Source organism: Sorex araneus, chromosome X (genome assembly GCF_027595985.1).
Source record: "Sorex araneus isolate mSorAra2 chromosome X, mSorAra2.pri, whole genome shotgun sequence".
In the NCBI taxonomy this organism is placed as follows: domain Eukaryota; kingdom Metazoa; phylum Chordata; class Mammalia; order Eulipotyphla; family Soricidae; genus Sorex; species Sorex araneus.
In genome coordinates this window covers 364,557,683-364,842,203 of record NC_073313.1, presented here as the reverse complement: position 1 = coordinate 364,842,203, position 284,521 = coordinate 364,557,683, and the positions used below count along the sequence as shown (strand labels likewise).

Genomic DNA, 284,521 nt, shown 5'->3' with positions numbered 1-284,521 from the left:
TCCTTGGTCCATTTTTTTTAGCGTTTTTATTAAATCACTGTGAGATTGACCATTACAGAACTGCTCATGATTGGATTTCAGTCATACAGTATTCCAACACCCATTCCTCAACCAGTGTATGTTTCCCAGAACCAGTGTCCCCAGGCTCCCTCCCATCACCCCCCACCCCCACCCCCTGCCTGCCTCTATGGCAGGCACTCCTCTCTCCACTCTTCTCTCTCTGTCTCTCTCTCTCCATCTCCCTCTCTCTGTCTCTCTGTCTCTGTCTCTGTCTCTCTCTCCCTCTCCCTCTCTCTGTCTCTCTCTGTCTCTGTCTCTCTCCCTCTCCCTCTCTCTGTCTCTCTCTGTCTCTGTCTCTCTCTGTCTCTCTGTCTCTGTCTCTCTCTCTCTCTCCTTTTGGTCATTGTGATTTGCAATATTGATGCTGAGAGGTTATCAAGAATATCCCTTACCTACTTTCAACCCTCAGATCTTGTCCACTGTGGTCATTCCCAGCTATTATTGTCATCTTACCTACCATCCCAAAGCTGCACGCTCAGTTGAAGAGGACAGCCTTCCCCAAAAGAGACAGACAAGTCTTCAGTTGAGGGTATACAAGTAGCTGTGCTCCCCTGCTAGAACCTCCAAACAAGCTCACGTTGGTCCATTTTTAAATCAGTTGGTTTGTTTTATGCCTACTACACCGCTTGAATTCTTTCTGGGACTCTTGGATAGTAAATCCTTATCAGATAGAGATTTGGAAATTACTCTCCTTATTCCATAGGTTATCTTTAAATATTTTTGATTGTTTCTCTTGCTGGAAGTTTCCGTTTGTGTCCTCTCACTAATTCTGCTTTTGTTGCTGGTGCTTCTGTTGTCCGAGCTAGACACACCATTGCTGAAGCCAGTGTCAAGGGGTGGTCCCTTAGGTTTTCTCAGGGGAGTTTTTAAGATATCAGGTCCTACATTTAAGATTTCGATTCATTGTATGAATAGTATAAGACATAGGTCTAGTTTCATTTTTGTCACTTAGTTTTTCCAGAACCATCAAGAGACTATCCTCTCCCCATGAGTATTCTGGGTTCCCTTGTCAAATATTGCTTGACTATATTTGCATGGGTTTATTCCTATTCCATCGGCCTGTGAAATGCATTTATATCAATGCCATTTGAGTACTGGCGCTTTGCACTATATTTTGAAATTAAAAAGTCATATGTTTCCAGATCAATCTTCTTTGTCATATTTCGGCTACATGGGCTTTTAAAAAAAAATTAGATATTTTTTATCTGCAAAGATGACAAAAAGATGGGAATTTTCATAGGAATTACACCAAAACAGTAGATGAGTCTGTGTACTATGCATATTTTATAAATAATAATTCCCTTCACTTTGGTTTGAAGCCACACCTAGAAATGCTCAGGGGTCACTCCTGGCAGTGTTCATGGAAATACAAACAATGAGGAATGGAATCCAGGGTTCTAGAATGCAAAGCATGTACTCAGTTCTTGGAGCTATCTCCCTGGCCCTACCAATATTAATTTAAAACTTATAGTATATCTTTCTATTTATCCATGGCTTCTTCAATTTCTTCAATTTTCAACAGCATAGAAAACTTTTATTCCTTGATTAAATTTATTCCTAAGCATATTACTATTTTTGATGCTATTGTGATCAAGATAATTTCTCTATATTTCTTTTTTAGATATTTTGTTGTTAGTGAATAGAAATGCAGCTCATTTCTATGTGTTGATTTTATATCTGTAATCTTTGCTTAAATTGTTTAATTAGCTCTAGAAGTTCTTTTTATGTAGTCTTGAGGGTTTTCTCTATGTATGATCATATGCATACATAGAGAAATTCATATCTGCAAAGATTGCAGATATGAATTACCCCAAGCCCCAGAAATTACCATGAAAGCTGATATTGTGTCATTTAGCAAGAGTGCTTGCTGACCAAAGTTGTGTCTTTTTTTTAATTAATTTTTTTAATTTTTAAAAATTTTTATTAGTGAATCACCGTGAGGTACAATTACAAACTTAAGAACTTTCATGTTTGCATTTCGTTTATATCCCTCCACCAGTGCCCATTCTCCTTCACCAATGTTCCCAGTATCCCTCCCACCACCCCCACCCCAACCCCCACCACCCCACCCTGCCTCTGCGGCCAGGCATTCCCTTTTGTTTTCTCTCCTGTTGGATGTTGTAGTTTGTAATAGAGGTAGTGAGTGGCCATCATGTTCGGTCTATAATCTACTTTCAGCAAGCAGCTTTCAACCCGAGTGAGTGAAAGCTCCCAACATTCTCTACTTGGTGTTCCCTTCTCTATCTCAGCTGCCTTTTTCCCCAGCATGTGAAGCCAGTTTCCAAGCTGTGGGGCAGACCTCCTGGTTCTAATCTTTACTACTCTTGGGTGTTAGTCTCCCATTCTGCTACTTTATATTCCACAGATGAGTGCGATCTTTCTATGTCTGTCTCTTTCTTTCTTACTCATGACAGGGAAGCAACCCCAATGAAAAAGCCAGAGTCAAAGGAATCATTGCTGAAAAGTTCCCAGAGCTGGAGAATGCAGAAATCCAGATTCACTGAGCCCGAAGGTTGCCAGCTATAAGAGACCCTAACAGAAAAAACTCCAAGACATATCATAGTTACAATGATGGACGTCATGGATAGAGACACAGTACTGCAAGCAGCAAGGTCAAAGAAGGAAATCACATTCAAAGGAGCACCCCTTAGATTCATAGCAGACCTATCAGAGGAAACCCTCCAAGCCCGAAGACATTGGTGGGATATAGTGAAAAAACTCAATGAAATGAACGCTTCACCAAGAATACTTTATCCGGCTAAGCTCTCATTCAAACACTATTTTGTGAATAAGCAACAGCTTAGGAACTTCAGAGACTCAAAACCAAACCTAAAAGAAGGACTAGAGGGGCTACTGTAAGACAAGAAAAAACCCTACAAGCACAACAAACCCTTACACAAAGATGGCACAAAACCCCATAACAATAATCTCTCTCAATGTCAATGGTCTAAATTCACCAATTAAGAGACACAGAGTGACAAAATGGACTCAGAGACTGAAACCAAAGTTGTGTCTTTTAATCTGTGTATTATTCTCCCTGGGAGTGTAGTCACCAGGCATCTGGAAAATGCCTCGGCTCTTTCTCACCGCCTGTGTTCAGTGGCCTTGTGCCACTCCCCCACCCAAGACGGCCAATGCCATGGACAGATGAAGGAGGAAAGGAGGGTCAGGCTGGTTGGTTACCAGTTGCCGTTTATCCCATTCTCCCCACGTGTCTGTTCCAACCTCACTAAGCTCCCCATTCTAGTCTCATACTGCCCCTCATTCCTGTCTCCTCCTGTCTCTCCCACTCATCTCTCTGTGCTCCCTCTCGTCACCTTGGTCTCTCTCTAATCTCTCCCCAGCTTCCCAGTATTGGGGGTAGCAACCACACACCAAGGTCTGGTAGCACAATCAACATATGGAAGCCCTTCCTGATTGCCTGCAGCCAGGAGATCAGACTCAAGGGTGGAAATATCACCTAGAAGTTTTTCTCCTTTCCTTAGTCCAACAACTATTGCAAGTAACATCTTAATTCTACTTCTTAATATAGCTATTTTGTATGGATACAGTAAGAGATACATTAAGCTTTTGGGTGGCTCTCCCGGTGACATCTCACTGTAGATCTCAGACTACAGTGCTCAGGCCAAAATAATCTTTCCTAACCCTAGCAGGGTCCTAATCTAGTTGCTACTTTTTAGATCATGACAGAATTTGTCCATGACTATGCTCTTGACTTATAGTTAAGTATTGTGATGCTTTGGCCTGGCCCATTTTGATGCAGGGTAGCACACAGCTTGCCCTGGGTCCATCTGATGTCGGTGGGCCCCACGGGTGACTTTCATGAAACGGGGAGGAGAAAGACGGTCACTTTCTCTCCAACAGCCTCTAACACCCGGGACCCAGGGTTACTGGGTTCTTGTCTCGCTCTCGGAAAAGAATTTCAGGAGTAGACAAACAGTGAAGTAGCAGATTTTATTTAGAGTTTCTGAGGGAAGGAGGAAGGATAAGTGGAAAAGAAAAACCAGTAGGAGTAACTCGCTCAAGAAAGAACTCAGGCTCCTCCGAAGATGGAGAGAGCTCTACACACATCCTAGCAGTGGACACGAAAGCATGAAAGTACACATCTCATGGGGGGAGATGCGGGCGACACATGTGCTTGGGCACCACATGTGCTCAGCCACGAGGGCACAAGCAGCACATGGACTCAGGCAGCATATGCACGCACTTCCTTTGTTCAAGGTTTATAGGGTTTCTTCAACCTGCCCCCATGTGGGGGCTTCTTCCCAGGTAAAAGTCCGTTGCTAAGGAGGTTACCAGGGAGGCTGGATCACATTTTAATCAGATTAAGGGAGAGGTCGATAGAATTCAAGGAACTTCATGGGGAGGGGTCCAACCTCCTCAGGGTCTGCTGAAGGTCTGTTTTCTGTATTCACAGAGTGGGTCAGTATCAGGATTCTCCTTCCCAGAGACTTTGATAATCTGTTTCATTGCCAAGGGCCTTTCCCTATCTACTTGCCTATATCACATCCAGTTCCTCATCAGGACCCTGCATTTGGGGTGTTAGAAAGTAAGGGCAACTGAGGCTTAAGTCGAGAAAACAGATGCCCAGGAGTGAATATTATTCAGAGTTCATTAACTCCCAAGTTACAAAAGCATAGCATTAACTGTCTTCCTGTGTCTATACAAAGAGGACATTGCTCTGAATTAACTATGCAAAGGACTTAAGGAAAAGAGAAAAGCAATATTTACGAGTTAACAGAGTCTGATTAGTAGATAAAGGTTGGGGAAGCAGAGCACAAAGAGGTTACAGAAAACAGAGGAAGGGGAGCATTGAGATGGGAGTAACCCTATAAACCTAAGCTCCATGTGGCAAGGCAGAAAGGACAAACCAATGTTATCCACAACTGGAAAGTCATTTAGATTACACGATTTTAAAACATGTTTTAAAAAGTGGAACATTGACCTTTGCAGTATCTGTGTATTCTACTTCTCTCCCAATAAGCAAAGTTCAAACTGCAGCCAGTTTGAACTAAATCTTACTTTATCACAAATAAAGCAAGATAAATAAAGTAAATTGTTCCTAGGAAGGGTTTCTGTCAATCGATCAGTCATCAGACACCGGACCTAGTCCTTCACGCCTATTTAAATAAAATTCTTGATACTGGGGTGGGGTGTGGCTCAGTGAGTGGACAGAGCATATATCTTGCATGTGCTAGGCTCTAGGTTCAAGTCCAGCACCACATCACCTATGATCATGATCACGATCACGATCACGATATCCCATTAATCACCGATTTCTCGGGTGGGCTCAGTAACATCTCATTTCGTCCTTTCCCTGAGATCTTAGAAGTCCATATCGACTCGGCCCCTAACGATGTTGCACTGGGGGCTCTTCAGGGTCAGGGGAATGAGACCCAGCTTGTTACTGGATTTTGCATATGAGTACACCATGGGAAGCTTGCAAGGCTGTCCCAAGTGGGCAGGAAACTCTCAGAAGATTGCCAGTTTCTCCCAGAGGGAGAAGAAGGCTAAAGATATCGCTTCTGAGAGCTTGCTTTTAAGTCTCTCTCTGGATGTTGGCCGCCGATGGGACCACACACACCTGGGCTCCTCCGCCGGTACCCCCATGCATGAGGCCTGTCCGAACGTGTGGAGAGGGGCCTCCAGCAAGGCTGCAGCCAGATTCTGGTGGTTCTCGGCCGCCGGGAGCTCTGCTTAGGGTGGGGAGGGAAGCTGGAGCCCATCCCCTCCGAGGGGCCCCGGGGAAGACAGCCAGGCATGCAGGCAAGAGACTCTCACACATCACCCACACCCCCGGTAAAACATGAGCAGGAACCCCTTAGCACCACTGGAAGTGGTCCCCACGGTAAAAAGGAATCCTCGACATGAAGCTTCCAGAAGCTCCATACTCACATAACGTCAATGCCCAGAGAAATGCCTTTCGCCAAACAGCTCCTGTTTAGTGTGGAAGAGGGGGGACAGGTTTGAAGGATGCCAGGCCATGAATGCTAGATCCAGAGCAAACTCCGGCCGGCGGTGGTACTACGGTCAGCCTGCAAAGGAGCACTCGCCCAAACAGAGACCCACTGCACAGGACACACAGCTCTGGAGTGGGGGGCCGGGAGGAGCACAGACTCTGCAGGCGGGAAACCCAGATCCCATCCCCAGTGCTGTGTGTCCTGTGTGCATACAGCACAAGCAACCCCCCAGCGTAGAGCCGGGAGTAGCCCCTGAGAACTGCTGACAGTGACCCTCCCCCCAAAAAATCAACAATAAAAAGGGACTTAAACCCTGTCAACTCCTGAATTCCCCAGAAGATGCCCATTCATGCCCTTTACCCTTTGGGTAGATGGTGACTTGAGATAAGGCATTTCTTGAGAAAGGAAATGAATGTCCTTTATCACTCTTTACATAGGGTTATAACTCAAACACGACAGCATGGCATGTGTTAATTGAAGGAGGACAGGGGTGGGAGGGCAGGCGGGGGAGGCTGGGGAGAAATGTTGGAGAGGGACCGGGAGGACCCAAGTTCCCCAGACTGGAGTTTCTGCTGAGTTCTTTGATCTCTCATGAGACCCGGGTTGGAATGAGCTTCAGTTCTCGGGGCCCCAGGTCCCTGGGCTGTACCCAGAGCTGCAGATTGCGCAGAGGGCCAGACTGCCCAGGGCCTAGGTCTCCGGTGGGAGGGACGCCGGGAAACCAAATGGAGCAGCTCAGCGAGTATGAGTTTCACAATCATAAAATCGGATGCGACTTGTCAGCCACACATGGGGCCAAACCTAGTCCTGCATGGTGGCCTGACTCCACAGAGCACGACACCTGCCAGGCGTGGTCAGTCTGGAGCGGCCTCCAGAGTTGCTGCATTATGGAGGGCTGGATCCTCCGCCCCTCGGATCTGCAGGGACCACATTCTGCCTATGCACACGTGGGGGAGTGGGGGTGGGGGGGAGGTGGGACGCTTCCGATTTGGAGCCATTGAGCACGCATCCTGAGATAAATGAGTATTCGAGTACCCGCTGGGGTCCCTGCTCTTGGAAACGAAAAGGTGGGCGAGGAGAAGCGGAAGGCCCAGCCCTAGGATCCCTGGAGCCTTGGGAATCCTGAGGTTTCTCTTGAGCTCCTCGGGGGTTGTCCCACCTCCCCAGCCTGGCCCTCGCCAGAACTTTGGTATCTTCCATAGGTTTGCCACCCGCGCCCTGACGGACAGGAGGGCTTTCTCGTGAGGTTCTAAAGGTGCCCTTCCCTAATGACCACCATGCTGAGCATCTATTCGGGGACTCGGCAACCATTTATGTACATGCCGCCAATGACCTATCTCATCCATCTGGGCTTCCCGGTCCTGGGATTGATGTTTCTGGGGACTCACATCACACAGTCCACTGGAATCTATAAACTGGCCGCCTCCTCCCCGGGGACCCTCCTCCCCTAGGGACTAGCCTTCCAGGCGTTCCCCAGTTCTGGAGCCTGGCAGTCCCCTTCAGCGCTGTTCCCCCTCTGAAGGCAACTGACGTCAGGGATCTCCAAATGCACCGCGGCCCACTCCGACTCCTACGGAAGGTGTCTGCTCTGCTCTCAGCTCCCCCCATAGAAGTCTCAACCCAGGGTAGTGGGTGGGTCCTGCTCTGTGTCTCCTTGGGCAGGCCAGAGCCAGCAGGGAGATGTGGCAGTGGGTGGCAGGCGAAGCATCAGCCAGACACGCTGAGGGGAGGGGGCGGTCCACGTCCTCTTTGCTGTCCACCTCCTGCTCACTGCGGAAGACACAGAAACGCCAGAAACTCACAGGGAAGCAGGAACAAAGCCACCCCTTGTCTTACCAGACAGAGGCATCCACAGTGATATCTTCCGGAATTTTCGTGAATGTAGAATGTAGTTGTATAAAAAGAAAAAGAAAAGGCGCGGGCGAGGGAAGGGACGCCTCACCGCACCGAGCCAGGCACAGGGCCTAGGGCAGCAGCTGTCTCTCCCGCCGCCACCCGAGTTCGGTAGCCTCCGGCCACTTCCCCCACCCCGGGGAGGTTGATGGCGAAGATGTGGCAGGCGAAGGAAGGAACGGAGCCATGATGGTTGGTCTCACTTGCAGTTTATTCCAGTCTTCCCTCTATACACTCTCCGTCCTCTCTACACCTTTCCGCCCCTATACACTTTCCGCCTCTATACACTTTCCCGCCTCTCACCTTCTCTCCGAACCCCTTTTATTGATCATGGCCCTCCCAAAGGGCGCAATACATTGACGTCACCAAAGGCACCAAAAGATCTTACAGGAAGAACGTTGGTTGAGGCAACATAATTCTCTTGTATCTGCAGGACGTTAATCTAGGCCCCCCGGAAAGAAGATACAAAACCAAAACCGAAGCCTTCTTTGGGCTGAAAGCACTCGGATTTACATCCCAAAGACCAGGCTGGGCTGCAGCCTGGAATCTACAATGTCAAATCAAGCCTGGCTAGCACCTTAGATCTGCGGGTCAAAGATCAGCTAGGTTTCTGTGACAAAAGGTTTCTGTGACAAAACTCCAGAAGGCAGCTGGAAAAGGGGAAATATTCCAACAGTAGTGATATCTTTCAGAATTTTCATGAGTCCAGTGGGTAGGGCGTTTGCCTTGCACGTGGCCGACCTGGGTTCAATTCCTCTGCCCCTCTCGGAGAGCCCAGCAAGGTACCGAGAGTATCCCGCCCACACGGCAAAACCTTAGCAAGCTCCCCGTGGCGTATTCAATATGCCAAAAACAGTAACAACAAGTCTCACAATGGAGACGTTACTGGTGCCCGCTCGAGCAAATCGGTGAACAACAGGAGGGCAGTGCCACAGTGCTCCAGTAGATGAAATAGCACAGACTATGTTATTGGTGAGCCTCGGCGTTGTTTCGTAGATTTGGAATCCCCCCGGCATGTTTGTTGCTAAGGCATCATGGTCAGGGCTGTCCTACTGGAGATGAACCTTTGGGGGGGAGCTCAGGGATCCCTTTCCCTTCTCTTTCCTGGGCCGTGGTCATGGGTCTGAGGGTCTTGGGCACAGTTTGTTGTGGTGTGCTGGGGGATCGCCCTCCCCCTGGGGACTGTGGGCGGCTCCAGGGGGAGGGGGTGGCACAGGGGATGGAATGTGCAGCCTCATGCGCACAACATAGGTGCCCTGGGAACCCCTAGTGTTAAACCTAGCCCTGTGAATGCTGCACAGCCAAGGTTGAAATCTCAGTATCTGTATTGCAAACCATAACGCCCAAAAGGAGAGGGAGAATATGGGGGAAATTTTCTGCCATGGAGGCAGGGGCAGGGTGGGAAAGGGGGGTGGGGTGTACTGAGAACACTGGTGGTGGAGAATGTGCACTGGTGGAGGGATGGGTGTTGGATCACTGTATGACTGAAACTCAAACAGGAAAGCTTCGTAACTATATCTCACAGTGATTCAATCACTGTCACTGTCATCCCGTTGCTCATCGATTTGTTCGAGCGGGCACCAGTTATGTCTCTCATTGAGAGACTTATTGTTACTGTTTTTGGCATACCCAATACGCATGGGTAGCTTGCCAGGCTCTGCCGTGTGGGCTCCATACTCTCAGTAGCTTGCTGGGCTCTCTGAGAGGGGCGGAGGAATTGAACACGGGTTGGCCGTGTGAAAGGCGAAAGCCCAACCGCTGTGCTATGGCTCCAGCCCACAGTGATTCAATAAAAAAAAAATTTTTTTTAAGCTGCCATGGAAGTCCGTATCTGGAACTTTCTCTTAGGTACCACTTGGCTACTGTGAAAACTTTGCTTCCCTTGTGGCCAGGAGCCTGCCCTGCCCCCGGAGCTGTCCCGTACGCACCTGGGAGGGGCACAGGTTGGAACTCCTAGACCACTTTGCCCCCGTGTGGATCGCAGCCGAGAGTGGAGGACCCTCGTCGGCACATTCTTTCCAGCCTCTTCCTTGGACCAGCTCTGGTAGAACATGGCTTATAAATTCTCCCCATGGTTATTTTTTTTTTTTGCCTTCCACAATGGAATCAACCGTTTTGCATAATAAAAGGTTAACAAGATGCACAAACAAGCCATGAATAAAGCCTGATTGTTCCATGCAGAATGAATCCGCACATCCCAAACGCTCTCACCATTGTCTCGTGATTGTCCTCTCCAGATGGAAGGAGGCTTTGGGAGCCGGACAAAGCGGGTATTATTTATAGACTCCCGAGTGTCTGCCAGCAGGACCTTCTCAGGGAACCACAGCTCTTCCCTGGATCTGCAGCCTGGCTGTCGCCCTCGACCCTGGGATCATGAACGTGATGGAGGTGGGGAACTTGGGAAGGATCTCCACGGACTTGGGAGTGTGACCGCCACGTGACCTTGACTTTGGGTTGGTGCCGCTCAGCTGAACACGATGCCTCTGCTGGCCGCGTCCTGTGTCAGAGCTGCCTTTCAGAGAGAGTGGGTGGCCCCCAACCCCCCCTGTTTCCCAAGTGTCCCCCCCCCTTCTCGGAAAGTTATTGCTCATCGAGTCTGAATGCTCCTTTCCCGGCCCGGGTCCCACCCCGTCTTGCAGGAAGAAGGAAGGATTTTCCACAAGGCCTCTGGAAAACCGAAAGTGGGGTGTGCAGGTCACGTGCAGACTCCTCCCCTCACAGTCCGGCGCCCCGGGATGGGAGATGCAGTCAGGCAGACAGCAGGGGTGGGGGTACTGGATGGGGGGTGGTTGGGAGTGGGGGTGACGCAGTCCCTGAGCCTCGGCCATGTGCAGGGCCCAGATGCTCTGGGCCTGGTCTCCTGGTGACAGTGCTCCTGCCCTCCGAGGCTGGGCCTTCAGGGCACAGCTGCTGAGGCACCGGAAGGGCAGAGCGAGCGCTCAGTGTCCGCCGGGTGTCAGCTCCCGGGTCTGGGGGCACATGCGGAGCAGCAGCCACCCCGCACCGGAGTCAGAGAAAGGTTTCTTCCCGGCGTCACCCCGCCCGTCCCACAGCTCATTTCTCCTCAGCTTATCGCTTGTGTGGCGCTTCACTCAGCCCTGGCAGCTGCCCCAGGAGCAAACGCGGGTCTGGCGTGTCCCCCAGAGCTCGGGGACTCACTGGCATAGCGGTTGTGCTGGCCGATTCGCCATGCAGAGACGGGCTGATTCCCATGGAAAGGGGGTCCTGTTCCCTCTCTGGCCTTCTCCGGCTCAGGGCCAGCGAGGCCGGCCTGGCCTGCGGCCTCTCCCTGCCCTCAGTTCTCACTCAGGGGCGTGGCCACTGGCCTGGTTCTCCTGGTCGTCCCTGGCGGGGTCCCTGGTCCTCTCAGCACTCACTCCTGCCCCTGCGATGTCACCAGACCCAGGCTCGCGGCTGTCCCACTTTGTCTAAGTTTCTGACCCCGTTTGGAGTGGAAGGAGACGGGAGGGGCAGTGAATACTTTGTCCAAAATTCTGCTCCAGGGAAAAGCTAAAATGTCTTTCTTTGGGGCTGGAGCAATAGCACAGTGGATAGGGCGCTTGCCTTGCGCGCGGCCGACCTGGGTTCGATTCCCAGCATCCCATATGGTCCCCTGAGCACCGCCAGGAGTAATTCCTGAGTGCAGAGCCAGAAGTAACCCCTGTGCATCACCGGGTGTGACCCAAAAAGCAACAAAAAAAAAAGAAAGGAAGAAAAATGCCTTTCTTTGTCGAGGAATGCATCGAGTGGTGCTCAGGGCTTACTCCTGGCTCTGTGCTCAGGGTACACTCCAGCCTGTACTCAGGGGACCACAGCTGGTGCCAGGGACCAAAACCAGGGTCTGCCACCTGCAAGGCAAGTGTCTTCACCCTGGGACTGTCGTTTTGGTCCCAGCAATGCTACTCTTGAAGAAGTGCGGTGTTCACACAAGGCTCTGCATCTGACAAAGTGACCATGGTCCATGCCCAAAGGGCAGGCCACCAGCTCAGCAAACCCAGCTGGGGGTGCCAGCCGTCCCTTGGCACTGCGTGGTGTTGGGGTCTCAGCAGCCAGTCTGAGACCCTGGCCAAATCCCCTGCCCTTAGAAACAGAAACAGGCTCTCTTCAAACAGGGCCCCAAGGCCCTGTGCCAGCACTCCACCCAGAAGGGCTCCCTGGTCGAGGAGATAGTGGGATGAAACCTGAAAGTCACCGCTTGTCTGAGCTAAGCATACCCGGCCTTGGAAAGAGGGAACATAGATCATCAATTAACATCTGTAAAGGGCCCAGCAAAATGTGTACTTCAGAGCTAATAACCAGCTGTCCACTCCACCCACTCCTCCCTAAAATTTCTTCTTTAAATATTGGTGTTTGAGCTTAATAAAACGAGAGTTGTATTGACCTCCAACTCTCCCCTCTCTGCGTGGTTCTTTCTCGGTGTTGGCGGCGTGGGTGACCGCGGTGCGCAGTGGGGCAGGGCAGAGGCTTCTCCCTCTCCCACTCCCTCTCCTATAGGGAGTAAGTCCGGTGGCTGGGGGATCTTACCCCAGTTTGTCAGGATTGACTGGCCAGGATCCTGACATCTGGCGCCCGAACAGGGACGGTGTGGACGTGGACAGCAAGGACATCGCTGGAATAAGGTATGATCCCCTGACCACCCCGAATCCATGCAGTAAAATAGGCGACTGCATTGGAGATGCCAGGCTGGTAATTCAGGCAGAGGGAATGAACTGGAGCTAAAGCTCTGCCCCCTAATAGTAAGGTAGACTATTAGAAGAGTCCTCCTCGGGACAGGACTGTTTCGGTCAATTCCTACTTTATTTTCGCTTCTCCCCCCGCCTATGGGGTGCCTAGCAACTGTTTCCTATATCTGTATTACGCCACATGACGTTGTCATTCTTATCATCTTTTTCTTGGCTTATTTTCTGATCGCCGCTGTGTGTATTTTCGAACGTTGCTTTCGTTAGGCCAGCAGCAACCGCCTTTTGCCCCGCAGGCACGGGTCGAGCACTTAAATGCCATCAGGGCGCTCGCTGCTAGAAGACACCCGTGATAGGATAAGGGGGTCACAGCCTCGGGTCCCAGATAAACTCGAGTCCCCCGCAGAAGAAAAACTGTGCAACGGGCAGGAACTCGTAAATAAGCATTCCATTCGTCACCATTTATTGCGGGCGCTGCTGAGTCTCTCCTCTATTTTCTTTCATCTACCTCGGTGGTCTCCTAGTGGGACCATCATCTATCCTAACCTTCTTGACCCTACTAGATTCCCTAACATCATGGGCAACTCCATTCAGAAGGTGCATCACCCGGCTCTGAAAGCTCTACGTTATCTGTTAAAGAGCCGGGGGCTAGAGTTCTCTGAAGATAGGGCAGCTAAGATCTGGGACGCTATTCTTGAGGTGGCTCCGTGGGTTCCCACTGGAGACCTCTTCTCCTGGGACACATGGGATCAGGTAGAAAAGCTTGCCAGAGAGCATACTGAAAAAACAGGCAAAAGTCCCCCACCGGGCTTGCATGCAACAATAGCAGCTTTGAAAGCATGCTTCCGAGAGGAAAGAGAATGGGTCGCTCCAGACACTAAACGAGCAGCTGCTGCAGGACTGTCCCTTACTGATAAGGATGTAGAGGATGAGATAGCGGAAGAAATTTTTGGGGGAGAAAGACCTGAGCCTGCTCGCCCCACTGCTCCTCCTGCCTCTCCAGTAAGGCACTCTACTACCTTTTTCGATCCAAGACTGGAGAAGGACTATTGGAAACCCCTCTGGGCCTTCCCCGTTAATCTCAATCCTGGGGGAGCCCGGCCGGCAGCTTGGTATCCATGGGAACCTGGGGACTTGAAGGAGCTAAAAAAGGCAGTGGCTGAGGATGGGCCCAACTCCCCGTGGGCTGACACCATCCTTCAGGGGCTAGCCCATCAGCCCTGTACTACTGCCGACTGGAGAGCTCTGTGTAGAGCAGCGCTCCCCAGTACCCAGTACATAAGATGGGGTGCTTTCTTTAAGGAAGAATGTCATGCACAGGCAGACCGCAATGCTAATGCCCAACCCCCCATCCCCATAACATACGGGCAGCTGTCAGGGACAGCAGATCAGTGGAGCACAGGCCCCCAGCAGGCAGCCATCCCAGATCCTTATCGAGATCAGGTTCGCGCCTTGGCCTTATCAGCCTGGAGGAGGCTTGACGAAGGTCCCTCTGAGGCTCCTCCGGGTGGACTGCGGCAAAAGGTGGGGGAAGACCTCCCGACCTTTGTCGATAGAGTTCAAAAGAGCATTCAGCGAAAGTTTCCCCCTGGGCCGCTGAGAGATCAATTTATCAAACTATTGGTATGGGATGGCATGACTACGGAGCATAAGACCGCTTGTGCGGGTAAGAAAAACGGCTCCATAGATAATTGGATATGTGCTACCCAGGACCTAGGGTCCCCTACGCAGCAGACCCAGGTGCTAGCCGCAGCCTTACAAGATCAGAATGAGGGCCTTGCAGAAACTTTGGCAGGCGCGCTGCAAGCTCAAACTGACTCTATGACGCAGGCACTCTCTCAGGCTTTCATGTCATTAAACCAGGGACTCTCCCAAGTAGAGTGTTTTGCCTGTGGAGAAAAAGGGCACTTCCGCAGGGAATGCCCCAATAGAAGGGGATATGGGCCTCCTAGGCAGAGGACCTCTAGACAGCAACCTGCCCCTAGAACACCATGCCCAAAATGCAAACGAGGATTCCACTGGGCATCACAATGCAGGGCACTTAGAGGGGAGCCTTTAAACTACCGAGGGGGCAGCCTCCAGCCCCGTCACCAAAAGGGGGAAGATGAGCCCAGTATAAACTGGAGTGTGCCTGTTGTCAGGGGGATAAGACCAAAGATAACTGTGCAGCTGGATGGTAAGGAGTTCAAAGGGCAGCTTGACACAGCCGCAGACAGGACTATAATTAGAATTGAAGAAGCCCTTCCAGAATGGAATTTAAGAACAGGACCAGGGGTCAAAGGGATAGGAGGAGGACAGCTGACCCTCGAGACCACTGAAATGGTCCGATGGGTAGACCCCGATGGAAACACGGGGTACATCCGCCCACAAATTGCAAGGGGGTTGGAGACTAATCTCATAGGTCTTGACATCTTGCCTGGTGCACGGGTTACCCGATCTCCAGAGCAGCGACGCCGTCATCGTCAACACCCCCAATTCTAAAGGCCACTGCTCCCCGGGTCCCACAAATCACCTGGCTCCCAGGACCCCCAGTATGGGTAGAACAGTGGCCATTAAACTTAGAAAAGCTAAAAGCTTTGAGGGAGCTCGTCAATGAACAACTGGCCCAGGGGCATCTCAGGCAGTCAACTAGCCCCTGGAACACCCCTGTGTTTGTCATCCGAAAAGCCTCAGGGAAGTGGAGAATGCTTCAGGACCTTAGGAAGGTTAATGAGCGGATGGAAATCCAAGGGACCCCGCTAAGGGGAATGCCTTGGATCCCTGCCATCGATTGTAATCTCTTCCTAATTGTTCTTGATATAAAAGACTGCTTTTTTTCCATCCCCCTTCACCCAAATGATTGTGAGAAATTCGCTTTCTCAATCCCCAGCACCAATTTTTCAGGCCCAGATGAGAGATATGAATGGACAGTACTGCCCCAAGGTATGGCAAATAGCCCATCTTTTTGCCAACAGTATGTAGCATCTTTATTGAAACCCATACAAGAAATGGCTAATGTAATTCTTTATATTTATATGGATGATGTTATATTAGGGAGCCCCAGCGAGGCGGGTGTCAACCAGGCTTATCAGAAACTCCAAGGACTTTTGAAAGAAGGAGGTTTAGACATTGCCCCTGATAAAGTTCAAAAGTTGGCACCCTTTTCTATTCTTGGCACTACCCTTTGGCTCGACCATGCCACCCCTCTAAAACCCCAGCTCAGTGTAAAGGAAGCCTATTCTCTCCCTGAGTTGCAAAGACTCTTAGGAGAGATTAACTGGCTCCGGGTGTGGATCCCTATCTCCTCAGGACAGCTTGCCCCCTTGTTCTCAGCACTGAGGGGACGAGAGCTGACAGATGTTATTAGATTAGGGCCTGCAGAAAGAGCTGCACTAGAAGAAGTTCAGAGGGCTTTAAACAGGGCTTCTCTGAGCAGGTTTGACTCCAAAAAAGAGCTGGAGCTCTGGATAATAGCAGGCAAAGAAACTCTGTTAGCAGTAATCATCCAGGAAGGGGACCCCCTCCAGTGGGTACACCTGTCACTTGGGGGGTGCCCCAGAGTTTATTCCCCTAGGGATCAGATGGCTGACCTCATCCAACGAGGCAGGGACCTAGCACTTCGGCATTATGCCCAAGAGCCACATACAATAATTGTCCCCTCCCGGCTTGGAGACCTGCAATGGGTAATGCGTAACAACGATAGGGTGGCAGTAGCCCTTGAAGGGTTCCAAGGAAAGATTGATTGTCATTATGGGCCATATAAATGGGTATCCGCCTTTTCCCGCCTAGATTGGAAAGAACCTATTCTATTTCAAAATAAACCCATTGAGGGTGGTACAGAAGTGTATACTGATGGCGGGCAGAGAGGAGCGGCTGTTATCATTAGAGGGGCTGAGGTTATCTCTTACTTACAGGAGTGCACTGGCTCAGCACAATTCAAAGAACTCTTTGCTGTGGTCATAGCCTTGCAGAAAGTTTCACAGCCAATGAATTTGTTTACGGATTCTTTATATGTGGCTAATTTGCTGCCAGGCCTACCATTTTCTTATATCCGGCTAGATGACAATCCCATTACACCACTTATGATCCAGGCAAGGACTGAATTGCAGAAAAGAGAACACCCTCTCTTCGTTCATCACCTAAGAGGGCACCAAGGGCTGCCTGGGTTGTTATCTGAGGGAAACTCCCAGGCAGACCAGCTGGCCTCTTGGGTGACATGGCAAGATAGGCCAGGAGACCAGGCCGAGGCCCTGCATCAACTTACCCACATCAATTGGAGAGGGCTGAAGGCGCGTTTTCCAAATATAGCTGTGCCAGAACTAAAGCGAATTGTCAGGACTTGCGCCTCCTGTAAGCCTTTTTTACAAGTCCCGCCTTTGCAAGGGCCCGGGGTCAACCCGCGGGGGCTCAAGCCCAACACTCTTTGGCAAACGGATGTCACTCACTATACAGCATTTGGTAAATTAAAATACATCTTTGTAAGTGTGGATACTTGCTCTAAGGCCTGCTGGGCTACTGCCCACACTGGAGAAAGGGCTAAGCATGCTATCTCCCATTATTTACAGTGCTTTGCCACCTTAGGGCTGCCAGCTAAAGTTAAAACTGATAATGGCCCTTGCTTTACCAGTAAAACATTTCAGGATTTCCTGAAGAAATGGGACATTCAGCATTCCACTGGCATCCCATACAACCCACAGGGCCAAGCAATTGTAGAACGATGTAATCAAACCCTGAAAAACCAGCTTATAAAACAAAAAGGGGGAGCCAGCCCCCACCAACAGCTAGGGCTTGCACTCTTTACATTAAATATATTAAATTTTTCAAAAGAAGATTCCCGCACGCCTTTTCACCGGCACTGGCAACAACAGGAGGCACGGCCAGAAATTATGGTCCGATGGAAAGACCCCTCCACAGGGCAGTGGAGAGGCCCAGACCCACTCATTACCTCTGGCCGAGGTTTTGGGTGTGTGTTCCCTATCTCTGAGTCCCAACCTATCTGGGTGCCTGCAAGGAACCTTAAATATGTAGATCATGACAATACCCAGGGGTGTGATGGCGCCCCTGAGGAAAATATCCCTTCTGCTTAATCTCTAGATGGCAATCCCCTTCTGGACCATGGTATTCCTTGCGGCCGCCGTGGATGCTGCCGGACATCAGCCGTACAATCTCACCTGGGAGCTCAGTCGAGTGGGGAGCGACAGACTGGTGGTCTCAATCACAGAACAGCATCCAGTTGGGACCTGGTTCCCCAAGATTAGATTCGACCTGTGTGACCTGATAGAGCACGAGTGGGACATGTCTATCCAAGACCCAAGATCACTGGACTATGGGTGCCAAGGTCCAGGGCCTAAAGTGGGAATCCAGAGGCACTATTTTTATGTGTGCCCTGGAACAAGAAACTATGGGAAATGTGGAGGTGTATCAGATTATTTTTGTAAAAGCTGGGAATGTGTTAGTACTGGATATATAAACTGGCAACCATCATACAAAGATGATCTTATTAAGGTGACAAAGAAATGGGCTGGAACAACTTGGGAAAAATGTAGGGGAAAATGTTTACCTGTAGAAGTGAGCTTTACTGAGTTAGGGAAAAAGGCTACCAGCTGGTACTCAGGAAATACCTGGGGACTTAGATTGTATACTACAGGTACTGATCCAGGTCTGGTGTTTATGCTGAAACTTAGAGTGTCCCCGCTTGAATTGCCTGCTAATGTTGGTCCCAATAAGGCACTCCCTGCGCTGCCTGCACTCCCTGCGTGGCTACCCGCACCCCCTACGAGGCCGCCCATGCCCCCTGCAAAGTTACCTACTCCTAGACCTACCCCCATCCTTGCTACAGAGCTGCCGCAAATGCCCACTCCCAGGCCTATGCAGACCCCTGCTGCAAACCAGACACAAATGTCCACTTCTAAATTTACCCCGGTTCGTATTACAAGGCAAGCATCAGCATTAGCGCCCACCTTGAACCTTGCCACCCCAAAACCCTCCTGGCGAGATCCCATGATTAACATCATAGAAGGTAGTTATGAGCTCCTTAATACCTCAGCTCCAAATTTAACCCGTTCCTGCTGGCTATGTCTTACTGCACACCCTCCCTTTTATGAGGCCATTGGATTAAACGGCAAAGTCACCTTCTCCAATGAGCCTAACCCAAAGCAATGTGCTTGGGGAAGTAATAGGGGAAAAATCACCATACAGGAAGTTAGGGGGAAGGGACTCTGTTTTGGCACAATCCCAGAAGGGCAACAGCATTTGTGTGCCAATGGAGTAGGAACCAATATTGGGTCAGAAAAATGGATGATTCCACCTCCATCTGGGTGGTGGGCATGTTCTCATTCTGGGTTAACACCTTGTTTCTCCACTGCTGTTATTGAACATTTGGATGAATTTTGTGTGATGGTTACTGTACTCCCCCGAATCCTTTACCATGAGGGAGACTCTCTACCCCCACTTATAGGCCACCAGCACATTCAGAAGAGGGAGGTGATAACCACTCTGACCATAGCCACGCTGTTTGGAATTGGACTGGCAGGAGCTGGGACTGGCATTGCTTCACTTGCGACCCAGCAGAGTGGATTCTCATCCCTCAGAGCGGCCATCGATGAGGACTTGGAGAGGATCGAGACCTCCATCAGTCATCTTGAGAAATCCCTGACGTCCCTGTCAGAAGTGGTGTTGCAGAACAGGAGAGGACTGGACTTATTAATGTTGCAACAGGGGGGGTTGTGTGCCGCATTAGGGGAAGAGTGTTGTTTTTATGCTGACCACACTGGAGTTGTGCGTGATTCTATGGCTAAGCTGAGAGATGGGATAGCTAAGCGAAAAAGGGAGCGTGAGGCACAAGAAGGATGGTTTGAGAGATGGTTTAGACTGTCACCTTGGCTTACCACACTTGTGTCTGCCCTGGTTGGGCCGGTCATTTTGCTGTTGTTACTTCTAACTTTTGGACCATGTATTGTAAACCGCCTTGTTCAGATGATAAGAACCCGATTCGGGGCTGTGGTAATGCTTACCCACGCAATAGATAAACTTGCAGACCCTCGGCCAGGAGATGCAGCCTGGGTGCATGTGGCCATGGAAGGAGTGCGTGAGTGTGCCATCTAGCCACCATGCGGGGAACAACGCTGGGTCGGAGAGCCAGAGACGGGTAAGACCTCAGAGGAGGCAACCTAAGACAGGCCCGACCCCTAAGGCCCCAGCGTGAGGCTGTCGGGTGGCCCCCGGCAGCTGGCTCTTATAAAACAAAAAGGGGGAGATGTTGGGGTCTCAGCAGCCAGTCTGAGACCCTGGCCAAATCCCCTGCCCTTAGAAACAGAAACAGGCTCTCTTCAAACAGGGCCCCAAGGCCCTGTGCCAACACTCCACCCAGAAGGGCTCCCTGGTCGAGGAGATAGTGGGATGAAACCTGAAAGTCACCGCTTGTCTGAGCTAAGCATACCCGGCCTTGGAAAGAGGGAACATAGATCATCAATTAACATCTGTAAAGGGCCCAGCAAAATGTGTACTTCAGAGCTGATAACCAGCTGTCCACTCCACCCACTCCTCCCTAAAATTTCTTCTTTAAATATTGGTGTTTGAGCTTAATAAAACGAGAGTTGTATTGACCTCCAACTCTCCCCTCTCTGCGTGGTTCTTTCTCGGTGTTGGCGGCGTGGGTGACCGCGGTGCGCAGTGGGGCAGGGCAGAGGCTTCTCCCTCTCCCACTCCCTCTCCTATAGGGAGTAAGTCCGGTGGCTGGGGGATCTTACCCCAGTTTGTCAGGATTGACTGGCCAGGATCCTGACAGCGTGGCCTGGCCCATGCCATGGTCTGCTCCCCACAAAGGAATGTGGGGCACTTGTGGGGACAAAGGATCCAACGGCCTGAGTGGCCACCGCCCCACACACCTGGCCGCTGTGTTTCAGCCCCATGGTCCTCTCTGCTGGGACCTTCCATTTAATCCCCTGAATCAACACCGGTTTGTTTTCTTACAAAGAAAGAAGAGGGCGGTGCTTACAGGCAGGTCATACCCAAGGTATTCTGGGAAGACTGATGGGCAGGGGATCCCTGGAGCAGGAGGGGATGGGGGCGTCTGTTGGATATCAACCCGAAGTGTTCTAGGCTTCACCGGTGAATTGCCTCTTTTCTTCCTCCCAGAGAAGTTTAACATGCCCTTGCTAGCATCCCTAACTTCATTAAAGTTTATCTTTAACCTCTCCCTTGTATTTTACCTCTCATTGTCACAGTTCCCGAAGTCAGTCTTGATTCCTTATAAGCCAAAACTTTCTGGTAATTCTGAATTTGTATTTGTACTGCTTTGTATTTGAAGTGCTGTATGTTTGTACCTGCTTTTCTATTTCCCCTATAGCCTTTTTATACTTCACTATAGAGCAATGTTCATTGGTTAAATACAGAAAGACCTTTATTTTTTGTTCTTTTTGGGTCACAACCAGCGATGCACAGGGGTTACTCCTGGCTCTTCACTCAGGAATTACTACTGGCAATGCTCAGGGGACCATGTGGGATGCTGGGATTCGAACCCGGGTCAGCGCGTGCAAGGCAAACGCCCTACCTGCTGTGCTATCGTTCCAGCCCCCAGAAAGACCTTTAATGCTATGCTCCTAATATTTGGGAGGTGATTGACTCTAAAATGTGTCTAATCTTGGGCACAATTGCTTGGTCATAATTACTTGACTCAGGCCTCAGTTGCTGTAGTTCCTAAGACCCCCAAAGGGAGGTCCTGCCGTGGGACTGGGATGGACCCGGGGCGAGTGGCAAAGCTACCCGGCATCGAAATGGGACATTCTAGAAAGCCCAAATGCATGGTCTTGATGCAATCTGTTACAACTTAAGAGACAGGACCCTCATGGGGTAGGACAAGCTGAACTGGCCTAAGGACTTAGTCTGGGATTTATGGTAAATGCTTTGCTTGCTCTCAGTCCAGAGAACTCAGTGTTGGGATCTTTGTTTCTTACTCCAACAACTGCAAGTACTGATAACTTATACAACCAGAGGGAAAGATAAAAGCAATGTAGATGTCCCTGGGAGACAGAGTGTCTTCTTGAGTTGATCCCCAAGAGAATTTCCTCTGCCCAACGTTTATCTATGCAAATGACCAATCACACCTATGTCCTTACCTCAACCCCCCTTCAGATGTTCTATAAGCATGCGCCAGCAACTCTGCATTAAATGGGCATTTCCACCATCAGACTGTGGTCCCTGTCTCCCATCTCTCCGTGTCTCTGTTGGGGAGCCCTGGGGGTGTTTGTTGGGTATCAACCCTAAGAGGGGGAGGGGGAGGCTCTGGCCACCGAAAGCACTTACACAGGGCAGCAGCAGCAGCCCTACCCCCACCCCCCGGTTTACTCTGTGAACTCACAGGCATCAAACTGCACTTTCTGGCCCCGTTCATACCCCCTTCCGGTGGCTCTCGCTTCCTGCCTCCTCAGTGGGACGGCAGGACTTCCTGGTTGAAACAAGGGCACCTGTGCACAGGTTCCCACATCCTGAGACTCCCTCAGCAGCGCTGGTCAGAGTGGACACTCAAAAGGGCCCCTGCTGCAGCCTGATCTACCCCTGCGTCCTCCAGGCCTGGCCCACAGGGTCACACAGCACGAGTGTGTGAAGGAGGGAAGAGGGACAGCGAGGGGCAGACGGTGGCGTGACAGGCGGGAGGAAAGAGGAAGGAGAAAGTGGGCCTGTCTGGAGCTGAGTTATGAGGCCATGAACTGGCATCGGGGTCTTACAGGAGCATTTGATCTCCCCTGAAACAAGGGCTGCCCGGGAAAGGGGTCCCTGTGAGCCAGACTGGCCCAAGGACTGCCCCCCACCATCCACGGGGCAGGGCAAGGGTCCTGAGCACTGTCCGCTCATGTCTCCTGGCTGAGAGCACCTTGAGAGAAGAGCAATTTTGCCCGGGGAATCACATCTCTTTCTCCGTGCGATGGTAGATGAGCTTCTCTTCCTCACTGCCCTTCCCTCCCCTCCACTGGGTGCAGATAGGACCTCTCCCTGCATAGCAGGTAACACCTGTCCCTGCAGAATGACCCAGTAGGGAGTACCTGGGCGCATTTTACAAGCACCACCAGGGCTTTTACAAAAACCACCAGGCCTGGAGCCTCACCCAACCTCTCAAGAATTGCCACCTACTCTTTTTATTTTTTAATTTTACTGAATCACTGTGGATGGTTACAAGCTTTCATGTTTGGGTTACAATCTCACAATGGTCAAACACCCGTCCCTCCACCAGTGCACATTCCCCACCACCAATATCCCGGGTACACCCCCCTTTCCCACCCTCCCCTGCCTCCCTGGCAGACAATATTCCCCACACTCTCTCTCTACTTTGGTTGCCACCTACTCTTAGTGAGTCATTCCTGACTGCAGCATCCAGCCCTCATTGGGATTGGGCCGAGGCAAGGCAGAGCTGGAAAGGTGATAGGTCTGTAATGCTAAGCTTTATGTGATTGAACCATCCTGGTAAGCCGAGACCCTCTATATAATATATGGGTACTTGGCAATAAAGTGAGTGGCCATCAGCTGTCTCCCAAAGTGGTTTCTCCGCTTGCCTGTCGTCCTTCACCCCATGTCTGCCCAAACCCGGTGCACAACGTGTCTGGGCACGTTGGGGAAATACTATTCCCCAACAGAACTGCATGTATTGATCTTGCATCCTGCCACTTGGCTGGACCCAGTCACTCTTCTACAAAGGCTTGTGAAGGCTCAGGGTTCTCTAAGTTTATTACCACACCCTTTGCAAAGACTCATAGTTCTACTCCCCCCTGCCCCACTTACTCCCTCCAATCTCTGTACAACTTTTATTTCATTTTCTTGCCTAATTGCACTGGCTAGGACTTCCAAAAGCTCTACTGCATTCATGATGGCAGTGGACAGCCTCGTCTTACTTACCCCAGGTCTGGGCAAAGCTTTATCTTTCTCCTTCTGTACACAGAGACAGGGAGGTGTCACCCATGTGGACGCAGGTGGCAGGGAGACCAAGATACTGTCACGGGACTGTGAGTGGAGAGTCTGTTTTTCACACCCAGTGGGGTTCTTGGGGCCCAGCACCCTGGGGGCTGGGTGGGCCTGGTGAGGCCGAGGCCACTGCAGGCAGTGAAAGCTGCCAAGCCTCAGGTGAGGAAGGGAAGCAGGTGCATGAGGTTCAAAGGGCTGCATGTGCCCACAGAGACCAGCTGCCTGCAGGCCTAGAGGAAGTACAGCTAGAAAAAAAATTTTTTTTTTAAATTAAAGAGATTATGAGTTTATAGCCCTCGGTGAAGTGTCCTGGAAAACACGGAGGACAGAAAACACAGATGGAGCAGAGGGAGGTGGCCGGAGCCAGAGACCTCAAGGGCAAACACGCCCAGGGCTGCTGGACAGGACCCTGGGGCCTCCCCGGAGCTGTTGCTCCCTCACCTAACTCGTGCCTCTCCTCGACTAACTGCTAAGAAGCGGGCGGGTGCACAGGGAAGAAACAAGGAAAATGGTTGAGACCCACTGGCCTAACTCAGACCCCAAACCGCTGCCTCAGGAGCCTGAGAGTCCCTGCTTGGGGGAACGTCACAGAAAATCCCGGGGCCCCAGGGGCCACTTCGGGTGCTGCTGGGTCCACCTGATGGCTTGATGGTTCAGTGCTCAGACCCAGCAGGGCTGAGGTGGGGGGAGGAGGGGAAGGTGCACGCAGACCCTTCAAACTTGGGTCCCTATTGGTGGAACTCGTCAGTCCGGAGAAATGGCCCAAGGGGACGAATGCAGGCTCTCTCGCAGGAGGCCGGGTCCTGTCCCGGGCACCATCTCTAACCTCCAAGCACGGAGCCAGGAAGAGGCCTGAATAGCACCAGGTGCAGCCCAAAGCACACAGCAGACAAAGGCACTCGTGAGCCATCTCCCGGGATGGAGAATCTCCCCTTCCGACACGGCACTCCCGAGCTGGGCCTGGCCAGCCCCAGCCTCCCCTGCTCGTAAGGGGACAAGGAACGTTCTGGATGGGAGTAGAGCTGGGATCAGCCCAGAATTGCCCTGGCTGAGGCCTTTCCGGGGGGTCTGGCCTTCCCTGGCCGTGGCTTCCCGCCCCGCTCTGCCTGCGCTGCCCCCGGCCTGGCCTCTCCTGCTTGATCTCCGCACGTGCGCGTGGATGACTCATGCGGAATTGAGTGAGAAGGTTCAGAGGCTGGAGCGATAGCGCAGCGGGGAGGGCGTTTGCTTTGCACGGGGTTGACATGGGTTTGATTCCCAGATCCCACATGGCCCCCTGAGCACCGCCAGGAGTAATTCCTGAGTTAAGAGCCAGGAGTAACCCCTGTGCATCTCCGGGTGTGACCCAAAAGCAAAAAAAAAAAAAAAAAAAATTTAGTGAGAAGGTTCAGAGAGTGTCCCCGGTGGGGATGACAAGTGACAAGGAAGAGGTGAGCCTCTAACCCAGAGGAGGAATAAGCCTGGGCTCAGAGGACAAGGAACTTGTCCTGTGGCCTTACTCTGGGGCCCCAGAGTGGCCCTGTCTCTGTCCTCAACGAGTCTCCACACATCCAGCGCTTGCACAGAGCCTTCCTGCCAGCCCCTAAGGCTGCCCCCGTTCCCCCACCCCCAGGCTCCTAATTTCCCTGCGGGCCACCCCTTTCTCTCTCCTTCCTTCCCCCCCTCCCTTACAATGGAGTGGGGCTCTCCTTTCCTGCCTCCTCTCCTCCCGCCAATCATCTTCATCTCTCCTGGAACGTGCATGCGTGCGTGTGTGTGTGTGTGTGTGTGTGTGTATGTGGGGGGGGGGGCGTTGCTCCCAGGATTCCCCCCCCAGTGAGGGGGGCAGAGCCGGAAGGGGGACGGCGTGCTCTTCTGGGAGAGGCAGGCTGTGTGCTTTCTGGGCTCCCCCCAGGAGCCCTGTGACGCCGAGGAAGTGGGGCAGGTGGCGGGGGAGCAGGAAGGGCTCACGGAAAGGGAGCCCCAGGTTGGAGTTACTGTTTAACTAAGGTGGAGCCGCATCTGCCTCGGCCCTACAAAGCCCGGGGAGCAGCCGAGTGCCCGCTGTGCCCGCTGCCCCGACACATTCTCCTCCCAGGACCCGCTCCTGCCCTCTGGGACCTCGGGACTGGCCGCCCTCCAGGTTCCCAGGAGCAAGCAGGTAGGGCCGCTGGTTGCTGGCACCAGGTCTGAGGGGGGGGGGCAGCGTCCCGGGGCCGCCGCGTGGGTGCTCCTGGGCACGGCTCTTCTGTGGCACCTGCGTTGGTCTCAGAGGCGCTGGAGCCGTCAAAAGCCAATGCGTACAGGACGCCGCTCCCACGGTCTCTCCCTCCCCCACACCTCAGGGGGTGCCACACAAAGCACCCTGAGTGCGATGCCCCTGAGCGCGATGTGGACCCCCCGGCTGTTCTGAGCACCATCTCAACTGCCCTGGTTTGAGTTCAAGCCTCAGCCTCCCCTCCTGCAAAGGGAGCCTGTGGGGTCCCCTGGGCCCACGGCCCGCTCCCGTGGCTCTCTTGGGGGCGCCAGGCCCAGGGACTCACAGAGGGAGTCACCGGGTGCAGGAGGGGATGCAGGAGGTGCCGGCCGGGGTCTGTCCGCTTCCCGAGTCTGACTCGCTGCTGACTGGTGGGAACAGTTTTTCCCCAGCGTGCCCGGACACGTTGCACACGGGGTCCGGGCAGACGTGGGGCGAAGGACGGGCTCTCGGAGAAGCCCCCCCAGGAGCAGCTGTTCACTTTCCTGCCGGACACACATATTTACAGGGGGTCTCGGCTTACAGAATCACAGACGTCCAGCATGACTGGCCCGTCCCCTCCCCAACCCTGTTAACCCCCGGTCCAATCCCATTCAGGGCTGGATGCTGCGGTTAGGGTGACCTGCTAGGCGGAGGTGACAGTTTCTGTGTCTAGGGCTCCTGTGACTAGGGGCCCAAGGGGGGCTCCAGGCCGACCACATGGTGCTGGCTGACGCCCTGTTCGTGCCAGTTGGGCCCAGATACCCCCTCTTGCGAGACTTCGCTTCCGGGCCAGTTTGCAAAACCGGGTCTCATCTGCTCCAGTGCCCGTCACCATGCTCCACAGCGGATTGTCCCTTCTGCTGGATGTCTCAGGACATTGCCACACATGCACAACAACACACTCACGCAATGCACACTCATACATATTTATACACACAGACACACATAATGACTCATGCATGCCCACTCACGTGCACATCCACGCACACATCCAAATGCAGGCACACATACTGATGCAGATACCCACTCATACACACATACACACCCACACACACCAACAGACACACACACACACTCAAACACAAGGAATCTTTTTCTTTTCACCCCTACCACTCCCTGGACCCCTTTGTCACATTGCCTCCTTCATCCTCCCCCTGCTGCCTCCCCCCTCACCCCCTGCCCTCTCTCCTTCTGCTCTTCCTGCCACCCTCTACCCCTCCTCCCTGCCCTCCTCCATCTCTCCCATCCCATCTCCAATTCTCCCCTTGCTCTTCCCCTCACTCTCCCCTCCTCACTGTCTCTGTCCCTTCCTTCCCCCTTCTCAGCCCCACACTGTCCCTCATCCCTCTCTCTGCCCTCACTCGCTCCCTTCCTGGGGCTACCTCTGTCCCCTCTGCCCCCTCCCCCTGCAAGCCCTGAGTGGTGCCCAGGTGGCCCAGAACTGGAGTGGTTTGCAGGGGCGCTTTTTTTTTTTATCCCACCAGAGAGCAGTTAAGTGCCTTATTTTCTCCACTCGGGTGACTAAATTATTCTCGATGTGTTAAACAGTGTAATTAAACACATACACAGGCGAGTGCGTGGGGGCCCTTCCCCCACCCTGCCTTGTTCCTTGTCAGCAGAGAGAGTGTCAGCCCAGCCTTCAAGCTCTGTTAGTTTTAATTTGAGTTGTGGAATTAGTAATGGGTTTTGCTGGAACACTGTTGTGGGAAATAGATCGCTCCTCGCACGGGGTTTGGGCACCATTTCAAATGAGTATTTGTTAAGGGGGAAACCGTCCCTTGTCGTGTTCTGCTACATTACATCAGATTTATTTCCATTGTTCTGAGAAACACCAGCCAGGAGAAAAGTGCCTGCACCCCTCCCCGCCAGGGAACTCTCAGAGCTGCTTCCAGTCCCTCAGCTGATTGGGAAGAAAATGCAAATGGGAATGGCTTTTGTGTCTGGAGGAGTTAAGCCCTCCTGGTGGCCAGAGACGAGGGCCAGTCCAGCGTCTTGTCCTGTGAGACCCCAGGAAGCTTTTCTGTTCTGGTTCTCCCGGGTCCCAGCACATGACTGGCTGACTGGGCAGTGGGAACCGGTCATGGAGAAGCAGGAAGGCCAGCAGGTGGGCCCAAGCGGAGAGGGACACCCCCTTCCAGAACTGTTCTCTTTCTCCCCTCCCCCCCCGCCACCGTCCACCCCACTGACCAGCTTGATCTCCCCTGAAGAACGCTCCGGTTCTCCCTGGTCAGTGGTCTGTTATGCTGTTGGTGCTGGACTCTCATGCAATGAAAGACAGTCACTGGCGGTGGGCCGGTGTCCTGCTGTTAGCGTCATTTACTTAGCATGACATAAAACTGAAAGTTTCTCCTCTAATTTGCAGTCCTGGACTTCTGCTCCTCCGTAGCTACTTACAGCCCCCAGTGTCCAGAGATTGGGCAGCATTCTAGGGATGGACTGTAGGAAGGCCAGAGGCCACTGGGGGGCGCACATCTGGGGTGCTCATGGCTGTGACAAGGCCTCAGTCACTGGGCTCAAGTTCAGAGCCAGGACAGTGGGCCTCGGGGGTGCAGGGGGGCCTGGGGGAGGTCATGATGCTTCTCCGATAGTCTTTGCCATGCTGATGTCAAGATCTTTACCAGAATTCTCTCACTTAACAGCCATCCGGTGCTGTGAGGCTGGGTCTATCACGCTCCACCATAGCCTTTTTTCCTTTTAGTCACAACTTATTACCAGCCCATGTGTACGGAAGGAAAGAAAACTCAGACGTACGGTCGTAGGTTGGTTCTCAAGTTCACGCACTCATTAATCCACATCTGCGCTCAAACCAGTTTCAACCTGATTCCACGTGCTCTTGATACCATTTCATGGTATCTCTTTAAAAATTAAGTATCATTCATATTTTTCCTAACAGCAAAAGATCAATGTGCATTTATTGCAGATGGGGGAGATAATAAGGAGGAAAATCTCCCGTAGAAAACTTGAACCATGGGTCTGAGGGATAGGACGGGATTCAGGCACTTGCCTTGCATGCAGGGACCCCGGTTCAATACCCAGCATGGAAGAGGGTCCCCCACTCGCTGGCAGGAGGGATCCCTGAGCACAGTGTAAGCCTGAGCACCCCTAGGTGTGATCCAAGATCAAAAAAATTTTTTAAAGGAGAAATGTGAATCTTGAGGACTCAGCCACTCCTAGACACCCCTGGAAAGTGGAGGTACGGTGCCCTCAGATTCACAGATACACCCGAAATGAACACCAAGAAGCTGCATTCATACTGCTTGTGATTTTTCAACTCTCTGTTTCTTGAATCACACCCGGAAGTGCCCAGGGCTTCCTCCTGGCTCTATCTCAGGGATCCTCCTGGCGGTGCTCAGGGGACATATTTGGTCAATCACACACAAGGCAAGTGCCTTAACCCTTGCCCTATTTCTTCAACCCCTCAATTCATTCTTTATAATGTGGTTGTTTAGCCATGTCATCGAATATGCTTTCCAAACGTATGTTTTAATAGTGGACAAGTGGTTTCACTCTGGATATTGCATCTCCCTCAGATTTAGATAGTAACAACACAGTAATAACAACAGTTGTGTCTCTCTTTGCCTTCCTTCTAAAGTCACTACGTGGTTTCGTAGTGACTATTGGCAAATCATTATCAATATCCTTGATTATTCTCACACAACAAATTCCTAAGAGCAGAATGCAGAATGCAAGCATGATCTAGATGTTTGGGGATCTTTGTTGCATCTTGGTTTATTACCTATTACAAAGGATGTCATATTCTTACCAGCAACATATAAATATCCATCTTCTTATAACCTTACTGCTACTGAACATTATCATAAAATAATTGCTTGTATGGCTCAGAGATTTATAGCGGAGTTGAACTCTAAGAAATATTTTTACAGCTCTTGAGTAGTTTTTCTTTTACGTGTCAGCTTCTGACTTTTTGCCACTTTTCCTACTGGCTCATTCATCTCTTCTGAGAGTCTTTCATGTGCCAGGAATAATGGCCCATTGTCTGCTATTTACAATCTACCAATTTCCTACTTGTTTTGGTTCTTCTTATTATTATTTCTTGGAGTGATAGCACAGCGGGTAGGGTGTTTGCCTTGCAGGCAGTCGACCTGGGTTCAATTCCCAGCATCCCATATGGTCCCCTGAGCACCGCCAGGGGTGATTCCTGAGTGCAGAGCCAGGAGTGACCCCTGTGCATCGCCGGATGTGACCCAAAAAGAAAAAAAAAAATAGGGCAAGGTGAAACCCACTCACTCCAAGGAAACTTGATTCCGGGGGTCCAAGAAGCAGAAAAAGCAGTAGGTGGGCTGTGAGAGCAAAGATGGCTGAGCTCCTACTCTGCCACTAGAACCCCAGCAAGTCTCGGGAACAAGACTTGGGGTCAGTGTGCAAGTCCCCCCACCTGTCCTTCTTCCAAGAAACACTTCTCAATCCCCAGCTTCCGGGGAGGTGGCTTCCTCGTATCCTTTGCTGATGGCACGTCTGTGTCCAGGAGAAGGACCCGTCTTTGCCGTGCAGACAGGAGGCTCAGGAAGAAAGCCCCCTGGCCAATGCTGCCTCCTCCAGCCTGCCTTGCTCCGGCACCCGCTCTGAGCACCTCTCAGCACCCTGACATGCAGCCCCAGAATTAGCACAGGGAGAGACGCCTCGGGGTGGGGTTCTCGGGGGCCAGCAGCCCCTTTGTCTGTGGGGCTGCAATCCTCCCTCTTATGCTGTTGCCACACTTCAGACTGTACCCAGTTTTCTACCTGGTTCCATCCCCATCATGGCATGAGCACCCTTGGAGTGGTCCTGGAGCACAGAGACTGGAGCAATCCCTGAGCACTTCTGGGTGTGGCCCCCACATTTAAAAAAAAAAAAAAAGGAAGTCAGGGCCAGAGAGAGAGCTCAATGGTCTGAGCACGGGCGTTGTGTGTGTGAGTTCAGAGTTGAGGCCTGGGAGCTCAGCTCCCAGGCACCGCCAGGAGCAACCCCTGGGCACTGCGTGGAGCCCCCAAGCTCCTTCTCCCCACAACATAGGGAGTCGAGGAAGCCATACAAGTGATTGTGAAGATTAAATTGAGCTCAGGACACTCACCAATTTCTTGCATTGTTAGTTTCTCCCTGTGCAGACAGATCTGCAGTTTCCTGGGTGAAATTCCATCTTCCTGGCTTTGCAGTCCTGGAGAGTGTGGATCCTGCCATCTGCTTGCTTAATTGTTCCTTCTTTCTATTGTTAAAAGTGATGAATTGTAAAGTATCTTTATTTTCATGGCAACATCTTTATCCGAGATGAAGATAAAAATGTTCGACAAGACAGGACAAGGGACAGAGCTGGGCGACTGTGACTGCGAGTCAGCGCAGCCTCATTCATCCTAATCTCCGGATCAAACACTCCATTTCCTCTCATCTGCTCTCCGGGCTCTGCACGGCACTTCTGTGCTGTAAAGACTCGGAATGAGGGGAGAGAGCCCCCCCCCACGCACACACACACACAAGTCAAGGCTGGTTTCTCCGTTTGGGGGAAGGGGTGGTCCACACCCTGGCTCTAAGCTCAGGGATCACTCCTGGAAATGTTCGGGGAACCACATGTGATGTCAGAGTGGAACCCAAGTTGACCTATGCAAAATAAGCCGCCTTGGGGCCGGAGTGATAGCACAGTGGGTAGGGCGTTCGCCTTGCACGCGGCCGACCCGGGTTCGATCCCCGGCATCCCATATGGTCCCCCAAGCACCGCCAGGAGTAATTCCTGAGTGCAAAGCCAGGAGTAACCACTGAGCATCGCTGGGTGTGACCCCCCAAAAAAAAGAAAAAAAAATAAGCCGCCTTATGTGTTGCACTCACCCTCAGTCCTGGTTTCTCCATCTTATACGGAGGAAATGCAAGGAAATTTTACCTACTACTTTCTTTTTTTTTAATTTTTTTTATTTTTTTTTCCTTTTTGGGTCACACCCAGTGATGCTCAGGGATTATTCCTGGCTCTACACTCAGAAATTACTCCTCGTGATGCACGGGGGACCACACAGGATACTGGAAATCGAACCTGGGTTGGCCATGTGTAAGGCAAATGCCCTACCTGCTGTACTATCACTCCAGCCCCTTACCTACTACGTTCTAAATCAAGATATGTTGCAAGAATAGGCGCACATTAAGAGATTATAATGCTTGACAAGTAGTTACATGCAAATGTGTGCTAGTCTACTGTTCTTCCGAAGTGGACATTCGAGCTCTACTAGTTGGGGAAGAAACGGAATGTAAACAGAATGTAAAGGAAAGCTCCCTAATTCCTTTAGGTCAATCTGTGTTCGCCTCTAGAAACTAAGTGTTCAAAGTACTACTTTGTAAGTGGTACTTAACTCTTTGAAAGCAGGGGAACTGGGAGAGAGTATGGTGGTTGAGCACGTGCCAGGCATGTGCCAGACCCAGTTCAGTTCCCAGCCATGCATAGTCACCTGAGCATGGCCAGGTGCAGTCCTGATGGCCTCTGAGCACTGCCGCTGGAGCCCCAAGCAGTTTTGCAGCCCAGGCATTCAACTGCCATCCTAGTTGAGTGAGAATCGCTAGAGGAGCCATTAGTCTCCTGAGACCCCCAGGAAAACTTAGCTACAAACGTCCTACTTCTTTTTCTTTTTTTTTTTTTTTTTTGCTTTTTGGGTCACACCCAGTGATGCACAGGGGTTACTCCTGGCTTTGCACTCAGGAATTGCTCCTGGCAGTGCTTGGGGGACCATATGGGATGCCGGGGATCGAACCCGGGTCGGCCGCGTGCAAGGCAAACGCCCTACCCATTGCGCTATCGCTCCGGCCCCCAAACGTCCTACTTCTTAATTTTTGTTCTCGGGGTCACACCCTGTTGCGCTCAGGGATCAGGGCACCATGTGTGGCGCTAGGGATTGACCTGTGTTGGCTATGTGCAGGCAAGCACCTTAGTCCCCTCTTTATCTCTCCAACTCCTGTCCTACTTCTTAAAAGTACTATTCGAGAACTATAAATACTTTTTTAAATTAATGCTTTGGGAAAATGAATGGTAACTATAAAATTGTAAACTTCCTAATTTAAAAAAGAAAATCTCTCAGTTTCTTCTATTAAGTTCCCATAAATTAACATTTGGCTCACTTTATAAAATTAAACTTCTAAGCAAACATTCATTAACATGATACTCATGTCCTATTTGCATAAAGTGAAGGATAGCAGTGTTCATCAAAAGATGCTGAAAGAGAATAAAAAGATAAACCTCCAACTGGGAAAGATATTTGCAACATTTCACTCCACAAAAGATGGAGATGGAGATAAGTAAAACGAATAAAACCGCTCAATAAACCAAAGAGCAAAAGGATGTTCATTTCACAAAAGAGGGAATATGAGCAAGGAATAAATGTATGGGAAGACGTTCTGTTTCACCAGGGAAGCAGATTGAACTTGGCAATGAGAAGCCGTCTGATTACCATCAGAATCCAAAACGATTGCCCACATGGCACGCCAGTGAGGGACAATTGCAATGGAAACTCTTCTACCTGGCTAATGAGCTTAAGAACTAGTACAACCTTGGAAAATAATGTGGAGTCTTTAATGAAGTGGGGTGGTGCCTTCTCTAAACCCAAACATGTCCTCAGTGCTCACTTCCTTTTACATATCCAGGGTGTTTGTGTTGTTATTTTCCTCATGCACACTTGATCTGGTCATATTGGATTGTTTTTTTTTTTAAATTTTTGGGTCACACCCGGCAATGCACAGGGGTTACTCCTGGCTCTGCACTCAGGAATCACCCCTGGCGTGCTCAGGGGACCATATGGGATACTGGGAATCGAACCCAGGTCGGCCGCGTGCAAGGCAAACACCCTACCCGCTGTGCTATTGCTCCAGCCCCCGGCTTGTTTTTATTTTTGTTTTTGTCTTTTAAGCTTTCCTAATTGGTGTGGGTATCAAGAGTTCTTTATGTATTTCTAAGCGAAAATCCTGTGTGGTGAATATTTTTCTTGGTCTTTGGTTTACCTTTTTGTTTTCTTAAAAATTTCCTTCACAAAAACAAAAAACAAAGAAGGGGGGGCTGGAGCGATAGCACAGCAGGTAGGACTTTTGCCTTGCATTTGGCTGACCAGGATCCCATATGGTCCCACCATCCCATATGGTCCCCTGAGCACCACCAGGGGTAATTCCTGAGTGTGGAGCCAGGAATAACCCCTGTGCATCGCCAGGTGTGACCCATAAAAACAAAGCAAAAAAAAATTTTTTCTTCAAAGTATTAATGAAGTCCAGTTTGTATTGGTTTTCTCCAAGGATCATTTTTCTATGGATACTCTATCAAAGACACATTTCCTAGACAAAGTTCTCAAATATTTTTTATAGATTTTCTATAAAGGTTATAATTTTTTCAGTTTCCTCTTTAGGTTTGTGGCCATTTGAATTGATTTCTGTGTGTGATCTAAAGTGCTTAGTCCCACTACTCTGTTCCTTAGATCTGTCTATATTTTTGGCAATACTAAAGATTTATAGCAAGTATTGAATGTGAAGTGGCTAAATTCCCCCCACTTTTCCATTGCTTTATTATCTTGGGGGTTTCTTGGTTCTTTGCATTTAGATATAAACTTTATAATTAACTTGCTTACTTGTTTTATAAAAGCATTGCTGAGTTTCTGGTTGGGATTGTATTGAACCTATTAATAAATATAGGAAGACTCACCATCTTGTCAATACTGAGACTTTCAAGCAATGAATTTACCAATCTATCAATTTATTTTGGCATCCTTAAATTTCTCTTAGAAATCTGATGCAGACATCTTAGATGTCTTTAGTTAGATTTTCCCCCCAAGTGCTCAGGTGTGGCTCAGTTGAGTTGCTATTATCTTCCTGTTGTTTGTTGCCAATGTACATAATAACGCAGTTAATTGTTTTATATTAACTGTATATCTTGTGACCTTGGGAAATTCAAACGAGAACTCTTTTTTTTCCTTCTTCTTCTTTCTCTTTTTGCCTTGAATTTTATTATGAACTGGCTAGGACCTCTAGGGCAATATTAACACGAGTGGTGCTTGCTCACATCCTTGTCTTAATTATGATTGCCAGGGAGTAAGCAGACTCTTCTCGCACTGGGCATGGTGTTAGCTGCAGATGCCTTTCAGGGACCTACTTTTTCAAGTTTTCTGAAAGTTCTTGTCTTAAATATATGTTGAAATTTGTCAAATAACTTCATTCCAAAGATTGGTTTTACTCAGCCTTACTACAGTTAATTACATGATTGATGGGGGTGGGGGGGGAGGTATCAAACCAATCTGAAATCCTGAAATAAACCCAGCTTGGTCTTGATGTATTTTGTTTCTTTTCTTGTTTAAGTGGCTGGGTTTACTGTTGGCACTTAGTTAAGAATCTTTGCCCACCCGGGGCATGTGGGGGCTTGATCTGCTCATGTCCTGGGTAGGGCTGGACAGCAGGTGTGCAAATTCCTTTACAAGACTGCTGCTTGTTTGTTTAGCCACTATTCCTTTGCCTGACAAGGTGAGTTTCTCAGTTTCCCTTCCTCTATTTTCTGGAGAAGTTTATGTAAGATGAGTAGGGTTTGACTCTTATGGGGAGATCGAATTCATCAGTGAAACCACATGGAAACTTTTCAGGTTCCTGCTGGGGCATATGCTATGTGTGTGTGCACGGCTGTTAGAGAACATTGAGTATGGTGTGGGCCTCAGAGGGGGTCGCCTACCCCCGCAGACCAGCCAGGCTACTGTCCGGCTTGAGCTCTCCCTGGTCCTCAGCATCACATGCGTGTTTTGACCCTGCTCCACAGGCAGCCCGAGCGTAGGTAACATGCAGGGCCATCTGTGACCAGGCCGGAGATCTTGGACAAAAACTGACACCAGTGCCCAGGTCTTACTGGCGAGACAGTAGTTGGAAGCAGAAGAGAAACAATACTTTTCATCCAGGACCTATTTCTTTTTCTCTTTTTTTTGCTTTTTGGGTCACACCTGGCGGTGCTCTAGTGCTGGCTCTGAACTCAAGAATCACTCCTGGCAGTGCTCAGGAGACCATATGGGATGCCAGAGGTCAAACCCATGCAGGGCAAATGCCCTACGTGTGGTACTACCGCTCCGGCCCTGACCTATTTCTTTTATACCCTGCCCTCAAGAAGGGAGGGTGGGCAGCGGACCCCTGAGGCTGGGGCACATGCTTTGTGTGCTGGAGGCCTGGTACCTGGCACCACACTGTCCCAAGAGCAAAGCCAGCGGGACCCCCTGAACTGAGCAGTGGCTGTCCCCTTGCCAGTCACAACCCCCTTCCCCAAACAGGTGCCATCACTGGTAGCCACTTGGGAAGATGGGAACTGGGGGGTAGAGCTAGCACTTTGGGGCACATCCTGCAGAATGTTAAGTGCCCTTTGTAGCACGGCCCGGCCCTGAGATGTGCTAGTGTTAGGTGAACAGTGGTCCGGAAGGGGGCCCTCAGGAAATGGGCCCATCATCTTGCAGCTCAGTTTGATCATTAAGAGGAAGAAAGAGGGACTGGAGCCATAGTAGAGCGCCTGAGGCACTTCCCTTGCATGTGGCTGACCCGGGTTCTACTCCCCCAGCACCCCTTATGGTAGGTACCCCAAACCCCCCAAGAGTGGTCTTTACGCACCACCACTTGTGCCCCAAAAACCAAAAGATAAAAAAAAGGAGAGACATGCTTTGAGATTCCTGGTGTGGAACTCGGCCCCGGAAGCACAGTGGCCGCAGGACCTGCCTGGCCAGCGCCCTCCTCTCCTGCCCATTGGTGGCCGTGTGCTTGTGAGGGTTGCGACAGTCTTGCAGGGTCTCTCTGGGGCATTTCCGTTCCTGGTGGATTCGGTGGTAGGGTGTTAGGGAGGGTTCAGAGGGTCCCACTCAGTTTGGCGCTCCCCATAGGGCTTAGCTGCTACACCCTGCATGATCCTCCCAATAGGGCCCCGCTGTCCCCCCCCCCACCCGCATGGCCGAGCACAGCGAGGACACGCCAGGAAGGCGGGCGACGCTAATGCAAAAGGGCGGCTTCAGACATGCCCTGGAAATGACCTTCCTGATTTTCTTGGGGTCGGGCAGGGATAGCTCAGGCCCAGGGGTCCTGCTCTGCCTCGGGAGATTGCTCCCTGCTAAGCTGGGGCCCAAGCTGGTTTGAACGATTTGCCAGGCAAGCACTGGAGCGACGGATGGCACAGCGGGTAGGGTGTCTGCCTTGCACGCGGTCAGCCCAGGTTCGATTCCTCCGCCCCTCTCGGAGAGCCCGGCAAGCTACCGAGAGTATCGCGCCCGCACAGCAGAGCCTGGCAAGCTCCCCGTGGCAGTGCTCCAGTGCTCCAGTGCCAGGCAAGCAGCTAACCCCTGGGCTGTGCTGGGCCCCCTGTGAAGTGTGTAGCAATAGGGCGGTGCAGGGAGCAAGGCCAGGAAAAGCAGGTGCTGAGAGGTGACCAACAGACTCACCCGGACCCATGCAGAAGTCCCATGAGCCAGTGCTGCAGTGTAGACAGCACCGACGGCTCCGGCCCAGCCGCCTCCAGGAAACACCTGGAGATTTGTTTTGCTCCGGGGACCCCACTCTGCAGTCACACCTACACGCTGTGTTACCTCGTGGTCTCTAGGCTTTGTCGGAAAGAAGTTAAGGTCCCATTTCCCCCAAAACCAATGCAGGGATCCTTGACGAAATCGCTGCAAGATGCTTCCTCCCAGCTCGCTGGGCTGGCGCTGGCTGGTGACCCAGACGCTTAGGTACGGTGTAACCTAGTAGCTACACAGCGGGAAAGGGGGAGGGAACGTTCACAGCTCCAAGCGAGCAGGGAAGCTAAAAGCCTGTAATTGCTTATTGGCCTAGCCAGTTCCCAGAGATGTCATGGTACAAAGGCCAGGAACTGTGTGTGAGGGCGTGGGGGGAGGCGGAACCTGCTTTATGCAACACTTAGGAGCTATTGATCAGATTTCAGTGGAAATCCCAGGAGGCTCAGAGCTGCCAAATCCTAGACTTGTTAAAACACCTATCTGACCACACCCCCCCAAATTTTTTAATTCCATTTATTGCAAATGAGTCGGGCCTCCCAAAAGTGTTTTGCATCTGAGAGGGGTGGCCCAGAAGGCTCTGCCCTCAGAACTCAGAGCCACCGCACACAGCGAGACAACTAGAATTTCACTGGGGGCATACAATATATACAACGATCAATTTGATGGGGAGAGGTAGGGAGGTCCCGGCCAACGCCCTCAAATGTCCGTCTCATCCTCCAGGAGTCAGAATAATTCATATCCAACCTTAAGCTCTCTCACTTCTCCCATCTACTCTCTCTCTCTCTCTCTCTCTCTCTCTCTCTCACACACACACACACACACACACACACACACACACTCACACACTCACACACTCACACATACACAATACCAATGGGATCATTTCTTTGACAACTTCTTCCGAGCACACACCCCCACGAGGCTGTAGGGGACACTGACACGCAGCCCTCAATCCGAGTCTGTCCTCTCCACCCACATTTGTCCTGGGAGGACACGAGGCACAGCCCGGGACACCAGTGACAGCTGAGTATAGCTAAGGAAGCAGTGGGTTTGGCATCGAAAGCCAAGAAAGCAAGGTGGACATTAGAGGAAAAGAAAGCATATTTAAAAGTCGAAAATTTCATCAATGTCGCTTATTTCTGGTTAATAGCAGGTATGTGTTTGGGGGTGCTAATAATCTAATTAGCAGTCAATCCAATGCATCCTTTATCATCAGCTGGTCCATAATTATTGCTCCATGCTGAGTGTTTCCCAGCACATGATAGCTTTCAACTCCTCAGCACAAACAACCAGATAATTGGTGGCAGAGGGCAAGAGCTATGGCCCTTCTACCAAAGATTTACAATATTGGTATGAATAAAAAGAAATAGTAAAAGTTTGCCTCTGATGCTAATGAATTAAAAATAAAAACCACATGGAAAGGGGACTTCTTGGGGGGAAAAGCATTTTCTTATTTCACAGAGGGTTATGCAAATTTTCTGCTTTTTCTTATGTTAAATTAAGTATCTTTTGTTGCCATCTACAACACTAAACCCATTTTGAAATAAAAGCCTAATTTTTATTTTTAATAAAAAATTAGAATACATGAACTTAAGGATTAAAATAAAATACTATTATTTGGTCAGTCTTATTTTTTAAGAAATTTAAACACATAGTAGAACTTACTGGATTGTTGGCATCCATTGCTCATAATCTTCTCTTCTCAGTCCTCCAATGACTACAGGATGTGGGGTGAGAACCCCTTTATCAGTGCTGATAGCCCAAGGTGCCCTGGACCTCTGTCACCTCTGTCACTCAAGATTTGTCCATTTCAGGTCTATCTTTTCATAGAAGCAGCTTTGTCTTCCTCCTTCTTTCCACTGTCTTACCTTTTATTGATTTCTGCTCTTGTCATATTTATTTACTTCCTTCTCCATATTGGGGGTCTCTTCTTTTCCTTATGATACCATATTTGACTCACAAATCATTTAGAAGATTATTTGGCTCTGGATAGTTGGGTTTTCACTAAATATTATTATTATTGATTTCCAGTTTTCCTAATCTGGTGGTTAAAGAATCTTATATAATTCAGTCCTTGTTTATTTTACTGAATCTTATCTCTTGCATTTGGAAGGAGACTGAGTATTTCTCAATTGCTAAATGCTGCCTGGCACCTGTCAGTTAGTGGGGATGGTTTCAGATCTTTTATGTTTTACTGAGTTAGGTGTCCATTTAATTTATAAACGTGAACATTAAAATCCCCGACCACGTGGATGGATCCTCTTTTCTCCATTTGCTTTGGTTAAGCTTTGGTTGATGTAGTTACAGATCCTATAATTGTCATCCCGTTGCTCATCGATTTGTTCGAGCGGGCACCAGTAACATCTCTCATTGAGAGACTTATTGTTACTGTTTTTGGCATATCCAATATGCACAGGTAGCTTGCCAGGCTCTGCCATTCGGGCTCGATACTCTCAGTAGCTTGTCGGGCTCTCCAAGAGGGGCAGAGGAATTGAACTCGGGTCAGCTGTGTGAAAGGCAAATGCCCAACCGCTGTGCTCTTCCTGATGTATAGCACTGTAGCACTGTCATCCCATTGTTCATCAATTTGCTCGAACGGGCACCAATAATAATGTCTCCATTGTGAGATTTATTGTTACTGTTTTTTGGCATATCCAATATGCCACAGGTGGCTTGCCAGACTCTGCCGTGTGGGCGGGATACTCTCGGTAGCTTGCCAGCCTCTCCGAGAGGGACAGAAGGATCAAACCCAGGTTGGCCGCATGCAGGTGATAGCACAGAATATTGCTCAGAGCCTCCGAGTCCTTTCCTCCTGACAGACTCTTGCTGAGTCTATTCCAGAATGTTTACATCTACAAACTTCCAAGGGAGGTAGGAATGAAAGAGTACACCAGGCTGGATTGGATGCCAGTTAGCTGGAAGCCCTGAGGCCTTCCCCGGTACCCACTGTCCACTGTAGCCTGAGCACAGAGCAGCGAGGGGCCCTCAAGCACTGTCAGTGGCCCCAAATCCCACCCACCTGCTCCCTGAGTAGTGAGATAGTCCCGGGGAGAGGAGCTCAGAGGGCTGAGCAATGGCTTGACCACTGGGGATTCGGCACAGCTCCCCTGCATCCAGAGATGCATGGACAGAGGGCAGAGTCCCTGACCAGCTCAAGTTTGTAGCAAAAATGGCAAAACCACCACCAACAACAAAAATAGTCATGATAACTCCAAGCCCCCAAAAAGCAGGTCAACGAATGCTCAGGTGTCAAGACAAATCCTGTAATTCTGGAGTGAGACTTTTCCATTGGGGGGCGGGAGCTATGTGGTTCCGTCCACATGTGCTTAGATATGAGTGCAGTCCTTCTATGTGTGTCCCTCTCTTTCTCACTCATTTCACTTTGCATGATACTCTCCATGTCTATCCATTTATAAGCAAATTTCATATAAAATTCCTAAAGAAGGATTTCAGAGGAGAAGGCATCACACATTGGTTCGGAGTTACCATATACTGTTCCCGAAACAATGATGTTTCTTATCGTTTCCTCTGAAGCTGAAGATCTCTCTTTATAGGTTTCCTCAGAAGGGTGTCCTTGTTGTTTTTTGGTTTTTCTTTTTCTGATTCATTTAAATTTAGACATCATGGTTTGCAGAGATCTTTATAGCTGAACTTCAGGCCAGCAATGTGCCAGCAACATCCGTCCCCGCTTTGGATAAGGACCCGCAGCCCCTCCCTGCAGCGCCTGTGACTGGCCTTGCCAAGGAAGAACTTCCCTCTGCCTCCGGGACTTGGCTGCCAGCCTCCGTGGGTCTGTCCCTGTGTGGGCCTCGTGGCTGCTGAGGACAGAGCTCTGCTCATTTGTCCTGTTTCCCTCAAGTTTCTTCTAAGCTCTTTCTTTGGCTTTGAGGAGCTTGTGTCTAGTCATAGTTTTCTTAACTTCTCAAGCTTCTTGAAGTCATACATGTGTTACCAAGTTTGGACCATTTTTGTTTTCTGCCCTAACATCTTGATTCTCTTCTTCTGGTCTTCGGTTACCCAAGATAGATCTATAGTGCATCACAGGGGCCCCTAATTTAGTCTGTTTTTCCTTTCACTATCTTTGCTTTCAATCAGCCCATTCTTGAACTGAGTACTTTGGCTTGATCTCATTTATTCTCTTCCCCAATTCATTGTTTCTTTCCTCTGTTGGGGTTATTTTGCTCTTAATTCCATCCTGTGGTGTTTAATTACAGACTCAATATCTTTTAACTCCAAAGTTTCCATGTGCCACTTTTTTGTTTGGGGGAGGCAGGGTTTAGACCGCCTCAGCAATGCTCGGGGGTTACTCCCGCACTGATGGCCAGAGGTCCCCCTTTGCTGTGCTCAGGGAGCCCCAAGTTGTTAGGGATTGAACCTGAGCCTTCTGCATGTGGCACCTCTGCTCGGCCACCTGAGAGCCTCCCAGGCAGCGTGTATGTCATTTTTATGACTTCTAGTCCTCTGAGGAGATTTTTTATCTTCTCACTCGTTTCAAGGTATTTTACTTTATTATTTTATGGCTATGGTTAAAATTTAGAGCAATAAGCTTTTATTTTATTGTTCTAATCTCTGTTCTTCAGACAGAGATGTCCTTCAGATGTCCTTCAGACAGAGACTTACAAACTTTCGTGATTGTGTTTCAGTCATACGGCGTTTGGGCACCCGTCCCTCCATCAGTGCCCATTCTCCACCACCAGCGTTCCCAGTATCCCTCCTGCTGCCCGACCCCCACCCCCACCTCTGTGGCAGGGCATTCCCTCTCTCTCTCTTTCTTTGGGTGTTATAATTTGCAATACAAGTACTAAGCAGCCATCATGTTTGAACAGTTTTAAGACCTTGAGTTGTGTTTGGAAGGAGAAAGGGTAATAGTGATATTTATTCTCCTGCAAGTCACGCCCAGAAACTGCCCCTGACGCCATGTAATCCCCCCACCGGCCCAGATCCAGAAACTATATAAAACAAAGCTCCCAGAAGCGCATGGCTGCAAGACCTCTTATAGCTTAGCCCACTGATATACCTAAAGCAGCATGCGTGTGTTTGGTTTTAACATACTTGCTTGTATTCTCTTATATACATCCTCTGTCCCTCTCGGAGAGCAAGCTACCGAGAGTATCCTGCCCGCACGGCAGAGCCTGGCAAGCTCCCTGTGGAATATTTGATATGCCAAATACAGTAACTATCATGGGTTTCATTCCCCTGACCCTGCTCCAATACAGCACCGTTTGAAAGGACGAGTAAGGAGAGGCTGCTAAAATCTCAGGGCTGGGACAAATGGAAACATTATTGGCGCCCGCTCAAGTAAATCGATGAACAGCAGTATGACAGTGACAGTGACAGTGATGGTTAAAATAACTGCTTTAAGATCTGTGATCATCGATCTTCTAGATTATTGTTTAGTTAGTGTGCCTCGATTGTGTTTTCTTAGTTCGCTTACTTAAAGTCACTTAAGATTTCAACTTGAAAAAAGTGAATGTTACCATGTGCTAATTCTTTTTAACGTAGGAAACTAATTAAATTAAGAAAATCAATCACAGAGAGAGAGAGAGAGAGAGAGAGAGAGAGAGAAAAGAAGAAGAAGAAGAAGAAGAAGAGTGCCTGCCACAGAGGCAGTCTTGGGGGTGGGGAGGGGGGTTACGGGAGGGAAACTGGGAACACTGGTGGAAGGATGGGTATTGGAGCACTGTATGATGGAAACTTAATCATGAACATCTTTGTAAGGGTCTACCTCGCAGCGATTCCATTTAAAAACATTTAAAAATAGAAAGTCAACCTCCTCTTCTGTGGAAAATGATTCCAATTTCAGATCACGTAGGTTGATTTGGGTCTATCCTCTGTCCCACAATCCTCAGCTCCCCCTGTGACCACTATCCACAGTCCTGGTGGCTTAGGCTGACACTCGTCCGAGCTTTCCCGCAGAACTGAAGGATCTTCCTTCTCAGAAACTTTCTCCCAGTTCTGCAGAAAGGCCTTTGCCAGAAAGCTTGAGAGCATAGCTTCCATCCAAACTTCCCTCTGCCCTCAGACTTTGCATGACTTGAGCCCAACTTCAGTGCAGACAGGAGGCAGAACATAAACCCCATGGGTCCATCCTCTTGTTTGTTTCTACTCAGTCTCGCCCCCACACACGAAACACTTGGACTGCTTTGGGATCAGTCTAGAGTTCTGGCACAATCATTTTCTCTCTGCCAGAGGTTTAAGTTATGAATAATGGAATAATGGGGGTACCCAGGGAGCTCCTTATATTGCTATAAAGAAGCTAGAGTGTCTCTATCATTTTTCAAAGCTGAAAAACAAGCAAATTAAAACAGCATGGCGGAGAGACATAAATACGTGATAAAATGATTTCCGCACAAGCAAGAGAATGATTAGCACCACATTCAGGTGATGGCTCCACAAGGGATCTGACGGTGGGGTACCGGGAAGGAGAGCAGAGGGTGGCCAAGTTCATGGTGTTCATGCGGTCAGAATACTTCAGAACTTAAGAGGGATAGATTCTCTTCGATATGTCCAGGAGACCTGTTAAGAGAAGTCCACTGGTTTGTCGAAAGAGGTAGGCTACCTACCATTTAATTGCTCTAGTTGGTCTCTATGGACTGAAAAACCCATGGTGGAGAACAAAAGAAATCTGTTAGCTATGTTCAAAGCTTACAAATGTGTATGCCGTTGCTCTTAGAAATTACTCCCTATAGATGAAGACATTTCCTGTGATTCTAACAATGACTTTCGCAGGAAATGTCTTCATCTATAAAAAGTGATTTATTACCGAGAGGAAAAAAATTATTGGAAAAGTCGCTGGAAATATCTTCATCTATGGAGAGTTATTTCCAAGAGCATCAGTATAAACATATTTGTTTTGTCTATTTCTAAAAATAACCAAGCCTGAGAGTTCCCACAGAGAGGATTCTAACACAGGGAGGTCTTATTCATGGAACAGACACCCATACCCCATGTCCTGACTCCTTAGATAATCCACCTTGTACCTTCTAACTCTCCTTTTCTGAGAGGGAGCGATGCAGAGCAACGATTAGCATCTGAGAAATAAATAATATTTTGTGTCTTTAGATAATGCGTCATGATTTAGCTCTCTACCCAGATATTTCTTCATCTTGTTTTCAACAAAATGTCACTGCACCCATTTGAAGAGAAACCCAAGGTACTGAGTCCTAAGAAAATGTCTTCACTGTCTTTTGGCTAAGAAAGGGCAGGATGGGGCCAGGGGGTTGAATCCCTTAAAGTCACATAACTTTGTGCCTCTTGTCTGTATACTAGTAAAAAAATGCATAGTTAAGAACTTGCTAGGGCTGGAGAGAGAGTACAGGGGGTACTACGATTGCCTTGCATGCAGCTGGCCCAGACTCTATTTCCCGCATCCCCGTGGTTCCCTGGGCACCACTAGGAGTGCTGAGTGAAGAGCCAGGAGCAAGCCCTGGGCATTTCTGGGTGTGTTCCAAAAAACAACAACAAAACTTGCTGGTTAGAGCTATAGGAAGCCCTGAAAGCAAACTCGGTGAAGTGTCTTCATTGGAGTCTTGGGTCCTTTTGTGAATCTGCATAAAGAATATTCCATAGGAAAAACCTTCCCAGCAAGTAGACCCCAGAACCTGTCAACAGTGCAGCCTTTGGGAGACTTCTGCTCTACAGAATACCCCAGGAGCTAACTACTGTGTGTCCCTTATTCTACCAATACTCACAAGAGTTTTACAGCATACGCGCTGGGCCTGACACTTAGCACTTGCAGAACAAAGATTTGACATCTAAGAGCGTGCAACATTTCTGCCATTAAGGAATCTTGGTCTTAATTCAAACATGGTTGCCAACTCACCATTACCAGGTCCCCTTCTCGTTTGTTGTGTTCACTGACATTCCTGCCTAGTCCCTAGACCCTTCTTGAGCCCCTCCCCTAATTCCCTGTGATCTCTACAGCCCCTGAAATATGCAGCTGGTGGGGCTGGAGCAATAGCACAGCGGGGAGGGCATTTGCCTAGCACACGGCCGACCTGGGTTCGATTCCCAGCATCCCATATGGTCCCCTGAGCACAACCAGGGGTCATTCCTGAGTGCAGAGCCAGGAGTGACCCCTGTGCATTGCTGGGTGTGACCCAAAAAGCAAAAAAAAAAAAAAAAATGCAGAAATGCAGCTGGGCCCTGGAGAGGCAGCTAGCCTGGCTTTCGCCACTGTCCTATGCTGAATGGTGTCTCTCCAATTTCATGTGTGGAAGCCTGAACTCACGCGTGACCGCATCTGGAGACAGGCCTTGAAGGAGGGGAAGCCAGGTTGTAGGGACAGAGTGAGGCTCTAATCCCACAGGACTGTAGGAGGCAAGAGAGTGTGTCTGCCATTGAGGACCCAGGGAGAAGGCAGCCGCCCGCAAGGCAGGAAGGGAACCTCCCCTCTGACACATCCCAGAGCGGGAGGAATCTCCTCCGTCTGCGGACACCCCCGTCTGTGACGGTCTGTTACAGCCCAAGCCCACTGAGACGGCATCTCAGCTCAGGCACAGACGCAGGGCAGGACAATCAAAGGGATTTGCAGACACGGAGGGAGCCCAGGAAGCGTTTTCAGAACCGCCAACTGCCCCTGCTGCTCATCAGATCCCGAGGCGCATTCAGGAGCACAGACAACTCCCCACATTAAGAGCTTCCCAGCAACACCATTTTCCCAGCTTCTTTTGTGCGTGCTTCTAGCTAGGCCCGAGAGGAGCGCCGGCTGCCAGCCAGATCTTTATCCTGAATGTCAGGTAGACCTTTTATCGCTCTTTTTTTTTTTTTTTATTAAGGCAGCTGAGTCTTTTGCCTTTATCTCTCAAAGTGAGGCAGGGAGGACAGAGAAGAGAAGGAAAAAGTTACAGAGCCCTCCCCAAGGGGACATTGTGCTTTTCTGCTGCTCCTGAAAGTGAGAAGTGTCAAGTCCCGCGGTCCCTCTGGGGAGTCTCCAGCTGTCCCCTGGCCAAACCAGAGCTGCCCGCCCGGGGTGAAAGGAGGGGAGGCTGGGAGGTGGTCTGGGCAGAGGCAGAGCACTCCTCCCCAGCGTGCTCTCCTCTGTCCCCAGAGCCTTCGCTCCACTCCCGGGCTTTTCAGATAGCAGGGACAGGGCAGGAGCAGAGCTGAGCGCCAGCCGCACTGACGCCCCCGCCCCCCTGGGTTTTCACCCCTCTGAGCCCTGCCTGGAGCCAGTCCCCGTCTCAGTCCTGGTAGCGCTCCTGCTCCCAACGTACGCACTTGGTCACCCCCAGTCCAGAAAGGAGACGAGGGACCCGGGCATCCTGAAGCTGGCCGGGACGTGCAGCCGTGCAGATGGCCTGCGCCCTCTCCTCAGTGGGAAGCCTTGGCAAGTTTCGGATGGAGAAACCAAGCCAACTGCCTGGGACTCCGAGTCTCTGACAACCAAGGGCACCTCCTCTCAGCCTGGTCTCTGAGGCATGAAGGGAAACGATCACTTTGGCTTTTCTAAGCTAAGACGAGCTCACCGCAGGAGGTGATCGCACACGCTAATTCTAGGCTTCGCTAAGAGGTGGGGGTGGGCGATGCAGGACAGGCACCTCTGAGCATGCGCAGAGGCAGAAGCTACCCGTTAGCTGAGCTCTCCCCTATCAAGGACCATCGCCTTGCTCTCGGATTAGCAATCAATCTCCATTATTGTTTTCTAGCTCTCTCTGTCTCTCTGTCTCTCCCCCACCCCCCATCTTTCACTTTTGAGGATAGGAAAGAAATGAGATTCCCAAGAAGTGTTCAGGAGGCCCCAGAGCTACTCCCAGTGATGCTTGACCCATCACAGTTCAGTGCTCACACTCGGTAGTGCCACACCCAACATTGCTTTAGGTGCAATGGTTGAGGGTCGATGTGGAGTCCAGGATCCAGCTCAGACCTCCATGCCTACAAGGCACGATCTCCTGACCACAGGGCCATCTCCCAGTCCTGTTTCTTTGCTCTTGAATGGTACTTCACTGTGCGTTTAGCTTTGCTAACACTCGATGATTCAGTATAGACTCCCTCCGATGCCTGTGTTCAAGGATCACCTCTGGTGGTACTTGGGATAGCCTATGTGGTGCTCAGGGTCAAATCAGAGCTGGCTGTGTGCAAGGCAAATGTCTTAACCCTTTCATTATCTCTCTGGTCCCTCCTATTCCCGTAGTGAGTGGTGAGGCGGATACTTCACCTGCCACCTTCCAAGAGTTGGATTAAGGCAAAACACAGAGCACAGCAGGCGCGATAGAATGAAGTCACTTCTACTCAGCCATTTTTGCCTTAGATAAAATCATATGCAACCAAACCGCTGGGTCCCTTCGGGCCTTCAGAAATGGCTCTTTTCACAGGACTCACGCTAAGAATTCAAATATAACTGAATCAAGTCTCGTTTGTGAGACAACCACAGGGTTGATTCCTTCCAAATGTGCTTGTATAATGCCGCTCCCTCGGTGATATTCCACCAATGAATCTGTACCATCTAAATAATTTAAAAATACCATTATCATAACTTAACTACAAGAGCACTGTTGAGTTTGCATGCTTTTCTGAGAACCCAAATTTGGATTGGAAGCAGACTCAGATTCGTTATTTATGTTCATGGATCACTCTCTGTTTCTGTCTGTCTGTCTGTCTCTCTCCTAATTCCATTTCTACTGTGGAGTAGGAGCAAAGGGGCCTGGGGGTCTTGAAGCCCTTACAGTGTCCCCTCAGACCTTACCCAGAGCAGCTTGTGAAACACTGCAGACAGGCAGAGGTTTCAGATCTGGTGACTCATTAGCCTGGATTCGGGCTTAGTTCCAGCCCCTCTGCCCCACAGATGGAGGAGGTGAGGCGTGTTTCAGAGAAGCTAGGACTGCCTGGACATGCACCCCTGGCTTTCCCCGTTATCTCTTTGGGATAATTAGAACCCCGGTACTGAGGGCCAACCACTCTGCTCGGTGTGTTAGGTCAGATCCCTAGGACTGCAGCAAGTGTGGCGAGGTGACATCACTCCTCAAGATGAACCAGTCAGGTTCCAGGCTCAGTGACTCACTCAGCACGGCAGAACTGGCAGCAGATGGTGAGCGCAGAAGGCAAACTTGAGGCCCTTGTGCTTGCTCGGGGCGGGGGGGGGGGGGGGCGGAGATCTGCCTCTTCCCTGTCCTCCCCGGCCTTCTCCCATTCGATCATGTCATCATCATCAGATCCTGCCCCACAGGACTCCTCTACCACGCTCAGTGTTGATGCTCTAACATGAGTGGGGGTGGGGAGGTGGGGGGTGCACACATGCGCCCCTACACTGCCTGGTCTCTCCCCAGCCCTTCGGTGTGCCTCTAATTTGTTCCCAGTAGCACATCCTGACCTGATCGTGATTGGGCCCTTCCTGGCTGCAAACCATGTCATCATCCAGTTTTCGAAGCTGCTTCCCAGTCATTGTTACCTACAACCCTTGTCCCCAGCTCCTGTCTACACCCCCACCCCGCCCCGCCTTGCCCCAGCCTCCCCGTTCCTCGAAGGTTTAGCAGCCCAACTCCTGGGGCTTATGCCCCTGCTGCTCCAGGGGGTCTAGGGGAACTTTTGAGAATAGGGCCCACCCACCAATCAGTCCTCCAAACACAAGTCGTCCTGCTCCCAAGCCCAGCTCTGGGCTCTGTTCCCGGGAGAGGTATCGCCATCTCTTCAGATCCATGAGCAATTTGCTTTAGCTTTCCTTTTCCTTTCGTCATAATGCAAGTGTCTGATTCAACCTTTTGGTTGTGAAGACCTGACCTTCAAAGAGGCCTGTTTATTGGGGATGACGCTGGCCTTGCAGGATGCTGACCAGGTTCGATGTCCAGCTCCCCCATATGGTCCTTCGAGCACCTCCAGGAGTGACCCCCTGAGTGCAGCGTCTGGAGTGTGGCCCCGAACACCGCTGGGTGTGGTGCAAAAACCCAACACACAAACCAAGAGGGATGTTTGGGTGAGGATCTTCCCTTCCCGCTACAAAGTGCCCTGCCCCTGGCTTTGAACATGACAGCTTCCCAGGCTGTCACCGTTAACCACTAATTCACCGGAACATGCAGCACGGGGTCCAGTACTAAGAAAAAGTCAAGCTTCCCGCCAGGGAGAAGCCCCTTTGTTTCAGAGATGTCTGGTGAGCTTCGATAGTGGACACGGATAGTGGGTCTAAATGATGCAGGGCTGTATCCACTCCAGATGCTGAGAGAGATCAACTCTTGGGAGTGATGGCTGAGCAGGTTCTGTAACCATAGTGAGAACAAGGCTGGCTGGTCCAGTCACCCCATTGGTTCCTCCAAAATATGGATATATTTGGGGAGGAAAGCTCGCAGGATACCTGAGGTTCTCTGCTCCCGTTTCTAACCAACTATATACGCTATCAGCAGTCAGAGATGAGCTCAGCAAACTCTCCTTGGCAATCCTCAGCAACTCCTCTTTATATTCCCAGGACTTTGTCCGCTGGCTTCGGTTGAGTGAGAGCTAGCTGTTGCGACGGTTTCTCTTTCTTCTCCTGATAATGTGCCGCAAGGGGATAAAGATCAGCTTGGATTCACCTCTGATTGGCCAGTATACAGGGAAGCGGTCAGCTCAAGGATAGAGCCCGCACTTTTCTCCTGATAGTACAGATCCCACGTGGTCTCTGATCCCACATGCGTTTCTGAGACATTCAGACAGCTACAAAGGACTGTGGGAATGAGATGCTTTCGTTCTAATCTCGTTCCTTCTCGTTCAACAGCCGACTGGCTCTCTCAGCAGGATGTACACTGAGCTGGTGGGGATGGGGTAGGGGGACACATCGGAGTGTCCTTCTGGGACTCACCCCCATGGTGCAAAGAAGGTGACAGCTCGCCCCTAAAAGAATCTCTTCTTCTCCCCAGGGGCCGCCTTTCCCCAACCTCTCTCAGGAGAGTCATGGCATATAACCAGAGCAACCCCATCATCAAGTACAACGGCCAGGACTTCTACTCCTTGAGGGATCGGTGCCTTAGCAGAGGCCAGCTCTTCGAGGATGACACCTTCCCCCCCACGCTGACCTCCATAGGCCCGAAGCTGCTGATGAGAGAGAACCTCTCCGGCCTGGAGTGGAAGCGGCCCCATGTAAGTGAGCCCTGGAGGTACCACCCGGGGCCATCCATGCCCTGGTTGCTCTTGGTCTCGGGGCCTCCCATGACAGGAACCTGAGAACTGGCTTCCAGGGATGGCACAGGCAGACTGGAAGGAGAAGGGGACCCATCTGGGCCTTCTGCTCACAGGACTGTGTCCTCAGTGGGGCAATTTGCTCTAGAGGAAAGCAGGACCCCGTGTTTTACGTCAGTCATTGCACTGACCACATCAGTAGCTAACATGCCTCAGTGTTCCTATCTTCAAACGGGGCACATAGCAATGAAGCTCAAGGACAGTAGATACAAGGGCCAGGGGGATTGTTCTATAGCTGGAAGCCTGCTTCATGAGCAGAGGGGAGAAGGCAGATGGAATAGAGAAGGGATCACTTAAGAAAATGGTGGCTGGAGGGACCAGTTGGGATGGGAGATGCATGCCGAAAGTAGATAATGGACCAAACATGATGACCTCTCAGTGTCTGTGTTGCAAGCCACAATGCCCCAAAGAAGAGAGAGAGTATGGGGAATATTGTCTGCCATAGAGGCAGGGGGAGGGTGGGAAAGGGAGGGGGGTATACCGGGGATATTGGTGGTGGGGAATGTGCACTGGTGGAGGGATGGGTGTTTGACAATTGTGTGATTGTAACCCAAACATGAAAGCTTGTACCTATCTCACGGTGATTCAATAAAATTTTAAAAAAGGAAGTTCAGCGTGGTTGCCCCCAAAACTCTGTCCACCACTGAGTCTGTTAATGCTGTTTATTCTGTGCCCGTCGCACCATCTTGAGTGTTTTCTCTTCCCTGTTAGAATTGACTCAATGGGAAGGTTTCTACCATGGAGACCTTAGGATAAATACAAACAATGGCCTCATGTACATTTGCATATATTTTTTTGCTTTTTGTGTCACACCCAGCATTGCTCAGGGGTCACTCCTGGCTCCGCACTCAGGAATTACTCCTGGAGGTGCTCGGGGGACCATGTGGGGTGCTGGCAATCGAACCTGGGTCGGCCGCATACCAGGCAAACGCTCTACCCACTATGCTATTGCTCCTGCCCCCTACATTTGCATTTTTAGCCATATAAACACACGACCACCTAGAGCAGAATTTCGACATCAGCTGTCAAATTAAGAAGATGCAGAATGGCACTGAACCCCCTGGTTCTCTGGGACCCCTCAGGTTGCCAGGAACTCAGCCTTGCGGTGAGCTAAGTTCTGTGGGCTTTCTAGAAAGGTCTCACCCTCGGGGCACAAAGTCCCTAGTGAAAGTTTCAACCCACTGAAAGTCCCCATCAACCCGTGGGGTTTCCCTGACCTAATCTGGAGGAACCACTTGAACCCCAGTGCCTAGTCCTGCTGTCAGTGCTCCCGGAAAGGCCAGCCGAGGCTTGAACCAGAGAAGACAGCATAAAGCCCAGAAGGCAGCTGGTGATCACATCAGCTGATGGTCACTGATGCAGAGCAATGCCAAGAACCCCTGGGTACCATCCATGGAGCCAGGAGAGGGTGTAGAAAAAGTAGCACTGCACTGTAGCACTGTCGTCCCGTTGTTCATCGATTTGCTCGAGCGGGCACCAGTAATGTCTCCATTGTGAGACTTGTGGTTACTGGTTTTGGCATATCGAATACGCCATGGGTAGCTTGCCAGGCTCTGCCATGCAGGCAAAATGCTCTCAGTAGCTTGCCAGGCTCTCTGAGAGGGATGAAGGAATCAAACCTGGGTCGGCTGCATGCAAGGCAAACGCCCTACCTGCTGTGCTATGGCTCCAGTCGTATAGAAAAAGTAGTTTTCTGATAACAATGAGGATATAGAACCCTGGAAGCATTAGCTCTGACCTCAATTTGGGATAGATTTGGAGCTTTGGAGAAGACAAGCGTAAGTAGGGGGTCACGAAGGGGGGCCGGTGGGATGTTGCTTTAAAAATTGGAGCTACTTTAGCCAATTTCTATCTTATCAGCCAAAGACAACAATTCCTCGGCAATGACACTTGACCTCTGCCTCCTAAGGCGAGCAGGGCAGAGGCTGAGCTCTGAGCGCTGAAGCGTGAACGGGTCTATTTCTTCCCTTCGTTATTTTCAGAAGCTGAGACTCTTTTAGAATGTGGCGGTGGTGGTTGGGGGGGGGGTTTCCCTCCAAGGTGTTGAGCATAAATGTGAGACCATATTAATAGTGTGGAAGAATTTATAACGTTTCTATTTAGAAAGGGTTGAGAGTTTCTTATTATCTAAATCCAGCAACATCTCAACTTGTGATGTCTTTCGGGGGCAAGAAGAAACAGATTTGAACAGAAGTGTAAGATCTTCACCGAACCATGCCAGAAACTTAAAATAGAGCCAGCCAGGACAGGCTATGCTCGTTCCTCTTTCTTCTCTCCTGTGAAACCTCACTCCCAGTCTTTCAGGGAACTGTAGTCCCCTCCCTGCACCTCTGTTACATGGCCTGTAGCCATGTCCCACTTATGTCTTCGTGTCCCTCATCACAGCTGGAAGCTTTGTACAGAGAATTTTCTAGAATGTTCTGTGTCATGTCTTCTCTTATTTTGTTTCCTTTGTTCTTTGCCAATGCAGTCAGGCCATGTGACTGACTGGATCAGAGGAGACAGTGAGGGGGGGGGGGGGAGAGAGAGAGAGAGAGAGAGCTGGATTTGAATCCTGACCTCATATGCCTCACTTTGCCTCCCTGTGGAGTGGCCTGCCCACAGGACTCTGTCAGAAATAGGGTGAACACACATGTGAGCAGTTGGATGGAGGAATGAATGACTCTCCACCACTGCCAGGCATGGAATCCCATGTGTGCAATAGAGGATCTTCATGGAGGAGGAGGAGGAGGAGGAGGAGGAAGAAAGGAGGAGGAGGAGGAGGAAGAGAGGAGGAGGAGGAGGAGGAAAAGGAGGAGGAGGAGGAGGAAGAAAGGAGGAGAAGGAGGAAGAAAGGATGAGGAGGAGGAGGAGGAGGAAGAGAGGAGGAGGAGGAGGAAAAGGAGGAGGAGGAGGAGGAGGTGGAGGAGGAGGAGGAGGAGGAGGAGGAGGAGGAAGGATGCGCAGCCATGGTTCCCACGCGCACCTTGGAAGGGGCATCAGCACCCTCTGGCACTGGCTGGTGTGGCTGCCCCGCGGGCCTGGCTTAGTGCCCTCAGTCCATGAGCCTCCCCCAGTAACTCTCTGGGGAGACCAGCATCAGCCCCGCTTTGCAGATGAGAATTGGAGCCATGTTGGAGATCTTGCCTCAAGTGACAGCCCCAGGATATGACCTGCTGTTGCATCTCTCTCTCTCTCTCGCCCACTTCGGGGCTTCTGTCTGTTTCAAGTACTCAATAGGTCTCTCCAACCTTCTTCTGCAGCTGGAACCAGGACACCCAACTCTCTCAATCTCTCTGTCCCTCTCTCCCTCTCTCTCTCTCTCTCTCCCTCTCATTCTCTCTCTCCCTCTCCCTCTTTCTCTCCCTCTCATTCTCTCTCTCCCTCTCCCTCTCTCTCTCCCTCTCATTCTCTCTCTCCCTCTCCCTCTCTCTCCCTCTCTCTCCCTCTCCCTCTCTCTCCCTCTCTCTCTCCCTCTCCCTCTTCCTCTCTCTCCCTCTCTCTCCCTCTCACTCTCTCCCTCTCTCTCTCCCTCTCTCTCTCCCTCTCTCCCTCTCTCTCTCCCTCTCTCTCTCCCTCTCTCTCCTCTCTCCCTCTCTCTCTCTCTCCCTCTCTCTCTCCCTCTCTCTCTCTCTCCCTCTCTCTCTCTCCCTCTCTCTCTCCCTCTCTCTCTCTCTCCCTCTCTCTCTCTCTCTCTCTCCAGTCGTTGTCTTTCCATCCATTTTCTTGTGTGACTAGGCCCTGCTTTTGTAAGGCTGACTATTGTCTCTGCGCCTTGCAGGACTTTTTGAAGGAACCAGCGAGGCTAATTTCCAGAATAGTCTCTGGACACTGAGACACCTACTGAAGCCCCTTTTCTTCCTGACCACTTGGGGAGGGGTGGCCCGGCGTAGCTCACCCAGGACCCTGCCCCTTCCCTCGCTTTCACAGGCCAATCCTCTCATCTTCCACCCTCAGCTCGTTTCTGCAGAGGCACTTAGGTGGTGTGGGGAACAGGAGGCCATTTGGGGGGCACACTGGAGCCCGACAAAGAGTTCAGAAAGCATCTTTCTTCTTCATCTCCTTTCTATCTTTTTTTTGGGGGGGGGCACATTCAGCCATGCTCAGTGCTTACTTCTGACTGCGCTCAGGGGTCACTCATGCCGGGGCCCAGGGGACCATATGGGATGCGGGGGATCCCTTCTGCCTAGCTCTGATTTGAGGAAGTAAATCTGCCTGACACATCGTCCATGCAACCCTGCAGCGGCTGGCCGGCCCCAGCCTCTCTCCACGGTGGGTTTCCCTAGCCACCTGGGAAACCCAAGAGCATGAGACAGACCACCGAGGCCCAGCGGCAGAACACTCAGTCTCAAGCTTGTCGACTGGACTTCGTGGGACCTAGATCCCTTGACACCGTGGGGTGAGAAGATTCTGGGGACACTGGGCCAGAGAGCACGGAGGGAACTGAGGCAAGAACATACTGCTTATATTTTAAGATAAAGGACTGTGGGGGGCTGGAGTGATAGCACAGCGGGTAGGGTGTTTGCCTTGCACGCGGCCGACCCGGGTTCAAATCCCAGCATCCCATATGGTCCCCTGAGCACCGCCAGGGGTGATTCCTGAGTGCATGAGCCAGGAGTGACCCCTGTGCATTGCTGGGTGTGACCCAAAAAGAAAAAAAAAAAAGATAAAGGACTGTGAGTCCCCAAATCATCTGGAATTCGAAGCATGGATTTCACACACACCTCCCAGAGGACCTCCCCCCAAAGCTGGCCAGAACATGCTCCGACACCGGGGATAGCTAACATTACTCCCTCGTGCAGTGCATTCCCCCGCCCCCCAGTAGAATATTCTGCACAGCCAGCTCGCTCCAGCCTTTATAATAATAGAGTTGGCATTGATCACCCGCGGCTGTCAGGCTCGTCCATGGTGGCGGGTCTGAGTGAGGACTAGGTGCTGGCGCTTTATTTGAGTTCATTTTCATTGAAATGCCACAGCCATCCAGGTCAGCGGAATGGTGGGGGCTGCTCTTCCCAGCCATCACCAACGTCTGTCAGGCGGAGGGACCGGATCGTCATCTTCGCTCCTCTTCTCCAAGAGAAAACATTTCTTCCCAGGGAAGAGTGTGCTGTGAGCCCAAATGTGCTAATGAGCACCGGGCGCGGAGCACCAGGCCCCACAGCAGACGCCAGCTCATGCGCAGGCCACAAGGAAGCCTGGCCCGTCGGACCAACGACTTCCGTCTTCCAAGTCGCCAGAGCAGAGCACTGGAAAAGACTGAGCACTGGAAACGATGCACCCTCGGGACTAAAATGAGTTTTCAGAGTTAATGAAGTGGCGCCTTGAGTGTGGGCAGCAAGGGCAGTGGGTCACGCCAGGGGACACAGGCCGACAACCGATTGCCACCAAGCCAAACACCTTTGATGCCAATAAAGCAACATTCTCTAGTCATACACAGCAGGGCACGGCCCGGGCCTGGCCCGCCTAGACTCCAGCCCGCTGACAGCCCCGTGCCAGAGGCCAAGAGGAAGCTTTTTCGCTGCAAGCCGAGAGCAGCAAGTGTTCTGGGAAAGCACGTAGGCCGTCTGGGAGGAGAACACAGGACCCGCCGTCCAAGAGCACCAAAGGAGGCTGCAGAAGCGGGGCTGGGTTCAGAGCGCTTGTTTCCCAAGATTCCAGGGGCTCTGCGTGCCCTGAATTCTGGCAGGCCTAATCGAACAGCAACCATGTCCCTTGTCACAGCACTTGCCCCAATCTTGGTGCCGAGAGACGGTCCCACCCTCCAGAGCAAAGCTGCCGAGGTGACTTCATCTCACTCTTGCTGGCGGCCTGCGTGCGGGTGAAGGTTCTCCCTCTAGAGAGCCACGGATCTGTGAAGGCGTCTCTGGCTGTTTGGGGACGGGGAGCTGCTTCTTGTGAGTACAGAGGTGGAGAGGCCCCTTGCATGAGGCTGACCCCTGTTTTATGCCCAGCCCTGCTTCTGCCCGTCCCTCCGCCTCCAGACACCACTAGGAATAGGCACAGAGGCAGTAGCAGTCCCTGGGCACGGCTGGGGGTGGCCCCCAAACACTTAGGAGCCAGAGAGATGGTACAGCAGGTAAGGCATTTCCCTATAGTCAAACTTTATTCTGGTGCAACTCTAAGTGTATTTTAAATATCTTTTTTTCTGTTGTATTTTTGGAGCCACACTTGGTGGTGCTTAGGGGGATGCCTGACTCTGCTCAGGACTGGCCTCTGGCAGTACTCAGGGGAACTTAAGTGGTGCCAGGGTGTTTGAATGAGGGTCCACTGCGTGCAAGGTAAGCCACCTAATTCCTTGCACTATCCTGTCTCCTCCAGTCCTGGAGCGATAGCACAGCGGGTAGGGCGTTTGCCTTGCACGCGGCTGACCCAGGTTTGATTCCTCCGTCCCTCTCGGAGAGCCCAGCAAGCTACTGAGAGTATCCCGCCCGCACAGCAGAGCCTGGCAAGCTCCCCATGGCGTATTCGATATGCCAAAAACAATAACAACAAGTCTCACAACGGAGACGTTACTGGTGCCCGCTTGAGCAAATTGATGAACAACAGGATGACAGTGATACAGTGGCAGAGAAGCCCACACTGCTGTGTGAAAGCTGGAGACCCTGAGGGCCGAAAGCACCCAGAACCAGGGGAGCCGGAGGTGTGACTCCCAGCCTGAGGACGGGGCACACGGATGTCTCAGCGCGCAGTCAGGCAGGGAGGCAGGATTCCTCTTCCCTCTGCTGTTTGTGGGATAAAGACCCTCATAGGACCACCTGGACCTGAGCACCTTGGTGGTAGTAAGCACCTCCTCACTACCGAGGTACATGGCAACCTCCTCTGCATACGCCCTCGCATGCTGCAAGATCACTTTGGTTTAATATTTGGGCACTGGGGCTGGAGTGATCAATCCCCAGCACCCCATACGGTCCCCCCTGCACTTCCAGGAGTAATTCCTGAGTGCAGAGCCAGGAGTAACCCCTGTGCATCAACAAAAAGCAAAACCTAAATAAAATGTAATATTAGGGCACCCAGGACCTAGTCAACTCGACCCCCACTAAGGCATCCCCCACTTCTCTCGACCCCCGGCTGTCCTTGTGCTCTGCACAGTCAAGCCAGTGTCGGGAGGCCTGGGGGTGCTGTGGCCACCAGCTCCTCTCCACCGAGTGGACGTGGGGGAGAGGAATGGCCACGTGGCCAGGCTGTCCACCTTCTGGTCTGCTGGGAGCCTGGAACAAGTAGTTCAGCTCCTCTGAGTCTGTTCCCTCACCTGGCTAGGCCAGGTAAGCCCTGAACTCCGGCACTTGGGTGGGTGGGGGGGTGTCCCGAAAGTATCTACAGAGCAACTCTGGGTCTCTCTTGGTGGGTGGAGACTGCCCACAGCCACCCTCATCGCGATGCCTTCCCTGCCCTGGGGAGCTGAGTCCATGGCGATAGGGTACTAGAGTTTGTCCATCTGCCCGGGGTCTCCCCAGTATTCCCTTGGGTGTCCCACAGCTGTAGACGACAGTTGTTCTATGTGTCCTTTCTGTCTCGTTCTACCTTGCGGGTTTTAGGATCACTTGGGGCATCTCAAAAGGCTGGGAGAGAGGAGGAACAGGCCTGGGAATAGAAGACATAAATGATTACAACGACGCAGGTCTTGTCCATACAATTGATGGAAGTCTCAAAGTAATTGCCATGCAAGTTTAATGCCATTAAAATATGGGGTTTGTCCTTCGCTGGCTAAATTTGTTTTCTTTTTCATTTTAATGCTTGTTATTTGGGTGAATCAGAGCAAGCTGATAAATCAAATGCCTTCAGAGCATTCATGGGAAGACTGTAAATCATTCCCGGGGCTCATCTGCCAGTGATTCTATATTATTAACTATCCCGATATCCACCCTGATGTACTACATTTCTAAGATGAGCCCTTCTTGATGGTGGGCTAGTATTTTTATTTTCTGTTAGTTCCTTTGCTGGGTATTTTTATTTCAGAATATTTCCACAAGTGCAATCTGGTGTGGTTGCATGTGTATGTGTGTGCACATATATATGTGCATGCGTACATGTGTGTATGTGCATGCGTGCTTGTGTGTGAATGTGTGTGTGTGTGTCCTCTTTCTCAGGTTGGATGTCCAAGCTATATTGGCTCCCTAAAATAAATGGTGGCAGATTCTCCTTCTTTGTTTTAAACACTAAGGCTGTAGCAACAAAGACCTAATCCATTCCTTAAACTTTGAGAGAACTTGGTAGGAAAACTATGTGTTCTTAGAAATTTTGCTGAGATGTTAGAGGGATTGTATCTGATGATTTAAAATAATATTGCAAGGTTATTGATCTTTTAGGTTATTATTACTATTGTGAATCATCTTTGTCTGGGTTCTTTTTTTCTCAGAAAATATCAGTATTTTAAAATTGATTAGCATAGACTTTTATTCCGTGTTTTATATTGCTAAAGCCCATGTGCTTTCTCTACCATATTTTTCAAAGTTTCGATCGGTGTAAGCTTCCTTTCCCAAACAGAATGATGCATTAGCTTGTTGGTATTGGCGTTCTTCTATTTCGGACGGCGCTAATTGTTTTCTTTATCACTTCCTTCCTCGTATATTGGTAAGGCCCTTGTTGTCTCTCTTTGCATCCATGACTTGAGTGGCTAATTAATGCTTTGGCTCTCTCCGGTTTAATAACGAAAGCCTCGGAGGCTCAGGGTTTGACTGCGGGTAGGTCTTCTGAATTTTGCAAGAGCTGCAGGGAAGGGGAGCACTGCTCATGGAGCATGCACCCTGCCCAACTCTGCACTGCTCTTGCCCTTGTGCCTCCTGTGTGCGAAGGAGGCATCCTGGCTCTGCCAGTCAGGAGGAGATGCCTGTCAGAACGGCTGCCCAGCCTTCCCAGCTGCCCCTGGGTAAGAACCATCCCCTGGACACACGGGGAAACAGGCCTGAGGGAAGAGAAAGCTGGGGAGAGTCGGGGAGATGAATGCAGGCAGGGGCCTGTCTGGCTGCACCCTCCCAGGCTGACCCCGGCAGGGGAAGAGCCTGGGGAAACGGGGTCCTAGTTCCTGCGTTTGCCCCGCTCCCAGGCTGCTCCCTCTCCTTTGCTTCTCCATGTGGAGACTGCAGTGGCCCTTCCCCGCCTTCGCTGGACGCCTCCTTTCCCCAGGAGACGGGTGAGTCTCTGAGAGCTGCTCAGGGGCCCCAAAAGACAACCCCAGAGAGGTGCTTTCCCTGACCTGCGACCCACAGAGAAAATTCTGTCCGGCTAGTTTATTTCGAGAGACCCTGCCAAGTTCTGCGCAATGGGTAGAGCAGAGGGTGGCGTGGGGCCTCCGGGATTCAGCCCCTGTCCCAGGACACTCGGGGCTGGCAGGCACCTCCTGGCCATCGGAGGTCAGCTTCAGGGGAGCAGAAGGAGGGGATGACCCTTCACCGGGGAGCCGGGCACACACGTTGGCAGAGAGGCACACCTGTTTGTCCTGCTGAATCACCCCAGGAAACTGCCCTTTGGGAAAGGCTGTCAGGTTTCGGGGTTCCCCCGACACTCGGGGCTTTGGTTTCACCTGGCCACCGCGCTCCCTGGGGCTGCTCGGACAGCAGAAGGGCGTGAGGCCGGTCCCAACAGCACCACAGAGATGGCGGCAATCCGTCGGATTTCCCTTACGGATTGAGGGTGTGAGGCTGACCCCTGCGGGGTGGGAGGGCAGGCGCGGAGCCGGCTCTGGGCCAGGTGTTCCTGCCCAGTGCGTAGGGATCCCTGAAGTAGCTCTTACAACCCTCAAGTCTGCTGAGAGCCCCAAACTCTCCACAGACACCGCAGAACCTTGTAGTCACCCCTCTTTGGGGCTGCAGGTGTGGTGCATGCGTGTGTGTGTGTGTGCGTGTGTGCATGTGTGTGCGTGCGTGTGTGCGTGCGTGCGTGTGTACATGTGTGTGCGTGTGTGCATGCATGTGTGTACATGTGTGTGCGTGTGTGCGTGCATGTGTGTGCATGTGTGTGCATATGTGTGCGTGTACGTGTGTGTGCACCTGTGTGTGTGTGTGTGTCTGTGTGTGTGTGCAGGTTCAGAATCCAGCCAGGGCTCCTACCAAGCACCAGAGCTGCACTGGAGCGGGGAGAATGCTTCAGCTGCCCTCCAGCTCGATGCTTCCCAGAGAGTTTTCACAGGTGCTCCCAGACGTGTGCTCCTTTATGGATATTCTCCTCTATTTTTTAAATTATTTTTAAAATTTATTTATTTTTTAAAAATTTTTTAATGAATCACCCTGAGGTACAGTTACAGACTTACAAACTTTCGTGCTTACGTGTCCATCATACAATGATCGAGTACCCACCCCTCCACCAGTGCCCATGCTCCACCACCAAAGATCCCAGTATCCCTCCCACCACCCCCACCCCATCCTCCCCACCCCACCCTGCCTCTGTGGCAGGGCATTCCCTTTTGGTCTCTCTCTCCTTTTGGGTGTTGTGGTTTGCAACAGAGGTATTGAGTGGCCTTCATGTTCGGTCGATAGCCTACTTTCAGCCCGCATCTCCCGTCCCGAGCAGGGGATATTCTCCTCTTAAAGCACTGCCGGCTGAGAGTGTGAAGTCAGGCCTTAGCTCTTCTCCGGGTTCTCTGTCTCCATGGAGTTTGCCCACCCAGGCATACCGTCGAGTCTGTCACACACACCCTCTTTCACACTGGCCTTCACAATAGCAGGAAACCCAAAGAGCACGGTGAACAAGTCTAACTCAGGCGTTTAAGTTACCTATTTACAGAGTGAAGGGGAAGGGACGAAGAGACAGGTGAGAAGGGGTGGCAGCAGAGGCCAAAGGGACGCAGGTACGTCGGTGGTGTCAAGAGTGACAGAGCTAAATCTCCACACCAGAGTCAGCAGCACTGAAATCTCGAGACCCAAACTTTAACAACCAAACTTAAAAGGCGCCTGTCAACACGCAGAGTGGAGCTGGGGGGGAGGACAGGAGAGGGGAGCTGGGAGCACGGTGGAGGGAAGTTGAAACTGGTAGAGGGATTGGTGATAGAACGGTGTTAAAAACCCAACTACGAATTACTTTGTGGTTCATGGTGCTTTAATAAAATTAAATTGGGGGGAGGGGTAAAAGGTGGTTTCTAAGTAATGTTCAGGGATCCCGGGGTCACCAGGGAGATACAACGTTCATCCATATTACTTCTAAAAAAAATAGTTATGTAACTTCTAAAAAATAGTTACCAATATACAAGTGAACTGGTACTCCTAAAAGATAAGATGTGTAATGTCTTAGGTACCAGCCATAATTCCATATTTCTCTCTCCCTGTCTCTCTCCCCCCCCTCTCTCTGTCTCCCAGGACTTAGCAAAAAAACCCCACTTCATCCTGGAAGGTGTGAGCAGATTTGACATCCAACAAGGAATGGCAGGTAAGAGCCCTACCTCTCCCCTCTTGGCTATAGGTCAGGCTCCCCAAAATCTGCCTCTGAGGAGATTGGAGGATGCTATCTACACACCTTCCCAATTACCATTATTGCCACCACTACCACCAGTACAACCATCATCACCAGACCCAGTATCACCACCACATTACCATAAGCCTCATGGTCACCTCCCAACCAGTGACACCAACATAAACACCACCGTCACTATCACCATCATCACCTGCCGGTACCATCCCTACATCATCACCAATACCACCGTCACTATCACCATCATTTCCACCCTACCAGCAATAGCACTGCCATCACCATAACCACCCTCACTATCACCATCGCTACCACCCCACCTGCAGAGTTTCCCAGCTCCAGAGCTGGCGAGGCTGGCATCCGGGGTACCATTCTGGGTAGCTGCATATGTCCAATCAGTTTTAAGCCAGCTCATGGTGGGTGTACAGAGTGACTGGGGATGTGGAATGATGAACAAATGGAGGAATGGGCTCAGGGTACAGTGCAGAGCAGAGAGGAATACCAGTGGCTGGAGGAGAGGGAAGAGAGAGATCAGAAAGATAAGCAAGTGCCTTTGGAGCTATTATCACGTCAAAGCAGATACTGAACTTGGTACTTCTTCTTGCCTTGAAAGACTCCAGGTCCAGATGACTAGCTATTGGAGCATTTTTTCATGTGCCTTTTGGCCATTTGTATTTCTTTTTTGAGGAAACTTCTGTTCATTTCTTCTCCCCATTTCTTTATGGAGTTGGAGGCTTTTTTCTTGTACAATTCTACTAGATAAATGAAGACTTCAAAGAGACAAGAGCAGCAGTGTTGGCCAGTGTAGCAGAAGCCAGGGAAAGTATTCGCAATGCTCGCCTGTCCTTCGCCAACTACAAGACCAAGATGACTGTCCTCCGATGTCCCGATGGATCTATCACATCCTCCAGAAAGGCAATGGAGAAAATTATTCAAGACTTCTACTTAGATCTCTTTGACAACCATGTCCACCTGCCCACATACCAAATTCCGCAGGATGGATATGTCGTTCCCAACGTTCTCCCTTCTGAAATCCGACACGCCATTTCGTTGGTAAAGACTCGAACGGCACCTGGTCCGGACAAGGTCAGACCCGAACACCTGAAGAATCTACTGCCAGTACTCATCAATACACTGGCCCAACTCTTCACACGCTACCTGTCTGAATGAAAGGTTCCATCTCAGTGGAAAACCAGTAGGACCATTCTGTTGTACAAGAAGGGAGACATCCACAACATCTGCAACTATCGCCCAATCTGCCTGCTGTCTGTCGTCTACAAGTTGTTCACTCGTGTCATCCTGAATAGAATAGGCAGAACACTAGGTGAAGGACAACCATGAGAGCAAGCCAGGTTCCGAAGGGAATTCAGCACGATAGACCATATCCACACAGTGACCAAACTCATTGAAGTTTCTTGAGAGTTCAAGATGCCTCTCTGTCTAACATTCATTGACTTAAAGAAGGCCTTCGATTCTGTTGAGACTGAAGCGGTCATCGAAGCCCTAGCCAAACAGGGTGTTCAAACTCAGTTTTTGAGTTTCAAACTCAAAATCCTCCGAGAGCTGTGTTGTGGATTAACCACCAGTATCTCACCATTCTACAAGGAAGTGATCATTGATGTAAAGAGAGGGGTGCTGCAGGGTGATACCTTTTCACCGAAACTCTTCAGTGCCACCCTCGAGAACATCATGTGATGACTGGAATGGGAAGGAATGGGAGTGAAGATAGACGGTCGGCAATTACACCACCTCTGCTTCCCTGATGACATCGTTCACATAACACCAAACATTAGCCAAGCGGCACAAATGCTGGCCGACTTCGACCTCGAGTGTGGAAAGGTCGGACTGCAGCTGAATCTCAACAAGACGATGTTCATGAAAAACGAACTGGTCCCTGAAGCTCCATTTGCTCTCAATGAAACAAACATCTCCAAATGCAGCAGCTATGTGTACCTGGGTCGAGAAATCAACATGAGGAACGACTTGGTGCCAGAACTTCGCAGGAGGAAGAGAGCAGTGTGGAATGCATTCAAGAGCATCGAAGAGGTGGTTAAGAGAACGAAGAACCTCAGACTCTGGGCACATCTTTTCGATTCCACCGTTCTTCCTGCACTAACATATGTCTCAGAGACCTGGGCCCTGCGCAAACAGGATGAGAATGCTATTAGGGTATCCCAAAGAGGAATCGAAAGAGCTATGCTGGGAATATCATGTCTCACTCAAGTGATAGAAGGAATCCGGAGTTCTGACCTCCGTCGACGGTCAAAAATCAAGGATGCTGTCTCGTTTGCGAAGATGTCAAAAATCAGATGGGCCGGTCATGTAATTCAATTCAGAGACGACCGCTGGACTAGAGCTGTTACTGACTGGATTCCACGGGACGTCAGAAGACCTTGTGGCCACCCACCAACTAGTTGGTCAGATTTCTTCGTCAAATCCCTGAATGAACAATTTGAGGCTCTTCCTGTTCCTGGAGCAAGCAGATATCATTGGGCTGCACTAGCATGTGAAAGAGACAAATGGAGACGTTACTGGCACCCGTTCGAGCAAATTGAAGATCAGTGGGACTACAAGTGATACAAGTGATACAATTCTACTAGTGTCTTATATATCCTGGATATTAATCCCTTATCAGATGGGTATTGGGTAAACATTCTTTTCCATTCTGTGGGCTCTTTCTGTATTTTGGTCACTGTTTTTTTTTTTTTTTTTAAGTGCAGTAGCTTCTTAGTTTGATGTAATCCCATTTGTTTATGTTTGCTTCCACTTGCATGGTCAGTGCTGTTTTGTCCTTAAAGATGCTTTTAGCTTCAATGTCATGGAGAGTTCTGCCTACATTTTCCTCTATGTGCCTTATAGATTTATGTCTGATATTGAGGTCTTTAGTCCACTTTGATCTGGCTTTTGTGCCTGGCATTAGACAGAAGTCAGAGTTCATTTTTTTGCAGGTAGCTATCCAGTTTTCCCAGCACCACTTGTTGAAGAGATTTTCCTTGTTCCACTTCACATTTCTTGCTCCTTTGTAACCATCTCATGGTGATTCAATAAAATTAAATATATATATATATATATATATATATATATATATATATATATATATATATATTCCAGTTCCAGATATGTGCAATGGTAGAGTCTAAGATAAAAGCTTTTCCTTCAGCAAGTGACGAGTTGTGATAAAATCAGGGCTATAGGTCACCTCCCACCTACTAGATAAGCCAAGTGCTGAGTGTTGCTCAAAGGTGAGGAATTTGGCCTGGACAAGATAAGTCAGCCTGGAAACACCTGCAGCCAAGGAACACTGCTGGCCAGAAGCCGAGCAGGGCAGGACCGGTGGCAGGGAATGGAGACAGATAAAACTTGGATAAGACAAAATAGTAATAGAATAGAATAGAACAATTTAATATCAGATGATAGCACCACCTCTGAGAGCAGATTTAAATCTTGGGTTCCCAAATCATGTCCACACTTGGACTTCACCTGGTAGGATTGTGTCTCTTGAGCCAAGTGGACAGAAAAACCTCTGTGGCTTGTTTTCAGTCTCAGCAAACGTGTCTACCAGCCAGTAACCTTCCAAGCGGGCCCTCCCCTAGGAGAAAAGGGCCTTTTCGTGGCTTGTGTACTCCACATTGAATACAGCCAAAGATGGCATGGCAATGATTGATTGCCTGAAGGTGAAGGGCAGGGGCTGAGGAAAGGGGCGAAGCATGCTCAGAGTAGGACACCGGCAGAGACATCAAGGCTCCTGGTCGCCAAGGAGAAGGAAGAGGAGAGACCCCTGTGTGCGTAGTGGCTCGGGAAACATTAGCCAAGAAAACCACAAATCTGTTTTCCCCTGTGGAGTGAAAACCATGGCACCAATGCTGGCAGTAAAATTCACTGTGGCAGTAGCATTCAGTTTCTCTGGCAAAAACAGGGATCAGAAGTCAAGTGGGCCCGTCAGAGTTCTGTTGGGGAATCTCTGATCTTTCTCAGCACCGCACAGCAATAGCCACCATCCCCTCCGCCACTCCTATCTTCACCACAGAGCATCGGTGTTGCGTTACTACCATCCCACTGTCATCCTTACCACCATCACCCACCCACCCCCACCTCCACCAGTTCTATCACCTGCACGCTCACAACCATGAGTTCTCCACCAAAGCGAAGCTACTAAGCAACACTGCATGGCACCCACCCACCACAACCACCGCTGCCCTCACCACCATCATTATCACCGGGGCTGGGGCAATAGCACAGCGGGTAGGGCGTTTGCCTTGCACGCGGCCGACCTGGGTTCGAATCCCAGCATCCCATATGGTCCCCTGAGCACCGCCAGGGGTAATTCCTGAGTGCAGAGCCAGGAGTAACCCCTGTGCATCGCCAGGCGTGACCCAAAAAAAGCAAAAAAAAAAAAACATCATTATCACCACCCCTTCTCTCTCACACCTGAAACCAGCTTCAGTGACTCGTCCCCTAATTCTCCAAAGACAAAGGAAATCGCGTTATTCAGACTTGAGTGGCAAATGCCTGTGGGACGCATGGGGTAGAATTTCCAGCTCTGGCGTATTGATTTCTCCTGGTTTGTGGCCCTCCCTCTCACAGGGGACTGCTGGTTCCTGGCCGCCCTCGGCTCCTTGACACAGAACCCAGAGTATCTGCAGAAGATCCTGATGGAGCAAAGCTTTTCCCACCAGTATGCAGGGATTTTCCGTTTCCGGGTACGTGTACGTTGGGACACGGGCTCCTCTGTGTTCGCAGGAAGGGGAAGGTCTGGAATATTCTCTCACTCTGGAAGCCTGAGATGGAAGAGCTAATTCAATGTTAACTTACTCTTACGCTTTTCAAAAAGGAATTTGAGCTGGTGTTCTGACAACATGGGGGAAAGTGAGAGTGAAAATCTTATTTTTGTGTGTGTGTAAATAAAAGAAAAAGCAGAAACGATTAGCAGAGGGAAAGACTGACTGATCAGTAACCAAGTCTCTCCTTGAGTTTTTATTGGGCATTTCTGGGCCTGACCTGATTATTTCCATGTAGGATCTGTAGGGGGCGTTACAGCATCTGATAGCTTAGGTCCTCTTTCCAATTCATTACTTTTTTTGCAAAAATATCTTGCTAATCCTTGCATACTTTTTTTATTATCAGAATTTAAAAATCATATGTCTAATTAAAAAGAAAAGCCACAGTGCTGTGAAGTGGAACCGAATTAAATTTCTGTTGGAACTGGAAACAAATTATGATTTTATTATTTTAATTATTCCTTTTCAGAAATGTGCTATGTATTCTCACTTACTCAGAACTAGCTTTATCCCCTTTGATAAAATGTTATAGCTCTATGTTCATGTTGACTTTGCACTCTGCTTGGTGTAGGAATTCTACAATATTTTATGATTGTGCTGCTAAAATGAACAAGATTTCCCCCTTAATTTTAATAAGCTGATGCTGAAAAGAAGGCCAAGTCTTATTGTTTATTTAACTATATCTAGCCACCTTACTAAACTTCTGATAAGTTCTATATTTTTTCTGTATTAGACTCTGGGTGTTTTCAAAGTTATCAAAATACTGGTACATTTTTTAAATAACCATATATATTTTCGTTCTTTCTTTTTTTTTTTTTCCTTTTTGGGTCACACCCAGCGATGCTCAGGGGTTACTCCTGGCTCTTCACTCAGGAATTACTCCTGGCGGTGCTTGGGAGACCATATGGGATGCCGGGGATCGAACCCGGGTCGGCCGCGTGCAAGGCAAACGCCCTCCCCGCTGTGCTATCGCTCCAGCCCCCGTTATTTCTAAAATAACAATTAACAATGATGGATTTCATTCCCCTGACCCTGAAGAGCCTTTAATGCGGCACCATTGGGAAGGATGAGTAAAGAGAGACTGCTAAAAATCTCAGGGCTAGGATGAATGGAGACGTTACTGGGCCTGCTCGAGCAAATCTTGATCAACATATGACAGTATATACATACCTCTTGGAGAGCCCGGCAAGCTACCTAGAGTATCCCGCCAGCATGGGCAGAGCCTGGCAAGCTACCCGTGGTGTATTCGATATGCCACAAACAGTAACGATAGGTCTCATTCCCCTCACCCTAAAAGAGCCTTCAATCCTTGGGAAAGATGGGTAAGGAGAGGCTGCTAAAATCTCAGGGTTGAGCGGAATCGAGACATTACTGGTGCCTGCTCGAGTAAATCGACAAACAAGGAGATGACCGTGATACAGTGATTTCTAAAATAATTTTTCATTATTTTACCTTGTCACAGTACTTAGCACCTCATAATTCTGCATTAGAATCACAAGAGCAAAATCCTGCTCTTCTGATTTTTTTTTAAAGCACCTTATGGTATGCTATGCTTTTAATGCACTGTTGAATTCAATTTGTTAAAAATTTCATTATCATTTTTGCATCTCTGTCCTATGTAGAATTGGTTCTAGTTGTTTATGCTATTTTTATCCTGTTTGAGTTATGCCAGCTTTTAAAGCTAACCCCAATGAGTTTTCAACAATTTGGCCTGAAATCATTTTTTTAATTAATTGATTTATTTTTTATTGAATCACCATGAGATAGTTACGAAGCTTTCCTGTTTGAGTTTCAGTCGTACAATGATTGAACATCCAACCCTCCACCCATGCACACCTTCCACCCCCAATGTCCCCAATATCCCCCCATCCCCCCTCTCCCCTTGCCTCTATGGCAGACAATCTCCCCTGTACTCTCTTTTTCATTGCTTGTTATGAATAGCACAAGATGTCCCTTGGCCGTGAGAGCCGCTGCATGCTCCTGGAATTCTAAACTTTTAGATAATTAGGGTCTGGAGATATCTCTGCAGCGAGCTGCTGGGCTTGGAGATTCTTTTGTATGTGTCTCAATTATGGCTGTTAAGGAGCTTAAGTTGCAGCTGGAGGCAGTTTGTGGGTGTGACCTCCAGGGTCCCATGGGGACAGAAATGGTGGAGAGACGAACCAGTCCATCCCGTATCCCTTGTATCCCTTGAGGCCTGGCGTTTGCTGTCCCTGGACCTGTGTACCTGAACTTCTTATTGGGTTCTGGAAGTTGGCAGCTGCCAGGGTTTTTAGAGGGCAGATGGGGGGCGACGCCTGCCCCCCATCTGAGGCACCTGGTGAAGTCGGCCTGGCTTCAAGTCTGGAGGCATCTCTGCAGCGAGCTGCTCGGTTTGGAGATTCTTTTGTGTGTCTCTGGATCATGGCCCTTGTTTCCATCTTTTCCAGAGAAATAAACTACTGGCATATGCCCTGAAGGGCGCACCCGCCAGCCCGGACCGTGGCTTTTGATCTCTTTCGAGATTTATGGGTCTCTGAAATTAGGCCAATAAATGAGCTTGTATAGCTGAGCAGAGGGCGGTCTGTGGGTGTGGCTCCCACATACCTAACTTTTGGCTGTTTAATTTCTTGATAAACTTGGTCCCAAGTGGTTGGGGTCTGGCCATAGCCACAGCAGCAATTTGGGGGTATCAGGAAGCCTGAAGGCACCGTCAGGCTGCTGATGCACTCGCCCCACAGGTATAGGTTGACCTGCTGGTGGCACCATACCCCCTAGATCTGAAATCATTTATTTATTTATTTATTTGCTTTTTGGGTCACACCTGGCGATGCACAGAGGTTACTCCTGGCTCTGCACTCAGGAATTACTCCTGGCGGTGCTCAGGGGACCATATGGGATGCTGGGAATCGAACTCGGGTCGACCACGTGCAAGGCAAACGCCCTACCCGCTGTGCTATCGCTCCAGCCCCCTAGATCTGAAATCATTTCAATGTTGTCTGTTGATCATTGATTATCTGCCCTGTGAAAGTGAAGCAGACAGTGGTTAGCTCTTGGACCTACCTTCTTTTTAAATGTAATTTCTTATAGTTCACCAGTGATGCCAATAGCTTTGGATCTGCTTGGACTCCAGAGTTCCCTTAAAATTTTTATTTTGCCCCCCAGGCCCCAACTGCTTCTTTTATAGTTCCAAATTTATTGGTGGAGGGATGTAAACCAAATGCACACATGAAAGTTCATAAGTTTGTAACTGTATGTCATGGTGATTCACTAATAAATTTTTTTAAATGTTGCTTATATGATTTTCCGAAAAATGAATTTTATTTTGCCTACGATTTTGATCTGTGGTTAAGTCTGTTCTTCCTGTCGCAGCACCATACTTCTTTTCTTTTTTGTTTTCTCAGACCAGCTTTTCTTCCTGTCAATCTCTTGCTCAGAAAGGAGTCACGTTTTGATTGTCATTATTCTATTATTTTTCTCTTTGGGGACTTTGTTTTCTATAAGTTACTTTCAGTTCATTTTCATCCCCATTTACTTTTCCCAGGGCACTTGACTCTGTGCCATTTTGAAACTGCACACGCAGTATTCTTGAGTTTCTTTTTGACTGATGTGATCTTGGTCTAAAACAGTCTTAGTGTCATTTTCTCCTCGTGGGGCTTGTGTGTCACCCCACACCACACCAGGGGTCTCACCCCAACTCCTTTTCCCCCAGGACACCCCCCTCCTTGTCTTTATCATAGTCCAAAGGTTTGTTTTTGTTTTGTTTTAGTTGTTCCTTTGCTTTGTTGATTGTCCATAACTGAGAAAACTCATCTGGTGTTGATATTTCCCCTGACTTAGTTAGCTCTGCATACTTCTCCCCAGGGCCCTCTGTGTTATCACAAATGTTGTCACAAGACTGTCCCTTCTCTGGGAGGAGCAGTTGTCCTCATACACACAGGCCACAACTTCTTTAGCCCATCACCATCCTGGGGCACTTGGGTTTCACGGATTGACTCTTTCCAAAAGGTGCATCCATGAACATTGGGAATGCATACATTTTTTTCAAATTAGTGACATCATATCATTTGGATACCCAGAGGAGGTTTACTGAATCTTATGGAAATTCTATTTTTAATTTGGGGTAGGAGGTTCATTCCAACATGCCGTTTTTCCAAACTGGCTGCACCACCATTAATTCCTACCATTAGTGAGAGGAAGTTCTATATTCTGCATATCCTCACCAACACTCATTGTTAAGAAACAATGAGCTTTCTGTATGGAATCAAACTTTCTTTATAGATGAAATCTGTCTTGCAGGTTGCATTATCTGCAGTGATCCTCTTTAACTTAGCTTATTTTTTGTTTCGTCTGCTTTACTTATTGAATTCTGGAAAAGGTGAATGAAATTATTCCCACAAATTCTGTCTTCTTTTTCAGATGTTTTGACTTTACACTTCTGCTGTGATCTTTGGTGCCCAAGGCATTAGTTCTTGCCATCTGGTTGTGGAAATAAAGTGCACTATGATCTATTTGTTGTATCACATCTATCCTTGTCATATTTAATGTTTATCTTGATTCCACTTTATATGATAGGCACAGTGCCACGCCAGTGTCCGGTTACTGGCATTTTCCTATTGTGTCTTTCATTCTTTCATGATCAATTTCATTTTCATGGTTCCTTGTAAAAAACGATATATAAAACTTTGTTCACCATTGCATCTTTCACACTTGTTTTTTCCTCTAGGTCTTCTGTTTTGTTTGTTGAATGGTTTCCCCAGGTCGCATGAGTGGTTTGCTTTGCTCTGATGTAAGAATGATATTTTTGCGGGGTGTGGGATTCTCGGATCAAAGGCTTTTTCATCAAGAGTCTGTGAACAGCATTCCATTATCTCTCACAGTTGCCAGGGAAAACTGTATTGCCAAACTCATCTCTTGACTTTGTAAGAAACAGGGCCTTACAAACTCTTAAGTGTACAGGATGCTCTCTCCTGAGTGTTCGGAAATTTCTCTGAAATTGGTCCAAAGATGTGCCTTTCAAAATTTGACCTAATCTGGAATTCAGTCAACTCTGCATTCTGAAGACCTGTTTCCTTTTTCTGCTCAGATCTTTTCCTTTTTATAGTTGAGAACCTCTTCTGTCCTGTTCTTTCCTCCTGAGGTTCAATATTTGCATGCTGGGTCTTCTAACAAGTGCCCAGGTGTCATGGGTGCTCTGAGAGGTCAGCAAAGCATGAGCTTCTACTGTGTCTGGGTTTCCCTCAAGGATAGCAAGTGGTTGGGACTCCCCGAGGCCCAGGTGGTACCTTCTCTGCCTTCTACTTGGCAAAGAGACCTCACAGTTCTTTAGAACCTGCTGCAGATGAACATTTGCACATCTCAGAGTTCAGATCCAGTTTTTCAGGAAGGTCCCAGTGCTCAGAAAATCAGTATTTTGCCCACAGTATCTCTGACCTTTCTCAGACACACGAATTTAGTTAAAGGCCCCAGCCTAGTTCTTGGGGACACTAGCACTGCCCAGATATTACTTGCTGTCTCACAATGAGGAATGTCAGAACACACAGGTCTCAGTCTTCTGGAGAGGGAGTCTTCTGCTTGGGCCACACCCGGCAATGCTCAGGGACTCCAACTATCTCTGTGTTCAGAGCTCACAACTGGAGGTGTTTGGGGGGATTGAGCCAGAGTCTCTTCCATCTAAGGGAACCACATTAACTCCTGAGCCGTGTCTATGGCCAGTGGCCTCATTCTTGGCAACCAAGAAAGCCATTTGCATCCTCTCTGGGAAAGCTGGTTTCCTCTGGATGTTTCCTTTGTGTAGGGAGCACAAGCGTAGCCAGCATTGCTGGTGTGTGGGGAAAGGGGAGAGTATATTCTACGGGGAACCAACAGGAGTTTGACATTCAGGACGGTCGCCTGCTTGTAAGGCACCACCGCAGATGCTGAACAAGATGGCGCTTGGAGCCTGAGCTCTCGCTCACAGTCTCACGTGGTTCCCCTGACAGCTCGCCAGGCCCTTCCTGCTGACCACAGAGGAGGAACATGAGCTTGCAGAATTCAATTTCTTTTCCAGTTGCATATTGCTTGGGGAAGCTGGAGGCAGAGGCAGGATTCCAGCTAGCTCCACTGACGAGCCCCCATCTGTTACGCTCCACCAGCCAATTAAGCCCCAGCTCCAGACGTGCCGGTCCCTGCAGGACCCCCACGGACGAGCTCGGATTGGCTCTCCTGGTGCCTCCACTGAGCCCCGTGTCTTCCGCTGACGGTGTCCCCTGTGGTCTCCCGTGTCGTCTGGCCTCCGTGTCTCTCAGCTGCAGGGCCCAGGCCCAGCACAGCCAGGCCAGAGGGCGCACCCTGCCCTGTCTCCTCTGACATTGCGGTCTCGGTCCCAGCTCTGCGTGGAAAGGGTGCCCTTCGCTGGATGCCGCAGCCAACATCTGGGGCGCCAGCTGCAGGGACGGCCCCCGCTCCTGGCTCCCTGTCACCGCGGAGCTGATGATGGAAGGCCTCAGGCCCGCTGTCCCCCAACCCACCTGTCAGAGACCCACTTTCCTCCACGCTCAGGCCTGCTCGCCCCCAGCCTGGGGGACACTCGCAAAGACCCCCCATCAAGCTGGTGCCGTTAGGAAGTCTCTGCACTTGGCGGTTTTCCCGGGGAGCCATTAGGAGTTGAATGCTGACGATGAAGGGGTCTGTTCTGGGGAGGAACAGCTGGCTCGTGCGTGCCGCACAGTGGTGGCGCCAGGCCGCCCCCCTCCGCCGCTCTGATGGCAGGCGAGCTTGGCAGGAGGGCCGAGAGCCAGCCCGAGCTGCAGCTGCTCTGCCCGCTGGGGCCACCTGCCCTGTCCAGCCTCCGGGCCTGTGGCCACGCTTTGCCCATAACCCAGTGACATCCCTCCGTCCCTTCCACCCGCAGAACCCTGCCTCCTCCCTCAAGCCTTCCTCTCCCTCGGGGGCCCCCTGTGACCTTTAGTCTCTGTCCCGACGTGTCCTCCAGTCTCTGCTGCCTCTGCCATCCGGGGTGCGGGGTGCCTGTCACGTTTGGCTTCGGCTGGCAGAGGACTGGGCAGCAGATGGCCAGAGTTAGCTGGACCCTGCTAGGACCCCGCCTTCTTCCTCCTGCCTGAATTCTCCTTGACTCACTGGACCTGTGACGGGGTCCCCCACCCTCCAGGGGCAGTGACAGGCCTGTCCTCGTCCCTCACGCAGGCTGGTATTTCCTTCTGGATGGAGTCTGCGTGACTCAGCGGTGACGGGGTTCCCCCCCGCCCCCGGGGCTCAGACCGTGCCTCGTCTCTCCCCAGTTCTGGCAGTGTGGCCAGTGGGTGGAGGTGGTGGTGGACGATCGCCTGCCCATCCTGGACAGGAGGTACCTCTTCGTGAACACGCGCCGCGACAACCAGGAGTTTTGGCCCTGCCTGCTGGAAAAAGCCTACGCCAAGTAAGGAGGGGCTCCCCCGGCACCCCAGAAAGGCTGGCGCCGTCTGCTCTGTCAGAGTATGTCCCACCAGCCCGAGCCAGAGCCTCAGCTCCCCCAGCCTAGCCCCCCCCCCGCCCCCAGTCACCCTGTGTGTCGGGCTGTGAGGATGGGGACAGGCACCCAGGTTCTCGGAGGGATGGTGGGGGTGGGCGGGCCCAAAGGTCATAGCAGGGAAGAAGCAGGCAGATAAGAATAGAATTACCAGCTCAAGCCTGGGGAGGGCAGGGGTGAGGCGGACAGAGTGGAGGAAGCATCCCGTGGGGTCAGCAGGATGTCACCAGGAGGGGACCCCAGTGAGGCCTTGGAGGATGGGCAGGACGGAGCATCCCCAACTAGAGGAATGGTTCAAGCAAAGTCCAAGGGGAGCAGAGTGTGGGGGTCAGGGGGAGGGGGACTGAAGCATTCCGAGAGAGGTGGCCTGGCCGGGAGCTTTGGGAAGCGACGGTGACCCGGCATTTAAACGTGGGCCAGGGTGCTGGAGAGATAGCACAGCGGGTAGGGCGTTTGCCTTGCACGCGGCTGACCCGGGTTCAAATCCCAGCATCCCATATGGTCCCCTGAGCATGGCCAGGGGTAATTCCTGAGTGCAGAGCCAGGAGTAACCCCTGTGCATCGCCAGGTGTGACCCAAAAAGCAAAAAAAAAAAAAAATCTAAACGTGGGCCAGAGGACCGGACGGACAGGGCAGGGCTTAAGGGACCTGCCATGCACGTGGCTGACCCCAGTTCAGTCACCAACACCACATCAGGGTCCAAGAAGCACTATTTCCTGCAATTAAGCGACTAAGAGCCCGGCCCTCTTCAGAGAAAGGAGGTGGAGTCACAGGAGGGACCCCCCCCAATAGAAACCCCCCCCAGGGCAGCAGCTTGGCCTCTCTCAAGGTCCAGCCCCCACGTGTGGGGCGTGGTTGGCCTCGGGCGGAACCACCCTGGCGGGGAGCCGCTGGCGGGGAGCAGGGGTGCAGGGGCCTGGAGCGGGGAGCTGGCAGCGGCTGAGGGCCCCCCTGCAGGGCTCTGTGTGCAGCCTCCCTCCCTCCCTCCCTCCCCGCCTGTCCCCCCAGGCTGCGCGGGTCCTACCTGAACCTGCACTACGGCTACCTCCCCGACGCGCTGGTGGACCTGACGGGGGGCGTGGTCACCAGCATCGACGTGAACACCTCGCCCGCCGACGTGCTGCTCACCGTGCAGGCGGCTGCCCGGGCGGGCTCCCTCATCACCTGCGCCACGCCCTCGGGGGTGAGTGAGTGCGGCCCCTGCCCTGGGGAGGGACGGGGGGGGCGGGGGGGGCAGTCAGGGCCCAGGCAGGGGGCTCAGGCAGGGGCGCCCAGGCAGGGGGGACGCCACGGGGGGACTCAGCCCAGGTGTACGGGCCGGAGGGCGGTCAGGGCCAGAGCGGGGGGCTCAGCCGGGGCGTGTGGCCGGGGTCACTCCGTCAGCCCTGGTCAAGGGTCCGAGCCCATGGGAAGCCCCGAGGTGGGGCTTCCCAGCGACGGCCACGCTGTGTCTCCTCACGGCCCGCAAGGTCTGGACACAGGATTGCCTGACGCCAAAGAAAACGTGTCCTGGGGCTGGAGCGATAGCACAGCGGGGAGGGCGTTTGCCTTGCTCGCGGCAGACCCGGGTTCGAATCCCAGCATCCCGTAGGGTGCCCTGAGCACCGCCAGGGGTGATTCCTGAGTGCTAGCCAGGAGGAACCCCTGTGCGTCGCCGGGTGTGACCCAAAAACAAAAACAAAAAAAAAGAAAACGTGTCCTGAGAAGCTCTAGAGGCCGATCCCCACACAGCCTGTGCTGGCCGAAGCCCTCACAGCCCAACGCGGGCCGGGGCCTCACAGCCGGGCTCTACCCAAGGCCCTCCCCGCTGGGCACGGGTCAGGGCCCTCACAGCTGGGCACTGTCTGCGGCCCTCCCCGCCGGGCACTGGTCAGGGCCCTCACAGCTGGGCACTGTCTGCGGCCCTCCCCGCCGGGCACTGGTCAGGGCCCTCACAGCTGGGCACTCCTGCGGCCCTCCCCGCCGGGCACTGTCCCTGCTGGCTTTCTCCGCTGCCCTCTGACTCCCCACACCCAGGGCCGCAGTCCCGGGGCCCGCAGGTCCCCCTGGGAAGGCCTTGTCGCCCCTCGGCCCCTCTGAGACTCGCGTCTGTCCCCAGACATTCCTGCCTCCATCCTGCAGCTCCACGGCGCCCACTGCGTCCCTCGGGACCCTCGCCCAAGCCCCAGGTCTCCTCGAGAGAGGGTGTGGCGGGCGCCCGGCTCACAGGAGGAGCAGACAGGGAGGTTGGGTCAAGAGGGCTGGCTCCAGTCAGGGGGAGTACGAGGGGGGCTTGCAGGTGCCACCCGCTGTGGGCGGGGTTTGCAGCCGCCGGCCTGATGCTGTGTCCCCCCCCACCCCCCCCCCCCAGCCCACAGGAGTGGCCACGCGGCTGCAGAACGGCCTGGTGAGCCAACACGCCTACACGGTGACTGGAGCCGAGCAGGTGAGTCCCGCCTGGCCCGCGGCCCAACCCAGCCCGGCCCAGAGCAGCGGTTCCGCCCCAGCCAGCGGTGCCCGTGGCCATCCACACAGGAGGCCCGGCTCCCTCCTCGGGCCCCGCCCCACATGCTTCCTGCCCTGCTCCCGGGATGACGGAGCACGAGTGGGGACTTCGTGCCCAGGACAGAGCTGGGGGCGGGCGCTGGGGGCACGGCGGGACCAGCTTCCTCCCCCTCAGAGGCACCTTCTCGCAGACTCTGCCCTGGGCCCCGCGGCTCCCAGCCTGACAGAAAGGCCCACGACATGTGCCGAGAGGAGGCCCGGATGGGAGAGGTGTGACTGCTCTCAGATCCACAGAGGCGGCAAAGGAGAGCGAGAGAGGAAGGGCGGAGGAGAGAGAGACAGAGCAAAGGAGAGTAAGAGAGAAAGGGAGTGAGAGAGGGAGAACAAGAGCAACGGAGAGACAGAGCGAGAGAGAGCAAGAGAGAAAGAGAAAAGAAGAGAGAAGGGAGACAGAGAGGGAGAGAGAAGGAGAGATAGAAAGGGAGGGAGAGAGGGAGAGAAAGAGAGGGAAAGACAGAGTGAGAGAGGGGGGAGAGAGAGGGAGGGAGGGAGAGAGAAAGAGAGGGAGAGAGAGAAAGAGAGGGGGAGGGAGAGAGAGAAGGAGAGAGAGAGAGGGAGAGAGAGATGGAGAGAGACAGGGAGGGAGAGAGAGAAGGAGAGAGAGAGGGAGAGGGATAGAGAGAGGGAGGGAGAGAGAGAAAGAGACGGGGAGGGAGAGAGAGAGAAAGAGCGGGAGAGAGGGAGAGAGAGGGAGAGAGGGGGAGGGAGAGAGAGAAGGAGAGAGAGAGGGAGAGAGAGATGGAGAGAGAGGAAGAGGGATAGAGAGAGGGAGGGAGAGAGAAAGAGCAGGAGAGAGAGGGGAGAGAGAGAGAAGGGGAGAGAGGGAGAGAGAGAGAAAGAACAGGAGAGAGGGAGAGAGGGGGAGAGAGAGAGAAGGGGAGAGATAGAGAGGGGGAGGGAGAGAGAGAGAGAGAGAATGAGCACTAAAGCGTGAGTCCACACCACCAGCCATCTGGAGAAGCCTGCTGAGCAGCGGGGCCCTGCGGGCCCCTCCAAAGCGCTTCCCGTGTCAAGGGCAGCGGCACCTGGGGGACCCCTACCTGCCTCCCCTGGGCTCACTCTGGGCCAGAGACGGCGGGGGGGGGGGGGGGCGCCCTGCCGCCAGACCCGAGCAGAGGCCCTGCAGGGCGAGTTCTTGCCGGGCCCCCAACTCCTGCACTCCCATCCCCCCCCACTCTGGGGCCACGCGCTGGGCGCACGGTTCCCACCACGGCCCCCCTCCCAGCTCTAGAGGCTGACTAGCAGCGTCGGGGCCCAAGGAACTGTGTGCGCGACCCCCACGCAGCGCCAGACCTTCCAGCACCTTCCGCCTCTGCGTTTCCCTCCCCCCACCGGGGGCTCCAGGCCAGGCTGGGCTGGTTGCGGACCCCCGCGTAGGGCCTGTCTCTGCCTCCCCCCCTCCCTCCCCCCCCCCCCCCGGGAAACGGCTCACAGCTGCTCAGGGGCCGAGTGCCTGTGCGGGTGGGCCCCGGGGCAGACGCCTGTGGGTCAGCTTGGACCCATCTGCTCTAACCCATCCCCCTCCTGGGGCCCTGGGAGCTCACAGCAACCCAGCCCGGGGGTCCCCCAGCTTCCCTGCGTTCCCCCCAGCCCCCCGGGAACCCCCGGGCAGCAGCGGCAGTCACCCCACCCCAAACTGGCACCCGTGACACCACGCGCCACCCAGCCCTGCCCGGGCCAGGGAGAGCAACGCCCGGCTGGGGGGCCACCCTAGAGGGGTGGCCACGCCGGCTGCACTGGACAAGAGCAGGGGGGGGGCAGCTCTCGGGTGGGCCAACACGAGGAGGAAGTACGAGGGGGGCAGACAAGGGCCATGGAGTGGGGGTGAGAGAGGGTCCCCGGGGGTCTGAAGGCGCACAGACCTGGGCTCCCGCCTGCGCTGCCCTGGCACTAGGGGCCCCAGGCCATTTGTTTCTGCCGTGTCGGCCTCCAAGTGGCTGTGGACACAGCCAGCCTGTGCTCCTGGGAGAGCCAGCCTGTGGAACAGCCCACGAAAGCAGTTGTCAAGTAATGCCTGAGGGACAGATGCCCACCAGAGCACCCCCTTAGAGAGTGGGGGGGACACCAGCACGGAAAGGTGCCCAGAGGGCCCAAAGGAGCAGCGAGTACAGCTTATTCCATCCGCCCAGGAAACCATTTCCCCAGGGATGATTCGTGAGCATCAAGGAGCGGGGCGGGAGCGATAGCACAGCGGGGAGGGCGTTTGCCTTATACACGGCCAACCCGGGTTCAATCTCCAGCATCCCATAGGGCCCCCTGAGCACCGCCAGGAGTGATTCCTGAGTGCAGAGCCAGGAGTAACCCCTGAGCATCGCCGGGTGTGACCCCCCAAAAGCAGAGTCAAGGAGCTGAAGGAAGAGCATTCGGGGGCACGCCCCTGGCCACCTGCATGTATGGTGACCACAGCCAGTGGTGCCACCAGGAACAGGACCGGGACCCTGGGCCTCAGCCCGTTCTCAGGTGGGCCCACGACCGACCAGCTGTCTAGAGGACAGTGGGCTCAGGTGGGGCCGGGACTGTGGGCCACACGGCACACGCCTTGCACGTGCGTGGCCTGAGCCCTGGCACTGCGGGACCCCCACAAGCACCGCCAGGGTCTATTGCATCCATACACTGATTATCTTTAAATTGCCATCCCAGGCTTATTTCTACTCTTTTGTCTGTATGAACATAAATGTAAAACCGAAGCTTTCATTGGGCTGAAAGCACTTGGATTTACATCCCAAAGACCGGGCTAGGCCAGAGCCTGGAATCTACAATGTCAAGTCAGGCCTGGCTAGCACCTAAAATCTGCATGTCACAGATCAGCTAACAATCTGTGACAAAAGGGAAACTGCCTCTGAAATTAACTCCAGAAGGCAGCTGGAAAAGGGGAAATATTCCAACAAGGGTCCAGGGTCCAGAGGGCACGTTCGGGGCCCCAGAGGCCCCGGCAGCACCGGGAGAGGCTCCTGTAATACAAGAAAACAAGAAAGTGTTACCGCCGGACACTGCGTCAGAGCTTGGCTACAGATTGGTCCTCTGGAGAGAAGAGGTCGGAGCTCCGCGGAGCAGGGCGGGGAGCAGCCAGCCCCTAACTGGAACGTGCTTGTCACTCTGCTCCCCTCCCGCAGGGCGGAAGGCAGCAGGAAGATGAATGAATGGGCGCCCTGTGCCTGCACCTGGCCGGGCCAGCGCCTCCCGGCAGGCCGAGCTGGTCCGCATGCCTCATTGAGCTACTTTCTCCCCGGGGCTGGGCTGCAAGCTCCCGGGGCCACTCAGCCGCCCTTCCTGCGCCCCTGACCCAGGCACCGAGGCCGGGGCGGGCGGGTTGCTGCCTGCTCGCCCAGTGTGTCTGGGCTCCAGAAACAGGAGGCGTTGAAAGTCTGAGCACCTTCCTCTGCAGTGCCCGGAGACCGGGCGGAGGCTGGGAAGCCACGGGAGGACGTGCTCCAGCCACGCCCGCCTTTGCAGCAAAGGCCCCGGGGACCACCAGGTCCAGGTGACAGCCTCGGGCCGACTGAGCTGAGCCCGGGGCAGCTGCGTCCTTTATCGGGGCTGTGCCACTGAGTCAGAATTCTCGCCTTGCCCTGGCCCTGGAGGCCGTGGGCGTGCCTCTCCAACTCAGCCCCGCCCCAGAGACCCGCAGACACGGAGCCTGAGGGTAGGGCCACGGGTGTGAGCCCGGCTGCCACTGGGTGATTTCCCTCCACGGCGACCCCCCCAGTCCCCTTCCCCTGGAGTCCTCGCCACACAGGCCCCTCCTGCACCCCCAGGCCTCTGCTTCTGCACAGCCACAGCTCTCACTCCCCCCTGGGCGGGTCCGCCTCCCTCTGCGGGTGTAGGAGGGCAGACAGCCGCCACCGCAGGGGTCCCACATGACTGTGCCATAGGCCTGCCCTCTGGACTCAGCGGCAGGAAGGAGCTAACGTGCCTCCTTGGGTCCCTGGGCATGAGTGAGGAGATGCCGGGGAAGGAGGGAGGGAGGGAGGGAGGGAGGGAGGGAGGGAGGGAGGGAGGGAGGGAGGGAGGGAGGAGGGAGGAAGGAAGGAAGGAAGGAAGGAAGGAAGGAAGGAAGGAAGGAAGGAAGGAAGGAAGGAAGGAAGGAAGAAGGAAGAAGAAGGAAGGGAGGAAGGACTAAGGGAAGGAGGGAGGGAAGGAGAAAGGAAGGAAGGAAGGAAGGAAGGAAGGAAGGAAGGAAGGAAGGAAGGAAGGAAGGAAGGAAGGAGAAGGAAGGAGGGAGGGGAGATGGAGGGAGGGGAGAGGGAGGGAGGGAGGAGGGAAGGAGAAGGGAAGGAAGGAAGGGAGGGAGGGAGGAAGAAAGGATGGAAGGAAGGAAGAAGGGAGGGAGGGAGGAAGGGAGGAGGAAGTGAGGGTTAGGGAGGGAGGGAGGAAGTGAAGGTTAGGGAGGGAGGGAGGGAGGAAGGGAGGAGGAAGTGAGGGTTAGGGAGGGAGGGAGGAAGTGAGGGTTAGGGAGGGAGGGAGGGAGGAAGGGAGGAGGAAGTGAGGGTTAGGGAGGGAGGGAGGAAGTGAAGGTTAGGGAGGGAGGGAGGAAGGGAGGGAGGGTGGGAAGAAGAGAAGGGGAAGGAGGAAAAGGAAGGAGGAGAGAGGAGAAAGGGAGGTAGGGGAAAGGAAGGGAGGGATGGGGAAGGGGATGAGGAGAGGGAGGGAGGGAGGAAGGAGAGAAGAAGGGAAGGAGAAGAAGGAAGGGAGGAAGGACTAAGGGAAGGAGGGAAGGGAGGGAGGGGGGAGGGAGAGAGGGAGGGGAGATGGAGGGAGGGATGGGAGATGGAGGGAGGGAGAAAGGGAGAGAGGGGAGATGGAAGGAGGGAGGGAAGGAGAAAGGAAGGAAGGAAGGAAGGAAGGAAGGAAGGAAGGAAGGGAGGGGGAGGGAGGGAGGGGAGATGGAGGGAGGGAGGAAGGGAGGGATGGGAGATGGAGGGAGGGAGGGAGGGAGGGGAGATGGAGGGAGGGAGGGAAGGAGGAAGGAAGGAAGGAAGGAAGGAAGGAAGGAAGGAAGGAAGGAAGGAAGGAAGGAAGGAAGGAAGGAAGGAAGGAAGGAGAAGAAGGAAGGGAGGAAGGACTAAGGGAAGGAGGGAAGGGAGGGAGGAAGGGAAGGAGGGAGGGAAGGGAGAGGGAGGGAGGGAGGAAGGGAGGGAGGGAGAGGAGAGGGAGGGAGGGTGCTTGTGTGCAGAGGCAGCCTGCCCACAGGTGGAGGCGGGAGAAGGGGGTCTCCAGCTGGGAGACGCTGTGCTCAGTTAGTCCTCCTGCCCCGCCCGGGACAGCAGGTGGACAGCAGGTGGGCAGCAGGTGGATGCCCAGTCGACCCCCGGGCCCGCGCCGGGAAGCGGCGGCTCTGGCTGAGGCAGCTGCCCCTCGCCCCGGGCTGCTCGCGGCCGGGACCCTCTGTCCACTGGGCTCCGGGCCACAGAACAAGGGGCCACGCCTGTCCCCCACGCGGGCAGAGCCAGGCCACGCTCCCTCCCCGTCAGCTCCCCTCCAGCCAGGCCGGCTCCTCCAGCTCCCCCAACAGTGCTCCAGGCCACTGGCAGCCCGATGAGGCCAGCTCCCGTGTCCTTGGGGCAGAGCCGGCCGGGCATGACTGACTGGCTGACTGACCCCCCTGCTCTCTCCCCAGGTCCAGTGCCAGAGGGGCTGGGAGGACCTGATCCGCCTGTGGAACCCTTGGGGCAACACGGAGTGGCAGGGGCCCTGGAAGGACGGGTACGGCCCGGGGTCCCCACTGCCCGGCCCGGCCCCAGCGCAGAGCACGCAGCCCGCCGCCCACTCTCCTTCTCCATCTGCCTTCCAGGAGAGACCGCCCAAGACTGGGGTCCTCGGGGCCCGGGATTCCTGGTGGGGTGGGGGGGGGACAGGGCAGGCGCCCGCCAGCAGAGAGCGGGAGAAACTCGACCCGGGGGTGGGGGCAGCTGGGTGCCCCTGCGCCACCCTTTCTGCCCCACTGATCTGCCCCGAGGGGCCACTGCACGAGCGGGGTGAGGGGCCGAAGGGGCTCGGAGACCTGTGAGCCTCACAGCCCTGGGGGACCCAGGGGCTCCCTGCGGGTGGGGGCCGGGCCGGCGAGGTCCCCTGTCCCCCACCCTATACGGCACCGCCTCTGGGGCCTGCAGGCAACCGTGTGCCCTGCCGCAGGTGGGCGGGATGGGAAGGCAGCGAGACTGGGACAGAAGGACATCCAAGCCCAAGCTGAGCCCGCAGGGGACAGACTCAGCAGGCAGCTGGTGTGGGAGGGGGGTGGGAAGAGAGGGAGGAGCTGAGACAGGAGCAGGGGGTGAAGGAACTGGTGCAGGAGAGAGGAAGAGGAGGAGGAAGAAGAGGAGGAGAGGGAGGAGGAGGAGAGGGAGGAGGAGGAGGGGGAGTAGAAGGAGGAAGAGGGGGAGGAGGAGGAGGGGGAAGAGGAGGAAGGGGAGTAGGAGAAAGAGGGGGAGGAGGAGGAGAAGGAGGGAAAGCTGGTGTGGGAGAGGAGAGGAGGAGGGCTGGGACAAGAGCAGGGGAGGAGGAGGAGGAAGGAGAGGAGGAGGAGGAAGAGCTGGTGTGGGAGAGGAGAGGAGGAGGAGGAGGAGGAGGAGGAGGAGAAGCTGGTATGGGAGAGGGGAGGAGGAGGGCTGGGACAGAGCAGGGGAGAAGGAGGAGGAGGAGGAGAAGCTGGTGTGGGAGAGGGGAGGAGGAGGGCTGGGACAGCAGGGGAGGAGGAGGAGGAGGAGAAGCTGGTGTGGGAGAGGGGAGGAGGAGGGCTGGGACAGAGCAGGGGACGAGGAGGAGGGGGAGGGCGGAGGCGGAGGCTGAAGGGAGGCACAGACAGACTCGGGTGCAGACAGGGCGGCCCCCCAGGCCTGAGTGGGGGAGGCGCGTGCAGGGGGCCAGGCGCCCCTGCTGGTCCACCTGGAGACGCAGCCTGCCCTGGGCGGGGAGCGGGGCCACCCCGCGCCAGCCGGAGCCCGGGACCCGCATCCCCGCGGGGGCCGCTCTCTCCTCCAGCAGGAGCCCGAGGGAGGCCCAGCTCGAGCCTAATTGAAATTTCTGCCGCACACACTTAAAGGCAAACTTGCATGGATCGATAGCCTATTGATTCACAGCACATTTATTTTCCCTTACCCGCTGCAGAAAATGTAATTATCGCTTAATTATAAAATTGCCATTTTACACGACCACATCGGACTGGCTGGGCCTGCAGCCGGAAGCTGGAAGGGTGGTCCCTCCCTCCCGGTGCAGGAGACTCCGAGGGGGTCCTGCCTGCCCGCTGCTCCCGAGAACAAGCTCCGGAGGCTTCTGGGCTGCCGTGGGGACCCCCCGGCGGTGGCCCTGGGAGGGGCTTAGGTGGAGGAGGGTGGGGAGAAGGGCAGCAGCTGTTTCCGCCAGGAAGGGTCTTTGCTTCCCCCCAGAACCTGGTAGAGAAAGTTCTGGAACACAGCCTTCCTGGGAGGGGGATGGGTCATGAGCCAAGCAGAAATGCGTGGCGTGGTCACGGTGAGGCCGAGGTCTCCTTTTGGGGGTCCTGGAACTAGCCCCGGCCATAGGAACACCGGGCACAGGAGGGCCAGTGGCCAGCGAAGAGGCTGGTGACCCGGGACACTGAGCTGAGGGCGGGGGAGGGGCCGGGTTGTTCCCAGGAGGGGCCCTGGATCCAGAGGTGTGGCGGCCAGAGTCTGTAGGGCACCAGGCAGGCTTCCCGGAGGAGGTGACTTCTCAGAGGCATAAGAGCTCAAGTTCTGGGGTCCCGTGAGGAAAAGGCGTTGCAACAGCCATGAGAGAACTCAGTGAAGACCCCGGGCGAGGCATCGCCAAGGAAACCAGAGTCTTATTTGTTGCGGGGGGGGGGGGGGGGCGTCTGCGGAGCAGGCTTGGGCTTGGAGACCAGGCCGACCCCGAGGGTGGTTTCCAGAGTTTGGCCAGGAGAGCACATGGAGACCCCCTACTTTCACGGAGACCCCCTACTTCCCCGTGGCTCTTGATTTAACTGCATGCAGGAGGGATGGAAGGTGGGCGGGCAGGGGGAGGGTGCGGAAGTCAGGGCCGGGCTTGGACAGGGGCACCGGGAGCAGACCACCGAGTCAGGGATGGCCAAGTGGGAGGAGGCGGGGAGGGGCAGGCCAGGGTGGGCTGGCCCTGGGCTCTGGTGGGGGCTGGGCGGGGAGGGGGAGAGCATCTGCATAAAGAGTTTAGGGAGAGTGCGGGAGCGCCAGCTTAGAGCATCTTGGGTCACACCACCCCGGCTGGGCTGCCCGGGGCGCCCCACCCACACCTCAGGACCCGAGCTCTCACCCCGTCCTGCCTCTCTCTGCTCAGGTCTGTGGAGTGGCAGGAGAGCCGAGACCCGAGGAAAGACCAGCTGTACCAGGACAAGGAAGACGGCGAGTTTTGGTATCTCAATCCGCATGGGCACAGCCCCTGCCCGCCCCCAGGCCCAGGGGGTGTCTGTGCTGGGCAGACCCCCGTGTAGAGGGATCTGTTTTCCTCACCGAGCACCTAAGCTGGAGGGTGCCCTGGCTGCGGGGAAAGGGTTTCAGCTCTGAAGCGCCGAGTTGCTGGGAAATGGCCTTGGTGAAAGGGGTGCCGGGCGGAAACTCTGCAGCAACGGCTTCTCGGAAACTCCGGGGCGGGGGCACCAGGCCTGTGGCTTCGGTGCCACCCACTGAGGGGCCACCTCGGGCTCCCCACGTCTTAACTCCAGGCTTGGTGCCAACTTGCGAGTTCTGGGGACAAGGAGTCACTAAAAGTAGATGTCCCGGGCCGGAGCAATAGCACAGCGGGGAGGGCGTTTGCCTTGCACGCGGCCGACCTGGGTTCGATTCCCAGCATCCCATAGGGTCCCCTGAGCACCGCCAGGAGTAATTCCTGAGTGAAGAGCCAGGAGTAACCCCTGAGCATCGCTGGGTGTGACCCAAAAAGCAAAAAAAAAGAAAAAGTAGATGTCCCAACGCCATCCTAGGTCTTAGGCGGTGTTGGAAGGGACAGACAGACAGACAGACAGCTCTGGGGGCATCTCTGTGTGACGCCTTTAAATGAAACACAGTCTGTGTGCCAGGGAGACTGGGCAGACGAGATCGAGGACCCGAGGGATGAGTGTAAGAGAGAAGGAAAATATTTCTAGTATCTGTAACTTCGTCCTGGCACGGGGGCAGGGGCTCGGGCGTTGAAGCCACTGTGCTCTGACGCAGACCCCAACCAGGACTCAGACCCAGCAGCTGGGGAAGAGGCGGGTCCGGAGCACAGCGCCTGGCCCCGCCAGGGGGACTGGCTGAACCGGACATTCACGCCACCCCGGTTCTCCCTGCTCGGGATGCCCAGGGAGAAGGCGTCACGGAGGCTCTGGCCTTAGGCAGGATGGAGCGACTTGACGGACGGGGTAGCTGGGTGCCGGCGGAGGCAAGGACAGCTCCGGCCCGGGGACAAGGCTGGGGCCGCTGGCGACGCGTCTCTGTCTCCATCAGGATGTCGGTTCGAGATTTCCAGGAGAACTTCTCCTGCCTGTACATCTGTAACAAGGTCCCCATCAGCGTGGAAGACGGCAACCTGGTCTGCACGAGGTGGTCCCAGATGATGTTCAAGGGCTGCGTGACGCCGGGAAGCCCGGCAGGTAGGGTGTGGTGACACCTGGCCCTGTCCTGTCCGCTGAGGTGACACTTGCACATGAACGGGTGCATGCATGTGGGTGTCTACATGCATGTATGTGTGTGGCTGCGGGAGGACGGGAGGGCATGTGGGTGCCTGTGTGGGAGTCTGTGTGTGGACGCCTGGCTGGGTTTTGTATGTGCATGTACATGTATGCATGTGGGTGAAAATAGAGATGTACGTTTGGTTGCGCAGGATTGGGTATACGGGGTGTGTATGTGTGAGTCTGCGCATGTGTGTGAATATATGTGCATGGGTGTTAGCATATGAGCATGTGTGTGTGAGTGTGTGCTTGTGTGTACGCGTGCATGCAAAGTGGTCTGTGAGTATGTGTGTGCGCATGAGCCTGCACGTGTGTGTAAGCGTGTGTGCAGTTGAAGTGTCTGGGGGAGGGTATTAGTACGTGTGCATGAGTCTATACGAGTGCGTGTGCATGCACATATGTACACATGTGAGTGCCTTCCCTCTTCCAGACATGTCCTGTGGGGCAGTGGGCAGTGTGGATGACCCTAGGCCCCAGGACTCCCTTTTCTCCTCCAAGCCTCTCCCATCAGAGGGTCTCACGCGCAGCAGGCTGTGGCCCGGCTAAGGAGCCCCGAAGTGACTGAGTCTCCTCCTGCTGGGGGCCCCAGACCCTCTTCCCTAGATGGCCCCTTGGGGCTGTTTTCAGGACTTCCTTGGGAGGTGCTGCTCTGCCCTTGGCCCCATGTCACGTCACGTTCATCCTTGGGAAGCCCGTGACCGTGACTGTGGCCGTGTGTGTGTGCTGTACGTGCTTCTACCTGCTCTTACTTGATTCATCTTCACCCTCCAACACTATCCCCGGGGCCAGCCTCATGAGCACTCGGGTTTGAGGAACTCTGAGCTCCGTCTGCACATTTACCCTCAGCTCCAGGGACGCCGGTGACAGCCCCTTAGCCAGGCTCCGGGCTGAGTGCCTTTGCATGAGCACTCGGGGCCCCTTCAGTCGCCAGGTGGTAAGAAGAGAACCGTCAGCTTTGCATCCTAGAAACGGTTTCGCCACGCAGGAGGAGGAGATGGAGCCTCACCCCAAAAAGCTGTTGCTTCTTGTTTCTTTGGGGGCTTCACCTAGCTGTGCCGAGGGCTTACTCATGGCTCCAGAGATCAGTCCTGGTGGGCTCAGGGGGGCCTACAGGCGCTGGGGATTAAACCCGGGTCAGCCCACGGTGCCACTGCTCTAGCCAAGAGCCCCTGGTGACCCCCGGTGCCCCTTGGGGCCTGGGATGCAGGCCTCGGTGTGTGAAGGTGGGATTCCTCACGCAGCCCCGGGCACCCAGTGACAGCTCTCTCCCCTGCAGATGGCCTCTGGAGGGACACCCAGTTCCTTTTCTCTGTGTCGGACAGCACACGGGGGGACAACACTGTCGTGTCCTTCACCATCATGCCCCAGTACGTAAACACAGAGAACGACAAGTTCCCGCTGAGCTTCGAAGTCTTCAAGGTAAGAGCGAGCGCCGTGCTCTCCGCGCGTCCCCTCCGGGGGGGACGTGGGCCCCAGAGTGAGCGCGGGTGAGGGGCCACAGCCGCTGAGCAAACGCCAAGGAGCAGCAGAGTCTAAGGCTGTGAGCTGGGGGCCCCTGAGACAGGGCGACTAGGGGGGGATCCAGCTTGCCCGAGGGCGGCCCCCCCAGTGCCCCCGTCACCGGCCAGCGTTTCCCATGAGACTGCAGGCTGTGCGCTGCCCCGGAAGCAGCCGCGTCGGGGAGCCTGACCCAGACCTTCCGGACCCGCATAACCGGGGGCAGAGTTGAAACAGCTTCAGGGTCTCCAGGGCCCTGGGCGCTGCCCAGCCGGAAGACGTGGGCTGTCCTGGTCGGACTCGTAGGTCTCGTTTAAAGATAAAGCCATTGGGGCTGGAGCGATAGCACAGCAGGTAGGGCGTTTGCCTTGCACAAGGCTGACCCGGGTTCGATTCCCAGCATCCCATATGGTCCCCTGAGCACCGCCAGGAGTAATTCCTGAGTGCAAAGCCAGGAGTGACCCCTGTGCATCGCCGGTGTGACCCAAAAAAGAAAAAATAAACAAATAAATAAATAAAGCTAAAGCTATCCCGGGAATAAAGCCAGACCACTTGGCCTTCGTGTTTTGACCAGAGGTAGCATGTAAACCCCACTGCTTACATGTACATGTGTTACATGTGCATCACGTGCCAATGATGGGATTTACCTATAATTTATGTGTAGAAGATTTACACATAATCCAGGGCCCGCGTGTGTGTGTGCATGTGTCTGTGCATGTGTGTGCATGTGCGTGTGTATGTTTGTGCATGTGTGTGTGCATGTGTGTGCATATGTGTACATACAGGTGTGCATGTGTGCACACAGGGTATGCATGTGTGTGCATATGTGTACACACAGGTGTGCATGTGTATGTGTGTGCGTGTGTGTACACACAGGTGTGTGTGCATGTGTGTGCACGTGTTTGTGCATGTGTGCAACATGTGTGTGTGTCTCGGGGTGGGGGGCCGCTGTGCTCTCTCTCCAGTTCTGAAGTGGTCCTGTCCGCCTGCTGTGTGCAGAGGCAGCAGAAGGCCCAGCGGGAAGGGAGCAGGGTGCTGAGCCTTCCGGGGCCTCCTGAGTTTCTGACCCGCCCTTTCCGCTCTCCCTGCAGGTGGACCCCCAGGTACGTCCTTCCGGATCCTTCTGGCTGCATCGTGCCAGGCTCTGCCCAGGCCTCTGGTGGTCCCCAGCTCTCACTCTCCTGTGGCTGCACTTCAGAGTGGCCCCGTGCGGTCAGGCGGGGGCCTCAGACAGGCGGCCACTCGGGCCCGGCCCCACTGCCCCGCTGCAGAGGCTGGACCCAGCCGCTCTCTGCTCTGGCCTTCCAGCATCCTCAGGCCCCGGGTCCTGGTGCAGTGCCACCGCCGCTTCCTCTGGCTGGAGAAGAGGGCCGGGGCTGGTGGGGTCCTTCCGGGGGACCTCACTGCCAGGCCCGAGTCAGCCCCCAGGGTAGAAGGAGCGTAGGGCAGCCTCAGCCTCAAGTCCTTCCCTTCCACGGGCCAAACCGCGGCTCCCCCCACGAGAGCGAAGGGCTCGGCTGGCCGGGGGCTGAGGACCGTGACCACGGGCGCCCTCACCCGTCCATGGCTGTGGGCCTTACCGCACCCACCTGCCGACGGGGTGCAGTATCTGGGCTTGCAGGACAGGACAGCAGGGGGTGCGGCTGTGCCCACAGCTTCTGGGGGCCACTGCGGGCTGGCAGGTCCCCGCCTGTTCCTGCAGGCCGCGCAGGGCTGCCCGAGAGCCAGACCGAGGGCAGAGGGGCCGTCTGAAGGCAGGAGGCGGACTCCAAGCTGACTTCAAGCAGCAGCCCAGGGCAGAGGACCCCACTTCTCTCTGGTCCTCGGGGGGCCCCCGTCAAGGAAGCAAAACTCCTAGGAGAACTTCAGGAGAACTCAGGGGCGAGCGCACAGGGCTGGAGAGGGGGTGAGGCAGAGGCAGGAGGAGAGCCCCGGGTCTGGGGGACGAGGCCCAGCGTGGGCTTTAGCAGCCCCTCCTCCAAGCTCCGGACCAGGACCCGCCATCCTTCCCTCACATGCCCCTGCCAGCTGCGGGGAGCAGCTCTCCTCAGAAGCCCACACGGGGCTGAGACCACGCAACAGGGGGCAGAGGGAGGAGGCAGGAGAGGGAGAGAAAGCCTTGTCTTCCGGGCGGAGGTGACCTAGGCCCAGAGACCTGTGCACACAGCCTGCTCTCCACATCACACGCGCACACACGCACACAAATGCACACACGTGCACACACACACTCACCGCCAGAGTCACAGCATGGTGTTCGCTCTGCAGCTAAACTGATCTCAGCGTTGCTTTGGCCAGAAGGACCCCAGCAAGGCAGGCTCCGAGCCCCAAGAGGGACGGTCGCTGGCAGTCCCGGAGGTTCTGCATTCCGGGTCCCACCCAGCCCCCCTGCTGCTCTTGGGCCAGGAAGGCCTCAGCCCCGCCCACCCTGTCCCCATTCTCTCTCTAAAAAAAAAAGAAAAGAAAGAAAAAGAAACTCTCCCGTCTCCCTGTTTCCCCCAGGGCCGAGAGCACAAATAATCATTTCACACTGTGTAACCATTCTAAATGGAACCCCCAGGCTTGGCGGTATTGGGGGAAATTTATTTAGTCAGGGCTTGGTGTTATGTAATATGTATGTGACATCTGGTAATGGGAACTGCATTATATTTATTGTTTTATCTCTAGGAAAATATTGAAATAAAAGGAAAATGATCAGGACCTATTATTCTCCAATGAGGATGCAATTCGGGGCGCCGCTGGAAAGATGAAATAGTGGCGGGGGGTCACGCGGGGGCTGGGCACAGGAGCCCTGCTCAGCTCCATCCTTGTGTCCCTCGACCCTTTGGTACCTCTGGCCCGTGATCACCCAAATGCAGCTGCTTTCTGGAGAGTTTGGGGAGCACTGTCTTCCCTGGAGGGGCTGCGTCCGCTCTGGGGGTGCAGAGAAGGGAGACTGGTCCTGCGGGGTGCAGGGGGCGGGAGCGTTTCCTCACCATGACCATCTTCCCCCAGTTCCAGCACTTCCGGGAGAAGCTCCCGCGGACCTTCTTCTCCCCGTACCGAAACATCATCAAGGGCATCGTCTCCAAAACCAAGTGCAACCTCACCAAGTGCTTCCACCTCAGCCCCGGCACCTACGTGGTGGCGGCCTCGGCACGCAAGGAGTCGGTGGAGTTCCTGATCCGGATCTTCCTGAAGATGCCAGTGAGCTACGGGTACGGACTCCTGGCATCTGAAAGGTTCTGGTCTGTTCACAATCCCTGCAGCGCCCACGGCGTGGTTCTGGGCCAATGAGGGGCCCGGCCCAGAGCCCACCTTGGAGAAACTCACCGCAAGGGGAGTACACAGCTTCTGTGTACTCGTAGGCGAGTCACCGGGCCCCTGCCGGGAGCCGGCACTGCTAGGTGCAAACACAAGGTCTACAGGAGGGCAGCGGGGATAGGAGGGCACTTGAGGCAAGGCCCTTTCCCGGGTGGAAAACGGAACCGGTCCTAAGGGGCAGGCAGACGCCTGCGCAGTGGCGGGAAGGAGTGAGGGATGGTAGCCGCAGGTGCAGAGAGGTGGTTTACGGCGTGTGGCACTGCCGCTATGTGGCCAGGTGTGGGGGACACCAGGGAGACACCGAGAGTAGAGTCAGTGCCATCGGGGTCCAGATTGGGGTCGTGTACACAGCCTACTGGGCACCTCGCCCCTCCTGGATGAGTCCCATGGTCACGGCGCTCTGTCTCTACGTGGGCATGGGTAGAGATGCGGCCCCCGTGCCCAGAGCAGAGCGGGAACGTGAGACGAGGCTCGGCCGTGGCCTGGCAGAGAGAGTGGCTCCGGCTGTGAGCAGGACCCTCAGCTAAAGGGCGTCGTGAGCGGTGTGGCTCTGCCGAGGGCTCGCCCACCCGAACGTTTGTAAGCCCGTTTCCTTTGCCCGGTGACCTGGCCACCCCATCATACTGTGTCCCCAATGTTCTAGGAGCTCGGACACCAATTTCAACCTCAAACCCGTGAAGGTAAGTGCCCGACAAGTGTTTGTGACGAGTTTCCTTTGGACACCCTAGATGCTGGGATTCCCAGGGGCAGGTCTTGGGGGGGTGGGGGGGAGACCAGGCCGTCCCCAACCGTAATCCTTCCCCGACTCTCTCGTTCCCTTTAAGCAGGGCCGGGGAGACTTTGGCCATTTGGGAATATCTGGCCAGCGCCATTTGGATCTTCCAGTGTCACTCATGGGTCCGGTATTTCAGGCCAACAGGCCCGGACAGACCATGAGAAGCATCTGAATCTGCCCATCGGGAAGCAGGGCTGGACCCCATGACTGCCTGGGCTTAGGGTGGTCCCCCCCTCCCGGGGCTAAAGGATGTCCCATTGGCACGGGGCCACCCCAAAGTTGTGACGCTGCCTCTCTCCTCTCTGACCAGGCCAGTCTCCCAGGAGAAGACCCCCTGCTCCGCATATTCTACAAATACTCCCCGCAGGTGTGTCCCGAGCAGTGCTCCACCCCCTGGAGCTGCGGTGGGTCACCTGCAGGCCCCCTCGGCAGAGCAGGAAGGAAAGGGGTCCAGGGATCCCCCTTCGGCCTCTCAGCAGATCTGCTTACCAAACGGCGGCCGATTGCGGGTGACAATTTGGGGCGGCGTGCCAATGGGGTGGGAGCCGCTGACGGTGGGCAGGGTGGGCAGGGCGCCTGGTGAGCACCAAGTGGGGAGCGAGCCATTAGTCAGTGCTCCTTGGAATCCTTCCTTCCTCTCCCGCTCCTGCCTTGGCGGCGTGCCCCGGGAGCTGGCCGCCTTCCGAGCGCGCCGTGGGCGTCCCTGCCGAGCCCCCCGGGCGCGCGAGGGATCTTTTAATGGCTTGATGAACCGTTAGGAAGAACTCCTTGACTTGTCAGGGTACAGACGGCAGCCAAGGGCCGCGCGCGGCGGGCCTCTCGCTGCTAATAGCCGTGGTGCGGGGACTGGGGACGGGCGAGGGACGGTCGCGCTCGGCTGGCCAAGGACGGGAAGGGAGCCAGAGTCCCCGAGCAGCCCGGGGGCGGGTGACTCAGGCAGCTGTGCAGGAATGAAAGCAAATAAACGAGTGAGGAGTGAGGGGAGGATGTCGGGAGGGGGTCGGCAGGGAGCACTCTGCGGGGACCCCCTTCCATCCACACCAGCCCCGGGCACACCCCCAGGGGCGCTTGCCCTGTGCAGAGCGAGGGCTGCCGAGATGACACGCCCCGGCCCGTGAGGACGAGGGGACCCCGGAGGCCTGTCTGGTCCCCAGCCCCCCGCAGAGACACGGTCCCGCATCACCGTGTCCGGGATCAGACGGATCAGGGGCCCGGGCAGGGCTGCTGCAGAGAGGGGTCAGCGGCCGTAGGGAGGCCTGAGATGGGGCTCCCCCGCCCCCACCCTGCAGGTGGCACGAGTCCCCATGGCGCAAAGGCCCCGGGTGGGCGCCTGAAGAGGGAGTCATGTGGCCCCTATGTAGGACGTTCCCGAACCGCCACTGCAGGTGCCCCTGAGGTGGCCGCTAGCATGGACAGCCTTGGAGGGGTCCGAGGGAGGAGGACCTGGGCCCCCCGGATGCCACGGAGAGTGGCTGAGACGCGGCCCTCAGCCAGGACCCCTGCCCCCGCCCCCCCGGCCGGCGCCCCGCGCAGCCCCTACGGCACCTTGCCGCAGACTGTCCTGGGGGTCGGGTCTTCGGGGGAGGGTCCTGCCTCTTGCAGGCCAAGGAGCCTGGAGGAAGGGTCGGCCCGCTGTCCTCACTCTCCTCAGCTCACAGGCCTGGTGGGGCTCAGCTTCGTTTGTTGGTTTGCTGGCACTGTGGGTCCGGGTATCCTTCCTCTCCACTCGTCACTGCTGAGGTGGTAATGGTGGGGGCTGCACGTGCCTGGCTGGGGTGCTCCTCTGGTGCTCCCACCAGATGGGGTGCTCCTCATGCTCCCTTCAGACGGGGTGCTCCCCTAGCGCTCCCATCAGTCAGGGTGCTCCCCAGTGCTCCCTTCAGATGGGGTGCTCCCCTGGCGCTCCCATCAGATGGGTGCTCACCTGATACTCCTATCAGATGGGTGCTCCCCTGGTGCTGTCGTCATAGGGTGCTCCCTTGGCACTCCCATCAGATAGGGTGCTCCCCTGATGCTCCCATCATGTGGGGGTGCTCCCCTGGTGCTCCCATCAGATGGGGTGCTCCCCTAGTGCTCCCGTCAGGTGGGGTGCTCTCGCTCACTCTTGGTCACCGGCTGAGTTCTGTGCTCTGGCGCCCTCTTATTCGGGCACTGGGCTCTGGGGTGGGGCTGGCCGGGTGACACTCAGCTGCTGGGTCCAGATAGCAGAGCTCAGGGCATGTGAGACGTCAGGGGTTCGAGCCTGCGCCCCGGCATCTGCTCCTCCTCCGGGCTTCGTGTTCAGGTCTGGCAAAGCAACACAGCCGCGCGGGGGCCTGGGTCAGCGGGGGAAGCCAGCGCACCCGAGCTCCTCGTCCCCCGGGTGTTGGACCCCCGGGAAGTGCCTTCTTCCCAGTCCCCCCGCTGTCCCTCCCAGCCGGGGGCTGTCGTGAGGGCCCAGCCTCCCCCCCAGACTGGCCGGAGGGGCAGCTGCACGCATACGAGCTTGCGCCCATGGCCTCTCATGAGGGCGTGACCCCAGCCACCCCGTGTCCCCGACAGGCTGTCCTCAGCAGGACCTGAGGTGCAGCCAGAGAAGCACCTCCCCGCACCACCGCATCCCTGCACCACCCCCTATCCCCTGCGTCCCCTGTCCCCTGCACCCCTCCATGTCCCCCCACCCTCTCCATGTCCCCCCACCCCCTCCATGTCCCCCCACCCCCTCCGTGTCCCCCCCACCCCCGCCATGTCCCCCACCCCCCCACCATGACCCTCACCTCCTCTCGCACTGTGGCCCCCGAGGAGGGTACATGCAGTCCCCGGGGCCCAACATTCAGCCCAGACAAGATGACACATGGGGTGGCAGCTGCTCGGGACTGGGAGTCAGGGGCGGCCGGGCACTGGACACTGAGGCCTCTCTCTCTCTCTCTCTCTCTCTCTCTCTCTCTCTCTCTCTCTCTCTCTCTCTCTCTCTCTCTCTCTCTCTCTCTCTCTCTCTTCTGGGCAGGGACTGGACATGGACCCCACAGAACTGCAGAATCTTCTCAACCACGAGCTCCTGAGAGGTGAGCTCGGACCCCGGGCCAGCCCCGCACCTCAGTCCCACGCCCCAGACCTCAGCCCCCGCCCGCTGCCCCCAGCGTCTCGGCCCCCCAGGCCTCTGCCCGCTGCCCCCAGCATCTCGGCCCCCCAGGCCTCGACCCGCTGCCCCCAGCGTCTCCGCCGTGTCTCCCCAGGGCTCTCGGGGGACCTGTTCTCGCTGGACCAGTGCCGGGGCATCGTGGCCCTGATGGACGTATCCTTTCCCGTGTCCCGTCCCTGCCACTGCCCGCAGCTGACACCCTGAGGCCGACAGCCCCGGGGGCTCGGGCCGCTGTCAGGGAGCCCTCTGTCACCCACGGTATTTCCTCTCCCTGGTCCTGCGCCCCCCGGAGCGGGGTGCTGGGGGTTGGGCACTAACTCGGAGCGCCCAGGCAGGAGCACAGTAGCGCCCCCTGGAGGCCGCCTCCGCTGCCAGAATCTTGGAGGGAGGGCAGAGCCGGGCAGAGGTGGGGCTGCCCGGCTCAGGAGGGGGAGGCCCCCTGCCATCACCCTCCCCAGCCTCCCCCAGCCTCCCCCCTTCTTCAGAGACCGGTTCCTCCCTCCTGGTTCTCCCGAAACCACAGCCGCCCTGGGCCCAGAAGAAAGGCCACCTGCCGGTCGGTCCCCGGGCTGTCCACACACCTGGCCCTCGCCGGCGCTGACCCAAGGGCCGCCTGCTCCTCCCGCCCTCCCTCTGCACTCTCTCCCTCCCCGGGGACAGGCCCCGCCATGCCCACCTCCGGCTTCCTCTCCTCCCCACTGTCCACTGCCCTGTGAGCAAACCCAAGGGGCCCCAAGCCCCGCCCCCAGCTGGCCCGGAGCCCCGCCCCCAGCGTGGCCAGCAGGGACCCCACTCTGCCTTGGTCACTCTTAACTAACCACCAGGTGAAAGTCAACGGCCGACTCGACCCCGAGGAGTTCTCCAGACTGTGGAGCCGGTTGGTCCACTGCCAGGCACGGACATTGCCCCCGACCTCCCTTCCCCACCCCCACCCCACCAGTCAGAGGGTGTTGGAGGAGCCCTTCCCGCCTCGCCCCTGCTCTCCCATCTCTGCGGGTCGGCCTCCTAAGGCCCAAGTTCACAGAGCCTCCTCCCCTCTCCCGCACTCCCCCTCCCCCTCGTCCTCACACCCTTGGGTCCACTGGCAAGAGGCGGTGGTCTGGGACACACGCCCCAGGGACCCAGAGCTGGGTGCGGGGCCCTTCTCGCACCCTCCCCCTCCCTCCCCTGCAAGTCTCCCACCTCCTCGTGGTGCCGGCTCAGCCTGAGGCCAGCAGGGGGCGCTCCGCTGGGGGCTTGGCTGGGGGGTCGTTCTTGTCAGGTCCCTCTGGCCCCTAATATGGGAAGCAGAGAGCGTTCCTGCCGGGCTGCTGGACCCGTGAGACCCACGCCCTCCCCCCTTAGGCGGGGGCCTCTCTGGGAAGTGCTCTCCTCGTGGGGAGAATCCATCCCTCGGGGCCTTCCAGGGCAGCCCAGCCCAGTAGGGGGTCGAGCTGCGGCTCGGCCAGGGCTGGGGGGTTGCGGGGGGTGGCGAGAGGGTGAGCCTGGCACCCCGGACCATGCTTCCCCCACAAACTGCACCAGGCCCCCGTCCCCCAGGCTCCCCCACATTCAGATCCCAGCTCTGGGTGCGAGTGGGGGACAGGTAGGGGATCCCCTTGGGTGCCAGGCGAGGTGTGGGTCTCCCTGTGGCCACGCCGGAGCACTGTTGGCACCAGGTGCTCCCGGAGCACTTCACAGCATTAGCTCACTGACTGCTTGCGACAAGCTATGAGGCAGGGCCTGTACTCAGCCCTGCTCTGCGGATGAGCAAACTGAGGCCGGGGTGGGGCTGGGGGAGGCACAGGATGTGCCCAGAGTTCCCCAGAGGGAGAGAGTCCAGGTGACCATCACGGGATCCACCAGGGCTTGGAGCGGGGACGGGGGGAGGTCAGGGAAGCCAGGCGGAGGCCGGAGAGGCCTGGGCTGTCCCGGCTCACAGGGCCCCCGGGCTAGTGGGGGCACCTCCCGCTGGAGGGGGCTTCCCGGGCCTCCCCCCACCTCCCCTGGGACTCACGGGCTCTTTGCTTCCTTTCACATTTCAGAGCGTTTTCCAGAACTTTCAGAGGAGCTCTGGTGTCTTCCGGAGCTCAGATTTGTGGAAGGCCGTAGAGACTACCGGTAAGGAGGGGCCTTGGGGCCAGAAGACCGGGGGCAGCGGGGTGGGGGGAGGTGATGCCCCCAAGAATAAAGGCTCAGGGGTGCATGCCAGGTCAGGTTGGTGCAAGGGTGTGTGCCGAAGGTCAGGCTGGTGCAGGGGTGTGTGCTCAGGGTCAGGCTGGTGCAGGGGTGTGTGCCGGGAGTCAGGCTGGTGCAGGGGTGTGTGCCGGGAGTCAGGCTGGTGCAGGGGTATATGTGCTGGAGCAGATTTCTACAAGGGTGTGTGCTGGGGGTCAGGCTGGTGGGGGGTGCTGGGGGTCAGGCTGGTGCAGGGGTGTGTGTGCTGGAGAGGCTTCTACAGAGGTGTGTGCTGGGGGTCAGGTTGGTGCAGGTTGCTGCAGGGGTGTGTGCTGGGGGAAGGTGCAGGGTGCAGGAGTGAGTTCAGACATTTCCGGTTCGGGACAGCCGGGCTAGGGCTCCAGAAGGTTCCGCTCTTCCTGGTCTCCCCTGAGGGCCGTTGCTCCTGGTCAGAGAACCTGGGGGAAGGGGAAACACTAAAGGCGGGAAACAGGAAGAGAAGCATTGGAACTCAGGGCAGCGGGGCCTGAGAGGAAGGCTGTCAGGAGGAGCGTGGCCGGGGGGTGACCCTGGCAGCCCCGCCGGTCACCCTCCGTGAAGCCTGCTGGGCAGCGAGAGGTCTCTGCCACGGGCCGTGTCCCAGCGGCCCCTGTGTGTTGCCTCAGGGCTCGTCACTGGCCTGCCGCTCTGGACCAAGCTTTCCCCCCCGGGGGCAGCCCCCACCCGGAGACCCCCACGTGGCAGGTTGCCAAGGACCCCAGAGACGGGTCGGGACCCGGCAGGCCCAGGCCACTCGAGGTTCTGGAGACTGGGAAGGCTCAGGGGCCCCCAGGATGGGCAAACGCTGTCGGGGGGGGGGGCCTCCATCAGCAAGAGGCAGCGGTAGAGGAAGGTAACGAGCCCCTGGACACTCCCGGGCGTGGGCCCCACCCGGCCTGCGGCTCACACGCGGGTCGGGGGCCCAGAATTCCTCGCAGGCGTCTCGATGCACAGTGAGCTGCAGGACCTCATGGCCCTCCGCTACGGGGACAGCGCGGGCACGGTCACCTTCCCCAGCCTGGTCTGCTTCCTGATGCGGCTCGAGGCCATGGCCAGTAAGTGCCCCCGGGGGAATGTTCTGGAAGCCATCACAGTCGGCCGAGGCACCCAGGGTCTCAGTATCAGGGTCCCTCAGAGTCCCCGAGAGGCGGTGGGTGGGGGGTCGCGCTTTGGGAGGGGGCCCAGCCCTCCCTCTCTGCCTTCTCCCCGCGAGCCCCCACCCGCACGCCCTGGAGGAGGCTGATTCTGCTCATCTGCTCGGACCCAGACCCACCCCTGGCTCGTGCAGGCGGGTCGCTTCTGGCCTTCGCTCCAGCCCCTGGAGCTCACTCCCCCGGCACTGGACAAACTCAAACCAATGGCTGATGGGGCTCAGGTTTCCTCCAATGTGCCCAGACTCACTGAGCACTGGGTTGGACAGACGTGGGGCGAAGGGTGACGGGCGTGCGGAGAAACGCTCTGGGAGACAGCCGGTGCCGCTCACTTTATTGCAAATAGTATATTGCGATGTTGATAGAGGGTCTCGGCTTACAGGAAGGGCCAATCGCATGAAGTTCAGCATTACTGACCTATCACCCTCCCGGCTCTGCCTTGCCCCGTGCTGCAGTTGGGCATGACCCGGGCTAAGTGTAGGTGACAGTCCTTGGGGGGCTGGGTGAGACTCAAGGCCGAACCCTGGTGCTTGTAGACTGCACCCAGACACTCCCTACTAGGTCGCTATTCAGGCGGTGGAGGGGGGCGGGGAGGGGGGCAGGTCTTATCTGCTATGCAGGGACAGGTCTTATCTGCTCTGGCCCCTGTTGCCCGCTCTACAAAGGGGCCCCTTCAGGCCTGGGTCCAGCCCGGCCCTACTCATTAGCCAGGAATAATAACGATTTGGGTCTCTGCCGAATGAGCTGCGCCCTGCCCCAGAGACCGTGGATAGAGCAGGTGGGGGAATCTCACTCCAGGCTGCCGGAAATGACTCCAAGGATCAGAGGTCTGGTCTCCTTTCAGCAGCAACGAAACTGGAGGGGAACCCCCAGCCTCAGGAAGCTCAAAACGGACATGCCACGATGGTGGGGTCATACCCGTCTCGCCTCTGCTCTACTCTACCCTGAGGCGCCCTCGGCAAGCCCGTTAGCACCAAGCCCCACAACTAAATCACAGCGGAGAGCACAGAGTCTTGAGGGGAAGGGGGAAACTGAGGCACGCACCACAGCCTCAGGTGGAAAAGGGAGGTTCCCTGACTTTGCAAGTCTGCGATGTCAAACACGACATGGGACATGTGTGCCCATGGCCACAGTCAAGTGCAGAGGGATGCAAGCTCCTGGAAGCTGGGGGTCGGGACAGAACAAGGAGCTGGACACACCCTTTTTTGGTTGATTTCCGTTCGTTGACAATCTTAGGGTTTCCGGGCCATGGTTTCACTCATCTGTGTGCAGGCTTGGCCACACTCCAGCAGGGTCCCCGGACCATACACCGTCCCAGTGACCCCCTCCTACAGCCCTTCCTGCCCCCCACAAAATCACCCTAGTTCCCAGAGCCTAAGCATTATTTCACTGGGGGGCTCCCTCTTTTGTTCGTGTGGGTTCCACTTGGGAGTGAGACCAGCGGTAACTATCTTTCCCTTCCTGATTTTCTCCACTGAACACAGTCCCCTCCAGGGCCAGCCCCGTGGGTCCCAGAGACTGGATGGTCCTCTTTGGTCCCCTAGAGTCAAGTCTCCCCAGCCTCCATTCCCAGCCCGCTGGCCCTGGGCAGTGGGTGAGGCTGAGTCTGTATCTGGACTCTTAGGAGTGCTGTTCCGGGCAGAGAGTGGGTCTGAAGGGCTGCACCCCCAGTTGACCGATGGGGAAGTGTGAGGTGGGTCCACTCCGGAGGGCGGGAGCCTTCTACCCGGACTCGGCCCGTGGGTTTTCCGTTCCCCGGGCCCAGCCTGCTCTGACTCGTCTCCTCTTCTCCACCCTAGAGGCCTTCCGGACCCTCTCCAAGGATAGGAAAGGAGTGTACCTGACAGAGATGGAGGTGAGATGGGCCCCCTTCCCGGAGAGGAGCCACAACCCCAACCCACCTGTCCTCACCTGACCCCGGGAGCCTCTTCCTCCCTGAGGACATTGGAAAGCAGCTTCCATCAGAGGCCAGCCTCGCTGCTGCCTCCCTGACCCCAGCGACTGCCTTCAGGGCCGGTGTCCAAGGCTGCCTCGGGATCTTGCAAGGCAGATTTGATTCTGTTCTTCCCAGTGAGTTTATAATAAAGCAGAGGATTATATGGGAGCCATAAATCCAAGGGGGGACTGGAGCAAACCTGCTGGGCGGCCTGAAGGAAACTCCCTCCCTTTGAGTTGTGGAAAGAGCTGCCTGGGCATCTGGTCGACCTCATCTGCCCCTCTCCCTGCCAGGCTAATCAGGGAACAGCCGAGGCCAGGTTGCCAGGAAGCGGAGGCCTCCTCGTGGTTTAGAGTTAGCTGTAAAAGGTGGATGGCTCTTCCAAGGGCAGGGGGCACCCTCTGTCCTGCTCTGTAGGAAGTGAAACTCTTAAGATTGGTTTTGATAAGAATGCTTATTCCTCAGTGGATGAACCTGGTCATGTACAGCTGAGCACAGACAGCAGCGGGTCCCGGAATCCAGGTAAGACATGAAGGTGAGGGGTCCCCCTTCCCCAGGGAGAGTCACAGCCCCAGACTGAACAAGGACAGGACGGGAGCTGATCCCCAAGTCCAGATGGCAGCTCTAGACTCGTCACCTCCTCTGGGCTGGTTCCCGCGCTCCAGGAGCTGAACGCCACTCTCTCCCTAAGAAGGGTGACACCCCCGAGATCACAAATCCTTCATCCGTGGGCGCTAAGGGTGGGGGCGGGGGCCCTGAGGCTCAGAGGTGGGCTTCTCCCCTCAGCAAAGCTATGTAGACCCAAAAGCGTTCACCAAAGTTAGGAGGAAACTGGAATTGTTTTCTGAAATTTATCTTTAGAGACGTACAAGTGAAACCTGGTGTCCTCTAGTGGCTTGGTAATAGGCGGGAAATGCCAACTCCTTACCGTCCATAACGTCCAGCTGGCATCCAGTTCCCCACAAAGCTCCGACGGTTTTGTGAGCTTTCGTGGAGAGACAGCTCAGGACTGGAACTGTGCTGGGTGTCCAGATCCGGATCTCCTGTCCCAGTACCTGGGCGTGGGACCTCGGGGCCATCCTGCCACTCCTTCCCCTTCGGCATCCATGAGGTCACTCTGCACAGAGCTATCGTATATCTTGTCCTGGTGTTCTGTTCTTTTACTTGGTCTTGAGATAAGCCCTGTAAGAGCGTTCACACTCCTAATTTTTCATTTTTGACTTATTTCCCTTTAGGCCCATCCAAATGGTCATACCAGAGAACGTCCTTCCCCATGGCTGAATGCTGTTCATGTGTCTGTGTGTGCATGCATGCGTGTTTGGTATGGCTCATTGTCATTGTTCATCCGCTTTTCACTGCACAGTTTGCTGCCCTAGCTTAGCTATTGTGAATAGTGTCACAGTAAATATTGTGGGTACGGCTACCTTTTCAAGACAGCAATTTCATTCCCGCCCGACAGATGCCCAGAAGTGGAACTGCTGAGTCGTGTGGCAGTTCTATTTTTAATTTTTGAGGCACCTCCAAACTGCTTTCTGTAGACGCTGTACCCATCAACAGGGGACAAAGTTTCATTTTCCTTCACTTCCTTACACATGCCTCAAATATAAGTGTGTGTGTATGTGTGTGTGTGTGTGTGTGTGTGTGTGTGTTTGTGGTGTGGTGTGTGTATGTGTGTGTGCGTGCGCGCCTGCGTGGAGTGGGGTGAGGGCAGTACTCCGGGCTTACTCCTGGCTTTGCAATCAGCGGTCATTCCTGGAGACTCACAGGACCCCATGCAGTGCTGGGGACCAAATACCAAACATACCACATGCCTACCAAGCACCTTAACCCCCTGTACTGTGTTTTTCGTCCCTCTTGGAGAGCCCGGCACGCTGCCCGTGGCGTATTTCATATGCCAAAAACAGTAACAACAAGTCTCACAATGGAGACATTACTGGGGCCCGCTTGAGCAAATCGATGAGCAACGGGATGACAGTGACAGTGACTGTGATAGGGTATTTCTGGCCCTCAAGGGTTTTTGTTTTATTTGGGGGTCACCGGACTTATTCCTGGCTCTGTGCTCAGGGATCGCTCCTGGCAGGCTGGAGGACCATATGAGGTTTCAAGGGGTTAACCTGGGCCCACCACATGCCAAGCACGTGCCTCACCCACTGTCCTCCAGCCCCTAGGTGGGCCTTGATGGAGACCTCTCACGGGGTGAGCTGGCAGCTCTGTGGCTTGGACTTGCGTTTCCCAGATGGTCGGGGATGTTGATCATCTTCCCAGGCACCTTTGGCCATTTGTATGTTTCCCTGGAGGTAAAGAAGAGTCCGCTCACTTTGTTCATTTTTGTCAGTTTCCCCTTCCTTTTGTTGCTGTTGTTTGAACGTACCAGGATTGCTTCGTCTCTGTTTTGCTTTTGCAGAGTCCAGCATTGGATAGATCCTGGAGTATCTGTCTTTCTCCTGTGTCTCCTAGTTAGCAGATACCCTAGAGGTCTATTCATGTCGCCTCAAATGGCAATTTTTCCATCTTTTTAAATAGTTTCCCCATTGTGGGCGTTTATATATACATACCTGTGAGTGAATGCATTTACATGTGTATACACTGTAGCACTGTAGCACTGTCATCCCGTTGTTCATCAATTTGCTCGAGCGGGCACCAGTAATGTCTCCATTGTGAGATTTGTTGTTACTGTTTTTGGCATATTGAATATGCCACAGGTAGCTTGCCAGGCTCTGCTGTGCGGGCGGGATGCTCTTGGTAGATTGCTGGGCTCTCCGAGAGGGACAGAGGAATCGGACCCAGATCGGCCGCATGAAAGGCAAACGCCCGACCCGCTGTGCCATCGCTCCGGTCCATGTATATACACACACGGTTTATCAGTCAATGAACGTAGTATGTTTTACAACCAGAAAGTGTGCATCTCCCAGCTCGATTTTAATTTTCAGGACCGTGGATGATTCTGGGTTTCTTGCATTTTCAGATGGACTTCAAGGTCAGTTTGACAAATTCTGCAGAAGAAAAAGGTAGCTGTGATTTTTGTTATCGGTCACAACTTGGAGACTAAGTCCTTCCAGTTCGCTATGCAAGGACTTTTGACCCAGGAGCATGAACTACCACGCCGTTATTTTCAGATCATCCTTCACTTCTTAGCTATGGTTTTCAGTGTAGAGGTTCTGCACTTCCTTTGCTGTACTTCTTCCTAAGGATTGTACCCTTTGGTAGGGGATTGGATGTTTGGGGCATACTCTCGGCTCTGTGCTCAGGGGTCACTTCAGGTCATGCTCAGAGGACTGTACGGGGTCCGGATATCAAATCTGTGTCAAGCACATGCAAGATCTGTGTATTCTCTCTTACCTGCTGGCCCATCCCTCTGGCCCCATTGCTGTATTCTTTTGGGGGGCAGGGACCACACCCAGCAAAGTTCAGGGGCTACTCCTCACTCCCGGCAGTGCTTGGGGGACCATATGGAATGCCAGGGATCAGGCCTGGGTCCCCCACGTGTAAGTCAAGCGCCTCACCCACTGCCCTGTCTCTCTGGCCCGAATAGTGTATTCTTTTTGATGCTGTTGTGAATTGTTACCTTCGTTTCCATTTTTAAACAGTTCATTGCTAATTTGTAAAAATAAAATCGATTTTCATATATTGATCTTATATTTTTTCACGGTGCCAAACTTGTGTGTTCTGTTACATTTGGGCTGACACCTCAGGGAGTTCTCCATTCGCAAATTCGGAGCTAGGTTTGGCCTTTTTCAGTCAGTCTGGATGCCTCAGATTACATCTTGGGGCCAGACTGTCCTGGCTGGCACCTTGCTGAATAGAGGTGCAGAAGGCAGGCATTTGTTTCTCCTGGCCTTGGGCGCAGACAGTATCTGTCCCTTTCCAGCAAGATGGTAGCTGTGGGCTTTTGCCGGAGTTCATGCATCAAGTTGAGCAAGTGGCCCCTCTGCTTGCAGTTTACCCAATCAGCCGCTTCGAGTGACTGGCCTGACCGTCTGTCTCCCCTGCTGGACGCTAAGCGCAGCCTCTCAGCTGCTGCCCTCTACTTAGCACCTAGCACAGCCTCTGCTTAGCACCTAGCACAGCAGAGAGGAATGACTCATATCCAAGTCCCCAGTGATGGAAAGAAATGATCTTCCCGGGTGGTTTGTCATCCTTTGTTCGAGCTTCACGCCTAAGTTTTGTCAATACTGTCTGGAACCCAATTCTTCCTGCGATGCAAGCTACTCCTCTGTGTTCTCCCGCCCTGGGGGGTGAGTGGGGAGCAGAGAATCGGCGGGACCCCTTCCTAGCCCCCTGACCCCAGGCCCTGTATTCTGTACCTTCTGCTACAAAAGCTCTTGTCTGAGCCATTGATCCGCTCTCACCCCTTGCAAAATCTGTTGACCTGAGACCAGAAACAATGGAACTGTCCCACAAGCCTTTGTTGGCTCCAACGAAGCTGAAGTTTCTTTCTCCACTCCTGGGTGAGCACAGAGACTCCCCCCCACCCCAGGGGAGAATAGCCCCTCCTCACCCCTGTGCATGGTGCAGGGCTTGTGGGGGGTGGGGGGGTGGGGGGAGGCTATGTGAGGGCTCCCAGACACCGTCCTGCAGAATCCAAGATGGAATTCAGGTTCCAGTGGCTTGCAATGGACTGTCCCAGCCACTGTCATCTACGTGTGACACAGCAATGGATGGTAGGGACTGGCCACCTTCGGCCTTGGGCGGGCTCCTGGACATCTCTCCCACCCCACTGACCCCATGGCTGCCCTCTGCTTCTGCCTCTGTGCTTCTGAGCGCCCCCTCGTGGGCACTCTCTGGACAGACTGTGATCATCAGGCACCTTTCATTTTGTTTTTTTTTTTTAATTTTATTTTTATAGAGTTGTTCACAATAATTTCCTCCATCTAATATTCAAACACCAATCCCACCACAATTACACCTATCCACCACCATATTTCGAATGTTTCCACACCAATCTCCAACCTCTGCCCCCAAAGCAGGACCTAAATAATTTGTTTTGTATTGCTTGTTATAAATCACTGTATCACTGTCGTCCCGTTGCTCATCCATTTGCTCGAGCGGGCACCAGTAACGTCTCCATTTGTTCCTGTCGCGTTCAGGGTCGGGGGAATGAGGCCCATCATTGTTACTCTTTTTGGCATAGTGAATACGCCTCGGGTAGCTTGCCAGGCTCTGCTGTGCGAGATTCTGCATAGCTGTCTTCCAGAGCTTTGTTTGATAGTCTCTGGATCTTGGCTGTTGATGAGATTACGTGGCACGGGGGCAGTTTGTGGGTGTGACTGCCAAGCTACTGGAAAATGGGGGATCTGGGTGGAGGAGGCCCAGTCCCAATCCGAGCAGGCTTGGAGACCTCAGCCATGGGTCCCACATACCTGGGTTCCTCTGCCGGGTCCTTCATAGGTGAGGCTCACCCTAGTTGTGGAAAGTGACCGTGAGCATGGCTGGGGCTGGGCTCTGGAGGTTTTCGGCTGCTGGGGCTTCGCTTGGGGTGGGGAGGGAAACTCAACCCGCCCCCCCCCTCCAACCCGGTGGAGACAGTCTGGTGCGGGACTAGGAGGTTCTGCGTCACTCTTACCAAGTTATAAATCATCCACAAAATATGATTCCAAAAATTTTTCTTAGAGGAAAGTATGTGAAGATTCTTGTATTTCACCCTGGAGCCATTAAGCCCTTGTATAAGAATGAGGTGTCCTGGTCACATGCTCCAGGAATTCTAAATTTTTAAATAGTTATACAGCTGAGGTTAATTTAATTTTTTTTCTTTTTGGGTCACACCCGGGGATGCACAGGGGTCACTCAGCACTCTGCACTCAGGAATCACCCCTGGCGGTGCTCAGAGGACCAAATGGGATGCTGGGAATCGAACCCGGGTTGGCTGCATGCAAGGCAAACGCCCTGCCTGCTGTGCTATTGCTCCAGCCCCCCCCCCCTTTTTTTAACCGCATGGTGACTTTGGACTCTGGAGGCATCTCTATGGCGTGTAGTTCTGTGTTGCTCTCTTCCGAGAGGTTTGCTTCAGAGTCTCTGGATCACGGCCAGGCGCCATTCAGACCCAGGTGTCCGACCTTCCTAAGCTGGATCTTTCTTTCTTTCTTTAATTTTGGTTTGGAGGACATACCCAGAGGTGTCTGGGGGCTACCCCAGCTCTGTGCTGGGACAGGCAGGCGGGATCGCTCCCTGCAGGGCTGGGCCTTAAACCCAGATCTCCCTCCCTCCTTCCCTCCCGCCCTCCTTCCCTCCCTCCTGCAAAGCCCTGGTTCCAGCACTCTGGGCCAAGCAGTCTCCCCAGCCCTGGGTATGAAAGAGAAAGTTGCCCGCTAGGAGCTTGCGTGTGCTCTCAAGGCCGGGAGCTGGGGGGAAAGTGCTGGCAGCCAGGAAACAGGATCGGTGCCACAGACCCTGCCCGGACCGGGAGGTCCAGGAAACACAAGAACTGGAATTCCAGCAGGGGCGAGAGGGGCCTTTGGGGAGGAAGGAGCCAGCTCTATGTCACATTGCTTAATCATGAGAAATTAATCAGGGTGGGGGGGCGGGGGGGACAGCGGGACGGGGGACAGTGCTTGAAGTTCCACTGGCGAGTTTCGGAAGGATTATTAGGATAATGGCACGGACTAAGCAATCTTTAAAGACGAGGTAATTATGGTCTGTAAGAACAAAGAGTTATGATGGGAAATGTGATTCTAAAGTATTTCTTCACTCAGCAGTGCACAGTACATACATAATTATAATCAAATAAAAATTGGATATTGATTTAATAAGAAAAGGGATATAAATGTGTCCCCGAGGGGAGGGAGAGACGTCAGTGTTCTTCCACCCCCAGACGTCCACAGGCGTTTGGACCTGGCGAGCTGGGGCCGGCACGGGGCTCAGTGGGGACACTCTGGCTTCCTCCCGGGACCACAACGCTGATTAACGCCCCTGGCCATCCCAGGCTAAGCGTGTGAGCGTTTGTCCAGAACCCGCAGGACGGAGGGGTGGAGGCTCGGAGAAGCACCGTGACTGGTCGGCTTCCACGTCCTGAATTCTACCTGTAGTTTCCGTTATGGACATCGGGCCGTATTTTTTTTTTTTTTTTCTTTTTGGGTCACACCCAGCGATGCTCAGGGGTTACTCCTGGCTCTGCACTCAGGAATCACTCCTGGCAGTGCTTGGAGGACCATATGGGATGCCGGTGATTGAACCCGGGTCGGCCGCGTGCAAGGCAAACGCCCTACCCGCTGTGCTATCGCTTTGGCCCCGGGCCGTATTTTTAAGGCAAGAAAAGAAACCAACTTGCCCCTGGCTGGTGCCAGAAAGTGTCGTCATCAGCCACCATCCAGACTGAATGTCCTTCTCTCCCGGAAAGGACCACAGCATGACACTCGCCACAGCCATGCCACCGGACCCCGGGCCAGGCTGTTTCACGCGGGGCGCTCCAGAGAGGGGCGGGTGAGACCCTTCCCGGCAGAACTCAACCACGGCCACGCTCACGGCCGCTCTCCACACGCTCCGGCCGAGCCTCACCCACGAGTGACCCTTTTCCTGGGCCGCAGCCGAGAATCTTCACAGGACACGCCCGACCCAGACTCCAAGAGAACCGCACCTTGGATGGGTTCGAAGTAGGAGGCAGCCAAGCTTAGAGGGAAATATTATATTATTTCGGTTCTGCTCCGGAGCAGGGACTGGGGTTCGGGATGGAAACCCCCAAAATATGGTGGTGGGAAGGTGTAATGGGGATGGGATTGATGTTTGAATATTACGTGTAGTCAAATACTGTGAGCTACCCTGTAAAATTGAAAATAAAAATTAAAAAAACCCAACTCGCGATTGGTCCGAGAGGTGTTTCGGTCCGAAGAGAAAGGGGTGCTACGGAGAAAGGGTTGGGGAGGGGTGCTCCCAGCTGTCCCTCCACTTGCCCACAGCCACTGGCCGCAGAGAGGCTCAGGGCCGGGCAGGACAGGGGGCTGGGGAGGGCCGAGGAGTCCCTTTTCCTTCTTGGGGCTGGGCCCGTGCCCCTCTGCCCTGTGGCCCTCCGGCCCAAAGGCGCTGGCCTCCCTCTCGAGGCCCGGCGTCGGAGCACCTATGTGTTCCTCTGGGCCAAACTTGCAGAGACGTCTCTGCACCCCAGCTCTCATGCCCACACCTTCGCTGCCCCGACTGCCCTCCCCGCCCCGCCCCGCCCAGGTCCTCCCTCCCTCCCTCGGCAAACAGGTTCCCAGAGCACCAGCAGGGGAGAAGGGGGAGGGAAGCAGGGGAGAGGGGGGAAGGGAGGCAGGGGAGAGGGGGGAAGGGAGGCAGGGGAGAGGGGAAGGGAGGCAGGGGAGAGGGGGGAAGGGAGGCAGGGGAGAGGGGGGAAGGGAGGCAGGGGAGGGGGGAAGGGAGGCAGGGGAGAGGGGGGAAGGGAGGCAGGGAAGGGGGGAAGGGAGGCAGGGGAGAGGGGGAAGGGAGGCAGGGGAGAGGGGGGAAGGGAGGCAGGGGAGGGGGGAAGGGAGGCAGGGGAGAGGGGGGAAGGGAGGCAGGGGAGGGGGGAAGGGAGGCAGGGGAGAGGGGGGGAAGGGAGGCAGGGGATTGGGGAAGAGAGGCAGGGGAGAGGGGGGGAAGGGAGGCAGGTGAGAGGGGGGAAGGGAGGCAGGGGATTGGGGAAGAGAGGCAGGGGAGAGGGGGGAAGGGAGGCAGGGGAGAGGGGGGGAAGGGAGGCAGGGAAAGGGGGAAGGGAGGCAGGGGAGGGGGGAAGCTGTGGCTCACCTCCTCCCTCCCACCAGAGGCCTTTCTGGGGAGAGCCAGGAAGAACCAGGCTGCCAAGCACTGGAGATGCTGGGAGCGGCCTGGTGGAAGCTTCCAGCATCGCCTTGTTCTCCCGTGTCAGAGTTGAGTTGGAGCCAGCGGCAAAATGAAGCCTCGTTTCCGGAAAGGTCTTGAACTCCACGGCAAGCTGGGTCTTCGGTTCAGCCGGGAAAGACAAGCGGGTGTGGGGCAGGATGGACCCCGGCCACAGACAGACACCCCTGCCCGCTCCTCCCCGAGGCCCCCAGCGGCCACCAGGGGACCCCAAGCTCCTGGCCAGAGAGCCCGTCACGACCCCTTCAGGAGAAGCTGTAGCCTGAGACTTCGTTTCCAGAAGCTTCTCCCCTGTGAGTGAATCCTTGCAATGTGTGTCAAGAGGCCCGAGGGGCAAGGGGACCCTCTGGGTGTGACCAGAGCGTGTGATGGGGCCCAGACACAAACCCGCCCCTGCGTCCCGCAAGATTCTGCAGCTGCACGCATGAGGGAGCAGGGTGGCAAGACCCTCCTTCCACACCCAGAGACCCTCCTTCCACACGTGACCTGGAGAGAAGAAATGCCCCACCAGGGGTCACAAACACTGGACTGAAGGCGCCAGACAGGCCCCGGGAAGGCGCCGGGCTGCTCCCCAGGCTGGGCTCACCCCGGGGGAAGTGACCTTCTGGGAGCATACGTGCACACATGTACACCAACATATGTGTACAAGCCCATGGACACACGCACACACATATGCAGGCACAACTCACATGTGTGCACATACAAATACATGGGTACTTATGTCTGTATCCACATGTTCACACGGACACACATGCCAATGCAGGTGTATGTGTGCTTGGACACACGTGCACATGTGTCTGCATCCATGAGCTCACACAGACACACATGTCAGGCCCAGGAAGCAGCTCCACGTGAGAGGCACCAACCCAGACAGACCGGAGTGGACACAGAAGGCAGGGGGAAAGGGCAGCGGAGGGAGGGGGGGGGGGCGGCAGGGCGGCTGGGAGGAGGGGCAGAGGGAGGAGGGGAGGAGGGGCGGAGGGAGGAGGGAGGAGGCGGCTCTAGCAGCTGCTGGGTCGGCGCTGACCCTGCGGGTCACTGGCTTCTGGGGCGGGGCGCGAGGCCCAGCTTTCTCCTGGCAAAACTCCAGCTGTCTCCAACGCCGCTGGACACAAGAGTCACCCAGAGGGGTCTCAAGGCCCCAAACCGGGGCAAGTCTGGCCCTGGGGCGCTGGGCTGGGCCTGGAGGGCCCGGAGGGGGTCCTTGGAAGGACCCCAAGACGCCCGGCCGGTCAGAGCCCCCGGGTACATGGAAGGCCCCCAGCCGCTGCCGGGCACGGGTGGAGAACCGGGTGGGGGGTCCGGGGAGCACAGGTCCTGGCTCCGCCCCCTCCCGCCCCTCCCAGGAAACTGATCTGGGGTTACCTCCTGCCCCCAAACAAGCTAATTAAGCAACAGCCCGGGAGGAATCCATCATCCTGACACGCTGCTGATTAGCCGCGCGCCCGGGGAGGGTCGATAGCGCCGGGCGGGCCGGGCTCCGAGGGGCGGGGTCCTGCGGCCCGGGACACCCCAGCTGGGCCGGGACCGCCGGCCCCGCGGGCTCGCCGCCGCCCCCCGAGCCCGGGGACGCTCGCCGCCCGGGTGGTCCCTCCGGGCGCGGACCGGGCTGGAGCGAACAGCTGCGGTGAAACGCTGCCCCCTGCCGGCAGTGCTGCCAACGCCAACGGCCGCGTCCACCCGCCCCAGGCCCGGCCGCCCAGCCCCGACCCTGAGCGCGCACACACGCGCACGCACCACCCGCGCGCCCCTCGGAGCGTGCAGCCCCCAGCTGCCCCGCACGCACGCACCCTGAGCACCCACCTCTGAGTGCCCTGCCCGTGAGCACCCGCCCATGAGCATGCACCCTCTGAGCACTCATACATGAGCACCTGCCTACAAGCACGCACCCTCTGAGCATTCATCCGTGAGCACCCATGCATGAGCACCCATCACGAACACCCGCCCCTATGCACGCACCCTCTGAGCACTCATCCGTGAGCACCCATCCGTGAGCATGCACCCTCTGAGCACCCACTCATGAGCACCCGCCTGTGACACACATTCTGAGCACCCACCTGTAAGTGCCCGCCCTAAGCACACACCCTCGGAGCCTTCCCGCCCCGGAAGCTCCACGGGAGTCTGAATCCGGCCTCAGTGCCAGCGCCAGCTGCAATCACAGGCGCCCCCTTTCGGTCACCCCGTCCCCGCTCAGAAAGGACCGTGGGACGCCGAGGTGACAGGTCACTGCCACAGGGTCGCGGACCTCCAGGGTCGGGGTTCAAGTGCGGGCGCCGGCTTCACGGGCTGTGGGCCTCCCTCCCCTGGACGCCCTCCTTACTGGGGCGGCTGAGTCCCCGTCTCCAAGAACCCTGCCCTGTTGCTGACCAGGCCCGCAGGGAGTCCAGTCAGCCACCAAGAAGGGCCGTTAGTGTCCAGGCAGCAAAGCACCAGCCACTTCAGGGCCGCCCCTCCCCTCACCGCCCTCCCCCGCCCCCAGGCTTCCTGCAGAGGGGACCTGGCCCGGAGACAGTGACACCTGGTGGCCGCCTCCTCTAATTACAGCCCAGCCCGGCCGAGCACTCGGACTGGCTCTGGGCGTGGGCCGTCCCTCCTCTATTTGACCCTGATCACTTTCATTTTTTCATATTTTTTAATTAAAGTACTTTATTTACAAAGTTATCCATAGTTGAGTTTTATTCATTTATTTATTTGCTTTTGGGGTCACACCCGGCGATGCTCAGGGGTTACTCCTGGCTCTGCCCCCAGGAATCACTTCTGGTGGTGCTCGGGGGACCCTATGGGATGCTGGGGATTGAACCCGGGTTGGCCATGTGCAAGGCAAACACCCTCCCCGCTGTGCTGTCGCTCCAGCCCCAGCTGAGTTTTACACATACAATATCGCAGCACCAATCCTGCCACCAGTGTCATCTTCCCTCCACCAATGCCCCCTCCCCCCACACAGCCCCCAGCCCGCCTCCGTGACAGGCACCGTCCTAAGTTTGCTCCTTAGCGTTTGGGTCTCTGATTTCGGTGTGGTTGTGTCTGTGCGTTGGCTACTTGGCTCGCTCCTTCCTCATCGCCCCCTTCGTGCCCGGGACCGCTTCCCATCTGCCCCTCTCCCCCCAGCTCCTTCTCTCCTTCTCCTCCCCCTCTCCCCCCCTCCTTCTCTCCTTCTCCTCCCCCTCTCCCCCCAGCTCCTTCTCTCCTTCTCCTCCCCCTCTCCCCCCAGCTCCTTCTCCCCTTCTCCTCACCCTCTCCCCCCCTCCTTCTCTCCTTCTCCTCCCCCTCTCCCCCCAGCTCCTTCTCTCCTTCTCCTCCCCCTCTCCCCCCAGCTCCTTCTCTCCTTCTCCTCCCCCTCTCCCCCCAGCTCCTTCCCTCCTTCTCCTCCCGGGCCCCCGGGCTGAGGCTGGTCAGGGCGCTCCTCCTTTTGAAGGATCTCAGTCACGTCCTTCCAACCCTGCTCTGCCCGCATCCTGCCCCTCCAACGCCCCTGTTCTCTGGGACTGTCCCAGGCTCGCGGTGTCTCATCAGAGCCGGGGGGTGGGGGGTGCAGGGGGGCGGGCAGGATGCCCCTGCCAGGGTGGAGCCTCTCAGAGCAGCCTGAGGCACGCCCAGGGGATCCCGCACAGTCCCGCACACACGCAGGTTCCTGAGGAATAGGCAAAGGAGGTTCTCCATGGGCCTCTTTGCACCCACAGGCCACAGAGTGGGGTCCCGGGACCCCGCCCGGCGCCCACAGGCTCCTCTGTGCCCAAGGCTGGGGGTGGAGCCCGGGGTGGGGGGGGGTCCCGGTAGGGTCCTCGGTGCTCATCCCAAGAGCTAGCCTGTGCGTCTCTCAGTCTGTCCCTTATCCAGGAGCGTCTGCGGGCAGCACGTCTTTCCCGGAGCTGAGGCCCTCCAGGTGCCGCCTGATCTTTCCAGCCCGAAAACTGCACAGCTGGCGGGCGGGCGGGTCTGTGGCCACACCTGCCCCTCGCCTCCAGAGCAGAGCCAGAGTCACGCCCCCTCAGCGGGGGAGAGGCTGTGTGGCAGGGCTGAGTGCCAGGCGGCAGGGGCAGTGCTCAGGTCCACCCCCCACTTAGCTCTGGGGAGCATTTACGCGGGTAGAAGAGAGGCTCCGTGCTTCAGACCACACAGAGACAGGGAACACAAACCAAGGCCGTTCCCTCAGGGAGGGAGGGAGGGAGGGAGGGGGGAGGGAGGGAGGGAGAGAAAGACAGGGGGAGGGAAGGAGGGAGGGAGAGGGGGGAGGGAGAGAGAGAGGGGGGGAGAGAGGGAGGGAGGGAGGGAGGGAGAGAGAGGGGGAGGGAGAGAGGGGGGAAGAGAGAGGGAGGGAGAGAGAAAAGAGAGTTGGAGGGAGAGAGGTAGAGAGAGAAAGGGAGGGAGGAAGGGAGGGAGGGAGAGGGAGAGAGAGGGAGGGAGGGAGAGAGAGAGGAGAGAGAGGGGGAAAGAGGGAGGGAGAAAGGGAGAGAAAGAGGGAGGGAGAGAGGAGAGAGAAGGAGGGAGAGAGGGAGGTGAGAGAAAGGGAGAGAGAGGGAGAGAGGGGAGAGAGGGGGAGAGAGAAGGAGGGAGAGAGGGAGAAATAGAGAAGGAGGGAGAGAAAGAAAGAGAGAGTGGGAGGTGGAGAGAGGAGGGAGAGAGAAAGAGAGAGAGAGGGAGGGAGAGAGGGAGAGAGAGAGGGAGGGAGAGGTGGGAGAGGGAAGGAGAGAGGGGGAGAGAGGGAGGGAGATAGAGAGGGGGAGAGAGAGGGAGGGGGGGGAGGGAGGGAGAGGGAGGGAAAGAGGGAGAGAGGGAGGGAGGGAGGGAGGGAGAGATTGAGGGAGGGAGAGGTGGGAGAGGGAAGGAGAGAGGGGGAGAGAGGGAGGGAGGGAGATAGAGAGGGGGAGAGAGAGGGAGGGGGGAGGGAGAGAGAGGGGGAAGGAGAGGGAGGGAGGGAGGGAGGGAGGGAGGGGGAGAGAGAGGGAGGGAAAGAGGGAGAGAGGGAGGGAGGGAGGGAGGGAGGGAGGGGGAGAGAAGGAGGGAGAGAGATAGAGAGGGGGAAGGGGGAGGGAGGGAGGGAGGAAGGGAGAGAGAGGGGGAGAGGGAGGGAAGGAGGGAGGGAGGGAGGGAGGGAGGGAGGGAAGGAGGGAGGGGGAGAGGGAGGGAGGGAGGGAAGGAGGGAGGGGGGAGAGGGAGGGAGGGAGGGAGGGGGGAGAGGGAGGGAGGGAGGGGGCAGAGGGAGGGAGGGAGGGAGGGAGGGAGCGGGCACTCGGGTGAGGTTCCCTGAGTCTGGGAGTGGGGTGGAGACCAGGTCCCCTTCTGGTGCCTGGGAAAGCTCCAGAGCGCGTGTGGGGATGGGCAGGGCCGAGTGTCCCAGCGCCCCTCTCCCCCCCCCCGCTGGCCCCAGCCCCCTGCTGGCAGGTCCTCTGGGCTCGGGGAAGGGCCACCTGGATGCTGGAGCCGCAGGTGCACGGCAGCACCCGCGCCCGGTGAGTGCCGGGGCTCCCGCAGTCACACTGCTGTGCCCTGGGCCCGGCTCAGCTGGGGAGAAGCAGGGCTGCCTAGCCAGGCTGGGGCTCGCCCCCCGTGTGGGGGTCGCGGCTGGAGCGGTTTGGGGGCGCCACTGTGCTGAGGGCCCCCCAGGCACCCGAGCCCTGCCTGGCGCCCTCCGTGCAGGGGCCGAGGCTCAGGCAGATGCCCGCGGGATGGGGGGGCAGGGTGGCACCGAGCCCCTCCCCCAGGAGACCTGAGGGGAAGGGAAGGGCCGGGCCGGCCTGGAGGGGCCTGTCCTGCAGAGGGGGGCCCGCAACAGGGGTTCAGGTAGCCCCTACTGTGGCCGACAGCCTCTCCGGCAGGGGGAGCCGGCCCCCGGCTCTGCACCCCCAGTTCAAACCCCAACAGGCCTGGGTTCCCCGAGCACAGCGGGAAAAGACCCCTCCACACCCCATTGGCCTGAGAAGGAAAATAAATAATAACTAAATAAAATGGCAGCTCTGGGCTGAGCCTGAGAAAACCACCCCCAGGGTACGCTGAGGAACTGGGGACTAAGCACTAAGCACCTCCTGCCCACCCATCGCCATGGCCATGGCAGATGGCCTGGCTGCGGCCCACAGGGGGCTCCAGAGTCCCGCCCGGGGCGGGGGCAGGGAGATGGGGGCTGCCTCTCGCCCGCCCCTTCTATGGAGGAGCCCAGGGAAGAGGTGAGGTCTCTCCCGCTGCAGTGCTCAGCCCTCATGGCCTCCTGCCGGGGCAGACGGGGAGTGTGGGGAGGGGCCCTCGCCAGGACTGGGGTCTGTGAGGCTGACCTTCGCCTGAGCAGCACAATCTAAGGGGTGGTGTCTGCGTGGCCTTGGGAACATGTCTCCCTCTGCGAGCCTCAGTTTTCCCATTCCGCTTCCCGCCGGCCTTCACTGAACACCCCCGCCCGCCCCCGCTGCTCCCCTGAGAGCCAGGCCAGAGCCACACCACCAGCCTGACCGCAGGGACAGTCGGGAGTAGGGTGACACGGGCGTGTTCTCTGTCTGTCTGTCTGTCTGTCTGTCTGTCTGTCTGTCTCTGGTCTCTCTCACAGCTGAGGTCAGTCAGTGGCCGTTGCTGTCTCGGGGCAGGTGCGGTTTGGGGGGGTCACAGTAGCCCCCCTGACAAGCCTGGCCCCCACCCCCCGGAGTCCCTCTGAGCAAGGCGCGGGGGGGGGAGCACCAGCCCTGGCTGGGCTGCACCCCAAGGTCGTTGTTCCGGGGTGAGCCTTGCTCCCGGCTGCCTCTGCCTCGGACCCTCCCTTGGGGGCAGCACCTGCTGCGTCTCCCTGAGGCCACGGGGCCTGATCGGCTTCCTGACGGCACCTCTGGGTCCCCCCGCCCTCCCTGGAGGAAGCACGAGGTCAACACCCCTAACCTGGGGGGGGTCAGGCAAGGGTCCTGGTGCACCCCAAGAGTGAAAGTCAGGGGAGACCAGCCAGCACAGGGACGCGGCCCGGGCAGGCCTCTTCCCAGAGCGGGAGGCAGGAAGGGCCCCGGGAGCGCTCCAGGGAGGTTCCCTGGGTCCGAGCAGGGGCAAATCAGTGTCCGTGTGCTGGGGGTGAGGGGCGGCGTTCACTGCCGCCCTTTCCGCAGGAGGGAAGGAGTTTCTTCCCAGAACCAGGTTCCGCCCCAGCTGGGCCTTGGGTTCTGCTGGTATGGTACGTGTACGGCCGCGTCTGGGGTGGGCCCCGAGTGGGACCCCCGCGTCAGCAGCTCTGCCCCCTCCCTGCCGTGGGACCCCAGAAGGCCACGACTCTCTGAGCCTCACTGTCGTCGAGCCGGCTGGTGGAGAGCTGAACCAGAGGGCTGACCCTGAGAGAGTCACCTGTGCAGGGGGTGGGGACCGGCGAGGACCCACAGTGGGCGGGATCCACCATGCACGGAGTCCAACGGGGGGGAGAATCCACCGTGCAGAGAATCCACAGCGGACGGAGTCTACAGCGGGCACGCGGCACGGACTCACGCAGAACCCACTGCCCTTCCCCCTGCGGCCGCCAGGTGGCAGCATCGGGCCGTGGACCCAGAGTCTCCCTCCTAGGAGGGCTTCGGTCTCGGGGGCGCACTTCGAGCCCACACCGTGGGGGGTGGGGGGTCGCCGCAATCACCGTGTGCCGGGAAGAAACCGGTTTCTGGTGGAAAGTCCCTGAAGGGCCGGAGCCAGGAAAGAGAGCCAGCGGCCCTGGCAGCGTGCAGAAGGGCAGGGAGGCCCATCCCAGGGTGCTCTTTGCACCCGTTTCCCCGGGGACACCCGGGGTCGGGGGCCTGTGGGCTGCAAGGCTCCACGTGGGCTCTCTGCAAAGGCGCTGGGAGCCCCCTCCCAATGCAGCCCCGCCCTGTCCCCGCCCCCTCCCCCCGCCGTCCCCGCCCCCCACGCCCTGTCCCCGCCCCTCCCCCCACCCCCTGCCACTCGTGGGCAGGCAGGGCTGAGCGCCCCTGGGCCCCTCCCCTCTCTCCCCGGGGGTACCCCTTGTGAGCAGGCGGGCACCAGCCCCAGCCCCGTGGACGGGACAGCTGGGAGACCCCCGGCAGCCTGGCACCCCCCAGCACAGGCGAGAGTGAGGGCTGGGCCCTGGTTCTCTCAGGTGGGGAGAGAGAGGCTCTGCCCTGTACCTGCTGAGGCTCTTTCGTAGGCGGAGCGAGCCTAGAACCCCCAAACTGCTTACTGAGGGTCAACCCAGACCTGGCCTTCTCCTCCCCCCCACCCGCGCCCCAGGGGGTCCCTCCTCCAGGGGCCCCAGGGACAGAGCTTATCCCAGCCGAGGCTGAGTGGTCCTGGCCGGGGGTGGGGTCCCCTGCACCTTCTGTAATCCTGGGGGGGGGGGCGCAGGACTCTCACTCTGAGGCGGCCCCGCCCCCACCTCCAGAATAGAGAACAGGCTGCCTCAGGCTTGGGGGGGGGGGTGTTGGGGACCAGCAAGTGAGAAAAGTGGGTGCGAGGGCTGGGTGCAGACAGGCAGGGCGGGAGGGAGCAGGCCGGCCCAGCAGGGCAAACAGGCAGGGTGCTACCCCTGGGGCCCAGATCAACTATGTTATCTTGTTTGTTTTCCACTTGGGGCACGCCCGCGTTCAGGGGTTACTCCCGGCTCTGTGCTCAGGGCTCGAGCCTGAGCAATACCCAGGGAGCTCAGGGGCCACACTTTGAGTACCTGCTGACGCCGGAAACCTGTCACCTGACTGAGACCAAGGGACAGCTATGGGGGAGTCTTGGGGAACTCAGAAGCTCTGTGGGAACTTCTGGCAGGAGACTCGGTCTCTAATCCCCGTCCAAGGGCCAACTGTCCATAAAAGGACAGAAAAAAAAAACCAGTATTTTTTTACAAAAATTTAAAAAGTGGTCAGAGTACTAGCACACTTAACCTTGCATGCAGCCAACCAGGGTTCCAGCCCCAGCACCCCATATGGCCCCCCGAGGCCACCAGGAGTGACCCTGGCTGCAGACCCACGTCCTGAGTGTGACCCAAAACAAACAAAACCATGCTTTAAAACAATTTTTCAAAATAATTGTGTGTGTCAGGGGGGTGGGTGCCTTGCTGATTTTTTTTTTTACTTAACAAAAACATTTTGCTCGCTCACAGTGAAACTGCATGTAGGAAATACCTTATCCGACGGTACGACTAGGGTGCTCGGGAAGAGAAAGGGGAAACGGCCCCTTGGCCAACACAAGGACGTTCAGCTTCCGCGAGAGTGAGAGAAATACAAGTTCAAACACGTCTTCTGTTTCTGCTCCGTCAGACTGGCGAGCCTCCAAGAGGCTGGGAATGTTCCATCCTGGCAACAGGTGTAGGAAACAGGAGGCCCAGACCAGGAGTGGCTGTGGATTCCAGTCACCCCTGTGGAGGGCGGACCCCCCTACCCCCTGGGACCCTCGGACCACACAGGGCTACCCCATTGGGCGAAAGGAGAGTGCTCCCGTTTGCTGTGACTCTCTCTCTCTCTCTCTTTTTTTTTTTTTGCTTTTTGGGTCACACCTGGCGACGCACAGGGGTTACTCCTGGCTCTAGACTCAGGAACTACTCCTGGTAGTGCTCAGGGGACCATATGAGATGCTGGGAATCGAACCCGGGTCGGTCACGTGCAAGGCAAATGCCCTACCCGCTGTGCTATCGCTCCAGCCCCTTGCTGTGACTCTCTGGCTTAGTGTTTGCAGCAAGGAAACAGGGCATCAGAGAAAAACAAACCTTGCACTCGAGTCCCGCTTTTAACTATGTATGAAATGATTTGCACCCACAAAGAATCTCAACAATTAAGATAGAATTTCTTTCTTTTTTTTTTTTTATTTTGTGGCCACACGCAGTAGTGCTCACTCCTGGCAGTGCTCAGGAAACCATCTGCGGTACCAGGGATTGAATCAGGGTTGGCTACGTGCAAGGCAAGCGCCTTAACGTCTGTTGTACTGTCTCTCCGGTCTTCCCCAATTCAAAAATTCAAAATTCAAAAATTCAAAATTCAAAAAACTTTTCTAACATGGCTCGCTAAAGAAGCATCCAGGCTTTCCAGCTCAAAAGACAGTGGGATTTCTGCTCCCTGCCTAGGCTGGAGCACTGTACCAAGAGCACGGGGTGTTCTCCTTACCCCGGACGAAGAGCCAAACCATCAATGAGATTCCCTTGAGCTCCCCCGAGGACTGTGCTGGAAGGAGACTGACCAAGCTGACGTCCCAGGCCAGCTGGACGCCTCCCGGACTGGAGAGGAGGTGCTCGGAGCCCGCCCCGGCTGTGAGCCACGGAGGCTGGAACAGTCAAGCGGGCGGTGGAAGGGCAGCATGGGTGGGGCCTGCAGCATGGACAGACCCTTGGGACGGGCAGGCGTGAGGAAAGCCACGGCCACTGGCAGCCTCAGGAAACAGGGATCAGGTGTCAGGGAGGCGAGCAGGGACCAGGAGAAACTGGAAGTCCCCTCTCCCCCGCCCCCCTCCATCCCCCAGGCAGAGCTCGGGGAACCCCTCTGTCCTCAGATTCAGGCCACTTGTCCCCCCGCCCCCCCGAGAACGGGGCGACCCCAGAGGATGGGCCAGACATGCATCCTGGTCAGCTTTTCCCACCGGACTGTTTCCCCAGGACACAGGGACACAGGGACACGGGGACACAGCACCCCGAGAAGGCCAGAGGAGAAGCAGACAGCCAGGAACCCCTCCCCCGCCAGCTGCACCCTGAGCCTCAACTCCCTCCATGCTCATAAGGGCGCAAGCACACGAACAGCTGACATGGAGGCGGCTCAAGAGCATAAGGGGACACGCTCTGTACGACACAGATGGGCATGGAGGGAAACTAAGGCCCAGAGCAGGACAGGTAGGAAGAACCCCCTGGGCAAGCAGGCTCCTTCCTCCACACGAGGAGATGGGAGAGATTTGCAGCTCTCCTGCTCCGAGGTAACCGAGCAACCACCAAACCCAAACACAGTTCCACAGATTGCCCAATCCCCCATAACCAAACCCCGGGAAGAGAAAAGGCGTGCCAACACTCAGTCTTCAATAATGTTTATGTTCATGTCGCTCTCAACCGTTCTACTGAACAAGACGCTCAGCTTTCAGCAGAGAGGGAAGGACGAGGGGGAGAGGAGCGCACCAGAGGCAAGCCAATGACCAGGGCTAGCACCAAGCAACATCTTGACTGGAACTATTGGCCAGGGAATTGGGAATAACTTGGAGTGATTTCAGGGTGCTCAAAGTTTGAGGGAGGTTATAACAGCATACACAGCCGTAAAGATAATTTCAGGAGCTGGAGTGACAGCACAGCAGGTAGGGCATCTGCCTTGCATGTGGCCAATCCGGGTTCGATAGTAACCCCTGTGCATGGCCGGGTGTGGCCCCAAAAGAAAAAAAATAGATAGTTGCAGCAAAGAGATGAAAGACGCTGCCAGGCACAGAGGGTGTGAAGTTGGAGAATCCACTGACGAAGATCCACTTGACGCTGCGGAGGTTAGACCCAGTGAGCCTCAGATGTCAGAGAAACAGCACAAAGGGAAACTCAAAGAGGGAAACAAGGGGGAAATAGGACAGAATTAAAGACCCTGTGTCAAGGTGAGACAGTCTCACTTCGAATTGAAATTCCAGAATGTCAAGGGACAGAGAATAGGCAGAAGCGATCCTCACAGAGATAATGGCGGAGAACATTCAAACATAGCGGCACTGAACCACAAATTCATCCATGTAAGAGAAGAGCCAGCAGGACAAAAGAAAGGAGAGAGAAAGGGGATGAGAATGGATCTTAGGAGCAGGAGGAAGAACAGAAACATCATATCTTAAATCGTCAGAATCTAAGGACAGGAGAAAAAGTGGGAGGCAGAGAAAAATAACACAATAATACATCCTAAGGGCCTAAGATACAATGGACCAACACCTCTAAAAAAAGAGAAAGAGGCTGTTTACTCTGAATTTTGTCCAGTGAAGATGCTTATTCAGTGAAGAGGGATCGAGAAAAAAAAATCCAGAAATATAAAAATAAAGCACTTATTGCTTAAAATCAATCAGTGAAGCAGATGAACACCACGAGAAATAATGAAAGTTCTCTCAAAGGTTCTTTAGAACCAACAGGAAGTTCTTTTGAACAAAGAAAAATCAGGATGTACAGAAAAGAGTAAAGAACATTGGAGATGATAACAATGAAGGTAAGGTTTTAAGTGCTCTCGAAGACCAATGATTGTATGAAGCAAAACAGGAGTAAGAACCTGTGTAATTACAGCACATTTGAAAGAAAAATCTTGGACCACACTTCGACCAAGGACGGGAGTATATTGGTTTGTTTCTGTATAGTACAAACAAAGCAGTATAATTATATTTGAAGCTAGGCTGGATTAATTACATATGCACATTATAAACTTGAGGATAACCACGAAAATAAACCTAAAATAAAGTGAAAGTATTGACCCCCATCACTGACCCCCTGAAGTTAAACAGGAAACATCCAAACTGGGGAGAGGAGGTGGGCAGAAGCAGGCAAGAGATTAAAAACATAAATAAAGAATCAACAAATTGAAAACAGCTAGCACAAGGGTAGATTTTAATCCAAGCAAATTAAGGATTAAATTATATGCAGATTGCAAGACACACCAATTAGAAGATAGTAAGTAGAACTTTGGATTCTTTTGTTTGTTTCTTTCTTCCCCCTTTTTTTTTTTTTTGGCTTTTGGGCCACACCTGGCAGTGCTCAGTGCTTTCTCTTGCCTCTGTGCTCAGGGATCACTCCTGGTGGACCCAGGGGACCATATGGGGTACCGGGAATCGAAGCCAGGTTGGCCATCACCCTGCTCACTATATTATTGTTCCAGCTCATAACCTCAAAATTTTAAAAGGCAAAACTATTTTCTGTCTCTGACATATAAAGACATAAATAAAACTAAAATAAGGGGAAGGGCCACGTTATGCAAGAACTAAACAAAAGCAATCTGGAGTTGCCATATTGATATGAGACAAAATTACCTGGAATAAGCATATTACAGGCTATTTGGAACAAGGAATATTACCTAGGTCAGGAAAAACCGTTAGAGCTGAGAGGGAGTACAGATAAATCCCTAGAAATCAGCACTCTTCTGAACGGAGAGGGAGTAGTCAGAAAGTTTCTAAGGCTATCAATGGCCTTAGAAATGACACTGGGTTCTAGAACATTCCCCAGTCACAAAGGAACACACCTTTTCAAGTCAAGTCTGCAGAGTCAGTGGCGTGATCTTGGCAAGGCCCGTTTTCCCAAAAGCAATATTTCAGTAATAGTGTGTTCTCTGCCCGCAGCAGCATCCACCCACAAATCAAAACCAGCACAATATCTGGAAAGGCTTCAGATATTTAGAGATCTTCAAGTGCTTCTCAAAAACCCCGGGGCCCAAGGAGGAAGCAGCCAGGAAATTAGAAAATGGCTTGACCCGAGTGGAGACAAAAACCCACCAACCCAGGCACACGAAGTGCATCTGAGTCAGTGCTTGGACGGGGAGTTGGTAGCATCCGTCTGGGGTCCGCAGAGACTCGGAGCAGGACAAGGGAAAAGTAAAAGGGGGTCCATGAAAATAAGGACAAACATCAGAGGAAAGAAACGCAATGAAGCGAGAAATGGCTTCTCTGGGAAAGCAGGACTAGAGCTGGCGGATCTCTAAGCCAGAACCAAAATCATCAAGAACATTCCATGCTTAGGCTGTGGGCGTGAGGTGGGGGGCGGGGCCGACACCTGGCAGTGCTTAGGGCCTAGTCCTCCTCCCTTTGTGCTCAGGGTCCTCTCAGTAACGGAACCCAGGTCAGCCACGTGCAAGGAAGGCGCCGTCTAGTGTAAAGGAACGGCATCAGGCGCATACGCTGCCTGAGCCCGTGTGCTGCTTGCGCCCACGTGGCCGAGCACACGTGTCGCCCGAGCACATGTGTCGCCCGCATCTCCCCTCTTGAGACGTGTACTCTCATGCTTTCATACTTCTGTGTCTAAAGCTCGGTTATGTGTAGGGGCTTCCTCCACCCTCAGAGAAGCCCGCGTTCTCTCACGAGCGCGTTATTCTTACTATTCTCTCTCCCACTTACCCCTTCCTCCTTCCCTCAGAAACCTCTAAATAAAATCTACTTACTTACTTCAAAAAAAACCAGAAAGGAATGGCGTTCTGACGACGCACGCCAGCACTGACTTCAACCCCGGGGGAGACCGGCCGTGTTTGAGGATCCTAAGAGCCAGTAGTGTCCAGGGGCCAGATCACCCCCCTGCCCTGAGTGTCCAGTTCCACCCGGGGCCCGGCAGGAGGGTCTGAGAGGCTCAGAGAGGCTCAGCTAGTCCAGGCTAAGGAGCAGGGGAGGGGCAAGAGGGGGGGCGTCTGCCTAAGCCCTAGCAGAAGCCAGGGTCAGCTGGGGTCACTAGAGGGGCAGAAGCCAGGGTCAGCTGGGGTCACTAGAGGGGGCTACGCTGGCCCCAGTCTCCGGGGTAGCAGCGCTGTCAGACGGGCAGGCGACTAGCGCCCTTCCTCCCAGCCCCCACAGTGCCTCCGCCATCTATCCTCCAACTTAGCCGCAGGCGGGGACCCCCAGCCCCACCATCCCCGCCCCCACCCGCCCCTCCAACTCTCACTGCATTGATGCCAGGCCCAGGGCCTTGGGCCCTGGTGCAACTGTCTGAGTAGCTCCGGGGAGTCAGATCACGGATGCCCAGAACCTAGGGTCAAGCCCACCCCAGACAGCCCCCTCTGTGCCTTGGAGGAGTCCACGGCCCCGTACGAGTCTCCCATGGCCGCTGAAACAGGTCACCACCAGCTTGGGGCCTTGGGCCGAGGGACCGTATCTCTGGAGCTTTCTGGAGGAGAGGGGCCCTGATCTGGCCCACAGGCCCAGGTGGTGTGGCCACCTGCGGGGCTGCCCGCGCTGCTCCCGGTCAGTGGGGCCGGGGGAGGATCTTGCCTGCCCAGCCTCGTGCCAACATCCCCTGGCTCGTGCCCCCACCGTCCTAGGACCTCGGCCTCCGCCCCTGTGGCCCCTCTCTCTCTCTCTCTCTCTCTCTCTCTCTCTCTCTCTCTCTCTCTCTCTCTCTCTCTCTCTCTCCACCCTGCCCAGCTCTCTGACGAGGCGCCTGGCCCTTAGCTGACATCAGCTCCCACTGGCCAGCCCGGGAGAATCTCCTGGTTTTAAGATCCTTGAGCACATGGCGAAGGCCCTTTACCTGCGTGGGAATGCTGGCGTACCCTGGTTGTGGTACGCCCTCGCCCACTGCACCGTCGTTCCCCTCCTGGGGAGACTGGGGGTCTCCCCTGTACCTCGAGAGTGGAGAGAGGAAGAATTGTGTGTCAGCCCCTGCACAAAGTGCAGAGGGAGGGGCCAGGGCGCATCCTGCGGGGGAGGGGGGTGACTGAGCCCAACTGTCGGGGTGGGCTTGTCCGAGGGTCTCCGCAGCAGGGGGCGAGCTGGAGCAGAAACGCGGAATGGCGTATTCAGTGGCAGCCACGCAAGCGGTTTTTGCTGGCCAAGCTGGGCGGGAAACCCTCGGCTCTGCGCTCCCCACGTTGAGCGGCTCCCTGGGGCCAGCCAGACACAGACCCCATGGGGGCAGCTGCGACCCCTGGGAAGCTGTTTCTGCTCCAGCCCCGACAGGCAGGGCTGGAGCTCGGGAGGAAGGCACCGGAGAAGAGGGGCAAGACTGGGGCTCCAGCTCCCCCCATGAGAAACACTCTTGGGGGCGTTCGGTAGGTACAAGCTCTCGGGGTGAAGCCCCCGAGGGAACATGCCATTCCTTTGGGGGGTACTGGGCCACGCCCAGAAATGCTCAGGGGTCCCTCCTGGCTCCGCCCTGGCGATGCTCGGGAGCCACCCGAGATGTCGGGGATCGAACCTGGGTTGGCTGCGTGCAAGGCGGGTGCCCGCCCCACTGTTCTCTAGCCCCGGGAGCATCCTATTCTTTGTGACACCAGAAGCCGGAGGGGCGGTGAGCCTCAGGGACACCGAGTCGCGGTGCTTGTCTCAACAAGGGTTTGACAGCCCGAGCATGTGCGTGTCCCGGAACAGCGGGATCAGAGTTCCCTGCGAGACACACGGTAAGGCCAGGCCTGGGACTGAGCATTTGGAACCCGTTACCCTGCCACCCCCCCCGAAGGCTCGGAGTTCTTACGGGTGCTGGGGCTGGCAGGTCCCACCTCCCTTGAGGACCAGTCTCTGTCCTAGTCTCGCTCTGAGTCCCAAGGGTGGGATCCCTTGGGAGACAAACTGGACGTTAGTTTGGTTCTTTGAAGCCACCGGTTGCTGGGAGGTGTAGGGGCCACACCCCAAGGGCGGGGCCCGTCCCTGCGGGGAGAACACAGAAGACCAGCTCCAGGCCTCGAACCCTGGAGAGCGGGAACCGGGGCAGTGACTTGGCTAGTGCTTGACCCGCCAGGGGGTCGTTCCAAAATGCCTAGGACGAAGCTGCAGTTGTTGCAGTTTGGCCTGAGCACTGCCGCTCGGAGGCAGAGAGGATGGAGGCCCGGGGACTCGGGTGCAGAAGAAGGCATCCTTTAGCGCCGGGGCTGGATTCTCCATGGTGAGGTCCAGGGCCCAGGGGCGCCGGGTGGGAGGGGGTGGCCGTGCTCTTGGTGGTGCGGGGGGAGTGAGTGATGTTCTCCAGGGGCACGGGGAAGTTCCTGGCAGTTTGCTGATGAGAGGCTCAACCCGAAACGTGCCCCAGGTGTGAGTGGGTCCCGACCCACATGGAACGTTAGAAAGTCTGTCCTGAGAGAATTAGATCCGGGGCAGCTGAGCTCACCCCGGTGACCCACCAGCCCGGACTCAAGGGCCGACGGATGAAGGCCGGCGTGGATTCGCCAGAGGAAGCGGAGACGGGGCGTCCGGGGCGCTGAGAGGGGGAAGGCGGGTACCCTGAAAGGGTGAAGGCACCCAGGCCAGTCCGGCTCTGGCGTCTGCCGGGAGATGCCGTCCGGAAGCCAGCACCAGGAGAAGCGCAAGAACCGAGGGGCTGGAGTGATAGCACAGCGGGGAGGGTGTTTGCCTTGCACGCGGCCAACCCGGGTTCGAATCCCAGCATCCCATATGGTCCCCTGAGCACCGCCAGGGGTAATTCCTGAGTGCATGAGCCAGGAGTGACCCCTGTGCATTGCTGGGTGTGACCCAAAAAGCAAAAAAAAAAAGAACCGAACATCTTGCCATGGACAGGCCGAAGGGTGGGTCAGGGAGTTGGCACGGAACTCGCCCGTAGTGACTGAACTCGCCTGTAGTGACTGTGACGAGGAGGGTCCTGCCCGGGAAGCAGGCCAGTGGGCAGCTGTTCCCAGAAGCGATACTGGTTTCCTCCTGGCCCGGCCACGCAGACACTCTCAATGCCAGTGGCCTGAGTGGGGACCGGGAGGAAGCCCAGATCCCTCCGCCCAGGGCCAGAGAGCCGCAGGCGTGGAAAACCTCTGGCTCGAATGCAGTGAGCCCCCCAGTGCTGAACTGGGGCGGGCATCTCAGCCAGGGGTCACCTTTCTGGGTGGCGGGAGGCTACTCCTGGCTCTGTGCTCAGGAGTGCCCCCTGGTGGTGCTCGCGGAACTCTCTGCAGTGCTGGGGAAGGGACCAGGGTTGGCTGCGTTCAGGGTGAGCATGGTACCCCTCTCCCGCCCCAGGCTCATTCTCAGTGGGGACCCCCTGCACAGAGCCGGGGTGGGGGCGTAGGGGGGAGTGCAGGGAAGTGGCTCTATTTATACTGTGGCTTCAGGGCAGAGTTGAGTATTTACATCACACTGGGAGTCTCTTGCCCGCACACCTGGCTGTCTTCCCCCGGGCCCCTCCGAGGGGATGGGCTCCAGCTTCCCTCCCCACCCCAAGCAGAGCTCCCGGCGGCGGAAGACCACTGGAACCTGGCTACAGCCATGCTCGAGGCCCCTCTCCACACGTTCGGACAGCCCTCACACATGAAGGTACTGGCAGAGGAACCCAGGTGTGTGTAATCCCATCAACGGTCAGCACCCAGAGACTTAAAAGCAAGCTCCCAGAAGCGATATCTTGTAGCCTACTTCTCCCTCTGGGAGAAACTCTCAAGCTTCTGAGAGTTTCCTGCCCACATGGGACAGCCTTGCAAGCTTCCCATGGTGTATTCATATGCTAAAGCCAGTAACAAGCTGGATCCCATTCCCCTGACCCTGAAAGAGCCTCCAGTGCGACACATTGGGAGGGCCGAGCCGAGAGAGACTTCTAAGATCTCAGGGAAAGGACGAATGGAGAGGTTACTGAGCCCACCCGAGAAATCGATGATTAATGGGGATTTCGTGATTCGTGGGGTGGGCTTTGGGGGATTTGAGGGGCACACTCAGATTGACAGATGTGGATTACGCAAATTTCTTATTCACATTGGCCTCTTCACATGCACACAGGCAAACGGGAGTGGGGACACAACTGCAACGCTGATCATCTTACAAGGGGCTGTCCTCGAGGTGGGCGCACCGAGGGCATGAGGTCCTGGGGTCGGGACCACCCTGTGCTGTTTGGCAATGGCGATCAGGGGCTCCCAGACTAAGGCCACCCGTAGTGGGCCCTGGACCATCCCCCTTTCTCCCGGATCTTGTCCCTCTGTCATTGCGACTCACCCCTAACTCCTCTCATGCTGAGAGTTCAGTCCTCTCTGGCCGGTGCTCACTGTCCCCAGAGACCTCGCACCATGCACCAGGAGTGTGTGGCTGGCCACGGGGGTGGGGGGTGGCCGAATGTGGCTAGAAAGAGTCTCTGTCTGACACCTAAGGGCCGTAGACACAAGGGCCAGGGATATCCTCCATAGTTGACTGTCTCATGAGCTGGGGGAGAAGGCAGCTGGAGTAGAGAAGGGATCACTGAGTCAGTGATGGCTGGAGGGCTCACTGGGGAGGGGAGATGTGTGCTGAAAGTAGATAAGGGACCAAAGGGCCTCTCAGTATCTGTACTGCAAACCACAATGCCCAAAAGTAGAGAGAGAGTATGGGGGAATATCGTCTGCCACAGAGGCAGAGAGAGGGTTGGAAAGGAGGGGAGGGGATGCTGGGGACATTGGCGGTGGAGACTGTGCACTGATGGAGGGATGGGTGTTTGATCATTGTGTGACTGAAACTCAAACATGAAAGCTGTGTAACTGTATCGCATGGTGATGAGAGAAAGAAAGAAGAAAGAAGGGAAGAAAGAAAGAAAGAAAGAAAGAAAGAAAGAAAGAAAGAAAGAAAGAAAGAAAGAAAGAAAGAAAGAAAGAAAGAAAGAAAGAAAGAGAAAGAGAGAAAAAGAGAGAAGGAAGAAAGAGAAAGAAAGAGAGAGAAAGGAAGAAAGTGAGAAAGAAAAAAGAGAGAAAGGAAGAAAGAAAAAGAAAGAAAGAAAGAAAGAAAGAAAGAAAGAAAGAAAGAAAGAAAGAAAGAAAGAAAGAAAGAAAGAAAGAAAGAAAGAAAGAAAGAAACTCTGACACCACACATCTGAGGTTTGAAAAACAGTGCTAGGAATTATCTTTCTGTCCCATTGGTTCTCTTCGGAGTTTTCTGCTCTGTTTAATGCTTCCAGAGCCTGGCAAGCTCCCTGTGGCGTATTCGATATGCCAAAAACAGTAACAACAAGTCTCACAATAGAGACGTTACTGGTGCCCACTCGAGCAAATCGATGAGCAACAGGACGACAGTGATACCGTGATTTAATGCTTCAAAGCTGTGGCTTTGAGGAAGGTTTCTAAGCATCACCGGGGTCTCGATAACAGCACCACTGGTCCTTGGTCCCTGCACAACCACCCACAATGCTCCTGCCCAAATAGCCAATGGGGGCTTGGGGGGGGGAATGCGGGCCTGCACACACTCGGGGTGAGGGGGACGTACAGCCCTGGTGAGACCCACGTGGGCCTGCACACTCGGGGCGGGGGAGATGCAGATCCCGGTTCCAGCCTCCTGAGGAGATGGAGCGTCTCTGGCTGGCCGGGGGAGCAGGATCCAGGCACTGCCCGCCTCTCCCCTCCCCCCGCCCAGAAAGCCCCACAGCCTTCCAGGGCCCCCCCGAGCACAGCAGGGTCTGTACCAGAGCAGACTGCCGAGGGCCAGCTTTGGGGGTGGGGGGCCCTTCCCGCAGAGGCCGGGACGGGATGGGGGCGGGGGGGTGCAGGAGAGAGAGGGGTCTCCACCACAAGCCCTGCGGCTTGGGACCGCCCCCTCCCACCCCACTTTCGAGCTGGGGGCCTTGGTGTCCCCCCATGAGCTGCTCGAGGCTCTGGGAGACTGAGGGAACAGGGGGGCTCGGGGCTGCCCCGGGGAGCCGGTGAGCTGGGTCCTCTCCTGGGGGGACGGTTTGCACCCACCAAGCCTCCCCAAGGCCCTGGAGGCCCCCCGTGCCCCGACCGCCTCAGCGCCCCTGTGCAGGCGAGCGACACCGTGTCCTTCCGTCCTGGCGGGCGTGCGGCCTGGCGTGTTCTGCTGCTGCTGTGGCGGCAGTGACCACCGGCCCGGACGCACCGGCCGTGGCTCTTGTCAGGTCACCCAGTCGGCAGCTGACACTTCCGGGGCCTCGGGCGCCTGTCCTCAGGCTCAGGCCAGGCGGGCGGTGAGCGGGGACGAGGGGGGGCCGCCTGCTGTCACTGGGCCTCTCGGGGAGCTAACGAGGCACCAACCCTGCTCCCGGGGACTCTGTGCGGCCCCCCCCAGCCTGAAGCCAACGCTGGCGCCTGGGGACGCTCGGCCTGGGGGCCGGCCCAGTGGTGCTGGCTGCTGGGGGACCAGGATCTGGGGGTGCAAGGGGGAGGCGCCTTCACAGCTGCTCCAGTTTGAGGACTGTTTTGGGTTTTGAGCTGGGGGCAGGGACTGGGAGGGCTAGCGGCCCCCCTCGGCCACCCGCTCTGCCCCCTGCCGACTCAAGGCTGGAGACGCAGCCCACCCCCCCCCCGCCCCGGCTGGCCGAGGTCCCGGGCAAAAGCCTGGGAGAGCCCGGGCGAGGAGGACGGGGAGGCGCAGGTCAGCACCGCTGGCCAGGACTGCGGCAAGGTGGACAGGCAGGCCCCGTGGCTCCGTGGTCACCCCCATGCATGACCCCCAGCCAGCCGGGCTCGGACCCCGCCCCCACCCGGCACCTCGCAGCCCGAGGGCGCTGTCCCCTCTCTCCCGCACACGGTCGGTGTGTGCCCCCCTTCCTGCCCAGGACGTGTGCAGGGTGGTCCCCGTCTCTGCACTCCTGAGGCCCCTGGGGGGGGGGGCAGACATCCCGTGCCAGGCTCCCAGCGGGCTGCCAAGGGCGGGGACCCAGCGGGGACCCAGGCGGGCCCGGGAAGGCGGGGCTTGTGCAGCGTCTCCAGCCCTGAGGCCCCTTTGCTCGTCCCCGCGTGACGGGCGCCACTGCCCATGGCCTCCACGTGGGGACCGGGGGGAAGCCCAGCTCCGCAGTATCCCCGCAGACCCCGCCGCGGCAGCCCGTGACCAGCTCTCCCGCAGACCCTGTCTGTGAGGAGGAGACAGCTGCGACGGGGGTGACCCCCGGGCCTTGTTCTTTCCTGAGAGAAGAGCCTGCAGAAAAGGCAGGCCTAGGGGGATGAGGGGAGCTCCTCCTCCTCTTCCTCCTCCTCCTCCTCCCCCTTCCTCCTTTTCCTCCTTCTCCTCCTCTTCCTCCTTTTCCTTCTCCTCCTTTCCCTCCTCTCTTCTTCCTCCTCCTCCTCTCCCTCCTCTCTTCTTCCTCCTCCTCCTCTCCCTCCTCTCTTCTTCCTCCTCCCCCTTCTCTTGCTCCTCCTCCTCTTCCTCCTCCCCCTTCCTCCTTTTCCTCCTCTTCCTCCTTTTCCTCCCCCTCTTCTTCCTCCTCCCCTTCTCTTCATCCTTCATCCCCTTCTCCTCTTCCTCCTCCCCCTTCTTTTCCTCCTCCTCCTCCTCTCCCTCCTTTACCTCCTCCTTCTCCTCCCCCTCCTCCCCCTTTTCTTCCTCCTCCTCCTCCTCCACCACCCCCTTCACCTCCTCCCCCTCCCCCTCCCCCTCTCTCCTGTTCCTGTGCCTCCCCAGGGAGGGTGGCTGTCAAATGCTCCGGTGTGGGTGTGCAAGTACCACCTGCCCCGTCGTGAGAGAGGCAGATGGCAGCCCCCCAGCCCCCCGCTCCATCCACACGTGCGCCCTCCATCCACATGTGTGCCCGCGTGTTCCCTGCCACCATGGCAGGGCACGGAGCTGACAGTACTGACGCATCCTGCCACGGGGAAGGCAGGACGAGAGGGCAGAGGGGCAGGAAGTCCCGGCGAAAACTGCTTCTCTCGCAGAGTGCCAGCAGGGTCCCCGGCGGCCCCCTGCACCCCAGAGCCGGGCAGCACGGCATCCTGGGGTGCTAGTGTCAGCCAGACTCGGGGTCCCCGAGCCACAGCCCGGAGGCCCTGGAAAAGGGGAAAGATATGAAAGGGCTTTAGACTAGAACCCGAGTGGGACTTGCCACTGTGAAGGAGGCTGCGGGCCTGCTGGGGTCTGGGGGTGGGGAGGAAGGACGTGGCTGCCGGGCAGGCACCCCCGGGCTGCGCTCGCACAGGGCAGCGCCCGGGAGGTGGAGGACGGGGCGCGAGGAACAGCGGGGAGCACCGTCAGGCAACGGGGAGGGGCAGCTCGGACGTCCGGACACGGCACTTCCTGCGGCACAGACCTGGCAGTCAAGTCTCACACGTGGGGCTGGAGCGACAGCACAGCAGGGAGGGCGTTTGCCTCGCACTCGGCCGACTCGGGTTCGACTCCCAGCATCCCATAGGGTCCCCCGAGCACCGCCGGGAGTAACTCCTGAGTGCAGAGCCAGGAGTGACCCCTGTGCATCGACGAGTGTGACCCAAAAAGCAAAAATAAATAAATAGATACAATTCCAAGTCGCACGGCACCTGCACACAGAGGCTAAGTGGACACTGGACACGGGCCGCAGGACACACTCCCCTCGGGGCCACCGACAGGGGTGTCAGCGATCACTGCCCTTGGCACCGACACCCACGGCCGGCACCTGCATCTCTCCGCAGGAGTCTAGTGGCTGCCGGTGCCCAGACAAATGCCTGGGGTCTGTGAACGCCCGGCCCAGGGCCCCAGAGGCCCTCGGACAGGGCCCAAGGAGGCCCCCGCACTCCCTGCTGGAGGGGCCCGGGGGCGGAGGCAGCGTGGCTGGGGTGCGTGCAGGAGTCCCGTGGGCGACGCCTCAGGAGGACAGGGCCGCCTCTGGCTGCCTCCCCAGGACACTTCAGGGGCCAAACCCGGCGCCACGGGAAGGGCCAGCGGAGGCTGGGCTGGGTCCTCAGTGAGTGTCGGGGCAGGACAGAGCCCCCCCGAGCACTCTTATTCTGAAACGGGAGCACGGAAGCGCACGTTCCTCAGCAGCTCTGTTATTACGTTGCTGCCCAGGGTCCCGTGGAACCTCCGCTGGGAGACGCTTCCCGTTCGACCTCTGGTTGGCTTCAGGCTGAGGGAACGACGGTCTCCGGGCGTCTCCGGGGAGCCCAGCTTCCCGCGGGCATGCCCGCTGGACACCCACACAGAGGCCTTGAGAACTGGGGCCCCAAAGCTCTGCGTGGTTACCCAGAGGCCCAGGACGGGTCTCCCAGCGGTGAGGCCCTGAGGCACGTGGCTGGGCGCAGGCGAGACCACCCGGCCCACTCAGCCCACAGAGAGCTCACCTGCCCGTGCTCCCCAGCCGGGCCTCTGCTCCTCCCCACGAAAGAAACCTCAACCTAGGCTGCTGTTTAGTTTCTGTTTTTTTAATCCACACCCAACGGTGCTCGGGGCTTACTCAGGGCTCTGTGCTCAGGGATCACGCCTGGCGGTGCTCTACCCCGCGAAAGGGACATCTCCAGTTCCCCTTCGCTTTGCACGTTCACCCTCAAAACTCCCCATGTGGGGGCCCCGAGTACGGGGTCAGGGGCTCCCCGTGCTCATGGCCACGACACGATCCCCCGAGCACTGTCGAGAGTGATTCCTGAGCACAGAGCCCGGATAAACCCTGAGCGCCACTGGGCACGTGTCCCCCTGCCATGGAAGGATGGAGGAAAGGCAGGCGGCTACGGAGACCCGGCACGTCAGCAGAGCCCAGCACAGGCCCTCCCGCCCCCGCCCCCTACCCCAGGAAGCCGGGGTGCAGCTTACAGCATCCTGCAGAGCATCTCCGAGCAACAGCGAGAGCAGCATCTGTTTCCATGGTGATGTCACTCGGGCGCCCGTCTCCAGCCCGAGCAGAGATGGGGGATGAAGAAAGGGGAGAGCCAGAACCAGGGCCAGGAGCCAAAGGTCAGACACAGGGGAAAGGGGGAGAGAGAGTCCTAGGAGGAGGGGAACCGGGAGCAGCAGGGATCTTGTGGGGACAGCCGAGAGGACCATCCCTGGGAACAGGGAGCCGCAGGAGGCTCAGCCCTGCCCTGTGTGTTAGAAGCCCAGCTTCATCCTCCAGGACGGGGGTGGCCCGGGGCACGTGCTTCTCAGCCTCTACCCTCCCGGCCCTCCCTCCCCGCACACACACCCCTGAGTGTCCTCCGAGCACTGCCAGGAATGACCCTCTGAGTACAGAGCCAGAAACGCCACCCTCGGCATGGAATGCAACGGGTGAGAGTGGAGGTACACCTGTGTGTGTGTGTTTGTGTGTGTGTGTGTGTGCGCGCGCGAGTGCAGTGCACGTGTGTGCACATGTGTGCATATGCATATGCGTGAGTGCCTGTGAGAAAGAGAGTCCTGGTAAGGGGAAATGAGTGTCCCATCCCCCGCCCGAGTCTGGGAACGGGGAGTCCCACAGTGTCACATGGCCGACGGGGGCCGTCTGTTCATCTGTGCGGCCACTGGCCACCTTCGGCCCGGCTGCTTCAGATACTCAAGGCGCCTCCTCGGTGCCCACCTTCGCCACACAGGCGGGGGTTCGGCTGCTGCCAACGCTGCACTTTGACCTGGAAGTGCTTCCTCTCCAGGCGCCCACGGGGTGCCTGGGTGCCTTTAGTGTTGGTGCCACCATGCGTGACGGCCACGCCTGTCGCTGAGAGCGTCCCCCGCAGCTGGCGGCCGGGGACACGTGCTCTGCAGGGCTCTGCTCCCGACGAGGACACAGTGACTCGGGGCCCCCCACCAGCTCCACGCAGGCCCACGTGACTCAGCCGTGCCCCTCGCCCCCCGTCCAGGCAACCGTGTCCCCGTGACTCAGTGCTGCCAGCTGTGCCCGTGACTCAGGCCCTCCCGCCTCTCCTGCCTGAGATCCCCAGGGGACACTGGCAGGGATGTGGGGGGGACCGTCCCCTCCTGCGAGGTCCTCACGACGCGGGGCAGGGCAGTGAGGGGGCCGAGGGTCTCGGCACCTGGTAAGGCCCCAGGGCGGGGGCAGATCCCTACCCTGCTCCCTCCCGAGCCCTGGAACCAGCTCAAGCTGCAGCCCCGTGCAGCCCCGCCTGCTGCGCCTTCTCGCAACCCCGACCCTGTCCACCTGCCTGCCTGCTCCCGGCCCTCCTCCAGGGCCCCCTTCAGGCCCTCCCGGGCCTGAGCCTCTCCCCTGTCTTCTCTGTCTTCGGGTATTCGCCTCGGCCTTCTGCCAGGCCTCCCGGGGGCTGGGAGCAGACAGGAAGGGCGCGGGGCGGGCGCGTGCACCGATAAAGGGCCGCACCGGGGAGTGGCGGGGAGCAGGGCGGATGGGGCCAACCTTCTCCAGCTCAGCAGGAGCTGATCGGACATTCTCCCGGGTGCCGCCGCGCCTGGTCTCTTGGAAACCTGTCCTCCTGCACGCCGTCTGCGCCTCACGGCACGTGGGGGTGGGGAAATGTCCCAGCCACTGGGACAGGGACATGCTCAAGGTCAGAAAACCTGCTGCTGTGCATCCTTAGACAAGCCGTCCACCCTCTCTGGGCTACGCGCTCCAGGTGTGCTAACAAGGGGAACAACATGAGGATGACGCGAAGGCCAAGGGACGCTTCAGAAGAGTGGACTGGGAGGCTTGGAGGGCGCCGAGGCCAGGCCGGGAGGACCAGCCCCTGCAGACGGGGCGGCTCCCGCAGGGACCTACCTGGGCGTCTCCCCAGCGCCCCTGTGCGGGGTCCAGGTCACACACGGCCTTGGGGGCTGCGGCTCCCCCGTGCAGACACTGGCACAGCCCCCGCGTCAGGCTGTACCCCGTGGCCCTGGTGGGACTGGGGGTGTCTTCCCGGGAGGGGGGGCTGGGGCGTGGTCGGCCGGCACTGCAGCAGCTGGTTCAGGAGCGGGGGCGGGGGGGCTGGAGCGATAGCACATCGGGTAGGGCGTTTGCCTTGCACGCGGCCAACCTGGGTTCGATTCCCAGCATCCCATATGGTCCCCTGAGCACCGCCAGGAGTAATTCCTGAGTGCAGAGCCAGGAGTGACCCCTGAGCATGGCCGGGTGTGACCCAAAAAGCAGTAATAATAATAGGAGGAAGAAGAGGAGGAGGAGGAGGAGGAGGAGGAGGAGGAGGAGGAGGAGGAGGAGGAGGAGGAGAAGGAGAAGGAGAAGGAGAAGAAGAAGAAGAAGAAGGAAGAAGAAGGAAGAAGAAAGAAGGAAGAGGAAAGAAGAAGGAAGAAGGAAGAAGAAAGAAGAAGAGGAGGAGGAGAAGGAGAAGGAGAAGGAGGAGGAGAAGGAGGAGATGATGATGAAGATGATGAAGAAGATAGAAAAAAGAACGGGGAGGGGGCGCCTGGGAAATCAAGTCACGGACTCCTGGGCGTGAGGAGCGGCTTCCCCCAGCTGCCCCGCATCTTCTCACTGGGCGCAGGCGTGCGGGACGCAGTGGGGTTTGGCGAGAACCAGGCTCCGTCTGGGTGGGGCCGTGGGGCCACAGGAAGAGGGTCCTGAGCTCGATGACCCGAAGACCGAGTTCCGGTGAGTCCTGGGCTGTGTGCAGGGCTGGCCCGTGGGGCCTTTCCCTGGCGGCAGGAAGCCACCACAGCCGGGATTCTGGGAACACTGGAACTACTGCCTCAGTTTCCCCAGATCCCCCTTCCACGGGATGCTTCGGGTCACGTCCTGGCCCGGCCCCGGCACCCTGAGGCGCGTCCCGAGAGACCCGTTCCTCCCGGGGCCCTTGGGGGCTGCTTTGAGGGGAGACGCCCTCCGGGAGGGCACCAGCCCCTCCCAGCACAGTTCTATGCAAAAGATGGGGCGCAGGAAGGCCTCTCCCTGCAGCTGCTGCGGTGCCCACTCAGCTCCAACAGGCAGTGCGCGGGGTGGCATGTCCCGAACCCTGACACCGAGGGGCGCCATGGCCTTGTGCGGGCATCTCTGTGGGCTCCGGGAAGACGGGGAGCACCTCCACCATAGGGACGGAAACACCTTCAACACGCGGGGAGACGGGAGCACCCCTAAGACAGGGAGATGGGAGCACCCCTAACACACAAGGAGATAGGAGCACCTTTAGCATGTGGGGAGATGGGAGCACCTCTAACACAGGAAGATGGGAGCACCTCTAATATGTGGGGAGATGGGAGCACCCCAACACAGGGAGATGGGAGCACCCCTAACACGTGGGGAGATGGGAGCACCCTTAACATGCAGGGAGATGGGAGCACCCCTAACACAGGGACATGGAAGCACCCCTAACACAGGGAGATGGGGCACCCCTAACACAGGGAAATGGGGCACCCCAACACAGGGAGATGGGGAACCCCTAACACAGGGAAATGGGGCACCCCAACACAGGGAGATGGGAGCACCCCTAACACAGGGAGATGGGGCACCCCTAACACAGGGAGATGGGGCACCCCTAACACAGGGAAATGGGGCACCCCAACACAGGGAGATGGGGCACCCCAACACAGGGAGACGGGGCACCCCAACACAGGGAGACGGGGCACCCCAACACAGGGAGACGGGGCACCCCAACACAGGGAGACGGGGCACCCCAACACAGGGAGATGGGGCACCCCAACACAGGGAGACGGGGCACCCCAACACAGGGAGACGGGGCACCCCAACACAGGGAGATGGGGCACCCCTAACACAGGGAGATGGGGCACCCCAACACAGGGAGATGGGAGCACCCCTAACACAGGGAGATGGGAGCACCCCTAACACAGGGAGATGGGAGCACCCCTAACACAGGGAGATGGGGCACCCCAACACAGGGAGATGGGAGCACCCCTAACACAGGGAGATGGGGCACCCCTAACACAGGGAGATGGGGCACCCCTAACACAGGGACAGGGGGCACCCCTAACACAGGGAGAGGGGGCACCCCTAACAGGGAGATGGGAGCACCCCTAACACAGGGAGATGGGGCACCCCTAACACAGGGAGATGGGAGCACCCCTAACACAGGGAGATGGGGCACCCCTAACACAGGGAGATGGGGCACCCCTAACACAGGGAGATGGGGCACCCCTAACACAGGGAGATGGGAGCACCCCTAACACAGGGAGATGGGAGCACCCCTAACACAGGGAGATGGGGCACCCCTAACACAGGGAGACGGGGCACCCCAACACAGGGAGATGGGAGCACCCCTAACACAGGGACATGGGGCACCCCTAACACAGGGACATGGGGCACCCTAACACAGGGAGATGGAGCACCCCTAAGACAGGGAGATGGGGCACCCTAACACAGGGAGAGGGGGCACCCCTAACAGGGAGATGGGAGCACCCCTAACACAGGGAGATGGGGCACCCCAACACAGGGAGATGGCAGCACCTCTGATATGTGGGGGGACGGGCGGCTCCTAACATGTGGGCGAGAGGGGGGGCACCTCGCTCCCGCAGCCCCTGCCAAAGCAGACTCAGAGCACACGCCCGGGAGCGTTTCATCCACGTCACCTTTATTCCGGGGTGTGTCTCCACAGGACACGGCTCACAGCCACCCCGTGGACGCTAAGGCCGTCCAGAGGGATTTCTGAGCCTTGGGTTTTGCCCGTGATCTTCCCAGACACAAAGGGCCTGCACCGCGCCTCTCCTCTGAGACCCAGACCCAGCCGGCACCGGCCAGCCGTGAGTGGGGTGTCCCCGGCCGCCCCAACTCCACTGAGACTCTCACTGGGAGAAGCACTGCGGAACCCTGGGGCAGGAAGGGCAGCCAGGAGCCCGGAGCTAAGGCACTGGGAGCGCGGGGTGCAGGGGAAATGTAAACAGTTACACCGGTGCCCCCCGGAGTCCGGGCGGGGGCAGCCCCGAGTCGGGGGACACGGAGTCGGGAGGTCATCTCGGGGGATGTCTCGGGAGGGCCCAGTCCCACGCCCGGCCTCCCCGAAGCCTGAGAGGGGGGGCTCCGCCGTGACCTCTCCCGGCCCCCGGCCTGCTCACTCTGACCCCGGCTCGGGCCAGCTGGCGGGTGACGGCCACCTCTCGGGCCGTCCCCCGGGAAGCAGGCTGGAGAGTTGACGGTCAGTCTGGGGAAACATCGCCCGCCTTGGGGGCCCCTGCAGAGTGGACGCGCAGACTCGGCCTTCAGAGAGTGGGGGGAGGGACCCACTGGGGCAGGCGTGGGGCGGGTGGGGGGTGCAGGGGCTGTGGCATTTCGGCACCGATTTCCATGGGCGCCAAGTCCCAAACTGTTCTGTGTCTTTCACTCTGATTTTTGAAAAGGCCTGCTGCAAAAAAAAAAAAAAAAAAAAACTTTAAATTTATTATTTTTTAAAAAGTTATCACTGATTTCTTATAGCGAGAGCACTGCCTGTCTCCCTTCACTTCAATGCTGAAGAATTTGGGGCCAGGTAACAGAAGATTTGCCTTTTATTTAAAACTTTTTTTTTTTTCAATCATCAAAAGAAAACATTTTTTTTTTCCTCGAGAGAGAGAGGAAGAAAAGGTTTCTCCCTCTGACAGGCGTCTGAGTTAAGAGGCATTAGGTGGCAGTTGAACCTTGAGGGAGGGGACGGGGAAGCAGGAGGAGGGGGGGGGGTGCCCTGTGTACCCCCGTGGGGCGGAAGACAGGCCTGTGCGATCCTGATTGATGAAAGCATTTGTGTTTCGAAATCTAACAAAAAGCAGTCTGAAGACCCGACTAGAAAGGAAGGGATCAGGGAGAAAGAGAAGGGCAGGGACAGAGAAAGACCCCCGCCCCAGTGAAAACCAGAAGCCAAAGGGCCCCTCTGGCCTCCCCCGGCCCGGCTAAGGGCCATGGCCCCGCCCTGCTGCTCGGGGGTGCCCGGCTCCCGCTGAGGGCACAGAGCATGGGTTCCTGTGCCAGGCAGCCCGAGATTCCGTTCCCATGGACCCCAGACCACAGGAAGCATCTCGGGGCACGGGGGGTCCCGTGGGTTTGACTCTCACTGCTCAGAGACCAAGGCAGGGGTGCCTTGCTCTTTGCACCAAGGGCGTGTCCTGGGCCATCTTGCTTCTCGCTTGTTTCATCTCTGCTTCGCGAGGAAGACGTGTGAAGGCGCCCGGGAGGGAACCTTTGCAGCCCGGCCTGCTTGCCCACCGTGGCCTGAATGACGGCGGGGGCGGGGTGAGGGGGTGCCCACCCGTTTGCAGGTGCAGGAAAGAGTCTCTCTCGGGGGCGGGTTTCAAATAAATACGTCCGAAGAGGGGACTTTGAAGAGTTCAGCTTAGGGCCCATGAACGAATGTTCTACGCGTCCCTTGGGCCCGGGAAGTGACTCGGCCCGTTTGGAAACGCTACACTCGTGGGACAGCTGGGGGGTGTGGGGGTAGGGGAGGCCTCAGCCGGCGGGTCCCAGCCATCCAACACCGCCAAGGTGTCCACACGGGGCACCCAAGGGTGCTTCTGCAGAACCGCCTGAGGGCTCCCAGGGTGGGGGGGGGAGAAAGAGCACAGTGGTCACCCAACGGGGCGACTGAGGCCACGGCACAAGGCTCCCCGAACGCAGGGCTCTCACTGGCTATCTGAGCGCAGGGTCCGGGGCTGTCCGCCTTCGAGGAGGGGCAGTGACTGAGGGGCCGGGGCAGGGGTGGGGCCAGGAGGGGTCCTTGGAGACCACCCTGCGCCTGCTCTGCCTTGTCAGGGGGGCGCCTGGTCCCTGCCGGCCCGCTGGACACCCACGGCTCCGGCGGGCCCCGCAGGACCGAGTGTGTGACATTCGGAGACCTACGAGCACAAAACAGTGCTCGGGAGGGAGCGAGGTGGCTGTCTCCCCTCCCGCAAGGCTGAAAGCAGAGTCTGTCTCCCTTCGCCAGCAACGGAGGCAGAGAGGCAGGCCGGGCCGGGCGGGGCCGACTAGACGCTCACAGGCTGTTCCTCCCCCCACCGGGGAGCCCTCTGGGCGCAGAGCCGGCCCTGTCTCCCCCTCCCCCCCAAGCCCCCCATCATCACCTCCTCCCCTCCCCCTCCCGCTACTCGCTCTTCCTGGCGGCCAGCGGCGGCTGCCTGTGCAGGACGCGGTGCGAGGCCAGCTCGATGACCTCCAGCCCGCCGAAGAGTCGCTCCTGCAGCACGAAGACGGCGACGGTGGCGAGGCAGTACCAGCGCGCGGCGCTGCAGGCGTAGAGCAGCAGGCACATGGCGGGGCTGAAGAGGCTCCAGTACACCAGCGACAGCACCTTCACCAGCAGCACGCGCAGCTCCGACTTGCAGGGCGGGACGGCGCCGCCGCCCGGCGGGCCCAGGCTGCCCGCGCCCGCGTAGAAGGCGCGCAGCCGCTGCTCCTTCTCCTCCCAGCGCCGGTGGCACCAGAGCTGCAGCTCCTCCTTGGCGCGCGGCAGCGCCGACACCGGGTAGCGGCGCACGTGGAAGTGGATCTCGCGCGGGAAGTCGCCGCGCAGCAGGTGCCGCTCCGTCTGCGGGATGTTGTGCGGGTAGGCCACGGTGATGTCGTGCACGGCGTCCAGGTTCTTGCCTGGGCAGGGGACGGGGGCAGAGGGTGAGTGACGGGCGGGGGCGGGGGGTGGGGGGCGGGGGGCCGGCGCAGTGGGGGGCGCGGGCCGGGGACCCCGTCGGGGGGAGACGCTGTTCCCGGGCCCCTCATCCTGCTCCTCAGGAAGAGGCTTCGCGCAGGCGGGCATCCCGGTGTGCGGCAGGGGGCTGGCCAGCCCTTCCCCTGGGTATCGGGGTCCCCCCACCTCCCCAGGGCCCCGTGATGCCCTGACTGACGAGCAGCCGACAGAACTGGCTGTGCCAGGAGCGCGCGCCAACACGCCCCGCCCGGGAATTTTTTTTCTCCCATTTTTTATGGTTTCTGGGCCACACCCGGTGGTGCTCCGGGGTTCCTCCCGGATCTGTGCTCAGGGGGGTCCAGTTGCATTAAGGCTACGGGAATGCGGGATTCCCACGCCCACAGTGGGCCAGGGGCCGCAGGCAGAGACGCGGGGAGGAGAGGGGGCCGGGCCGGGTTGCAGGCCGAGCCCCGAGGCAACTGGAATCCGAGCTCTGCGGGGGGCAGGCTGGGAGCATCGCAGAGGGGGGGCCTGGGTGCCCATTTCAGCCCAGAGGACATGGGGGTCAGTGACAAGAACATTCCGGAAGGAAAGGGCCGAGACAGAACAAGGTGCAGAGAGCCTGTGCGGCCTCAGGGAGCAGGCTGGGGGGGCCAGCCGGGCTCCTGGCCCTGGCGCCAGGCACGTGGGTGGAAAGGTGGCCTTTAAGGGCCCCCCCCAGGCCCGTGTGGGAGCCCAGAGAGGTTGAGGGCCCTGCCCGCGGGCGCACAGCCGAGGGCTGCTCTCCTCCACCCCTTCAGTGCTGTGGGGCGGGGAGAGACCTGGGACGTGGACTCGCTAAGTAAATCAAGGTCCCCGGGGGAGGCACAGCCAGGGACACTTCTGCGACAGCTGCCCGCGGCCCAGAGGGGCGTTTCGGGCCCCGCAGCTCCCTGCAGAAAGGAACAGGGAGGAGTCTGGCTTGCGGGCCCCCGCCCTGTGGGCCTGACAGCAGTGAAGCGAGCACTGAAACTCGGGGCTGCGCTGTCGGCCGGGCACGAGAAGAGCCGGGCCGGGGCAGAGCACGAGAGCCCGGGTCCCACCCCCGCACCGCCACGGTCACACGGTCCCGAATACAGTTTTGGTGTGAAAACAGTATCAGCGCTTTACTATCTGCTGCTGTGAAAGAAGCTGACTCTCAGGTACGCGGTTTAAGGGGCGGCCCCGCCCGGCCGGCTGCAAGGCGCCCACTGCTCCTCAGGCGGGACCCTCGGTCTGGCCCTCCGTCTGTCCTGCATCTGCGCGGGCGGACACTGTCTGTGGCAGCCTCGGGCTTTACAGAAGCTCGCTGGGAGCGGGGGTGGCAGTGCGACAGGCTCTGTGTGTCAGAAGGAAGGGCGGGGGCCAGGGACGGGGCTTAGGATCGGCCTCGACTGCGGCCAACAGGCCCGTCCCCGGCACAGCCCGGGACAGCGCCAGGCTCAGCTCCTCTGCATTCTAGGACCACCGGTTTCCCGCCCACCAATTTTCGCCGGTCAGTCCAAGCTTGTACCGATTCTTGGTCTAAGCACCGTCCTGGGCTTCAAGGCACGTGGCGCCCAGCCCCAGAGGTGACACTGAAAACGGCGTCCTGCGAGCATTCAGACGACAACAGGAATCTGGTTTTCGCACATAATTTCAGAAACACGTGTTTTCACATTCCAATCCTAGCTCTGTCGGGCTTTTTCTGCTTTGTATAAATGCTTGAATCTTTTTTTTTTTTTTTATCTTTCTTCTGAGGGGCACTAGTTCTCTGGACATTCAACACAAATTTCATTTGCCAGAGAGAATGAAAACACGGGCCAGAGAGATAGCACAGCAGGAAGGCGCTTGCCTTGCGCATCGGTTAGTCTCTGGCCACCCACTTGAGTCCCACCAGGAAAGATCTCTTAGTACCAAGCCAGGAGTAAGCCCTAAGCACCACTGGGTGTCACACACTCTCTCTCTCTCTCTCTCTCTCTCTCTCTCTCTCTCTCTCCCTCCCTCCCCAAAATAAGGAAAACATGTCAACATTTAGCTCCACCGGACAATGCTGGAGTACTAACAGGTCCTCAAGGGCAAGATGTGAATAACAGTGTGTGCATAGTAGACAGACACACAGACACATAATCTATGGAAAACATGTGCCTTAAGCTTCTTTAATACATGGAATCACACCGTGTCATTTCATAACTAGTTCTTTCAACTCATCTCTCTACTCTTTCTATATAAGATTTTCTAAATATTTGTTTATAGAAACATAATAAATATTTGATATAAATATTTTAAATTAAAAAAATATTAAAGTCTCTTTTTTGGGGGGCTGGAGCAATAGCACAGCAGGTAGGGCGTTTGCCTTGCACGTGGCTGACCCGGGTTCGATTCCCAGCCTCACATATGGTCCCCTGAGCACCGACAGGGGTGATTCCTGAATGCAGAGCCAGGAGTAACTCCTGTGCATTGCCAGGTGTGACCCAAAAGGCAAAAAAAAAAAAAAACCACAAAAAACCACCTCTCTTTTTCGGGGACCGGAGCAATAGCACAGCGGGTAGGGCATTTGCCTTGCATGTGGCCAACCCGGGTTCGATTCCTAGCATCCCATATGGTCCCCTGAGCACCGCCTGGAGTAATTCCTGAGTGTACAGCCAGGAGTAACCCCTGTGCATCGCTGGGTGTGACCCAAAAAGCAAAAAAAAAGAAAAATCTCTCTCTTTTTGGGTCACACCAGCAATGCTCAGGGGTTCCTCCTGGCTCTCCACTCAGGGGGCCATAAGAGATGCTGGGGATTGAACCCGGGTCAGGCATACGCAAGGCAAACGCCCCACCCGCTGGACTTCACGTCAACCCCCTAGCTGCTAGAGTGGTGACAAATGACAGTGACTTCCTAGAATAAATGCCAGTTAACTGACTGCTGGATCAAAGACCGAAAATCTCACCAAGCAGCTGCCACTCAGGAGAAGGCGGCCCGGGGAGGGCCAGCACTCCCGGGGCGAGACGAGACGGGCTGGCTCTCCCGCCCCGCAACCAGGTCTGGGAGCAGCGCCGCGTTCCAGGAGCTGCCACAGCGCCTGGACCCACTGAGCCTTTGGTTCAGTGACACAGGCAGGCGTGCCCACGCTGGCCTCGCGACTCGCGCTCTGAAGCTGGGGTTAGGGTTGCTGACCCTCCGCCCCTCACATCTGCCAATCCTGCCTCCTAACTGTGTCGCTGGTGAGCTGGCAGCGGGATCCGGAGCTCTGGAGTCACCTACACGCCCTTCCTTATCCAGGCCCAAAGGACGCTGGTCCCCGTCTCATCAATTTGCAAAGCCCCTTCTCTCTGTCGGGCTACGAATACCCCGCGAGTCTGGTGCTGCAGATAATCACAAATCCATCATCTGCGGCTCGGCTGCCTTTATTTACAGTCTCCGCTCCCAGTAAGCCTGTGTATGGACAGGTTCATTTCTTTCTTGTCGTTTTTGGTTTTTGGGTCACACCCAGCGATGCTCAGGGGTTACTCCTGGCTCCACACTCAGGAATTATGCCTGACATGCTCGGGGGACCCTATGGGATGCTGGGGATAGAACCTGCGTTGGCCGCATTCAAGGCAAGCAGGAATACAGAGGCTGACTTGTATTCCTGCTTGCAGGAACCTCTGACCAATCGCTCCGGCCCACAATTTATTTTTGTTATACCTCTTGAATTCCAATTTCTTCCCCCCTGCTCCAATGATATTTTATATCTCGTATACTTTATGCCTGTGTATTTTACAGTTGTATTTATTTTTTTCAGTTTGGGGGCCACTTCTGGCAGTGCTCGGAGCTTACTCGTGGCTCTGTGCTCAGCAATCACTCCTGCTGCCGGGGATTGAACCCAGGTCTGCTGCATTCAAGGCAAGCACCCTACCTGCCGCACCTACCTCTCCGGCTCCCAAGTTATAATACTTACAAACAATCATAATCCGCAAGGCTAAAATCGTTTTTAATTTTGCAGTCTAGCCTGACTTCGGCTCAGCAGACACTGATGTCCCCAGCACTTGGCACTACGAACCTGGCCCTCTGTTACGGAGACACTTAGACGCCCACCCCCGTTTCTGCTCTGACCTCTGCTCTGACCTTTCCTCCTGCTGTAAGACCACGCTGGTCCCTTCCATAACTCGCTACCCGGTGGGGCAAGCCTGCCTCTGTATTCCCGCTCACGTGGCATTAGCTCTGCCTGCCAGTCATTCTGCAACACAAACGGTCGGGGCCTTTGACTCGACCCTGAACCGAGCGCGCCACCCTCCCCAAGAGACCACGCCCGCGCTCTGCTGGCACGTAAACCCCGGGAGGAGCTCACGCTTCTTCGCTTCGCTTCTCAGCCCGGCTTGTCCGCTTCTCGTGTCTGATCTGGCGTTTCCTTCGGGAACGTGCCCGCTCCCCTTACAGCGGGGGGCGATGCTGGGGCAGCTGCCTGCTAACCACAGCCCGGGTGGGAAGACCAACGGCAACGCACGGCGGCCTCGACTCGCAGACTCAGGAGTCGGCAGGGGCGAGGAGGCTGGGTGACCCACACCGGCTCTCGCCGCTCACCGGCTGGCCGCTGGGTTCAGTGAGACCAGAGAGCGCGAGAGGGTCTGGGCACCGTGCCCGGGCCTTAGGGTAGGAGAGGACAACAGCTGGACGGGACGCTGCCGTTTCGCGCCACATGCCGGCACTGCCCGTTCCCGCTGTGCTCCGAGCACGCCCCGCCCCAGACACACAGCTGCCGGCACCCGGGACACGCGGTGAGCAGAGGCACCGGGGACACGCCTCCAGCAAGCACCACCGCGCTCCGGCTGCTCTCCCGCTTACCATCAGGGCCCTGCGAACAACCCCCAGGGCCTGAGCACAGGACACCACCCGCCCTCGGGACGGGGACCCTGAGGCCTTGGAGGGGAGTCGGCTGCCGCTCTTCCTGCTGGCGGGCTGGTGCCCGGACCTACACTGTCGGGCACCATAAATCACGGGGCCTAGAGCCAAACCCAGAGAAACAAGGAGCCATTTTGATGCACTTTGACAGGTAGGGAAACTGAGGCACTGAAAAGTGAAGTTAATGTGCTGCAGACAGAGCCGGTCGTTAGTTCTGTCTTCCTGCAAAGCGCTTCCACCAGGCCCGCCCGGGTCAGGACACAAGTTCAGTCTGACCTGGGCTTCTGCCTGCTGACTTCCAGGCACAGGAACTCGGGCAGGTGCCGTAACTGCCCTGGGCGTTGGGCCCCCGGCGCGCCGACCAAACAGAAATAAGGCAAGCAAGCGGCCAGCCCATTTGCCCAGGCCAGCTGGCTGGACTGAGTCTACCCAGCGGCAGGACCTGCGCATCTCAGCGCGGGGAGTCGAGACTGCGCTGCTTTCCCTCGGGGAGTTGAGAGTGCGCTGCTTTCCCTCAGGGGAGTCGAGACTGCACTGCTTTCTCTCAGGGGAGTCCAGACTGCACTGCTTTCCCTCGGGGGAGTCGAGACCACACTGCTTTCCCTCAGGGGAGTCAAGACTGCACTGCTTTCTCTCAGGGGAGTCCAGACTGCACTGCTTTCCCTCGGGGGAGTCGAGACTGCACTGCTTTCCCTCGGGGGAGTCGAGACTGCACTTTCCCTCAGGGGAGTCGAGACTGCACTGCTTTCCCTCGGGGGAGTCGAGACTGCACTGCTTTCCCTCAGGGGAGTTGAGACTGTACTGCTTTCCCCCGGGGGAGTCGAGACTGTGCTGCTTTCCCTCGGGGGAGTCGAGACTGCAGTGCTTTCCCTCGGGGGAGTCGAGACTGTACTGCTTTCCCCCGGGGGAGTCGAGACTGCACTTTCCCTCAGGGGAGTCGAGACTGCACTGCTTTCCCTCGGGGGAGTCGAGACTGTACTGCTTTCCCTCAGGGAAGTCGGGACTGTGCTGCTTTCCCTCGGGGGAGTCGAGACTGCACTGCTTTCCCCCGGGGGAGTCGAGACTGCACTGCTTTCCCTCAGGGGAGTCGAGACTGTACTGCTTTCCCTCGGGGAAGTCGGGACTGTGCTGCTTTCCCTCGGGGGAGTCGAGACTGCACTGCTTTCCCCCGGGGGAGTCGAGACTGCACTGCTTTCCCTCAGGAGAGCAGGAGAGCGGAGACTGCACTGCTTTCCCTCACAGGAGTCGAGACTGCACTGCTTTCCCTCGGGGGAGTCGGGACTGTGCTGCTTTCCCTCGGGCCGCAGTACTCATGTGGCTCTGACGCATGGTTTTGCTCTGCTCTCTCGGTCGGTGCAAAGGAGCGGATCTGAGCTAGCCCGCGTGTCCCCACTCCCACTGTCATCTTCCCTCCCTGGGTCACTGACAGTGCCGTACTCAGGAGCAGGCAGAGACCGCAGACTACGAAACGCTCATTGCATTCGTACCAACACTGGCAGAGGGAGGAACTGTAGTGTCAGTCGGCGGGCTGGCGGCTTGCAGAGGCCGGGGCTTGGGCAGGGGAATGAGCAGTGCTCAGGCACGAGTGAGTCTGGCACCGGTGCTGTGACTTGAGTCGTGCGTGTAACTGAACACTTGAAAGGTGCTTCCTTCTCACAGGACTGCATCAGACCTCTGAGAGCGGCTACTCGGTGAGTTTCTCAAGTATGTGTTCTAACAAATACAGATTTACTTCGAGGCCACTGATGGAGGCACTGGGGGGCTTACTCCTCACTCTGTGCTCAGGGACCACGCCTGGCGGTGCCTGGGGAGTTGAACCGAGCAAGCACCTGAATGCCTCGCTGCCCCCCCCCCCCCGCTCGTATAACATACGAATCCCACACGTATGTTCACCGTAGTCTAGGGGCTCTGAAAGGCTGGCCGGAGTCTCCCCCAACCGGGACACGGGAAAACAAAGTACTTAAAGTCTGAAACAAGTCCCAGCTTTGGGAACTGGAGCGATAGCACAGCGGGTAGGGCGTTTGCCTTGCATGCGGCGAATCTGGGTTCAATTCCCAGTATCCCATATGGTCCCCCGAGCACCGCCAGGAGTAATTCCTGAGTGCAGAGCCAGGAGTAACCGCTGTGCATCGCCGGGTGTGACCCAAAAAGCAAAAAAAATATAAAAAATAAAAACAAGTCCTAGCTTTACTCATCAGCACCGATTTTTAACGAGTTTGGTTGCTGTTGGCATTTTATTCGAAACAGGGCAGCTTCCTCTTCACTCGGCCCCCGGGACCCATCTGTGAGCTCCGTGTCCTCTGTCCCCGGCCCTCCCCAGCAGCGTAAGGGCCAGTGTGTCTCCCCCCACCCCCCCTGCCTGAGCCCGCCCACCCCCCTCCCTCCTGAGCCCACGGTTCAGGACACCCGTGGAGGCGCTTCGCCACAGAAGTGCTCTCCCCCAGGTGGCATTATCGGGGACTTCTGGTGACGGAGGGGACCCCTCTGCCCCGGCCAGCACCCGGGCATGTGTCCACCCCCGTCCAGGTGTGTGCAGGAGGGGCCCAAGGCCCTGCTTCTCTGCTGAACCCACTCCCCAGTCTCACTCCCCGCCCGCCCCTCCGCCCGCCCCTCCGCCCGCCCCACTCACCCCTGCTCCTGGCGGCTCCCACCGACCCTGGCTTACCCGGAACTCCTCACTCCCTGCCGCCCACCCCCAGCCCGGTGCCTCTCAGGACCCTTGTCTCGGAGGCCAACCGGTCACCCCCCAGCTGGATACCTGCATCCTTCTGCTATTTTCCACTCTCCCGCCCACCCACCAGCGCGACCCAACTGCTTCCGGGTCGGCCCCACCTCCTGCTCCCTGGCCCCTAATGATGGCCCCGGTCACTGCTCTCAGCCCCTCTGGGCTCCTGCCAGCGGCCGCCCCTCTCAGAATGCACGAGCGGCCCCTCCTCCACTGGCTCCACGCCCCACTCGGGACCCTCCGCTGCGCCCCCTTCTCTACGAGGCCGCGCCCCCAACTGAGGGACAGGCACCTCAGACATGGTCCCTCCTGCCTGTCACCACCCGCCGTGCTGCTCTGCCACGCGGAGCCTTCACACTGGCGCATCCTCCGGCACACCTGGGGCACGGCGCTGCCCTCTGGGACGGGGAGAAGGGACAGCCGTGCGCCCCAGGGAGCAGTGCTCCGGGGTCCGTGAGCACCAGCCGTGGTCAGTGCCACTAAGGCTCCGGGCGGGACAACAGCACAGCGGGCAGTGCGTCTGCCTGGCACGCAACCAACCCAAGTTTGATTCCCAGCATCCCGTGTGGTCCCCGAGCACCGCCAGGAGTAACTCCTGAGCACAGAGCCAGGAGGAAGCCCTGAGCATCGTTGGGTGTGACCCCCAAAAAACAAACAAACAAACAAAAGTGCCGGGCAACTGGAGAGGGGGATGCTGGGAAACCAAAGCCGCAAGAGCCTGGAGGTCCCCGTGGGTCAAGAGTGGCCCACATGTGACCCTAGACTGGGGTGAGGCAGATCCAGAGCCCCGTGGTGGGGACGGGTGCCCCTGAAGGTAAAGAGCCCCCCTCCCCCCGCGCCCCCGGCCCTGGTACCCACCCCGTGTCCCCGTCTCTGTCCCGGGCTCCTGACCCCTACCGGTGAGCCCTGGGGTCGTATTTCTCCCAGGGCTGGGGACGGGTGTGGCCCCAGGTCAGGGGACCCAGAAGGCTGTTCGGAACCTGAAATGCTGGTGCTTCCTTGTCATGTCTCTCTGCAAACAGGGAGAGCAGCTCCCCGAGGAAGTGATTCTTTCCTCCTCTGTCCTCCGGAGAGTCCAGAAATAGAACCACCCCCTCGAGGTGGGGGGGGGCGGGGGGGTCTGCAGATGCGACTCTGCTCTTTGCCCCTGTGCCACCGTTTCTCCCCAGACTTCCTCACAAACCTGCTTCTCCTGCCCCCAGGGCGTGCACCCTTCAGGAACGACAGTGACACACTCTGTCCTGCTCGTCCCCGTGGCCCTCCTCCCCCTATGCAGCCCCCACGCGCACCCCCCGACGGATGCTGACTGGGTCCCCGGGCTGCGCTGCTGTTAAACCCGGGCGAGTTCCCAGGCCAAGGGGAGGGCCGGCCCCTCCCAGGGCTCTCAGGACCCGGCTGTGAGGACCCGAGCGAGTTGCGGGCAGGAAAGCCTCCTCTTCCTCCCTCCTGGGGACAGGGGGTTCGGCCCGGGCCCTGGGATGCCCTAAAATGCCCTAAAACCGAAGCTAAATCAACAGCTTCGATCAGCCAGTTGCTTCCGTCATAGATTTTCTTCATGTCATGAAAAAGGCAGTGAGGGTGTTCAGGAGTTTTGGGCTCCAGCAAACCATACAACACACACACACACACATACACACGGAAGGATCCAAGACCCACAACTGAAAAATGAAAATTTGAACAGCAAACCCTGCTCTCTCTCTCTCTCTCTCTCTCTCTCTCTCTCTCTCTCTCTCTCACACACACACACACACACACACACACACACACACACACACACACACACACGAGGAAGGATCCAAAAGACCCAGAACCGAAATATGAAAATTCAGAAAAGAAAACGCAACGCAGAAAGCTGAACGTGGACGAGCAGCGCTAGGTGAGGGCTGGTTCCTAGGGCCGAGGAACGTGGGGAGTGGTGAGTGAGAAGGCAGCGAGTAGCCCCCAAACACAGTCAAACCCAGAACTGGGTGTCGGTTTAGTGTCCCCGTGGGGACCGGGAGAAGAGCAGACGGGAGGCCAGGGAAGGAGGGACGGTCAAGTGCTAGGAGTCCCGGAGGCCACATTCTCGCCCACAGAGCGCAGGGGCCCGTGGTCTGTCTGCTTCGGAAAGACGAGAAGGAGCGTTTAAGGTGCCCGGCGACCAGCTGGAATGGAAACTGATTCCTGACCCCGAGCAGCACAGCTAAAGCGACTCTCGGTGCCACACTGGGGCTGGTTTCAGGGACAGCTGGTCACAGCACCACAGCGCCCCGGCACGAGCCGAGGTTTCCAGCGCCCCCTGACAGGGGAGGCCTTACAGGCTGCCACCAAGACTCCAGTGACGCTGATGTCCCCAATCCTCAGGTGCTAAAAGCCATTCCCACCAGCCCCCGCTACGCCAGTGGATAAAAATACACGCAACAGAACAGCCGTCCTAATCACGGGGAGACTGCATGAAGAGCCGCCGCAGGGCTGAATATGCTAATTATTAGGCTAATATTTGTCCACAAAGAAGAATTTGTCTCAGGATTCGCCAGAGACCAGGAGAAGCCAGCGCTCCGATTTCCATAATGGAACGCCTAATTCCATGATAATGGAATCCTAATTATAATGGATTGCTTAGCCCTGCACATGATTTATCTACCCCAACTGCTTCTCACTTGGTTCATTAAGAAAAAAAAAAGAAAGAAACGCATTGGCTAAAAATAAAGGAGGAAAGTGGCAAGAATCGGCAAGTGGAAACTTTGAAAATACGGAGCTACGGATGTCAGAACGCCCAGTGGTGAGCGGTCAGGTGGGAGGGCCGAGAGAGCCGGGCGCGGGCTCCGTCCTTCGCTGTCAGCGGAGTCCTTCCGAGCCGTTCCCGCTCCGTTTGGAAGACATACACGCGGCCATCAAATCCGGAGCACGTGAGCCTAGTAAGTGGCCACTAAATCACGGCTGCGTGGCGACTGGGGAGGGGCGGGGGCCGTGGCAGCAGCCCTGCCCAGGGGAAGTTTCTCGCGTGGCTGAGACTGAAGGTACAAACCCGGGAAAAGCTACAGACTGAAACTGTGAATCTGCCAAGAGAGAGTCTGCAGAGACCAGAGCCGAACGGGAAACGGGAACTGGGGGTGAGGCCAGGGGCTGGGGCCATGGGAGCTCGGCTGCCTGGGGGCCAGGAAAGCAGGCTGCCCCTCGGGACACACGCGCGACATGGAGGCTGGGAAGAAATGGGGTCTTCAATGCCGAAAATACTCCCTAAGAGTACCAAGTCTGGAAAAACACCTCTCTCTCCCTCCCTCCCTCCCTCCCTCCCTCCCTCTCTCTCTCTCTCTCTCTCTCTCTCTCTCTCTCTCTCTCTTTCTTCTTTCTCTCTCTCCCTTTCTCTCTCTCTCCCTTTCTCTCTTCTTTCTCTCTCTTCCTTTCTCTCTTTCTCCTTCTTTCTCCTTCCTTCCTTCCTTCCTTCCTTCCTTCCTTCCTTCCTTCCTTCCTTCCTTCCTTCCTTCCTTCCTTCCTTCCTTCCTTCCTTCCTCCCTCCCTCCCTCCCTCCCTCCCTCCTTCCCTTTCTTGTAGACTAATGCGACAGAACAGAGTTCAAAGCCATTTTCTTGGTTTTCTGGAACTTCATATATAACAACGGTTATCAGAAATCAGCTGGGAATGACAGCTACTTCAATGCAAGGATCTAGAGAAAAATAAGAAGACTCACCATAACACGTTTAAAGGAAGACTCCCACAGGGGTGAAAACATCCATGGAAAAGGTGGTTAGAAGGACATGGAGACTTTTTCTAATCAGACAGCGATGCACTTCATACGTGCGAAATAATGGAAACAATTTTATGAATAATGTGTGAATTGGATTACATCGCAAACTTTCTCAATGATTACGGACAAGAGACCATGCCTTCAGCGCAGCCTGACCAAGGGCCTGGCGCCCAGAGTCCACAGCACTCGCTGGGGTGACCATTATAAAGAGAAACCGGAAAATGAACAGGCCCTTGAGGCCCCGCAGCGCTGACAACAGTGAAGGAAAGCAAGGAGACACCGCCTGAGAAAGCCGGGCAATGCCACAGGGACGCAGAGTGAGAATTCAGGGTGGCGTGGGTATCCGTGGGCGTTCGGAGTGACCATCCCAGAGAGCCAAGGGCCGGCAGGAAACTGAAGGTGCCCAAGATGAACCCAGCAAGTGGAATCGGGCAGCGCTCCTGGGGGCTTCTCTCCAGGGCGAGGTGCTGTGCTTTGTCCCGGGCGCAGAGACCAGAGGCTGGGGAAGGCAGTGGTGAGACGCCAAAGACAGGTCTATGCCAACCCACGATGACGTAGGAAAAACCAAGCAACGTGGAAAGAGCAAGAAACAGAAAGAGAAACGGGTCTTACTTGTGCATTTAAAATCTGTAGCATTTGATTTGAGGAAGTTGGTGGCATGGGAAGGAGGAAAAAAAAAATGTGTTCTGAACTTGAAACAGCGGGATGCTTGGGCAGTCTCGGGCCGGGGCCAATACTGGCTCTCACTCCGCCGAGATTTGACCCAGGTGGCCATGCTTTTGCACGGTCGCTTTGCTGCTGAATGACCAGGATCCAGAGCCAGCTACAGTACTTCTGGTCCCAGCAAGTGCTTGCAGCCATGTCTCCAGACTGTGAACTAAGCCTCTGCCCCATGCTGCCCCAGGAAGGGAAATGATGCAATTTCCAACATAAATCTCCCTGGACTTAATTACTAAAATACAGAAATTCTAAACTTCATATCTCTTCATTCTCATCAATGGAAAACTAATTATCAAATGCTTCCTTGTCAGTAAGGTCGTATTTTTGGGGGATAAACTCCAACAACAGGGACCGGAGCGATAGCACAGCGGGTAGGGCGTTTGCCTTGCACGCGGCCGACCCAGGTTCGATCCCCGGCATCCCATATGGTCCCCCAAGCACCGCCAGGGAGTAATTCCTGAGTGCAAAGCCAGGAGTAAGCCCTGAGCATCGCTGGGTGTGACCCAAAAAGCAAAAAAAAAATAAAAATAAACTCCAACAACAATAGTGAGTTGTGTGTTGAAACTCCAACAAGAAGAGTGAGTTTTGTGTTGAAATATGGAATATAATCAAGGTAAAGAGAAAATGAAGTGAAATTTATCAGTTATGCAGGTGGGGGTGGGGGGGTGGGGAGTGGGAGGTATACTGGGTTTTTTTGGTGGTGGAATATGGGCACTGGTGAAGGGACGGGTGTTTGAGCATTGTATAACTGAGACATAAGCCTGAGAACTTTGTAACTTTCCACATGGTGATTCAATAAAATAAATTAAAATAAATAAATAAATAAAATCTGTAGCACTGTAGCACTGTCGTCCCATTGCTCATCAATTTGCTCGAGCAGGTACCAGTAACGTCTCCATTGTGAAACTTATTACTGTTTTTGGCATATCGAATATGCCACGGGGAGCTTGCCAGGCTCTGCCATACGGGCGGGATACTCTCGGTAGCTTGCCGAGCTCTCCAAGAGGGACAGAGGAATCGAACCTGGGTTGGCTGCGTTCAAGGCAAATGCCCTATGGGTTGTGCAATTGCTCCTGTCGTTGTTTTTTTTTAAAAAATCTACAATTAAAATAACTGTTACTTTTACACAAACGCAAAAAAGGATACTCATTAAAAACAAGAGAACAGCCACGTAGCAGAGCAGAAAGAGATGGAGGAAGGTGTTGGGATATAGTGGAAAACATTAATAAAAAAATCCCCGAGAAGAGAAACTCTGTCCAAGACCAACGAGGCCAGTGTCCGCGGACTGCGAGTAGCTCTCCCCCCTGAACTGAGGCCTTCGCTAGTAAGAACCTCACAGGGCCCGGAGAGCACCCTTGCAAGCATGAGCCTGCGGGTTGAGCGCCCAGCCCTGGCCGCGTCAGCCACAGGACCCCAGAAGCACTGCTCCAGTGACCCCTGGGGCCACAAGCCTGCGCCCTCCAGTCATCTCAACAATGACAAAATTGAAGGGAAGGGAGAAAGGAAAATAAAATGATTTTTTTTGGCATGTGTGTGTGGTGGGGCTGGATCTTACCCAGTGGTGCTGAGTGCTCTGTGCTGCTCAGGTGGGACCCCTGGTAGTGCTTGGGGGGGGGGTTACAACTGGTGGTGGGGATACAAACTGGGGTTGGTGGGATGCAAGGCAAGCTTCCTAACACCTATACTATTTTTCCGGCCCCCTAAATAATAGCACTGTATCACTGTCATCCAGTTGTTCATCGATTTGCTTGAGCGGGCACCAGTAATATCTCCATTGTGAGACTTGTTACTGTTTTTTTTTTTTTTTTTGCTTTTTGGGTCACACCTGGCAATGCACCAGGGTTACTCCTGGCTCTGCACTCAGGAATTACTCCTGGCGGTGCTCAGGGGACCATATGGGATGCTGGGAATCAAACCCGGGTTGACCGAGTGCAAGGCAAACACCCTATCCACTGTGCTATCGCTCCAGCCCCCTTGTTACTGTTTTTGGCATACCGAATATGCCACAGGGAGCTTGCCAGGCTCTGCCAGGACACTCTTGGTAGCTTGCCAGGCTCTCCGAGAGGGGCGGAAGAATCGAACCCGGGTCAGCCGCACGCAAGGCAACTGCCCTACCCACTGTGCGATTGCTCCAGTCCTCTCTAAATAGTATTCTTTTAAAATAATGGACAAATACCAGAAAACCCTTTCAAACACTTTCCTTCTCATCTTTGATCTAAATTAGCCACACGTCCGCTCCAAGCCTCGTATCTAAAAGGAGGTGCGAGCAAGAACTTTCTGAAGCAGGATTTAAAGGTCAATCCCCACCGCCGCTAGACCTGGTATTTTTAATGAGCATCACGGGAACGTTTCCAGCCTTTCCCTGACCGTGGTTCCCTTCCGATCATTACTTCCCGTGGCCCCCTACCTTCCAGGTTAACCCCCCCAGCCCCCCAGGCCTTGTGCTACAGCCGCCCATTTGCAGGATTTTGCACCAGGGGCCTCCCTGGAATACCCTGCATGATGGGCAAAGGAGGGGCCGGTTGGTCATGGCCAGTAAATCCTGGGGTCCGACAGAGAAGAGCAAAACTTAGCTCCCTCTGAGCTTCCTGTGTGGATCACTCAGCTGTGAATCAGCTGAGACTTGCCAACAACACTCAACAACACTCAGGAACAGTGTCACTGTGAAATCTCCGCTCGTCATGCTCTTACACAGAAATCTAAACCTGAGCTTTACTTGAGCAAAAAATTTAGACTCGGGGCCGGGAGACAGTAGAGCTGGTTAGAGCACATGCTCAGATGTGCCCGACCCAGGCTCGGTTCCCAGCACCACCTGGTCCCCTGAGCATCACCACGGGATGCAGCTCTGGAGGCCCTGAGCATCGCCAGGGTGCCTGGGGCAGCTCGGGCACAACAGGGCTCAATGACATTGCATCCTCGGGGTCTTGGACCGAACCGAAGGCCAGTTCTCCCCCAGATCTCCTGAGCACTGCCTAGGAGACCCTCCACCCCAATAAAAAAAAAAGACTCATATTATATGAAGATTCATTACTAAATATTTCTTTTAAAACAATTTCAGGCTCACTGAAATTAGATGCTAAAAAAAAAAATAAAATAAGATGCTAAAATGACATCCAATAAACTGCTACCAACCCCCTCAGTCTAATACGACCTCCAGCCAAGGACGCAGGCCGGGGACTAACGGGGCCCAACACGGTACCATTCGCTTCCCTCTTATCTTACTCAAATCCTGCCAACAGTTCACTGACGTCCTTTTTCTGGCCCAGTGTCCCCATTGATGCTGATTTTGTGGGATCTGTCGGCTTGGTTTGTCTCCTCTCTTTAGATGACTAAATCTAAGCCAGGTGACTGGGTCCGAAGGGAATCGCAGCCTTTACTTCCGTAAATGAAATGGAAAGGAGTGTTCTCACCCCAGCCGGTGTGTGTCCTGTGCGCACACCCGCTCAAGCCGGTCAGGCTCTAAGGGGCTCCCACTGTCCCCCCAAGTCACTCAGCCCTGGGATCTGACGATAATGTGACCTTGGCTTCCTCCTTGGCTTCCTCCTTGAAATCCCGCAGCTCGCTCTGGAGCACTCCTCATTTTTTTTCAAATTTAGACGGTTCCTGTCAAAATCCCATTTCTGGAATCAGATTAGCATTCCCCCAAAGGTCAACTGCACTCTCCCCCCTTGGCATTCTCATGTTTGTGCTCTCCAGTGCTGCCATAACACTGAGACAAATGCTCGCACGGAGAAATGATTCACACACACACACACACACACACACACACACACACACACACACACACGCACGCACACACCACACACACACACACACACACACACACACACACACACACTCGCGCGCGCGCACGCACACGGAGCTAAAAGTAATCCAGACACGTATATTATCTTCTCCGATACTCACAATAAGCTCACGAAGCGTTATGCTTCACACTCAAGTTGAATAATCTGTCCAATCCTATGTTTGCAGCAAGGGTCAAGCTGACTGATGAATTCATTCTAACCTATGTCAATCTGATTCAAAGGCCTATAGGCAGGGCCAAGAATTAAATACTGGGGGACTGGCGAGATAGTACCATGGGCAGGAAGACTGCCTTGCATGCAGCTGACCTGGGTTCAATCCCCAGCATCCTCAGCACCACCAAGTGTAATTCCTGAGTGCAGAGCTAGGAGCAACCCTTGAGCATCATCACTGGGTGTGGCCCCAAGCAAAAAGGAACAAACAAACAAAACCCTCGCAAAACACTCCAAATCAACCAAACGAAATATTGGGATTTGGCTTAGAATTTTTCAATTTCAGTCTGGCAAACTGAAGATCAGCCAGATTAATTTGTCTCAAGAGATCAGATGTTTTAAATAGAACTTGGGACTCAGCTGAATGAAAGGACCCCATCTGAGAAGGTGGGGTTCAGCCGTTTCAGCTGCAGTCACCCTTTCCTAATACAGCGGAGCTGAAGGGAATGGCCCCAAACTCTACTTTGGCATTTCCAAAGAGCACAGCTGTTTTACAATGCGAGCAACTGAAAGGATATAATTGGTCCGTAACTTATCTTTTTAAAACTGCTCTCAAAATGGTAAGTTTGGCAGCAAAAGCCTTTTAGACATATTTAAATACACTTAATTTTATTACACTGCAAATATAGCTGAAATTCTTTCCATTTCTGAAATATATTATAAACAAAACATCAATTAATCAACATCTACCCACAGCAAAAGAAACACACTGTTCTAATTGAGAATGTGTCCAACGGAAAATGACAGGGCTAGGGCGTGTTTTCTTGTGCAGGGTTCTGAAATGGAAGTTTTCCATTACTCCTGCAGGTACAGTTATGAATACCTAATTGTACTTGAAAGAATTATGAGCTCACACGTGATTTTCTAAACGGTTCCTTCCCGGGCCTGCAATAAAAGGGGAAATGGTCCATCACAGTCTGAGGCTACATCCGGTTATCCTTCAGCTCAGTGGATTTACTGACAGGCTGGGGATAAATGTGTTACTTAATATAAATAAACTTCATCTTAGTAGAACATCCTTTATATTAAGACGGACAGAGAAAATGCAAGATTTTTAAGGGGAGACGCTGGCCCTGGAAACTATTATTCTCTGTGGTCCATTTATCTCCTGAGCTACCCACCCCCTTTTTTTTCCCCCTTCTGGTGCCACCACTAACCATCATTCTCATGGAAACCTGACAGTGATTTCTGGGGCTTCCTACCCAGGGAGCCTCGGAAGGCAGAAACGCTCCATTACAAGTTCCACTCAGTTACAAGTTCCGATCCCTTGGGCCCGGCTGAGTCTGTGTATTTCCAGTGTCTGAAAGTGGCTAATGAAGCAACTTTCTTCGCAGACACAAACGCAGCCACACGGAAAGGCAACTTGACGGCTCCAGCACGTCCAGCAAATACTGACTGGAGCACCGGAAACCACGGCGAGGGGCCGGGGTGGCGGCACAGCTGCGCCCGCCTTGCACACGGCCCACCTGCGTTTGATTCCCAGCATCCCGTGGGGGTCCCCTGGGTGCAGCAGACATTTCAGCCCAGAAAGGAGGCAGCTCGCTCGCTCACTCTAAGGCGGGCTGCCTTGTGTGCCGCTGCTGAGGGGCATGTGTGCACATGCGTGTAGGTCCAGGTCCCCATCCTGCTCCGCCGTGTTCTGACACCACGTTTGGTGGGGACTCCCTCTGGCGCTGCGTCTCACGCCGCCTGGACGAGTCAGCGTGGGGGAGTGTCACTTCGAATTCACTTTTTCTTGTGGGAAATCAGGTGGAATCCATGATTCCCCCCCTGAATCGGGGGGTGGGGGGCGAGCTCCGTAGGACTGAGGGTCACACACGGCATAAAGGAACCTGGCCATCCCCGTTTCCACCTGGCTGGCTCGGCACAGAGACTGCTACGGAGCTACCAGTGGGGAAAGGAGGCAAATTTCACTCTTACGGACGGGGCTGAAAATAGCTTCTGGAACGATTTTTCAAATTAATTGCTCCAGGCTAAAACTGCCCTAAGTAACTAAACACTTTAGACATCTGAGCACTTTCTAAATCCAAAAGCAATTCCGAGGAGACACTGAGAGAAGTACACGACAGTGCGACATGCAAATTGGCCTGCTTGAGACAGCATCTGCACAGAGTGCCCTGCAGTGGGACATTTTACAAAAGGAATTAAAGCCATGAAATTAACATTTTAATGAAGCAGACAGACTACTGACGTCAAAGACTCCCGAGCACTGATGGCAGCTTCCAGGTGGCCTAATGAGCTGAAAATGAAGTTTATACCTTCAGCTAGTCTGGGCTCGGCGGTTTGGCGATTATGATTGAATTTAAATTAGAAAATACTGCTGTGTGCAAACATGTTTAGGCTAGCAAGTAGTCTCTGCAAACCTTGGCACTGTACGTACGCTGGATTAATTTAAAATTAAGCTTAATTTAAAATTGGCTTAATTTAAAATACTTAGAGCAACAAGAACACTCTCCGGGCGGGCTCCTTCCAAGTCTGGAGACCCTGAGGAAGTGACTGCTTTGGAAAACATTCAAAGGGCCGCATCACAGTGACTCATTGAACTGTGTTAATTCGAGAGGTTGACTCGGAAGGCGCCCAGAGGTCATCTCACAGCAGCCCACCTCTGCTGAGCACTGCGGCCCCGGGCCGGAGGGGCAGCCTGTCACCAGCGGCGTCCTCGTCTGTGGAAATAAAGCCCCTCAAGAGAGATTTGAGGCTGCAATCTATCACCCCCTTCCCCTGGCATTCTCTTATTATTAAAAAATTTTTTTTAAATATACATTTATTTTTATATTCGATTACGAGTGTATTAGAGCTTGTGTGTTTCAGGAGAACAATGCTACCGTATCAATGGCACGAGCCACCGCACTGTCGATATCTTTGTCTCCACCGCAGCTCACAGGCCCCTTCAGCCCGCACCTCTCCTCTGGGCCGCCTGCTCTCTGTGGCCACTCTAGACACTGTTTCCAGTGGACAGTAGCTTTATCTCTTTCCATAACCTCCGAGTGAGATCGAATCTTAGCTCTTTCCTTTGGGTCTTGGTCTGTAAGCACCAAAGCAGCAGGACACGGCCAGCTTCCGTGCACACGGGCCCTCACGGCAGCTACAGGTCCTGCACACGACATGCCAGTTCAACCCTGGGGAACCAGTCGTGGCTCTGGTTGCATGCCCAGTGGTTGGAAATGGCACGAGTGTGCTTTCTGACACAAAGGTGGCGTGAGATTCAGATTTCTGCTTCCCTGGAACTCCGACCTACTCATTCCCCTCCACTGTACCAGCATGGGGAATGGCTGTAAGTGTGGCGCCCCACGCCTGGCACTTACCACGTGGCCCTTCACTGGCGGTTCTGCCGTCACCCAGCCTTCTCCTTCTCTCCCTGGACCCTGCAAGTCCCGGCTCTCAAGGACACGGGGAGGGGCTGGAGTGACAGCACAGCGGGTAGGGCGTTTGCCTTGCATGCGGGATGACCCGGGTTTGATCCCCAACACCCCGTATGGTCCCCCGAGCACCACCAGGAGTAATTCCTGAGTGCAAAGCCAGGAGTAACCCTTGTGCATGGCCAGGTGTGACCCAAAGAGTAAAAAAGGGAAGGAAGGCAGGAAGGCAGGCGGGAAGGAAGGCAGGAAGGCAGGCGGGAAGGAAGGAAGGAAGGAAGGAAGGAAGGAAGGAAGGAAGGAAGGAAGGAAGGAAGGAAGGAAGGAAGGAAGGAAGGAAGGAAGGAAGGAAGGACGAGTGTGAGAGCAAGCAAGCAAGAAGGAACAAACACGGGGAAGATTCCCACAATGCTGTGTGCACGTGTCTGTCCTCTATCCCTGCCTGGTCGCCGAGGGGCCACTCTGACATGAAACCCTTCTCCCTCTCAGCCAGTCTGCTCCCATCAGACCCTGGCTGGTGGGAAGAGAGTTCGGGCAACGACCGTTGCACCTCCCCGAGCAAGAGAAACAGCAAATGGGCATTTGTCATGTTCGCCTCGGCGATGGCCACCTGCCTACTGCGCCAGTGGCCAGAGGACCCTTCCCCACTTTCAAGCTTTGTCCTCACTCTCACCTCAACACCGCTACGTGCAAGTCCCACACTGGCTTTCCCTCATGTTACTTTTTTCCTAGTGTCCGCCAACTCCCCACTGATAAAACACCGAGGATTTGATTCTGACAGCATTTGTCCCCGCACCTCCCTTCCTCCGTGGTCCTGAGACAACAGGGTCATAGCCCAACTCCTGGTTACCATCAACATTTTAGCATTTGTATTCAATAAAGGGGCTTGATGCAATACCCATGGTAGAAGCTGTCATCGTGTGTGTGTGTGCCTGTGTGTGTGTGTGTGTGCGCGCGCGCGCGCGCGCAAAAATCCTGTGTCCAATCATTACCTCTCTTTTCTACCTTCATATCTGGGTTTACCTTCTTAGGGTCGCATGTGCCAGGGACACCCAGAGAAGAGTGGACGGGAGGAAAGTCTGAGAGCTTCAGTGTCTGGAAATCTGTCCTGGTTGGCCTTCATGCCAGCTGTGACCTCAGTTTCCTCAGTAGGACACTCCACGTGGGAAAGACCACGACTTTGGTCACTCCGTATCCACTACTCTCATGTGTTTTGTATGACTGCTGAGCTTCTCATGGAGGTTTCAGTGAAGCACCCTGATGAGCAAAGGTAAAGCCTTTATTACACGCATTCGCCAATGCGCTGGGGCATAAATCCTCTGGGGCACCCAGTGAGCGAGGCAGGGGAATCTGACTAGATCAATGCTCTGCAGATTGGAATGTCCTAAGTTATCAAGTTTTACTGTCACTGAAAGAAAACTGCACCCCCAAATTCTTTATGGGGGGGGGGTATATTGTTGCGTTTGGGCCACATCCAGCATTGCTCGGGGCTTATTCCTGACTCTATCATCCCGGAGGGCCTTGGAGGGTCACACAGGGCGCTGAGGTTTGACCCCCAGCACCCCACTGGCGGGACTGGCCAGCTTACAGTGCTGCACCATCTCTAGCTGCTTTCCCACCTGCTCAATCGAAGGATCTGGGCGGGGAGGCCAGGGCTGCTCCTGTGGAGCTGGTGGGCTTAGAAGGGCGCTCACGGGATCCAGGCCATACTGAGTCCCCCGCAAGGGACAGCCCCGGGGCTTAGTCCCCACTTCTTGGTTACAGAGCATGAAGGGGAGCCGTGGACACAAACCATCCCCCCTGAGCCACTTGCCAGAGGCGGGCCTGGTGACCGCCTGCCTCCTGCGGGAATAATCGCCATCTGGGTCCGGAGGGAGCCGCGTGGTCTCTTGCAGGCGGTTCCCACAATGCAGGGAGGATGCAGAAAGGCAGGTGTGCGGTCTGCAAGGCCCAGCGTGCCGGACACGGGGCCGCGGTGCCCACCTGAGGCAAACGCACACACCCCTGCGGGCGCTTCCCACATTCGCCTCACTGATGACATATAAGGACTATGGCTGAGCACCCAACACCCCCCCCCCCGAAGGAGGGGCGAGGGTGGGGGAAACGCGGAGGGTTGCCAACTACTCTGCCCCTCCTGACTCAAATTCACCCCGGAAGCCCATCAGTGGAGCTGGTTCTGAATCTGACTTTTTTCTCAGTGGTGTGCTATTCCTCTCTTGTACATTTTTGAAAAATAAAACTGTCACTGTCATCTGCTGGAGTGCGCACCAGTAACGTCTCCACGGTGAGATTTGCTGTCTGTTTTTGGCATATCAAATACGCCATGGGTAGCTTGCCAAAAAAAAAAAAAAAGAAAAAAGAAAATTCCTTTTTTGATATTTATGTAGAAAGTCACAGTTATATGATACTCCCATGGACTGATACCACTTTGATACACAACTTTGATATCACTTCGCTGGCATGTCCTTGGCACTGCTTTTAAACAGAAGTCTTGCCAAAGAGTTGAGTTATTTCAATAAGGGGTACGGCTTCCTGCAGCTGCTGACCGTGGAGATGAAGCTGGCCATGACAAATGGCTCGGTGCCAAGTTCGTCTTTTCGGGTGAATATCGAAAAGTATTTGTTGGTGGGAAGTTAACTGTCCCACATGGAATTAAACCCACACACTCTTGGCCTTATTGGTCTTAAACCCAAAGAAATAATATACTGAAGTAAAGAGAGGAATTTTGCTTTGCTTCTTTTGCCACTGCAATAATTATCTTTGCTCACGAACAAGATGAGGGTTGAAAAATAGCCCGGAAATTATGGCACCAGTTCATGGTGGGCAGTAAAAATAGTTGAACAGTGATAGCCGAGGGTCTGCACACTTACAACCCCCAAATCTCGGCTCCTTCCCGGAAAACCGTCCAGACCTATTATTGGATACCCCTGGTGTAAATATCACCTTAACACAAACTTTTTGTTTTTTTAATAAAACCTTTTTCTCCACATGGTATTTTAAAATGAACTCTTGAAAGTCAGCTAGTCTCTGATGCAAAGGGAAACAGGATGCTGGACCCTGCAGAACGAAGAAGAGGAGATCCCAGTGCAGTGCTCAAGGTACGGCTGGCCCGCGGCTGCTCTCAGCACGGAGCGCTCTCAGCGAGCGGGCACAGTCATGGCGAACAGCACTACCGGATCTACTCTAAAAGCCCAGCAAGAGAACAGGCCTCAGGCTGACACGGAACGGGAAAGCAGACCAGGAGGGCAGGGGTGAGTAGGGATGTTTGCGGCAGTACCACAGACGGAAGTGCCGTTCCCAGAGAGTGGAGGAGGGGGGATTCAGGGGTAGGAGGCAGGTGTGAAGACTGCCTCGAGGCTTCTTCTAGAGACCTGATTTTTAAAAAGGATTCGTTTTCGGGGCACACAAAATTCCAACAGGGCAAACACCTCTGCAGTGCCCTTTAACAAGATCCGATATGGGACTGGAGGAGGGTATTATGCAGAGAGGGGTGGCCTCTCTCATACGTGGGACACAGACACTGCGGAAGGCGACAACAGAGGGCCAACGGCAACACAACCTGAGAACGGGCCCAGTGCACCGCATTCGCCAGGGGGGAAGGTGGTGGAGGGTGGACGGGACATACCGGTGGCAGACATGATGTTCGAACACTCAAGCACGGGACTACCATTAAGGGTACTCTAAAGCATTTCCAACTGGGAACAATAAAAATAGCCAGGAACATGTGCCTCACCACGATTATTCATGAACGACTCACACTAACTGAAGTGGAATTCCGAGAGCGAAGAAGGAAGAAGTAAGGCCATATAATTTTATATGCCGTGCAGAGAACTGGAAGAGCTCCCCCCCCACCGCCGACGGTTCATCCGTAGAAATAACCTGCTCGCCTGGGGGGAGAGTATCTGGGAGCCCTGGCTGTGAAAACGAGTTAGACGCATGTGTGTATGCAGGTGCTTGCGTGCACACACCTGTTCAAGGAATGGCAGTGGATAAGGTCCAATAAAACCGCAATACACCCTAACGCAAACGGAGGCAACTCCAAGGTCTGATTCAGATGGGGGGGGGGGGGTCTACTTTACACATCTTTGAACTTGGCAATGGTCGAAAGTTTTCGTAACGGTGGATAAAAACCAACCAGGTGAATCTCTGAGACCTTCTTGATACACAGGGGAAAAAATGCGTCTGCGCATTCTGGCATGAAAGAACATGTGATTATTTTCCCTTCATTTTTATTTGAGAAACATACGTGCATATATGGCAGAGTTCAGGAGTGTGGGAAGGCTGAAAATTCTGGCATATTCTTGGAATGGGGGCCAGCGAAATCCACCCCGCCCCATCCTGACACCCCCCCTGGCCCCCCGCTGGAAATCTCAGCAGCCCCGGGCCCACAGCGCCATCCTGCCACCAGAGAAGCAGCCCGGGTGACCGTTCCAGAAGAACATGATGCCGCCAAATCTTCCCAGGTGGCCCCGTCCGAGCTGAGAACTCCGGGGCGTCCTTGGTACGGAGGCAGGCAGGCTCCCCCTTCCTGCCCAAAGGCCCGGCAGCCCGCAGAGCCTCTGCACAGAAAGGCCCAGCTCCACACCCGAGCCCCAGCAGGCTGCCACGCCACCAAATAAACCGTCCCGGATCTACAGCTGTGGACCACGCGACACCTCCAACTTTCCCGGTACTGTCAGCCACGCAGGACCACAGCGAGTCCAATGGGGACGCTGCACAGAGGACCACCAAGCGCAGGGAGCGTGAACAAGAGCACAGAGGCCCGACTAGCACGAAGCAGCAGAGGAGGCCCTCAGACAGCGACTCCAGGAACATCGCAGTCAGAGACGACAGCTACCACGCCTGGACTCGTAGAATCTGAGAGCCGACAGCTCCACTTGCCTTGGTGTCACAGCCAACAAGATGAGGTGGTTTTGGTGGTGCCTGTCGGGGGTCAGGCTGTGTGGTGGGTGGGGACCTGGGGACACTGGTGGCGCAGGCGCACACGGGGGTGAGATGGAAACAGCTGTATTGTGGGCGACTTGGTGAATCACAGGGTTACCGTAACTTAAAGGGCGGGGGCCGGAGGCTGAAGAAACGGTACCCGGGGGTGAAGCACGGGTCCCAAATGCAGCTGACCCCAAGGGGTTTGATTCTGGGGATCCTGTGGTTCCCCCATGTGCCAGAAGTGAGACCCCCCAGGTGTGGTTCAAATGCCTCCCCCCATGCCACACCAATTTGCCACCAGCAGTTCTAGTTCCATGACTGCTGGTTTTGAGGGCTACACAGCGTCTACGACCCAAGCGCCAGAATATTCGTATGCCAGGTCTGGTTTAAACTCCGACCGTCCGGCAGCCAAGCCCGTGTCCTAGAGTCTTTCCCCGCGGAGGATGGCGCAAGGGAAAGGTCTTCCACTTGAATGAACTCTGGAGAAGGGAACCTTGTTTTCCAGTTTAGACTTTTCAAAAATGGACATTAGGGTTGCTTGAAAATTTATTTGTTCAAGGAGATGGCTGGTTGCAGGCTGGAGAATAATGGTTCCTACTGCACGGGCTTTAATAAGTGGATGACTTTTAAATGATCTATGGTGGTGACCCAATGACTATATCCAAACGAATGCTATCCAAAGGTATGACATGGACAATCTTCTAGAAGTTTCATTCTGTTTCCCGTTTGGCAAGCCACATTTTTCAAATGCCACATGAAATGATCTATTTCAGTCCTGTCTGATAAACGGCATTCATTCTTTTTTTTTTTTTTTTTTGCTTTTTGGGTCACACCCGGCGATGCACAGGGCTCACTCCTGTCCTGGCTCATGCACTCAGGAATCACCCCTGGCGGTGCTCAGGGCACCATATGGGATGCTGGAATTCAAACCCGGGTTGGCCGCGTGCAAGGCAAACGCCCTACCCACTGTGCTATCACTCCAGCCCCGGCATTCATTCTGAATGAAGAAAAATCCCATTCGATGCTCAAGGCTGCTCTCTATGAGCTGGACAAGCCTCACCCCTGAGGGAACCAGCAGGAAAAACCCAGGTATGCGGGTCCCGTGACTGAGGTCTCCAAGCCCGCTCAGAACAGAACTGGGCTTCCTCCCCCCAGCTCCCCTGTTTTCTAGTGGCTTGGCAGCCACACCCACACACTGTCCCTGGCGCCATATAATCTCATCAATGGCCGAGACCCAGAGACTATGAACTAAAGCTCCCGGAAGAGAGGGACACAGAACGTCCTGGAGCCCGGCTGCATTCGAAGCCGTGTGACCTCTTATACTCCAGCCCACTGATGTACCAAAAGGAGCACACACTTGTTTGGGTTTAACATACATGCTTGTAATCTCTTATACAAGGGCTTGAATGGCTCCAGGATGAAATACAACAACCTTCACGCACTTTCCTCTCACGGTGGTGGGAAGGTGCAGGGTGGTGGGACTGGTGCTTGAATAGTATCTGTAATGAACTATCGTGAACAGTTTTATAAAATTAAAAATATATATATATAAGGAAAAATCCCTCTCATAGAGCATACATATATACATATATATGTATACATATATGATTAAAAGAAGGAAAAAAAAAAGACATCGATAAAATTGATTATTTAAGGAGGCTGTGGTCATGTCTTTATTGTTCCAGCCTTCCAGGAGCTGGGGGAGGGATCCGGGAAGGAAGGCGAGTGGGCCGGAGCCTCTCGCGAGCTCAGTGGCTGCTCGGGCCCGCGCGGGGAGCTGGGATGACGCTCCTGGGGCTGCCACCTCAGGACACAGACACCTAAGCTAAGCACTTCGAGACAGAGACAGGGAAGTGGCAATGACGAAACGACTTACGAGGCGCAGCGATACCCTAAGGAAGGAGTGACTGTGGGCGAAAGTCCCACGCCCAGAGCCGTACAGGTGCTGCCCTCTGGACTCGGCGAGGTGCTGGGTGCGAAACAGCAGCAGCGCCCGGTGGAATGCTGGGGGCACTGCTTACCTGCCGCGGGAAGCCGCAAGTTGGGGTGCACGGACGGCTGAATTCCCGCCACATTCGAGCGAGTGTTCGGTACAACTCCCGACGGACGGAGTGACCTCTGCCGCCACCGCCCAGGCGGCATGTGAGTATTCAACCTTGACTTAAAGTGTCTGGAGAGCATGACTTTAAATTTCAAAACCAGGGGCTGGAGCAATAGCACAGCAGGGAGGGCGTTTGCCTTGCACGCGGCCGACCCGGGTTCGATTCCCAGCATCCCATAGGGTCCCCTGAGCACCGCCAGGGGTAATTCCTGAGTGCAGAGCCAGGAGTGACCCCTGTGCATCGCTGGGTGTGACCCAAAAAGCAAATAAATAAATAAATAAATAAATAAATTTCAAAACAAATCCCATTTTAGGGGAAACAGTAACAGAGGCCCCAACAGACTCTGTCTCTTGGCCTTCACGGAGGGGATCTAAGCATTCTACCACAGAAGGAAGCATTCTGACGAGGGACGTGAGGGAGGCCCTTGCCAGGGGCCCCCCGCTCGCCACAGGCCATGGCCTTTGCTCCTGCCAATAACCCCGTGCCACGTCTCATCCCTTCCCAGGGGATGCTGTGAGGAAGACTCCTTCCGCTGCTCTTAAGTCTGGTCTGGCACCAGCCCGTGTTTTCTCCTGTGTAATGTGTGTGAGTGCACGAACATGTGCATGCACATGTGTGTATTTCCATGATACACGGCAAAGTGCCTTAAACTGTGAAAGCATCCCTCCTTCTGACTAACCTCTGCATGGAGACTGCAACGCAGCTAACTTACCTCTAAGTTGAAGGAAGGGCTGAAAAAAAAAAAAACGTGGGGGAATTTTTAGAACACCCCAGTGTGCTTAGGTGGTACCAAGCGCAGTGTGTGTCATCGGTGACACATGACAAGTAAAGGAAGGCACACAGAATGGCACGCCGAGTGGCCCGGGCAGCGTGTCCTTGTTGGTTTCTTAGCACTGTTTTTTTTTCCCTTCTCTTCTTGTTTTAATATGGTATTTAGCACCGCTGAGCCTTGTTTTATCTGTATAAAAATAAACTGACCTGCCCTTTTGCACGCTTGAGTATCTGAGTTCCTATGTATATTTAATACATTTCCATGTCACTCATTGCCGGCTGCTAGATAATTAGTTCCTGAAACTCTTACTGGGTTTCAAACAGTGAAACATAAGATGATCTGTTTGAATGTCAAGTTTCCATTCCAAAGTAAATTTGTAATTTGCCTATTAATTTCCCTCATCTGTGGAGAAGCTATGCCTCATCACCCCCGGAATGTGTTAGGCCCACGCTCACAGCGGAGCAGAAACGAGGGCTCGAGCAGACCCAGCAGCACTTGGATCCATTCCTCACCACTGGCCCTTCCCTGCCACCCAGAAAGCTGTTTCTGCCAGGAATAAACACCCTTGTTTGCCCGGACCCCCCCCCACCACCCACCCACCCATCACAAAGGCAACTGACGGAAGCCCCTACTTAGGGAGTTGGGTTGATTTACTTATAATTGTTTGGTTTTGTTTTCAGGTCACATCCAGCAGAGCTCAGGGATCACCCCTGGTGGGCTGGGGGGAGGAGGGGGCACCTGGGGTGGTGAAGATCCAACCAGGGCCGGCTGCATGCAAGGCTCTGCGGGAGTCATTTAAGGACAATTATAAAAATCCAAAGAGCGGATGAGAAAGATTTTTAAGTGATGATCTGAAGCCACACCGTCACTCAGGAATATTCCAGAATCACTAGGCGTCTGTCTGAATAAGGCTCTTCCTCTGAAGCAGCCGGAATTTTATGACACAGCAGATTCCCAGAATGTTCTGGAGAAGGTAAACTTTGAGAGGAGAGTGCCAAAGCAGACGGTGCTGGCACAGATGCCTGACCCCTCTCTTTTTCCGGTTTTGTGTCTGAGTCAGGGATGACTCCCATCTCTGCACTCAGGAGCAAGTCCTGGTGGGGCTCGGAGGACCATATGGGGGCGCTGGGGATCGAACTGGGTTGGCTGTGCAAGGCCAGAGCCCTCCGCACAGTCCCATCACTCCGCTCACAGGAGCCCAGCTCTTCAGAGACCAGCTCGTGTGGGAAGGGAGGAAACGAGAAACCGCTGGAGTCTTCACTAACTCTTAAACCACGAGGCTGTCGGACTGGAGCGACAGCACAGCGGGTAGGGCGTTTGCCTTGCACACGGCCGACCCAGGTTCAATTCCTCCGTCCCTCTTGGAGAGCCCGGCAAGCTACCGAGAGTATCCTGCCTGCACAAGCTACGTAGATATGCCAAAAACAGTAACACGTCTCACAATGGAGACGTTACTGGTGCCCACTCGAGCAAATCGATGAACAGCGGGACGACAGTGCTGCAGTGCTATCATGCTGTCATCTTAGTCTGTGAAACATTAAATGGGCTCACAGGTCTGCTTTTTCCTCAACAGACACACCTTCCACACGAGCAGGCCTTTTGCACTTTAGAACCTCAAAGGCTAACTTGACGCCCCGGCCCTTATCTTCACATCTGAGGGCTCAGTACAGCGCGTTTCTATTTCAGGTTCCCCGGCGCGTTTGCTGCTTCTGAGAAATCGTATAACCAGCCAGCACAGTTCCTCAAAATAATCCCTTTGAAATGACAGAAGGCGCCTGAGAAGGCGTCTGCAGGCCGGGGTCCCCGCGCTGACACGGAACACAAAACCCAGCCCTGCTTAACCGCGAGCTGCCTCGAGGCCTGAGAAAGAGGGAACGGAAGAAGATTCTGGAAATCTCGGCAAAGCATCCTGTCTGCCAGCGGGAGGGAGGTCCGGGTGGTGCTTGGTTCCGCCCTCCGCGGAGTCTGCCTGACGCAGGCCCTGGCCAGGGAGGGCTGCCGAGGGGTCGGTGACAGGGCTGGGGCTGCCACAAGGCGGGCCCTGGCGGCAGATCAGGGGGATGCCAGGGGCAGGACGCCGAGCCCGAGGGCTAAGGTGTCTGCAGGCGCCTGGCTGAGGGGCCGTGCTGGGCTCACCCTCTTCTAGGGGCGGGGCGTGTGCTCCAGTGGGGGGGGTGTCTGTGTGTATGCCTATGTGTGTGTCTGTGTGTCTGTGTATGTGTGTCTGTGTGTGTCTGTGTATGTGTCTGTGTGTATGTGTCTATGTGTATGTGTGTATGTCTGTGTGTGTCTGTGTGTCTGTGTGTCTGTGTGTCTCTGTGTGTGTCTGTGTATGTGTCTGTGTCTATGTGTGTGTGTATGTCTGTGTGTCTGTGTGTGTCTATGTGTATGTGTCTGTCTGTGTGTCTGTGTGTATGTGTCTGTGTATGTCTGTCTGTGTCTGTGTATGTGTCTGTCTGTGTGTCTGTGTGTCTGTGTGTGTCTGTGTATGTGTGTCTGTGTGTATGTGTCTGTGTATGTCTGTCTGTGTCTGTGTATGTGTCTGTCTGTGTGTCTGTGTGTCTGTGTGTGTCTGTGTATGTGTGTCTGTGTGTATGTGTCTGTGTATATGTCTGTGTGTGTCTGTGTATGTGCGTCTGTGTGTGTCTGTGTGTGTCTGTGTGTGTTTGTGTCTCTGTGTGTCTGTGTATGTGTGTCTGTGTGTGTCTGTGTGAGTGTCTGTGTGTGTCTGTGCGTCTGGTGCGTCTGTGTGTATCTGTGTGTCTGTGTGTGTCTATGTGTATCTTTGTGTGTCTATGTGTATCTGTGTGTCTGTGTCTGTGTGTGTGTGTCTGTGTGTGTCTATGTGTATCTGTGTGTCTGTGTGTGTCTTTGTGTGTGTCTGTGTGTGGGGGTGGGGTGTCACATGCCTGGCCACAGAGTGCACACCACAGCCTGACGGCTCCAGAGACAGCTCCAGCAGCGGGGCTGATGAGCTCGGCCTCACCCCTGCCCAGCCCCAGGCCAGGGCCCCGGGGCCGCTAAGCGTCCCCTGCACTGGGAGGGCTGCGGGCGCCCAGAACCTCCTACCCAGGCCCTGGGGCTGCTCTGTCCAGCGCGAGGCCCTTCCCTCTTCCCTCTGGCTGCGGCGGACAGACGGACGAGTCGGGTGCTGTCTGTCCTGACCACCCTCGCTCACGGGGAAAGGATCATTCAGGGGGTGGGGTGGAGCTGGGGGTGACGCCCGGAAGGTCCCGGAGCTCTCATGGGAGCCACGCCGGCCATACGGGGGGGTGGGGGGGCAGGCGGTGCCAGGAACCGAACCTGGGGTCCCCAGGCAAAGCAAGCGCTGGACCCTGGGCGCCGTCTCCAGGCCCGGGGGCTGCACAGGGGCTGGGTGGGGCGGTGAGCTGTGGCCGGCAGCAGGCGCGGGGCACGGCGGAGAACCAGCGCAGGGCACCTCAGAAGGGGCTGTGAGGACGGAACCCGTTCTGGCTCACCCCTCGGCTCCACCCACTGGGGCCAGCGGCGTCGGGAGCATCTGAGAAACGTTTGCCGGCTTCCCTCCCCCGGCTCCGGAACGCACTTCCAGACGGCAACGCTGAGCCGGCCCGACCCCCGGCCACAACCGCGCCCGTCCAGCCAGTGCCCAGTAAGGAGCTGCCATCCCCGGTGCAGGCCCAGGAAACCGGATACGCGTGTGGTCGACACCTGGCAGCAGGGTGCCGGACACCGCCCTGCGGGGACAATTCCTCCAGGGACGTCAGTGACGTCCAGATGGCGTCGGCCGGTGGGGTTCGCCCCCCAGTGCCACCAGCCTGGCCCCGGCACGTGCACGGCCCTTTTCTGTCACGCTGCCTCCGTGGTTCCCCTCCGGGCTGTGCCCCCACGGCCTCCGACGAGGCACACCCGTCCCTGGCCGCGGCCCAGCGAAAGAGGGAGCACCGGGAAGGAAGCCCACCCCGGGCACTCGGGGCACAGCAGAGCCAGGCACGAGGCGTGGAAGAACCGGGGACCCGCACGGGGCTCTGAGCAATGGGGGCCGAGCCCGAGACGGGCATGCGGGGAGGCCAGACCCCACGGCGCGTCGGGAAAGGGGCAGAACAAGGCAGCGGCGTCGGGGGCGTTCCTGACAGGCCCCTCCCTTCTGCGGACCGCCCCAGCCCTCTCCTCACCGCAGCCCCCGCTCCAGGCCGCGTGGGTTCCAGCCCCGTCTTCCGGGGGAACCAGCCCCAGGCCTACAGTGAACTCGAGGTGTGGCCCCCGGGGGTCCCACGCGGCCGGCCTGGCCCCTGGCTCCCCGGAGAAGCTGCTGCTCTCGGAAGACCAGTCTCTGGCCCACGCGGAGTCAACCTTGCAAACAGACCCACGACGGCGGGAAAAAATAGACTCGGATCAAATCAACATTTGCAAATATAAAATTATGATCACTTAAGTCTCAAGCACAAACAAGACATTTCTCAACCAAGTCCTGCCTGGGAGACAGCTCTGTAATTAGGATGAATCATACTTTTTTTTCTCCTACTATGTATCATCTCATAGTCTGGAAATATCTCACTCCTATTTCAAAGAAATGTTAAAAAAAAAAGATAAATCAGGAGGTGCATTACTTTTATCTAGTCTTCCTTTTACAAGAACACAATTAATGCAGAAAACTCAAAATATGAACTATTTTGGGATGACTTTGATGATGAAAAGGCCAACCGATCTTATTTTACCTATCTCTGATGATGAAAGAGCCAACCGATCTTATGTATCTCTGTTTTATCGCTGTGAGCAAGTAGTAAACCGCCTAGGAAGATGACCAGCTCTGAGGCTCCGAGGAGTGACAGTTTATAAACTAGATATAGAATATTCCCAAAGCCACAGATGCCATCCTCCCAACGGCGCTCTTCCTGCTCTATCCCTGTCACTTTCTGCGCTGTCCAGTCCCGCAAATGGGTCCCCCAAAGCACCACTGAGTGTGGCCCAAACACCAGCCTCCCCCCACGCCCAGCCAGGAAGGAAGGAAGGAAGGAAGGAAGGAAGGAGGGAGGGAGGGAGGAAGGAAGGAAGGAAGGAAGGAAGGAAGGAAGGAAGGAAGGAAGGAAGGAAGGAAGGAAGGAAGGGAGGGAGGGAGGGAGGGAGGGAGGAAGGAAGAGAGGGAGGGATGGAGGGAGGGAGGGAAGGAGGAGGAGGGAGGGAGAGAGGAGGAGGGGGCAGGAGGGAAGGAGGGGGTTTGGGGCTGAAGAGACAGTACAGTGGTTAATGTGTGCGCCTTGCATGAGGCCACCCCGACTCAATCCCCAGCACTACAAACTGTCCCCTCAGCACTGCCAGGTGCGAAACCCGAGCACAGAGTTTGGAGTAATCCTAGAGCACTGCTGGGCTCCCATCAAACCAAACCTCGGCGCCCTCTTCCAATTCCCGCACGGAGCAGAACCTGCTCGAGCTGCGGTCAGTCTAATCCTCGTACCCGCCCTGCCCTCGCGCTGCGGGTGGCCCCCCACGCTGCTGGGGTAGCAATACCCAGCCTTCACGGACGAGCGGGCACGGCCTGGGGTGGGCCTCGGGCCCTTGCACATCCCCCGGCAGGTCCACAGAAAGAAAACCAAAGGCAAAACAAAGCCCCAAGCTTAAGAAGACTGAAACAGAGGAGAGGCGACTGTTGTATTGGACTTAGTGAATTACTAAGGGGACGAGAGCCGTGGGTGGGAGTGACCAGCACGGTGGGCAGGGTGCTCGCCCTCCCTGTGCTCTCGGGCACCATGCTTAACCCCCCGTGCCCCACCAGGAGTGATCCCCGAGTGCAGAGCCAGGACTGAGCCCCGAGCGCCAGCAGTGACACCCCCCAGCGCAACACGCGAGGCCCCGAGTTCGATGCCAGGCCCGGCACAGCCCTCCCAGCTCTCACCTTCCCCAGGGCCGCCAGAGTCTCCAGGGGGCCGCCAGCACTCTGAGCACGACCCCACCACCGAAAGCCAGCTTCCTGTTGCGAACTGAGGCCAGTGGTTAGCCCAGCGCTGCCAGGATGGAGCTCGGAAAAGGCCCCGGCCGACACTTCACCGGTGGCTGGTGGGCCCGGCCCCCCTGCAGCGCACCAAGGGCTCTGCAGGATGAGAGACACGAGCATCTGCGCAGACCCCCCCGCCTCGCGCGGGCAGGGAGGCCGGGTTAAGGCTCGCGCCTGCCCAGGGCCCCAGGGGCTTCCCCGGGGCCAGCCCCTGCTCGCCCTGCTTCCCTCTGGGGAACAGGAGGAGGACGACCACAGGCCACCAGTGAGGAGAAGGTGTTTGCAAGCTTTGCTGCGAATCTGAAAGAAACCCCGAAAGTTTCCCAAAGGGGCCCCCGAAGGAAGAACTTGCAGACACTGTGACGGTGCCAAACTGTGCCCGCCACGAGCCAGCGGGCAGAGGCGCTGGGAGACAGGATCTACTGTGTCCCAGAGAGCGGTGCTTCCCAACAGGCGAGACCCTCCGCAGCAGTTCCTCACATGCAACGTTGAGGAAACTGCTGGGCGTCCGCAGTTCCTCTCGCCGCCGAAGGCTCGGGGCTGGACAGTCTGTGGGCGGCGGCAGCCCCGGGTCTTCTGTCTGACACACGACGCTGAGCAGCGCTCGGGCACTGGCGGGAGAGGTCACTTAGCCACCGCAGACACACAAGTGGCAGGAACAACGGGGCCTCGGGAGACTAAGTAAGAATAATAAAAGCACCGTGCCCCTGTCAGATGCCGCCGCACGGGCGCGACTCCCGTCGGCCCCCAGAGGCGGGGAACGGCGCGTGGTGGAACACGGAGAGTCGGTGAGGGCAGAGGAGACAAAGGCTCCAAACAAGCCTCCCTGAGCCACACACAGCCTGCCGGGATGGAGAGCGGGGTTTGTGCACACAGCAGGGAGTGGGCCCCAAGTACACAAACGCAAACACAGACTGCGCTGTGGAGTTCAGGGCTCTCTGGATTGCTCTTTCCCTGAGCCCTCCCCCAGAAAAAGACGCACAAGCCACAACGAGAGGTGTCTGCACTGTGCCGTTAATTAGCACAGAGCAGACACCGACAGGCAGGCTGGCGGCACCCGGGGCTCTGGCTGACGCACCGGCACCTTTCCAAGCAGAGTGCTTGGAATTTACTCTTGAAGGTCACAGCTAATCTCCTGCACACAGGGAGCAGAGGTGGGGAAGGCCACAAGCGCCCGTCTCCCCGCTGGCCTGGCTCTGGGCAACCACCTGAGGGCCCGAGGACCCGCTCCTTGGCTCACGGCCACCCCAACAGAGGAGCCCGCGGGGGGAAGCGGAGCCGGGGCCTCTGGGCTCATTCCTGCCGCTGTGAGCAGCCGAGTCCGGGTGCAACTGGCAACCGGGGGGTAAGCAGAGGGTGCTCAGGTTATAAAATATATCACACAGTCATTCATGTACAGAAGCATAACCTGCAAGATGCGGAAAATGTGATTATGCAGAACAAAAAGGAAAAAATATTTCTTTACTAAGCCCTTCAAAAATTTCCAAAATAAAGTAAACGGTATCGATTTTCACATTCTGTTGTCCTTTTTTTTTTTTTTATTTAAACCAGCACCTGGATTCTGGGAGTGAAGCAATGTTTTCTTGATTGACCTGCAGATCCCCGCACACCTCCCTCAAAAAAAAAAAAAAACACAACAAGATGAAATAAACCCACCACAAACACACCAGCAAAGTTTGCACCGCAGTCACGACACCACTGCAAAACAACAAACGTTCCATTTACTTAAAAACACGCCCGTGAGAGTCTGGAAGGAGAAAACACAGCAACATTTTTCTGCCAAGGAAAGAAGAAATCTCTATAAAGCTAAAAGCAAAAAACGGCGCGAGACTCTTGAGACGAGTAAAGGGGACAGAGTAAGGCTTTTGCGGAGGTGGGGGAAGGTGCCCAAACACAGAGCACCCCCGGAGTGAAATGAGAGAAACGGGCGTCAGGCAGGCAGCGGCTCCTGTGGGAGGGACACAGGACACGGCCCCCGAGGCGCCAAGGGACCACCCCGTCGTGAGGACGCACCTTTCATGTCACGGGAACGGGGGGCTGGGGGCCACTGCTGTGGAACCCTGGCGCAGCCTGCCAGCACGGACCCTGACCCTCCGCCCGCCCGGGTGAGCCGCTGCCCCCTGGCGCCTGGCGCCCCCTGCCCGGGAGAAAGCCGGGGCAGGCGCCCGCATGCAGCCAGGTGGAGTCAGCACAGGGCACACGTCAAGGCCACGCCACACGCGTTACTTACTCAGCAGATCCTCCACAAGTCTGAGTGTTGAAACAAAGATACTTCGTGAGCGTCACATTGGCAAGAAGTTTCTGTGTGGTACTCTAAGAAGACGACACACACCTGTGGGGGCGTCGGCCGTCCGCACGGACACACCTCAGGGAGAGAAGCACAGCGCGGGCGCCGTTCCAGCTCCCGGGAGCTCCGTCCTGCCCCCCGCCGAGGCCCCCTGCCCGCGTCCCTGCTGCAGTCTCAGGGCCGTTCTCGCGCTCTGCACGGCTGTGCTGTCCCGGGTCCCTGCGGCCAGGGTGTGTGTGTGGGGGGCACTCAGCAGCCCCGCGAGCCCGGCCTGCCCCTGGAGAAGAGTCCTAGAGCTGATCGGACCCCCGCTGCCCAGTGCTCTGCCGACCCCGGACCCCAGCCTGACGGCAAGACCGTGTTCGGGACAAGAAGCCCGTCATCCTCTCGGGACGCTGAGCGCACGTTCTCTTCCCACGGACCCGGCCAGTCTGACAGAGGGACGAGCTCGGGCAGCGGGAGGCGGTCCCCGAGCGCCGAGATCCTGCCCCGCCCAGCACGCAAACCGAAGGCTGGTGGGGAACCCATGTCCCCAGGCGGCCACAGCGTGGCCCACCTTCTGAACGTGTTGAAGCTGAAGTGCCTGCGGGCCTCGAGGCGGCAGGGCCTGAGGGGCGGAGAGGGACTCTGAGCAGGGGATGGAGCCCGAGGAGCCGGGGCACGTGCACGATCCTGGAGTGCCAGGACCAGGGAGCCTCTGGGAAGCTTCTGGAAAGACACAGACACTGACGTGAAATGGACAGAGAAGCAGGACGGAAAAGGAGCGGGCGGTGGAGGCAGTGTCCAGCCGTGCCAGCACGCGTGTGCGGGACTGAGACAGGGGCCGGGGAACGGGGCTGGCGCTGGCTCCCTCCAGAGGAACCGAGTCAGACAGAACTACCAGGCCACAGTGCACCGAGCTCAGGCCCCTCCGGCAGGACTAGGGCTGCCCAGATGACCGCGGGGCCGTGCTTGCTCCGAGACGGAAGCAGCCCTCTGGGAAGGTGCCGGGAGGAAGGATGAGACTGGGACGTTCCAGAGAGGAGCCAAGCGTCTTTGGCGAGGCGAGACGACGCCAGAGGGAAGATGCAGACAGGCCTTGCTGCTGGCCGGCGGGCCCACCTTCAGTGAAGGGGCCCCGGGGTAACATTTACACCCGAGACGGGGGCTGTCTCACGGAACGTCTCGGCTATGGGGGAGGGGAGGAAGGCAAATATTTAAATGCTGCTCCTCCCTGGGAAATGCCTAATGAGCCGCGAAGTCTCGGGTCCTAGGCTACCACCCTGGTGCCAACGTAGGCGAAGACAGACTAACCTTTCCTCCTGTCCTCAAAAGACTTTCTGTTCTTTTTTTTTATGACCTTACATTTTCTTTCCTAAACTTTTCTAGACTCAAGAGAATCAGCGCTATCTTGGTACTTCAGCAAGCCAAACAATGTATGTGCTCAAGAAATACCTTTGGAATAAATACGCGATCGACCCAAGGGTTCCTTATCAGGGCCATGAGCTCTACGCCACAGGGATGAGCCAAGAGGAAACTAGGGATGACCAGCCGGGGCCCCGAGCCTGGGACCCCACTCATTGGAGGAGTCACTTTGGAAAAGGAGAAAGGGAAGGCGTGTCCCTGGGAGATGCTTCTGAGGCAGTTATCAGTGGACGGAGAATGAAATGGGGCAGGTGCAAAAATAAGGTTTTTAACCCTAGAAAAGGTATGTCCTCTGACTTAGTAATTAGACTTGGAATTGTATGCTAGAGAAATAATTAAAGAGAGATTTATGCATACTTTGGCATTATTTATAAAAAAGAAAAAATGGAAACGATTTAAATTTTGAACAACAGAGTACCAGTCAAATAAACAGTGGCCCTTCTCTCTGATGGAATACCATGCATATATTAGCATATACTTCTACAAATTCATGTAAGGAGAAAAAATATATATATAAATTGCATTAAGTAAAAAAATTCATAAAACCAGGGCTGGAGCAATAGTCCAGCAGGTAAGGCATTTTGCTTTGCACATGGATGACCCGGGTTCGATCCCCAGCACCCCATTGGTACCCCAAGCCTGTTAGGAGTGATCTCTGAGCATAGAACCAGGAATAAGCTCTAAGCACCGCTGAGTGTGGCCCCAAAATCAAACAAACAGCAAAATCATAAACCTGGGGCCAGAGCGACAGTGCGGCAGGTGGGGTGCTTGCCTTGCACTTGGCCCACCTGGGCTGAATTCCTGGCACCCCATAAGGTCCCCACACAGCCAGGAGTATGCAGAGCCTGAAGTAACCCCTTGAGCACTGCCAAAACAAACAGACAAAAATCATAAAACAAGTACGATTTGCCCTTACTTTCATCAGACACATATGAACATGTTTGAAAACACAGGGAGATTACGTGTCCAAAGCAGAGTGGGGATTTCCCCCCAGATAACTGACAGAATTATGGGTGCCTTTTTCTTCTTTGAAACTAATTTTCCAATTCTTAAATGTAGTTTTTACTAAAAGAAATTGATAGAGAAACGTGACAGGAGAGAAAGGTGGAGATACACTTTCAAAAGCAAATACAGGATTTTCCAAAGTGGAAAATTTCCAATTTTCTTTCTTTTCTTTTTTTGTTTTTGGGTCACACCCGGTGATGCACAGGGGTTCCTCCTGGCTCTGCACTCAGGAATTACCCTGGCCATGCTCAGGGGACCATATGGGATGCTGGGAATTGAACCCGGGTTGGCCGCATGCAAGGCAAACGCCCTCCCCGCTGTGCTATCGCTCCAGCCCCCCATTTTTCCAATTTTTAAAAACAGGTTGTGAAAGGAAGAAAATGATGAAACCATAGCTGAGAAGGACTGTTTGCGTGTCGTGCTCCTTGTTCTTTGGGACTGGAGGAAGAAGGGGAGGGGGGGTCAATGGCAAACAGAGGGAGCAGAATCGCTGGAGGCTCCCGGAAATCGCCAGAGGCTTTCGACACAGACTCAGTCACCAGGCCGACCCGGGCAGGCACCCCTCGTGGCTCACACCGGGCTGTGCTTTAACTGACACAAACAACAGCACCCGTGTCAACATGTCAAACAAAATGCACCACGGAGTCAAAGACACCAGGAAAAATTCTAGGAACGAGACAAAACCAAAGCCCTCGAGGATTAAGGTTTTGTGGGAGCTGGGACAGGAAACTACTAACGTAGGGCACAGTCAGAAGGACAGTGCCTACGTTTGGCCTCAGACAGGCCCGAGTTTAAATCACGGTACTACCGCCAATTCCACTGGGGTGACAAGTCTGCTCCAGGGGAGGACAGGCCAACCCCACCGAGCGCAACTGGGAACACTGGTGACCCAGATGCCAGTGGCTAAGGGGGGAACTCAGAGCCCCCTCCCCCGCCCCCAGGCTCTGATTCACAGTCTAAGTATCTGGGTTTTCAAAAGCTTCCTGGCCCTCCTGTCAGTGGGGAGCTTCAGTGCCTGCCACAGGGAGAGACACACGTCAGAAGGTCCCTTACATACAGGATGCAGGGATTCTAACAATCGCCACTAAGGGTAGAAGGACTTTTTTTTTTTTTTCTTTTTGGGTCACACCCAGCGATGCTCAGGGGCTACTCCTGGCTTTGCACTCAGGAATTACTCCTGGCAGTGCTTGGGGGACCGGGATGCCGGGGATCGAACCCATGTCAGCCGTGTGCAAGGCAAACGCCCTACCCACTGTGCTATTGCTCTGGCCCCTAGAAGGACTTTTTATCCCATTAAACTAAGTTCAGAGTTTTTGCAACAGAGAGGTACATGTAAATGAATCTCTCCCTCCCTCACCTCCCCCGCCCCTCTCTCTCACACACACACACACACACACACACACACACACACACACACCATTTATAGTCTCAAGTGCTACCGGGCATTCAAAGATTCCACACAGGTGACCCCAAACGTCCACAGGAGACTGCCATTTTGCTGACGTCATCTGCTCCACGGCGGTGGCCAGGCCACGTCCTGAGCTGCTCCGTGTGCTGGCCCCGTGACCAGCACCCAGATTTCCTTGGGGTTTTGTGTTCTATTCATCACCACGAGTAAGTAAAAGCCTTCTGTTCTCTGTGAAATGGCCTCCGAAGAGAGTCAACTACCCTGTACAAAGACACCGGCCAATTTGGGGAAATGGAAAAGGTCTCGGGAAACATTCCGGCAAATGTCAAAGATCTCTGTACAATTACATTTTCTACTGTAAGGGAAAGGTCTGGTCCTATTTCGTAAACAGCTCCCAGCAATAAAGAGTCCCATGAAAAGGCCACAGAGTGTGGCATGTGACGTGCCCAATATTTCAGTAATCTGTCTGCCTTTCTTCCTTACCAGGATGCTGGTCATCAAAACACAATCCTGCAAAACTGCCACAGATGCTTGACCTTCCTGTGGGGAGGGGATTAAAAGGGCGAGGTTCAAAGACTATGTGAAACTTTTACCAAACTGTGCGGATATTGCTTAAAACCGGGAAGCAGGGGCTCTGCTGTGCGTACAGTGAGTGCACGGAGAGGCACTGGGGCTGACCTCGGGGGCCACTCTCAGAAAGCCCCCAAGGACCGACGGCAGCCGAACTCTGCTATGGCTGGCTGAGCTCTGCGGGGTGTAAGCGACCACCCAGGGAAACGCCGTCCTCCAACTACGAGGACTGAGGAAGCGGAAGTTACTGTGGACAGAGCGGGTGGATCGGGAGCCCTGAGGGAGGAGTCGCTCCCATTCACACCCCCCACAGCCCCGGAGCCTTCGGTCCCTTCCCCGGGGTCAGAACCGCAGGGTCCCAGCCGCAAGGCCGACAGGCACGACGCTCCCAGCCCGCGTTCCCGGCACTTTGCCCCGAAGCGCGGGTGGCTGGCTGGAAGGACGCGGACGGCCAGGGCTCACTGTCAGGGCCTTTGCATCCGAAAACCCGTGGAAAAGTAAAGGAGCGACTGTGATGTCATTTTGAGGAAAAAGCCAGGACCTGACGCCCTTTCTTGCACGTTTCAAGACCCTTTCACATTAAGCACAAATAATTTTATGTGACTGTCTGTCACGGCTGTCAGACTATACAGTGTCGCCTCCTAGAAACCAGAAACAGGCCATTAGGGCTGCTCCCCTCCCAGGTGGCGCTGAGTTTTGAACTATTCTTTTTTTCGGGGGGGGGGGTGGGAGGGTGGGCACACTAAGCAGTGTTCAGGGCTTATTCCTGGCTCTGTGCTCAGGATTCACTCAAGGAGAGCTCAGGGGGTGGAACCTGGGTGAGCCGTGTGCAAGGCAAGTGCCCTGACCACTGTACTATCTTCAGTGTACCAGCTCCTGGCCCCATGTTGAACTGTTCTTGTCAACTGCATAATATGTTTCTGAATGGCTCCTTTTCTGTGTATATTCACATGTGTGTTATGTGTGCAATGCACAGGCATGGATGGGGACAGACACATAAGGGCACGGCTATCATGAAACGCACCATCTTCGTGTTATATAAAAGCAACATTATTCACACTGTAAGCAGTCTGATTCCTGAGTGGAGCCCACTGCCCACTGGACCCTTCCAGGTCACAATTCTGGGACAAAATGGAGCAGAAGGATGAGGTTCTACACCTGCCCTCTTGGGCGCCAATTTCCGTTCAGTGACCAGCGAGCTCAGTGGAACTTACCTTCCTACCGATCAGTCATTTGTGAAGTGGAAAAACGAACGTGAGGTGCGACCTTTTTATGCTGCAAAGAACGATCCCACAAGCGCTAAGATACTTTCTAGACCGTTCTGTTGCTTTTGCAAAATATTTAAGAAGTGGATGGACGGCTTAATTGTATGCACCATTTCCAAAGTATAGCCTTTCAAAGGAGAAAAAGGGTTCAGAAGAGCTATTTTATATTTTCATACTGACACAATTTAGCACGTGTTTTATAGTATAAAAACATGCGTCTCCCATCCCAAGAGAGAATGGAAACAGTAGCTTCCAGACAGACATATGCAGAGTTCAGCTCCTTCAGCCACTCACCTTCTCTGAGCCGGTCCACAACGAAAGTGAAGCCGGTGGTTCTCGGATGCAAGACGTAGTCGTACTTCTGAAGGCCGTTCTTCTCGGCAAAGTCGTTGCTCCGAGCCTTGCTGTTCTCTAAGCGAAAGAGCAGAGCGTCAGAAGCGCAAAAAGGAGGAAGGCAAGTGAGGTAAGGAAACAGCCTAGCATTTCTTTGACTAAACAGCCAGCAAATACTACTGCTCACTATTACTGAAGGTTCCAGACAGAGTCAAGAGGGCAGATTATAAGTAACTTCAGACCCCAGTAAAGGCCCTAGAGTTACCCACTCATTAAAAATTTTATTATGAGGGGCTAAAACAATAGCACAGCGGGTAGGGCATTTGCCTTGCACGTGGCCAACACGAGTTCAATTCCCAGCATCCCAAAGGGTCCCCCAAGCACCACCAGGAGAAATTCCTTAGTGCAGAGCCAGGAGTAACCCCTGTGCATCGCCGGGTGTGATGCAAAAAAGAAAAGGAAATTATTATGAGGTGTTATAAGGGCAGTTATAATGACTTCTTATATGTTTTCCAAAATTTATATTGAAATCTTTAAATTTTTTCATTTGTATAACAGTATGAAATGAAAAACTGAAATACAAATACTGAAACTAAAGTCTTCATAAAGCAGTACCTTCATAATAAGAACCCAAATAGCAAAGTATAAGACACTAGATAAATCAATACTAGTAAAACGTTAAGGATCATGACTTCCAGGAGAAATAATTAGCAGTTTGCCAAATAAATGTAATCACTTTTTTTTTTTTTTAATAAATGCAGTCCCTTGGGGCTTTGCTATCTGCTTGCTCAGGCTCGGAACATCCACGTTCTGCTCCGTGAAACCACCCATAACGGACAGGACACAGGGTCAGCACGTCATGGACAAATGTCTGGGCGTGGTTTAGCCGTATATAGTTACAGAGTCAAGTATACGTTCCCGTTGCTGGCTGAGGCACCGTTTTCTCTTCCAGGAGGTCACTCTGTGAGTTCCAAGACCAAACCCTTTATTGAGCCAGAGTCGAGTGTTCCGGGATCTGGCCGCACAGCAGGGGGGCGAGGGGGGACCACAGACCTGAGAACCTGCATCCGGGAATGACAGGCCCGGCCCGACACGGCAGGAGCCCGTGTGTATCCTATGGCACGTCCGGGAGTGAATTTAGGACCACTGAGTCCTTAAAACTTTAAAAAAAAAAAGAAAGAAAACGATTCCTTAACACTAAAATATTCAAAGAACATGTCTGTAAAGGGAGCAACACTCTGTAAACCTGAGAATCAACTCAGTTAAATACCCACAGAACCCCGCAGAGCCCAACACCAAAACCCGACACGGGGCCGGAGAGAAACTTTCTTGTTCCTAGGTGCACAATTAATCATGCCACGCCGTGGGGGTGGGGGGGGGGTCCTTCAAAACAGTATTTTATAACCCGCGGATAGGGCCTTCCCCGGGGCCGGGAACTGCGCCCAGGGACACGACGAAGACCTGGAGGCAGAAGCAGAGTGGGCAGGCTGTGAGGGCAGGAAGGCGGGAGCCATCGGGGGCCGGGGAGCGACCTCATGGACCCAACCCCAGGCCATGATCGCTCAGGAACACCCCCCAGGTCCCTCTGCCGTCCCAGCACTGCCCACGGGGCCCGTCCTTCCGTCTACCCGGACGGCCGCCTGCTCTGCCTTCCTTCGGAGCTTCCTCCACGGGAAATTAGGGCTCTCTGCAGCCACGCTACACCAGATAAAATAGAAGCCTAGGACAGCCCCCGTTCTTCTTTAGATAAAGCTTTTATATATTGGATTTTTAAATTATTTTCAAAAAAAATCTCTTCTCAGGGGGCTGGAGCGAAAGCACAGTGGGTAGGGCGTTTGCCTTGCACGCGGCCGACCCGGGTTCAAATCCCAGCATCCCATATAGTCCCCTGAGCACCGCCAGGGGTGATTCCTGAGTGCAGAGCCAGGAGTGACCCCTGTGCATTGCTGGGTGTGACCCAAAAAGAAAAAAAAAAATCTCCTCTCAGAACGTAAGGTACGTGGAAGTAGGAACTTTGGTTCCTACAAAGGCACAGAGTTGCCCACGATAAGCGCAGAGCTTTTCACTTTCCGTACGAGGGTGCTTACCCGCAGGCAGGCTCCCAGTTGTGGGGCACTCCCCTTTCCAAGTCAGGCCAACGGAACTGTGTCACACTGGCAAAGGCATCTGGTCAAAGACACTGGTTACTACATACCCGGCCAAACACTATTCTAGCTTAGGTGTTTGCCCAAGCGGGGACTATTGCCCCGACGGGCACTGAGCTGCTCAGGGGGTGCAGAGCGATTGCTTTCCTGCAAGGGGGGGCGGTAGGCAAGTGATTCCGGGAGCCTGAGTTCCAGATGTCTCTGGGAGGACCCCGGGCTGTGAAGGGAGGACCCCGGGCTGTGAAGTCAGTAGCCTCAAGTAAAGCGGACTATGCCGTCATCTGTACCACGCCCAATCAGCTAAGGGCCTTAGCCAGAGAAGGAAGCTCCTTAACCGAAGGAGGGTCTGCTGGCAGGCTGCCTCTGGGACTGACCTGTGTCTCCTCACGGGTCTCTGGTTAGGCTGATTTATCCTGTAGCTTTTGACTTGACAAGTCTCCACAACTGGGAGCCAAATTCTTAAAATCAATGTGTGTATGTGTGCCTATGTGTGCCTGTCTGTCTATGAAACACTTACAACCATATCTCTACACACAGATAAATAACACAGACACACATCCTGTTGGTTCAGCTTTTCTGGAAATCGTAACTATTGAATTGATATAAAACTACACAACCTCTAAAGCACACATTCTCACAGAATAATGATGTGGAAGATTATAATATTTAGTACAAAAACATGATACCAATTTTCCAGGGCTGGAGCGACAGCGCAGCAGACAGGGCGTTTGCCTTGCATGCGGCTGACCCGGGTTTGACTCCTCTGCCCCTCTCGGAGAGCCTGGCAAGCTACTGAGAGTATCCCGCCCGCACAGCAGAGCCTGGCAAGCTACCCATGGCGTATTCAATATACCAAAAACAGTAACAACAAGTCTCACGATGGAGGCGTTACTGGCGCCCGCTCGAGCAAATCGATGAGCAATGGGATGACAGTGACAGTGACAATGACCAATTTTCCAACTTAAGTTATATATGTGCACATACACATTCCTTTGCATACGTTACATATGTATAAGTGCATGTGTATGTGAGAGCAATAAACCAAAACTGTTCATTTATGGATGGTGAGATTATAGCAATTTCAGTCAATCATTTTACAATGTTTCTAAATTCCTCCAAATAAGCATGCATTACTTCTGTAAGAAAATTACATCGATATGTGAAGAAAGAATACACGTAAGCCTACAATTGTCTGCACTAATTTTGAAAACAAGCTGGATTAGGGATTTACAGAAAAATAATAAAACATTCTTGGGCTTAAGAACCCAAGTTTAAAGTCAACTGTGGTGACTAATTTTGACTTAACAGATACTTTTTCAAAACTGCAGGTATTTTGCTAACCTAATCTTTAAAAAAACAACCATGAATTCCAATGCAAAAACTATTTGCAACAGGATCACTTCTCTCTATTTGGCAAACAGTCTGGCTTCCTGCAAGCGAGACATAAGATGCAAATGCCATTTTAACTTTTAAAAGGAATATGCTCTTGACCTTAAAAGCATCCAACTAGATATTAACTTCATCACCTTAAAAGGAGCGGGGCGGGGAGCAGGGACGGAGGGGTCAGTGGGAAGGCTCAGGCCTCTGAGGCCTGGGATTCAATTCCCAGCCACTGCTCCCTGCAACATGCTGTAAAAAACGTTTTAACGTATTGTGTAAGTTCTGAAGGCCCCGTGCATGCAAATTTTAAGAACAGCAACCCACGAGTTCCATCCCCACCCCTCCCTCATTTCTGGTTTTGTCTGGCAGTGGCGGAGGCTTCCCAAGCAGTGCACAGGAGGTCCAGGGGCCCCACTGGCGAGTCTTGGCCAGCTCGGCTAGTGGTTCAGTGTGTGGGGGGGTCTCCAGGGTTGCACCCAGTGACACTCAGGGGACCGTGTGGTGCCAGGACTCGAACAGGGCTGAGTGTATGCCAAGCATCTGCCCGGACTGCCACGCCATCTCCCGGCCCCTTCCCGTTCACTAACCCCATCTGCCTCCCGCGGGTGCTGAAAACAATCTCAGTGCAGCAGGCGCACGGGGGGATCGAGCCCATCACCTCGCACTGACCCTGGCTGCTTTCTGAGTCACTCACTCACTGTCACTGTCACTGTCATCCCGTTGCTCATCGATTTGTCTGAGTGGGCAGCAGTAACGTCTCTCATTGTGAGACTTATTGTTACTGTTTTTGGCGTATCAAATACGCCACGGGGAGCTTGCCAGGCTCTGCCATGCGGGCGGGATACTCTCGGTAGCTTGCCAGGCTCTCTGAGAGGGATGGAGGAATCAACACGGGTCGGCCGCGTGAAAGGCGAATGCCCTACCGCTGTGCTATCGCTCCAGCCAACAGTGATTCAATCAAAAAAAAAAAAAAAAAAAAACAACGAGGTTTATATGTCAGAGAAAGGAGAGAAAAAATAGCTATGATCTCACTATCTCACTAGCTGTGGGATAGAGAAACAAGACCAGGGAATGGAAAGTATTGGATGGTGGCGACCCCTTGGCGTGAATGACAGAACGGAGAACACCCAGGAAGGGGGTGGGGCGAGGGGTCATGAGCTGAGTCTGAGGTAACATGAGGTGACCTGAGGACACTGTGGAGGGTCTCTGACCCTCTGACAACTGAGGTGAGATAATTGCGTCTCAAAGCCACATTCGCGTTAACACTGTTACAAACGTATCAAGTATCACAAACACGGTATCATTCAGACGTTTAAACATATCACATGTTAAACATCATAAACACATGCACATCACTCGCTATCAAAGCCATACTCATTAACACGCACAAACATGAGACCCAAACCATGTTAAACGAGTTGTTTAAAAAGTTAATTTGCCAAAGGGGACAGAGGGGGGTGGGTGGGAGGGGACCTTAAGACCCTAGTGGAGAGACTCTGAGACTGGGGGTGGGTGTGCAGTTGAGGTACTGCGTGCCTGAAACTTGATGCCATCTTAAATCATGGTGCCTCAATAAAAACTGAAGGAACACAATTAAAAAAAACAAAAAAGCAAAAAAAACCCACTAGGCTTACATAAGCACAAAAGGCTGATCTTTAAAAGAGATACGGACACAATCTGACACTTCAGGGTGGCAAGCCGCGTGATAATGACCGCTCAGGGCGACTTGTCAAATCCAAGGGCTGGAAACCAGTTCTGGGTCCCTACACGCCAGAACTGGGTGACGCCAGAATCACCTAGGGGTGGCCCCATGAATCCTGGTGCAGTTACTTCATCTAGGAATAAGCGTCAACTAGATCGTTTTCGTGGCCCTTCACATTCGAAACGTCTACGATCCCGACCCAGACCACCTTACCCGTGAGGTCGGTCCCTTCCGGGAACAGGAGGAGTTGAAGTGGTTCGTGGATATCACAAAAATAGTCGATCATGTCTTCAAAGTGGCTCTTGTCATCCTTCCACTTCCGGTGAATGAAGATGTAGGCGGCAGCCTGCATGGCCCAACCTAAAATCAATTTCACAAGTATTTACACATGATTCTATGCCTGCATTCACACGGTAGTGTGTGTGTGTGTGTGTGTGTGTGTGTGTGTGTGTGTGTACATAAATATATGTTATTTTAGTTTTCAGCTTCACTACACATTTTTTTAAATTTATTTATTTTTTTAATTGAATCACCATGTGGAAAGTTACAAAGCTTTCAGGTTTAAGTCTCAGTTACACAATACTCGAACACCCATCCCTTCACCAGTGCACATATTCCATCACCAAGAATCATAGTAAACCTCTCCCCAACCCCCAACCCCCTACCCCGCCTGTGTAGCTGATAAATTTCACTTTACTTTATCTTTATTTTGATTACATTTAATATTTCAACAAAAAACTCACTATTATTGTTTGGAGTCCCCCCCGGCCCCCCAAAGTCAGACCTGCTGGAAAGGAAGCATTTGATAATTTGTTTTCCATTGCTGAGAATGAAGACATATGAGGTCGTGTGGCCACCATAGTGGCCGCGAGGTTTTGGATTTCTGTATTTTGGTATTTTAGTAACTAAGTCCTGAGAAATTTCTTCCAGAAGTTGCATCATTGCTAGCTCGTACCTCTCTGCTACACTATATTCCACATATGTCACTACACATTTTTAATAATCGCAGTAAGTACCTTACGATGAATGCAAGTTCAGCACTGATCTCGGGTTAAGGTCCACACAGGAAATATTTTTAAGCGACTCTGAAAAACTGTGGGAGCTTGCAAACTTCTCGAAAACAGTTCCATCCACACCCAACTATTCACGTCTCCAGAGGAGGCGGGAACTTCCCCGGCATTTGTGGGAAACTCGCCCAAGGTTTCACCAACCCCCACGGAGCCACTTCAGTCACGGTCTCACGAGCCACACGGCTGTGGGGCGAGGCCCTGAGGGTCGAGGACCTCGCGTCATGGACGGGCCGTCCTCGCTACCTCCCTGTCTGTACCACTCAGCCTCCAAACCCCACCGGCGCCAGGCTCAGCACTGGAGACGGTCCCTGGGAGGGGGGCTGTGTGTGGTCCCACTGTCCACTGAGACCACCTACCTTCTCCAGGCCGAGGAGCAGGACTCCTCTGGCCGCCCCTCCCAGGCCCGACGGGACCAGAACCTCTGGTCAAAAAAAAAAAAAAAAGATAACCCCGCAGGTCAGTGGATGCCCGCCCGGCCTCGCAGCCAAGACCCGGCGGAGACGAGGCAGAGGGTGACTCAGCCCTAGGGATGAGCTGGGGCAGGGAGGTGGAAGGGAGCAGGCGGGGCGCAGCGTCGGAGGCGGGGAGCGCGGGGAGGGATGAGAGGACCGTGGGCGGTGCCAGTGCGAGGTGCTCCCCCGAGAGGTGCTCCCCCTCAGAAGCAGTCTCCAGAGCTGAGGTGGCCGTCCGGGTGGCTGGAGGAAGCGGGGGTGGGTGAGGGAGGCCCTGGGGGACGGAGGCGGAGCCTCAAGCGGAGCAGTCAAGTCTCTGCCCCAACGTGACCGGGGACAGGGCCGGGCCAGGGAGCACCTGGAGAGTCGACTGGGGAGGACCCGGGCCCGGGCCTCAGCCCCGAGCGGCGGGAGAGCAAAGCGCACGCCAGAGGCGCCCCTTGAACCCGAGACTCGCCGCCAGCCTGCCGGAGGAAGAAAGTGCTCCAGAGTCTGCCCCTGCACGCGGCAGTCACCCGGCACCGTGGGGCCCCGGACCCCAGCTCCTGCTGCAGGAAAGGCGGCTGAGGCTCCTCCGGCAGCCAACGCGAGCTCTGTCCCGAAGTGCTCGAGGGACCCCCGGGAGCCTGCACCCTCACCACTGTCCCGGCCACAGGCGCCCACGGGTCCCCCTGCAGGTCTCAAGTGCGAGCGCCTCACCAGGACAGCCCCAGGCACGGGGGGAACCAGGCGTCCCACGGCAGCACCCATCTCGAGGAGATGCACGCCAGGGCCCACAGGCACTCGGGTCCTGGGGTGCCTCGGGGTGCAGCCGCCAGGCTGACCCTGCCAACGGCTCGACGTCGCTCCCTCGCAGCTCACCTCTGTGGGACCGAAGAAAACTTCCGAGTACACAGGCTGAGGGCTCTGGGGTCTCCCTGGAGTGGGGGTGGGCCACGCCCCCCCAGCAGCCACAGCCACTCCCGATGCAGCCGCCACGGAAGCCGCGGCCCAGCTCGGCTGGACAGAGACGCAGCCGAGCCTGGAAACGCACAGGGAACGCCAGTCTTCGAGCGGGAACTCGGGGCGCCCTGGGGAAGGGGGGCAGGCGAGGTCCCGCCCGCCTGCAGCAAGGGTCAGTCCACAGCTCCGCCAACGGGGGGAAGATGCGAGCCGAGCCCAGCTCCTGGGACCCACTGGCCGGTCCAGCAGAGCCGGCACTGTCTGCGGTGCCGCAGACCCCACAGCCCACGGCCCCGCCGGCCTGGGGGGAGGGCGCCAGGTTTGAGGGGAAACAGCCCCGGAGCCAATGAAGCCCCGTCAACAGAAACAGCGACACAGGGGGCTCAGCCAGCAGCGACCGGCCCGGGAAACCCTCGGCCGCGGTCTCGGAGGACCCTGCAGTGAGGTACAACCATTTTCGAAAATTTTCTTTTGCTGAAGTGTTTCTTGGTAGCTCCATCAGCCTTTCGTTGTCAGGAGCAACATAAAACACACTATTCTGTGCCTGCTGGGGCATGGGGGCGGGGCTGGTGGGAAATGAGAGATGGGGTGGGGGGAAGGTCCCAACGCTGGTGGGACTCGGTTAGAAGACCAGACGCCTGGGAAGTGCAGACGAAGAACATTGCAAGCCACAGTGTTAAATTTTAAAAAATAAATAAAACACTGGATGGGTTTTTTTTTTTTCCCCAAGTGTAAGTCTTAGTAAGTCCATGCTAGGACATAGATTTCTACAAATATAAATAAGCACAGGCTGGAGCAATAGCACAGCGGTTCGGCGTTCGCCTTGCACGCAGCCGGCCCGAGTTCGATTCCTCCGCCCCTCTCGGAGAGCCCGGCAAGCTACCGAGAGTATCGAGCCCGCACGGCAGAGCCTGGCAAGCTACCCGTGGCGTATTTGATATGTCAAACACAGTAACAATAAGTCTCACAATGAGAGACGTTACTGGTGCCTGCTCGAGCAAATCGATGAGCAACGGGGCTACAGTGGCATAAATAAGCACACACCCACTTCTGTACAGAGCGTTTACTGCTGTGTGATGTCCCCCCCCCCACCTTTGTGCCCCCTTTGTGCCACTGGTTAGACCCACTGGTACTGGACCTAACCCTATACTGGCCCTGTCCCCTTTCATGGGTGAACAGCTCACCGTTCAGTGCTCACAGGCAGTGTAGCTCAGCAGAGACACTGCTTGGGGAATGTGGGCACCTCGTGCCTCAGCTGTTGAGCCCCAAGCCCTTATCCCTTCATGACGCCCCCAAAGTGAAAACGAAGAGAATGTTATGAGAGTGTCTGCCTGGTAGGTGTCACTATAAGCAGGCTCGGAGTGGACAGTCAGTGACTGCTACCAGCGTTATGAGCAACCCAACCTCATCATTCCTAACTATTAAACCGAGGTCCACAGAATTGTGACACAAAAGTTCCCATTCACAATAGTGAAACGTGTGCACTGCTGGGGGGTGGCCCAAGGACAAAAAATACGCACACAAAATGCACAAAAATGCAAATGATCGAGGGAGCCCCAGAAGACACCGCACAAGCGGGACACGTCTGAACTCAAGTCCCACAGCCGCAGGCTCAACACTCACAGCCGTCAGTCCTGTATGACTGAGCCCAAACCCCAGCGGAGGAGGGTCTGTGGGGGTGGGCTACTTGAGTCTGAAGGACGGAGAAGAAATGAGGGGAAGTGCTACATGGATGCACACAGCCCTCGGTAGGAAATGTTTCATGGGGCAGTAGTGGTTAGATCCGAATGCTGTGCCGACACGGCAAACGCAGACAGATACGGAGAAGGCAAAGTGCCAGTGCAAGGGAAGGGCCCTCTCGCTGGGCACTGGGCGAGCGAGGAGGACAGGATCTGAAATCAGAGGTAAGACAGGAGTGTGGGCTTTCACATACCGTTATTCAGATCTGACTTACAACATGCAGCTATCAGGCGTAGACCTTGGCGCACAGACACAGATTACACCCACCAGACATGACACCAACCAGGTTAAGGCACCACTTCCAGCATCCCAAAACACTCCCTTGTGTCCCTATGTCAGTGAATAATCACCCCATCACACACTCTCTCTCTCTCTCTCTCTCACACACACACACACACACACACACTCACACACAAAGTAGTACTTATTTCTCTCACTACAAGTCTCACAATGGAGATGTTACTGGTGCCAACTCGAGCAAATCAATGAACAACGGGACGACCGTGCTAAAGTGCTATAGATCATACAAATTCACACACTACGGGCTTATATCTTAGACATGTCCTACTCACTATCGTAAGCAGAAGGAGCTTGGAACAATTACCCAAATGTTCCGTGAACTCCTACTACTGTGACTAATTACACACTCCCTATGTTTCACGGAAACACGCCCGACTGTAGACGCCACTGCTTCTTTGCGTGTCACTGTTTCTCATCTCTGCCTTTCTGTCTGTCCTCCTTAAGGACGAACATTCAAACACTGCCTTGGCATCCTTGATATGCACTCAGTTTGGGGGCTAGTCTGGCTGAAAACAGGACTCAAGTTTCCAGAATCTTCTCCCCCTCAGAATGGCCAAGCTATTTCCCTACTCGTCTCTCGGCTGCGGCTAACGTGGCTAATGAGTCTGAGAGCAGTCTGTTCTGTGGGGGCAGCTTAAACGCGCATGTTCGGGGAAGTTGTTAATGATTAACTTCACCAAGTTTCTACCACCGGGAATCTCTGCTCAGCAGTGGGACTCTCTCAGTCGGAGTCTCTTCAACACTGGGACTAGCCATCCCGTCACATAGGATGTTTGGATTTCCTCTTCATTCTCCTGGGTCTCTGTCTGGAACTTCTGTCGATAGATGCTGAAACTCCGGATCTGTCCTCCCAAGATTTCTCACTGGCGCGACATCTCTGGGCTTGCCCCTCCAGCCCAGCAGCTTCGTCTGCGGTGCCTGCCGGCGTGTCTGACCTACTACTGGCATGAACTCCCGCACCGCTGCTCGCATTTTCAAGCCCCACATTCGTTTCTTTTCCACAGTGGCCAATTTTTACGGACAAAGAGGAAGAAACGTTCGTAATGCAGATACGAAGTAGGACTGTTTCAGTGTTTACCAAACGGTTATGAAATACTTAACGTCTTTCATTCATTCCATTTGTTTTCAAGGTAATCCACGAGTTAGGTAAAATTATTATTCCTATTTATGGATGAGAAAACTGAGGCACGGCAGGACTTGAGCTACTAAGCGGCACTGTCAGGTTACATAATGCTGTCTGGGCTCCAAAACTGGTGGGTTCTTCTCATTGGCTTGACTGATTGGACTTGGGGGCCACACCCAGCGATGCTCAGGGCCCACTCCTGGCAGTGCTCGGAGACCCGAGCAGTGCCAAGGATAGAACCCGGGCCTCTGGCCTACAAAGCCTTGGTGCTCTCCCGGGTGCTCCCCTCTTGCCCCTTCACACCGGCACCTTTAACTGTGCTACTGATGTACCTTTCCGCAATATATTCTTGGAAACTCTCTCGTGCTGCCCAAACTAAGGTCTTAGCCGTGTGCCTGGCGAGTAGCGGGGCATGAGCCAGGCCGCTGACTCCCCTCAGGGGAGCGTCTGTTTTTCAGAGGGGTGAGAAGCTCTACTCTGTACTGCTAGACTCTCGAAAGTGCTCACCCTCCTGTTAGGGAAGGACACTCAGCACTGAACAGCACCAACGGCGGGGATGTCTCTGCCGGCCCCGTGAGACGGGCGGCGGGTGGTGCAGGGCCCACAATTCACACCCCCCTCACCTGCCACTGCGGCCACCGACCCCGGGAGGGCAGCCCACAGCTGAGCCGCCCCCGAACCTCAGTCAGCAGGAAAACCAGGTGCTTCCCCTGGCGCCTTCGACTCCCCCGGCTCCAGGCCACACATCACGGACACCCGTGAGTCCTGCTCAGTCCCTGGAGCCTAAAGGCGTTCCTCGCTTTCATGACAACGACCATCACCGTCGTCACAGCCAGGCCTCGGGAGGGTTCCCCTGCTTGTCTCACCGCCGTTGACGCAGACTCCCTCCCTGTTGTGAAGAACAACCCAGATTCTCCGCAACGTTCTTCCGGTCCCAAAAGCACATTTTCTGTGACACTCATTTCACACATCTCTGAGCTGATAAATGAGTGCAATTGGCCGTGTCACCGCAATCCGCCTCGAGGACGTGTCCCTTTTCCTATTTTCTCCTCGGGGCACACGGCGTCTCTGGCGAGCAAAGCCTGGGGCCAGCTCTGCGCCGGCGGCCCTCTTTCCTCTCCGCCTGCCACGCCCCCCGCACAGCCAGCCTGTAAGTTTGCCAGCGGCTCCTCCTTCCCTCCTGGCCTCTGATCAAATCCGAGAGTTGGCTAAGGGGGCGGGAGGATATTAAAAGAGCAACAGTGCAGAAGCAGGACCCGGGCACGCCCCCACACCTTTTGGGGGGGCCCCGGGCCTGCTCGGCTGCACCCTAGGGAAGGCGAGGCTGAGCTGAGCTCAGACCCGGTTTCAGAAAGGTGGATCTGACCGTCACTGTTCGTTTCAGGGAAACTGGAGCGCGCTGCGGGCAGAGCAGTCCCGGCATCAGAAACACACGCGGCACGATGTCAGATACATAAATAAATAAATAAAAATTAAATGTATTTTAAATGGCATTCTCATAAAAAATAAACACTTCCACCCATTCTGTCATTTCATGTCGATGGGTTCGAGGAGGATCACAGGAACGTCCGCTCTTCCCCGCCCGCGCCCCAGAGCCGGGCTCAGAGACAGACTGACCCGGGTCCCCGCCACGCGCCACAGACCCACCCGTTCCTCCTGGGCTCCCGGCTGGCGGCAGGAACGCACCATCAGTACGAAGACGACGGTGGGAACGGACAGACTCGCGCCTCTCGGGAGCAGAGGGGCAGGAGCTGATGCGGGCGGCGGCGTGGGGGAGGTGGGGACCGAGCCCTTGTCCTACGCTCCCAGGGGTGACCCCCCCAGCCCCTGCAGACAGAGGACGGGCCAGGGCGCCCTCTGAACCCGCTGCCAGGGAACTCAGCCGGGAGCACGGACCATGGTGAGGAATCAGAGTTGTCAAGAGCACTCGGCGCGGGCAGCGTGTGTGGACACGGGCACGGCAGGCCCCCGCCAGCCCCTCCGTCTGCCCTCGGATGCCTGGGCGCAGGCGGGGGGAGGGCCATGCGTCCCGCGCTGCCTCTGTCATCTCCCTGCACGAGAGCCTGTGGTCACGCAGAGACGCTGCCTCGGAGGTCAGGGCCATCCGCACTGGTGCCGGGGGCATTCCCGCCGCGCCGTGCCTGCAAGGCCACTTGGGGGTGAGACAGAGCCACCCACTGAGACGGTGGCCGCAGCCGGGTCACCTGCGTCTTCCCCCGGGGGCAGGACAGGCCTCGCCAAGGTGACAGAGGGTGGGTCTGACTCCTGCGGGTGCTCGGGGGAGGAGAAAGAGGCCAATGGGGCCGGGGGGAGGCGCTCAGAGGCCCCCCACCGGGCCCCGCTGAGCACCAGCACCTCTGGGAACAAACACGTGCCAGAGTGCCGGGAACAGCGCAGAGGCCGGGAACAGCGCGGAGGCCGGGAAGAACATGGAGGCCGGGAATAGCAGAGAGGCCGTCGGCACACACCACCAGGCGTGGCCACCAAGAGGCACAGCGGCCACTGCCACAAACTCAGCCAGGTTCCTTGTGGCGGGCTGGACGGAGCCAGAGCCGTGTGGTACCTTAGGAAGCCTGGAGCCTACTCAGCCGGGAGACCAGGAGACAGACCAACAGGAGACCGAAAACAACGCGACACACAGTCGAAGAATTCGGATGCACCCGAGACACAGCTAACCTGCCACAGACCGGACACGCGGGGGTCTTGCAGCCACAGCACGTGCCCGGGGGCTGCTCTAGGCCAGCCTCTCTTCCTGGGTTCCTCCAGGCACGGAACGAAACTGAGTGAGTCAACTGGCCACACTCCCTTCGAGCTGGAGAGATGGGACAGCCAGACGGAGCAGGGGCTCGGGGGTGCAGACAGCAGACCCTTCCCCTGGGAGCCCCGTCCACTATCCGGGCGACTCTCGCCCGCGTCAGCCGCCCGACACCCTCTCCTCGGGATGCAGGCTGCCCGGATGCAGCCCTGGGGCGGCTGCCTCTCTCTCTCCCTGGGCCCCCGGGGCCGTGGCGAGTGGGGGGCCGAGGCGGCCAGCAGCTCACGGCTGTGGGGGGCAGGGGGCTCGCACACGCTCTCCCGGCGGGAAGGAGGCTGCTGGCAAACCTTCCCGCGGTCCGAAACAGCCAGAGGCACGCGGGGCTGGACTCCTGAGGAGAGGCAAGGCCGCCTGCGAGAGGAGGGCCGAGAGCGGGGGACTCGAGCAAGCGCCACGCCGGGCAGCTCCGAAGGCCCAGGCCGGCCCCAGAACCGGGGCCTGGCTGCCCGGGGAAGCTGGCAGGAGCCGAGCACCAGCAATTCCCTTGCAGGCGGCTCTGGCCAGAGACGCCTCCGTCTCCCGCGGAGCTGAGGCCGGATAGCGGGGGGGCCCCAGAGAGGGGGCAGGGGTGCAGCCCGCCCGCCCGGCTCAACCTTCGGCGCTGCGTGTGGTCCCCCCCACCTCCAGGCGTGACCCCGGTCGGTCGTACAGCACGGAGGAAGCCCTGAGCATCGCTGGGCGTGGCGCCAAAAACGGACCCCCCAGACCCACATGGAAACGAGCGGGGAGCAAGTCGGCGGCGGCCGTGTCGGATGAGGGCTCCAGTTTCAGGGAATCCAATAAAAGTTTTAAAGGAGGAAGCGAGGGAGGAGAGGGAGCCTTTTCCTTCTCGCCGGAAACAAAGTTTAGTGTCCTAAACTATAAATACCGCAGCTGGAACAACTGCGATCTGCTGCTAATGAACGGAAGGTAACCCGGCCCAGCCCACCGGGTCTCTGGCTGCCCTCGGAGCCTTGGTTATTCTCCTCCTTACTAAGGTGCTTCCCTCGGACGGCATGTGTGGCTGCAGCGAGAAGCGCCTCTGCCTCTCCGCGGCTTCCTGCAGCAGGAGTCTGGGACTGTCCCCACTCCTCACGGGCCCCGCGGAGCCGAGACTCCGCTCCTCGGCCTCCTCGCCTCCACTCCGGGCTCCCGGCACGGCTGGGGCCTGGCGCCCTGCCAGGTGCCGAGGGGGTCTGGGCCCTCCTGCACCCAGAGGCGCCCACGCGACACCGGGACCCGTCACAAGGCCAGGCCTGTTTATGAGCATCCCCGGCTGAGGGTGGCCGAACCTCCAGGGTGAAAAATAATAAAGTGAGTGGAGACTGGGAGAGGCTTCCCCTGCCGAGCACGGGCCTCACCCCTGCAACAGACGGAGCAGCGGCTGAGCGGTGCCAGGCCCGGCCCCAAACTGGGAGCGAACACGGGAAAAACCAAGCAGCAACATGAATGCCTACACGCCCTGCTATTCGGCCGCCCGATGTGCGGTCCCACTGCGCGCTCGCCCTGCCCGAGCAAGAGGGCCCACGCTCCGAGTCTCCAGAGAACACCCACGGCCCAAGGTTCCTCCCGATCGTCAAAAAGCAAAAAAGCCTGTGGCGTCCCTCGCTTTCCTGCTGTGCGGTGTGGCGGCCCCTTAGCCCGATCGTCCCTTCTGGAAGTGGCAGGATGTGGGAAAGGAGAGCACGTGACTCTGAGACGGACAGGCGATGTGGCTCATGTGTCAGCTCACGTGCTGGAGGAGGACCCGGGAGGGCAGTGACGGGAGGAGGGGTGCGTGTGGAGGGGCGGCAGGTGTGACACGTGGCTCAGAGACTGACTCGGGATGCTCACGCTGGGCCTCGCTGGGCTGCACTGGCTTCGGGGACGTCCCCGCCACAGCCTCCCGCTGCGTCAGGCGGGAAAGACGCACTCGGGCTCCGCGGCCTTTCGCAAAGCGAGGCCTGATGGAAGCTCCCTCGGAGGCCGTCAGTGCCCACTCCTCCCGGGTCTCACTCGGAGCCACGTCACAGCCCCTGGTTTCCCACTTTTCGCCACTGTGACTATGGTGCAGATTTAGGGCTGCGGAATTACATGAAAATTTACTTGGAAATCCTGAGGCCGTGGTAAGGAAATTTTAAAGAATGGCAGTCGATGTTAAAAATCACTCTCTAATGTTTTTAGGTTTTTGAAAAGCCTCCGATTCTTCTCCAAGCGTGATCAGTGAAGGACCCAGTGGAAGCATGCATGCCTCAGGCGGGCACAGAGGCAAACACCCCTCCCGGGAGAAAGCAGGGGCACAGGGTCAATTCTGAAGACAAATCAACATTTTAAAATTCAATTAAAATTTTCATTCCATAGTTACTAAGGGGTTACAAACTTCACTAAAAATAAAAAATTGGGGGCTGGAGAGATAGCACAGTGGGTAGGGCGTTTGCCTTACACGCGGCCGACCCGGGTTCAAATCCCAGCATCCCATATGGTCCCCTGAGCACGGCCAGGGGTAATTCCTGAGTGCAAAGCCAGGAGTAACCCCTGTGCATCGCCAGGTGTGACCCAAAAAGCAAAAAATAAATAAATAAATAATAAAAAATTAGTAGTAACTAATATTACCACTGTAAGTAACAATTTAAAAATCTAACTCTAGAAACCCTTTTGTCTTAGATAAAGTTTCATTCATCTTAGATTCTAGGGAAGGTAGCTTACCAAACTCCTTAGAACTTTGACTTAGAATCTAAACATTCCTCGAAAATTCTTTTGGAGTCGAATATTTCAGTGCGTTTTATACTTAGGGAGAAGAACTTTCAGGACTGAAGAACTGACTCGGCAGCCAGGGCTCAAGCTGGAGAACAGCGTGGCAGGTGTTCGCCTTGCACACACTGACCCGGGTTCGATCCCCGGCATCCCCTAGGGTCCCCCGAGCATGCCCTGAGCATCACTGTGAGTGATTCCCGAGCGCAGAGCCAAGAGTAACCCCTGAGCACTGCTGGGTGTGGCCCAAACAGCCAAAAAACAAACAAACAAAGAAGAAAAACAAGCGACCAACCAGCCGAGCCCAACTCTGTGTGACTTGGGTTCAGTACCTGAGTACTCCTGGGGGTGGCCCCAGGCAGCCGGGAGGGGCCCCCAGACCCCCAGCATCACTGTGTGTGGCCAAAACCAACACCTGCGCCACCCCCCACAAAAAAAAAGGTCTGAAGTTTTAATTTTCATCTACTCATCAACTCAGTAAGTCATATGAAATACTCTTTTCCTCCAGACATTGTATGAACTACAGACCGGGCAATTATATAAACTCGTGGGAAACAAACTTGTATTTGGAAGTAATTGTAAACGAGAATGTTGAGGACCCCCATCCAAGGCTGGCCAGTTCTCATCAAGTCCACAGCAGGACATAGCTGACCACTGAGTCACAGCCCCTCTTCCCCACTTGTTCCTTTTTTCCTTGTTTCCTTTTTTTCTTTTTTAAAAAAAAATTTTATTTTTTAAAGGACTAGACCGACAGCACAGTAGGTAGGGCGTTTGCCTTGCACGCGGCCAACCTAGGTTCGATTCCTCTGTCCCTCACGGAAAGCCCGGCAAGCTATCAAAGAGTATCTTGCCCACACGGCAGAGCCTTATAAGCTGCCTGTGGCGTATTCGATATGCCAAGAACAGTAACAAGTTACACAACAGAGACGTTACTGGGTGCCCACTGGAGCAAATCGACAAACAATGGGACTACAGTGCCATTTTATAAAGTAGTTCACAATATTTGATTACACTTAATATTCAAACACCAATCCCATCACCATGACACCTTCCCACCACCATATTTCGGATGTTTCCATCCCGAACCTTAATCCCTGCCCCAAAGCAGAACTGAAATAATATATTTTGTATTGTTTGTCATGAAAACCGCTGAGAATGCTACAAAAAAGTATCCTTAGGGGAAAGAAGGTGGAGACTGCTGTATTTCATCCAAGGGCCATTAAGCCCTTCCATAAAGAATCATTAACATGTTGTTAGAGGTTGAACCTTGTGTGCTTATATACATACATACGTACATACATACATACGTATGTATATATATATGTGTGTGTATATACACATAAAAAAACTATTTCTGGGGCTGGAGTAATAGCACAGCGGGTAGGGCGTTTGCCTTGCACGCGGCCGACCCGGGTTCGATTCCCAGCACCCCATATGGTCCCCTGAGCACCGCCAGGGGTAATTCCTGAGTGCAGAGCCAGGAGGGACCCCTGTGTAGAGCCAGCAAAAAAGCAAAAAAAAAAAAAAAACCTATTTCCCTCTAAGGTTGGTTGCCTCCTACTCTGAACCCCACCAAAAGTGGTGCAGTGCTCTTGGAGTAAGGTGTGTGGTAGGGACGGTCCAGGAGGAGGTTCTCTGTGGGCGAGGCTCGGCCTGAGCGTGTGGCGAGCAGCCGCGAGTGTGGCAGCGGCTGGGCTCTGGAGGCGTCCGGCTACAGGGGCTGGGTCCCTTGGGGGCCCCTCCGGGCGCACCCCTGCAGGGAGCCCGGCCTCTTGCTCCTTTCTGCCCATCATTTCCTTGTACAATTCCCAACTCCTCTGCTCCGGCTGGGAAACAGGCTGCTCCCTCCTGCCTGCTCCCCAGGCTCCGGCCTCGACTTGCCTCACTTGGCACTTGCGCCAGTTTCTAAATTTGTTGTTGTTGTTGCTGTTGTTGTTGTTGTTTTTTTTGCAATTCAATTCTCATGAACGATTTGCATTTTTCATGCAATCTTATAAAAAGTACAAATATTTGTGAGTTTACCCTGTTGGCGAGACATTCTGACAAGAGCTTCTAACCTGTGCAGAGAAAGAAAAGGGGCAACGGCAAAGCTAAGAAGGATGCCAAAAAAGACAAAAAAGGAAAAGAAAGGAGACAAGACAAGCAACCATGTAAAATAACGAGGGGAGCAGAGCAGAGAAGTCAGAACGGTGATGTGCGTGCAGAGTCGGCATAGAGACTTGGTGTCCCACACAGGACGCAGCTGCGGGGGAGGGGCCAAGCAAGGACCTGCTGGGTTTTTTCTTTCTCTCCCCTCCCTCCCTCCCTCCCTCCCTCCCTCCCTCCCTCCCTCCCTCCCTCCCTCCCTCCCTCCCTCCCTCCTTCCCTCTGCGCTCTCTCTCTCTCTCTCTCTCCTCTCTCTCTCTCCCTCCCCCCCCCGCCCTCTCTCTCCCCCCCTTCTCTCTCTCCCAGGCCGTCAGAGCAGGTACCACGGGCCTGAGGGCTCTGCCACCAACGAGTCTGTTCTTCTAGGTCCGCTTTCCAGAACACAGAGTCCAAACGGGCCTTAGCACACACCTCGGCGGCTCACAGTTGAGAGCAAGAAGACACAGAGGGGAAGGCTTGGGGGGGTGGGGGAAGGGGGCTGGGCTGTACCGGGTGTTTTGCTTGGTTGGTCCTGGGGCCACACTTGGCACTGCTCAAGACGTATTCTTGGCTCTGCATGCAGGGATCACTCCCGGTGGATCTGGGGCGCCGGGTATCGAACACGGGTCGGCCGTGTGCAAGGCAGGCAGCCTGCCTGCGGTACTATCATTCTGGCCCTGCACTGGGTATTTAAGGAGCGAGTGAACGAGCCGGAGGAGCCAAAGGCCCGGCAGGCCTCGCTGCAAGCTGGAAGCCGGTGAGAACACAACAGAAAACAGGACACTTTCCTCTTAAAAAAATAAAACTCATGTGATAACTGGCTGAAAGAGTCAGAAAGATGATCCCTGCACCCCGCTGGGCAGGACAAAGGAAGCGTCACATTCGCTGCCTACTCTAGAATCCTGACTCGGAGTCCTGCCAGCGGTTAGAATCCAGGCCGAAGATTCAAGTGCTCAGACAGTTTCCACTTCCCAGTAAAACAGGGCCCGACCCTACTGCTGGGCAAAGCGCGTCTCCGGGGAAAGCTCTAGAACCCGCACACAGGAGAGCGGGCACAGGCGTAGAGGGTGCCAACAGGGCCTTTGACGGAGACCAGACCGGCACCCACAGGCCCTGCAGCGCCACGGCGACACCTGACAGCTCTGTGCCCTTATGAGCCGGCGTTATTCCAACTGTAAAGAGCGGGAGGGAACTGCCACAGGCCCTGGGGACTGAGATGAAGCAGGCCCGGCTCTGGTGGGGGCTGGGGCCCCCCACCCAAGGACAGGACTCAGACTTCCAGCCCGCAGGCTGTGAGGAGCACGTAGGCACCAGCCCCGGAGGGGCGCACGCCAGTGGGGGGGGGTGCTCGGGGAAGGGAAGAGAGCGAGCTCTCGGGCCGGGAGATACCGCCTGACTTAGATTAAGAGCTAATTAAAGGTAATTAATTGAAGGAAGCAACCAAGATAGAACAGAAACCACGGAAACTGAGAACAAAAATACATCGGGGTGGGGGGAGAATCACTCAGGATGACCAACGCCAGCTCACTAGGAGGCCGGGCGGGGCACGGGGGGGGCGAGAGGGGCAACGGCACGCTGGAGTCTGAGGACACAGATCAGAGCACTCCTCGTGGAGACAAATTACAGACAAATGAAGAGCTCAACATCAATGAGAGAAATTGAGCTGGCAGCTTCAAACCCCCCCACCCAGACAACGGACGGCGGGTCGATGGCTTCACAGCCGAGCCCTCTCCGTCAGCCCAGGGGGAAATGTCAACCCCAGGAGGGGGCATTTGGCATCTCCTCCGTGGAGGCCCAAACGGACAAATACATCACAGGTCAGAGACCCGAAAGCCCCAGTTCCTGACACACACACAAACAGAAACCCTTCCCAGGTTCACGAACCCGATGCCACACAGAGTAAGTACCCAACAGGGCGGCCAACAGGCGCTGCAGGGCCGTTTCGGGGCACCAAGCGTGCCCCTCGGCCAGTGGGCAGCTCGGCTGCCCTGCTTCCGTCACCCCCGCCGGGCGGGCCCAGCTCAACCCAAACAGCGATCGGCCTCTTTCTCGGTGATGCTGCTAAGTTGTCCGTGTGACGCGGTTGGTTCATTTATTCGACTCTGGGGGTACCCCCGGGTACTCAGGGCCGCTCTTGGCTCTGTGTTCGGGGACGGCTCCCGGTGCGCTGCCATATGCAGTGCCGGGGGTTGAGCTCATGGTCGGCCGCCGGCAAGACGGGCGCTGGCCTTCCCCACCCGCTCCCACTCCCCCACGGTGTGCATCCTTAAGCCGTCCCTCCCCGCTCTTGGTCCCCGCGGTGCTGCTGTGCCGGGAGGGCAGGAGCTGCGGGAATCTCTCTACCTGGTGGGGGTCTGCGGTGCTGTCTCCCAGACACGCTGCAGAGCAATGCCAGGGGCTGTCGCTCCCTCCGCTCGCCCAGGGCGGGAGAGCAGCAGAAGCCACCGGCCCCCAGAGCCCACACGGGGAGGCCTGTCGGGGCTCGAGCTCTGGACTAGACACAGGGCTTCTTTCTTTTCCCTCTTGCACCACTGTAAAGAATTCATCAGCTCCACAGTTGGACTCATGACCTGAGGAAGAAGGCAGCTGGGATGGAGAAGGGACCACTAAGTCAATGATGGCTGGAGGGGTGGGAGATGTGTGCTGAAAGCAGACAAAGGACCAAACGTGATGGCCTCTCAGTATCTGTGCTGCAAACTATAACACCCCAAAGTAGAGAGAGAGTGTGGGGGAAACTGTCTGCCACGGAAGCAGGGGGCGGCGGGAGGGATACTAGGGACACTGGTGGAGGGACGGGTGTTTGATCATTGTATGAATGAAACTCAGTCATGAAAGCTTTGTAACTATCTCAGAGTGGTTCATTTAAAAAATGTATAAAAAAATGAAAAATGAAAAAAAAAAGAGTTCATAGCTGAGTTTCTCTGCGAGTGACTCGCCGGCCTCTTGTACACTTCCCTTTGAAAGATTTCCGCCCCCCGCACGCACCCACAGACCTTCTCGAACTCACAAGCACACTCGAGTCTTCAACACCTTACCGCACTACTGCAGCGTGAAGCGGAAGACGGTAAGGCAGCTAAGAGGGACTTCCCGTCTCTCCCGGGGTCAGTTCTGAGGGCTGCTGGGCGGCGTCTGCCCACTGACCAGCTCTCTGAGGCCCGTGCTCGCCGGCGCCCTCGGGCCTGCGAGGACAGAGACAGACGCTCTCGCCAGGAACCCCGAGGCCTGGGGATGAAAGACCTGGAAGCTTCGCGCTGGTGGTGTGGGGTGGGCCAGCGTCTCCTGAGGGGCAGGACAAGCCGGAGCCACTGTCCCGGGCAGGCGGCCGAGGGAAACATCAAGCCACGGTCACAGGCCACACACACACACACACACACACACACACACACAGAGTGAGCGCACACACACAAATACACACACAGATGCACACGCAAGCGTACACATACACACACACACACACACACACACACAGAGCCGAGCCTTTGCCTTCTGGGATCACTGAGCACCCAGGCACACTGGTGGCAGCAGAGCCCAGAGGGCAAAACACTCAGGCCAGAAACGTGGCACAGGAAAGCGAGACGGCGTAGGAGCAGGGCCAGGGGTGGCCGGCTGCTGAGACGTCAGCTCGGAGGGCACCTGGGGTCCGTCCCCGTGATGTCTCTCGAAGGGCTGGGATCACGGCTCAGCTTAGCAGGAAATGCAGAAGCATCGCTCCCAGATCAAAACAGTATGTACTGGAGTAAAGAACGGCGCTCTGACCGCTGGGACAGAGCAGGATATCCCAGGGTAAACCCCCGTGTATGCGGTCAGCGCATCTGACAGAGGAACTGAGAGCGTGAAACAGAATGAAGACAGCCTTTTCCAACAAATGGTGTTGGGAGAATTGGATAATAGCCATGTACAAGAAATTAAAGCCGGGGGGCTGGAGCAATAGCACAGTGGGTAGGGTGTTTGCCTTGCAACCGCCCGGGTTCGATTCCCAGCATCCCATATGGTCCCTTGAGCACTGCCAGGAGTCATTCCTGAGTGCATGAGCCAGGAGTAACCTCTGTGCATCGCCAGGTGTGACCCAAAGTGGAAAAAAATAAAAAGCAAGAAATTAAAGCTGGATCTACATCTCACACCGTACACGAAAGTCAACTCAAAGTGCACCGGAGACCTTGAGATGAGACCTGAATCGACAGAGGAAAATACAGACAGAACAAGCTCTAAGACACAGACCTCAAAGGAATCTTCAAGATATACCACTGGCAAAGGCTACAGAATCAAAACTAAAGCAATGGGACTACATCACACTTCAAAGTTTCTGTATAGCAAAAGACACACATGCTAAAACTAAACGATACATCCAATAAAGGGTCAATAAATATCCAGGATCTATAGAGTAACTCACAAAGGTCAATCACCACAAAATGAAAAACCCCGTCAAAAAGCGGGGAGAGGAAATGAACAGACATTTCTCTGAGGAAGACCAACAGGCACGTGAGAAAGTGCTCATCGTCACTTATTACTAGGAAAATCCAAATTGAGATGATGAGGTATTAGCTCACACCAGTGAGGACGGCACGTGTCAAAAACACCGAGAACAACCTCTGCTGGCGGGAGTGTGGGAATAAGGAGCCCATCCACTGCCGCTGGGAATGCTGTCTGGCCCAACTCCCCTGGGAAACAGTATGGAGGGGACACAGTAAACTGAGAACTGAGCTTCCATACACCCGGCAACTGCAGCTTTGGGTATCTACCCCCAGGACAGACAAACATTCCTTCAAAAGAACATACGCACACCACTATTCACTGCAGCACTCAGTACGGTAGCTGAAAGTTGGACTCAACCTAGATGTCCAAGGGCAGATAAGTGGATCATGAAGATATGGTATATCCACGTGCAATGGAACACGACACAGCTGTAAGGAACGATGAAGTTGTGCAATTTGCTGCAACATGGTTGGAACTGGGAGACATCATGTTAAATGAAGTAAGCCAGAAAGGGATGAACACCGGATATCACTTCTATGTCATACTTAGAATGACTGGACGAGGGAATGCAATAGTTTAAAGGGGCGGGGGCACCCTGTTCAACCTTGACCCCAGAGTATAGGGAAAAGAAAGAGAGAAAGAGAAAGAAGGAAGGAAAGAAAGAAAAGAAAGAGAGGAAGGAAGGAAGGAAGGAAGGAAGGAAGGAAGGAAGGAAGGAAGGAAGGAAGGAAGGAAGGAAGGAAGGAAGGAAGGAAGGGAGGGAGGGAGGAAGGGAGGAAGGGAGGGAGGAAGGAAGGGAGGAAGGGAGGGAAGAAGGAGAGGGAGGGAGGGAGGGAAGGAGGGAGGGAGGGAGGGAGGGAGGGAAGGAGGAAAGAAGGACAGAAGAAGGAAGGAAGGAGAGGGAGGGAAGGAAGGAAGGAAGGAAGGAAGGAAGGAAGGAAGGAAGGAAGGAAGGAAGGAAGGAAGGAAGGAAGGAAGGAAGGGAGGGAGGAAGGGAGGGAGGGAGGAAGGGAGGAAGGGAGGAAGGGAGGGAAGAAGGAGAGGGAGGGAGGGAGGGAGGGAGGAAGGAAGGGAAGAAGGAGAGGGAGGGAGGGAGGGAGGGAGGGAGGAAGGGAGGGAAGAAGGAGAGGGAGGGAAGGAGGGAGGGAGGGAGGGAGGGAGGGAGGGAAGAAGGAGAGGGAGGGAAGGAGGGAGGGAGGGAGGGAGGGAGGCAGGGAGGGAGAAAGGGAGGGAGGGAAGGAAGGAAGGGAGGGAGGGAGGGAGGGAGGGAGGGAGGGAGGGAGGGAGGGAGGGAGGGAGGAAGAAGGACGGAAGGAGGAGGGAGACGGAGGGAGGGAGGAAGGGAAGGAAGGAAGGAAGGAAGGAAGGAAGGAAGGAAGGAAGGAAGGAAGGAAGGAAGGAAGGAAGGAAGGAAGGAAGGAAGGAAGGAAGGAAGGAAGGAAGGCAGGCATACAGACAGGGGGGAGGGGGTAAAGAGACAGATGAGAAGCAACGGGTAGTCAGGGGGGGCCAGGTACAAAGGTCGTGGTAAGGAATGGGAGAGCCAAATATCCAAGTCACAGAGCCAACAGCCCCGAAATCAGGAGACCCAAACTTTAGCACCCAGACTGGAGAGGTGCCTGTCACGGGGCACACTGGAGGGGTGTGAGGGGGCAGGGGAGGGGGCCTGGGCACACTGGTGAAGGGAAGCTGACCGTGGGTGGTGGGATCGGTGCTGATATTGTAAAAATATTCAACGATGAATAACTTTGTAAATCACAGTGCTTTAATTTTTTTTTTTTTAAAAAAAAGGTGAAAAAAGCAGCGTTTCCCATCCAATGAACATGACACAGTTCTGACCCTGGGCAGGAAGTGCTTCTAGCAATCCTGATGTCAAAGTGCACAATAAGCGCACTGGAAAGAAAGCTTCGTTACACGTCCCTGGACTAAGGGTGCTCAGGAAACCGCACCAAGCATGTCGCCAGTTCCCTCCAGGGGCTCCGGGAAGGAGTCAGCATGGGTGCCGCCTGGGGGCCGAACCACCCAACGTGGGCCCGGAAGAGCCATGGGACCAGGCGCCCTTCAAAGCGTCAGGGCCCCCTGGACACAACCCACACCCTGGAGAACATTCTCCTTTCCCACCCAGGAGCCTTCAAATCAGACGGGAACAGTGTCACCACCCACCAGGCAAGAAAGACGCCAGGGCCCGTTTTCCCGACATGGGAAGGCAACCCAGGAGAGGCGTCCCTCCTCCGGCCAGGCCAGAGAATGACCCCCAGTCTGAGCTGGGCAATCACACAGCAAAGGCACAGTGTCACATCAGCGGGGGGGGGGGGGGGGGGAGGGGGGCTACCTACCAAAGCCGGGAACGCTTTTGAGACTGGCTTTCAGGCACACTTTCTCCAGCCTGAGGTAGCTGTACCGCATCAGACAGTTCCACAGGAACATCCAGTCCATCCTCGTCCGGTGATTCATGATGATGACGCTTCTTTCCCCGGGGACAAACGCGTCACCTGTGATGATCACTTTCACCCCAAACATGGTCTCCAGCAAGGCCTGCGGAGAGACAAGAGGGACGGGAGGGGCCATTCTCCCGCCACGGCTCCCCAGGGTGGGGCAAGCGTGTCCTTAGCTGCCCGTCTCCGATAACTGAGGCAAAGAGCGTGATGCATTTCACGACGCTCGCATCTAAATTAAATCAAGGCCAAGTTGAATCAGGAATAACGAGGCTGGGAAGGCTCAGGATCCATTTCTGGCTCCGCTAATTTAAGAGTCTGGCAGTTTTCTAAGTTTTTAAAAAAAAACCACTATCTTTCATGAAAATCTTCACGATACGTTAAGTTGCTTTAAAAATACAAGAGGTACACAGAATTCCATGGTACGTTTTAAGGTCACAGATACTGTATACTACTTATTCTTAAAGAAGAGTCACTGAGTTTAACACCGAGGGGACAGATAAGCAGGATAGTGGGAGGAGCACTAGCCTTTGCACACAGCCGACCTGGGTTGGATCCCCCAAGCCGCCCGAGGAGTGACCCCTGAGCACAGCTGGGTGTGACTCCACGCCCCCACCCCACCCCACCCCCGCTGCCAGGATTTTGGGTTCAAAGGGGAGGGAGCAGAAAGTTGCTCTTCACTTTCTCTCTTTCAGATCTTTAAAACAGTTATTTGCTGACCTTAACACTATATGGGGGCTGGAGCGATAGCATAGTGGGTAGGGTGTTTGCCTTGCATGCAGCCGACCCGGGTTCGATTCCTCCGTCCCTCTCGGAGAGCCTGGCAAACTACAGAGAGCATCCAGCCCACATGGCAGAGCCTGGCAAGCTCCCCGTGGCGTATTCGATATGCCAAAAACAGTAACAACAAGTCTCACAACGGAGATGTTACTGGTGCCCGCTCCAGCAAATCAATAAACAACGGGATGACACTGCTACAGTGCAACACTATATAGAAAATTAAATTACTGCACTTCCGGTCTTTTGCTTTTTGGATCTCACCCAACGATGCACAGGGGTTACTCCTGGCGTTGCACTCAGGAATTACTCCTGGTGGTGCTTGGGGATGGGATGATGGGAATCGAATGTGGGGTGGCCGTGTGCAAGGCAGACACCCTCCCCGCCGTGCTATCGCTCCAGCCCCAAATTACTGCACTTCTTACAAAAGTGTTGCAAGCCCAGCTCCTACAGCGGAATGTGGTACACGGAAATGCTTAAACATTTGCTAGGTTTGTTTAACTTTTCTGACGGCTAGACATAGACTATATACAAAATATTAAGAGGAAAAAAAACACATTTCTTTATTGTCTTGTTCATAGGCCACTCCTGGCAGTGCCCGGGGAGTTACTCCTGGTCCATAAGGGATGCTGGGGATTGAACTAGGGTCGGCCGCGTGCAAGGCAAGCACCCTACCACTATACTATCTCTTCGGCCCCACTTCCTTAGATTTTTAAGCAATATTCCAGTAAGATCAACAGTTCTCCAGCACATACTGTGGCACTCCTAGAGTAGCAGAAAGGGACGAGGCCACGTAGGAGAAACGGTTTGGCAGCAAAGAAAGTGATGTCAGGGCGGCAACAAGGGCACAGCATGGCCAGGCAGAAGGAAAAGCAACACAGAAGTGCATCCGCTTGCAAGACTCATAAGCAGGCAGCCGGACGCTTCGGGGCCTGGCGAGGTGGCCTTCTGGCTCTTCCTTCCCGTTTCACACCAGCCCGTGGCTTCTTCCACTCCACAGGACGCCACCGTGTTGGGACACTAAGTGTTTGCTGAGGGTCGGCTAATACTCTATTTCTTGACCTGGTGGAGCGTTAGTGTGACCCCTTAAAGAAAAGCTTTTCAGCTTAGGGATTTTCGTTTTTGTTTTTATTTGGGATTTGGGGGCGTGGGGGTGGCAAAGTTCACTGAAAAGTCTATGAAACTTAAAGGCACACTTTGCTGGATAATATGAAAGAACACGATATCGAAGACCCACAGGACTGCAAAAATAGAGGCCCACGGGAAAGCGGTCAAAAGAAACATTGGCTACAGAAGGTATCAGAAGTGGTTTAGGTTGCAACTATTATAGAGTCACAGTGTTGACATCTTGGAGAGTTAAACATGATCCTCTGGATTTAACTACGAAATGTCTGTGGTTTGCACCAACTTTTCCAAGGGGTCCGTGACCACCCACGTGATGATTTCTCACGGCAGAGAGCCACGGAGAGCTGGGGTGTGACGCATGAAGCTCCCGGAAGGAGAGCTGGGGTGTGACGCATGAAGCTCTCAGAAGGAGAGCTGGGGTGTGAGCATGAATCTCCCGGAAGGAGAGCTGGGGTGTGAGCATGAACCTCCCTGGTGGAAGGGTCCTGGCCACGGAGGAAGCTCCAACACCCGGACCCCGGATGAGAAATACCCGAGTCCTGTGACCTGACCCAGGGGCGCTGTGTGACGTCACTATCCAAGACGACCTTCGGGCTCCACTCTGGGTCCCAAACACGAGCTGCTCGTGTCCGTTTCCGCTGGCTGCCCTCCCCGTCCCTCGCCGAAGCAGGCTGACCGCTACCTGCCCGGTGTCCTGCAGGAGAGCGCTGACAGCCCGAGGCCTGTCGAAACAGAACCTCACGTTTCCCCGGAGCCCAAAACAGACTCGTGGTTTTCACTACGGAAAGTGTCAAAATTCAAGGCCCCCAGACTGCCGGGCCGAGAGCTTGGCTGCTTCTGCTTCTGTCCCAGGGACTCCAGCAGAACATGCTCGAAAATTCTAGAAAGCCTCCTGAACAGCCTCGATGTCAAGCTGACACGATTCATTTTAAACACCTGATGAGCAGGAGCTGTGGACGTGATTATTTATATCTTTCCCCAGGCAGAGGGATAAATTCCCTACACAGAAAATAAAGTTCTGATACCTAGAAAATACCCTGGAAATGTACTGATCCAAGTTGAAAGCTGCGTCAGGCGAGAAGACATCATTTGCATGGTTATACTTTGAATCTCGTTGGAGTGCAGAGAACTCGGGTCTCCTGGAGAAGCCAGGCCTACACCGATTTGATCAAGTCTCGGTTCTGATGCTGAGCTGGTGCCAGCAGGGCCATGACTGTGCTCTAAGCGGTCAAAGCTTTCCCCAGGGTGAGAAATGCAGAAGCAGTTTCTTTTTTTTTTTTCTTTTTTTTTGCTTTTTGGGTCACACCCAGCGATGCTCAGGAGTTACTCCTGGATTCGCACTCAGGAATTACTCCTGGCAGTGCTTGGGGGACCATATGGGATGCCGGGGATCGAACCCGGGTCGGCCGCGTGTAAGGCAAACACCCTACCCGCTGTGCTATCGCTCCGGCCCCGAAATGCAGAAGCAGTTTCTAAGGGTCTCACACACCACTAGCGACTGGCTCCAAGGTCCCACTGCGAAGGCGAGCCCCAGGACTAGGAGGCCCCGGTCACGGTCGCAAAGAGTGGCTGGCCACCTGCCCCAGGCCCTCAGACCTTGCCCTGGCACCTCAGGGTGTCTGGGGGAAAGGCAGGCCTGCACACCTCTCAGCTCCAAGCAGGTCTCCCCTTGGCAGTCGCCAGCCCAGCTCGGTGTATCCCCTGCTTCGCTTAAGGTCGTGCACTCCCTGGCTGCCGTTCCCCGGACACCGGGCACAGCAGCAGGTGGGGACGGAGATCAGGTTCAGCACTGCCAGTGGTCCGCGCCTGCTCCACACTCAGGCTGGACAGCCCTCAGGAGAAGCCCGTGCAGCCTGGATGGGCGGTTCGAAAAACGTCTTATGGCCACGAGACAGACGCCCAAGGATTGTTCCTAAAACCCCAGAAGTCAGTGGGCGTCAGGCGGCTGGGGAGATTCTGAATACCGAGAAGCAGGAATTGCCCTGGGCACACAGGGTGTAACGCTGACAGTACGGTGACATCCCCAGGAGAACGGCACGGAGACCTGCACTCCCCTAGCTCTAACGCTGCGAGAGACAGCTGACCGGAAGGCCGGGTCTATTCCAGAAGGGAGCCTTGGGCACACAGGAAGGGTGGATCGAGGTGACCTCCGTGCTGAGATTCTCAAGGATGTCACTGTGGCACCTCATTTAGCACAGGAAAAAATATGCTCCTTAAAAATAGTAAGACGCGAAAAATCTGGCCACTGGGATCATTTTAATGTATGGAAAGCTTACGAAAGAGACAGGCACTTGGCGATTATTTCCGTGAAGCAATAATTAGTCTAAGTGCATTGACCCTCATTTATTTTTAGTGAAAGACGACTTTTAACTGCTGGGGACTGCTTCAAATATAGAGCATCTATGGTGTGTGTGTGTGTGTGTGTGTGTGTGTGTGTGTGTGTGTGTGTTGTGTGTGTGTGCGGGTGATAAATTCCTTCTGAATAAATAAAAAGCTATTCCTTTAGCACCCTGTAAAAGCATGGGGCAGGGGTGGGTGGCAGGATGGGAAAACTGATTGGAAGAAATACCCGCCTGGCAAGTTATTCTCCATCTGACCAAAAAACAGGGGTGACGCTCTGCAAAGCAGAACCCCAGCAGGTGCATCAATGAGGAAAGTGGAAGGAGCAGGCATGAGAATTACTGGCGCGTTCTTAAGTGGGCAATCCATTTCTTTTTTTTTCTTTTTGGGTCACACCCGGCGATGCTCAGGGGTTACTCCTGGCTTTGCACTCAGGAATGACTCCTGGCAGTGCTCAGGGAACCATATGGGATGCTGGGATTTGAACCCGGGTTGGCCGCGTGCAAAGCAAATGCCCTCCCCGCTGTGCTATCACTCCAGCCCTGGGGAATCCATTTCTTAGTCAGCTAGATTTCCATGCAGCTACTGCCTGCCTAGCTTGGTCCTTCCCGCTCTCCGCCCTCAGGTGTCTCTGGTACCACGAAAGAGTGCCTCGGCGTGTGACTTACCACAGGGAGCGTGAGCCAGGTGGCCACCAGGCGGTTGTTGATCCAGCGGTACCAAGATGGGTTGATGAACATCAGAGGTAAAAAGGGGCCCAGCATGAAAATGCTTCCAAAAAAGCTTCCCCAAAACAGAGTGAGTATAAAGTAAATTCCTTTCCATGACACCATGATTCTGAAAGATACAAAGAGAAAACAACAACATACGTTATTACTGTGCATGGAACTGCCCGGACCCTACTTCTTAATGACGTACTCGTCGTATCCAATCAGCGCTCTGAGGAGTGAGCGTGACTCTGGTGGAGGCCACCCCCCGCGCGCGCTCATGGGTGGCACTGCAGCACTGTAGCACTGTCGTCCCGCTGTCCATCGATGTGCCCGAGTGGAGGAGAGTCGCGCAAGCCTTTGGGAGACAGCCCTGAGTGTGACCAGCGCGCTCACCGCCTCCTCGCGCTCGCTGACTCTCTCCCCTGCCCCCTCGTCCTCCCTGGCCCTGCCTTTAGTCCGTATCTTCTACACCTTCGGAGTCTCAGGGTTTGGCGGACAAGCAGCTCGGATCGTGCTACCAGGGCCGGATGACTCAGAGGCGAACAGTTCCTGTCCTGCCCCCACAACGTCCTGAGTTCGAGCCCCGGGGCCACCTGTTAGGTTTCCAGCATGAACCTTGGTGGTGAGCCAGGGAGCACGGCAGTGGGTCCAGGAGCCCTCCCCGAAGCAAGCATGTATGAGGCACGTACCCCCCCCGCCGCCCCGCTGCGCCCATGCGGGTATCTGCACCACCGTGAAACCAGTGAGACTCCGGGCAAGAACGTGTTCCCAGAGCGTGAGGAGGAAAGTGTCGCACCCACAGAACACTGTGGTGTCAGGTGCCCGCCCTGCTGAGCAAGACAGGGAGGGCGACACGGGGAAGGGAGGAGGGGGAGGGGAGAGGGCATCACGCCACAGGTCCGAGACGCTCACCACACCCCACAGCATGAACAACACCGGCACATATGTCCCCACAACGTCCACAGATGTGGGGAGCGACAGACGTGTCCCCACAACACACACAGCCCTGACAGCGACAGACGTGTCCCCACGACACGCACAGCCCCGGCGGCATCAGACGCGTCCCCACGACACACAGCCCCGGGCAGAGTCAGACGCGTCCCCAAGACACGCACAGCCCTGGGCAGCGTCAGACGTGTCCCTATGACATGCACAGCCCTGGGCAACGTCAGACATGTCCCCATGACACGCACAGCCCTGGGCAACGTCAGACGTGTCCCCATGACACGCACAGCCCCGGCGGCGTGAGCAGTGCCCCGAGCACCACTTGGCAAATATCCATCCAGGCTGAGCGCAGGAGCCTCTCCCAGCAGGGCCACCCAGAGGGGGCGGACAGGGCCACCCAGAGGGGGCGGACAGGCCACGGCTGCCTCAGCGACTGGTCCCCGTGTCGAGGCCCAGGAAAGGTCCGTCTCCACCGGGGGCCCCGGGGAGTCCAGGGCGCTCCACAAAGAGGCGGGCCGGCGTGCCAGTCCTCCCGGCCTCCCGCCCTCGGCTTTTGCATCCTCTTCGCCAACGGCGCCGGCGCCGGCGGGCCGAGCTGCATCTGCGGTGAGACCCGCCCGCTCCTCCGGTGGCCGGAGAGGAGATCTCTGCTCTCCCTGTGCGCATGGACACGCACCAGCACCCCGTGCGCACTACAACTGGTCACCATAGCAACCACAACAAGAAAAGGGGGGTGTGGAGCCAGCCCAGGGGGCCGGAGTGCAGGGCGTGCAGGCTGACCCTGCCCTGGCCGGGCCTCCCGAGCACTGCTGGACGCAGCCCTGGGCGCCACATCTCCACAGCTGAGCCTGGACGAGCCACCCCTGCGGGCCGAACACCACGGGAGAGACCCCGGGGTCCTCTGAGCAAAGCTGGGAGACCCCCCAGCCCCAAAGCAAAGGGAATAAACAGAAATGATCCCACAAACACAGGCACACGCGTGGAGCTTCCGGAACTGGGACGACAGAGACAGTCTCTGGGGCACACAGGCCCAGACAGAGAACCGGGGTCAGTGTGACTCACCTCGCGGGCAACGGCCCTGAGCCCTGTCCCTCTCCTGACCCACAGCACGGACGGCGGGGAATCGGGAGACGCACCCGCAAGGTCTGCAAACAGCCTCCCCACGAGGAACAGGCCTGACACCGGAGGGAGTAGACACCGGCAGTGGCCCCAGGGCCCCTCGAGCACTGCTCGGGAGCTCCCCAGCCCCCAGGAAAGGCAAGGGAATGAGCACAGATAAGGAAGAGGCCCAGAGACCGCGGGAGGCCAAGGGCACCCAGGACGGCCGGAGGGGGCGCCCAGGTCGGGGACGCTGAGCAAGACACCCCCACCCCGCCCCCCAGCCCGGGGAACACACGGGCCCCCAAACCATGGCAACCCCGGGCCTTGCACAGACCACCTGGCTCCGTGCCCAGCGCCTCCAGTGCCATCATTCATTCCGTGGACACTGGGGGCAGGACGGGAACTCAGACCCCTGGGTCCCCGCACCCTCCGCCAGCCCTGCCTCGGGCGCGACAGCGGGGAGCCCCGAGCACAGTCTCCAACTGCCTCCGGACGCGGTCTGCTCAGTCCCGTGCAGGGCACTCGGCGTCCCCCAGGCCCTGCTCCCGCCAGAGCCGCCCTGCCGGGAACCAGAACCAGGCCCCCCAGCCTGTCTCCCACCAGCCCACGAGCGCCCTAAGAGGCGATCACAGTTCCAGGGCGGGGACCATGAACGCGGAAGGCAGCAGGTGTCCCGGGGGACGGGGACAGCAGGGGCTGCAGGCGCCCAGCACCTCCTTCTCCTAGAGGTCACCACCCCCCCGTGACTCCCAGGACACTGTGCCAGGGTTAGACTCGGGGTCTGCACACACCACACACCGCACACTCCTGCGGTCGGCGGCAGCGAAGAGGCTTTCGGCGGCAACTCTCCCGGCAGAGAGAGAGAACCACGTTTCAAACGCTCTGGTCTGGGGCCCACACCCGGGGTGTTAGGGCTCCCTCCTGGCTCTATCTGGGGGGCGTTCCTGGTGGGGTTCAGGGATGCACCAGGTGCACGCAGGGCAAAGGCCTTCGCCCGTCCGTCTCTCGGCCTGCCTGTAGTTTCCAATCCGTGCCCTTTTATAAATATAGGACTGCTTTTCAATTACGAATAAAGCGGGCTGGGATGTGGCTCAGTACTAGCACGCCTGCTCTGTGGGGGCGGCCGGGATTCCATCCCAGCACGGGACCTGCAAGCATTGCCGGGCAAGCAGCAAGAGCAGGCACAGTACCAGCAAAGACAGCAGCAGCAGTGACCACACCAGCAACTGCAACAGTGACACCACCAGCAACACCAACACCAACACCACCAGCAATAGCAGTACCGACACCACCAGCAACAGCAACACTGGCACCACCAGCAACAGCAACAGTAACACCACCAGCAATAGCAGTACGGACACCACCAGCAACAGCAACAGTAACACCGCCAGCAACAGCAACACTTGACACCACCAACCGCAACAGTAACACCACCAGCAACAGCAACACTGACACCATCAGCAATAGCAGTACGGACACCACCAGCAACAGCAACAGCAACACCACCAGCAACAACAATACCAACAACAGCAACACCGACACCAGCAGCAACAGCAGTTTCTAATAAACTGCCTCGGGTTGGAGGCATCTCTGCGACAATCCCTCAGCAACTACTCTGCCAGAAACGATCCTTGGGATCCGCTGAGACAAACACACTGCGCGGGTTTCTAATCTCCCAAGAAGATCCCCGGTGAACGAGCACCACACTGGTCTGGAGTCAAATGACAAAACCAAAATACACAGGATGGGAGCGTGAACACTAGTGTCGACTGCTGCATATGTGACAAGACATGATTGCAAGACGATGGCTAAGTAATGAAAGTAACGTGTTTTAACGGCTGAACAATCAGAGCCTAATTACTGGGATTACTGCACTGCCGCAGATTGTGACTGTGCTCAGTACTGAAATAATTGAGTCGAGATGCTCTAACACCCAACTCCGGAAGCTCTCTGAGCACCTCCCACCCGACATCGCGGGGGATGCAGCTCTCCAGGAGTAGAAGTGAAATATTTATGAGATTGATTTCTTTTAAATCAACCGATACATTTTTAAACTTTTTCTGGATCTGGTTTCTGAGGAGCATTTACGAGTCTGGGGGAGTTTGGTAACACAAACACATCTGTTCTGCCTCACGGAACGGTTTGCCCCGAGACTCCGCGGTGGGAACTCGATTGGTTTTCCTCTCAAGTCTCCAAACACACAGACTAAATTCAACACTCAATCCTAGCGGCGAAGATTATGGTTATTACTATCTCCTTCTCCTCTTACAATCTGATTTTTACTCTTGTTGGCATTCTCGTGTATTTTAACTGCAAAACGACTTGAAATTATTTTAGGAAGCAAACTGCTAATTGAAAGTAAATTTTATGGAACGTCACCATTTAATTATCCAGCTTAACTCATTTTACCAATTTTTTTTTAAAAAAAGCAAACCAGTTGCAGGGCTGAGGATGAAGCGCACGGGGCTGTAGGACTTCACCTCACTCGCCAGAGGCCCTGGGTTCGAGCCCTGCCACCACCTGGGCAGCCCTGACGGCCGCCAGCAGCGTGAGGAAGGCCCAAGTCAAATAAATACATAAATAATAACAAGTTTTGACTGAAACCTCAATGCCAGCAAGTTACTAAAATTGGTATTTAAGAATTTATGCTCTAGTTGGAAGCCTGCCTCATGAGCTGGGGGAGAAGGCAGCTGGGATAGAGGAGGGATCACTCAGTCAGTGATGGCTGGAGGGATCGTTCGGGATGGGGGATGTGTGCTGAAAGTAGGTAGAGGACCAAACGTGACAGCCTCTCAGTATCTGTATTGCAAGCCATAATGCCCGAAAGCAGAGCGAGAGTGTGGGGGAAGTTGTCTGCCAGAGAGGCGGGGAAGGGTGGGGATGACGGGGATACTGGGGACACTGGTGGTGGAGAATGTGCACTGGTGGAGGGATGGGTGTTTGATCATTGTATGACTGAAACTCAATCACGAAAGCTTTGCAACTGCATCTCACAGTGATTCAATCAAAAAGAAAAAATAAAAGAATGTATGCTCAAGATAAGCTAGACTTAGACAAAAAGATGCACTTCCGTTCGGGTGAGTCACTGCAAGAAATACAAGGAAGCCACAAAGACCTGAAACATCTTCCGGGACCGATGAAGCGTGCGTGAGGCAGCAGGAGGGAGTGGGGGCATGGCCTGAGTACCACGGCTTGGACGATGGAACAGACAAGAGGGGAAAAGCTACGTGATTTCACCTTTCCCGAAGCATCTCAAAAGACTACCAGTGCCCCGGACACAAAAAGAAACCTCGGCGCACGTGCCGCCTGAGCCCACGTGCTGCTGGGTGCCCGAGGAAAGGGAGGAAGGTGGGACGCGGGGAAGGAACAGGAAGGAAAAGCAGCCGCTGAACCAGTCCACCCGCCAGCAGTGCCTAATTCCCCGACCCCGGAGTCGGGGCAAGACGACTCAGTGTGGTCGGAGGAATACTTCTACCTCTTGGCCAGCGGCCTGCCTGGCATACTTGCAAGCCTGAGTAAAGTTCAGGACAAATTAAAAACCACCGAGAACATCAAGAGCAGCAACACCCCTGAGCCACACGGCCGCCCCCCCACACCACACACCGTCTCCGGAGGGAAAGGCTCTAGCCGGGAGCGGCTAAGAAGTTCCCCCGAACCCAGCCGCAGTGAGTAAGCGGCAGGGCAGCGGCCTACCCTGCGGTCGGCCGGGGTCTGGTCTCTGCATCCCCTATGGTCCCTGAGCCCACCAGGAGTGATTTCTGAGCACAGACCTAGGAGTAGGCCCTGAGCACCACCGGGTGTGTACCCTCCACACAACACCCCCCCCCCACATACACGGGGGGGGGGAGGGGAAAGTTGCCAAGAAACAGAACACTCGTCCCTGACTTGTGCTCCAAAGAACCCTTTGAAAGGGAAGAACTGAATCATGTTAAGTTAACCCGCTTGCCTTCTCTGTTTAAACCCAGAGTCAGGGGCATCGAGGCGCCTTCCCCGGCAGCTCAAACAGCAGGCGCGCACGGTGCCTCAAGCACGAACCGCAGCGGCTCCAGCCCCCCGTGTGCCCGCCCCCCCCGGCTCCATCAGAAGGAATCTGAGTGAAGAGCTGGGAGTACATCATACATCATCGAGCAGAGCCGGGTGTGACCCCCCCAAAGTGACACACACACACACACACACACACACACACACACACACACACACACACACACACACACACACATGTAAGGTACAAGAGACATAACCTTTGCCCTCCCGGGGCAGGGGGGGGATCTCTAGGTAGAGGACAGACTGAGAAAGGAGGGAGGGCAGGATGGAGGAAGGAAGAACAGGGAATGGTAGGTCTGATGGCAAAATCTGGAAAAAATCAACCGGTGTGAAACCAGTTCTCAGAGGCCCCGACCGAGGGCGTCAGACGTCACGAGTCCAACGGCCTCTCGTTCCATCTGAGCTCACATGGCCTGACGAGAAGCAGCTGGACGCTCTGGGGTGCTCAGCGGGGGGCTTCCTGGCGCAGGGCGGGGTCCCCAGCAGAGGGAAGGGGGCGCATGGGGACGCCCGCGCAGGTGGACACGGAGACGTTCGCAGCTCCAAGCCTGAGGGCAAACGAAAGACCCCCCGAGAGCCAGTGACCCACAGCAGCAAGGACGAGTTTCTGCAGCTCCCGACTCTGCCATGTGGCTCTCTAGAATAAGCCGCCACAGCCCAGGGCTGGGGGAGGGGAAGGGGGGAGAATGGGGGAGGGGTGAGAAAAGAATGCTCATCACCTACCTGAGCATCACCAGGGGCACCGGGCAAAACAAGCCCATCTCTTCGTTGGGGCGGAGGGGCTTGGGGGTTGTTGGGGATGCGGAGAGGAGGTTCAGGGACCCCCGGCAATTTCCGGCCACCAGGTGAGCACTCTACACGAGTGCCAGAGGAGGTCACGCTGCTCAGAGCCGACGGTGCCAGGATTCCCCGGGCCATGCCAGGGTGGTACAGGGGCGGACGGCTTCTCGGGGCACAGGGAACGATGCTCTGGTCAGGAACCAAACGGGACTGGGCGCGTGCCAGGCACGTGCCCTCGTCACCCGCTCCCGACCCTGAGAACGCCTCCTGCAGAAGAGCAGGGCCCCGGCAGGCCTGGGCTCCTGGTCTACACTGCGTGCGAGGCTCGTAGCTCGGACTCAGACACCTACCGCGTCTGCCATTCAAGCTTCGTGCTCTCGGGCAAGAGCACAGCCCAGATCGAGTCAGTGCTCCCGGAACCAGGCTGAGAGCGGGAGGACGCGGGGGCCAGGCTGGGTCGCACAGGGGCAGCCACGGAGGGGACGGGGCGCTCCACTTTCACTGCGCCCTGAGATCAGTGTCTGCGTGAAGCTGCCTGTGACTTGGGCAGACACAGTGTCCCGGACGAACAGGACGCCCTCGGCAGCCAGAAACCCAGAGGACCCGGCCCGCCGGAGGGGACGTCTCCTCTGAGACCTGGGAGGGTTCCATCTGGAGAAAACGGGCCGGGGACCGAGCACAAAGACGACAGACTCCCGGAGCTCAGCAACTGAAAGGGTGGCGGGCAGAGGGGCGCCCAGCCACTGGCCCCCTCCAGCCCTGGGCAGGGACCCAAACCTGTAGCTGATGAGAAACACGGGCTGGGGACGATCTCTAGGCGGGCACACAGCTGCTCCCGGCCAGGGACAGGAAGTGCACACCGCGGGCGGCACCCACTGGGTACAGGACACAGACGCCGGGAACTGCAGGTACCGCGGAGTGAAGGGGACAGACTAGAGGGAAGGCACACAGCAAAGTCACCAGCCCGCGGGCTTCCTCGCAGACCTGCTCAGAGGAGGCGAGTCCGGACGCGGCGTAGGAGAGCACAGGAAACTGGCTCAAGAAGCCCCCCGCACCCCCTCGAGAAGGGAAAGGGGAAAAACGCAACTGTGAGTTTTACAATTATATCATTGGGGAAAGCAGTGTGTGTGCTGGGGGAGGGACTCGGGGGAAGTGGTGCTCATCCTGGATATGCTCCGGAACTACTCCTGACTCAGTGCTCGGGTAGCCCTTGGAGAGACTTGCGGGGCCAGGGGTCAAACCCAAACCTCCCGCATGCAAAGCTGCACTGAAGCCAGCAGGCAGTGCCTCCAGCCCTGTTCCAGAACATTGTTTTCTAAAATCCCCTTCTGCGTGGAACTGAAAACATATCAGCTAACACTGATGCATTACTGATGCAATTAGCATGGAAATGAACTTCATATGTATGTACATATGTACGCACACACACACCCACACTTGTGTGAGTGTGCGTACATATGCCACGTTGTCAGAGATGAAGAGTAAGGGTTGTTCTTAAAGCAGAAGGCAAACACCAAATTATTGAGACCCCGCAACAAACACAAAAAGAGACGAATCTGCAAACAAGACCTGGAGGAAGAGTGACACTCAGGGGCGTGGGGTCAAAAGAGTCATTACCGGAGCTGGAGCAACAGTCCAGCAGGTAGGACGTTTGCTTTGCACATGGACAACCAGGTATGATCTCCAGCATCCCATATGGTACCCGGAGCCCACCAGGAGTGAGCACTGAGTACAGAGCCAGGAGTAAGCCCTAGACACCACCACATGTGGCCCAAAAAGAGAGAGGAAGAAGAGAGACACAGAGAGACAGAGAGAGAGATTAAGATGCTGACCCCTGGATACTCTTCTTTATGGGGCCCAATGAACACCGACTCATTGGTCATAAGGAAATTCTTCCAAACCTACAAAATTTGTTGGGTTTGGTTTCCTGCAAGTTATTTCAAGTAATGTGAATTATCAGCAAGCATTTTGCTGAAAATGAAAATGTTACCCGTTTCGTTTTTGGTGTAAATGGCAAGCACACATATTTCAACAATTTCCTGTAACCGAACAAGGCTTCCTTTATAAAAGGCAAAAATCAAACCACACACGGCCACGTGAAGCAGCGCACTACTGCAGGGAACCAGCTCGGGAAGCCCGGGGCACGCAGCCCCGCTCGGACCCTGGTACTCAGGAGGCAATTTGCGGCAGAGTGCGGACGGCAGACCGCAAACGGCAGCGGCGGAGACGCGCAGGGCCCAGCACGCGCACCAGCAGAGTGAACCGAGAGGGCCGACCGAACAGTACACAGGTGTTCAGAGAGAGTGAAAATGGTCCAAATGTCCATCCTTCACTTGACACACATGAAACCAAAAAACGACGCCGTCCACGAGTGGAAACTGACTCAACGGGAAGAGAGACGGAGTAGTGACGCATGCGACAACGGAGACGGACTCTGAAAGCACGAGGCTGAGTGAACGTGGACCCGTCTTCCCACCTTGTACGATTCATTCGGATGCAGTGTCCAGACACGCCGCCCTTCAGGGACAGCGACCGGCCAGAGGCTCCCAGGAGAGAAGCCTGGGGCGCGGGGCACCAGCCAGTAAGCATGAAGTTTGCTGTGCAAGCAAATACATGGGAAAGGTTCTAAAATTAGGTGGTGGTGACGGTGGCACAGTTCTGTGGGCAGTGTAAAGGCGCAGCCTTGTCGCTGCACCGTGAGCAGATACAACACTGTGAGCAGATACGACACTGTGAGCAGATACGACACCGTGAGCAGATGCGACACCGTGAGCAGATACGACACCGTGAGCAGATACGACACTGTGAGCAGATACGACACTGTGAGTAGATACAACACTGTGAGCAGATACGACACTGTGAGCAGATACAACACTGTGAGTAGATACGACACTGTGAGTAGATACGACACTGTGAGTAGATACGACACTGTGAGCAGATATGACACTGAGCAGATACAACACTGTGAGCAGATACGACACTGTGGGCAGATACGACACTGTGAGCAGATACGTGAGCAGATACGACACTGTGAGCAGATACAACACTGTGAGTAGATACGACACTGTGAGTAGATACGACACTGTGAGTAGATACAACACTGTGAGCAGATACGACACTGTGAGCAGATACAACACTGTGAGCAGATACGACACTGTGGGCAGATACGACACTGTGAGCAGATACAACACTGTGAGCAGATACGACACTGTGGGCAGATACGACACTGAGCAGATACAACACTGTGAGCAGATACGACACTGTGGGCAGATACGACACTGTGAGCAGATACAACACTGTGAGCAGATACGACACTGTGAGTAGATACGACACTGTGAGCAGATACGACACCGTGAGCAGATACAACACTGTGAGCAGATACGACACTGTGAGCAGATACAACACTGTGAGCAGATACGACACTGTGAGTAGATACGACACTGTGAGTAGATACGACACTGTGAGCAGATACAACACTGTGAGTAGATACGACACTGTGAGTAGATACGACACTGTGAGTAGATACGACACTGTGAGCAGATACGACACTGTGAGCAGATACGACACTGAGCAGATACGACACTGTGAGTAGATACGACACTGTGAGTAGATACGACACTGTGAGCAGATGCGACACTGTGAGCAGATACGACACTGTGAGCAGATACGACACCGTGTGGGCCGTGTTGTATCTTAACATCCACACGTCCATTTGGCAGAGATTACAAAAACACAGATTAATAAACCAAATCTACCCTGGAGGTAAGACATGCTAACTACGACCTGAGAAGTTAGAAAAGAAGAGTGCACACACAGGACGGAGCACCAGAGGATCAAAGAGAACCAAAACCCAGGCCACAGAATCCCAGAGCAGGCCAGAGGCGAGATGAAGCGCTATCCCATTACCCGAGGGACATTCCTGGGGTGGAGAATACGGGCTTCCCGCACTGTGTGCAATGTGTATTGATTTGGCATCATAAAAAAGAAAAAATCCTAACATTTACTTCAAAGAGAACCACTGGGAGCCAATATTTTTTATATTAAGGGACAAGGCAGGGCCTGTCACTGTTTCACCGAGGCTGGAGTTAACTGCTAATGAGAAATAGAAAATGTGAGTCATATACTGGTCCACTGTTTTCCATACATAAAAAATTTATATTGGGACATAAATAATTTTTTTTTATCTAACATAAATCACTGGTATTTGCAGTCTCAAATACCACTGTCTCAGGGGAACATATAACAAGTGATTTGATTAGAAGAATAAAATCTTTCTTCCTCTTCATATAACAATTCTTCCACACAACAGATTGCATTATTTCTAGAATCAGAGAGAGTTACCTCTGATGACTTTCTAAGATTAAAAACGGATGTAAACTGATTGGAAATACCAATAAATAATACCTCAGCCTCATTCATCGTAGTTTTACTTCATTATATACAAGAAAAGTAAAAGAAATTATTGAAATAAGTTTCCTTCCTGAAACATGTTCTTCACACAGTAAAATGACATCACCCGTGGAGGATTCAGGGAATGTATTCGAGGGGCCATAAGCCCCCTAAAACTAACTAATCTTGTATTTTTCTGCTGGGGAAAGAGGTGGCGGAGGATCTCAACTTTTATCAGAAGGATTTGGAACACTAAGAATGCTACAATTTTTACTACCTACCTAGAAAAACAAACAGAAATTTAGTCTTTTTAGTAAAAATATGTTCTGAAGAGATTCTTAACTCTCAAGAAACTATATTAATTTTCAGTCATGAAAGATTTATCAAATGCATAAGCATGAGGCAGAGTAAAAGATAAGTCATTGACAGTCTAAATAAAAATCTGTAAAGTTTGAAAACAAAAAAAAAACCCCACACAAAATACTGTTTAAAAACTAGAAAAATACATATATATTTGTTAAAGCTCCTAGTATCATCTTATTTGCTGTAGGTTTTTAAAATATGAGATGTCTTCATTAATTAGTATTAAATGGCATCAAATGACTTTTAGTCAACATTTTACACAGAAATTCCCATTAACAGTCCCATTATTCATATAGCATGGAATTCTGAATACTATAAACGAGCAAAGCATTTCTGTATATTTTTTTTCAAATTTTTCCTAAAAGATAATGGCTGGATTTTTGTTTCTTGTGTGAAAGGATACTGGCTTACACACACAGGGCTAATATCGGGAACATCTGCTCTGCTATTAAAGCATTACTTCTGTGACCTTTTTTTCCCCTAGACTTGCAAAAATCAAAATAAATAACAGATGGAGAATGACCCTGGAACTCCCCGTGTATTTTTAAGTGTTTCGTGGAGCATGTTCTTACCATTAATAAATAAAGGTACGGGTGGTAAAATTAATGTGAATGCCAATAAAATATTTCATTGGAAACAAAAGCTCATAAAGAGTCAAGGGTGGCAATGGATTGTGATAGGATCTTTAGACGTTTCTAGGGGAATTATGAATGTTCCCGTTCTGGGTGACGGACGGGAGAGTTGGCTTTCGGAGCGGGCCCCGGTATGAAGTGCTACAAGACAGCTGGGAAACCCCAGCGACCGTCCAAACCCAAAGCGGCTCTCGAGGTAACCCGGTGCGCGGGTTTCCGAGCCCTTTCTGGCCGAGGAACCCTCCGGTAAAAACCCTCCCGAGGGCCTGGGGAGATGGTCCGAAGGGCTGGAGCACATGCCGGCACGGAACGGTCCTTGGACCCCAGACCAAAAGGTCAAACTGAAAATCAGACTCCCCCAGGGGTCGGCCAGGCGGCAGGCAGATGTCACCCCACCCCACCTGCCCCCTCCACCTCCTCCCTCGGCCTCCGAGACGGCCAAGGGACAGCTCGAGTCGGGCAGGGAGCCCACCGAGGGCCCCGCTCTCGTCCTCGGGGCTGGACAGCAGCCTCGGGAAGCCAGGCACTCGCCCCGTGACGTCAGCTACCCGTCACTGGAGGGAGCTGGGTCCCCGCTGCCTCCTCCAGGAACTGCCCCTGGAGACGCCCTGAGGGCTGGAGCGGGAGCACAGCGTGGGGAACCCAGGCTCAGGCCCCAGCACCCAGGGGCCACCGAGCAATGGCCGCGGCAGCCCCCCTACCCCGCTGAGTGTGGCCCCCAAACTGAGCCTGCCGGGCACGGGAGACAGAAGAGCCATCCAGTGTCCCGGACACACACACCCTCAACTCACAAGCCTGAAAAGACACGCTAACTTCACGGGTGAAAATGAGGCGAGAGGGACTGGAGCGATAGCACAGCAGGTAGGTGGTTTGCTTTGCACATGGCCAACCCGGGTTCGATTACCAGCATCCCTTATGGTTCCCCCGAGCACCGCCAGGAGTAATTCCTAAGTGCAGAGCCAGGAGGAACCCCTGTGCATCCCAGGGTGTGACCCAAAAAGCACTGCACTGTCGTCCTGTTGTTCATCGATTTGCTGGAGGGGGCACCAGTAACGTCTCCATTGTCAGACTTGTTGTTACTGTTTTTGGCATATCGGATACGCCACGGGGAGCTTGCCAGGCTCTGCCATGCGGGCAGGATACAGGGACGGAGAGCTGCCCTCTCCGAGAGGGACAGAGAAATCGAACCCGGGGTGGCTGCGTGCAAGGCAAACGCCCTACCCGCTATGCTCTCACTCCCCTCCCCCAACTACATCTTCAGAAACTGGCAGGGAAGGGGCGTCCGTCCAGGCACGAGGAGCAGGTGACGTGTGTCTGCGGTGTGTACGACACCACACAGCACACGCTCAGGTGGCGTGCGTCGGCCCGAGCCTCGACAGTGCTCTACCCACGGCGGAGTCCAGGCGCAGTGCTCCAGGGAGGACTTCCTGTCCGCCTGCGGACGGCGAGGCGACAGCACTCAACAGCACAGGTGCAGCAGTCAGGACTGCAGGGGGAGGGACAGGGGGCCGAGACCTGCTGGGGAGGGCAGCGGCCCGGAGAGTAAGGAGCAGGCAGCCGTACCCACACGTCAGGGGCGCGGCAAGGCTCTCACGTACAAGACGAAGAACTAAAACTCGGCGGCTTGAAAACACAAACAAACAAACAACAAAATAAGCCCAGTAGCTGCCAAGTGTGGACAGAGGTTGGGCCAGACGACAGGTCGGTCGCCCCGAGAGGCGCCCAGAACAGTGGCGCCCACCCACACAGGCCGCTGGAGCAAGCCACCGGCGGTGCCTCTCGGAGCTCCCGCCCACCAGCTGCAGTCACGTCAGCCCACCGGGGAAGGAGAGGGACACGGCAGGCGGCCCTGCCCACCCCCGCCCGGCCGCGAGCAGGGACCCACTGAGACCTCGCAGCTGGCTTTTTATGGAACAGCAACAGCTTCTGTCGCAGCTGCCTGGGTCGTGCCCGGCACTGCGCAGGGCTCACTCCTGGCTCTGCATTCAGGGATCGGCCCTGGGGGGGAAGCAGACTTCCAGAGCGGTGAGTTGAATGTCCAGACTGGGCTGTGAGTTACACAAATCTACACCTCGAGTTACACAAATCTACACCTCGATTAAGTTTTTTTTTTTTTTCTTTTTGGGTCACACCCAGTGATGGGTGTGAATTACTCCTGGCAGTGCTCGGGGGACCATATGGGATGCTGGGAATCAAACTCTGGTCGGCCGTGTGCGAGGCCAACGCCCTGCCTGATGTGCTATTGCTCTGGCCCCTCGATTAACTTTCAAAGATGCACACCAAAGGGGGAAAAAGAAGGCAATCAAAAAATGCACACAGCGCTTCCTGAGGATCACACCCCCAAACGCGGTTTGCAGAGAACACGCCTTCTTTCCTGAAGAGCAGAGCACTGGCGGGCTGGGGAAAGATTCCTCCTCGGCCTCCTTCCTTCCAACCCACACTCCGAGGATGCTCTTTTGGCTCATAAAAGTCAAATCGCTCCGTCAAAACAGTTTAGTGCTCTGGGATTTTTTTTTTTAAACGGCACATCTAATGAAACAATTGCGAACTAGCTTTTCTATTCATCTTCAACTTGGGTGTTTTTTGGTTGTTGTTATTGTTTTTTCTTTTTTTTAACAGCAGTACGTCTTCTTAGAATAGCCCCTTTTTTAAAGTTGCAAAAACCAATAAAGAAATTTTGTAAGAGAAACTGCCTCCTCAACGCCTTTTGAGATCCACTGCAGGAAAGCCTGTATATAAATTAAGCAGCAGAAGCCTCTTCTCACAAGTATTCAAAATAGGAAGGAGAGAAAATGCTGAGTGAACCCCATGCGCTACCCCTCAAGTTCCTTTCCTCGGACCCCTCCACAGACCAGCCCCCCTGCCCGGGGGCCCCCCCCCCCCCGTGGGGGTCACGGCTTGCAAAGTGTGCCAGAGAAGGCAGCTGGCACCGCGCGGGTCGAGCGGCAGAGCCCACGGCAAGTGGCTCGGCTCATGAGAGAGAGAGAAGCCAAGAAAAGCCGGAGCTTTAAAATAGGACCAAGACATTGTGTACCCTAGAAAAACAGGGTATAAATTCACAGACTGTGGAAATTTGGAAATGAAATTAAGCGTCGGTGCAAACTACTGATTCATCATCTCTAAATACTGATTTGTCATCGCTAAAAATAGACAACTGTTGAGTTATTCGCACTGTGATAGAAAATTTCTTCCAACCGGCAGATGAGGCTAACAAGCCGATTTCACGCTCTGGGTCTGACTAGTGACCGGGAAAAGCGAGTTCGTCAGTATTTCTGGTAACCGAGAACTAAAAATATCCCGCGCTCTAAGCCAGGAGCGAAACTGATTTAGGGACGCCTTTCGGGGAGGCAGTGATTCCAGCATACAGGCGCGGAGGCCCAAAGCTTTCCTTCTCCTTTCCAGACTAAACTTTCTTTCGGGGGGAGGAGGGGCACATTCCACAGTGCTCCCAGCCCTGTGCTCCAGGGGCCCCCCGGGTGCTGGACATAGAACCAGGGCCCCCTCCTGCAGGCGCTAAGCTGGGGCTGTTCTTCTTAAGCTGCACTTCCAAGCCAGGTCTGAGCTTAAGGGGGAAGGAGGCGCGACAGTACGGCAGCAGAGAGGGTACTTGCTCGCACGGGGCTGATCCGGGATTGATCCCGGCTCCCCACAGGGTCCCCCCCCCCCGCCAAACCCCACCAGGAGTGATCCCTGAGCAGAGAGCCAGGAGCAAGCCCTGGGTAGTTCCACGTAGGGCCCCAAATAAACCATAAACCAAAATGAAAATGAAATAAGCTGCTTCTTTTTTTGTGTGTGTGTGCTGTTTGGGTCACACTCGATTATGCACAGGGGTCACTCCTGGCTCTGCACTCAGGAATTATCTCTGGCGGTGCCCAGGGGACCATATGGGATGCTGGGAATCGAACCCAGGTCGGCCACGTGCAAGGCAAATGCCCTACCCGCTATGCTATCGCTCCAGCCCGTTGCTCCTTTTTTTTTGAGGGGGGAGGGGGCTGGCTCACACCCGGAGATGCTCAGGCGTTACTCCTGGCTCTGCACTCAGGAATTACTCCTGGCAGTGCTCGGGGGACTATATGGGATGCTGAAAATTGAACCCGGGTCGGCTGTGTGCAAGGCAAATGCCCTCCCCGCTGTGCTCTCACTCCAGCCCCTGAAATAAAGCTCATTTTTTTTAATTTTTTTTTTTTTATTGAATCACCATGTGGAAAGTTACAAAGCTTTCAGGCTTAAGTCTCAGTTACACAATGCTCGAACACCCATCCCTTCACCAGTGCACATATTCCACCACCAAGAACCACAGTAAACCTCGCCCCACCCACCACCTTCAGCCCCCCACCCCGCCTGTGTAGGTGATAAATTTCACTTTACTTTCTCTTTACTTTGATTACATTCAATATTTCAACAAAAAAACTATTATTGTTTGGAGTTTCTCCCCCCAATGTCAGACCTGCTAAAAAGGAAGCATTTAAGCTTCTTAAGGAATCCAAATTCCTTTGCCTGGAAATTCAAGGTCCTCCCAGATCTGGCCCCAATCTGTTTTTGAAAATGCCCCTGCCCACAGCTCCCGGGCGAGGGGCTCCCCCGGCCAGTGCTCCCTCTGGGGCTGAGCTTCACAGCTGCCCTGTACTCCACCTAGGAAACTCAAGCCAGCCCCAAAGACCATCCTGGTTCTCCGCCACGTCAGAAGGTGTGCTGGGACTTCTCTCCTGAACGGGAGGCAGAGGTCAGATCACGGGAACCTCGGACCTACAGGACCTCTCGCCTACTGGATGGCGAGAAATGTAGGTGCTCTCTCATTTTGGACTAAAAGCTAATCGAACATGGTTTTTACAGATACCTACTGGCTGCATGGGAGTGTGAATCCGGAGTATGGCCGGGGGTGACCCAACATCCCCACATACCTCCTCCCCCCCAAAAAAAATAAGCTATACACAATCATCACCTTGGTGTTCTCCATGCTCCTTAAAAATTAAGGAAAACCCTTTTCTCTCACTCTCTTGCTTTTTTGTTTGTTTGTTTTAGGGTCACCCTCAGTGGCGCTGGAGAGACTGTGTTATACTGAGGGCCAAGAGCCTGCCCCCAGCATGCCAAGCTGGCGCTCGTGCCAGTCGGCTAAGTTACCCCTCTCGCCCGCACAGGCAAACCCTCTTTGGCATAAAAAAGTTTATGGACTATGACCACAAATGTAATTAACAGGTTCCAATTATGTAAACAACCAACCTTGCAAGTGGAAACTGTAAACAAAAACGATTCACTCTAGGCAAATGAAAAATAAATCTGCCCGCAAAACAGAAATCCAAACCGACACAAAACCCACCTGCTAAGCTGCCCAAGTAAAAAGAGAAAATCCCACCCTAAATCCTAGGAACCAGACAAAGGCACCATGGGGTTTAGTTCCAAGAGGCCACCCAACACAGTGGTCAAAGACAGACTTGGGAACTGGCCCAAGACACTCACAATGACAATGAACATGTGATCCCGGTGCATAATTTAATTCAGTTTGGGGGCCACACTGGGCAGTGCTCAGAGTGACCCCTGGCTAGCTGCTCAGAGACCACTCCCATGGTCACTTGGGTGGGGGGGGGGGCGGCAGACCATGCGATACCAAGAATCCAGTGGGGGCCTCCAATATGCAAAACCTGCACCCAGCCCTTTGCACGAGCTCTCTACATCATGTGTGGCCCCATAAGAGGCACACTTTAAAAAGCAAAAGAAAATCAGATAGCCCAATCACCGCCCAATGATTGTTTCAAGACATAATCACTGGCAATAAATTACATGCATTTTCTTTTTCAGAAAAAGCCCTTGAAGTGTGAGGTGTATTTTAAAGAGAGAGCGCATCTGGGTTCAAGCACGAACCCGATGAAGTGCCCAGCTTAGGTGCACTGCAGATCGTGGCCACCAAAATGGACAGAGAGCAGCAGCGGCCACCGTGCACTCCTGAGCGCCCGCCCACACCAGGACGGCCAGGGAGATAAATCCGGAAGAAGACATGTGTGCTGTGTCAGACTGAACTTGTTGAAAAGAAGTAACGAGAATAATTGAGGCATCATCACTGAGGCTCAAAACCTTCGCCCCCTCTAAGCTCTTCAAAGGCTGAGTTTCTCGGAAACTCTTTCACTGAAGATGAAAGTGGGAGCTGTAATCGGTAAAAGATGCAACACCTTCAAGGCCAATAGGGCAAAACTCATTAAAACAAGGTATGTCTCACGTGTTTACTACCATTTTAGTTGAGCACATACCAAGCCGCACAGTCTTTGGAACGACAGCCCAGTTTTACTGTCTGACTACAGCATAATTTTGTATTTTTAATTAGGGGCCACACTCAGTGATGCTCGGGGGAATCACTTTACCCTCGGAATCACTCCTGGTGGTGCTTGGGGGGCCGTAGGAGATGCCGGGGGTCAAACTCGGAGCAACTCACTATACACTCTCTCCGATTTCCCGGCATCATTTTTCAGACCAAGTTCCTTACCTCTCGCTGTGTCTCAATGTCAGCTTCCACACACAGACTCTTGCTGCCTCTGACACAACTTTCAGACCTCTGCCCAAAGGTCCAGTCTGGACCAGATACCCTTCCACCCTGAGGAGTGGGGCACTTTCCATCTCAGGTGGAGGAACCGAAGCGACAGGCGAGAGCAGACGGACACTGGTGGGTCATTCCAGAATGACCTTCTGAGACTGACCCATCTGAGCAGCCGATCTGCTTCTCCCAGGCGCTGCCCAGTGGCTGGCCCGGGCCATGTAGACCACCTCCCCTCAGACCACCTCCTCTCACCCCTCTCCTGTTGGCTCTGCACTGTTCTATCTGTGAAAAAGTTGTTCTGGTTTGCCAGAGAGAGAGAAAGAAAGAAAGAAAGAAAGAAAGAAAGAAAGAAAGAAAGAAAGAAAGAAAGAAAGAAAGAAAGAAAGAAAGAAAGAAAGAAAGAAAGAAAGAAAGAAAGAAAGAAAGAAAGAAAGAAAGAAAGAAAGAAAGAAAGAAAGAAAGAGGAAACCAGAAGGAAGGAAGGAAGGAAGGAAGGAAGGAAGGAAGGAAGGAAGGAAGGAAGGAAGGAAGGAAGGGAGGGAGGGAGGGAGGGAGGGAGGAAGGAAAAAGGGAGGGAGGGATAGAGGGAGGGAGAGAGGGAGGAAGGGAGGGAGGGAGGGAGGGAGGGAGGAAGAAGGAAAGAAGGACGTAGGAAGGAAGGAAGGAAGGAAGGAAGGAAGGAAGGAAGGAAGGAAGGAAGGAAGGAAGGAAGGAAGGAAGGAAGGAAGGAAGGAAGGAAGGAAGGGAGGGAGGGAGGGAGGGAGGGAGGGAGGAAGGACCCCAGAAGCAGCTTCTGAGCCATGTCAGGTGAGGCTTGCAGCCGCAAACCCTGAATCCATCATTCCTAAACAAGAAGCCAATATGACATATTACCTTTTCCTCCGAGTTATATATGGAGATAATTTACTGTGACCTTCGTGGCATGCTATGATGATTGCATACGCAGAACCAGAATAGAGTGTTGGCATTATTTTTTTTAAAAAAGTCAAAGCAATCTCATACAAACCTCCCAATATTCATAATGACTGTTGTGTACCCAGGACTAAAGGAAATAATTCATGTGATTTACTGAACTACTGCTTCGTAATCAAGTATTTCTCTCGCTCTTTTTTCTTTAATAGAGCCGGAGATTGAATTCAGGAGCTCTATGTCTGTCTCTGTCTCTGTCTCTCTGTCTCTGTGTCTGTGTCTGTCTGTCTCTCTCCCTCTGTCTCAGCCTGCCCTACAACGAAGCCACAACCATGACCCATGCGCAAACAGCTGTGAGGAGAACAGTAAGAAGGGCAAGGCAGAGGAGGGCGTTCCCTGTGGAGCTGCAGGACGCTCCGGGCTGCGGCCACCCTTTGAACAGGCTCCTGAGAGGATTCAGACCCTGAAACTCACGCGTGAAAAAAATAACAAATGAAACACACAGACGTGAAGTGCACATTTAGGCAGTTTCCAGACGTTCACAGGGTAGCGAACAGTCCCCACAAGCCGGGCCAGCACGTTTCTCTCACTCACTGGCCCCTCCCCCCTCAGGATGGGCCCGCGGGCTGCCTGCTATCTACCCCCACAGGGTAGACTGGAAACCACCGGCACCACCTCACGGCCCTGCGCGCTGCCCGGAGTTATCCCTGAGCACAGCGGGCAGAGACCAACGACCCCCAGTCAGCTGAAAATGCATCTCTCTCTCTCTCTCACACACATACACACACACACACACACATACACACACACACACACACATGCGCGCACACACACGCCGGGTACTAAGCACGCTCATCATTCCAAGCATTCCTTGCGTGACCACAGGTGGCCGAGGTCACCCCCCCAGCCTGTCCTTCCCGCGGCCCCGGCCGGGGTCTAGACCATGGCACCCTCTAGGTTTGAAGCTCGCGGGAGGAAGAGCAAGGCCGGGCTGGGTAGAACAGTGGGCGGGGCTCGGGACAGGACTGATCCCAGACCCCATCTGGCCCCCGAGCCCCACCGGGAGTGACCTCTGAGCACAGAGGCAGGAGGAAGCCCTGAGCACTGCCGCGTGTGAAGCCCGAGAGAGGACGAAGGAAAGGAAGCGACCCGAGTCCTGGGGTTCCCGCGGGCTCGCAAGGACCCTGCTCCGGTTTACTCCATTCCAGAGCGGCCGCGGGCAGGACCAGCTGGACCACAGGAAGCAGGAACAGGGGAAGGAGCCAAGCCGGCCACCCCTGCGCTCTCCCCCGTATCTGCAGACACCCACGCCGTGTCACTGATGTTTAGGTTCTGTCCCGGGCTGGGGGCCACACCCAATGTGGCTCCCAGTCTGCCGTTCGGGCTCCTGTGACGTGCCAAGACTTGAACCCGGGCCTCCCGCGTGCAGAGCCAGAGCACAGGCTGTCCGGCCTCCCGAGCCATCGCCCTCGCCCTCCCGGGGCCCTGGGCCTTCTGTGACAGATCTGTCCCCCACCGTTCTGGCTCTCAGGTCCGGGCTGCGAGCCACAAGGGCCCGGTGGGAAACACGAGAGAGACGCGCGCAACTGAAGGGCCTGCTGCCCGTTCTCCCGCTGCAGGACCCCTGGCAGGGACCACACACCCGGGGAGGGAGAAACGGGAAGAGTCACCCACATGAGCAGGACAGAACGTCAGCCTCTGGGGGGGGCAGTGACAGCCGAGGAGAAAGACGCACGAAGCGACACGGAGTGGCTCGCCACGCTGGCCCCCTCGTGGAGGGGAATGAGGAGGGAACGAGGAGGAGGAAGGCTCCCACCCTGCGTCCCTCGCGCTCCCACCCTGCGTCCCTCGTGCTCCACCCTGCGTCCCTCACGCTCCCACCCTGCGTCCCTCGCACCCGTTGCAGCACGCAGAGAAGGGAACCACTCGGAACCTCGAGACAGCCAGAGCACAGAGAGGAACAGCTCCGTTCCGTGGCCGTCGCACTGCTGGGCGACAAGAAAGGATGGAGCCCGGGGGGGGGCAGCTGGGCAGCCTCCACGGGGGGCAGGATCTGCAATGGACCGCACAGCCAGGAAGGCAGCCACGGCACAGGGGGAACCGAGCGACGGAGGCCAAGAAGGCTAAGGGAGAAGACGGGGGAGCAGGGACAGAAGCCGGGCCAAGGGGTCCGGAGAGGGAAAACTCCAGCAGGGACTCTCTTGGCCTGCGGGAACTGGGAAAGCTCAACTACTTGTTAATAATGCTGAGTTTAATTATATTATAGACTTACCGATATCTCAATTTTCTGTATCTTATACACAATGTGATATCATGAAATTTAGATGTCATGGTTAGCTTTTTATTATTATTAATGTTTGTAAACATGGCCGTTAGGGCTAGCAACAGTAATTCCAACATAAGGCCATTTCCCGACTATCCCAGTCCATCTCTGTAGATAGATAATGGGGCTTTACTTTCACAGTTTACTTTTACTTTTACTAAAATACGGGTATTTCAGTGTTTCAATATTTTCTACAAGCTTATACTGATTTACAAAGTAGGAAAAAAAAAACTATTTATTGATCCCAAATAAGGGTTTAAATATAAGAAACAGGAGTTACCAAGTAATAGGCCCAAAAATAAAAAATAAACCTCTTTCATTTATAAACTTTACTCAAAATACATGTCCCCAAAGATCAAAGAAGTTTTGACTGTTCTGGACCTAATTTCGAACTCTCACAAAAACACAAAAATTACATGGCAAATGTTAGACTCAAACGGGAAGTTAAGAAGACAGTTTAATAAGCAAACTAAAAAATAATCTACCCTAGCACTGACCTCAAATTTCCTTTTCTCAAATACTATTTTTAATCTAAACCATGTAATACACTAGTCTTATAATTATTACAATAGGTTAAGGAGGACAATGTGATGGGCACTGCTATTAAATACTACAAAGTTTTTCATTACTGAAATTCAAGTGGACCATTCAACTACGAGATAAAGATAAGAAATTGCACGGACCAGAGAGATAGGACGGGGCGAGGGCAGAAGCTTCGCCTGTGAACAGTACTAGCTCCTCACTGGCCCCTGAGCATCGCTGCTCGTCTCTGAGCCAAAAAGGTGTGGCCTTGGAGGGCCCCCACGCACTGCTGGGCTGGCTCAGATCATTCCCAGCACTGCAGGGCCCTGTCCGTTTGGCTGGCCAAGAATCTCCAGGGGCAACTTCCATGCTCCTGAGCAATGCTTGGGGGACCCCACCCCAACTCCACAAAAAAGACTTGGGTTTTGTTTTATTTTCCAGACTCTTATAAAGCCTTTGTCCATTTGATTTAAGGATTTTTTGTCTATTTTTACTGTTGGATAGTAGTATTCTTGAGGGTGAGGGTGAGAGTGTGTGCGTGTAAGAGAGAATGAATAAATATGCATGCACATCTTTCATCATCTGGACACAGTTATTTCCCATCCTTGATTACTATAAATACGTTGACCACAAGGGCGTGGGTTATCTCTCTGCATTAGTGTTTCTATAGTCTTCAGATAAACAGCTACAAGTGTCAGGGCTAGAACATGGGATATATTGATTCTAAATTTGGGGGTTTTGTTTGGGGACCACACCTAGCAGTGCTAATGGATCAGCCCTGGTGGTACTCAGGGGACCTTCTGCAGTGCTGGGGATGAAACCAGGGTTGGCTGCCGACAAGGCAGGTGCCTTAACCCGTATACGATCTCTCCAGCCCAATTCTAAGCCTTATTTTTTAAATTATAAGCCACACTGAGAGCTTCCTCCTAGCTCTGCTCGGGAATCACTCCTGGCGGGTCTGCACGCCGCGCTGGGGATCGAACCCAGGAGATTTGCACGCGAGGCAAGTACCGTACCCACTTTACTACCTATCACTCTAGAACTCGATGCTAAATTTGGCGGGGAGGAGGTGGGGGGATTTACCAAACTGTGCTCATGACAGAGAATTTTATTTGGAACCAAGAGTGTATTAACTTGAAGCATTTTGAGAAAATGAGCACGGGCCGGGGAAATGCATGTGTGTGAAGGAGGAGACGCCATCTCCGGGCAGCTGAAGCCGAAGTTCTGTGGAAACCCCTTCACGGCCTCTTCCCGTCCACGTCGCTCGGGGCCAGGGCTGCAGCGCAGGACGTGCTGACCCTGCAGGCTGCCGGCCGCCGCCGAGATTCAGGCCCCGGGCAGGGAGCTCGTCTGCAGCCCGTGCATGCTTCAGCAGATCCCAAATGCTCGTGTAAACGCTGGCTGTGCCTCTTTCCAGTCGGTTTAGAATGATCCGGCTGAGGGGCGACCGAACCAAATGAATTCATTCATGCACGGAAAACATCTGCTGATAATTTCTGCAGCTCAGGGCTTCCAATAGTCCTGTGCATGTCTTATCGGCATGCTTTCCCTGGAAACGAGTCAAGCCCTCACTGGTGAAAGATCAGCCCAAGTTGAGTGAAATTAGGATCAAAAACTACTTCTACCGCAGACCGTCCAGATCATTTAATGCATCAGATATGAACGAACTTCTGGCTTCACTGGGATTCTTAAAAAAAAAAAAAGAGAGAGACCTCACAGGCGTATCACGGTAAAAGATCTGGAAAGTTATCTCTACAGACATTTAGTTTACCAGAATTCAGTCTACCACACATTTGGGAGAAATGGGAACGCTAATGCTTCGATTTAATTATTAAAAAATGGAATCACTTGTTGAACACATCTGGCAAATATGTTACTAATCTTATACAAGCAAAGGCACATGCGGAAACACTCTGACGGCCCCAGTGTGGTTGTAAGAAATCTGATAGCAAGAGTTACTGCACCTACAGCTTCAGCTTCCTCCCAGGCTCTGAACAAAGTGGGAACAAGATTTGCTGAGAGCTACTTCCGGTGAAGGGCGTAGCGGTGCCCGGGATCAAACCCGGGGCTCCGGCGGGCCAAGCAAGCACACCTGTCTTTTGAGCTGGCCCCAGATTCTAGCTATAAATGCCAAGTAAGGCAACTGGGAATCTCCAAATCCTTCTAGAATGCGTGACCTGAATTTCACAGGCACATTTATACACACAGTGGGCACATGTGCTCACACACACACACACACTCTCTCTCTCTCTCTCTCTCTCTCTCTCTCTCTCTCTCTCTCTCTCTCTCTCTCTCTCTCTCTCTCTCTCTCTCTCTCTCTCTCTTCTCTCTCTCAGTGACAGAATTCCAAGGGCTTTGCACAGAAGGGACAGCCAGTAGAATAACCCACTACTAGAATAACCCAGTATATACTGGGAATAACTGACTGGAAGACAGACCGTAGTTCAGGCTCTAAACCGGGGTCTAGTTGGCAAAAGCTAAGTCCTCACAACTCAATCAAAATGTGTGGCCAGGCTTTTTCCCCTCCCCTTCTGCGGGCACTGCACACTTCAAAGATGAGTCGCCGTGGTCCTCAGGCTTTGACGGCCATTCACCAGCCCGCACAGGGCCAGGCAGGGAAGCCTGAGGCGCATCCTGAATCTCCACAGAACCCTGTGAAGGCAGGGCCTGTTTTATCCAAGTATTTAGGGGGATGGGAGTGAGGGGATGTCGTCATGGAACAAACCCAAGGCCCCGCACAGGCCCGAGACGGAGCCCCAGGTCTCCGTCCCCAGCTTACAGACAAGGAAACTGAGACCCGCCTTGGTTCAAGAACAAGCAGGCTCATGGGGTCTGTGTCTTCCACGGGCGCCAGGAGAAACACCTGCTGTCCCACAGACCTTTCTCCTCAGTAAACCCTTCGTCTCCGTCAGTTTGCAAACACACAGGGACAAACCGGTCCTGAGGAGCACAGAAATCCCCACGCCCCCAACACAGTTCCCCTGTGAACGGAAGGCCTGTCACAGTGAGTGTCGGGGTCCGTCTCCCGTAACGAAGTCTGCTCTCGACTGAAACGGCCCGAGTAGCTCTCCAGCGTCCTTCTCCCCCCGGCTAGCGCAGGTTTCCGGAATTTCCTCGTCTTTAAGAAGCTGGTCCATGAAGAAAACCGAAACCCAGGAACGCCTCACCCTAGCCGGTGCCCGTGCTCCTTCCTGATGCTCCTTCTGGTCCCCAGCGTCGGGTGGGAGAAACCGCCCAGTGCCAGGCGCTCGCCATGCCTGTGGCCACGCCCAGTTCGATGCCAGCACTGCGGATGGTACCCCGAGCATCCCCAGGGTGATGCCAGCACCGCGGATGGTGCCCCGAGCATCCCCAGGGGTTCCTCCTGAGCAGGGCCAGAAATAACCTGAGTACCCTGGGGAAAGCCCAACACCCTCAACCCCCGAATAAATATTTTCCAGGCAGATTCGCCTTATAGTTTCTCAAAGGTCTGCGCGATGGGTCAGGGCAAGGTGCCGGGACGGAAAACAGAGCTGACAGCAACGCTTCCTTCCCTAACTGCATTAACACACAAACCATTCGTAAAGGAACACGAGACCGAGGGGCTCTGGCCGAGGAGACCCTCTGAGCCCGCGGCAGGCCCGAGCAGGCAATGGGGCAGCTTCTTATTAAGTAACCGTTATTTGCTTTCCGTGCCAGTATGGAAAAACACAGAGACTGTTTTAAATATTCAAATAATTCCTATTTGCTTTCATTAATGGCATGAGTGCTTATAAAATACTATTAAATTTATTATAAGCATTTTAGGATTCAGTTGTAGCCAGGGCTAATTATAGCATGCCTGGAAAAAATTTTAACCTACACTGATTAAAATTCTATTTATAAAGGAAAAGTCTAAACCGCAAAAACAGTGCTTAGTTTAGAACAAGAACATGCGCATAACTGCCAAATGCAATCCCTGTTTAGATGTCTTTCTTACTGAAACACTGTAATTACCAAAAAAACCAAAATGAATTTCTAAGCGTTTCAAGATGAAATAGCCTGGCATAATTTTCAAGGCTTATAATTACTTTCCTGAAAAGGTAAATACTCCCAGGTTTTAATTTGATATAATAGTAACTCTGGACGTGAGCACAGATTCCACTTTACTCTGAAGAGGAGGCGACCTAAAACACTCTAGAACATCTTAAATGGACAATTATCAAAGCCCGGCAACGGGCCGGAGTGACAGGAGAGCCGGCAGGGCACCTGCCTTGCGTGTGGCTGACCCGCCGTCAATTCTCAGCATCCCACATCCCCTGCAGGAGTGACCCCCGAGCACAGAGCCGGGGAGCACCGAAGCCCACCACAGCAAGCTGAGCAGGAGGCAGCAGCAAGGGCAGGGCTTCTGCAACCGTTATGGCACACGAGTCCCAGGCCCACTGTCGGGAACACGCTCAGGCCACTGCCAGCACAGCCTCTCACCCCGCCCCCTCGTCAACCACTTTCTGCCTCCAGCTTCCCCCGGAACCTCTTCGCCGAAAGCGGTGAGGTCCAAAGGCGGCGTTCGTGCTGCCCACTCCGAAGGCCGCTTCTCTGTCCTCATTTTCCTCCGGCTCCTGGCAACCCTCCACGTGGATGGGACGTTCTCCCGGAAGCGCTGGCCTCTGCTGGCTTCCTGCAGGTCATGCTGACCTCAACCAAGGCCTCTCTTTGTCCGAGACCAGCCCGCCCTGCGCTGGGCCCGACCGTTCAGGCAGAGGCTGGCCTCTCACTTCTTCCCCTCCCAGCCGCACGCATACGGACCCTCCCCAAGTATCACCTCGGGGGCTGGAAAGACAGCGCGGCAGGTAAACCACCGGCCTCGCGTGTGGCTGCCCGGGTTCAAACCCCTGGCACCCAACATGGGCCTTTTGCACTGCCTGACTTCAGAACAGGGCTGGGAACTGCAGGGCTGGGGCCCTCCTTGTGGGGGTGATTTGGGCTGATGTTACGGGGGTAGAAGCCAGACCGGAGCCCCTGGCTGGGTTTCTCCCCCCGGCGGGTAGTGGTCCTCCGGCCAGGCTATCTGAGGTGAGCACCCGGCTCTGTCCATGAGGAAGGCATCAATGCCGGAGGCTCTCCAAGGCCACATCTCATGCACTGTGGGTCCCACAAACCCCACAGTTAGGGAGGCCGCGTTCTCGAACTAGCTTCCCGCGGGGTGTGTAAGGGGATCTCGCCCTACCGTGGGTCACCCCCGTTCTTCTTGCAGGGGACGCACAGCCCTGTATCAAGTCCATCACACCCTGCTGCCGAGGGCCTCGGAAAGGGGCGAGGGGTGAAGGCGGGGGCTGTAACTCGCTGACTTTGGCTTCGATTTTAACTGGTCAATGACCTTTTTCTTGCGAGACTGGTTGTTACTGTTTTTGGCATATTGAATATGCCAAGGGGAGCTTGCCAGGCTCTGCCCTGCAGGCAGGATACTCTCGGTAGCTTGCCAGGCTCTCTGAGAGGGGCGGAGGAATCGAACCTGGGTCAGCTGCATGGAAGGCAAGCGCCCTACCTTCGTGGAATGCCATCGCTCCAGTAACAAGTCTCACAATGGAGACGTTACTGGTGCCCCTCGAGCAAATCGATGAGCAAGGGGGATGACAGTGACAGTGATAATGACCTTTTTCACTGTTTCCTCCCAAACCTAATCTTGTACCCCCTAAGCCTGGAAACAGATTCTCCTGTGTAGGGGGACTCAAGACTCTTTTTGAGTTAATGATTATTATATTTGCCTTGGGGGGGGGGTGTTGCGGAGGGGTTTATTTTGGTTGGGGGGGGGTCCCATTTAGTGGTACTCAGGGCTTACCCCTGGTTTTGCACTCAAGACTCACTCCTGACTGGCTCGGAGCCCGTGTAAGACCCCGGGGAAGGGGCCCAGGGTCCTACCCGCTGTTCCACCTCTCCAGGCCCCCTGCTGCCCCCGTGCCCTGCGGGTGGGGCTGCTGAGACTTCCCCACCTGCGCTGCCTTTCGCCCGAGATGAGCAATGCAGACGGGAGCTGCCAGCAGCACCTCAGACTCCTGACATGGCTGGTTTTTAATTAACCGCTGCTGACTGCCCGTCCAGAGAGCTGGCCGCTGCCAGAGGTCTGTCGCAACCCCCGCGTGCAACTCCGAGGTTGTGACCCAGTTTAAGAAGCGAGGGCGGCATTTCTCAATGGGGAACCTGTGGGCCCCAGGACGGTCCCAGGCAGTGACAGGTGAGGCCCCTCTGAATGGGGGGGCCGGGTCGCGGCAGGGGCCCAGGGGGGTCACCTGGCAGGGCGGGGTGGGGCAGAGGGGACAGGACAGGAAGCAGAAGGGAGCTGGGTGGAAGCAAAGTTGGGGAGCAACAGTTGGGGGTGCCTGGGGCTGCTCTGGCTCCCGCCCCTCTGCCTGCCTTTGAGGGGTCGCCGTGACACCAGCTTCCGGAGGACAAACGGCTGCTCCTTGGGGCCAATTCCCCCTGGCAGCTCACTCCCCGCCTCGGCGGAACCGCTTCCCACAGCCGGCTGCCAACTTGCAGTTCTCTCTCCCCGGGCCTGTTCCCAGTCTGGCACCTGACACCCTCTCTAGAATTTTCGTTCTACTGCTGGCAGGTCTGTGCCCATACTGCTGACTGCTAGACCCTCGGCACGAGGCCCCGGCGCCTGGGGGTGAGCTCGGGGCCGACTGCCGAGTGGAATACACCTGTCGCTGTTTCCTTCGGGAATTCCGAAGCAGTGAACGCAGCGTGGAGAGTGGACGTGTCTTTCCCTGACTGGTCCCTGCTCTCCTCACCGTGAGCGTCACCGGGACGGGCGTGCCCATCCACTCTGAGCCTTCCCTGTGATGCACCTCCAAAGACTGCAACGCAACGGTCAGACACCTTCCTGCGGGACAGACGCCCGCACCAAGGCTCAGCAGGATCCACCGACTGCCCAGAGGGCAGTTCCCTGGCGCCAGAGCTGGGGTGGGACCCCGTCTCTCCTGGCCCCAGGCTGGTCAACCCTTTCTTGTTTGTTTGTCTTCTTCCGCGTCTGCTGCATGTGGATGGCATGTGGATGGCGTGCTCTCGGCCTTTCGCAGCTAAAAGGACAAACGCCAAGTGTGTAATCTGATTTCTTCGTTTACAAAATGAATATGCCCAGGTCAAGATGAAATATCTGGGGGCTGGAGCGATAGCACAGCGGGCAGGGCGTTTGCCTTGTATACAGCTGACCCGGGTTCGATTCCCAGCATCCCATACGGTCCCCCGAGCACCGCCAGGAGAAATTCCTGAGTGCAGAGCCAGGAGGAACCCCTGAGCATCGCTGGGTGTGACCCAAAAAAGGAAAAAAAAAGATGAAACGTCTGCAACTACCCCCACATTCCCTTCCTACAAGCCCCCTCACCTCGAACTTCAACTACCACCACCTCCCCCTGGTACTCGCACCCCAGGGTCGAGTCTCAGCTGGGTTGTTGGTTTGCTTTTGCTTTTGCTTATTTCTGAAGACACCGTGATTCACAAAGTTGCTCAGAGGTGAGTTTCAGGCGTACTATGTTCCAGCACCCATCCCACCGCGAGGTCAACTTCCCTCCACCAGTGTCCCCGGGTTCCCTCCCTGTCCTCACCCCTACCCCCAGCCCCTAAAGATGACAAGCACATTTATGTGTGTGTGTGTGTGTGTGTGTGTGTGTGTGTGTGTGTGCGTGCTTCATGGGTCACACCTGGCAATGCACAGGGGTTACTCCTGGCTCTCACACAGGAATTATCTCTGGCGGTGCTCAGGGGACTATATGGGACGCTGGGAATCGAACCCGGGTCGGCCGCGTGCAAGGCAAACACTCTACCCGCTGTGCTATCGCTCCAGCCCCAAGAAAATAAATTGACCTAAAAAGCAATATATATATATATATATATATATATATATATATGTGTGTGTGTGTGTGTGTGTGTATATATATATATTTTTTCAAACACATCCGTAGTCACAGAGGTTTAGTAATGTGCAAATGCTGGCTCCTGGGTTAGAAAATGCCCCAGATTCCATGGAACCTGGGTGGGACCAGAGGCCCCGTCTTACAGCAGGGAGCAGCCCAAAACCCCCCGTTTAAGTCAGCATCCTGGGAGAGACTGTACAATTGAGGCCACCCGGGGCTGGGCACAGGCTCTGCAGGTGGCCGGCCTGGGTCTGACCACCACCCTGCACGGCCCCGGGACCGCCAAGGAGTCACCCCAAGCTCTGTGATAGGAAGGACCGCTGAGCACCATGGCAGGTAGCCTCTCCGCCCCCACCCCCACAAAAAAAATCGAGAAAAGCAATTATATGGGGGCTGGAGTGATAGCATAGCGGGTAGGGCGTTTGCCTTGCACGCGGCCGACCCGGGTTCAAATCCCAGCATCCCATATGGTCCCCTGAGCACCGCCAGGAGTAATTCCTGAGTGCAGAGCCAGGAGTAACCCCTGTGCATCGCCAGGTGTGACCCAAAAAGCAAAAAAAAAAAAAAAAAAAGAAAAGCAATTATATGATACACAGTGATTGGGTTTGAGATGGGCCTGCAAAAGCAAACTTCACTGATACCCTGAAAACAGCACCCAGAACAGCACCCAGAACTACACAGTCGTAAGCACTGCGGAAAAGCTCCTCCGTGGACAAAAATTCAAGACATCCTGATTCTGGGCTGGGTTAAGGCTGCTACGCTGTGGCCCCCCGCCCAACCCCCAGCCTTTCCTCACAGGCCTCGGGACCACTCGGGCCTGTTTGTGTTACCTCACCAGCAGCCTTCACATGTGTCCCCTGACCCTGGGCCGAAGAACTCTCAGCACCGCTCGCCCCGCAATTCCTAGCCCTGAAGGAATCCTTCGCAACTGTCACTGCAACGAAGAAAAGGCTTTGGGGGGAGAAAGAAATAGGAAGAAAAAAATAGAGGAGCGAAATTCACAAAGCCCTGCGCCAGTCTAAAACCAGGCATGGGCTTCAGCCAGAGGCCGGGGGCCTCCGTGAGTCCTGGGCCCTCCAGAACCCGCCTCAGCCGCAGCCTCTAAAGTCCAAGGCTGCGGTCTCACTCACTCAGACTTTCGAATAAGCTTCCAGTCATTTCTTCCATCTCTCACCTGGATCCTAATTGGAAAGATGGAGGAAGGGGCCCAACACCAAGTGTTCGGGAGAGCACAGGAATGAAACGGTGACAGGAGGACGAGCAGGAGGCGGGCGCGAGAGGGCCACCGTCACTCTGCGGCCGGCGCACAGGCCCGTCAAGAACCACGTACCAAGACTTGAGAGCAAAGGAACCGCATCACAGTTATCCGGGGAGGTGCCCAGGAGCGAGAGAGCCCCACCTCTGAGCAGCACCAGACAAGCTGCCCGTGTTCTGACGGCTCACTCTGTCTTCCCAGTAACGGGCTGGGGACGCAACCCGGACCCCCTCGTGTCGCATGAAGTGATATCAGTCGGTCGGAGGCGCTGAGACAAGAAACGCGAGAGGAATCTGGTGACTCCCTGGGTCACGACCTCCTCACACCTGGGTCTGGGATAGGTGGGAAAGGGAGAACCATTTTATCACTGCCAGGGGTTAAAGCAAGGCCAAGGCAGACTTGTTAACCCTTTCCAGACCAGTCGTCCTCCCAAGCCTGAGCTCGCCCACTGGTTAAGGTGGGCTCCTGGCTCTGCATCCTGCTCGCAGGGCCGCCTCGGGACGCCTCCTTATCACCTGGCTGGGCACCAACACCCTCAGGACCTGAGGGCAAGGAGCGACAGCAGGAGGCCGGTCCCCAAAAGCTGCCTCCCAGGATGCTGAACCCCATTCGCCAACACGCGAAGAAATCGATGTCCACTGAGGCTCGAGGCCAGCACTTCCCAAGGTGGGCAGCAGCATGGGGGGAGGGAGCCGCACTGGAATGACAGTGACTGACTCTGACAGCCAAAAAACAAACGTAAAGGTCATAAATACTGTCAAAGAATTCTTAACCAGGTGAGTCACTAATTCTCTAAATTTCTCAAAAGGATGCTTCACGGGAGGCAAACAAGTTTTCTGTCTGTCAACTAAGTATCTTCAGGAGGGACAGAAAGACAGCACAGGGGCTGAGGCGCCCAGCCAGAACCTCGGCACCCCATGAGGGTCCCTGAGCACGGCCACACGTGACCCCCCCCCAAAACCAAACCGAAGCAAAAAAACTGTGTGCTGTTTGCAACCCAATAAAAGACTGCTGATTAAAAAACAAAGCATCTCCCGGGGGAAATGTCGGCAAGAACTTAAAACGCTGGGTGCAGATCAGAAAGCTAACCAGAATCAGAACGCACCGTAGGGCAGGAACGTCGACAGAACGCTCCCAAAGACACCGGGGCCGCCTGGGAGAGCCAAGGGGAACGCCCCTGAGCACCGGCCTGTGAGCAGTGAGAAACTCCCCTCTCTCCATTCTCTGGCCTCGGGCAGGCTGTTGGGCCTCGCTGGGTCTCACCTTCTGCACGAGAGCAACAGACGAAAGCTGGCGCCGCCTCCGCTCCTGACTGAGATAACGAAGGAAGAGCCTCTGGACCTTCTCCAGTGCTCAGGACCAAACTGAGCACTCGGGGACGGAGCCTCTTACTGAATGAGGGCGACGCACCGGGCGGAGGCGGGTGGGGAAGGAGGTCTCGGGAGGCATGTGGCGTAACGTCACGTGGTTCAGGACGACTCACACACGAGATCACCCAGGCGTGCGTGAAGCATGCGTCTCACAAAGCACCCAGAAACAGCTCCAGTAACCAGCAGGTTCCTTCGGAAGAGTCGGCGCGCCTCGCAAACGCCTTACCCGCGAGGCTGGCTTCACTAGGGGGCATCACGGCACTGGGAGAAAGCCCTGCACCCGAAGAACCAGGGAGAGGCAAGACTCCGTCCACGTTTACTCCAGCGAGTCGGAAACGCGGCACCGTGCTGCTACACACATGCGTGTTTGTTTTAAATTACTCTCCTGAAACACACATGGAAACTCTCAGCAGAAATTTTAAAGGAAGTTAGGTTATAAAAGCGTAATCCTTACATGTCCTGATACATTAGGGAGGGTAAATTGAATTATCATAAAGCCTGAGCCCTTTCCAATTCCACAGCGAACCCGCCCAATAATTTGATGTACTTTTTATAATGACATTTATTTTTAAACGCATTCAAAAGTCAGATTGCATTTAGTACTGCTGTGTGCAGCCATCATCCAAGTCACCAGCCGTCTACCCGAAACTAAGACGCAGTGCCAGCGAGAACGGCATCCGCTTCCACGAGGAGACCATGCGGTACAACCAGCTACGGAAAACCAAGTACTGTTCCATCCCGGACCAATCAAAATGACAATAAACAGAGAGAAACAAACAGCGTGGAAACTTGGCATCAGAACCCGATTCGGCGTGAAACCATACAGGTCTGTACGCCGTGGTTTATTCACAACAGACAATTCCGTAAGGAAATTCTCTAAGGCACAAAGACAATTCTCCGAGGAAAACCTGAGTTCTGTCAGTGTTCAGCCGCGTCCCTTTTCCTCTCCAAGAGCTCCCAACTCCGTCTGCGATTCACATTAACTGAACTTCCCTCCATTTATTATTCCTTTGCTTACTTGGGGTTGGGGCCACACCCAGCAGTGCCCAAGGCTTACTCCTGGCTCTGTGCCCAAGGGTCACTCTTGGCAGTGCTCAGGGGGCTATAGGCAGTGCCAAGGGTCAAACCCAAGGGAGCTGCATTCAAGGAAAGTGACCTAACCTTCATACTATTTCAGCCCCACGTTTTACTTTTCCTTTGAACCTGTTGGATCAGTTATCTGATTCCCTCATTGACTGTAAATTAAATAAACTCCCCACCACGTGTTTATTTTTGTATCTGTACGGTTAGTATCACTGTCACTGTCATCCCATTGTTCATCGATTTGTTCGAGCGAGCACCAGTAACGTCTCTCATTGAGAGACTTATTGTTACTGTTTTTGGCATATCCAATATGCACGGGTAGCTTGCCAGGCTCTGCCGAGAGGGCTCGATACTCTCGGTAGCTTGCCGGGCTCTCCGAGAGGGGCGGAGGAATCGAACTCGGGTCAGCCGCATGAAAGGCGAACGCCCAACCGCTGAGCTATCAGTATAGAATTGTTTTCATAATATAGTCAAAACTTTCTTATTATGGACAAGACACCGTTCAGTTCTCAGATGTTATTCGGGGCTTCGATTATCCACACCAAAAAAGCAGTCCAGAGCCTACGAATCAGACTAGAAAGGCCCAGCTCCAAAGGAAATCCACGAAACGGTCTTCATCCATTGAAAAATCAATTCTTTGAGATTGTTACTGGCATGCGTGACGTCATGATCACTGAATGAAATGGGAGTATCAGGCTCCAGGGCCAGAGAGATAGCTCAGGTTGACACGCGGGGCCCTGAGTCCGATCCCTGGCAGGGTCTGCTCTGCCCCCCCCCCCCCGCACCCCCCGCCCCTGGCACCACTGGGCCAAGTACTGCTGGAACAGCCCTACTGAAAACAAAAGAGGCTGCCAGGTGACATTCGGGCGTGAATAAAGACAGAGTCACAGCAACCTGCAGCCCGCTCAGCTCCGCTGTTCACTGCACGATTCTCCTTCCGTGAAACGGTCAGGGGGAACGGGGACAACGACCAACCCGAGCGCAGAATCCATGTCCGAAGGCAAAAAGCCAACTCGACAGTCGCCATTTTAGCTCTGTAAAAAGGACTCTCAGACTTCTGTCCCCTTTAAGGAATCTCTAACCACCCCACCACGAAAGTGCACACATTTCTGCAGAGTGGGAGAGTTTCATAAATTATCAAGAATACCATCACGCAGAATTAGAGGAAACGAGAAACAGTGATCACGAAGTCAAAGGCGACGCACGCGCAAGTGACCTGACCGGGACTGAGTGGCTTGACCCCACTTCCGGCCACGCCCTTTCATCCCGACGACGCAGCTAAGAGATTTCTACTCCTCTCACTGAGAAGACACGCTGTGGCAGTAGAGTCCTGTCAGTATGATGGGTCACGGGGCACCCAGATTAAACCAAGGTCCCTGAGGGCCGTTCCCACGAGACCAGCATCTGACTGTGCCGGTGAGCCCCCCAAACAGACTGCTCTCTCCAGGCGGGGGCCCTCCTCCCACTGTGGGTCTGACCCAAGAAGCCAAGTCCTCCGAGGGGGTGTCACGACAGCCTCTAAGGACACTTCCTTTTCTGCGGGAGCGGCGAAAGGGGAGCACCCAGCGGTGCTCAGGGCTTACTCCGGGTCCTGTGCTCACCGATCACTCCTGGCAGGGCTCGGTGGCAGCGGGGATCAAACGGGTCAAACACGCCCAAGTCGAGAGCCCTCGCCACTACACGCCCTCTCTGGCCCCGGGCACTGGAAGAAAACCCGGTTTCGGTTCTCCTGGGCAGCGTCTGCTGAAGCCATCAAGGACCAGGGTCCCTTCCTCTGTGCAGGACTCGGGAAGAAACAAAACAACAACAACAAAAACCCACCCAGCCAAGGCTGCCTGACAGTCACCTGGAGCCTGGAAAGAGAGTCACGCATAGAAGGTTTTCACTCTAAGCAGAGGGGTCTGGTTTGGCCCGTTTGTTCCGTTTTCCTATGTTGTGGCAGGGGCAGCGCCCAGGGTCTCACACGCACAAGACAAGGACTCGACCACGGAGCCATCGTCCCTGCCCCCAATTTTTTTTTGGGGGGGGAAGGGGCTTGGGGGAGCACTTTTGGTGGTGCTCAGGGATGAGGGCTGGGCACCTGCACGCCGGGCAAAGCCTTTACCCTGAGAGGGCTCCCACCCCCCCAGCCCCACAAACATCTTTCAGTGACGTAAAATAGTTTTACTTAGAGAAATAGGAGGAGACAGACAGACAGACAGGCACCACAGAGGACAGGGCGTGTTCAGGCAAGGAAACGGTGAGAGCATACGTCACATCAAGATGCAGGCCAGTCGCCAGGTGGAGAACGCACCCAACTTTTTTATTTTTCAAAAGCTCAACCTGGCCACTTTTTTTCACGAATGACCCGTTCTCCGAGAAGCCGCAGCGGCAGCTGGCGGGGTCCATCCACCTCCACGGTCGCAGTTAAAGCCCCGGGAACAGGGGGCAGCCGCGGTCAGCAAGGGGCCGAGATCTTTCCCTGAAACGCTTCCGTGCCACGTCCCTTGTGGAAGCCGATGGCCACGGGAAAAATCGCTGCGCTCCTCAATCCTGAAACTACTTCCCATCAACCGGCCAGAGAAACACTAATGAGTCGATTTCAAGCTTGAAATTGACTCCACTTAGGAAAAATGCTGAAGATTTCAAAGAAAAATCGAGGCGTTCATGAAAAACGCAGCACCACACCCTGGCGTCAAAGACTGAGACTCTTCGCCTGGGACAAGCCAGCACATGGGGGTCCAGGGGGCCCGCCGGGCAAGGACCCAGCTCAACAGAAGGCAGAAATGAACAGAAGGGATTAACTACAAGGGGAAAAGGAATACCTGTCTCCCTGCGTATTTCACCACCTGAGAGCAAAGAGCCCAAGAAATGCACTGAAATACATATTAAAAAAAAACAAAAAAACCCGACTGGCGTACCTGAAAGAACATCTAGGAATACATTTAACCCAGGAGGTGGAAGGCTTTTACCCCGGAAATGACAAGGCTGGGAGAGAAGCCTTGGAGAAGTAGGAGAACATCCGTGTTTAGAGATTACTCATCTTCCTATCCTGCAAACGGCAATGATCAGTCAAAGCAATCTACGGGTTCACTGCGCTCTCCAAAGACCCTGCCGGCAGAACGGGGCTGGTCAAAGGGGCTCATGCTAACAACAGAAGGCCATCCCGTCGTTCAGGAAATCCCAAAGTTTCTGAAACCCAGATATGCGCTTTATTATATCACATACACAATAAATGGAAGCTACTATTTTGAAAACCAACCAGCAGGCTATTAAAATTGTAGGCGCATCAAGGTACTGGGGCGTTGGGGGGGGGGGGGTAGAGAGCGAAAGCATAGCAGCAGCAGCAGCAGCTCGGAAAAGGAAAATGGGGCAGGTCGCAGACTGACTATGAAGGTTCAGCCTGAACAAATAAATACCTGGAAACTGGGAAACTAGTCGGGCAGCGAAGTGAAGACAGGCTTGGAGGGAATTTAGCGTTAGTCCAGGGGAGCCTGAAAATTTCTGATGGCCCCTGGTCAGAGCGAAGCCGGGAGATGAGGTGGGACAGGCCGGCACCAGCTGTCCGAGTTAGCTGCAGAGCTGAGAGCCCGTCGCCTGCCACCAGCCTTCTTGCTGCTCAAAGGACAACAGCCAAAGGGGCCCCGTGGGCAGAGACTTAGTCACCCAGGGGCCGAGCCTAGAACATACCCTCTTCACCTTCTGCACTCGCCAACGCATCCCACACAGAAAGGAGATGACTGTCGGGCCAGAGAGCGGCTCAAGGGGCTGCAGACTGAGCTTCGAATGTGGTGGTCTTGGGCTCAGGCACGATCACGGCACCGCAGGGTCCCCTACCCCCACCCCAGCACTATTAGAAGTGACCCAAGCACAGAGCCGGGAGTAAGCCTTGAGCACTGTCAGGGGTGCTCCCCCCACCCCCACCAAAATCAACAACAACAACAAACCCAGAAAGAATCAAACGCCCAATCAGCAAGCACGAACGCAGGCTTTCGCTGCGCTAAGAGAGAGGCACCATTCTATTTTCAAGCAACAGGAAGTTCGGAATGCTCCACTGGGAATGTTTATTTTTTCGAAGACGGTTACAGAACAGCCATAGGCCGCTTCGAGAACAAAACATACACAGAACACTCCGGGCCGATTCAGAAAGGCTTCCTGCTCGCCGTACGGTCCCCCGAGAACCACCAGGTGTGACTCAAACAGCCCAAAACAACAGCAGCTAAGGAAAAACAGGCCGAGCCGAGATTCCGCGGCCCCGCTGGGAGAAGCCACTTGGCATTCGGGCCTGGCCAGGCCCGAGAGAAACCTGCAGAGTATCTCCGACGGGACAGGGCCCCCAGCCCCCCACCGGGCAGTGCTGGGCAGTGGAGAGCGCCCAGCTGAGCGGCCCTCAAACTATTACTTTCTCCCTCACGAGGGCCGGCGCCCACCCCCTCTCCCTGCCTTTTTCCATGCCCGCCATGTCTGCCCATTGTGTGTGCCCCAAATGTGCATGCCCACTGTCCCCCCATACACGTGCAGGAGCTTTCTAGAAGGCCCTAGAGCCTTCTGTGTCTGAGCCAACAGAAGCCCCTCTTTCCTGTGCTTTGGGGGCGACGCAGCGAAGGGAAAGTGAGGCGTGAGCGTGCGGGGCCGGGGGCAGGGGAGAGACTCAAGCATGACCGAGGGAGCGGGAAGGGCTGTGTTGAGTCTCGTGCTCGGGTGCGAGGGGCAAGGGAACGTGGCCATCCCCTTGGCTCCAGGCCGACGGGGACGCTGCCCTGAGACAGTCCTGCTCTGCTGAAGCAACTCTCCTGCAAGCGGGCACGGCGAGGAACGATCGGAGCCGAGGCCCGACCCCCCAGAAGGACGGGGGCGAAGGACCACTCCCCTCCACATACTGCGTTAACACCTCGAGGGGTCACGGCTCAAAGACGGCTCAGGGAACCCGAAGCCCTCAAGAAAGAAACCAAGCCGGACAAGCTCTCCCCCACGTCCTGAGCCGGACCCCAGGGCCAGAGCACCAGAACACGGTTCTTCCTCCGGCAGAAAACTTGAACATCCTGCTTGACCCCACAGACTGCCATGGCCTGTGCCTTGTCTGAGCTTCACAGGAGCAGCCGAGGAGCGAAGAAAGGCTTTCTAGAACATCCTGACCCCGCACCAGGCTGAAGATCACTGGGGCACAGGCTGAGTTTCCCTCCCGGCCCCAAGCAGAACCCGGGCAGCTGAAAACCTCCAGAACCCAACCGGAACCATGCTCAAGGCCACTCTCCACATGCTCGGACGAGCCTCACCCAAGAGGGAACCTACAGAAAAACCCAAGTATCCGGGACCCGTGACTGAAATCTCAAGCCTGCTCGAAACGGGACTGCGCCTCCTCCCCCCCAGCTCCCCATTTTGCAGTAGCTTGGCAGCCACACCCACAAACTGCCCCCAGCGTCATACAATCTCATCAATGGCCAAGGCCCAGAGACTATGAACTAAAGCTCCCGGTAGAGAGGACACAGAACACCCCGGAGCAGGGGGCCACAAACGCGGCCGCGCTTCCTCTTACACTCTAGCCCACTGATGTGCCAAAAGCAGCACATATTTGTTTGGTTTTAGTATACATGCTTGTAATCCCTTAGAGAAGGGCTTCGATGGCTCCGGGGTGAAATACAACAATTTTCACACACTTTCCCCTCGTGGTGGCGGGAAGGTGCCTGGTGGTGGGATTGGTGTTTGAACATTATTTGTAATGAACCGTTGCATAAAGCTTTATAAAAATAAAAGTAAAATTAAAAAAAAAAAGGCTTTCTAGGCAAAAAGGCACCCTGTGGGCGGAGAAGTGCGTGCGGCCAGCTCAGGCCGTAGCGCAAACTCCAGCAGGGAGAGAGCAGGCAGCGCACGCCCCTGGCACAGCGGGGCCGGGGCCAATGCCAGCAGCAGGGAGAAAAGGGAAGTCCCGAGTCAAAGAGGTGGGAATCTGAGTTTTCTGCTTCTTTTGATTTCTGGCTTGCAGGGCAGAGCGGATCCGGGGAGGGATCCAGGGAGGCTCTGGGAACCACGTGCGTATCTGTGAGACTCAGCGCCGTGCCAGGCAGGGAACAGGCACAACCACACGGTGCGGCAGCGTGAGGCCGAGACACGGCAGAGCGCGCTGGGTCACGGGGATGAGGCCCGGCCGGGGGGGTTTTGGGGGGCCCCGCCTCCGCGCTCCGCTCGTTAACCCCAAGGGACCCTTCTCTGGCGGCAGGAGAATGAAAGGGGGCACAGGGTTGTACAAACTCGGGGCCGCTGATTACAGTCTGCGGCGGGACCTAATTAGGTGGAAATGACTCTAGAAACCAGTTCTAATTACAGGTAACTCCCGGGGAGCGAAATCCGGATGCCCGCACGGCCCGAGCGGCAGCGCCTCCCTTTCACTGGCGCGACCTGAACTCGGAGGACGCTCCGTGACCCCTGGCTCGGTCCAACTCCACGATCCGCCGAGCGCCACGGCCATTCCCGGCCACGGCTAAGTTCTCGGGGACCTGGATTCACCTGGCCCCTCTTCTAATGCCATCGACCAACCGGCAGGTTCCACCCAGGGGCCCCAAACCTCTCCCTGTCCCTCAGGAGGGCTGGAAGGAAGAGGCGTCCGGACGGCACTCACCGCGCATCCCTCCTGCCCCTGCAAACCCACCCTGGAAACACCCACTGGCCGGCCCGAGACGGCAGAGTCAGACTTTCCGGTTCCCACTTCCTGGTGAGCAGGTCCCCCCTACTAAGGTGCTGACCCACTCGACCCCCCCACCCCGGCGAAGGTCAGGAGCCCGCCCACCGCAGCTCTCGGTCACTGGGAAGGGCAGTGAGAAGGGGACACTGGTCAGGCCCGGGAGTCCCAGGCCACCCTGCCCCAGGGCTGCTCCGGGGACACTTGGGGACAGTGCGGTCAGGCGCACGCCAGACAGTAACCCACTGGACTATCTCCCGGCCCAGCCCCCAGTTCTTTCAAGGCAACAAAGGTAGTAACTCTGCTAACATTAAGTCACATTCCCAGGCTTCTGACCAGGCAGCCGGGCAGAGTAGGCCGGGGGCGGGGGAGCGGGTGAAGGAAAGGAGAGCGAGCGCAGAGGGAGGCAGAGGCCGGCCGGGCAGAAGAGCCTGGTGTCTCAACCGGAGCCCTCCGAACCCCCTGCTCTTCTTTCTGCTCCCCACGTCCAACTCCACACCCCCTTGCTCAGAGCAGCGGCAAACTCACGTGTCCACATGTGGGCGCTGGCAGGTGCGACCAGCGGCACACACTTGGACGCGGCTTAACTAACGGCTCCAGCTGCCGCACTGGCGTCAGCCCACGTCAGGCTGGACATCCCCCTTCCAAGAGCAACACCGGTCAGCCCCTTCTCGTCCCATGAGCTGCCACTGGAACTTGCAGACCGGGGCTTAGGACCGAGTAAACCACCTTCCATCGCTTCTGCTGTTTCGGGCTCCGGTGTTCGAGATTTAGTCTCAGTGGCAGCCGTGCTGACTTCGAACCCCATCGTCAAGACCCCGGCCAAGTGCGTGAGCCCCACCAAAAGGAGGTGCCATCCAGGCCCACGGTGACCCCCGGGGAGCACCACAACCATAAGCAACGTCTCAACAGAGGGCGCGAGCACCAGGGGAGTACTGTGATCGTCACAGCCACCATCCGGGGAGGTGAGGGCAGGGAGGAGCAGAGACAAAGAAAGAGAAGTTGTAAGTTAGCTGCCCACAGCCACAGCCGTTCAGTGTCAGCTTTAGGAAAGACACTGGAACTGTGTGTGTGTGTGTGTGTGTGTGTGTGTGTGTGTGTGTGTATTGTGTGGGGGTGGGGGCTGAGGGACGCTCTCTTGGCTCCGTGCTCAGGGATCACTCCTGGCGGTGCTCGAGGGACTGCACGCAGGGCTAGGGACCCACCTGGGGTCGCTGAGAGTAACCAGGCGCCTTCGCCCTGTACCACCCCTGGCCTCTGACCCCAGACCTTCCGGCAGGAGAAGAGAAAGCAAGTGGCCAGAGTTCACCACGCCCCTCCCAGCCTCAGGATCTCAGCCGTGGCCTGCAGGGACGGGTCCCTCTCTCCAGGGATCTCAGCAGTGACCCTAGTCTTGGGGCAGAAAGTCTCTGAACCTGGAATTTCTGGGGTCTGAAGGCCTTTGGGGGGCTGGGGGGGAACTCCCCTCGCTGGTCCTCTTCCCAAGAGATGCCCTTGGCCTCCCCTGCCGCTCCCTCCTGTGCCGGTGGTCAGGAGAACTTGGGCCCCGAGAGCAGCCCTCCCTTCTGGCTTCCTGCCCACCCTAAGAGCTTGGCCGGGGACGATCCCCGTGGCAGGACACGGGGCCAGAAGGCCTGGGGTGGCCGCTCACCCTCTGGCGAGCTGGGTCCTCCAGGGGAACTGCTCAAACTCGGGGGGCTTATGTCCACTCCCAGGGTCCGGGACCCAGAGGCCGGCTTCAGGAGCCCACCCAGGGAATCAGCCTTCTCCGAGGAGGTGGCCTCGCCCCGAGAAGCCGGGCCCCCAACACGGAGCCGTCCCCTCTCGGCCCGCCGCTGGGAGGGAGGCCGTGTGCCGCCCGCTCGGTCAGAACAGGGATTACTGGCTGACGCCGTTTTAAGAATCATGAAAGTCTGACAAGCCAGGTAAGGATTATTTGAATGGAAGATGCTGCTAAATTGAAAACTTTTCGGCGGATTCTCCAGCTCAATAATTGCCTTACAGAGAGATAAAACTGGAACCGGGCTCCTGCTGAACGCTTCACACAGGTTTCTTTTGAATGGGAACCAGAGCCGGAAGCCGTGGCCGTCTTAATTCCCATCTCAAGGCAGAAACCTCCCTGACATGACAGCACGCGGAAGGACGCACAGCGAGAGGGAGCAGGGCCGGTGGCTTCGGCGGTCAGCCCCAGCTGCCCAGCCCCGCCCTGAGCTTCCTGCCTCTGCCAGCCTGGCTTCGTCCTCACAGCACCGAGAGCCTTTATACTCTGGGTAAACAGGCCGCGGGCTGGCTTTTTATTAAGGAAAGTTAGGGCTGGAGAGTTAACACAAGGGCTAGGTACCCAGCCGACCCCAGGAAACGGGGAGGGGCTCCCACAAGAGTTAGGAGAGAGGGAGAGTTTCAGCCCTGGAGGGCAGAGAGAGACAGTGAGACTTCCAAATCCGACCCCACGTTCACTTCTGGGGTGTCTTCCCGGCCCCAGACACATCCTCACCTCCGCTCTGCTCCTCCACCCAAAGGCCACGGCGACCCGACTTCCGCCTGCAGCCAAACCAGATGACAGGACATGACTGGGGACAGCCCTGCTCACGGGCGTGAGGTGCCGCAGTGCACCCCAGCACCGTTATCAAGGGGCCAAGCCCCAGCAAGCGCCACTTTTCAATCAGGTGTGCCCACCCGGTACATGGAGGAGGGGGGACGGGATGGGGAGGGACAGGGCAGGACTGGACAGAAGGACAGACAGCAGCCAGCCGGGCGTCCCGCCTGCTCAGAGACTTGGGGGTGAGTCCCCTGGGCTCCCCTTTCACCTTGCATACATCAAGGACACGGACTGAGAAGCCTATAATCAAAAAACAGACCCCTGTCCCCCCAAAAAAACCCCGCTGACCAGAAAAGGGCAGCATGACGGAAGCAAAACCGTATAGAAGAGAAAACTAAAAACCTTCTGCACTTCAGCCCAAACCACATCAAGAAAGTGTCCCCACCACCACCATCACACACACACACACACACACACACACACACACACATCTCTAGGCCAAGGCTGTTTCACGGGAGAGCTCTACCAAATGCTTCAAGAACAGAAGGCAATCTCTTCCAGAAAACATAAGAACAGGAAATGCTTTACAAGCCTAACCATGAAAAGACACAAATGGGGCTCAAGGTGCATTTGACATCCAAGAATCAATCAGGGGCTGGAGCAATAGCACAGCGGGGAGGGCGTTTGCCTTGCACGAAGTCAACCCGGGTTCGATTCCCAGCATCCCATATGGTCCCCTGAGCACCGCCAGGGGTGATTCCTGAGTGCAGAGCCAGGAGTGACCCCTGTGCATCGCCGGGTGTGACCCAAAAATAAAAAAAAAAAAAGAATCAATCAACTGATATACTCCACAACAGTAACACTTTGGGAGGGGGAAAAAAAATCCATGAGTATACTAATCTCTATAGGAAAATCTTCTGATAAAACCCAACACCTGCTCATGAGAAAAACTAAGGAACAAATGAACTGTCCCTGTGTGCAGATGACAGGGCCAATTAACGTCTGTGAAGCCCGAGTGGAACTGGGGAGAGATCTCAGAGGTGACAGGCCCAAGTTCCTGCCCCCGGACCACGGGCAGTCCCGCAAGCACAGCCAGGGCTCACTCCCGAGCACGGAGCCAGGAGCAGTGCTGGTAGGGCCCCAACACCAAAAATAAATAAAGTTTCTGAAAAACCAGAACTATGCACTGTAGCACTGTAACACTATCGTCCCGTTGTTCATCGATTTTGCTCGAGCGGGCACCAGTAACGTCTCCATTGTGAGATTTGTTGTTACTGTTTTTGCCATAACTAATATGCCACGGGGAGCTTGCCAGGCTCTGCCGTGTGGGCGAGATACTCTCGGTAGCTTGCCAGGCTCTCTGAGAGGGGTGAAGGAATCGAACCCAGGTCGGCCGTGTGCAAGGCAAACACCCTACCCGCTGTGCTATCACTCCAGCCCAAGAACTACATGCCCCAAAATTAACTAGGACTAGTGAGCTCGACACACAAAAGGCTGCAGATACAAAAGAAACATACAAATAGAAAAGCACAGTCCCCGTGAAAAGGCAATTCCGGAATGAGTGGACGTTTGTGCGCGTGAGAGAACCGTGACTGAGGTAGACATATATTGCCGTCTGCACACACCCGAGACATACAGATGAAGACAAGAGGTTCCTACCCGGAATATATCAAACGTCTACAGCTCAAGGAATCAAAGGGCAAGTAATGTGGTTTTTAAAAGGCCAAGGGACACTCCTCCAAAGAAAAGGTACAAGTGCCTAAGAAACACCAGGAAGAAAATCAAGTTTCAACTCTGCCACCAAGGAAATACAAAAGAGAAGGCCCCGCTCCATGAGAATGTCCCACGGTTTCTTTGGGACAGCTATAAGCAAAAACTCAGAAACAAGCGTGGGTGAGGCCGTGGGTGGGGCCGTGAAGCAACGGCACCCCGGGCCCTGAAGGAATTGCAAAATAGGGTCTAGAAGAGTCGGGACACAAGCCCATGACCCAGAAACCCGACTCCCCGGCACAAGCCAAAGGGAAAATGACAACACGCTCCATCTACATAAAAACAAAACAAGCAGCTCGCCCTGGGCTGCGGTTTGCTCTCCCAGTTTCAGTTACCGGGTCAACCACAGTCCCAAAATACACACAAGCGAGGTAGTCCAGAGAGGAAGCATATCCCTTATCTTCTGTTACAATACTTTACAACCTTTCTAGCTTGCTATTAGTCGCTTTATTTCTCACATACCTCATTTAAAATGATATCACAGGTGCATATGTATTGGGGGGAAAAGACGTACAGAGATTGGCACGAGCCACGGTCTCAGGCATCCATCCACTCAGGGGGTCTGGAAGGGGTCCCCTATAGATATGGAGAAAGGACGGTAGCTGAGCAATGAAAACACCAACTGTCAACTAATGAATGAACTGCCGTGCAGCGTAGTACTTGGAAAATACAAAGTGAATCTCTGAAATATACTTTGTAAATATTTTGCTAACAAACAGAGCCAGAGGGGCTGGAGCAATAGCACAGCAGGTAGGGCGTTTGTTTGCCTTGCACGCTGCTGACCCTGGTTCGATTCCCAGCATCCCACATGGTCCCCTCAGCACTACCAGGGGTAATTCCTGAGTGCAGAGTCAGGAGTAATCCCTGTGCATCGCCCGGGTATGACCCAAAAAGAGAAAAAAAAAAAAGAGCAGAGACAGAGACAGAAGACTTCACTCAGATGATACAAAGCCAACGGGCAAATAGAGATGCAAAGCCAGGGATGAGTGAAAGGCAGGGCGGTGCGGAGGGAAGGAGAGAGAGTCTCAAGGCTAGAGGGTATTTACTGTTGGAGGTGCTGGCTTTAGCGGCTAATGAAGAGATCAGAAGCACTGACTATCAGATCCACGCCTGACTGAGTCTTAGCAGAAACTGACAAGCTGGGCTTGCAAGGCCCGGGCGAGACAACCCAGCCTCACAAAGAACCCAGTGGGGGTCTTAAACTTCCTGCTGCTCAAGGCTGACTGCAAATCAGTGCTCGGGAAGACAGCGGCTCGAGCCTAAGGTCGGCACAAACACCAGCGGGAGGAACCCTGAATTCAAACACTCCCTGTGTTCTACGAGGGCGAGTAATCCAGCACAACTGCACGTTGATCCGAGTGCAAATGGCAAGTGGTCCTCACACAAATACCTTCAAAATTGTCCAAAACCAAAACAAACCCAAAAAAGCAAAGGAGGAAAGACCTAGAGGGTGCCCAGTGGCTTCACCCAAGGAATGCTAAGGATGCTGAGCAAGAAAAAAGAACTAACTACCGGCTTCCGGGGCTAGAAGGGAAATTAGGAAGCCAGCATCCCTAGGGGGATCACAGGTGACACCAGTCCGATTATCCATCCACCACCAGGTGGGTGTCGGAAACGAGAGAGGGGGAGCGACACTCCCGGGGCCGGACTCTCGCGGTCAGCGGCGGGACTGCAATACTGGACAGGACTGGGCAGGACGCCGCCACCGGGAAGCGCTGGGTGCCCGGGTCTCCCTGGATTCCGACAAACGTCTCAAACCAGAAAGCCTGATTTAAAAACAAAACAAAAAACACCACGGTTTTGTTTTTTGTTTTTTTTTAACAAATCCACTTCAACAGAGATTATGACTTTTACCCAAAACATGTAGCAAAAGGAACAGCAGTGGATTCTAGCTTTGGGCTCTAAGGAATCAATTTCTGCAGCACTGATCACAGAATAACCCCTCCGGCTGAATAATAACTCTCCCGGAGGACACTCTGTCTTAATCCCCAGAACCTGCAATTTTTTGCCTGAGGCAGGGAGAGTAGGAGAAGATTTTAAGATTGCTGGGGGTGACAATGTTACCCTGGGATGGCGCTAAACCTAAGCCTGGCCGACCTTTGGGAAGGGAGGAGGGGAGATGTGACTATGACAGAGGAACGAGGCAGGGACGGGGGACCAGGAACACAGACCACCCACCAGAAACACAGACGCATCCCAGCAATTTGTGGAAGGTTCTGGCCCCTGCTTTGATGCCAACCCACTGATTTGAACTTTACACTTCTGACATCCAAAACTGGGGGGGGCTGGAGAGGAAACCCTTTCTGCTGCGTTAAGCCCCCAAGTCTGTGGTAATGTTACCACACACACACACACACACACACACACACACACACAAATACAAATACCAATCTAGAAATGTACAGAGTTAACAAATAAGCCTGGAGAAGCCTCCGGTCGCGCTGCAGGAGAGAAAAGCAGAGCTGAGCTGAGTTCGGCATCTGGGGTAAGCCCACAACATGCCCCTACAGTTTGAGAGCTAAAGAATTTCTAGATCAGGAGAGAGATAAATACTACAGCTTGGAGAAAAATTATATGCAGGGTAGACTCAATTCACTGCTCGTCAGCCCATTCTCCAGACAGGAACTGTTCATAGCAGCGGCCAACAGAGATTCGCCAGAGATTAACTTGGACCTGTGGTGCCCTTCTCTGCGGGTCAGCGGCGTCCCTCGAGCATGAAGGACCTGGGCAAGGGGAGGTCACGCCAGCCCCCACCCTCCCGCTGGGCTGTTCTTCGAGTCCTACCTCTGAACTAGCTCCCCTCTTTCAGAACAAAGAAGCAGCTTTCTTCCCGCATTCTGCCCATCAGTCTGGCCACGTGGTGAAGCACCACTGAAGTCTCAACCTAGTCACAGGGGCCGGCGTATTATTTCCGTAACTCACAAACTCCCCGTTGAGATACTGCATCACAAATTACCGTTATGTCCATAACACAGCGAGACCCAGCAACACTTGCAGCGAACTTCAGAAAATGCTACAGGAACCACACAGGAGTGCTGACAGACGGCCGGGTCCATCGGAACAACAGACAGCGGGGCCAGAGAGAGTCCGCCTTTAAAGGTCCACATTAGAGGGGGCTGGAGCAATAGCACAGTGGGTAGGGCATTTGCCTTGCACCCGGCCGACCCGGGTTCGATTCTCAGCATCCCATATGGTCCCCTGAGCACCACCAGGAGTAATTCCTGAGTGCAGAGCCAGGAGTGACCCCTGTGCATCGCCGGGTGTGACCCAAAAAGCATAAATAAATAAATAAATAAATAAAGGTCCACATTAGAAAGAACCACGGGAGAGGGGCCCACAAGTCCATTCGGCCTGGGCATGTGGAGTCTGGGTGGGCTGCAGGGTACCAGCCTGGGCCACCTCATCCCCTCCAGACCCACCTCCCTCCCGCCACCTGCCCCAGACACCAGCCAGAGGCGAGGCCCCCGGGGGGTGTGGGAAGGCTTTCTGAGGCCCCCTTGCCGCGGCCAGGAGCACCCCAGAGATTTCCCTGGGGCGCCCGGGCTGCACTCAAGAGCTCGCAGCCAAAGCAACCGCAGTTAGTCCTGGCGGCCCTGGAGGAATCGGCCCAGGAGGGAGAGGCCAGGCCGGCTTTCTCTCACCAGACACACTCAGGAGAAAGAGAAATCGGATTCCACATGAACCAGCTCCTTCTCATAATGGATATTGACCAGTTTCGGTTCCACTTGCAAGAGGCATTAACTCGTAACACAAAGAACTAATCCCGGGTCAGGAGTTTGGACGTAACTGGTGCTCCAGACAGCAGGTGCCCGAGAGATGCCCGAGGCGCATCAGCCCTTTTGTTGTTGTTTTTGTGTGTGGACCACACCCAGCGGTGCTCGGGACTTACTCCTCGCTCTGTGCTCCGGGATCACTGCTGGCAGGGCTTAGGGCACCCTACGTGGAGCCAGCGGGATCGAACCCAGAGGAAAGTGCCTTTTGGGCGGGCCGTACTCTCTGTCTCTCCCTCTGCCTTTGGCAGAAAGATTAGCGAAGTCACTTTTGCAAGAAGAACAATTAACGATTTCATCACTTTCCCCTGGAGCCTCGCAGAGGCCTTGGAGGTTGGGAAACACCTCTCAGGGACAGACAGGGATGCCTACGTTCACTCGCAGTACATAAAAGAATAAACAGTGGAAGACCAATATCCACAGCCAGGGAAAACAGGGGCTAGGAGAAAACCACTCAATGGGTGGAATCAACCATCGAATCGTGCGTGGGGCAGAGGGTAGGTAAGACAGAGAAGGGACCAGTATGACAATCATAGCTGGGAATGATCACACCGGACAAGATCTGAGTGTTAAAAGTAGGTAAAGGGACATACAGGATAACCTATCATTATCTGTATTGCAAACCACAGTGCCCAAAGGGGGGAGAGGAGGGAGGGAGGGAGGGAGGGAGGGAGGGAGGGAGGGAGGGAGGGAGGGAGGGAGGGAAGGAGGAGGGGAGGGAGGGAGGGAGGGAGGGAGGGAGGGAGGGAGGGAGGGAGGGAGGGAGGGGAAAAAGAAAAGTGACTACCATAGAGACAGAGACAGGCTGGGGCTGGGGGGTTCCGGGAGGGAACCCGGGGACACAGGTGCTGGGAAACACTCTGGTGGGGGATGGGTGCTGGAACACTGTATGACTGAAATCTAAACATGAGCAATTTTGTAAGGGGTCTATCTCACAGTGATTCAATTTAAAAAAAAAAAAATCTTAAAAGAAAAAAAAAGTCCTCCCCCCTCTCTCCATCTCCCCATTGGTCTTCCAAACCTTAAGCAAAACTGGGGCAGTCTCCCGAGCAGCCTGCACTCTCACACCTGCACGGGGCGCCACCATCGCTACTCACAGAACACAGGCGGCTCCGAGGAGGGGGCCGGGAGCCCCTTCCAGGGGGCAGGGCCACCCTCAGAGGCAGCGATCCCAGGCCAGCAGCAGCTACGGGACGTCGCTGGGGGCCCTTCCAGGCAGGGCTGGGACGGCCGTCCGCTCTCTCTCGCTGCCTTTGGGGAAATGTTTCCCCTGACGGCACCCCACGCCTCGGCCCCTTCTGCTGTGACCCGCAGCTGGGTTTCACCCCAAGGAAATGGGGCTACGACCAATCAAGGAGCTTAGAAAGATGGCTCTAAGGAAATGCCTCCTCCCGGGGTCGGGGCCAGACCCGCACACCGACTCCATCCCAGGCAGGGCTCGGGGTCCCCAGAACTTCCGTGCCGCTTCACGATCCCCCCGACAGCCTACAAAAGCATCGGCTCTCCCACACCGCGCCCTCGCCAGGACCCACCCAGACAAATCGGTTTTTAACCGGCGTCCTTCTGGAAGGAGTGTAATAATATCTCCCTCTGGCTGTAATTGCATTTCCACTAACTAACAACATTAGGTGCCTTCTACATGCATGCCGACCACTCAGAGATGCTCGGCTGCCCGTGCAAGACTTGGGCGAATTTTTTTTTATATGCAGCTTTTTCTTAAATATGAATGTACGTACATCTCTGCACACACTCTGGATCTGAACCCTGCAAATTTCTCCTTCCAGTCTGCATTTTGCCTCTGTTCTTCGGACAACGTCATTAAGTCCTCTATGTGAATGAAATCTGAAGTCAAATGTATCGGTCATTTTGACATCAGAGCATTGAAGCATTGATCAGAGTCCTTATCTTGAAAATGACACCATGGGGGGGGGGGGTTGGGCGTTGCCCTGGGCCACACCCAGCAGTGCTCAGGGCTTACTCCAGCTCTGTACTCAGGCATCACCCTGGGTGGTCTTCGGTGGACCACAGGGGCGTCGGGAATGAAACCTAGGTCAGAGGCACGCAAGGCAGGCGCCCTACACTCGGGACTCTCTCTCTCTCTCTCTCTCCCTCTCTCTGTCTCTCTCTCCCCCTCTCTGGCACACACGCCTGCCTCAGCTCCTCACCCGCTCTGGGGTGTGCATTTTCGGTTCCGGTCCGTCTCCAAGCTCTGCCTCTCACCCTCCTGAAAGCCCACAGCTCACCGGGTCTGCAGCCGCGCTGGCAGCTGATCTCCCACCCTTGTTGGACGCCAGACAACAGCGCGTTACGCTGCACCGGAAATCGGCCCAAGGAACCATAGAACTCAGCGGTAATTGCTCCCAGATTCAGATGACTTCTGCACAGATACAGCCAAGGCCTCAGGCGGAAAGGATGCTGAGTCTCTCTTCTGGCCCTCGGCACACCTGCCCTCCCGGGACGGCTTCCTCCGAGCGCTCTGGACCCTGGATGAGAGGAGTCCGTGTCCAAGAGCCTCAGGGAGCCGGGAGGAAGCTCGGAATCCGCTTCTGGGACGTCTATTGGACCCAGAAGCCTCAGAGGTTCACAACTCCCCCAAACCCGGTACGAGGAGCTCCCTTCTGCAGGGGCCCCGCAGAGATACTGGGCAGGCGCTCAAGCCCTCTGAGCCCTCCCTCTCCTCGACCCCAGGAAACTCCCGTTTATCCACCCTTTTCCCTAATTATTACCCCCAAACTCAACTAGACAGTCCCCGGCACCAAGCAGCCCTTGCCCGCTCTCCCCGGCACTGCAGACGCCCCCTCCCCGCCCCCGCCACTCCTCTGGGGCTTCTACCCGGCCTCCACTGTGCTCTCGACGCGCTGGCCAGCGTGTGGCCAGCTCAGAACTCGGCTTCGCCGTGGGCTGACTCCCGCCTCGCCAGCCTGGGCCGAGGATACGGAAACAGACCGACCCTCTGTCTGCCACCAAAGTCACCTAGGAACTGGAAGCCTGTCCTGCTACTCAGCCGACTGTCCCTCTCTCGGGGCGGGGAGACGGCACCAGGGCTGGGGTGCAGGTTTCGTGCACAGAGTCCTGGACGCTGTCCCTTGGCACCGCGTGGTCCCCAGACCACCATCTACAAAAATCCTCCCCCAGGTCCCACTGTCCACGAGACCATCGCCCCCTTGGCTGCAGAGTCTCTCGACAGCAGCTCTCCGTGGCTCCTTTCGAAGACCCCAGCAATCGGGGTCTGCTCTGACCCGGCCACGGGGCCCCGTTCCCTTAGCTGCAGTCGCCCCCCGCCCCGACTCTGCAGCACAGGCTAATAGTACAGCAAGGAGGGCACTGCCCTTGCACGCCGCCGGCTGGGTTCAAGTCCTGGCACCACATATGGTTCTGAATCCAACCGGGGGGGATCCCGGTGCACAGCCCTAGAAGTTAGCTGGGTGCGGCCCAAAAACAAACAACAGTAATGTCAAGAACCAATCCCGAAGTCTTGACAAGGGTAACTCCATCAAGGCTCGCCGGCCAACCACTCAGCCCTGCCATCATCTGCGCTTTAAGGAGAGACTAGGAAAATCAGTGCCAGTCAAAGCAGTGAGCTGTTTTTGAAAAGCCCCCAAGCAAAACAGGGTTGGAGAGACAGTACAGCGGTAAGGCACTTGCCTTGCACGCAGCCGACCCTGGTTTGATCCCCTGCTCCGCATGCATATGATCCCCCAAAGATCGCACAAGTGATCCTGAGCACTGAGCCAGGAGTAAGCCCTGAACACAGCCAATAGAAAGAATCACAGTTATTACTTCACTGTGGGAACGATCACAAGCAAAACTACTGCACGGAAAAAAATCGATTCCTTGGGACTGGAGCAATAGCACAGCGGGTAGGGCATTTGCCTTGCACGCGGCCGACCTGGGTTCAATTCCCAGCATCCCATATGGTCCCCTGAGCACCGCCAGGATTCCTGAGTGCAAAGCCAGGAGCAACCCCTGTGCGTCACCAGGTGTGACCCAAAAAGCAAAAAAAAAAAAAAAAATCGATTCCTTGTACTTCCCTTTGAGATATCACACATCTGCATGATACAGGGAAAAAGATGGACAAGGGCCAGGCACTTGGGCTGGAGTCATTCTTGTGTCATCTGAGGGCAAATGAAACTGATGGTCCTCTGTTTCCCCATGAGGAAGTCAGAGAAGATACAGTAAATTAATAACTAAACAGAAAGCCCTGGCTTCACACGCTGCAGGGGGGCTGAGTTGGCACACAGAAGGTTCTGGAACCCTGGCAGAGTAGAAGGAGGACTGTTGTCACCCGTGACCTTTTCAAACCCTCTTTACCGTAAGTCCTCCCGACTCCCCTCCAGAGCACGAGGCGACTGTGAGGACAAGAACGAGTATCACCGTATCACTGTCATCCCGTTGCTCATCGATTCACTCGAGCGGGCACCAGGAACGTCTCCACTGTGAGACTGGTTGTTACTGTTTTGGGCATAGCGAATCCACCACGGGGAGCTTGCCAGGCTCTGCCGTGCGGGCGGGACGCTCTCGGTAGCTGGCTGGGCTCTCCGAGAGGGACGGAGGACTAGTATACACATTACAAAAAGCCACAGCAACACATGCTCTGCCTGCCGCAGAGATAAGGCGCTGGCCAGAGGCTGGCTTCAGGAACGAGAAACCTGACCACACTGTACCACACCAAGAACCCCATCTCCACGGGTCCCTCGGGGGGATCCCTTTGAGGAGGGGGCCTGCTTCCTCTGGGTTCTCTGCACCTGTCATGAACCGAAGCCCCTCCGGAAGCCCACCCCTCTGCTGTGCAGGAGTGAACAAAGGGCAGAGAAGTCCCCCCTCCCGGGGTCCCTGACAGAGCGAGGACTCCAGGACAGCAGCCCCAGAAACACAATGAGCTACTGTGTTTCTCGGCCACAAAATCCGGCTTGCGACAGAACAGGGGCTGCCCTTAATCTCAGGCTTATCTGGCACACTCGTGTCCAGAGCGCTGGGGACAGTTGACAGGAAAAGACACTCTTGACCGCGGAGGAGCGTTTCTTTCTCAAAAACACCTTTGTGCCAACGGGACTTGCATGCAGACAGGTTGGCTCCTTGCACGTCGCGGGAAAACTAACTCGACCCGCTGCACCTCCCGCGGGCGGGGGGCGGGAAGGGGGTCTCTGCAGGCGCCTGGACTTGACCTCGCGGACCCACCCTCGCCAGTACTCACGCCCACAGCCCTGTGCCCAGGGAACCCCGCTAATGCCCCTGCAGGGGGGGCAGACACGCAGGTCCCGGTCCCTCGCCCCGATCACAGGGACAGACCCCGGGGACAGACCCTGCGCGCCCACCCCGCCGCTGCCCCGGCTGGTCCTTCCCTTCCGCTGGCCCCGGGACAGGCGAAGGTGCACCTTGACCACCGGGCCGGCGTCGGCTCCTGCTCCCGGGCGGGGCCCGGCGGGGCTGGCAGCGCGCGGCAGGGAGGGGTCCGAGCCCGGGGCGGGGGGGCACGGGGCGGCGCCCGCCGGACCCTCGACAGCGCCCGTCCAGGCCCGGCACGTGGCGCCCCCCACCCGGGCAGGACCCGCGCCTCGGAGGCCCCCGCGCGGGGCTCGCGGGCTGCCGGGGCGGCGCGTCCCCCACGGCCCCCGACGCCGCTGCCCGCGCCGGGACCGACCCCCCGAGCCCAGCAGCGCCCGCGCCCCCCGCCAGCGCGGGGCTCCCCCGGCCGGCCGCCATCTTCCCCGCGCCCGGACCCCCCGCCTCCCCCCCGGGCCGCTCCAGACCTCGGGCGGGCGGGCGACGCCGCGCGACGCCGTGCGGGGCGCGAGGGCGAGCTGGCAGGGTCCGGGGGGTCGCAGGCTCCGGGCGGAACCCGCCGCTAATTCATGCCGGAGCGGGAGCGTCGGGCGGTCGCCCTAGTAATGCGTGCGGCCGGGCGCGCTCCTGATTGGCTGCGGCCCGCGTGACGCACGGCGTCCCCGGGAGGCGGGGTCCGGGTGCTTTAAAGGGGCCGCGTTCGGTTTTTGGGGTTTTTTTTTTTTTCCTCGGAGAGGCGGAGAGCCTGAAACCTACAGCAAACCCCGGGACTTGCACGGGCTCGGGGGAGGTTGTCGCAGAGCACAAGGGAAACGACTCTAGGGGCTCCCATTTCCAAGCCCAGCGTCAGGGAGCAAATGCGCCCTAGAACCAGTTCTTGAACTGGCCCGCCTGGGGTGCCACAGAACTAGTCCAAGTCCTTGGCAGGCGCCCTTCTTCTCTGAGCGGCCCTAGAACTGGACCTTAGCCCCCTTAGGAGGCGTTGCCTCTTCGTAGTGGTGGAAACTGTGGTTAAACAAACCCATTTTCTGTTTCTTGCCCCTAGAAGCCTTCGACAAAAAGTCACTGCACAAAAAAAAAACTTTAAAATAATAAACATAGCCACCCACCCGTGACACACAGAACCGCCATCTGCCATTCATTGTGCGTGCAGATTTCGTTTATTTATTCTGCAGGGATGACGGACTTTTTAATGCATGGTTCCTGTGCACACAATTGATGCACACGTATGTTGGGGCACATAATTCAGCTGTAACTAAGATAGAATCTCAATGCCCGCTGAGCCAAAAGTGCCTCTGTTCAACCCTCTCCTAATCAGCCCCATAACGTCTCCGGTGTGGTTCAGAAATATTGAAACGGTTTAGATCACCCTAACGTGTGCTGGAGACCAGCCATGTGTGACCAGCCACGGCCAATGTACATTCTTTATCCCCCTACAAAAGTCAACTCTGCTGACTGGCCCTTGAGACCTTAGAGTAGAGGTCATAAGGGTCATTTTTATCTTTAAGATGAGATTGTTAGCTAACTGAGCTCTGCATTCTCCCAGTTCTTCCCCTCCCCGACCCTTACAAGTTTCTCAGTTTCTTGACATGGGAGGGGAGAATGCTCATGTATGTACTAGAGATGGTATTTGAACCCTGGGATTATGTTCCTGGACCTCTCTGACACTCCCTGTATCGATCCAGGCTGGCCCAGGATAAGAAGTTGACACATTTACATATGGTGGCTATTCAGTAAAGGTTCACTGACTTGAACGAATCATTCTGGTACTTTTTTCCATTTCATATTTTCATCTTTGGCCTTTCTTGGGCTGGGAGGAGAGGGGTGGTGTGATTGGACTTGAAGAAACATGTAGCATCTGTGGGAATTAGTTCTTCTGAACCCCACATTCTGTGGACACCACAGTGTCATTCCATTCTGACCCTAACTGACTACAGGAGTTCAGCAGAGTCCTGGGTTAAGGAAGGGCCCAGTCACTCAACATTGCCTCCCTTTGGGGCCAAGTCCAAACTTCCAGTCCTCCGCTCAAGCAGCTATACGCCTGTGGGAATGTGTTCCCACAATCTCCTGTTTGGGTTCTAGCCCGACTTGGCTCCCAGAACTCAGGAAGACACTTGACTTCCATGCGTTATAAAGGCATAACTTGGAAAACAGCCCAAATGGGAGGAAATGCATTGAGGGGGACGTGGTGAAGGGGACAGCTGGGCTCTCCTGACCCCTCCGGGCAGACCACTCTCCAGCATTTGGACGTCTCCACCAGTGTGCGAGTTCTCAACTCTTCCAAGCACCCAGTTGGTGGCCTGGCAAGCAGCCGGCTCTTCCAAGAGTGGAGTCACTCGCAGGAGCACAGTTGTAAGGGGCTTATTAGGAAAATGAAAGACTCTCCCTAGCCCCTGTCACTCAAAAAGTGTTCCTGTATTTCAGAAACTCTCTGCCAGGAAAGGAGACAATGAACAAAATGTGTTTCTATCTTTTATTCTATCACAATATCACCATGGCAGAAGGATAGACAGCAGGACAAGGAAAAAGACAGAAGGACAAATCAAGGAGCATGGTATTAGAACAACCCAAATAGGTGCCACAGAAGTTTTTACAAAACACGGACCTGGGGGCCGGAGCGATAGCACAGCGGGTAGGGCGTTTGCCTTGCACGCGGCTGACCCGGGTTCGATCCCCGGCATCCCATATGGTCCCCCAAGCACCGCCAGGAGTAATTTCTGAGTGCAAAGCCAGGAGTAACCCCTGAGCAGCGCTGGGTGTGACCCAAAAAGAAAAAAAAAAACGGACCTGCCAGAGCGATGATAATACAGCAGATAGGGTTTTTGCCTTGCACACGGCCAACCCGTGTTCAAGTCCCAGAATCCCATATGGTCCCTGAAACACTGCCAGGAATAATTCCTGAGCACAGAGCCGGGTGTAACCCCCAAATATCTCCATTTGTTGCCCCCTCCAAAAAAAATTTTAAAGCTACAGACCCAAACCACCTTGTTTCTAGTAAGGTACATGTGTATTTACGGACATCCAAAATGTTAGGGAGTACATCCCCCAAAAAAGAGGACTCCCACAGTGTACATCCGGCCGTCAGAACATGTCTGTGTCCACCCTCGTGTCCATGCTGATCCATCCAGTACCATAGGCTCAGCTGGGTGCTTAAAATATGCCAACCTGAAATACTTGGGTATCTCTAATCAAAAACTTTACAAGGTGAGTAAATAGCAAGAAGCCAAGAGTTCAAATTGCGTAAAGACACTTTGGTCCTTCTTCAGGTTATATATTATACTATTAATAATTTATTGCTTCTTGATAAAGAAGGTCCTTTGTACTGGAACAGAGGTTCACTGGGATAAAACTTCTTGAACTCCAACCCTGGTAGAATAATAGACTTCTTAGCTTCTGCCCATGGAGTTTGCCTCAAAGAAATGCCATCACTCAATCTGCCCTGATTTAAAGAATATGTACGTGGCATTTAGAAAACAGCCAAGGACACCTCCTGACATTAAGTAGTTACGAGTGAGGTCATTAAATCTCCCTCATGCTTGTGTTTCTTCTGTCAAACGGGGGAAAGATGATTGCATTGCCTATTTCCCTTTTAGCTCACTTTAAGTGTTGTTCCTCTGAGGCAGTGTTCAAAGGCAGCCCATGAATGTGTGTGACTACTGAGAGTTAACACAGCTCAGCTTCTTGATCCTGGTCATTCAGTTGATGATGGGAGCAGTGTGGGGGGAACAATTAGAGATTTGAATGCAGGCATCACTGACACCCATTTTCCTGGTTCTGATGCCAAATTGTACTCAATGCTCTTTTGGGCTGATTAGCATCTTATGTGAAGATCCTCTCGATAGCTTGACTCACTTTCTTAGGTCTCTAGATTATGTCTCCAGTCTTCCAGGCTTGCTCTTTTGGGGCACCTGATCAGCCAGCTAAGCCGTGGTTATTCTTCTCTTGATCCAATTCCCTTCCACACTAAATGGATATAGCACGGATCAGACTCTGCCCTGAAGATAATGAAGGAGCACTCCATTTTCCTCTTGCATTCACAAATCAATACCACTCCTTCTTTAACCATACCCAGACATTTCCTTCTCTATCACTTAATCAGGGTTGCTTCTCACCGATGAAGGGAAGAGTAATCAATGCAATATGGTAGGAGAAATGAACATTTGCGTCATCTGTTCACAGCTGTCTATGTCCTCTGGTGCTGTTAAAACTTAATTCAAAAACATTGCTTCTGTTTTCAAAGGTAGCTGCTAGATTCACCCAAATATCTGAGCTGCTGGGCCTAGTATCACCCAGTTCCTGATGGTAATTTGGATTGCCTGATTGCCCGATGATGCAATGCTCAGGAATGATCAGGGTGTAGGAGATTGCCAGCAGACACATTTCACCGATGTTACTAGTTCTGTCCTGCAGCTGGTCATGCCCCAGAACCCTAGAAGCTACGCAATGCCCCTTCTTTGGCAACTTGCTGGAGTTTCTTCATTTTTCCTGGACCGCAGATTCTCTAGTCTAATGAGGTGTGACACGTGGTGTGGGCTGAGGGTTAGGGCTGAGCGGAGGGGATGAACCCTTTCTTGATCTGAATCCTACTTAGAGGTAGCCACCTTCCACTTTAGCCTTGGTCATCAGGGGGGTGACAGATGTCGCAGCCAGATTGCCATCACATTCAAACTACTTTCTACTTCGACCTCAAGAGAGCTACCCATGTTATGGTTCTTCCTTGGTTGTAGAAGATACAGACATGGTGAATTGTCCTTTAGAGGAAAATTCCTGATATGCCCTAGAACATTGGGCCACCTTGCCATCCACACAAGACCCATACTTTAAAGAATGGTACTGTACAGTGTCCTTGTTCTTCCCTTATCGTTATTGTCCTTGTTCTTCCCTTATGGAAGATGTTGAGGTAGGGAAATCTGGGTAAAAGGAATGCCAAAAATCTCAGCTTTCTTTGTATCTTAGAAAACTGGACATAGCCCTGAAGGAAGAGCATGATCATAAAATGTTGCCTGTCCTGTTGAATGCCATTCTCCCCTGATGGGACATATTGTGTGTTTGGTGGCAGGGGTTGGGGAGGAAACAGAGCCAGAAGGTTCCTGTTGACTTTTCCTACTACAGTAACTCTAATGCTATAATGACCATGATAGCCATCAGGATGGAAGAAGACCTTGGGGGCATACCATGAGACAGATCTGGGTGAAAGCTGCATTCATTAGCTGGTCCCAGTTTTCCTTGGCTCTAATATGGGTGCTATGATGGTGCTTTGGGCCCCTTGGGCACCCTCATCAGTGTAGAACCTGAACCCAACATCCTCTCAAAGATCAGCATATTCTGCTTTCCCCTGATCACCACAGACACATTAAAGAAGGAAAACTGCTACACACACAAACACACACACATGCAGGCACACATTCATGCATGCATGCACACATGCACGCGCACACACACACACACACACACACACACACATGCACACATGCATGCTGGAGAAGCACTAAAAGAACCTTGAGTGCACTTGCTCTGGTGTTGGGTTCTTCTTCCTGACTCAGTCTCTCCTTCAATCCATGTGTTCCAGGGCTGAGAACAGGCTCAGGTTCTTAAATTGGATGCAGCATTCTCACTTAGGACTGACGTTGACCTAACCTGCTCCTCTCACCCTTCCTCGGTCTCTCCTAGTTCTACATTCTGCCGTCCCCTTCTCACCGTGGACTCTCTTGGGAGTCTGCACAGATTTGGCAGTCCTCCTGGCATCACTTCAGCCTCGGTGTCCATTTGGGTGACCAAGTTGCCATCCCTTCTCACAGCCGTCTCTGCTTTTCTCTGTTCCTATCTTCGGCATTGCTCCTGCGAAGTCCTTTTCATTAACTGCATCTTCCCCCAGAGTCCTGGCCTCTAGGTAAGAACCAGCCAACTTCTCGGGGATGTTGCTGCTCCACATGAGAGCATTTGCTACTGCCCTAGTCACCATTCAGGCCCTTCTGAAATACAGTCTGCTGCAAGAAATTCTGTTTTGCTTGGTAGCTACATTGCAACCTGCTTACTTCTCAGAGTTTTGTGACTTCGAATTTACCGTCTTGGTGGTGGTTCCGTTGAAGATGGTGATTTCCATGGATTTCAAGAACTCTGTCAACATCAAGGGAGAGCCGGTTGCCCAAGACCTAACCATGATGTTAAATACTGAAATGGAAATGTGCTTCTTACCATAAGTTCCCCTACACCAATTTCATGTTCTGCTCTCTTACTCCACTTCCCTCTGGGCCCACGCTTAAGCCTGACCCCCATAGGTGAGTGCCACATCTGGTAGCCCCTATTGTGTAAAACCTACCTCAAAGCTCCAGAATTTCCCATGTGGGTCAAAGTGAGAGTTGGTTCATTTTTATTTTGTTTGTTTGATAGGGGATCATGCCCAGCAGTGACCGGGGCTTACTCCTGGCTCTGACCTTAGGAATCATTCCTTTTAATCCTTGGGGGACCATTATATAGTTCTGGGTATGGGACCAGGAAGGCTGCCTGCAAAGCAAGTGCCTTAACCCCTATACTATCTCACTGGTCCAAGAATGGGCTCATTTTTAAGCAAGGCTGGTTCCAATCTCCTAACAAAGCGTATTTCTACAGAAGGCAGTCAGTTCACAGAATCAGAAATTCAAGATTCTCAGGTTCATCTTTTCAGATATCCTACCTTCAACTGTCCAGAGCATAGTTTTATGACCCAGAGTTACTGAGATATAGGTAATATATGACACTAAGTGCAAGGTATACAATATGAAGATCTTTTTTTCCTTTGGGGGTTCACCTGGCAATGCACAGGGGTTACTCCTGGCTCTGCACTCAGGAATTATTCCTGGCAGTGCTCGGGAGATCATATGGGATGCTAGGGAACTGAACCCAGGTCAGCCGCTTGCAAGGCAAACGCCCTACCCACTATACTGTCGCTCCAGCCCCAATGTGAAGATTTGGTAGCTGTATATAGCTTACCACATGAAGATTTGGGAGTACATCTGTCTTTTCATATTGCTACATTGTGCAAGTGTGTGTGTGTTGAGAGCTTCCACATTGTGTATAGTTTAACAACTTCCAAGTAGACAATGCAGTTAGGTGTCCCCACCATGTTGTACATTAGACACTGGAAGTTATTTATCTGATAACAGGAAGTTTGTGCCTTTTGAGCCCCTTGACCTCTATTTCCGCATCATCCTCCCCTTGCTCCTGGCAACCACTAACCCACTGTTCGCAGCTGAGAGTTCGGATCAGTCTGAACTCTGTTTTTCAGTCTCCATGTATCAGGAAGCTCATACAGGTTTTATCTTTTCTTCTGACTTATTTCACTACAAATAACAGTGTCCCTGCTTATTTGTGCTTGAATGATATTCTTTTATGCATTCACACCACACTTTCTTCATACATGAAGCTACTTAGGTTGTTTCCCTCTCTTGGCTACTGCAGATAATGCTACAGTGAAGGTGGGGTGAGGCTCTCTTTAGCAGTAGTGTCCTCCTAGCGAAAGCACAGGAATAACTAACTAGAAAAAGACCTTATCGGATGCAGATGCGCTCCAGCCAAGCGGGAGAGCAGCTTCAGAGGGAGGGAGGGAGGTGGGGGGTCTGGTGGGACACCCAGCCGGGGCAGAGTGACGTCACAGCTCACGTACATTCTAATCAGTTCCAGGAAACTCATACATATTCATGAGGGGGAAAGCGAGCATGCGCAGTTGAACCGTACAAAGACCGTATCGCAGGTACCGACACATCGCTGGGAGGTGGTCGAGGAGATGAGAGGCTGACGCAGTCTCTCCCACACAGTCTCCGCCGGCCTGCACTGCCCATCCAGGGGCCTGGGGGCCTGGTCAGCACACGGTGCTCTTCAGGGTTCTGCTCGGGCGCCGTCAGAGCCGGGAGAAGGCACGGGGCGCTCACACCTCCCACCCCCGGGTCTCGGCGGCACCGTTGTCCCTCCTAACCCCGGAGTCTCCCAGCATGGGGAGAGGTAGAATTTGCAAACAGCGCTGCCGACAGTGACTCCGTTTCCTGCAGATAAATGCTGAGAAGCTAGGGGTGTGGACTCCCACGTGGCCGTAGTTGTCAGTTTTTTAGAGCCCTCCACCCCGTTAGCGGCCGTGCAGCCTTCGACTCCCACTAACGCGCAGGAAGGTTCCTTTGCCCCACCGCCTGCCTCAGCACTTGCTTCCCTCTTGTCTTTTCCCGTCCGACTTTGCCGTCAGAGACTTGCCCGAGCTGAGAAGTCGGTCTTCCCTGTGGGTCTTCTGCTCTTATGACTAAGCCCCCAGTCTGGCTGCAGCTCTTGCTGTTTCTGGCCGCCCAGGACGAGAAACGGTTTTAGTGCCGCTCAGAAGCCTCTGACATGTGGCTTGGCAAGTCGCCCAGTTCCGTGATCCCTGTAGATATCCAGCGACACCCGGTCCAACACCGATCTTCACGACCCAGTGCCTCCTCTATCTCCTGCATCTTTTCTGGGCTGAGCAGAGCTAGTCTGCCACAGCGTACCCAGCATAAACAGTCTCCCCCGCCCCGTAACTGGTGGTAGGATGGATCCTCGCTGACCTACTGCCATGGAATTAGTTATCTCCAGAACCTCACCTTTGGAATCTGCTTCTGCTCTTAAGGAAGCTTCTAGAAGCAGCATGGAAAGCAAGCATTCTGGAGCGGATGACTGGGGATAAGCAGGAACGCTCCTAAGAGAAAAGGGGTAGAGAGAATGTAAGAGTATGGTCTCAATGGAAGACTGGCTTCCGCCGGATGTCCAGGGAGGTTCTGGAGAGTGAGTTACTCCATCCGGCTCTTCACCCTTAATGCTAAGTCCAGGTTGCTTCTATTCCTCAATCAGTCCCTTCCTGACCACAGGCTGCCGGATCAGGAGCTGCAGAAGCAGGTGGACACGGCAGCTCTGTTTGCTGAGGGCACTCCTCTGGGGAAAGTGGGCAGCTAGATGCCACTAGCCTTTAGCGCTCCCAGCAGTGGGGGTGGGACCCCACCCAGAAGGGGAGACCTTAGCAAAGGCAGCATGAGCTCTCGTAAAAGATGCTGTGATATTCACACATACCTCGGAGCTCTGAGGGTGCAGACAGGGAACCCCGGCAACAGCTCCCCGCAGAGAGAGCACTGGACACCCACACAAGGATGGACAACTGACATAATCCCTTCTTGCACATGCAGGCTTTGGGTTGGAGGCAGAAAACACTTGCGTGTGTCCGTGATGTGTCCATGAACAGAGGCAGATGAGCCTGCCGTGCTGCCGAGAAAGCAAATGTCCCTGCAAAGTCCAGAGTCTCCGGCCCCTGCCCCCAGATCCTCTGCTCATTGGCCACTAGCTCCCCCTCACCAAAGCGACACATCCACGGAGCTCAGGGAAGTCCCAGGTGGTGATTTCCCCCGTCCTTTGCTGTCATGGGGTGCTCGCTCTACCCTCATAGTGCTCCCTCCTCCTCAAATAGTCGTCGTGAAATGGTAAAATACGTCCTCAATGACGGACCTGGGGAAAGGGCTAGGGAGGCCGCTGCCAGCAATGGGAACAGCTCTTCAGGGGGCGGGGGGTGGGAGGACTGAGGAACCTGCAGCCGCATGCGCGCGCGCACACACACACACACACACACACACACACACACACACACACACACACACACACACACACACACACACACACACACACACACCATGCTTGCCCAAACTGTCCAAATCCCAGGGACTGGCTACTAGCACAGGCTGACTAAACCAGTGAGAGTCTGGAACTCAAAAGGCTTTTGAGGGGCTGGAGCCATAGCACAGCGGGTAGGGCGTTTGCCTTGCACGCGGCCGACCCGGGTTCAAATCCCAGCATCCCATATGGTCCCCTGAGCATGGCTAGGGGTAATTCCTGAGTGCAGAGCCACGAGTAACCCCTGTGCATCGCCAGGCGTGACCCAAAAAAGCAAAAAAAAAAAAGGCTTTTGAAGTAAAAGGCGTCAGTTCCCCGAGAAGTGGCGGCTGGGACGAGTGGTTTGGAAGATGTGGTGATTTCACAGGGACACGAACCAGTGGTGGAGTCTGAGCCTACTTTGGTTCTTGTTTTGCCTGGACACTGACCGTCCGGGCTCCCTGGCCCTGTGTCTCTGGCAGGGTTGAGGCGGCGTCGGCAGGCACTGGCCAGCGGCTGCGTGCAGGGTAGGCTGAGAGAGAGGCATTTGCCACCTCCTTGTGGGATCTGGGAGAGTGACCCCACACTCCAGCTGAGACCCCACACCCTCTCTGCAGCTCAGCTCTCACTCTCCTTGCCCATCGGGCCAGCCTCATCGGTTCTGCATGACTCTCCTCTGTTAATTTCTCTTCACCTTGACTCTACCTTCATCATAATCCCTGTAACTCCTTCAATCAACATTTCTGACGTTCTGTTTCTTTCCTGCCGAAGCCCTGGTGGATACATCTGATGGACCCAAATTCTGGTTCATGAAACAGTTTGGGTTTTAAAGCCAGGAAATAAATTTAGAACTGTGATGTCGAGCTACGTATCTAACAGAGACTAATATTTCCCCCACCACTGTTGACTGCAAACCAGTACCAGTAAGGAATGCTTTTGATTATCCATAAATGGCAACTCAGCTTCTGGTGTCTGAAACTGATACAGCAGGACTGAGGTCACGTTAGACCTCAGAGTGTCAGGTCACTTTAAATTCCCGCCCACTCCAACAACAATAGTGAGCTTTGTGTTGAAATATGAAATGTAATCAAGGTAAAGAGAAAATGAAGTGAAATTTATCAGTTATGCAGGCAGGGGGTGGGGGGTGGGGGTGGGAGGTATACTGGGGTTTTTGGTGGTAGAATATGGGCACTGGTGAAGGGATGGGTGTTTGAGTATTGTATAACTGAGACATAAACCTGAGAACTTTGTAACTTTCCACATGGTGATTCAATAAAATAAATAAATAAAAATAACAAAAATTAAAAAAAAATAAATTCCCGCCCAGCCAATCAGAATGTAGAAAGGAGATGGTTGGAGGTGGGACTTGGTAGCAGATAAAAGCCCCCAGCCCCAACTCTCCCTCCCCAGCTAGCTATCTGGATCTGACTCTCTCTCTCTCTCTCTCTCTCTCTCTCTCTCTCTCTCTCTCTCTCTCTCTCTCTCTCTCTCTCCCTCTCCCTCTCTCTCTCTCCCCCTCTCTCTCTCTTTCTCGGTCTCTCTCTCTCTCCCCCCCCTCTCTCTCTCTCACTGGCTCTCTTCTGAGCACATGCACATACCATTTCTTCCTAGGTCAGGTAGGGCGGTGCACCCAGACTCCGGGCAGACAGGGCTGGTGCAGGCAGGGTTGATACCCAGGACAGCTAAGGTGCAGGCAGGGCTGATGCTCATGGTAGCTCAGGTACAGGCAGGGCTGATGCCCGGGGTAGCTCAGGTACAGGCAGGGCTGATGCCCGGGGTAGCTCAGGTACAGGCAGGGCTGATGCCCGGGTAGCTCAGGTACAGGCAGGGGTGAGGCCTGGGGTAGCTCAGGTACAGGCAGGGTGATGCCCGGGGTAGCTCAGGTACAGGCAGGGCTCGGACGCCCAGGTAGTGACAAGGCACTGAGCACAGGACTCTCACATTCACATAGTCATGGCCAGAGAGTAAGAAAACCAGGACTAGATGACAGAAACTGCAGGGGTGCGGCTGGGAGACGCAGTGACAGTAGGGAACACAGGGATCCTGATGCATAGGCAGTTGTGTTTGGAGACAGGGGAGAGCGAACACCGGCTAGAGGGCAGGACAGGGACAGCACCCGGCCATGGTTCACGGGACACAAGTAGACAGCGTGGGGCGGACAGGGAAGGCATTCAAGGGACCCGGCAGCAGCAGGGACAGGACCTGGTCATCTTTCACGGGTAAAGGAGAGGCCCAGATGTCTGGGGAGGGGCTTGGAACAATCTACCTTTTCTGTACAATAAACTAATTTTCAGTCTTCCGAGTTCTGTGTGCAAATCTTTCATCCAATTCTCAAGAACTCACCAGCACGGGAAAATCCGCTTTTACGCTATTTATCATTATTTATCATTAATGAAGTCAAAATTTGTAGGTAGGCAGTCTCAGATTTGGTGCTAGAACTCAAGGAAGACAACAAGGACCCAGGTTCTTTCCAACCTTCTGCTCTGCCTTTAAATGCTCGTGTTTGCTCATCTGTGGAATATAAAATAACAGAGTAGGAGACTGACACCCAAGACTAGTAGAAATAAGTACCAGGAGATTGGCTCCATGGCTTGGAAGCTGGCTTCACATCCTGGGGGAAAAAGGCAGCTCAGACAGAGAAGGGAACACCAAGTAAAATGTGGTTGGAGACCACGTGCGAGAAGGGAGATGCGTGCTGAAAGTAGACTAGAGACTGAACACAATGGCCACTCAATACCCCTACTGCAAACCACAACACCCAATTGGAGAGAGAGAACAAAAGGGAATGCCCTGCCACAGAGGCGGGGTGGGGTGGGGGGAGATCGGATTGGGGGGTGGGAGGGATACTGGGTTTATTGGTGGTGGAGAATGGGCACTGGTGGAGGGATGGGTTCTCAAAAAATTGTATGAGGGAAACACAAGCACAAAAATGTGTAAATCTGTAACTGTACCCAATTAAAAATAAATAAATAAATGTTCGTGTTTGTTACCTCAAAGTCACAAGATGGTTGCCACAACTCCAGGCCTCATAATCATATCCAAGGGTAGGAAACGGTAAACAGAGGAAAAGGTATTCTTCGGAAAGACTTCATCTTTTTATCTGGGAAGAAAAGCCCTTGCCAAAAGCACCCCAACAAATATCACTGGTTGTCCCATTGGTTAGAACCTAGTGACATGGTCACTTATTACATGCCATGTGGGAAAGTATCTGACCTTAGAGACTCATGAGAGGGAAGTGACAGAGGAGAGGTGGTGGCCGGTAGCTATTAACTGGCCATGTCACATCGTAGATGACAAGCGAACCTTTAGCCTCATTCTCCCTGGGAGATTTCTCCTGTCGCCTTCCCATTAAGGATATCTGTCCCCTTCCCCTATCTCTAAGCAGCAATGAGTTCCAAGTCCAATTTTAGTTCCTTTCATTTATTTACAATGTCAATGGAGTCTCCTGGGTGTCTACATACTCTGTAGGGGCTGGCCATAGAAAAAAATCCCATTATCCTATGTAGCACTGTCATTCCATTGTTCATCAATTTTGCTTGAGTGGACGCCAATAACGTCTCCATTGTGTGAGACTTGTTACTGTTTTTTATTACTGTTGTTAGTAATAAAAAAAAACTTATTACTGTTTTTTGGGATATCGAATACGCCACGGGGAGCTTGCCATGCTCTGCTATGTAGGTGGGATACTCTCAATAGCTTGCCAGGCTCTCCGAGAGGGACAGAGGAATCAAACACAGGTCGGCCATGTGCAAGGCAAACGCCCTACCCGCTGTGCTATCGCTCCAGTCCATTATCCTATGTATGTTCTTAATTTTCTCACTGCTTCATGCTTGTGGACCTGTATTCTGAGAGATAAACCATAACGTGTTGGGGACCGTGACCTTCATGGGGAAACTAGCCAGTGCAGACACCCCCCTTCCCTCCGTGCCACCTCCACACAGATAGAACAAACAGAACTTCTTTCTGGCACATGCACTCCCGGCCAATTTCTCCTTCCCCGATCACCCCCAGGCCAGCTGCCTGACAACTTGGGAGAGCCCCTGGCCCCCAGAAATTGCTGAAATCACTCAAAATGACCAATCTTGTCCTGCCTCACTTGCTCCTTCCCTTTAATGCCCTCAGTAAAGGGCTTTGACCCCATGTTCCTTGCTTTCTTTGGGGGGAGGGCTGTAAGGGCCATCCCCACCAGTGCTCAGGGCTTACTCTTAGCTCTGTGCTCAGGGATCACTTCCGGAGATGCTTGGGGAATCATATGAGGTTGAACCCTCACCAGCTGTGAGCCAGGCAAGCTCCTGGCCTTTCTGGCCCACCAAACTCTTGGCCTCTCCCGACCGAATCATAATAACCTGCCTTTTTCACTGTATTTGGTATTTTGTTTTGTTTCCTGTTTTCTTCTTTGCCCTGGGCCCTGCGCCCCAGGGGTTGGTGGGACAGTCCTGTCCTTTCCTAGAAAGACTTTTCTCTGCCTCCCAGAATGGCCACCTTTAGAGAACCACTTAGATCAAAGCGTGCTTTCAGGGCCAGAAGGAAGAAATAAGGGACGTTACAGAAATGGCTCCACCTGCCATTGTGAACGAGAATCTTCGTTTGGATGCCAGAGTGGAGTGAAGGTCGCTATTTCACCCTTGCTGCTTTACTGGAGCGATAGCACAGTGGGTAGAGTGTTAACCTTGCACGCGGCAGACCTGGGTTCTATTCCTCCGCCCCTCTCGGAGAGCCTGGCAAGCTACCGAGAGTATCCGCCTGCACGGCAGAGCCTGGCAAGCTCCCCGTGGCGTATTTGATATGCCAAAAAGAGTAACAACGAGTCTCACAGTGGAGACGTTACTGGTGCCCACCCGAGCAAATCGATGAACAACGGGATGACAGTGCTACAGAGCTACAACTGCATCTGAATATACTTGTTTCTTCCTGCTCTTCTGACAAAACTCTGTAGCTAAACACACAATTCCATTTTCCTACAAACCTTGAAGCCAGAAGTCCAAAGTCTGTAATGGTGGACTCTAAAGCCCAAGTCCAACAGTGCTGCAGGGCGAATCCGTTTCCTGCCCCTTTCCCGCGTCCAGTGCTCTTCCTGGCCCCTTTACCCATCCCTTTACACCTTCCTGATCTCTGCTTCCCACGTCTCGCCGCTTCCTCTTCTTCTCTAGTAAACGCTCCCTTGCCCACTCTGAGACTCCATGAGTGACCCGCCTCAGGCGCCCAGGTCCATCTTCTCTTCTCCAAAGTCTTGAGTTCATCATAACTGCAAAGAGCCCTTGCCTAGAGGCGTCAGTGGGAGGTGACCGGCTGCTCTGAGGGCCCCTGTGTGGTCTCTCACGCAGCTGCAGTTCCAGGGAGCTAGAATCATGCTTTCAGCCTTCCTGCCTGCCTGCCGCCAGGTTGCTTTCTTCTGGAAGTGATGGGGTGTGGGGGGATCAGTTTCCCTGCCTTGTCCCGCTTCAAAGGGCCTCCCGAGATCTTTGGCTTATGGCCTCACCCTCTGTTCTCAAGGGTGCCAGGGGGTGACCTTCCAACTGCCACCAACTCAAGAGTCAAGATGCTGTCATGACTCCCTCCCCTCCTCTGACTGCCCCCCTGGTCCCTTCTCTCTCTCCCTCACAGGGACCCGGCTGTGTGCATTCCACCCAGGATGCTCCAGGAGAATCGTCCATGCAGACTTTCTTTGTCACATAAGGTAATGGATTCCCGGGGCACGTGGACAGCTTTGCTGGGGCTGTTCTCCTTTCCACCTCCTGGAAAAGCAGCACAGAATTGTCTTGGGTCAGGGATGGACGGGGTTGGGGGGGGGGTCAGCTGGGGAAAGGGCTATTGAGAGGAGTAGGAGAAAACTTTGGGGAGAGCTTGAAGGATGGTTTTGCAAACACCTACAGAAAAACATTTCAAATGTGCAGTTAATTTTATTGTCTTCCAAACGCAGAAGAGATTTGATTTAAACACATAGAAAGAAGTTAGTACAGAGGTCAGGTTGCTTGCTTTGCAGACAGCTGACCTGGGTTCAATCCCTGGCGCCCCATAGGGTCTCCTGAGTTCCAAGTGATCCCTGACCACAGAGCCAGGAGTAAACCCTGAGCATTGTTAGGTATGCCCCACTCCTGAAGAAAGAAAGAAAGAAAGAAAGAAAGAAAGAAAGAAAGAAAGAAAGAAAGAAAGAAAGAAAGAAAGAAAGAAAGAAAGAAAGAAAGAAAGAAAGAAAGAAAGAAAGAAAGAAAGAAAAGAAAGAAAGAAAGAAAAGAAAGAAAGGAAGGAAGGAAGAAAGAAAGAAAGAAAAATGAAAAGAAGTGGGGAAGGGCAGGAAGCCCCTCAGAGTGAGGGAGGGGCTCCTTAAGCAGGATACGCTCAAAGGACACACCTGGAATAAACATGTGCAGTCACCAGGTGTCAATGATCCCACAACAGAAGTGGTCAAAAGTTTAGGGGAGGAACTGCATGAAGCACAGAGACTGGGGCCTAGGTCCCTGGACTGCGAGTTTCAGGAGAAAAATGCATGGGGGCACGCAGGACTCAAGCGTTTGGTGGCCGAGAACCGTTCTCCTGGCTTGCTTACAGCAATGGACGGACGAAAAAACATGAAAATGGAGAAACTAGGCCCGGGCCCCAGGCTGGTCGGTAGACAGTTTATTTCTCTCTCCTCCTCAGCATAGTCCTATCTCTTCTTATGGCACAATCGTAGTTGCCGCTTTGGTTGTAGTCCCAGCCATCATAGTTCCATCATCCCAGTCTCCTCGTGGATCTCAAAGACCTCTACTTCACTATATCTTCTTCCTCATCTCGTCATGGTCTCAATGTCCTCTGCTTCCAGTCGTCATCGTCATCTAGTCCTCCTTCTAGTCCTCACAGACCCTCTAGTCCTCAGACCTCGAAGTCCCAAAGTCCCACTTACAGCATAGTTACATAGGAATCATGAAGGGTGGGGTGCCCATAGGTTGAGTTAAACATCGTGACAACCAACAGTGGTAAAGCCACTCCCTCAGGGGGGAAGTTCTAGGAGATTCACTCAAGGACAAGATCTCATCTGTAGGATAACATGCAGTTTGTCCTTTTAGCCTTGCCACGGGGAACTTGGTTTACCTTAGAGCAATGGCCTTTCTGTATGGACACAGGAAGACAGTTAGTAATATGCTTTGTAACTTGGGAGCCAATTGACTCCAGAAATATTTACTCCTGGGCATCTGCTTTCTCGACTCAGTTGCTCTTAGTTCCTAGCACCCCAAAAGCAGGGTCCCGATGAGGGACAGAATGGACCCAGAACAAGCTGTGAGCTACCCTGCCTTCAAAATGGACCAGGCCAAAGCACCACAGTACTCGGGGCTGGAGTGATAGCACAGCTGATAGGGCGCTTGCCTTGCACCCGGCTGACCCGGGTTCAAGTCCCAGCATCCTATGTGGTCCCCTGAGCACCGCCAGGAGTGATTCCTGAGTGCAGAACCAGAAATAACCCTATGCATGGCCGGGTGTGACCCAAAACCAAACAAACAAACAAAAAAAATTTTTTTTTAATTTTTTTTATTAGTTTATTTTAATTAGAGAGTCATCGTGAGGGTACAGTTACAGATCCATACATTTTTGTGCTCATGCTTCCCCCATACAAAGTTCAATAACCCATCCCTTCACCAGTGCCCATTCTCCACCACCCGTAAACCCAACATCCCTCCCCCCCTCCCCGGACCCGTCTCCCCCCACCCCACCCTGCCACTGTGGCAGGGAATTCCCTTTTGTTTTCTCTCTCTGATTAGGTGTTGTGGTTTGCAATAGAGGTGTTGAGTGGCCATTGTGTTCAGTCTCTAGTCTGTATTCCACCCGCCTCACCCTTCCCCCACATGACCTCCACCACATTTTACTTGGTGATCCCTTCCCTGAGTTACCCAGAATGAGAGACCAGCCTCCAAGCCATGGAAACATTCTCCTGGTACTTATTTCTACTATTCTTGGGCGTTAGTCTTATAGTCTATTATTCTATATTCCACAGGTGAGTGCAATCTTTCTATGTCTGTCTCTCTCTTTCTGACTCATTTCACTTAGCATGATACTTTCCATGTTGATCCACTTATATGCAAACGTCATGACCTCATTTTTTCTAACAGCTGCATAGTATTCCATTGTATAGATGTACCAGAGTTTCTTCAACCAGTCATCTGTTCTAGGGCACTCGGGTTTTTTCCAGATTCTGGCTATTGTAAACAGTGCTGCGGTGAACATATACGTGCATATGTCACTTCGACTATACTTACAAAAAAATTTTTTAAAAAAGCGCCACAATACTCAACTATAAGTTGAAAACATGGTCATAGATAAATGCTGTCATGATCCAAAAGTAATGACGAGACTAGGACCCTGCTGGGGTTAGGAAGACTAACCTGGCC

At 55.1% G+C, this 284,521-nt stretch overlaps 2 protein-coding genes across 2 annotated transcripts; one reads left to right on the top strand and one right to left on the bottom strand.

Annotated features, from left to right (window-relative positions):
• Window positions 1–50,071: 50,071 nt before the first annotated feature.
• CAPN13 (calpain 13) lies at window positions 50,072–103,173 on the top strand. The gene is made up of 21 exons (XM_055121364.1): window positions 50,072–50,257; window positions 61,624–61,693; window positions 66,317–66,432; window positions 73,770–73,906; window positions 75,005–75,189; window positions 76,357–76,421; window positions 82,158–82,243; window positions 84,827–84,901; window positions 85,972–86,117; window positions 87,472–87,614; window positions 88,784–88,795; window positions 90,684–90,886; window positions 91,636–91,672; window positions 94,754–94,811; window positions 94,983–95,041; window positions 95,713–95,781; window positions 96,913–96,988; window positions 98,011–98,139; window positions 100,035–100,090; window positions 100,637–100,693; window positions 103,137–103,173. The coding sequence occupies exons 1-20, from the start codon at window positions 50,072–50,074 to the stop codon at window positions 100,661–100,663; spliced, it is 1,935 nt and encodes a 644-aa protein (XP_054977339.1). The 3' UTR covers window positions 100,664–100,693; window positions 103,137–103,173.
• Window positions 103,174–137,562: 34,389 nt separating this feature from the next.
• Window positions 137,563–267,147, bottom strand: LCLAT1 (lysocardiolipin acyltransferase 1). Its single transcript, XM_055122389.1, has 7 exons — window positions 267,005–267,147; window positions 212,366–212,534; window positions 207,357–207,555; window positions 187,486–187,632; window positions 182,008–182,124; window positions 140,036–140,558; window positions 137,563–138,351 (listed from the first exon to the last, which is right to left on the bottom strand). The coding sequence occupies exons 2-6, from the start codon at window positions 212,528–212,530 to the stop codon at window positions 140,056–140,058; spliced, it is 1,131 nt and encodes a 376-aa protein (XP_054978364.1). The 5' UTR covers window positions 212,531–212,534; window positions 267,005–267,147; the 3' UTR covers window positions 137,563–138,351; window positions 140,036–140,055.
• Window positions 267,148–284,521: the final 17,374 nt, after the last annotated feature.

Bases quoted from the DNA above. Each gene is read 5' to 3' on its own strand.
- CAPN13 (XM_055121364.1), top strand. From the start codon at position 50,072: ATGGCATATAACCAGAGCAACCCCATCATCAAGTACAACGGCCAGGAC. The intron at 50,258-61,623 runs GTAAGTGAGCCC...TCTGTCTCCCAG, and splicing joins TGGAGTGGAAGCGGCCCCAT to GACTTAGCAAAAAAACCCCA. The intron at 96,989-98,010 runs GTAAGGAGGGGC...TCGGGGGCCCAG, and splicing joins GAAGGCCGTAGAGACTACCG to AATTCCTCGCAGGCGTCTCG.
- LCLAT1 (XM_055122389.1), bottom strand. From the start codon at position 212,530: ATGGTGTCATGGAAAGGAATTTACTTTATACTCACTCTGTTTTGGGGA. The intron at 207,556-212,365 runs GTAAGTCACACG...GTCTCTCCGCAG, and splicing joins CCTGGCTCACGCTCCCTGTG to GCCTTGCTGGAGACCATGTT. The intron at 182,125-187,485 runs GTAAGGTGGTCT...TCTTTCGCTTAG, and splicing joins GGAAGGGACCGACCTCACGG to AGAACAGCAAGGCTCGGAGC.